Source organism: Podarcis bocagei (genome assembly GCF_964188305.1).
Source record: "Podarcis bocagei genome assembly, chromosome: 6".
Classification (NCBI taxonomy): Eukaryota; Metazoa; Chordata; class Lepidosauria; order Squamata; family Lacertidae; genus Podarcis; species Podarcis bocagei.
In genome coordinates this window covers 54,727,351-54,979,614 of record NC_138130.1, presented here as the reverse complement: position 1 = coordinate 54,979,614, position 252,264 = coordinate 54,727,351, and the positions used below count along the sequence as shown (strand labels likewise).

At 41.4% G+C, this 252,264-nt stretch overlaps 12 protein-coding genes across 41 annotated transcripts in view; 6 read left to right on the top strand and 6 right to left on the bottom strand.

Annotated features, from left to right (window-relative positions):
- IFNAR2 (interferon alpha and beta receptor subunit 2) overlaps positions 1 to 4,579 on the bottom strand; it is a 19,351-nt gene extending 14,772 nt beyond the window's left edge. Inside the window, exons 1-2 of one of the 3 annotated variants that reach the window (XM_081199299.1) lie at positions 4,435 to 4,579; positions 1 to 32 (exon numbers count right to left, since the gene is read on the bottom strand). The exon at positions 1 to 32 is cut by the window's left edge and continues 65 nt beyond it. The gene's annotated coding sequence lies outside the window, so the exon portion shown is untranslated. Of the gene's footprint in view, positions 33 to 767; positions 804 to 2,164; positions 3,176 to 4,434 lie in introns of those variants that run through there. The other 2 variants (XM_081199300.1, XM_081199298.1) reach the window with 2 other exon arrangements.
- Positions 4,580 to 9,248: 4,669 nt separating this feature from the next.
- IL10RB (interleukin 10 receptor subunit beta) lies at positions 9,249 to 25,534 on the top strand. 5 transcript variants are annotated; one of them, XM_081199306.1, is made up of 8 exons: positions 9,258 to 9,377; positions 9,409 to 9,523; positions 17,257 to 17,386; positions 18,059 to 18,219; positions 19,838 to 20,016; positions 20,542 to 20,692; positions 22,383 to 22,525; positions 23,278 to 25,534. In XM_081199306.1, the coding sequence occupies exons 2-8, from the start codon at positions 9,472 to 9,474 to the stop codon at positions 23,494 to 23,496; spliced, it is 1,035 nt and encodes a 344-aa protein (XP_081055432.1). In that variant the 5' UTR covers positions 9,258 to 9,377; positions 9,409 to 9,471; the 3' UTR covers positions 23,497 to 25,534. The 5 variants fall into 5 exon arrangements, with proteins under 5 accessions (XP_081055433.1, XP_081055432.1, XP_081055431.1 ...); XM_081199307.1 differs by having other exon boundaries at positions 9,249 to 9,523; positions 17,257 to 17,380; XM_081199305.1 differs by lacking the exons at positions 9,258 to 9,377; positions 9,409 to 9,523 and adding an exon at positions 10,434 to 10,779 and having other exon boundaries at positions 17,257 to 17,380.
- Positions 25,535 to 26,573: 1,039 nt separating this feature from the next.
- On the top strand, positions 26,574 to 44,276 carry IFNAR1 (interferon alpha and beta receptor subunit 1). Of its 3 annotated transcripts, none has more exons than XM_081199301.1 (11): positions 26,574 to 26,753; positions 32,096 to 32,219; positions 32,901 to 33,094; positions 34,859 to 35,013; positions 36,527 to 36,665; positions 37,668 to 37,785; positions 38,443 to 38,642; positions 39,134 to 39,291; positions 39,875 to 40,019; positions 40,752 to 40,903; positions 43,268 to 44,276. In XM_081199301.1, exons 1-11 carry the CDS (start codon positions 26,690 to 26,692, stop codon positions 43,496 to 43,498), a joined length of 1,680 nt encoding a protein of 559 aa, XP_081055427.1. In that variant the 5' UTR covers positions 26,574 to 26,689; the 3' UTR covers positions 43,499 to 44,276. The 3 variants fall into 3 exon arrangements, with proteins under 3 accessions (XP_081055427.1, XP_081055429.1, XP_081055428.1); XM_081199303.1 differs by lacking the exon at positions 26,574 to 26,753 and adding an exon at positions 26,976 to 27,293; XM_081199302.1 differs by lacking the exon at positions 26,574 to 26,753 and adding an exon at positions 31,434 to 31,899.
- A 5,094-nt stretch (positions 44,277 to 49,370) lies between these two features.
- On the top strand, positions 49,371 to 69,369 carry LOC308589787 (interferon gamma receptor 2-like). The gene is made up of 7 exons (XM_081199209.1): positions 49,371 to 51,404; positions 55,626 to 55,761; positions 57,704 to 57,876; positions 59,586 to 59,734; positions 60,516 to 60,660; positions 63,557 to 63,711; positions 67,178 to 69,369. Exons 1-7 carry the CDS (start codon positions 51,335 to 51,337, stop codon positions 67,334 to 67,336), a joined length of 987 nt encoding a protein of 328 aa, XP_081055335.1. The 5' UTR covers positions 49,371 to 51,334; the 3' UTR covers positions 67,337 to 69,369.
- Positions 69,370 to 70,370: 1,001 nt separating this feature from the next.
- Positions 70,371 to 88,700, bottom strand: TMEM50B (transmembrane protein 50B). Of its 2 annotated transcripts, XM_081199211.1 has the most exons (8): positions 88,644 to 88,700; positions 87,540 to 87,612; positions 79,029 to 79,194; positions 77,216 to 77,328; positions 76,471 to 76,538; positions 75,448 to 75,540; positions 73,689 to 73,746; positions 70,371 to 72,328 (listed from the first exon to the last, which is right to left on the bottom strand). In XM_081199211.1, exons 3-8 carry the CDS (start codon positions 79,125 to 79,127, stop codon positions 72,283 to 72,285), a joined length of 477 nt encoding a protein of 158 aa, XP_081055337.1. In that variant the 5' UTR covers positions 79,128 to 79,194; positions 87,540 to 87,612; positions 88,644 to 88,700; the 3' UTR covers positions 70,371 to 72,282. The 2 variants fall into 2 exon arrangements, with proteins under 2 accessions (XP_081055337.1, XP_081055336.1); XM_081199210.1 differs by lacking the exons at positions 87,540 to 87,612; positions 88,644 to 88,700 and adding an exon at positions 83,023 to 83,179.
- Positions 85,237 to 88,710, bottom strand: DNAJC28 (DnaJ heat shock protein family (Hsp40) member C28). The gene is made up of 3 exons (XM_081199208.1): positions 88,644 to 88,710; positions 87,540 to 87,612; positions 85,237 to 86,590 (listed from the first exon to the last, which is right to left on the bottom strand). Exon 3 carries the CDS (start codon positions 86,498 to 86,500, stop codon positions 85,379 to 85,381), a length of 1,122 nt encoding a protein of 373 aa, XP_081055334.1. The 5' UTR covers positions 86,501 to 86,590; positions 87,540 to 87,612; positions 88,644 to 88,710; the 3' UTR covers positions 85,237 to 85,378.
- A 1,802-nt stretch (positions 88,711 to 90,512) lies between these two features.
- LOC308589783 (trifunctional purine biosynthetic protein adenosine-3-like) lies at positions 90,513 to 118,819 on the top strand. 5 transcript variants are annotated; one of them, XM_081199201.1, is made up of 23 exons: positions 90,513 to 90,740; positions 95,934 to 96,078; positions 96,781 to 96,876; positions 97,838 to 98,012; positions 98,839 to 98,950; positions 99,786 to 99,854; positions 101,393 to 101,518; positions 102,765 to 102,852; positions 103,198 to 103,283; positions 103,751 to 103,919; positions 104,237 to 104,468; positions 104,785 to 104,879; positions 106,371 to 106,480; positions 106,907 to 107,105; positions 108,204 to 108,455; positions 109,004 to 109,156; positions 110,783 to 110,986; positions 111,809 to 111,958; positions 113,195 to 113,325; positions 113,620 to 113,761; positions 114,017 to 114,132; positions 115,613 to 115,882; positions 117,655 to 118,819. In XM_081199201.1, exons 2-22 carry the CDS (start codon positions 95,934 to 95,936, stop codon positions 115,844 to 115,846), a joined length of 3,084 nt encoding a protein of 1,027 aa, XP_081055327.1. In that variant the 5' UTR covers positions 90,513 to 90,740; the 3' UTR covers positions 115,847 to 115,882; positions 117,655 to 118,819. The 5 variants fall into 5 exon arrangements, with proteins under 5 accessions (XP_081055327.1, XP_081055328.1, XP_081055325.1 ...); XM_081199202.1 differs by having other exon boundaries at positions 110,828 to 110,986; positions 115,613 to 118,819; XM_081199199.1 differs by having other exon boundaries at positions 115,613 to 118,819.
- On the bottom strand, positions 117,788 to 145,080 carry GART (phosphoribosylglycinamide formyltransferase, phosphoribosylglycinamide synthetase, phosphoribosylaminoimidazole synthetase). Of its 3 annotated transcripts, XM_081199206.1 has the most exons (23): positions 144,216 to 144,376; positions 142,313 to 142,333; positions 140,182 to 140,330; positions 137,999 to 138,094; positions 137,038 to 137,212; positions 136,766 to 136,877; positions 135,992 to 136,060; positions 134,339 to 134,464; positions 134,044 to 134,131; positions 133,639 to 133,724; positions 131,897 to 132,065; positions 130,111 to 130,342; positions 127,837 to 127,931; positions 127,010 to 127,119; positions 126,169 to 126,367; positions 124,367 to 124,618; positions 123,140 to 123,292; positions 122,093 to 122,296; positions 121,656 to 121,784; positions 120,669 to 120,799; positions 120,301 to 120,442; positions 119,682 to 119,797; positions 117,788 to 119,046 (listed from the first exon to the last, which is right to left on the bottom strand). In XM_081199206.1, the coding sequence occupies exons 3-23, from the start codon at positions 140,324 to 140,326 to the stop codon at positions 118,849 to 118,851; spliced, it is 3,027 nt and encodes a 1,008-aa protein (XP_081055332.1). In that variant the 5' UTR covers positions 140,327 to 140,330; positions 142,313 to 142,333; positions 144,216 to 144,376; the 3' UTR covers positions 117,788 to 118,848. The 3 variants fall into 3 exon arrangements, with proteins under 3 accessions (XP_081055332.1, XP_081055333.1, XP_081055331.1); XM_081199207.1 differs by lacking the exons at positions 142,313 to 142,333; positions 144,216 to 144,376 and adding an exon at positions 144,972 to 145,080; XM_081199205.1 differs by lacking the exon at positions 144,216 to 144,376 and having other exon boundaries at positions 142,313 to 143,065.
- A 9,065-nt stretch (positions 145,081 to 154,145) lies between these two features.
- SON (SON DNA and RNA binding protein) lies at positions 154,146 to 190,640 on the top strand. 5 transcript variants are annotated; one of them, XR_014009459.1, is made up of 12 exons: positions 154,146 to 154,305; positions 156,699 to 156,865; positions 162,627 to 170,231; positions 171,237 to 171,400; positions 173,501 to 173,644; positions 174,287 to 174,469; positions 175,166 to 175,276; positions 176,250 to 176,366; positions 182,493 to 182,571; positions 184,289 to 184,406; positions 185,042 to 185,124; positions 185,735 to 185,791. XR_014009459.1 is itself a non-coding variant. In XM_081199136.1 (12 exons), exons 1-12 carry the CDS (start codon positions 154,226 to 154,228, stop codon positions 189,881 to 189,883), a joined length of 9,063 nt encoding a protein of 3,020 aa, XP_081055262.1. In that variant the 5' UTR covers positions 154,146 to 154,225; the 3' UTR covers positions 189,884 to 190,640. The 5 variants fall into 5 exon arrangements, 3 of the variants coding, with proteins under 3 accessions (XP_081055262.1, XP_081055263.1, XP_081055264.1); XM_081199136.1 differs by lacking the exons at positions 182,493 to 182,571; positions 184,289 to 184,406; positions 185,042 to 185,124 and adding exons at positions 187,937 to 188,005; positions 188,615 to 188,730; positions 189,725 to 190,640 and having other exon boundaries at positions 185,735 to 185,882; XR_014009458.1 differs by having other exon boundaries at positions 184,289 to 185,124; positions 185,735 to 185,801.
- Positions 190,641 to 190,768: 128 nt separating this feature from the next.
- DONSON (DNA replication fork stabilization factor DONSON) lies at positions 190,769 to 202,406 on the bottom strand. The gene is made up of 10 exons (XM_081199139.1): positions 201,713 to 202,406; positions 200,470 to 200,550; positions 199,706 to 199,909; positions 197,297 to 197,475; positions 195,296 to 195,474; positions 195,078 to 195,201; positions 194,555 to 194,659; positions 192,964 to 193,162; positions 191,671 to 191,883; positions 190,769 to 191,166 (listed from the first exon to the last, which is right to left on the bottom strand). The coding sequence occupies exons 1-10, from the start codon at positions 202,295 to 202,297 to the stop codon at positions 191,029 to 191,031; spliced, it is 2,007 nt and encodes a 668-aa protein (XP_081055265.1). The 5' UTR covers positions 202,298 to 202,406; the 3' UTR covers positions 190,769 to 191,028.
- Positions 202,407 to 203,880: 1,474 nt separating this feature from the next.
- On the bottom strand, positions 203,881 to 235,500 carry CRYZL1 (crystallin zeta like 1). Of its 9 annotated transcripts, none has more exons than XM_081198812.1 (15): positions 235,360 to 235,464; positions 233,844 to 233,941; positions 232,221 to 232,292; positions 230,573 to 230,650; positions 228,671 to 228,743; positions 225,501 to 225,545; positions 224,426 to 224,494; positions 219,226 to 219,359; positions 217,469 to 217,580; positions 212,763 to 212,783; positions 210,429 to 210,527; positions 209,197 to 209,315; positions 207,389 to 207,494; positions 206,455 to 206,500; positions 203,881 to 205,134 (listed from the first exon to the last, which is right to left on the bottom strand). In XM_081198812.1, the coding sequence occupies exons 3-15, from the start codon at positions 232,284 to 232,286 to the stop codon at positions 205,035 to 205,037; spliced, it is 1,068 nt and encodes a 355-aa protein (XP_081054938.1). In that variant the 5' UTR covers positions 232,287 to 232,292; positions 233,844 to 233,941; positions 235,360 to 235,464; the 3' UTR covers positions 203,881 to 205,034. The 9 variants fall into 9 exon arrangements, with proteins under 9 accessions (XP_081054938.1, XP_081054936.1, XP_081054941.1 ...); XM_081198810.1 differs by lacking the exon at positions 235,360 to 235,464 and adding an exon at positions 234,861 to 235,324; XM_081198815.1 differs by lacking the exon at positions 235,360 to 235,464 and adding an exon at positions 234,861 to 235,324 and having other exon boundaries at positions 233,850 to 233,941.
- Positions 235,501 to 235,552: 52 nt separating this feature from the next.
- Positions 235,553 to 252,264, top strand: part of ITSN1 (intersectin 1) — an 87,833-nt gene continuing 71,121 nt past the window's right edge. For 2 of the 3 annotated variants that reach the window (XM_081198744.1, XM_081198743.1), the window contains exon 1: positions 235,553 to 235,832. The gene's annotated coding sequence lies outside the window, so the exon portion shown is untranslated. The remainder of the gene's footprint in view (positions 235,833 to 252,264) is intronic. The other variant, XM_081198745.1, reaches the window with a different exon arrangement.

Sequence of the window (252,264 nt, the reverse complement as noted above, 5' to 3'; positions counted from 1 at the left end):
GGTGATCCCTACTGCTGACGTAACTCTTGCATCTGCAATCCAATGAAACTCTTTTCAGATAAAAACACTGTTCAACCGGAACGGTTAACACTAAAATACAGTGTGACATCTTTAGCCTGACTTCTCAGGAGGCAAAGTTACTGGCAGGCTTGGAGTATTCTTGTACACACAATACAGTTTGGGATTTTCCTTAAACAGGTACTCCTTTGTCAAATGGGAAATCAACCTTGTGCCTATTCCCTTCATAGGGTTCAGGAACAGCTTGAAACACAGCATGTAAAAATAACCAACGAAATTGGACATCAGGTAAACACATCCACATTCAGAAAGAATATTAGGTCATTAACTATGGTTCAGCAAATGATCCTGTACATGAGATGTCATACCGGCACTCATAGGCTCAGCTCTCCTGCTTTACTCCTCATTCAGTCAAGTGAGAATACAAACTATGGTGTTACTGGCCTTGTGTTACTTTTGAACCAGCACATTTAGTTCTCTCCAAACCATGATCTGACCCTAAGCTTTGTTCTTGGCTTCTGAATGTTGATTTGCTTGCGATAAATAAATCTCAAGCATGGCTTTAGATGTGGTTTGTGATCCTACTCATTTAAGGAAGGAGAAAACAGAAGTGCTCTATTCACCAGCATAGAGCTTGTGCACAGGGTTTATTTAATCATAGTTAATGGCTTAGCATGACATCTAAATTCAGCCCATATGATAAACAGGTAATCTTTTACTCTAGTTTATGACAAACATTTTGTAAATGCCTTCACAGTAGGCCAGTGTAATGGTTCTAGGGGTTGCTCATGCGTAAGCCTGTGCCAACACCTGGCTGGGTTGCCTGAGTGAACCTTTCCTGTCCAGACAGCCACTCACCCGTGGCTGTCTCAATCGCTGGCAGAATCCGTCAGTGGGCGTTTCTTAAACTTCTTCCAGCAAAGAAGTTCTTTGACGCCTAGTCTCCTCCTACTCTCCCTGCGCGGAAGCCTTCTGCGCAAGGAGGACGTAGGCAGCGGAGGACCCTTCCTCTCCCCGCTGGTCCCCGGCAAGGAGTCATGGGACCGCCTCGCAGATTCCCCCATCTGCCCCCCTTCTCCACTGGAGCTAAGCTGATTCCCTTCCCCAGAAGATGGGCTGCCTCTCCCAATCCCAGGACGCTCTCTGGGATCCCTCTGGAGCTTGCTCTCTCCCTCTGGCACTGATGGCAGTTCCCTGACAGCCAGTGATATGGTTCCTTGTGATGTCCTTGACAAGCCCCTGCAAGCTGCAACACCTGTTAACTGCAGCTACACCATCATGCAATTCCTGGGAAAGACTGAAGTGGCAAAATAAATGTTTGTCTCTCTCCCCGCCTGAACTGTTCCTGGCTAGAAGCATAGTCCAGTTTTAAGTTAGCTGTACATGTGTGTAGATTCCTTCGACAACCCAAGTGTGTGCAGGAATGTTTTCTCTCTTTCTGTGAAGTGTGAGAAGGGAGAAATTCCACACTCCTCCATTCTTTCATCAATGCAGCTAGACTTGGTTCCAGAATCCCTCCTGCCACTGCAAATCCCTTCCCTAATCTGAGATTAAGCCAAGTTGGGGGGGGGGGGATATCTACTGCATGATTGTATCCTGACCCTTAACTTGCTTGGCCCTTTGCTGGTATGCTAGTAGATATGGTAAGGGAAACTCTCTGTTGTGCATTTTTTTTTTTTTACTAGCTGACTTTTCTAATAATCTGAGTGCCCTGGATTGTGTAAACACCATTTTAAATATCATTTGTGGATGCACCCTGACAAAAGCTTTGTCCTCTAAATCAGCCAGTCCCATTTTCTTTTTAAATCTGATCAGTGAGTGACCCCACATTAAGAGAAGTTAGTAATTGCAGCATAAACTACACCTGCTCATATTTTGATGTCTGCACAAGCATATTACGAAAGGAAGATGTCTAATCTCTGCTTCAGATGTCAGAGAGAAAGAAGGCAGGGAGCCTTTGGAGATTTCTCTCTCCATCGACTTTCCCCCATTCAAATATCTTCAGCCTTAATACAAGATGAGCTGCATCTCAACACTTCTAGCATAAGCTATTTCTACAGATATCCCTTCTACTACAAAATGAGTCCTGTCCTCTGTTTGAGACTACACTTAAGAAGGCATCAAATTAATTAAACACCAAGCTTACTTTTAAAAACTTTCACATGAGGTGCTTGGTATAAGGTTGAAAGCATCAGGAAAATACCCTGGTTTCTGGTGAAACTCACACATCTAAAGACAATACTGTAATGTTTAAGTAATCACCATTTCCCTTTCACAAGAAGAGACGTAACAGGAAGTGAGTGGCAATGAAACCACAGGGCCTCAATTTTGAGTGCAGTAAACACATTTAAAATTGCACTACGTGTCTTCCTTTCACATGACAAGCCAACAGCCCTTTGAGGCAAAAGGAATTGTGGTCCCTTCCAACTCTCTAATTCTATGATTTTGTGAATATAGAGATTGAACGAAGAAAGCTGTGTATTTCAAAAATGCTCTGTAATGACTTTTAGGATTAAATTAAGCATGGTGGTAGCTGCCATGTTTGCTCATTCACATAAAGCAGAGATAGGGATCCAGGCAATGGCCACTCTGCCAGGTGGGCAGGGCCATAATGTCAGGTGAGATAATTTCCTTCACACAATGGCCTGAATTAAAACCAGCCCACAAAATAAAAATTCAGCCATGCAGGAAAGATGCTGAATACAAGCTTCACTTCCCAAGGAACAATCCAATGCTCACTTAAAGCATCTCAATTTTTTCCTTTGCAATGACAACTTTGCCTGTGCCACATCTGACAGCCTATATGACATTAAGTGTGGGGAAGATGACCATGGCTTAAGGAAAACAGATTCATAGACCTAATAAGGCACAAAGGCCAGAGGATCTACACTGTTAACATAAAATTCACACAAGATTCACTGATGTCTTCCCATTAGTGCAGGTCCATAGGTAAGCAGCATGATGAACAAAAACCAATAATGTCCTTCCCAGGGCGTTTTTAGCATAGCTATCCATCCACCGGATTTTTAATGCCTTCCCAACTATCAGCGAAGGGGGAAATGGGGGCAGCCCCCAAAATCAAAGGGGGGGGGAGAGAGAGAGAGAGAGAGAAACATGGTACTGTACTGAAAAATCCATCTTATTTCAAATAATAACAAATTAAAACGCCTCACACATTTGGTTGATGACAACCTTCTTCAGCAGCAGAGATTAAGGTTACCATGACAAGCTAACTTCTGTTTAGCCTTCTTCAGGAATTTTGGGCAAACACATGCGGGAGAAGGCTTGGGAAGCACATGCAAACCCTGTCTCCAAATCTCTGCACGCGCCCACAGCCCTCCAGAGCTTCCTGTGTTGCAGAGAGAGGTCTGAATGCTTGAACCCCGATAAGGCAGAGTTTGCCAAGATGATTCTAAGCGTCTTCATCTGAACATATGAGGATGTTTGGGAAATGGATTGTGTGTGTGTGACCTGTTCCTTCTTCATTATCCGCCCATGGGCAAATACCAGACTAGAATTTCTGTTGTCAGCAGAACCTTAATCTTATACCCCTGAAGAAGGCTGTCAACAAGCAAAAGGCTTGGGCACAATTATTACTTGATAAAGATTCATTTTTCAATACTGTTTCTAGGCTTCTTTTTTTTCCTTTTGGATTGCTAGCACAGCCAGAATTTGCCTAGAAGCTAAGCCACACTTGCTAATAGAATAAGAGACTTCTTTAATACCAAATTTATGAGCCGTCTTGTGGCTTCATCCTAGCAGTGAGGTCCAATGCCCTTACTAGCACTTCTGCCTTTCAAACCTAAGCTCACTGAAACCCACTGAAATCAATGGGCTTAAAAACAACAAATAATCTTCTAGGAGGAACTGTTTCTTTGCTTCTTACACAGATTTTACACCTTGCCCTTCCCTCATTATAGGTCAGGGCAGCTCACAAAGCAGAATACAATACAAAATCCAGAGAGACTTTAAACACAAGCCAGCAGCCACAAATAACCAGCATTTGGATGGATCATCATCATTAAGGCTTCAGCTCAGGGGATGAGCCCGTTTATTTCAGCTGCCATTTCCTTCGGAAACGGGTCTCCCCACGGAGTTCAAGCCGAGTCCTGCGTGGGAGCACTAAATGGGCGCCCGTTTCGTCCCGCGAGGCGGCGCTAGACGACGCATGAGCGCCGCCATCCCTCGCTAACTTCATTCCCTCCTTCCCCTTCCTCGCCAGCCTGCAAGGCCCGAGCTGTGCGAGGGTCGGCGGAGGAGCCCGGCTTGTGCCGGCCTCCACCGCCTCGCCGAGAAGCTCCAGGCTGCGCGGGGGACCCGCCGAGGCGTAGCCCCAGCCCCCGACCTCGCCAGCCTCGCTTCCCCCGCGGACACTCGGGCGCCTCGTCCTCGCCTGCCTCCTTCGAAGTGGCTCACCTGGCCGCGCCCGAGCGCCCCGCCGCCGCTCTCATCCCCGCCGCCTGCGCCGCTGCAGCGGCCGAGCCCTCGAGGCTCTCCTCCAGGCGGACGCCATGTCGCTCGCTCGGCAGCCGAGGCGTCTCCGCCGGATCCGAAAGCGAAAACAAAGGGGTCGGGCCGTCAGGGGGGAAGGCGGGCCTTTGTCTGCTCTGCTTGCGGGGGGGACGGGACTGACTGGGGCCTGGTTGGAAGGAAGGGTGGGTTTTGTTTAATTCTTCCTCCTGTGTTCATCCCCCTGGAAAAAGCCAGCTTAGTTTAGCGGTCAGGTTTGTAAGAGGTTGAGCGACCATTTTTAATGCACACCCTGCTTGCGAGTAACGTTTGAACGAGGTGGTGCGTGTCTTGCTTCTGTTCCCTAGCATCTCTGCCCCGTGTCTGCTAAGCCCGGCTGAGTTCAGGGGGACTTGCAACTAGGTGGGTGATAGGGTTGCAGCCTAATGCCGGAATGTAAGCCTTGTCGTGCGGGTCTTACTTTCATTTATTTGCCGATTATTAAATTTGAGCCCAGGGCAGCAAGCAATAATGGCTTAAAGCAATTCTAATACAGAGGCAGACTGGGAAAGAGCTCAGGTTAAAAGACCGGTTGAAAGTGGAAAGTCATCAATAGGCACTGAAAAAGCACCAGAGGCAGCACCTTGTATTCAAGGGGAGAAAACTCAAGGTCTTGATGCCACAACATTAAAGACCTGATTCAGTGAGCTTCATGCCTGAGTGGGAACTTGATTCCTAGTCTTCCAGGTTCTAGTCATACACTCTTAAGTACTACCCCACAATATGGTACAGTATCTGTGATTAATTTATTCTTTTAACTTTTATTAAATTTATATACTTCATTTGAAGATTACAGGGTGGTTTATAGCATAAAAATACAAAATGAAAACACAAAATATTATAATAACCAACAAAAACCAGTAACCCCCTCCCACAAATACATTTCAAAAGCCATAGATTGTTTAAGCAGCCAGAGGCCTGGCTATAGAGGAAAAATTCTTGCCTAGCGCCTGCAATCTCAACTATGTGGTATTGACTGTAGTAAACCACTTCCGTATGGACTGCCACCACACAGAAGCATTTTTAAATAGTGCTCACTGCAGTGTTTTAATCTGCCTTGAGTCAAAGTTCCTGCACTTGCTTTCTCCAACTGCAGCAAAATCACGCTGCATACAACTCCCTTTTGGATGCCCTCCTTGCGCAGTTGTCAGTCACACCCAACCCCCTGGCAGGGCCCACTGCTGATGCCTCCCCTTAGAAAATTTTTGTCCTAGCATTCCAAAAAGCACTAGGAGGCTGGACCTAGCAACCCTTTGAATTGCCCACAATGCCCCTGGCCTAGCATCATCCTGTGCTGCCACAGCTGCAAGAGCCCACTGAAAGGAAGGGCCCACCAGAAGGCACTTTCCCCTGCCCCCCTTCAAACCTAGACAAAGCCCTGCCTCCTGGGTTTCCATCAATTAATTAATTAATTCAATTTGTATACCACCCTTCAGCTGAAGATCACAGGGTGGTTCAAATGGAATATGTCAGCCAACAGGAAATTGGATTGGAGAACATGGAACTGGATGTGAATTAATGAATATACAGTGGTACTTCGGGTTACAGACGCTTCAGGTTACAGACTCTGCTAACCCAGAAATAGTACCTCTGGTTAAGAACTTTGCTTCAGGATGAGAACAAATCGTGCAGCGGCAGCAGGAGGCCCCATTAGCTAAAGTGGTACCTCAGGTTAAGAACAGTTTCAGGTTAAGAAAGGACCTCCAGAACGAATTAAGTTCTTAACCCGAGGTACCACTGTACAATAAATAAATAAGTATGAACTACTGTGAGGCCACCTGAGCCTCAAGCAACAGCCATGGATCCAGAAATACCCACAAGCTGAGTACCCGCCTCTTCGGAGGAAGTGAAACTCCAGCAAAAGCAGGCAACCTTCCATCCATCTGGTCTGCAGAACTAACAGTGCCTCAGTCTCATCTGAATTGAGCTTCAGAAATATAATAGGAGGTAGAGAGGCAAGGCAATCCTATGATTATTTGTATGTTGGGGGGGGGAATAGTGTTTTTATAACTTACTGGTGCAATAAGGTTCAAGGTAACCCACAGATATTGCTAGGAACTTTATGAAACTTATACTTTATTTGAGTGTATAACAGATATGTTAAATATTTGTATACTTGTACTTTTGCCTGTTTCATGTTTACTGGATTAACTGTAAATAATGCAAATAACATAAGTACCAGTTGCTTGGCTGGTATTTTCATGCCCTGATTGTGGTCTTCCTAGAACCAGATTGTCCACTGTGAGAAAGAGGATACCTGACAACATGGAACTTTTGTCTGACCCAGCTGGGCTCCCCTTATATTCTTCTATCCCCAGAATTGGATATTCTATCTCTGGAGAGGGATTATTAATTTCATTTTTCTGCCTAATATGGCAGGAGGGACTTCCATTGGCAGTATTTAGACAGAATTAGCTTTCCATAGGTGGGCAAAGGAAAATGTCTCAAGAATGGCTTGGTAGGCTAGGCAGGTTGTTTTGAACACCACTTCTAGAGTGAGTCCCACTAGGGCCTTTCTAAAACATCCTGTAAATTGAAACTTTAAGAAATCACTGAAACTGAATGTTAACTGACAATGTCATGTCTTTGAGAAGGGGATTCTTTTTCATCGAAACTGTATGAACACTGATTCTTGGTGAGAATATTTGTATTTGCATCTTGTGAGTTTTTTCCTAATCTACTGCAACGCAAGTTATTGTGTTGTCTGAGTTTCTTTTTTAACAGAGCAGCTGGTTTTCTTTTCCTTTAAAAAAAAATCTGTACTGAGAAGAAGTTGTTAGATACCCTTCTGTCTCACTACCACCTCCAGGAAGTGCGGCATTAAGTTCTCACATAATGCTAAACCAAAGCAAGGATTAGTGTGTGAGCATGCATGTGTGCAGGTTTCTGGAAAGGAGATAGTGGACATTGCATTTCTCCCTCGGTCCTCCTGCTGCCACACTACCTAGGCTAAGCCATGGTTTGACTAAACATGTCATTCAAACCTGGAAGCAGAGCAGCAGCAGAACCAAGTGAAGAGTGCAGTGACTGTAGTCTTCTGTCTGGGATCCCACATGCGTTTGTGCTAAGCCATGGTTTGGCTTAACGTCATGTACAAACCAAGTCAATTTCAAGGCAAAGCAGAACGAATTTTCTTCATGCCTGCTACCCTGTTTGTAATGGCACAGATCTTCTGGTCTACAAAAAGATGACAACCCTCAAGGACAGTAGTGCTGTTCCTCAAATTAGGACTCTCAGAATAAATTCTCTGCACAAATTCAGATTGCATTTGTCCATCACAATTTTTCTCTCTCAAGTATATAGCATTCAACACATAAATCTGCCTTAGATTTGTTAGGCTCAAATTTTGTTACAGTGGTTAAGACTGTTGTTTGGAATGATGAGTGCTGGAAAAGATGCAGTAGAAAAGGTTTAATAATAGGATCCATTGAGGGGAGGTGGGAAGTCCAGAGATTCAGAGTAATCTGTAAATGTGGATGTGAATGGTTGTAATGGTTATAATTATATACTTGTAAAATCAAATAAAAACTATAAAAAAGACAGTTGAACTAGGACTAGAGAGGCCCAAGTTTAAATTCCTCTCATCCACCATATAACTCAATGGGCAACTTTAGCCTGATAATTCTTTCTGACAAATCTACCTCACAGGGCTGTTGTGAGGGGGAAATCAGGGAGGAGAACAATGAGCTCCTTGGAGTAGGGATGGACTAAAATGGAAATAAATACAAGTAAGCATGTGGAGTTCTATGCTTACGTCAGAAGGCATATGAGGCCACCACCTTGCTGAAGCAAATAAGATCTGGATCTGGCCACTGTCTGGATGGGGCAACATGTACATTAACTTCAGCCCCATGATGGGGAAAAAGGTGGTATATCAATGTAAGCGAATCAGGTAAATGAAAGAGTGAAAACAGACATTTGCAGCAAACTTACCCAGCATGTGGCTGAATGCACCAAGTGCAATATGCCAGCCAAATCAGCTTTTTATCCATTTATTATACACACAGAGCAGCAGTAGCAGCATATGTACTTGGCTGCGACTAGACTAGTTATCCCCCTGGATGAGAACAAATCAGCGAGAGGGCGATATATTTTTCTGGGTTGCTGGCGCTGTGGTTAATTTCCCTGCTGAGTGGTCATAGTATCCGTGGATCAGTAGAGTATGCCTCTGAACACCATTCACTAAGAATCGCAAGTGGCCAAAGTGTGGCTGCAGTCGGTTCCTTTTTGTGAGCTGCTCATTGGGCTTCTGGCTGAGCAATGTGAGACAGATGCTGGCCTTGGGCCTGATCCAGCAGGTCTCTTCTTAAGTTCTTGATTGAGGACGAATTGGTTTTAATAAATTCAGTGTTGTTTGTTCACGGGGGATTATCTAATTATGAGGGGCTTGTGATGAGTTGGCTATGAAAAACAGTCCCCTATCTAAATTTGGTCCCTGCGTTCAGAGAATGTGATGGCTTGAGGCAGATGGGAATGATTCCTCTTTACAGCTCCCGGCTGCCACAACACTTCCTGAGCGGGCTTCATAGGCCGTAGGGACACAGAGCAGCAGCAGCAGCAACACCTGCGACGTTTGCTGGGCGCTGTTGGCTCGCCAGGGGCGCTGAGGGCGCGGCTCCGTTGCTGCCTCCCGCCTCCCAGGGCAGCGTCGGGAGGCGGGAGTTCCCGTGTGTTTCGTCCGGGGAGCGAGGTTCACCTGGGCTGCTTCCAGACAGCGAGCGCGAGGAAGTGGTCGCGCTGGGCTGAGGCCACGCGGTTTGGGCGCTATGAGGGGAGCCAAGCGCAGAAAGGAGAAGGGAGAGGTCGGAGTAGGAGGCGCCCGGACGTGACTGAGCAGCTCCGAGAGAGCCGTGCGGGCGCCTTACGGAGCAGTCCGCCCAGGCGAGTTCTGCAGGGGTTCGGGGGGCATCGACTGCCCCCTCGGGAAGCGAGCCTTCGTGGGAGATGGACCCACGAGGCTGGCCCTGCCTCATTTGCAGCTGCCTCTTCTGGTCAGGTAAGGAAAGGGTACCTCCTCTCGTCCAGGGCTTCTTGGGGTTACTTCTGGGAGCGGCCGACCAGAAGCTGCTGTTTTCCCTCGGAATTCGGACGAGATTTCTCTGCGCCTCCCGCGCATGTGTCCGGCTGCTGCCCGCCATCAGGCGTTGCAATATTTCGAAAAGTAAAATTCCTGACACAGCCGCAAAGTTGTTGAACCACCCAAATTGTTTGGGAACAAACCCAGATTTTAAGCTACTTGAGCTGTTTCGCCATCGGGGATTTTCCGGACCTATGGCAAGCCCGGAGTCATTAGAAGGCGGGGGCGGGGGAACCAGTCAGATTTATAAAACATTAGTAGAAATGGAAGATCAAGAAGATCAATTAAAAGGGGTGTGGGGAAAGGAGATGACAGGGCAGATAGTCAAAGCTGGAGGAAAATATGGGTGAAAGTACGTTGGAAATGTTGTCTATAGGAATAAAAGAAAATTATCATAAATTGAGAAGGTATTTAACACTGGTCAAATTAAATCAAATAAGGAATATTCGATGTTATGTTGGAGGGGATGCCAGGAAACTGGGAATTATGTTCACATGTGGTGGGGGTGTAAATATGTACATTTTGGGGGCAGGGACACGGACTTATAAAAAATATTGGGGGGGGGCCCCGGGAAAGCTCATGAATAATAAATAAGCTCATGAATATGCAAATAAAGTGGGTGGAGCTTTTGCTCGGGAGGGAGGGCAGGAGGCATGCAGCCCGACCCTGTGCATTTTGGGCTGGGGGAGGGGCGGCGATGGCGCTCTGCTGGAGGGGCGCCGGAGATTATTGGGGGGGCAGAGCCCCCCCAAACGAATTTTTGAGGGGGCCCGGGCCCCCTCAAGCCCCATGGAGTCGGCGCCTATGTTTGGGGGGCAAAGGGTGTTTAAGGAAATAACAGGGTTATCACTGGGTTAAAAGTGATTGAAAGTCCAGAGGTAGCATTACGATGGGGTGGAAGGTTCACAGGCTATGAAGCATTTGCTCACAAATTTATTGACAGCAGCACAAATTATTATAGCTAGGAAGTGGAAGGGGCAAGCAGAATATAAAATGGAATACATTAGTACCTCGCGTTACGTAACCCTCTGTTTAAGTAAACTTTAGGTTGCGAATGCAGCAAACCCTGAAGTATTTTTCTGGGTTCTGCAGAGCTTGCATGCGCAGAAGCGATCCACAAGTTGCAGAAACCTTGGGATCCAACCGGACCTCCGGAACGGATCCCATCCGCAGAGGTACCACTGTAATGGTATAAAGAGGTATATTAGTATGGTATAAGGAGGTGTAATGGTATGTTAATGATAAATTAACAAGTGCCTTTAAGGTAAGACAGGGAACATGCAGGAGAAATGATTCTGAGGAGATATGGAGGTGTTTGTAGAATTTGTACTGTTAAAACAGAAAAAAGTGGGTGGGGATGAGATCAAAGGCAGATTGGAGGCTCCCAGGCAATGGTTTGTTGTCGTAGCCTGTTGTGCACACATATTGATGCACACTGCTGACAGTGTGTATACACGGAGCCTCAGAAACACATAGGGGTGTTTTTGCACAGGGCGCTTCTTCTGTGGGTCTTGCTGCTGCTGAGAACTAAGCCATAGTCTGGCATAGCGTTGCACCTGAACTCAGGTTCTGGTTTGTTTCTTTCCCATGAACCATAACCAAGGTTTGTTCTTGACTCATTTTTTTTAAAAAAACAAACAATGAGCCTGGATTTGGAAGCAATGCTAAGTTAGACCACAACTTGTTTCCTGGAAGCTCATCAGGAGCAGGAGAGGAGTGAAGCACCAGCAGTTTCAGCTGTGTGCACCAATACGTATGCAGTGCATTCCCATTTAAACCATAGTTTAACTATGATTTAAGTTCATTCAGACCAGTCCTTCAAAGTGAAAGACATAGGATCTGGTTGCAATAATGAAACAAAAGTGTAATAATGATCTTTTTCACTTTTGCGTTGGTTGCCATAAGTGACCAGGCATTTCATGCAGGCAAGTGGACTTGCTGGACAGGTTGCTCTGTTCCTCCTTTGTGCTTGGCAAATAAACCAAATAGACAGCTGGAGGAGGGAGTCCTCTTCCATGCCCAGCATAGGAATGCAGTTTTATATCCCTGCCCTGCCAGCTCTCAACAAGGTACCGGTAGCTTGCATGTCAGTAACTTTTGTTGGCTTTTTTACAAGCAGCTGTGAATTAACATGGTTTACAAGTCAGATTGGCACCGTTGTTTAGGAAACATATAAAGAAGTATCAATGGGAAACTGATTTAAATTGGTCTCTCTTCCCCCCCCCCTTAAAGATCTAAATAATTGATCTAAATCAACCCACTCGGCTTAGACAGTGACCAGACACACCCTATAGAAACTCCAGTGCCTGTCATAGTTGGATGGAACAGCTGTAGCTTTCGTGAAACTTAAATCAGTTTTTTAGGTCACACTGTGCCTTACATTAAACACAATTTTAAAGAAATGTGTTTGACACTGTCACAGTACGTTTGAAGAAAAAGCAGTTCACCAGCAGTTGTTGCTGTTGCAATCAAGCTGTAAATATGCCTCTCTCCTCACTTCCTTTGACCTGCACTGGAAGCTAGAATGATGCAGGTGAGGGGAAACACACACAGCCATGAAGCCCCCTGGAGTACACACTCATCCTCCCAGTTTCTTCTCCTTTGAGCTGTGCCGCTTGGTAGGGAAGGAAGTTAGCAAACAAGACAAGTTACTACTCAATCCCATCTCTCGCTCATCCTCTTTGGACACAGCAGCAGTGAGGGTGAGGTGCATGGAGCTGCCTAAAGAGAGTGCAAATAGCTACCTGTGCCCAGTTGCTTGCCCCCCCCCACCCCAGCAGTGCAGCATAGCTGGTTGGTTGTGGAAATCTCATCTTTGCTGGCTTCCCTGCGCTCTCCATATTAGTGGTGCAAGAACAGGCACGGATTGGGCCTAAGGAGCCCAATCCTCTTCTCCATCCTCTTGTTGCCCAGTGAGAGAGGGCAGGTAATCAAGTAGTCCTCTTTTCTGGAGTAGCTGCTGCCTCCACATAGTTGTTCAATGTTCCTCTTTCACTTGCAATCAACACTTCCTCTGATGCCTTACCTATTCTTTCCGACTGGAAGTTTCTTCCTGATCACACATCCTCTCTCTTTGGGTAACACAGCAGGAAGGATTGAGCTCAACGGTGTCATTCACAGTGAGCAAGCAAAGCAAAACAGTTGGTGGCTGCTCCTCAAGAAAGTGCCGCCTCACTGCCTTACTCACCCATGCTTCGTCTATTATTGGATGGCACTGGGTTCATCATGCCTCTGAATGTCAGTTCCTGGGGATTACAGGTGGGCTGAGTGCTGTTGTACTCATGTCCAACTACATGCAGGCTTCCCACACATCTGGTTGGCTCCTGTGGGAACAGGATGCTGTGGATTAGATGGCCTGACTCAGCAGATTAAGTTCTTATGGAAATACAGGTGGTAAGATAGACTTCCCTTTTGCCGAAGTGGCATACCACCATTAATGCAAGTCTGGATCCAAGCCATTGTTCAGTTTATCTGATGAAACTAGAAGGAGACACACTAAAATATGTGAAAGAACACCAAGACTTTAAGCAATAGAAAGCTGTGATTGATACTTTCATAGAAATGTTACTAAAACCAAGTGTCTTTTTTATCACCAATATAACTGTAGGTGTACAGCTCATAACCGAACAGCAGCGTCAGTAATTAGAACGTATTTTCTCATTGCACTATTTGGCACAATATAGTCATATAGAAGTTGTGTAGAACATGTGAAATTGCACACAGTACTGACTTCTTTTATACAATCAAGATTCAGGTAGTATATGGGCTTGGTACCTCAGGTTTTAATTGGGTTAATTTTTGGTTTGTCCCCATCTTTTATGCACCTGCATGAAACCACATTTCCTTTCTTTGCCGTAGTCTGGATGAAGAGTTCTAGAAAATCTGAACACTGGCACACTATCTTGTGATAGTTTGACTGGCTTAATAAAGATGTTGCCCTAATATGGATTTTGGAATTTTTCTTATGGGCTACACAGCCATCTTTCTTTTCTTTTTATAATCTTAGGGTTGTTAGTTCTGATGCAACCATCCATTCCTCATAGATAACAAAATTTGACTACACACTCCCTGATTGATAGTTGTGAAATTTTCCTATAATAGGCGGATAGATGCTGTTTACAAAGTGATTAAACAAATTCATGGAGAACAAATCCAGTCATGGTTCTTCTCAGTGAAGTCAGCTGAATGGAATGCCTGTGTAAAGGAATGAAAGAGGATTGATACTTCGATCGTGCTCTGATTATAAGGTTCTCAGAGGCACCTTGTTGTCCACAGCTGGAGACGGAATGATTAACTCCCTGACTGATCCAAGAAGACAGTTCTTATGTTAACAAATCAAAGACTGGAGTGAGATTAGAACTGCTTATTTTTTCATAGCCCAGTGTGTAAACTGGCAAGCACCTAACTGTTCATTATAGCTGCATGCTACTGAAAGTCATGTTGAAAACATTGCTGGCTCCAGGGTTTCATAGGGTTTTTTGAAGGGAGATGGAGGTTACTGGTTTGTTTTGTTTTCGTTCATGTTTTTATTATGTATTTTGTATTTTTATCCTGTGTTTTTATGCTGTGAACAGCCCTGAGATCTTGGGACGAAGAGTGGTATACAGATTTAAATGGGCATACATCCTTCTTGCCACTGCCCAGTTATCTGTTGTCTTCCTCTGTGTCCAACCAGTCAGCCCAGTGGAAGAGTGAAAGATGAATGGAGCAGCGGTTCCTTCTCATTCAGTCAGTGCTTGGGGAGGGCATGGGGATAGGCAGCAACAGCAAGGAAGAGAACCAGCAGGATAGGGAGACTGTGATGCTTGACAAGGGGCTCCCTGCTAGAGTGTGAGCCTCAGCAGGTACCAGACAATGCTGACTCTTGATTCCATTCCCACTTGTAAGGCAAAACAAATGAGTTTGGATCTCTTTATTCTATGCAGATAGTGGCATAGCATAGTCCGTTCTGTATCTTGCATTCTTAGTTGTAGAAAGTTCTTTCATATGGAAACTTCTAGAGCCAAACATCTTTGAATCCCACATTCTCAAATCCAACTTGTGTACATTACCAAGAATACATTGCAATTGCTTTTACTCAGTAATTAAACCACTATGAACAAAAATATTGCTCTGTACTGTTAATTCACAGTACTTACTAAAAGTGGTCTTGCACTGGAAAAGTAATGTAGTTGGTACATTTTGTGCATTTAAATCCTGCTGAAATACGTGGAATTTCAGCCTTCACCAGCCTTCATATATCTTGGATTACAACACCCATCTGCCCCCCAACCAGCACAGCTGTAAGTTATAGTCCAATCACCAGGTTGCTAGAGGCTAACTTAAAAATGCCAAACTACTAGGTTGTGGCAATGCTTCTTGCTCGGCTGGATGGAGGGTAGCTAGGGGTATGTGTGTAGAAACTTGACTACTGTACAACGGAAGAATTCCCATTCATTGTTCTGTTCACTTTTGCCTCTGGCCCTGCCCACCAATGGCATGTGGCCCCTGGAAGGTTGCCCAGAAGGGGAGTGTGGCCCTCAGACTTTAAAAAGGTACTCCAGCCCTGATTTATGCCACACTTAATGGTACTGATCAGAAAGATATAAGGAGGAAAGTGAAATTGCCTCATAATATCAAGGTAGTAGATACATTTATTTTGCTATACAGTGGTGCCTCGCAAGACGAAAAGAATCCGTTCCGCGAGTCTCTCTGTCTAGCGGTTTTTTCATCTTGCGAAGCAAGCCCATTGACGGATTAGCGCTATTAGCGGCTTTTAGCGGCTGATCGGCTTAGCAGATAAGCGGCTTAGCGGCTTAGAAAAGGGGGGGAGGGGGGAAAAACCCGCAGGAACTCGCAAGACATTTTCGTCTTGCGAAGCAAGCCCATAGGAGATTTGTTTTGCGAAGCACCTCCAAAACGGAAAACTCTTTCGTCTAGCGAGTTTTCCGTCTTGCGAGGCATTCGTCTTGCGGGGCACCACTGTATTGTAATGACCTGCAGTTGTTATAGGCAACGAATCTGAGCTGAGAGCTGAAATAATGAGATCGACATTAAAATACCTCTTGAAGATCATTTTTATCCACTGTGAAAATAATGGAACATTTTCTAGTTTCAGTTTTGTAGCAACTAAGATAAGTTGAAAAACATACAAAGAACAGGGAAGGACAGCCGTGCACCATGAACTAACTGATGGGTGTAATATAATATGATTCATTCTCGAGTCATAGCACTTGAACAATCATGGTATTTTACAAGATTGAGTAAACTGATACTGAAAATTCACTGCTGATCAAATGCATTTTCAGACTGCAAATAAACTATTTCACAACATATTTTACCATATATTATTGTATTTTATTTTTAAGCCCCCCCCCCCCCGTTTTCTGCCTTCTAGTTAAAAAACAAAAGTTTCAGCAAGTATTGACAGAAATCAGCTCATAAATCATAAAAGGGAGTACAAGGAACTTCAGCCATCTATGCAGCCCTTGACTCTAAGAAAAATGCCAAAGTTTCACAAAGAGATGTTTGTTCAGCCCTTTCTGGATAACCGCCAGTTGAAGCCTTTCGCAGACCATTTTCATAATGAAAATTTCCCCCCTAATATTTAACCAAATTCCATTTTCCTGTAACATATATTGATTCGTCACGATTCATTGGTCTCTTCTGAGTATGCCTCTTCTTGCTTCCCTCTGCCTAATGGCAGGGCTGGCTGCTCTGTGTTTTGTATTCAGTAATGCTGGTTAACTACTTTTATAGTCTATATTTCTGACATCCTTGATATGATGCTTTCTTCCATCTTTCAATATTCCTTATTACATATCCCTATGTTTTCTTCCATCCTTCTGTGATTTAAATATGACCTTCCTTCCATACCTTCATTTTCTGAATAAATTTATCATGCTGTAAATCTCAGAACCAAAAATAACACAACAGGTGAGGTGATACAGTTGAGGTTGTATCTTAATAAAGAAGTAGCAACAATGACAAATGGATGGTGATGATTTAGAACAGCCTTTGCCAACTTGGTGCCCACCAGATGAGTGCTTTAAGAGTAGGAGGATTAATAAGCTTGGTATACAACAAAACAATTGAAATGGCCCCTGCACTAGCACTACTTGGGCTTAGGATCCCGTCTGCTCATGATTATTCTAAAGATCACCTCTTAGTCTTTCTTTTGACTGCTGCTCTTATGGAGATAGCCAGATGTTGGATGGAAACATTGATTCTTGGTATAACAGACTATGGTCAATAGCATTGGCTGAGAAACTAACATGCCAGGTGAGAGTGGCAAAGGGCAAACACAATCCATATTCCTTTTATAACATATGGCAAGTGTATGTTCAGACTGTGGAAGGAATCCACCCAGCACTCATGGGGAAACGTGGTGTGATCTCTTAGAGTAATCAAACGAAACTTTAACACATGGCATGATAAAAGTCTGTAATTTTATCAGGACAAGTTACTTGTTGTTTACTGTTGTAACTGTTGTGTACTGTTTTCTCAAAATTTATCTTCTGTACCATGAAAATAAATAAAAACAGTATTTTTTAAAAAGCGTAGGAGGAAAGAATTAACCACATTTATATCCTCAATTGTTTAAATACATTTTCCCAACCAGTGAAAGAAATTCAAGGCCACATTTAAACAGCATATCATGTTTGTATTTACAGTGCATGGGATGGTACCAGAACCTCAGAATGTAAGACTTCATTCAGTTATGTTCGACACTTTTCTCCAGTGGGATCCACCTCATTTTCACAAAGGAAGCATGACTTACACAGTTCAGTATAAAGTGTATGTGTGAGTGAAATGGCTTATAATTTTAATAGTTTATTTTAAGGGCACAATCATATGATCTATGGAAGGGCATCACAGAGGCCATAGAACAAAGCACATCTTCTTTGTCGACAGCTAGTTCCCCGCCCTCCCCCCCCAGAGGCCCCCTTCTTGTAGTTGTGGAGACTTCCACGGCCACCCCTCCCCCTGTCTTAGATGCTTTGGTGCAAGGGAGGGGAAAAGGAATGTGCCAGGGTCAGCTCCAGGTTTGTGGAGCCCTTGACCAAAGTTTCCTGTGTTGGGCACCTTTCTCTATCAGTGGTCCCTGGTGACTGCTGTAGAGGCAGCGCTTTAAAAAGTGTGGTATGGCTAGGTCTAGGCACCCTATTAATTTCTCACTATGTCCCAGAGATGCTGGGGCAGGGGGATAAAGGGGAATTAAAGGATAGCTTGATGCAGCCACTTAGCACTGTGGAGGCTAGCCTGGGAGTGGGGAGATAAGGGCCTCCAGAGCAGTCATTGCTACTGGGCTCTGTAAGGGCACTGGGAGCTGCCCAAGGATACCACATGATAGATGTTTCAAATGATGCATTGATTATACAAGAGTAAGAATTGAAAATGAATTGTTGCCTGAAATGAGAGAGAGAGAGCTATTCTTTCTTCAATAACACATTGATTTTCTTTCCATTTTTACAGATATGGAAATGGGTTCACTGATTTATGCCAAAGAACTGACGTCACAAAGTGCAATATTTCAAGTATCCCTATACATGGTAGTTACATTGTAAGAGTTAGAACTGAAGTTGAAGAGGAGCGATCAGACTGGGTAAACATCACCTTCACACCATTCAGTGACAGTAAGTGAAGATTCAAGTTCACTGGAATATTATTTTTAAAGGTTGTGTTGTCTGGCTTAACAATATGGTTTCTTTAGAACAACATCATGGTGATGGGTTAGTTAAGACCAATTAGAACAAAGAAAAAGGCACAGGGTGATATCTACCTAAGTATGCTCAGTGGACTCAGCTTATGTTGGATACTGTGCATAAGTTCCAAGACCATGTTCAACTTAGTAAAATGTCTGTGTTTTTCATAGACTATGAGAGTTTCCCATGGACAACCTTTGCTCTGATTTGGCACACTCCTAGGATTCCGCTCCTTTGCTTGTACAGCTTCCTGTGGGCCTCTTTGGCTTGTTGTGCCCTTTGGAATAGTTTCACTTTTCATTTTAGTTTCCATTTATCTGACTTACCTGGATTACTTCATCCAAAGTACTCTTTCAGCAGTTAGTTTTATAAGCCCACAACCACAGGTTCCCAATTGGTGTTCCCAAAGGATTTATACTTTGATCCCATTTATTTGTCCACTTAAACAGTTGTATGCTATCTGCAAACTTTCTCTATAGATCTTACCCTGAAGGCAGTCCCCTTCCTACACCCACGCTCTGAATAAAAAAGCAGGGTATTTCCCTGCTGTGTTTGAACAATGCACTGAGAAAGGCTTGTGAAAGCTAAGTCAAAATAGCTATGTCAAAATACTGGAGGGTTGGGGTGGGGACATGGCCCCACAGTCATTTTCACATTCTGTCTCTCAAGCTAGTGTTACTAATTGCAGTTTTGGAATATTATGATGGTTAGCTTGTTGGTGTGCATAAAATGTGACACGCATTTGGACCTTTTTATAACCAAAATAAATACTTCTGAAACCATTCAAATGCTATTGGAGCCAGAGAATAAGTGGGCCTGTATATATTTTATTTCTTCATTTCTGAATCCAAAAAGTAGTTGCGGGCATTATTTCTTGGTAATCGATTCGCAAGGCATCCATTAAGAAACAACTAGAGGTAGCTGAGGTGCTTTGAGAGGAAGTGCAGATCATTTATGATATAATGAGAAATATGATGTGCTTATTATACTCTGTCATAAAGCTTCAAAAATCATATGTAGACTATGATCCCAGACCTTTCCTGGGAAAATCCACAGGAAACCTGTTCTCAGTCATGGACATAGAAATTTGGTTCAGTAGCCATAGCAATGAAGCTGCTTATAACTAGAGGCATTTTGGTAGAGCACAGTCGATTAATGCATAAACTATCAGTCCCTCAAAATTAAGCACCATTCTTATTCATGTTTAACAAACTGAACCTGCATCCATCTGTTCAACAGAGATGATGTAACATCAAAAGAAGTTGAAAAGATGAGGCAATGAAAACATTCCATACTCCTGCTTTTGTTCTTAGCAAAAGCAGAAATAACATAGTGTTCTTATGGTGCCACAACTATTCAGGTGCCACTTCCTGCCCTCATCCTTGGTCTTCCCTAGTGTTTCATTCTATATAAAATGCTTTCTCGTGCTTTCTCATGTGAAAAAAAGCAAACTTTTTATATGATGTACTGCATATTTAAATGGATCTAAAAACAAACAAAGTAAAAACAAACAAATTTGTTAACTTTTGTTTTCCTCCACTTCATTTAGCAATCATTGAACCACCTGCTGTACAAGCTGAAGCTACAACACCCGGGGTCTTGATTGTACAAATCACAGACCCACTTGTTTCTAGAGATGGTGGCAAATATTCCATAAAACAGTTTTATGGCCATGGTTTTGTGACTTACAAGATGCGAATTTGGAAGAAAGATTATGATGGTGAACAGGTAGAGTGAATCTGTTATGGTGATTTAAATATGTTGCTACATAAACAAGTACAGGAAAGCTTTAGTGAGTTCTGTGTCTCAAAAACTTAAACTTGATCATTAGATAGCACTGACAGGGTCAACCAGGCTACGTTAGTTTCTAAGTAAGTTTTCCAGTAGGAGTCTATTCTACTAGCATTCTATTACTGGTACAGAAGTGTGCTGCTGGTAGCGATTTGTAATGCGTGATTTGTAGGATGGGAGAATCAGGCCTCTCTAAGATAAGGATTTAGCACCTTCTTCTTTCATCACTGGGAAGGGTTGAAAAGGGACAGCATCCTTTGCCATATGTTTTTTGACGTACAGAAACCTTAAGCTGTGGCACAAAACAATAAGAGGTTTTGTAGGAAGTGGGTCAGAGCCAGTAGGCTCCAGCTAGCTTTCCAAGCATAACCTTGTGATTTAAGGGAAACGGCAGGACCTAGAAAGTAGGATAGGATTGTGCTGTTAAGATTCTCATTTGTCAATTTCCTACTTTCATACTAGGTTAGATATGTGAATATAACACAGTCTTCTAAAACACTGCCTGATCTGGATCCTGGGACAACATATTGCCTTCAGGCTCAAGCATTTATTGCTGAATTAAATAAAAATGGGGACTGGAGTAACGCTTTATGTATCACTACAACTGACAATGGTAATATTTAATGGATTGAATAACTATTCATAAAGGACATTTTTAAAATCTGTACTCTTTCTCCACCCCACACCCCACTTATGGATTGAATTAAAGTGAAACCTCACTGATTTGTGCTTAGATTTATTTAAAACATCTAGGCTAATCCTATGCATGGTCGGTCACTCACAAATAAATCCTTCTGAATTTCATGTCATTTACACTCAAGTAAGTGAGCATGAGCTAAGAATCTTGGTTTTAATACTTCAGTTTTGTGCTCCTGAAGCACATCCAAACTAGGAAGAACTAGGGCATCTTCCTACAGAAGCAAAAACAAAGGTCTGATTTGGGCCATAGGGTCAGCACTTGCCAATCTGAGATTTTGACCAAGTCATGTTTGAATACAGTGGTGCCTCGCAAGACGAAATTAATTTGTTCCGCAAGTTTTTTCTTCTTGCGAGTTTTTCGTCTTGCGAAGCACGGTTTCCCATAGGAATGCATTGAAAATCAATCAATGCGTTCCTATGGAGACCGTCCGGGGACAGAGGGGAAGCGCTGCGTGCCTTCCCCTCTGTCCCCGGACCTGTTTTAAAGCAAGGGAAGGGGCAGCGGGGAGAATCGCTTCTCCCCGTTGCCGCCCCTTGGTTCAAAAGGGGTCCGGGGAGAGAGGGGAAGGCGCGCGCGCGCCTTCCCCTCTGTCCCCTCTTTTGAAGCAAGGGGAGGAGGGGAGAAGATCGCTTCTCCCCGTTGCCGCCCCTTGGATCAAAAGGGGTCTGGGGACAGAGGGGAAGGCGCACGCGCGCCTTCCCCTCTGTCCCCGGAGATTGCGGGGCTGGCAACGGGGAGAAGCGATCTTCTCCCCGCTGCCCCTTGCTTCAAAAGAGCTCCGGGGTGCGGGGGCAAGCTTCGTTTTGCGAAGCAAGCCCATAGGGAAATTCGTCTTGCGAAGCAACTCGAAAACGAAAAAACCTTTCGTCTTGCGAGTTTTTCGTTTCGCGAGGCGTTCGTCTTGCGGGGCACCACTGTACACTTAATGGCTACTAGACACAGCGGCTATGTTCTTTCTCCACTGTCCGGCAGTATATCTCTGAATGCCAGATGCTGGGGATCAAAAGTGGGAAGAATGCTGTTGGGCTCATGTCCTGCTTTCAGGCTTCCCATAGGCATCTGGTTCGCCACTATGAGAACAGGTTGCAGGACTAGATGCCCACTGAGCTAATCTAGACTCTTGTGTTCTTAATGCATATGCCCATTCACATGCCAGTGGAATGTTAACATGCAGGTGTCCTCATACTGTCAGCAGTTGAATGGACCACCCAGCACACTTGGTAACTGCATTTAAGTTTGTCCAGGTGCACATGAAAAGCTTACGTGCATAAGGACTTTACCCATGGTCTATGTCCTATAACATGTCAGGCCTTTCAGACTTTGATTTGAAGGCACAAAAAATTATTATATATAACAGAAGAACTCTACATCTGAAAATGGCTGGCTAAAATGAGACAAGCTTACAACAGACCAAATTTTATTTTCATTTTTTCTGTGCCCATATCAACAAATATAAATATTGTATTAGTTGTAATTTTGTTATTGTGGAATGTCTTATGAAGTATTTAAATTTTGAAACAGGAAAGTGAGGGGTTGGAGAATATGTACCTCTATGATATACTCCAAAAGGAATTAACAGTTTCTCCCCCCCCCCCACATTCAGGTATAAATACAGTGCAGCTGACTATTATCCTGCTATCAGTGTTGGCTTTGTTACCTTTCATCTGCTTTATGATTTTACATGTTTATCGATGGGCCAAATACATCTTCTTACCTTCGTATTATTTACCACAACATTTCATAGAGGTTTGTTCATTTGTACTTTACAGTTTACTTAAGAATCTGTTGCTAAATCTAATTTAAAAACTCAATCCATCCATTAACCAATTATTCTCCATGGAGATCCAAGATATGTAAATATAAGTACAACCCTCTATAGTTTCGGTTTGTTTAAGCCCAATTTTTTAAAAAAATCATGGGAAAGCTGCAATAATGTGGTCATTTTTCCTCCATTGGTGTATCATAATCCTTTCTTCTGAATGTCCCATCAGATGGTGACACTCACCGAAGTTCTCTACGGTGTCAAAACGTACCATTATCTCAACAAATTGCTCTTTGTGAGGCACAAAGAAGCTGCTCATTTCAGATATGACTGAACAGTGCACTTTGACTGTATGCATACGGCTGGGGGCCAGTGGGGAATGGGACTCCAATGGCTCCATTGAGCTCCATGCAGATCCTCTTCCACATATGGATGAATAATACCTACTACTTATTTGCCCACTGTACTTCAGTTTAAGAATTTCTTCCATGATGCTGACACCTCAAAAATAATAGTTTATAGGGCACTATCTGTAGCTTGAGGGTAAGAAAAAGCATTGAGATTTTGAGATTCTTAGAATTGTAATGGACAGTTAGTCACCTGGATTAATGTTTTAGTCTTTCCTGACAATCAGAAAATAGGAAATTTGTATGCCTGGTTTAAAGCGTCTCTTAAAAGCAGCAGGAATGATCAGAAAAAAACAAGTTCCTTAATCTTCTCTTTTTCCCCCTCCCAGTTTTTAAGCAAGCCTTTTTACAGTTCTCAGTTTCTTGCATCTCAGTCACAAGGAGAAGAACAGTCCTACGACAAGATAATTGTCCTTTCAGAGGAGTCAAAAAATGATAATGAATCTGAGGAACAAATGAGAAATGCAAAGCAGCTACTCCAAGGTTCTCATGAAGAAATCCTTAGGCCAAAAGAAGTTTCAGATTTTACGCCTCTGGTACACTCTTAAAAGTGGAAGAAAAAAACGTGGAAAGTGTGTTTTGAAGGCAGTTGGTGGCACTTTCAAGGAAGCAACAAACACCTTGCATATTACAGATTTAAAAATGTTAACTTGGTGAACATTATCTTTCAAAACTATATTTATTCTGTTATAACATATTTTAAAAGAATCTTGTAAATACAAATTATCTATTTTAAAGATTTATTTTTATATATATTGAAGCCTTAATTTTAGAACAAACCATCAATGAAGTATTAGTTAAGCAAGTTCACTCATAAAAAAATTGTGAAGTTCCAAATCTTTTATTACAAGTGCATTTGTGCATTGTGTAGAATAGTTCAAATTCATTATGAGAAACATACTGGGATTTATAAAATAATGATGCTCCCATAGTATTATGTTTTCTGATCCATATTTGCTTTAAACTGTGTCTGTATTCAAGTAACACCATCATACATTGGATCTAGGTAAGAACATCTATCCCTGTAAGCAAACTCCTATGTGCATCTCATTTGCTGGATTGGGTATAAATCTAATGTACATCTTGTATAGCTGGCATCTATCTACACAGCATTGTTTTCAATGCGATTTGCATTGCAAGATGCTTTCCCAACCTTATTCTGGCACATCCAATTGCATCTTTTAAAGGCACAAATAGAGTTGGGTTGGGACTGCAGTCTTCACACCATGATCCAGCTAGATACATATGTTCACAGTAGCATGTTTCCATATGTTCTGAATGTTAGCTATATAATGAACACCAAATAGTGTTGCGCGTGCAAAGCCAGGGCCTAAGAGGAGTGAAGGCTGAAGCCAGCCAACTATCCACTGTCCTGTCTCACTATGTCCCTGAGCAAGATGATTTTTGGCTATTGCTGAGCCCTGGAAACATAGCTCCTGGGCTTGGCTTTTCAACCTGGGGATACCTGTGCAACGGCTCAGTTTCTCATATGTGTAGCTAGTATGTGCCTAAATCCCTCTTCAGTAGAACCTAGGGCTCATTCATACTTCTGCTTGTCCCATTGGTTTCCCCGGGAAACCCCTCTGTTTACTACTGAATCGGAGCAAATTGGGTTTTCTCTGGATTGACATTTGTTCCAATCTAGAACGAAAGAGCAGAGTTTTCAGAGAAAAGCAGTGGAGCAAAGGCAAAATCACTTGGATCCATGCCTAGAAAGCACAGGACAAGTGGAAAACCACTCAGACACATGCTTTCTATACATGGGACAAGTGGAAGTGTGGACGAGTCCTTAGTCATTATGAACTTCCACTGGATTCTTTCCAATACACGGAAGTAATCTCCATTTATTTAGACTGTAGTACTATGCACCTGTGGGATGTGGGTGGAGCTGTGGGTTAAACCACAGAGCCTAGGACTTGCCAATCAGAAGATTGTGGTTTGAATCCCCGTGGCAGGGTGAGCTCCTATTGCTCGGTTCCTGCTCCTGCCAACCTAGCAGTTCGAAAGCACGTCAAAGTGCAAGTAGATAAATAGGTACCACTCTGGCAGGAACGTAAACGGCGTTTCCGTGCGCTGCTCTGGTTTGCCAGAAGCAGCTTAGTCATGCTGGCCACATGACCCGGAAGCTGTACGCCGGCTCCCTCAGCCAATAAAGCGAGATGAGCGCCGCAACCCCAGAGTCAGTCACAACTGGACCCTTCACCTTTACTATGCACCTGGGAGTAAGCCCCACTGAACTTCGCAGAATTTACTTCTGAGTGGTTGTGTAGAAGGGCACTTTGTATGGCATAGCTGCTTGATCTTAATTGTTTTTTTAACCATTTTAAATAGTTGTTTTAAGCCTTTTTACTGAGAATTTTATTGTTTTATTCTTTTTGTAAGTAACCTCAAGGTTTTATTACAACACTTACATGCATATAAGTGTTCTGAAATAAATGCACACTGCTTCAGAGACAAAGCAATGTTTTATGACAAATGTGCAGAAGAGGACATTTATTTATTTTAAAATATTTGGCATATATTTCAATTTTTAATGATGGTACCTGACCTCCTATTTTGATTGAATAAATGTATGGAAGCCTTTCAGAGGTTCTCTCTCAATCCTTCCTGAAACTGATTAATAGTTACATTTGGGATGCAATGCTCAAATCTAACAAATTTAACAATTCATACCCTTACTAATATTAATGATTAAAGTACAATTAATATAGTGCTCTGATCTAGCAGGAAGATTTAACCGTCTACTTATATTTGTATGTATTGCTATTGACCTTTGAAATTAGATCAACTACTTGCTATGCCTGAATTGGAGACTAACTTGAGAAACCTGCAGATGACATTTGTTTTCCAATTATACTTTCATCACAGAATAGACAGGCGAAGACAACTAGTGCAAGAAAACTTATTGGGAAAATACTTTGAAACTCCCCACGATTCTTAACATGTTTCATGTCTGTGTTGTTCCCCATGGGAAGCAGAATTATATGTAATTTTTATTATTATTTAAATTTGCATAGTGCTTTTCCATATAAATGTATGGAACATATTAGAGGGAGCTCAAAGTTCCCGCTACCTGGAACACTTGTGCATTAGTTATGTCGCTGCTATTTTTGTAGCCCCAGCACTTGGTGGCTGGAACAAAGTTTCTTCCTGAAACCAGTATCGGTCACAATGCAATGAGATCTTTTCCAAAAATGCCAACACAGGCTTCCTTTGCCCTTCGACTTCTCGCTCATTAGGGGTGCTTTCGTCTCAAAGGAACCTTCACAGAACTTTCAAATGTATTCCAACTGAATGAGGACGTTTGGTTTATACAGTTTTCGTGGTGTTTCTGAAGGATTTTGGGCTAATTGAAGAATTGAACTTCATTTAAATTCGAGCCGCGCTCCCTTTCTGCGAAGGGAATCCCCCTCTCATACGAAACGTGCCTTTGCTGCGTCCAAGGCAGTTAAACCTAATGAAATCCCCGCCCTTCTCCCCCACCTGCACCCTTCCAAAAGCCCCCAAACCAGCTTCCGCCTAACCCACAAAAACGAGGAGAGATCTGCTCTGCAAGGTTTTATCTCTACGAGCTCGAAGAGTCTTGCGCATGCTCCGCGCGGAAGCGACGCTGCCGGGGGCGAGCCGCCTCGTTGTTGACAGTGTCGCGATCACGTGGCAGGGGCCGGCTTTGGGGCAAGCGACGGCGGCGGCGGAAAAGTCACTCGGCAGTTGGGACGTCTCGCTCGCCCCGGGCTCGCCATGAAGGCGGCGCGCGCTCTGCTTGTAGCCGTAGCAACGCTGGGAGCGGCGCCTTTCTGCACAGGTGCGTTTGCAGGGCCTTCCTCTGTCTATGCGCCGCCGCCGAGCCTGCCTTTCCTCGGGACTGAGGGCGGGGCGGCGGGACGCCTGTGTGTGTGTGTCTCTTTCTCCCTCTCTCCTCTCAGAAAGAGGAACTGAGGGTGGGCGCGGGCGTTCACCTGGGCTCCCCGTTGCTCGTGGGTGACCCTCATCCCTGGGGCGGGCGAGGGTAGGCAGCGAAGCTGAGGGCTTTCGCTTTGGTGCAGCCTCGCGTTGCCGGATAGGAAGACGGGCTTCCAGGAAAGGCGGCGCGAGTTCTCTCCGCTCCGAGCGCTGGCACGCGCTGATAATGCAGGGCTTCCAGGAATCGCGCTCGCTTTCCGCTTCGCTTGCGCTCGTAGATTTGCCTGCGGTGGCTTTTGGGGGAAGGGCTGTGGCCCGGTGGAAGAACACCTGCTTGGAATGCAGAAGGTTCCCCCGTCCCCCTCAACTCCGCTCCCGGAATCTCCAGGCAGGGCCGGGAGAAAACCCTGCCCGAAATCTCGGAGAGCTGACCTGCGTGCTGGTCAGTGTAGCAGACAATACCAGATGAACCAATGGCAGCTCCTTGGTGGGATCATACTGGGGGCACGGGTTAAGTAGCTTGGGTGGGTAAGTTAAGAGGTGTGTTTCATGGAGTAGCTTGCAAAAACGCACAATACAGTGGTACCTCAGTTTACATACGCTTCAGATTACAGACTCCGCTAACCCAGAAATAGTGCTTCAGGTTAAGAACTTTGCTTCAGGATGAGAACAGAAATTGTGCTCCAGTGGCGCGGCGGCAGCAGGAGGCCCCATTAGCTAAAGTGGAGTTTCAGGTTAAGAACAGTTTCAGGTTAAGAACGGACCTCCGGAAGTACTTAACCCAAGGTACCACTGTAATAGCAAAATAAAATAGGTGCTGAAAATATGGATAGCTATGGGCATACCCTGCTGTATGTTAAACCGCTGTTTCCCTTTGCTGTAGTTATTAGGGTTTTGACCTTTACCACAAGTGCAGGGTGTGAAGCCTTGTAAGCAGTGTTTTTTTTCTTTTTAAAAATGTTTAGGGGTACTCTCGTTTTCCTACTCATATTGAAATACTGCCCCTCAATGAGGCCAAACTGAGATTCACAAAATGTTTAAGGGTATGTGTACCCCTGCGCCCCCCCCCCGAAAAAAGCGCTGCTTGTAAGTAGTAACATGCATGAAGGAAACAGCACTCTATATTTAGTCCTAGAACTTTATCCTCATGTGTGTGTTTTTGTGAATAGATATTGCACCCTGTTATGATGAGTACATAAGAAAAAACCTTGCTGGATCAGACCCAAGGCCTATTTAGCACAGCATCTTACTTACCACTGTGGCCAACTTGATGTCTATGGGATGCTTACAGGCAGAACACCTCCCTCATTGGTGTTCTCCTGTGACTAGTGTGCTGCCTCTGATCTTGGAAGTTGTATGGACCCATAATGTAAAACATGCAGAACTTTGAATCCTGCTTTTTAAAACGTGTGTAATATCTTGTTCTGTAGATACTTATGTATCTATACTATAGCACTTGTGTACCTGCCCCTCCCTAAATATGTGATACTATCTCTCCCCTTTAGTGCTCTTCTCAAAACCCACACATCCTTTGCTATAGTCACTTAATCCTAATTCCAAAGCAGCCCAAATTTTAAGTGCATTGGAACTGCATTTGACTGATTACCGTATTTTTCGCCCTATAGGACGCACCGGTCCATAGGACGCACCTAGTTTTTTTGGGGGGGGGGGGAATCAAGGGAACAATTTTTATCCCCCCCCCCCCAGGTTTGCGCAGCCATCCCCAGGCTAGAAAAGGGAGACGGAGCACTCCGTCTTCCTCTTCTGCCTTCAGGGACAGCCTCCCTAGCCTCTGTGGGGCAGCGCACTCCGCTGCCCCGCAGAGGCTTTGCACAGCCATCCCCAAGCTAGAAGAGGGAGACTGAGCGCTCCGTCTCCCTCTTCTGCCTTCAGGGACAGCCTCTCAAGCCTCCGTGGGGCTGCAGCTTGCCCCGCTGTCCCCCGAGCTTGTGGGGCTGGCAGGGGGGGGGAGAAGCAAGCTTGCTTCTTCTCCCCACCAGCCTCCAGATCAGGTCCGGGAATAGCGGGGTGGCGGCGCTCCGCCTCCCCGCTATCCCCCGAGCTTGTGGGGCTGGCGGGGGGGGGGAGAAGCAAGCTTGCTTCTCCCCCCCCCCCCCGCCAGCCTCCAGATCAGGTCGGGGCACCGACCCCTCTCGCTCTCCAGGCTTCAGCGAAAGCCTGCATTTGCCCCATAGGACGCACACACATTTCCCCTTCATTTTTGGAGGGGGAAAAGTGCGTCCTATAGGGCGAAAAATACAGTAATCTTCTCTACCCTCAACTCTCCTGGTGTTGTTTTCCCTTCTTGTCTAGTTTAAATTGTAAGCTCCTTGGAACAGGGAGATGCCTGTTTTTCCTTACAACACTTTGTAAGGTGCCATGTATGCTGATGGCACTATATAATGACCAGAAAACATGTTAGGACAGGACTGAGCTTTCTTTGATCAAGAAGCCCTCTGCATGTCTTGGACTACAACTCCCACTGTCCCTAACCATTGACCATGTTGGCTGGAGCGGATGGCAATTGTAGCCCAAAACATCTAGTTACCGAAGGCCATTCTATGCATTGACATGGCCAACTGTAGAATTGTACAATAATGTCCTCATCTGTGGTATCCTGTAAGGGAAGCTTGACAATTAGGAGCAATACAGCTTTTAAACAGTACTTTGGGTTGCTACCTTAAATACAGTAAAATAATGTCAGTCTGTTTCTTATAACCATCACTGAAGGGCTCTTCAGGTCAGTAATATGCAGCAAACAATTTTCCAGTGCTTTATTTTTGCATTCCCTTCCCCCAATTGTATAAACTCTTTAGTAACAATGAATGGATGCCAACTGAAAATGTAATAAGGAGACTTGGCAGTTTCAATACTTTGGGCATTGTTTACTAATTGCAAGTTAAATAAAAATGCTAGATTAGATCACTCTCTAATTTCCCAGTGCAAATTATCCTATTAAGATGGCCCTAATTGGAATTGGAAATGTTTCCAGGAAGTTCACATCACAGCTGTAGGTGTTCAGGTTGACTGTATGAAGAAGCGAACGGATGCAAAAGTGGTAAACCACAGATACTGTGTGTTCCAGCCAAAGTATTCAACCAATGCATGATCAGTATTTGTCTGAGGGAGGCTGCACAGTGTTCCCAGAAAGAACAAGGATTGCCCTGCCTGTTCCTGCTTGTGTCTTAGCACATTTAGACGGGAGGGCTAAAGAGGATTCACTTTCAATAAATTGGAGAGGGTACAGATGTATTTCAGGGTATGGTGTGGATGTAGTAGTAAATTGCAGAGATGATTTGCAGTAGCTGCTGGCCGGAAGCAGGAAACAGTTTTAGAACGTTATGGGGAAAGGATTGGAATATAACAATAGAAAAGCATTCTGTCTCTGGAATAAATTCCTGTATAGATGTTCAGAGAAACATCCTTCCAAATGGTTCAAAAATTTTATTTAACATTTTTGAGACTGTCATGTATATCTAAAACCTCATCAATCTGTGGGAGACCATGTGGCAAAGTGGAGTTGTTCACCCATATGTGGGAAGACTGGGAGATCTCAGAGATAAATGGAACACCATTACAAAAGACACCAGAACTTGCTTTTTGAAATGTGTTCAGTGGAAAAAATCAAGATGTTGTGAAAAACTGGTCAGGTTTTTATTAGTGGCAGCAAGAACTCAGATTGCTAAATACTGGAAAGATTTACAAGGACTTCCCTTATTGAAGTGGCACAAAAAAGTCTGGGGAAATACCTCTTATGTGAAAGCTGACACAGCAGTTATGGATCACAAGAGGTCACAGGAAAAAAAGTTCTTTTTCAATGTATTGATTTAACTTTATAACAGCAGAATCACACAGCTATTAAAGGTGCAGAAGCCCTGTCCCCTTTTGCATCTAAGTATTCCCCTATTGCATCTAAGCATTGGTCCCCTTTTAGGCCTATTCTTTGAATTTTTTCTTTTAAATACATGGATATTGGGTGTGTTTTTTAAAAAAAAATAATGTGGACTTCATAAATAAGTGAAGTCCAATGTTTCATTAGATCCTTTGTGTATTTCCCCTTTAATGGGGAATAATGGGGAAATATTAATGGGGAAGCTAATTCACTCAAAGTCTTATTTTCTTCTCTGGAATTAGGGGTGAGCAGTAAGGTGGTCAAGTTTGCTGATGACATCCAATGATTTAGGATGGTTAAAACAAAAAGGTGTATAGCAAAGAGCTCCAAAAAGATCTCTCCAGTCTGGATGAATGGGAATTAGAATGACAAATGCAGTTCAGTGCAAATAAGTAAAAAGTGATGTATATTAGGACAAAAACAAAAAAACCAGCTTCACAGATATACTGATGAGACCTGGCCAGTGACTGACCAGGAAATAGATGTTGTAGGTTGTGGTGGATAATGTGATAGAAATGCTGACTCAATGTACAGTTGCTATGAAAAAGGTGAGCTTCATGTTAGGGATCATTAGGAAAGAGTCAGAAAACAAATACTGTAAATAACATATTTTCTTCATACAAATCTCTTGGAATAAGGTATGCCAGAATTGTGGAATTTTGTGTGCTCTGTGGACAAATACCAGTAATTATCTGGTCCTAGCTGTGCAGGCCAAAGTGAACAGATGGGTGGGACCTCCCACCTGCCAATCACTTGATGTCCCAATGACAGCAGATGATTGGGTGCTTTGAAGTCTAGTAGTTGGGACCTCAAAGCACCACAAAGGGCCTGTAGATATCCTGCATAATGCTTTAAAGTGCCTGAGGCTTTAGTAGAGCTAAAGTCTACTTTCTGTAGGCATCAGCTACAAGACCTAGTTTCCCAAGCTGTACATGTAATAATAATAAGCTTCAAATTGCACAATACTGCTGAAAAAGCAAGTGCACATTTGCATGGGTGTGCTTTAAACTGTTCTGATGACTTTTGCTGGAGCAAACATTAAAAACTGACTACTTCCTCAGAAGACATGAATAGAAAGTACCTTGTCCAGAAAACATAAGAATCAGAAATGTTGTCAATATTATGCCACCTCAACACAGGGTTACTCTGAAAGAAGGTAAGGGAATCTCCATAGTTCACTTCCTTTTCTGCAGATGTTTATGATCTGCCTACTTGCATTTCATGTCTGTTTCCTGTTGCTCTCTTACTAAGTTCTGCAGTAAAGTGCAGAAGGTGGTTAATGGCACACTGCATGCAGTTGTGTCTATTATAGCCTTGACATAATTCTTTTCATTTTTCAAAAATATCCATAGGGTTGACATGTTTGGAACCACCTCAGAACATTACAGTTTTCATTGTTGATACGAACATCACTCTGAAATGGCTCTGGAATAATTCATGTGGCCTCAATGGGACCTTTTCAGTTCAGTACCAAAGGTAAGTTCTCAGTTGCACTGTGACTCACATCAACGACTTGTAACAGAGACTTTTGAAATGTTGCTGGAGCTTTTCTTCAGTATGTGAGTTCCGTCCTAGTCCATGAGTTGCTGTATCTGCCAAAGAAAATGTTTACAAGACACCAGATAGACAGAATAGCCAGTTGTGCCTGTTGGAGGGTTAAAACTGCAAATGCTATGATGTAGCATATATTTTGGACCTATCCCAAAATTAGAAAATTCTAGAAAGACATAGCAATGGAAATTGAAGCAATAACTGGCTTTACTTTACCCACAGATCCTCTAATTTTGCTATTCGGATATGTTAAAAAATTGTACTAATAGAAGACATGGGATTAATGCAGCATCTCTTAACTACTGCCAAAATTATTTATTTGTTAAAATTGGCAGGGGTGGGGGACGGACAGAATGAGAATACCATCCATGAACAAGTGGACAACTAAAATCAGGGGCATATATGTATGGCTTGGCCGATGTATATGTTGAGAACTACACAGCAAAAAGACTGATACTGATGAATTGGAAGAATAAAAATGCGGCTCCCTTTTTTTTGCATTCCGGGTGCTGTGGATCAAAATTGAAATGAATTTTACACAAAGATACTGTAAGGAATGCTTACTGATCCATAATGTCTGAGGACTGCTTTGCTTTTTTCTTTCAGTGAATCAGACAGTGAAGAGAGCAATGCTGAAAGCTGGTCACTTATTCCCGAGTGTCAGGCTGTAAGAATCACAGAATGTGACCTTTCATCAGCTATAACAGACTATTTTCAGCTTTATAATGTGAGCTTAAGAGCAGACACAGGAGAAGAGCACTCTTCCTGGGCTTATTTAGTATTTTCTCCTTATACAGAAGGTATGAATGTGTGCCTAGTTTATTCAAGTTACGCTTTATGCAGTTGTTAAATATTGGACAGGTAAAGGTAAAGGTAAAGGTACCCCTGCCCGAACGGGCCAGTCTTGACAGACTCTGGGGTTTGTGTGCCCATCTCACTCTATAGGCCGTGGGCCAGCGCTGTCCGGAGACACTTCCGGGTCACGTGGCCAGCGTGACAAAGCTGCATCTGGCGAGCCAGCGCAGCACACGGAACGCCGTTTACCTTCCCGCTGGTAAGCGGTACCTATTTATCTACTTGCACCCAGGGGTGCTTTCGAACTGCTAGGTTGGCAGGCGCTGGGACCGAGCAGCGGGAGCGCACCCCGCCGCGGGGATTCGAACCGCCGACCTTTCGATCGGCAAGCCCTAGGCGCTGAGGCTTTTACCCACAGCGCCACCCGAGTCCCTGCATACGCTTTATGCAGTTGTTAAATATTGGACAGGTAACCAATTGCAAATGCCTAGTTGTTTCATTATCTGAATTCCAGACACCAAACTGTTCATCTCTGAGGCTTACTCCCTAGTAAGTGTGTTTAGGATCACAGGCTCCATCCACTGAAGGTGGCATGTTCAGAATTATGGGTTGTTTTTTAAAGTGAAGGAATCTCTTCTCATAGAGGAGGGTGGCACACAATTGAGTTCTGTTTTAAAGTCCGGGGTGGGGTGGGGGAACTCATTGCTGCCCAAAAGGTTGAGAAACACTGGTGTGAAATGTTATTTTTAACTGTGAACGATAATGAGTAAATTCCAACTTCACAGTAATGGTTGCTTCATAGTTCATTGAATAGAGTACAGTATTAGTTTCAAATTTCGACTGTGGTGTTAGCATTCCAAGCAGTGCTGGGTGGCTTTGACTAGCCACCCTTTTAATTCTCTACGATGCCCCAGAGTGGTGCTAGGTCGAGTGTATTGTGGGAAATTAAAAAGCTAGGTGCAGCCACCACCTGACACTGCTCAGTCATGGGGCCCTGACAGCTGCCCAAGAATGCTAGACACTGATGCTAATCCTGCTTCCACTCTCCTTTCCTGTCTGTTGTGGTGGAGGGGTGGGATTAGAATCACACCAGCTGCAGGAGGTAGGAGGAAGGAGGAAAGGTGAGCAAGGAGTTTATTGCTTCTTTGCCTCCATAGGGCCAAACTGGAGGTGACATATGCTATGTAATTTGCACTCGTGTAATTGTTGGGTGAGCTGGAGTGCATCCATGGCACACAGAGAGGGTACTTACTCTTTGACCCTGCTATGGTCCCTGTTAGAATGAGACACAGCTACCTCACACCTGCTGTTCACAATGGAATAAAAATTCTCATTGTGTATAACCTGCAAGGAGGGGCCCAGTTTCAACTGGGACTGGCAGGGGCAAAAGTTAAAGCCCCTCTCTCTTCCTGCCACTGTCACGGTCTAGTTTTTCCATTCCCCCTGCACTAGCTATTTATTTTTTAGGTAAAACAGCTATGCAAGAGTGAACTTTGTGGCAAACAGCACTTAGGGAAGTTTTTAATATTTAATGCAGTGTTGTTTTTAACACTCGATTGGGAGCCTCCCAGAGTGGCTGGGGAAACTCAGCTAGATGGGGGCAGGGTATAAATAATAAATTATTATTATTACTATTATGGCTATTATTATTGTGGTTGGGAACAGAGTCACCATAATCAGAATGTATGCTGCTTCATCAAAAGCACTATGAATATGAATAGTACAAAGTTTTAAGTGTACTTAAGTTATGTTGTTATCTTGGTCTGCAGCCCAAGTCGGTCCCCCAAGAGTTCAGTTAGAATCAATATATGGAGGAGATGTGAAAATCATCATTTTCAGTCCTGAAGCAAACCAGCAAAGAAAAATGTGGGACCTGTCTCTAAGCTACAAACTAACTATCTGGAAAAACTCATCCTATCCTCAGGTGCTAAATTTCTCTACACTTAAGATTTGCTTTCTTTGCAGAAATATTCCTTCACATTTAAATCATGTGTTACACATATTCACTTCCAGAACAAAAATGCTAAACATCTAAAACTGCACTCCTGTAACCATTTATTTAGAAATCCCATGGAACTCCATAGTGCTTTCGCTAGCCTGCAAAATGGTATGGTAGTGGTTCAGTTTGTGTTGAGAGCTCTTTGCCAGTATCTCAGCTTACTTGTGTAACCTGAATGCATGAGATGCTTAGTTGCTTGCTTTCAGCTTTAGAGGTGCCAGGAAGTAGTCTACAGGCTCAAATCCAGACATGTGAACAGCTGCCCATCAGGATCTAGATCTATTTACATCTGGCAAGGAATTAAACCTTATATCAAAATGCATGAACAGAATTCCATAGACTAAATAACACTAGAAATAACAAATGCCGCATTTTATGTACATATCCTATTGCATGTTATGTTTAAACCAATATTATTACTATTTATTAAATTTATATACCATAGGGCATTTTACAGTATAAAAACACACAACATAATAACAAATGAAACAATAACACCCACCAACATACACTCACTTTAAAAGGCTATACTGTAGATTGTTTAATTAGCCAGAGGCCTGGGGGAAATGTTTTTCCCCCCCTGGTGCCTAAAGATATGTAATGAGGAGAACATTCCACAGACCGGGAGCCACTGCAGGGTATTGCCACCCTCCAGACCTGTGTCAGTTCATATGGAGAGAAGTGGTCCTCGAGGTATTGTGATCCTGAACTGTTTAAGGCTTTATAGGTCAAAACCAGAACTTCAAATTGGACCAAGAAGCTAACTGACAGTCTGCAGTTGGGCAGTCTGCAGTTGTTGTATACTCAGACCATTTCGCCCTGATGAGCTTTTGTTGTACAGATTATCTTCCTGATAGTAATATTTTTTTAATACAATATAGTGATGGATTTCATTGCAGAAACAGAAAAACTGAAAAATAAGCTCTGTCTTATGCACAATGGTGCCATTTTTATGTTGTGGATAAAATTTGACCTAAGCAGATACTCACTTTGCTGAGTATAGTAAAACAGGAGGCAGACCAACATGTTTTAAGCTGGATTTCTTTGCATCCCGAGTCCTTTAACTGGCATTGAACGATTGAGCATGTTTTTAAAATGTTCAAATAATAATAACTTATTATTTATACCCCGCCCATCTGGCTGGGTTTCCCCAGCCACTCTGGGCATCTTCCAACAAAATATTAAAATACAATAGTTATTAAATATCAAAAGCTTCCCTAAACATGGCTGCCTTCAGATACATAATAAAATACAATCTGTTCATTCAAGCTATAGATGTCATACTGTATATCTGTCTTTCTGAAATAATGATACCAATATTAGAATTGTTGACCCAATAAAAGATCTTAGCTTTTTTTTCTGGATTCACGTAAAAATAACTGCCCATGGAAGTAATCAACAATCGTAATATGTTACATGCAACTGTCTGTTTCTGCAGGAAAAAATCCAGGATATTTTTCCAGGACAAACCATTCAAGACCTTGAGCCAGAGACTGCTTACTGCATGAAGGTTAAAGTACATATGGTTGATCACAATGCTTTCAATAGTCCAGACATTTGTATACAGACACCAAAAGGTATTTATTTTCTATTGATTTTAACAATTCAAATCTGTTCTAGTCATAGCTGTCAACTTTCAGATTTGAAAATAAAATAAGGGATTAGCAGCCTCGAAAATGGGATCAGCAGCAAAGCTGTCAACTTTCGGATTTGAAAATAAGGGATCAGCAGCCTCACCTGTCCTGGGGACAGTCTACGGGATATCTAACAATCTGGGATAGCAGCGGGAAGCAGCAGGAAACGGCGCTGGAATATGGGAATTTCCCGCAAAAAAAGGGAAGGTTGACAGCTATGGTTCTAGTGTGCTGGGCGGGGGTGGGTGGGGAATAAATCTTGAAGAGGGTATTCTGTGGTCAGAATCGAGCAGGGTGCTGCTTGTGAAAGCACAAGCACCTTCTCTCCCTGCTTTTTGTTTGTAAACAACATGTCTTGCATAATATTAGTGGCATTTATTTGTATAATACAGTGGTGCCCCGCAAGACAAATGCCTCGCAAGACGGAAAACCCGCTATACGAAAGGGTTTTCCGTTTTGGAGGTGCTTCGCAAAACGAATTTCCTATGGGCTTGCTTCGCAAGACGAAAATGTCTTGCGAGTTCCTGCGGGTTTTTTCCCCTCCCCCCCCTTTTTCCCAAGCCGCTAAGCCGCTTAACAGCTGATCCGCTAAGCCGCTAAACCGCTTATCAGCTGATCCGCTAAGCCGCTTATCAGCTGATCCGCTAAGCCCGCTAATAGCGCTAATCCGCTAAGTCGCTAATGGGCTTGCTTCGCAAGACGAAAAAACCGCAAGACGGAGAGACTCGCGGAATGGATTCTTTTCGTCTTGCAAGGCACCACTGTACCGTGAAGCCTTGGGCATGGTTTGCTGAGCAACTCCTGGGGTTCTGGTTTCAGAAGCTTCATGACGTTTTGGTTCTGGCCTCTTTATAGGATTGGAGTTTCAAACTATTAATGTGTAACATTGTTCATGAACCTAACTAGATGGGTTGTTTATAAATTTTTCTTTCCTCCTCTTTATAGCTTGGGCTGGTCTGCCTCGTCCTGAAAAGCTCCAGGTTCACGCACTGAATACAAACTTCGTTTTGCATTGGGATAATACGTACGATGGAAATGTGAGCTTCATTGTACAGTTTCTCAAGTAAGAATCCTTGCCATGCCTGTCTTCAGTCTTAGCTTTTTACATTCCATCTAATTTATGCTTAAAAAGCAAGCCTGATAGGTAACGTAAGGAAGCTGTGAAGCTTTGAGCAGGAGCACTTGAGAAAATGAGCAATCTGCTTGGACCAGTTTGCAAACCATTATCTGATGTGTGAGGAGCTTAATTCTGCTTGGATGGTATCTCACCCAATCCCCAAGAGCCAATTTTCACAGGTATGTGGGCCAACCTACCTGCCAAGCACATGGTGTCAGTATGATACTAGAGGATAGGCAGGTGGGCTCCACCACAGGGGACCAATGGGCCAAAAAGGTTCCCCACTATGGGCTATATTTCTGAGGCTTATCCTTCCATTGCATGGGCTGGAACACTGCAAACCAAAGGATTCAAGCAGGTCATTGATCGGGTGAAGTATGTGGTGGTTACTTGCTGTCCCTTTTATGAAAAGACGACATTCAGTGACAATTAAATTGTCAATTGTGTCAGATCAGTTTGACTGCCAAGTCTGATTAACCCTGCAATCTCATGCAGCGCACATGAGGTTCAGTGAGCTAAGATTCAAGTAAACATCAACAGTTAGGAACTGTCTGCTGATACATGTTTTGTGCTTATTTAATCAACCTTCTGTTGTTCTAATAGTGGTTTTGAAGCACAGACGTCTCATGATATCTCAAAAAACTGGCGCAGTGTATCTGGATGTGAACACGTTACAACCAAATACTGTGATTTATCACGTTCCGTCAACTTCATTGGAATTTACTATCTCCAAGTACAGGCTGTGAATAACCATAGTAAATCACCTTGGTCTAAAATGCTGAAATTTGAGCCTATAGAAGACAGTAAGTGTCACCTTCTTCTGATATGCGTTATCATTTATAGGTGCCGCTTTTTGTGTATGTATTTGTTAATTTTTGCAATCTTGTACAGCAGCCTATACATCATCACATTGTTACATTTTCTTCTTGTATGGTTAGAAAAAATTAAGACCTTCACAACTTATAGCTCACAACAGTTTGAAAGTTCAGCAAGCTCTACTGCTGTGCAACCTCTTGTGTACCACAATGGCATTCCCACAGTGGACTCCCAGATGTCCTCAAAAATATGTGTTTAGATTTAGAACTTGCCCCCAGAACCAATAGCAACAACAACAGTGTGTATATATGTTGCAACTTAACATACCACAGTACCACAATTTCCATCAGTTAATTCATTTTACATTCTACTGAAGCAGAGATTTTGCCTTGTACTTGAGCTTTAGCGACAGCATTATATTGCAACATGTTTTGTTGAATTCAAATGTTTTAACACATTGTATAACATTGTTTTTAAGCTAAACTGGGCCCACCAAGTGTCAAGATTAATGCCAGTGAAAATTCACTTAACATTTTCATTACTTCTCCTGGAGAATCTGAAAAAAATTTGATGAGTAAACACTATAAGTTGATTTACCAAGGTTGGTACTGGGCAGACTCTTCACCACAAGACAAGGTAATGTATTTTGTTTTTTTTAAAAAAAAAAAACATAGATAAAAGCATGTATTTAAAAATTGACTCATAATGTAGCCCTCCTGTTCTTTCTCTAGGCCATCTATAACCCCTTCAGGTTTATGCTGAATATGGTGTCTCTGGCTAGCTAATTCCATGTCAAATGTACCTGTATGTAGTGAAGTGCTCCAGCATCATACGAAATACTAGACACACACTGTCCCAAATGCACTGAGGGATACCCATCTGACACAGACAGCTAATCTCTGGCTAATCCTACAGGGGTTTGAGATTGAAAGAATGCATAGCTCAGCAACATACAACAACCAGGCCTGCTGCAACTGGTTGGAGTAGTCATAGGCACTAAGGTTCTAAGGATCAGTGCCCCACGGGCACCTGTCAGTTGTTGCCAAGCCCTGGGCTGTATGTTTTCTTGACCCTCAGTACAGTATACCTGGAATCTGCAGAGCATATAGTTTAGCCATTACAACTTGCACCCAAAGTCAGAATGCCAGTCTTCAAGCTTTGTTTTCAATAAGTGCTTGCTCTGGTTTACATTGTTATGTATTTTGTTGTTGTTGTACAGAAGAAACTGGAAAATAAATCTTCACAATTTATAATCCCAGACTTGAGCTCTTCTACTTTATACTGCCTAAAAGTACAAGCATTTGCTCCAACGTATAATAAAAGTAGCGAGTTTAGCAGTGAGACATGCACTAAAACTGCCAAAGGTATGAAATACTTATTTTTAGTGTTTGATTTTTTAAAAAAATGATACATTGCTTTGTATTTTAAAAAAAATCTAAAGTGATGTGTTTTTCTGAAATTCTATGTTGTACAAAAAAACAACAATTCCGTATAAAACCATAAAACAGGAGTATGTATACAATCCAATCTCTTGGTTGTATATGCAGGCAACATCAACAATTTTTAACGTTTGGTTTAGAATATATTAACCTTGGCTCATGTTTGATTATTAGTGGTATTATTACCACTAGTGGTAAGATTTATACCCTGCCCTTATTACATTATCAATACAGATTATGTATATAACTATTTGAAGAATAGAACACAAATTTGTAAGCTTAGTTCAAGTAACTGAACAGAAGTTAATTGTAAACTAAGATTGGCACATTGGGATAATTATGAAAAATATCCCAAAAGCATGTACTTTTTATTTAACATGGAATGTTTACAAAGAAAGATTGACAAGGAAAGGTATCTTATATGTAAAGCATGCATAAAACCATTTTTACTTTTACTGGAACCAATTTAATTTTTGAGGTTTTGTATAGGGAAGTGTGAGCAAGTGCGCTATATCTCCATCTCTTTTCTTTTCTCGCCACAACAACTTTCCAAGTGCCATAAGTTTAAGTTCCTGGCTTTAAAAATAAGCTTAAGAAAGTGGTTATTGCAGAATTTTTTTCAATATATAACTCATTTTAATTTCTTTTTCTTTGTAGGAAAATCTTTATATCCAGTCATTTTTAAAGTCTTTGGAATTACTCTTGGTGTTATTGTTTCAATAGCGGTCTTAGTTGGTGTTATATATTATATACGCAAGCAGATCAAATATGCATTCTTTCCATCATGCCATCCTCCACTGATCATAGAGGTATGTATATATGACTTTTATTACTTTGCTATTTGCAGTAGTAAAATTATAGGACAAGTATTCTAGAAATCACATCATGGGTGCTTATTATGTATGCAGTGCTTACAATAAGCATACATTTGCCATTTACAGAGAGAGAAAGAGAATGTGTGCGCGAACTGAGATATTCCCAGTGTTCTTCTTAACAGATAGGTTGTTGCAGGCTCAAAAATGGCATGCATGTACCTGGAGTTCCTCTTCATGCAAGGAGCTCTGGACTGGGGTGTATATATTGCATTACCCTTGAATATATTGTGTAGTGCATCTGCCTGACATATTACTTGGGACATCCTATAGATCTAATGGTGGGTATAGAAATGGCATTTTTATTATATCTTGCTGTGTATAACATCCAATAGCAGCTGGCGTGGCTGTGCTGTTTTCTCATCTCACTGAATGTGAAAGTTGACTTGCCCTTACTGAGACAGAGAGGAACAAGGCAGCAGGACTGTGGTGCAGGCACAGTGCAGACACAGCAGCAGAAGCATCGGATTGGTTCCACTGCAGCACCAGCACTGCACAGGGATCCTGCTGCCTTGCTCTTCTCCCTCTATTGACTACAGTGGGTCTACTCTATGAATAACATCGGATATCACACAATGCATTCAGTAATGTATTTACAGCATGAGTGCAGAACTTCTGGCCCATAGGTGTTTTCATTATTTAAATGTACATGTCGACCTTCCTTCTAAAGTAGCCTGGAGCCATAAACACACAATGATAAAACTTTTCAGACAGATCATATGGAAAAACTTTTCACATAGTTGTCTCTGAAAAACTTGCTTCTCATCTAAAGTTCTGAGTAGTGATGTTGAGCCTGAGGACTTTGCTGTTATGTAGTGGACCTCTTTCTTGTATAGGAATAAACATCAAATAGACCCATTATTCTTGACAAATAGGATTTTGGGGGGGAAATACTTTAGACATTTTGTTAATGCACTTGTATAACACCCCCTACCCTGGATTTAGACTCCTTACATTATTTTAGTTTTTCCTCTTTTGTTTAATGTATAATAACAATAGTTAATAATAAATAATAAACAATAATTGGCCTAATTACTGGCATAGGTGCCAGTTTTGCCTGCAAGGTGAAACCCCCCCCCCAATTATACCCACCTCTCTCATACCTGAAATCTTATGTGATATCAGGTGAGGGGCAGGTGGAAATGTGGCTGTCAGTGCATAATCATAGAATCTTAGAGTTAGAAGGGACCCAAGGGTCATCTAGTCCAACCCCCTGCAATGCAAGAAACTCAGCTAAAGCATCCATGACAGATGGCCATCCAACCTCTGCTTAAAAACCTCCAAGGAAGGAGAGTCCACCACCTCCTGAGGGAGCCTTAAAGGGTACTTCCAGTAGCACATCAGGGATTGAAAGTAAACCTCTCTTGCCAATCAGCAGATAGGCACTGATCTCAAGCTCCCTGGGAACAGCTACACCAATCTTTGAAAAGGCTTGCAAAAGAGCCTTGCTCAGCGCAACAGCCTATTACCTGCTGTCACTGTGACTTTGGGTGATTGCCGGGTGGGCACCCTGGCTGTTCGTACGTCAGAAGGCTTTTCCAAGGAATCAGCACTTGAGTAATAATGCACATGGCTGTTGCCAATTTAGTCAATGGGCTACAAGCTGAAACCAGATTCATCCTTCACCACATAGCAGTCAGCGTGTACAGTCTTGTATTGCAGCCTGAGCACAACTCTTTCCTGTACTAATTCCTTTTGCCTCCAATGTGTCTCTTTACCACTACTTCTCTCTTGTCAAATTCCCCCAAAGTGCCATTGAAAGAAGCAGCTGTTACCAGAAACAGAAGCTGCACAGTTAACTTCCCCATCTCCCACTAGGACATCTAGGAGAGCTTAACTTGTATACTGATGTTACAAAATTCTAAGTATCACTTTCCTGCATCTAACTGATTGTCCACATCTCTACTTGTGTCATATCAGTGACTGGAGGGGTACGGGGAGGTGTCAAATGTTGTGACATCAGGGCACAAGTTAGGAGCCATTATGGATGTGGAAGCAGAAACTAAATATGTGGGTACAAACTTTGGTGTGGACAGCCATGCATTAGACATAATGTGTACCGTGGTTCTAAATCGCTTCTTCCTAGATCTCAGACTGTATTCTAGTGACTGATGTTGCCTGTTTAATGCTTCAGAGAAGGGGTTTTATTATCTTTTTCAGTGTTTCATATGCCAACCATACCCTCATCCTTAATAAATATTAATAGTACATTATTCTAACCAAACACAACAGCTTTCTATAGCGCCCTATATGTAGACATCAGTAATTCTCATTACTTTCTGTGTACTTTCCCACTTGCAGAACATTGAAGGAAAAGATTTGCGCAGTTCGTACTTGCTAACTTCAGAAGAGCCAACAGAAAATTGTGTTGTCATAGCTGACAGTAGCATTCTAAATGAAGTTGATCTGACCGACTTTAAAGACCAGAAAGAGCTGGAAGAGATCAGCCAAGACTCAGGAAACTATTCCAATGATGATGGTATCTCTAGGACTAAAGACTCCCATTTAATCCAAGAACAGAAAGCAGAATAACTCTGTAAAATAATGGATAGGAGCCATTATTATGGGTAGATGAGGGGGGTGCATAAATAGCAACTTGCAATTTATGCATCTTGCTGTTAGCTTCCATATAAGAAAGACTTTGTGCCAAGACATGACCTGACAACTGGTTCTTGCACCATAGATTTTGAGTTTTGTGTATTGCTATTGGCACAAAGGCTCAGGTATGGAGAACACTTGATTTCACTACCAAAATGTTTACTTCATTTTGACGAGAAGCTGGTGCTTAAATGAAGTTTACAAGCATGTAATATATGTTTGTGTGTGAGTGTGTATGTTAAATACAAAAAACATCCTAAGACAATCCTAAAGCTAGGCTTTACGACTGTGGATGCTGTGTTGGCTGATAAAGCATAAATAACTGTGAGGATTACTGAACATTTATAGGTTACAGCAGAGTAACACAGACTACAGCAGTTTCGAAATGTACTGACAGGATGGCTTTTGACAGGGAAATAATTTTTGCTATAACCAAACGCATGCAAATATTGTTACCATGTTGTTGACTTTAGGTGACTGACAGAGCACAGTCTTAACACAGTCTCTGTGTTGTATTTCATTGTTTATGTGACCTTATTCAAGATCACATATAGTCTAGCCAGTATTAGTTTATACCAAGTATTCAAAACAGATAAAGGGTTTCAGCCACGTGGATACTTTGGAGAGTAAGTGTAAAATGTCTTTCTCTCAATGGTGGTCGCACTTACTATATTGAACAGCCTTCCTTCAGAATTTAGATATTTGCCACCTATATTTTTTGTTTGCCGTATGTTAAAAACATGTTGCCTGACCATTAGTGCATTTCAGTTTTAATGCAAATAAAGCAAACTCCTTTTGAGAAAGGTTTTTTTTAAAAAAGAAAAAGTCTTACCTACAATTTAGTTGTAATGAAAAGTACAAAAAATCTTAGAAACTAAGTCTTGGAGAATCAAAAAAGTCAAATGGTAATTAGGGGGTCACCAATAAATACTTGATTTGGGGCAAAGAAATCACTAGCCAACTCTCAAAAAGTTATGACTTTTTTATAGAATGAGCAGAGACATCCCTAGTTAAATTACTTTCTGGGAACTAGTGTAGTTTTTACTGTGATTTCTTCATTTAGTCCTTGCCAGCCAGGGAAATAAACTGCAACTACTGACCAGGCCTTCAGTATTTCTCAGAATATATAGATGGATTTGTTCTGATAACTACTCTCACTAGCATCCTCCAATAGCAATGTGAGAAATGAAAGCATTTTCACTCGCATTAAGAGTGTGCCCAAATTTAGTTGGTCTGTATAGGTGTCTAGCAAGCTAATGCTTATGAGAATGTGTGACTGCAATTATTGCAATCCATTGCTACTGTTATTTCAATTAGTTTGTACAGTTCAGTTTCACAATTCACTATCCTGTTTAGAAGTGTCCAAATGGTAGCATAGCGTTGTTTATTCAGTGTTAACACACCAGTGTACTTAGCCCCATCAGTGAATACCTGTTTTTGCTGAAATGTGAGTTCCTAAGGCACAGTTATACTGGTGTCATCTGGCTATTCTTCTGAGTAGATGGCTAGCTGATGTGGGGAGTAGAGAAAATGTTTACAAACTCCATTTACCAGTAGAGCTGGGACAAAAGGGGGTCCGCACAATGCTTAGGTGCAGGCCCTCGTTTAGCTTTATGTTTGATTTTGGGGGATGTGTGTATAAGCAGCATTGCAACAGGTCACCTACGTAGCATATTATCACCCAACTGCCTTGGTAAAAAACAAAACAAAAATGCCTTTGTGTAAATAGTTGCTTTTTTTAAGTGAAGTGTGTACGATGATTGTATTGCAGTATTAACTGTTGCTGATAGTTAATGGAAACTAAATTAGGTGACCTTGGAAGGTCAGAATGTAAGTGGGTGGGTGGGTGGGTGAGAGAGAGAGAGAATTTGGCATGCGTGCACCATCTGTTTTCAGGTAGACGCCTCCTTTCCACATATAATGTGGAGACAGGGGCTTGATATGTTTTTCTAGAATGTATGAATGGCTGGGGAAGCAAGTATATGCTTACATATGTTTATATGTGAAATAACTCCGTGTTCTGACTATGGATGTCAGGTAATTCCAGCAGAAGCAGGAGTGGAAATTGCCAGTTTGCTTTTTTGTCCCCTGTCCAGAACAGAAATCAATCCAGCAATCAATGTTCACTGTTGTTGCTGTTTCAGTCCACAAATGATATATACTTTATCACTGCTTTTCCCATTTACATGGCATTTCTTTTACATTGTGGAATAACATAACATATAACAGAATTAATTATGTAAAATTGCACCAGAACAGACAGCAAAACAAGTAACAATGGAATGAATGAATCTTTACTTGCATCAGCTACCAGCCATAGGAATAAAAACAAACAAAATGCAGTATACAGAGGATAAAGGTAAAAAAAAAAAGTTATATAAACATTTTTTGGGGATTTGGATCAATAGTCAAATAGTGGATCTTATTCTAATTGCCCTGGCTAAGAACCTTGCAACCTTTGCTGTCACTTGCTCCTCTTGGTCTGCTAACAGAAACTACTCTGTGGCAGTGGTTGGGAGACCTGGAATGGATAATAATAGAGGGGTGATAACCTCACTCCTCAAATCAAGTAAGTGCAGAAGCCTAACTGCAGCACTGCATGTGATGAACAAGTTCTGAAGGGAGCATCCTGAAATGTTCCTGTCAAAAGTAAGGATGTAAAGAGTCAGCCATTTCCATCCTGTCTACAGTTCATTGAAATAAATGCTTTTCCCATTCTGCTACATTTCAGCTTTCGCTAAAACCTATCTTCATCTCGCTAACCACTATGGCCAAAACTAATGTAATTAATTAGGTAATTGATTATGTAATCAATTTCAGTGAAAGGAAAAGGTCAAAAACAATTCAGAAAATAACATAATTATTTACATAATGTTTGCAGATTAAGAAAAGAACAATAGCAAACATAACTCATATTCACATTTCTGTTACTGACCAACAAACATGCAACTTGCAGCAATATCTGCTTCCACTTCTGTTTCTGGTGGAATTCTCAGACAACCATAGTGTAAAGGGCTCACTTGTGTTCTGGCATGTATGTCAACAGGATTTTATTTCTGTTGTGTTACTAGGGTTGCACTATCGACCAAGAAACTATAATGCCTAAACCAAGTTTCCCATGCTTAATTTAATCCTAAAGATGCTGATATGTAGTGCCTTTTAAAGTTACAAAGTGTGAAGTCCTTCAATCCTGATTTGTATCCTGATCTAGTCTTTATTTAATCTACTCCATCATAGCAAAAAATATTTATTCATACTTCCTCGTATTGAACTCAATGGGACTTGAGTCTGAGAAGGCATTTGTAACACTGTGCTGTATCCCCACCCCCACCCTGTGTCTTTCTTACTTGTTGGGTTTATAGTTATCTCAGGACTTAAAACAGGAAATACATCAGATTTGAAACCAACTTGCTGTAATAACTAAACCCACATGATGCATGACTCATAGTCTCACCTATCCATAGATGCTGTTATGACAAGCAACAATCAGTGCTATTCCTCTGCACACATAACTGATTATTTTTTATGTTTCCATGTATTGGTACTTTGTGGACATTGTATTGCATTTAGATGTGGAGTGGGACTCCTCTGCAGTGTCCTTAAGTTCAGTGAGCAATTGTATCTGATTGTGAGGATAAAGAAATATAAAGATGTACTGTTAAAATCTATAAATATAACATATTAAGACTCTGTGTTTTGTTTTTTTACCCTAGTGGAATTTTTATCCTGTTACAATTTTTATCCTGTTACACTTTTCTATTACGGCACTTAAGATGTCAACTTTGTAAGAGTTTTATTTATAAGGAAATTTGTGTTGATAAATAAAGAAATAATGCCAGGTACAACCAATTCTGTTCTGATCTTTGTTCCAGGCAACCCGGCCGTTGTAACTTGATCAACATATGTGACACAATCTCTCATAGTTTAAATTTAAAATCAGCCTGTACCAGGAAATGAGGCTTTTCAGGGGCCAACTGCAGCCCTGCAGGCCTCTCTTTATTTGGTGGTTGGGACCCTCCCCAGGCCACCCCACTTCTTCACCAGTCCTGTTTTGCCACCTCCTTGAGTGTGCATACCTGGCTAGAATGTATCCTGGAACGCTGATTATGCTTCTTGTTTGCCTGGATGGAGAATAGAGAGGGATGTGCGAGTATGTTTACACCTGTCCCATCCACTTTTGGTCCTCACCTGGTGCACCACTGGCCAATGCCTCTAGAAGGTTGTCTAAAAGAGAATGTAGCATTTGGGCTGAGAGGGGTTCCCCACCCCCGGTCTATACCTATAGTATGAACATAGAATGCAACTTCTCAGGAACTATATGCCACAAGTCCCAGGAAAAAGCTACCCTAGAACCATTCTCTAGGCTAGTTTGGAGAAGCAAACACATCCTGCCCTGCTTGTAGTCTGGGGCTTAACAATCCCAGAAAAGCGTTCTCACAGGTTTCTACTGTATATGTAGCCTGAAACTGCCAGCAGTAAGAGTGATGATCTTGTAGCACAGCAAAACTACGTAGATTTTTAGCTCCTCAGGATGGACAAATGCATTGTGGCAGAATCTGACATTGCACATAGGGTGATATACATAGGAAAAAGTTACACAAAGCATGAGCACATCCATGTCAACGTGACCATAACCATCGCCTTGCACTAGGGCAATAACTAAAGCGTTACAGTGGAATACAAATATGAAAAACCTACACCGAGTAGACAAAACCGGGCTGTCTTGTAGAATATGTGTTACAATGACACAAAAAGGGAAAGTGAATGGAAAACCTTGAAACAGAAGCTGGGATCAGGATGGGTTGAACAGTTGAAATGAAAGAGGATGGGGGCAAGAGACAGGACTCCTCCTTTCAGTTCCTATCCTCTCAAGTAAACCTCCGTTTCAATATCATAAAATGATAATTTGCAAGGTCCATCTTCTGCTCACTCCTGAATGTTCTGTGTCCAAGAGACATAGGTTCCTCTGCTGGGCTCACCTCTCCAGGCTCACCCCCCTCTGGCAGAGACCCCCCCCCCATTTTTGATGACAGTCTCTGCAACAGCTGTGGGGTGCTTGAAGATGGCTCTAACTTGGTTGGCCATCTTCCACATCCAACTCCATGCTCGGTTTTAAATAGAGATGCACAGGTAACTGCCAGTCCCCCTTCTACAAATAATGAGGTGGGAGAGCATGTCAGTGGCCTATGCAGGTCACTGAACAGACTGAGGAAAGAAGGTATGAAATGCAATGAGGGGCCACACAAGCAGTTGCTCTTGCCACGACTGCTTTCTTTACTGCATCTGGCATCTGGAAGCTATTGGAAGCGTCTCCAGGAATTTAGAACCAGCTAGTGCAGGTGTGAGGAAGCTTTGTCCTTTCAGGTGCTACTTAACTACAACTCTTGGCCATGCTTGCTGGGGCTGATGTAAGTTGGGTTTCGCAACAGCTGGAGCACCAAAGTTGGAGCTAATGCAAGGGTTTCTCACAGCAACCACATGTTGCTTGTGTTGTGTAAAATGCACACCACATATGTGGTTGCAGAATAAAGTGAAAACATACTGAATTCATTTTGCCTTTTTTATTCCCACTTTCACTTTCTCTAGTCTCCAAATGATTTGACTCATGCAGTGAACTAAAGATATGAGAAAGTTCTCCGAGTTTCTTCATAGTCGCAGGTATTGCTAGAGGGTAGGGAACAAGAGTGTGACCTCTGAATCATGATGACCCAGCCCTACATGGAAATACCAAGGATTGAACATGAGACTTTTATAATAATAATATATTTATTTTTTATTTATACCCTGCCCATCTGGCTGGGTTTCCCCAGCCACTCTGGGCGGCTCCCAACAGAATATTAATCCAAAATATCCAGTCCAGCATCCTGTTCCCAGTATAGCCAACCAGATGCCTGTGAGAAGCACACAATCAGGACCTGCACACAACAGCAGTTGCCCTTCCTGCAGTTTCCAGCCATCATGGTTAGTAGCCACTGATAGCCTTTTTCCCCATGAATTTTTCTAAGCCTCTTTTGAATTCACCCAAGTTGTTGGTCATCTCTGCCTCTGGTAGGAAGAAAAGAAACAATGGGAAGGAGGGAGCAGAACAGATGGACTAAGGGAAAGATCCCGGGGCTGCTGCTGGGACTTCTAGCGCCATGCTTCACATGTCTGCATGCACACATACTCCCCCTAGTCCTCCTGCCTGGCTGGCCTGCTACCAAGTCAAGAAGTGTCTTCTCCCTCCTCTGGCAGACAGGGGCCAGAGGGGCTGTTGAAGGAAATGAAATGTTAATGTTTTTAAATGTAATATTAATAAACTGGAAAAAGAGAATTGGAAGTTGGTGGTACTGTGGTTTACTGAATAGTGTTGGCAGATTATCGTATGTTTCGGCCCCTCTGGTAGTTGTGCTGTGAGATGCCGTGGACCACAGTTTTACCCCCCTTATGCTAAAATATGAAGCTACTGGGAGCAGTCATCAAGAGATTCGGGGCACGATGCCAGTTCTATGTCTATTACATCTGAATCATCCCTGGCTTCACCCTTACTTAATTTACATACTTCAGATATGGGCCAATTAGGAAGTCAGAAATTAAAAGCACATTTATGAACAGCAGCTAGAATGGTAATAGCCAGAACTTGGAAAACCTTGCAATTAATGAATATTGATCATTGATATAATCCGGCAAACAGCCATAACGTTAAAAGTTGTTGCAAAAACTGAAAGTGGCGGGGAGAGAGAAAAGAACAATATAATTTTTACACTGTATGGTGGTTGCTGGCATCCACCTGTAGACTGTTTAGGACTTTTACCCCTCTAGTGTCCCATTTTTTGTGAGTCATGTCATGGTTTTATGTGTACACAGAAATCATAAAGCATGGCATGACTCGATATATGACTCCAAGGGTCATCTAGACCATCCCCCTACAATGCAGGGATGTGTCATATAACTTTCCCTGCCAGACGGACCTTGGTATCACTGAATTCCTGTGCTCATAGCAACTTTTACTGCTGGGGTGTGTGTGTCTCCTTTGGTGAGACCCAACTTCCTCCTCCTCGATCCCTTTCGTCTTCTGCCCCCCCCCCACTCCAGGGGCTTCAAACCTTCCAGGGGGCACCTTTTCCACTGCTGGCAGTGGCAGTAGCAATTCCCAAAATGCTGTGGCTCCAAGAAGTAATTGAGCCACCAGGCAAGTGACCTCTGACCCTGTTGCCCCTGCATTTATAGCCTACTTTTCTGTTTACAGAACCATCATTCAAAGCAGCTGACCAAAAGGCAATGTGCGCTACTTTTCAGAGACGGGTTCTGTATTTAAAGGCCTCGTCCCCTTGGAAGAGCTGCCTGCCTGTCCCAATCTAGTTCAGAGCGGAGAGCCAGCGGGCCCCCCCCCAAGGGCTGTTTCCCTCCCCTTTATGGTTCTGCCCGAGACCCCCAGCCTAATAGCAAACGCGGAGGCCGGCGCTGCTACTACGTCCAGGCCGCGGCCGGCTCCTCTTCTTCCTCCTTCTGAGGGCGTGCAGCTTGTTTCGCGTGCGAGGGAGCAGGCCCCGCGGCGGCGGCCCGCCCCAAACTCCGAGGCAAGTCCGGGAAGAGGCCGGCCTTCGCTGGGAGGCGTGCAGGCCAAGCAGAAGGCGAAAGGGCGGGACGGCGTCAGCGTCTCGTCAGAGGAGGCGAGAGCGTGAATGGCGGGTGAGGCGAGAGCGGGGCTCTTCCCCCAGTCAGGGGGCGCCTGAGAGAGAGAGAGCGAGAGAGCGAGACTCCAGGCGAGGCCGGAGCTCAGCTGCTGCTATGCAGCCCCTGGGCGCCCTGTGGGTGCTCCTTTGCCTAGCGAGGCCGCTGCTCGGCGTGGCCGCCCCAGGTGAGACCCGTCCGCCGCCGAGAAGGGCGAAACGAGCGCGGGGGGGGGGGAGAGGGGCAAAGGTAACTCGCAGGGCCAGTGACGGCTTAGTTTTTATTTTTATTAAGGCGGAGTGGAAAAAAGACCCCCGTCTCCCCGCGCCCCCCTCTTCCTCCTCTAGCTTCCTTCCCCGGTAAGAGGTGGGTGGGTTTTGTTCACTAAGGAACTCGCTTCCCCAGGAGGCGGTGGTGGCCGCGAACTTGGAGGGCTTTTTAAAAAAGAGGACTAAACACATTCTCGTGAAGTTGACGGCTGTGCTTTGCCTCTACGTGCTTCTGAATACTAGTTGCTGGAAACCGCAGGAGGGGAGCGGGCTCTTGTGCCCAAATCCTGGTTTCCCACAGGCATCTAGTTGGTCCCTGTGAGAACAGGATGCTCTTCTTACGGTCCTTCAGATTTGAGTTGCTGTCTCTTCCACCCGGAAGGGTTCCTTGGTGTTTCGGGTGTTTTGGTAGGATTTCCCTGGCATAGAGATACAGTACAGTCGTGGAAAACCCCCGCGCCTGCTGTACTTTTCTGTACCGTTGTTAAAAGCACAAGGGGGGCTCCAAGTGTGGTCAATCTAGTGTGGAAGAACTTGTGCTCTCAGTATGCTCAGAAGGCTCGCATGTCTTAGGCTTGACGTTGGAGCCGTGTCCTTGGAAATGGTTCCCAGGACTCATCCCTGGAGATGTTGTGACTAGAATTTCCCTTGCGCACTTAAGGATGCACTTTTGCATGTCTGATATGTGGGAGTGGGAGGTGTATGCACAAGGCTATAACAATTGAGGGTGCAAAATAGGGGGGGGGCTTTGCTGCTGTTGATAGTACAGTGGTACCTCGGGTTACAGATGCTTCAGGTTACAGACTCCGCTAACCCAGAAATAGTGCTTCAGGTTAAGAACTTTGCTTCAGGATGAGAACAGAAATCGTGCTCCGGCGGCGCGGCAGCAGCAGGAGGCCCCATTAGCTAAAGTGGTGCTTCAGGTTAAGAACAGTTTCAGGTTAAGAACGGACCTCCGGAACGAATTAAGTACTTAACCTGAGGTACCACTGTATTCTGCTGCTGCATACTGATGTGATTCTGGGGTATTGTGTATGATTGCCAAGATGAAAACAGTGTTGATTAGGATTGTGTGGCATACAGTGGCCTGGTATGGAGCAGGGGTTTCTAGGCCAGTGGATTGAGCTCTGGATTTTGGAGTTGTAGAATTCTTGTAGGATTCCTAAGAGTCCTGCTGGACAAGACCAGATGCCCACCTAGTGCAGCACCCTGTTCTTCGGGGGTCTATGGAAAGCCTGCAAGCAAAACGTGAGAGTAAGAGCACCCTTCCCAGCAACTGGTCTCCAGAGGCATACTGCCTCTACCCGTGGAAGTAGAACAGTGGCTAGCAGCCATTGATGGCCTTATCTTTCATGAATTTGCCCAATCTTTTAAACAGATACAAATCAGAGTAGGTGTTTCCTGATCAATACTACTACATGCAAACAAAAAGACAATGTAGTCAGTAATTAAAATGCAATCTACAACTTAAAGAGCCACTTGAAATTAAATTTGTATGGACAAACTAATAGCCAGCTGTTCAATAAACGTACGATATACTAAAATATGATATTTTAGTAAATTGAAAAAGCCATGCAGATTATATAAGACAACGGTCTTCTAACACACACATATGCCAGAAGCATTTCAACTGCATAGCCTTCTTCAGTGCCTGCAAACTTTGAAAGGCGTACACTTGAGCATGAGATAAGAGGACATGGCCATGTTTGCAATATACTGCAACAAAAATATTTTACTAATTAGAAAATGTAGACTTTATAGTCATCACAAATACAGTAACAGCTAGACCCACACAATAATTTATTATCTTCAAACAATATCATATAGATAAATTACTGATATTGTTGGTTGCATTTTTCTGAATCCTTTTCAGCTCTATATTATTTTGAGTTGAGGCGATCAGAATTGTACAGACTTATATAGATTTATATAATTGTATTATGCTATTGGCAATTCTATTTCCACTCACTTTTCTAAATCTCTAGTATGTTGTTTGCCTTTTTCACAGCAGTCACACACTGTCAACATCTTCATTGAGGCATCCACTCTCACCACAAGAACTTGTTCCTTGTCAGACATCACCAGTTTAGACCTCTTTAGGTGAAATTTTTGCCCCAGTTTTCATCACTTCACACTGGCCCACACTGAAGCACATTAACCATTTTGCTGCACAATCACCCCGTCTGGAGAGATTCTTTTGGAGGGGTATGAAAGAATAATAATCAGAAAGAAGAAATGTCCCATTCCACCCTCTTTTGGGTAGACTAGTTTACTTACTGATTTGTCTAATAGAAGGGTATTGTGATGTTTTCCTTTTGAAGGGGATTAGGAGTGAGGGAGGAAAGCCGCTTTGGTTATGTTAATACAAGCTGATTTTTTTGCAATTAATTTTGCTAAGAATGATTGCCCCCAAGCTACTTGGATGACACACAGGAATTCCCACCACAAATCTGGAACTACTTCAGTTGCTGTTCAGTTAATAGAATGGTGGGATGGATGTTCTTCATAAACTATGCACCTAGCTTTTAAACTGGACCAGGTGATCCAGACTACTTGAATTAGTTATTTCAACATTATTTTCTTATAACCAATCTGATGAAGCAAGCAGTGTATTGAGCATTTATAAAAAATCAAGCCATTATAAATTAGATTTAGGGTACCATGGGCCCCTTCCTTTTCAGAACTGATAGATGAAAAATTGGATCTAGTGAATTTGTTTCACCTTCCTTTTTAGTTTTGTTTGCTAAAATGCTTTGTCACTTTTCTGTTTCCCTGTTATTTCTGAAAGTGTTGTCTGTAGCTCTGAAATATTGTAGCCGGGTGAAAACCAAAAGCAGTAAGTCTCTTAAGACACTGTGGCATTCACCAACTCCCCTCCCCTTACTGTGTGACTACTTATGCACTGAAAATTGTTTGGAATTTCTGACTGCAACACCCTTTTTATTTCATTTTTGTCTCTGGTGTATCTTTTTAGGTTTTATAGCAATAGAAGACAAAAAATAGGGGTACTCCCTTGTACTAGCAAGTATTCTCTCTTATTTGTTTGGCAGTATAACAAAGACTGGGACGCGGGTGGCGCTGCGGGTAAAAGCCTCAGCGCCTAGGGCTTGCCGATCGAAAGGTCGGCGGTTCGAATCCCCGCGGCGGGGTGCGCTCCCGCTGCTCGGTCCCAGCGCCTGCCAACCTAGCAGTTCGAAAGCACCCCTGGGTGCAAGTAGATAAATAGGTACCGCTTACCAGCAGGAAGGTAAACGGCGTTCCGTGTGCTGCGCTGGCTCGCCAGATGCAGCTTTGTCACGCTGGCCACGTGACCCGGAAGTGTCTCCGGACAGCGCTGGCCCATGGCCTATAGAGTGAGATGGGCGCACAAACCCCAGAGTCTGTCAAGACTGGCCCGTTCGGGCAGGGGTACCTTTACCTTTACCTATAACAAAGACTAGTGACCAAGCTCTGGTGTGTTCATTTCCCCATTTCAATTCAGAGAAGAGAAATTATGTGCAAATATAAATTAACTAGTTACTGCAGTGTTAAATTAATGACTTCTCACCTTCTGAATCAGAAGAAGCCTTCTAGAGTTCCATCTCTGAAGTTAAAACTGGGTTTGGTCAGTTCCTGTGAGGAAACCCCGCATATGCTACCCTGATAATCTAGACTGGGATTTGGAACCGGAGGCTCTCAAGATGTTGTTTGACTCTGACCCTATCATCCCTGCCAGTATGGCAAATGTTCAGGGATGATGGGAGTTGGAGTCCAGCAACCTTTGGATTCTTCATCTACAGGTTCTTCATCCCTTAGATGTAAGATTGTATGGTAATTTGAACATTTTGAACCAATAATGCCTGACCAAAAGGGAAGTGAACCTGTATGCTGCCTCTGTGCAGTACTTAAACTAGATGGTCTGTCCATAAAGGTCCAGGCCAAAATTTATTGTGTGCCACACCAAATTCCATTGTCATGGTCACTTGCAGTTTAGCTTAGCTATGATTATACCTATTCATATTCTACCTGCACCAGCATCAGGGCCCAACTCACTACTGCCACTATTAGTATTTTTATTTGCCCTGAATTTTGGAGGAATCTACATTAAACTTGTATTTTTGTTAATGTGTATTAATACTCTGTTGTTAATGTCTTTGTAGAATCTTTCTCCTTATCTGCGCCAGAGAATGTGACAATTCAGTCATATAATTTCGATAATGTATTGAAATGGTCTCCAGTTACAACGATCAATGGTTCAGTGACTTATAGTGTTGAATGGAGGTTTAAAACACGCATGTAAGTAAATGGTTCTTGTATACCTCCAAAATTGCATTCTATGGTATATAGTGTTTGCTTTTGTAAGATCTGTATATATTTGTATACAAAATTGGGTTTTACTGTTTAAACATATTTACTGATGTTTATTTTAGCAAATTGTGTTGGAAATAATGGAAATTAGAGTGGTGGTTGAATTAAAGAAATGGAAATGTGCAAGTGTTCTTTAAATTAAAAGTTCATATCCTAAGACAAGTCATAATTTGTACTTTATTTTAGTCCTAGTTGTCCCCTTCTGCTCTGATTTTCCTAATGCAGTTTGAATTGAATTGTGCTTCTGTTTCAGGCTTTGCAAAGAGATTCCACTGGAAACCATAGTACTTGCTGCCAAGTAGAGTTTCATTGTATTTATTTATTTCATAAAAGTTTATTTCATAAAATTTATACACCTCTTGATTGTAAAAAACCCAACAACTTTACAAAAAACTTGTAAAGTGGTTTACAAAAGATAAAACACTAAAATCAAGGAAAATTTCTATCCTACTTTAAAATATACAAAAGTTAAAATAATAAAACAGATTAAAATTACCCCAACTTTCTAAGCTTCTGGGTAGGCTTGTCTGAACAAGAATGTTCTTGCTCTTGAGTGGTTATGTATAGAATTACTCAATAAGATAAGCCCCATTGAACTCCTCATTTCTTCTTTCTGACTACAGTTGTACCTCGGGTTACAGGCGCTTCAGGTTACAGGCACTTCAGGTTACAGACTCCGCTAACCCAGAAATAGGTACCTCGGGTTAAGAACTTTGCTTCAGGATGAGAACAGAAATCACGCGGCCACGGCGTGACAGCAGCAGGAGACCCCATTAGCTAAAGTGGTGCTTCAGGCTAAGAACAGTTTCAGGTTAAGCACAGACCTCTGGAACGAATTAAGTTCTTAACCCGGGGTACCACTGTAATCATGTGAAGATTTTTAACACACGAAATGTACTATGTATTAAGATGGCACATGCCTGTTGTAAAACCTTGTTGTAAATTGATTGCTTAACTGAAGCTTGAATCCAGTCCATTCTTGGGAGTAAGTGCTGTTGAACAAAGAGGGACTTCTGGGTATAGGACTGGACTGCATGTTAGGGTGGTTGCTCTTGAGAATGGGTAATCACTGTATTTTTCTGTGTATATTCTTCCCAAATTTTTAAAGTTTAAAATTGGGGGTTGTCTTATACACGGAATACTTAAAAATATTTATTTCTTAATTTTGGGCTCAAAAAAATAGGGGGCATCTTATACATGGAAAAATACGGTACATAGTTGTAAGTAACAGTTAATCAAATTTGAATTTGGCATTGTTGTTTCAAACATTTAGAAATAGTTCCCAGTGAATTTTAAAGAGGCTTACTTCCAGTAAAAGTTCCAGATTGAGGTTTCAGTCATGTTTATACTTACCTGGCTGCTTGTCTGGGGAAGTGGCAGGTGTTAAACTAAAATAGCCCTTATTTGTACCTGTAAAGTGGTACTTGATGTAAATGGGAGATAAGAGGACAGGGAAAGAAGTGTGGCTTCTCTGTTCACCTTTCATGGTAAGATCACATGAAGCCATATTATGGACAGTTCTTTTTCTCAAAATGGGCAATTTTTTCTGTCACTATGCATAACTGATTCATGTATGGTAATGTAACCCCTTTTCATTTTGAGGCAGAGATGTCTTATACTGTGTGACTTTATGGAACTACAGGGCACAGGGTGGCTTTGTGAGCCCTGTCATAGCTATTGCCTTAGCGTTGTTTGGTTTTTCAACACTTGTGCATCGCCAAGGAGCAAGATATTTCTTTACCACTAATGTAGAATGTATAAACTGGTATTTCAAGATTCAACTAGATATTTCAAAGGAAGTTTTAAATTGATCATACACAAATGCAACAATAAGTTCAAATAATGGTGTGTTCTTTGTATTTTTTTGCAGAGCATCAGAAGAAAAAGTATGGAAGAAAGTGAATTGCAAAGATATTACAAAACCTGAATGTAATTTCAATCATGAGAGGAATCATGACTGCATCATTTTACATGTTAGGGCTGAACAAGGGGAATTAAAATCTGCCTGGACCGAAACTAAGCCCTTTCGAGCACGGGAAGACAGTATGTTTCTTTATATTTTCATCTACTGTATTTTATTCAGTACCTCTGGGGGAGAAATATTTCTCTTCCACAAAATGATATTCTGGGAAAAAAATAACAGCCACGGGTATCATGGCATCTTAAAGTATTTAAAATGCCACAAGACTTTAGTCTGATGCAGAAAAAACAAAATGTTGCTACTCCTTGAGAAATGTGTTTATGAACATCTTATATTTCAGTCATCATAACCTTGCTGGTGCTACAATAGCCCTACTAGATTAGGGTTGCCTTCTGTCATTTTTTGCTTGTACAACTGTGTTGTCCGATTCCCTTTCTCAGTGCAAGAAAGAATGCAGACAACGGCCTGGTTCACACACCATGCAAAGCTTTGGTTTAGTGCAATTGTGTGGACTCCTGGAGAGGAGAACACACCTATTGTGCTCCTCCTTGGTACTGCTGTGAGCCATGGTGTGGCTTAGTGTGAAGTGGTCAACTTTGTTTTACTCAGAGTATACACATTGAACATGATGTAACTTGGGCCCATTAATTTCAATTGGTCTAAACTGAATACCACTCAGTATGTTCTCTGAAACCAGGATTGTGCTTTAGTTTTCTTCAGAGTAGCCATGAGCTGAAACCAAGGTTTGTCCTGTGGTTTATATCTTATGGTTTATCTGGGAAACCTTAACCAGGAGTCTTGGTTTGGATGATATGCTAAGCAAGCCATTGCTTAGTGCAGCACAGTAGCAGAACAACCAGGGAGCAGCAGCAAAGCAGTCATGATCGCCGCTCCTGGTTCCCACATGCTTCTGCATTTGTGCTCTGTCATGGTTTGGTTTAGCATGACATAAACCAGGCCAGTGTTACACGGATGTTGCGGAGTGGTAGTAACAAATGAGAACTTTTATCATTTGCCAGAATGAAATATTCCCAACACATGTAATAAGATTAACTTGTACAGATGTTTTAAGAATACCTGTCATATCACATTCCCTACCAAATTCTACAGCAGGTGTAGGGAACCTTTGCACCTCCAGATGTTGGGGAACTGCAACTCCCATTATCCATGCTTGCTAGGATTGATGGAAGTTGTAGTTCAGCAACATCTGAGGGGCAACAAATTCTCCCCTTCTGTTCTATAGGAAGGTGAATTCTTGGGTGCATGGATAGGCAATCTGATTTCTGCTCCCACTACTGCTTTTGCCATCATCACTTCTCCAGGGTTCATGAGATTTTCTTCCAGAGGTTTCTTGAAAGGTATCAGAGAAAACCAAGATATTCCACTCCTGCAAAGGCTGCTCCACTTATTTAAATGACAGTAGCAAGAAATGTTGCAGCTGTGCACTCCTTGTGAATGCAGATCTGCTGCCATCATTGAAGTGAACTACAGTGGTACCTCTGGATATGAATTAAATTTGTTCCAGGAGTCCATTCATACCCCTAAACATTCATATCCAGAGGCGCCTGACCTGTACAGGTGCACGTGGCGGTAGCCCGCTTCTGCACATGCATGGACGGTGGAAACCTTTCCGCTATTTCCAGGTTTGCCGTGTGTGTATCCTGAAGGATTCACAAAGGGGACGGTACTTAACCCGAGATTCCACTGTAGCTGGTATACCCAGCACAAGTCCATCCCAGAATCCATGTGAGACTTCAGAGTGGATTATGTTTTATCACAATTAGTAGAAAATGTGACTTAACTTATACTTGTTTGCATTTACCCATTTCAGCTATTTTAGGACCTCCAAGAGCAATCAATGTAAGCTCAGAAGGTACCATGATTCATATAAGCTTCCTGCCTCCCTTTGAGCATGCAGAAAATAAAACTGAATATTTTGAATATTTAATTGAATACTGGGAGGAATCAACAAGTGAAAAAGTGAGTACTTGCCTTTGCTCAACAAGCCAGTAATTCCCAGAAAAGTTGAAAGACTTAAAAAAAACTAATAGCATATATTTATGATATAGGGATGGGTATGGATTTGAATGTGAATACGTACACACTTTAGGGAGAGAGAGAGCTACATCTAAAGGGATATTTCAGCCTGCTATCAGTCAATTCTAGTAAGAATGGGATGGGCTATTTCAGTAGGAATTTTCTGAAAATAGTGTTTTGCAAATTTTATTGTTTACTTGGAAGGCTTCTGGAATGCACCTATATTTTCTTCATTTCTGCTGCAGATGTTCAGGTACATTTTGATCATCTGCGTATTGTTTGTATCATTTCTAAAGTGCAAAAATATCTGAGCAGCTAGTGAAGGACAGATGACAATCACTTGGGTGAGATGGGCAGAAATTTGATCACCATGTTTTTTTTGGGGGGGGGGGCAGCAGCTACACTGTAAAAGTTTGGGATAAGAAATGCCAACTTTGCAACATAGTCAAACATGGCATTAGATCTCTGTGGTGGTTTTAACATATTATGAAGCATAAGTTTCAGCAGTCCAAGGAAATCCTGGTGACTTTCGTCTAGTTTTTAGTGGAATCAGAGTAAAACTATTTTGGAGAATGGCTTGTGGAATGTACATGCAAACTAAAACATATCTCCACATTCTAATAAGATCTAAACTATGCAGCTTGTATGAAATAGATGTAAAGTCAATTTGTTTATTATTGCTATATAATACCGGCTTACTTTTTCCATCTTCCCATCTGCACAGCTGAGAGTTTTGAGCCAGAATAGGAGGGAAACATTCAAGAATCTGAAGGAATGGAGTGTATATTGCTTTCAAGTAACAGCATCGATCCCACATGTAATCCTAACATGCCAAAAAAGTGAAATCAAGTGCAAAGAAACTACAATTGGTGTGTATTTTCTTCATAAGCAATAGTTATTTCTGTGTCATGAAACTGATGTGGACTTAAGATGTGAGGTCACTTTGGCTACTTATTTCCTAATGCTAAAATTGTTTCAATTAATGTATTACGGAGGAGTTTTGGGCACCTAAATGACTTCATTGAGCAGCTACATTGGCAATAAATATAAAATCAATAAATATAGCTGTAGGTGTGCAGCACTGAGTTTTCAGAAAGCCTTAGGCTCTGCACTTGGAATAAAATGTTCACACTGAGCATGTTTTCATTAAACTTCTGATTTATTTTCTTTCTTTTCTTTTTTTACAGAATTGGAAATTCTGTATGCCAAATATTTTGTAAAGAGATCAGGGTTGAGAAATGTGTTAAGGGTCATTTCTGCTGTCTCGTTCTGTGTAAGATTTTAAAAAATGTGTGAAACAGATTTCCATGTTTGAAGACGGAACATATCTATGTTGCTGTATGTACACAGTGCTTTTTTGTCTCAAGGGTCATATCCACTCTTGGTCAGTTCTGTGGTGGGTGCATGCTACTGGTGGATGTAGCTTCCCCACACATACACAGGCGCAGACTGCCTGATCCGTGCAAAAGGGGGTTATTGCTTCCCCTCCCCTCATCAAATGATCAAGCTGATGACCATGGAGGGGGCGAGTTGCATCTTCATCAGAGCACTGAGCTGTCTCTATTTTAACTCCCCCCACAACCAGCACCCAAATTGGTGGGATCTTTGCAGTGTGTGAGAAATAATTTGCTTGAGGTTTTGAGGGTTAGCTATCCCTGCTCCAGAACCTACAGTCATCTTCATCTTCCTAACACATGTATACTCAGCAAAACAGATGTTAGCAATTATTGGACATGATTATCTTCATGCTGTTTTCACACATTCTCTACTTCCTTATATAGGAAATGTGTAAAAAAATAATCTAAGTATTTCTAATTGCTACATCTGCTTTTTTGCTCCCTTTCCAAATGTGATGGCTAGAAAATATGCTGCTGTTCAAAGTATCTCACATATTAATTTTTTCTGCTCCTACCAGATTATATATTACTTAAAGCTTCACAAAGAGACTGTTGCAATATAGGTTCCTATGGACTATGAGGCAAAACAAGGTTCCTGCTTCCCTTACCTGTGCAGCAGGTCTGCAATGTTATGCTTGAGAATAGTGTTCCCCAAATGTATAAACGTGCTACTAAATGTAGCTGTTAATTAGTAAATAACTCATTGATGTGCTTCCATTTTAACAAATGTCTAGGCTTCAAGAGCAGACTTGCTGTCCTAAGTGGCTTGTACGTTATACTCTGTGCATTGGTGGTCCCTCTTTCCTTACTGGTTTTTAGGTTTTCAGCCTTTGTACACTGCTATGCTGAAATACTCTTTGGTTATGCACAGGATGAAGCTGGAAGCAGTGATTGCTTCAACATGTTCTATTGAATTTGCTGATAGTCTTCTATTTATTTCATTTCTAAAAATATTTATATCCCGCTACCTCATAGAAAAATATCAAAGTGGTTTACCATAATACAGAAAACCATGCAATGAAAACCATAAACGTAGTAATAATTAAAACCAGAGATGTATTAACTATTGTGGGAAATTGTACAGTATTCTTAAAAATCTTTGGTGAAATAGAAAAGTTTTCTGAAGGCATTAAAAAGTTTTAGTAGGTGCCTTCTGAATCTCTATTGGCAGAATATTCCACAGGGCTGAGTTGATGACACTAAAGGTTCAGTTTCTTTTTGTTGACAGGTGGGCCTTAGCCATTTGAGGAATGATCAATGACACACCTGCCGTTGATCTCCATAATCAAGCTGGGATATAAGAGTTCCGTCCCTGAAGTACCTTGTACCTAATATAAGGACCTTAAACTTGGCTTGGTAGTAGATGGGCAGCGAGTGCAGCTGTTTTAACAGCGGTGAAACATGTTCTTGGCCTCCATCAGCAGTCTGGCTGTCGCATTCTGCACCAGCTGGAGCTTCCAAACCAGACCCAAGGGCAGCCCAACATACAGAATGTTACAGTATCCAACCTTGAGGTTACCAACACATGGACTATATAATGGGCAGTATCCAACTAAACAATTACACTAGCCTAAGGACTTGAAGCTTTGCAGTTGAACTTCCCTGTCCTCTCCTCTCCTCTTCCAGTGCTACCTCTAAGTATTCTCTGAAGAGTTAGAGTCCATGACAGATGTAGAGGTTGTACAGGGAGTGGCAAGGGCGGAGAAGTTCCGCTGCACACTTCAAATTCCTTGCGCTAGTGGAAATGTTCAGTTGGACACTGCGCAATGTGTTCAGGATAGTGGTGTAAATCTTAGTTCTAACCCTAACTGAAGGAAGCAGTTATTTTTTTTGTTACAAATGTCATGATCTAACATTCATTGCTCCCTTTCTCCAAATATAAACTACTAGGGACTGCTTAGTTCAACTGAGAATGTGAAATTCTGCCATGCATATCAAAAAGTCCCCTGGCTCCCAGCCTTGTAGTTCTCTACCTCCAAAGCTCACTCGTCTTTCTGTTCTCCTGTTGTTGGTATACTGCGCCTCGTTTTCTCCCCCACCCCAGAGGTTTTTTTTCCATTGGGGTTTTCTCTGCTTATTCTGCTGTATACTACCCCCCACCACCACCACCACTTGCCTTTAACAAACTTGTCTATGGACTTTTCTGCCCACCAGCCCACCTTTTTCTGTCAACAGCACAGACAGGAAGTACTGCATGCAGTTTGGGGTCTCTGTGGAGTTTATCTAGATAAACTCACATTTCATTTCCCTCACAGAAGCTGCCTTTGTGGTCAGTGCTGTTTTCCCAATATTGTGAACATTCTGATTGAGAAATTGTTTCATCTATAATTCTTGAGATAAAATTAGTAATAATTGTTTTTTCCTCCAGAGTCAACGAGAATTCTGCGTGTCGTACTGATATTTGGATTTGCAATGTTTATACTCATTGGAATAGTTGGGTGCATAATGTTAATTCAGAAATATAGAAGTGTAATCAAAGCACTTTGGAAGCCGCCTCTAACAATTCCATCCCACTTCAAAGAGGTATGTGTACTGGGATTTCCGCTGATTTTAAAACCAGTGTGGTTAATCTGTAGTGGCATAGGTTTAGAGCCAGACTGGCTAACCTGTGGCCCTCCAAATGTTGGACTCCAACTCCCATCAGCCTCGGCAAGCATAGCTAGTGGTCAGGGATTATGGGAGTTGTTGTCTCCCAATATCTGGAAAGCCTTGGTTAGTCAGAGTCAACTAAGTGTTTGAGCAGTTCCAGTATTTCTTCACACAACCTACATCATTCAACTTCTCTTTCTCAGTTCCTTCCTGACTAGATGGAAACTTCAGTTAACATTTCACTGGGTAGTTTTTCAATGACCTCAGAAGTTAGCCAGCTATATAATGCAATTATGAATATAATTCTTGGGTTTGGCCCAGCAGAACATCTCAGATTTCTTGTTTATTTAGCACTTCAAGTCTTTCCTTGTGTAGGTTTCTGTTGCTGTAGAGATTAATAGGCTGAAATAAAGTGGATAGCCTACAGTAATAGAGTTTAGAAAGTTGGTGGTTGGGCTCCCCAATAAAATAGTGTAGTATGAAGTGCTTCTGTTCAGGATTCCAGCCCCCAATTCCTTTGCATTCCTCCCACATATTTCCTTTCTTTTCCTGTATGTGGTCATTTAGCATTCTGTGCCCTTTGGCACTTTTGCAAGTTGTTGTACAACCATGGAAAGTGCTGTATAGTTGAGGAGTTACCCATTATAAAGCAAAAGACTATATCCCTTATAAAAAAGATATAATTTAGTCTGTTGTGGAGAACCTTCTTGATGAAGTTAAGCTGTCCGTGTTTCAGGGAAACCATGTGAACAATTGCTGAGTTACAGTGGTTTAAAACTCTTGGTTCAAAATTCCTGGTGGTTTCTCTTTTTTTACCAGTAAATAATGTACTTCATCAGTAGCTTTTTGAAGGCTAGGATTTCCAGAACTGAAGTATTAGTGTTGGCTTGATGAACATCAGTTGTGCAATGTTGAAGTTACAAAGATGGTCTGATCAATTTTTCTCAAAGAGAGAAGGTAGTCTGGGGTGGAATAGAATTGACATAGATGAGCTTGTTACTATTTTTAGAAGACCTCTGAAGGCAGCCCTGTACAGGGAGGATTTTAATGTTTGAGGTTTTTTTGTGTTTTAATACTTTGTTGGAAGCTGCCCAGAGTGGCTGGGGCAACCCAGTCTGATGGGTGACACATAAAAAATAAAATTATTATTATTATTATTATTATTATTATTATTATTATTATTATTATTATTATTATTATTATTAGGTCCATTTTGATATATATATGGAAGAACACTCCATTATGTGAGCCTCCACTTGTTGCATAAAGGTAGCATAATCCAGATAGATTTACCAGCTCAGTGAAAAAGAAGCCTAAGGGTGGTTTAAGCTTGCTCGTTTAACACCCAGCGAAAATGTTTCAGGAATAGATCAAACTTATTTCTGCCTTCCTGGTGCTTATCAGTCGGGAGAGGTATATATTAAACACACGCACAATTAACGGCTGCCAGTACTGCAACTATGTGCTTGAAGAGGGTGCGGTGCGGAGCTGAGCCAGGAAGGGGTGTGGCCTAGAGAGAGACCAGAGGGCTGATGTGGATCCCATGGCAGGGATGGGATTATGGTTATTTTGTTTTTATACTGTTATCTGATTTTATAGCTGCCTTGCGTTTCTTTGGGAAATTAGGTGGGGAATGTTAGGTATGAAAAAATAAATGGGGGAGAGTGCAGAGATCAATTGATTTTCCTTCTGGAAGCAGCTTGAGAGTAGTGAGAAAGAGGCAATATGTTTGTAATGCATTTTCTGCTTTCAGCCAGGACTTGGAAGTGGCAAGTGAGTTGTTCCTTACTTATATCTCAAGGCATATAGGATGCTGATACTTTGGGGCTAGGTCTAGGTCTGGGAAAGAGGCTAAGAGCAATGTATCAAGTGGAGCACAGCATGGGTTTAGGCCTGAAGTATGACTAGAGAAGGGATTGGAGCTCATATATAAAACCTGAATAAATTATAGGATTAGATGTAACCTACAGATTTTTGAGGACATTGAATTTTTTGTGGAGGGTGCTTGGCAGGAGAAAATCTTAATTACCTTAATTACATTTTGGATACCTCATTACATCTTTTGCCTGTTTGTATTAAATACTCCTGGCTGCTTCAGCACAAGCTACTCCTTTTACAAAACAAGAGAGCTGAAATTCTGTTGATCAGCTGCTTGGTAGGAATGAATCCACCTCTTCTACTCCCCACCCAAGCAGCTGATTAGCAGAGTGTCTGCATGTGCTTCTTAAAAACAGGGTCATTTTCTGTAGTCCCTGCATTTTTGCTGCTCTTGTACTTGAAAATGCTTAGAGCACCTTTGAGCCCTGCACCTTCCCCCAACTCTTCAAGCTCGTGAAGGCTGGGGCTTGTCCATCTTCTGTTCAGTCACCTCTAAAATGCATGGGGATAATGGATGAGTTTCAACCCTTTTCCACAGCTTGGAATTGTGGGTGTGCCCTTCACTTCTCCTGCTGCAGTTTCAAGATTTAAGCTTAGGATGTCTGAGTCTTGGCTATCTCCACTGTGGCACCTCCTTAGTGAGCAAATTTGCAGACACTTGATTTGGCCATTTGGATACCACTGTTTGCCCAGTTGGAGATACCTGAATGGATATAGGTTTATGTTAATATTTATTTAGCAGCTTGCTGAATTAGGGGAAATAGTAACATTGGAACATACCATGATCTGAAGCGCTACAACTTAATTATACCGCTAAATTTTGCTTTTTATCACTGCAGCCACCTCTTTAGTATTGTGAGTGAATATTTGCATTTGTATTAATCTGTCTTATAGTAAATATTTTGTTTTGATGTAGTGAGATAACTTTCAGATATTTGAAGAAATGCTTTTCATAGATATTGAAAATGCCAGCCTTGAAGTTATCAAAATATTACGTAACAGCAAAATAAAGTAAGAGCTGACAGTAAGAGCTGTTCGACAGTGAAATTTGCTGCCAAGGAGTGGTGGAGTCTCCTTCCTTGGAGGTCTTTAAGCAGAGGCTTGACAACCATATGTCAGGAGTGCTCTGATGGTGTTTCCTGCTTGGCGGGGGGTTGGACTCGATGGCCCTTGTGGTCTCTTCCAACTCTATGATTCTAAACCAGCTGGAATTTGGAACAGTGGAGAGGCTGCAAAACCCAAGTTGAATTAGTAGATATCATGCCATGAAACTTACTAGTTAATTTGAAGTTTGAACTCCAAAAAAGTCACTCTCTTGGTTTATTAATCCAACCAAATGAAGATGTGTTTACATGACATTAGATGAAATTGACTTCAGTAGAATTTGCCTGAAAGCAAGAGTTCTGAAATTTGCCTTTCTGTATGTGGGCAGCTATAATAGCAAACCATATACATTAGGGCAGAACTAAACCAGCAGAATAGAATTATTAGATTCTAACAATCTAATGCTGCTTTTTTCCAGGATTTACAAAATCTTCACATGACTGTGGTTGAAGAATTTCAGAACTGTGCTGGAGAAGACCACTGGGACAGTGTGTCAGAAATCTCTGAACAAAGAGAAACTGTGACAGACAATTTTACTGATCAAAATCAAGAGTTGACAGTGGAAGAACATAGATGACAAGATGATTAAGTGCCTTCAACTCTCATGTACTGATGCTAATCCTCAACGTCAACTTGTGGACTTTCACTACAGAGAAATTGTATTAATGCCCTCTGTTTAAGAACAGTTAGTTGCAAAACACACACACACACACACACACACTATCCATGTGTGAAACTGTGAACTAGAAACCAGCAGTAAAAGCATTAAGAGGACATGCCATATGCTGTGCCTTGATTATGGATGTATTTGAACACTTGTCAAATTACTGTGAAGGGTCCCCCCTACCCGCCGCAGGCTTTTTAACAACCTTGCAAACACATAAGGGTGCACTGATTTAGTCTCAGAGTGTGTATGTGTGTGGTTTCTAAAAAGCCTGTGGCAGTATTTATAGCAATTGACTGCAATAGTAAAGTGAATTTGAATTGTATAATTTATATTGATGGAATGAGGTTAGCAATTTTACCTGTCTTGGTTGCTGAAAGAGCAGAAAGACAATCTGGAGGTGCCAATTGATACTCCCCTTTGCTGCTTAATGTACATAAGCTCTTTCCATGGGCTTTGGCTAATGGAGTTTTGGGGTGGAATTCATGTTAGTGGTAGGAGATTGTTCCACCAGCACAAGTGTTTCTGCTTGCTTGACAACCATCTCCCCTTTCCTCCACTTGCATGCTGTGTGTTCTGGGTGTTCTCCTGACCCTCCAGAGTAGATTTGATGGAGGAGAGCAGGGAAAACTTTGTTCTGCTGCTTGCGAGTCTTTGTGCCGGCATCTACCAATGGAAACAAGTAGTTGAATCCAGCCCTCTCTTTGCTGATTGGGTACTTGCTTCCATCTGATTGGGTACTTGCTTCCATCATTCATGCAATATCCTCTCACTTAGGTTACTGTATCCATTCTGGAATAAGGTGACCTTGAAGATTGTTTGAGTACTTCAGCTGGTACAGACTACGTCGGCCCTTACTCAGACTACAGCGCAGAGGAAAAATCCACTGAAGTTATTTGATCTTTTTCTAAAGCACTGGGCCTTACAGGTTTTTGCTCTTCACTGGGGCCACCTGAAATGGTTTTCCTCTGCATTCTTTCATTTACTGTAACAAGATCTAAACTGGTGAACCTTTATTTTGCAGCACTTATGTTGTGTGATGCTTTATCAAGTAATTAAATTACACGGAGGTCCCACTTTCTGAATGCTTGCTGTGTGAAAATTCACTTATCTGAACAGGAGGAATTAGTACCCAAACCTCACTACACAGCACAGATTCAAATAGCTAAGGAGAGAGCATTTATTATTTCCTTGTTTGCCTCTTTCTGTTTGGCTGAGGAACTGTAGTGATACTTTTAGTAAGGTTAAGAGGGTTTTCTTGGGTGTGTGTTTGCTTTTAGGGGTTAAAATCTCATGGTCAAGGACACTTTAGAAATTTTCCTATAGGAATCGCCAACTTGTTATGTGAATGCTCACCTATCAAACTATTTCCAGGGACTGCATTATGTTCAGAAAGGGGGACCTGCGATTTCTGCCTTCACTTTATACTTTCTAGTGACAGATGAAAATGTTTGTTTCTAAATGCATTTGCAATCTTGCACATTTTACATGTTATTGTGGATAAATTTTGCTTGAATTGTGTGCCCTTATTTTTAAATGTGTTTTTGAATCTGTTTTAGTTTTGCCCATTGCCTTGCAAGCTCCATTTTAAAAGCAGAAAATTGTCATATTGTGACAAAACCCTAGAAACAATACTGGGAAGAAGGTACAGAATACAGGAATTCAGTTGCAAGGTATAAAGGGTTCTTAATATTTTTTGTCTGAGATACATATTAGCCCATTATTTTTCGGCTAGTAACGGGTATTTATCGCTATCAGATCAAGCTGTAAAACTAGTGTACATTCTTATTAATTTAATGGAGTTACTGTATTCTTTTCACTTTTTTATTATGTGCTATTTTTGTTTTTAGACTCATCAATTTTTGTGTTCTGTTTTCTATTTACCACTTTGGGCTTCACCTAAAAGAAAATGTGGGTTATTAATAAATTAAATGACAATGAAATAGGCCACCTCCATTTCATTTTTAATCTTTAGTAAAAGAAAATAACATAGAAGTGCAGGTTAATCCTGAATGTAATATAAATATTCAGTGGTTTGTGCCAATGCATTCTTTCTGAGAAGGAAGCAGCCATAGCCTACAAACAAGTTCCTGTCCACTTCAAGTAGTGTAAACATTACTGTGTAATCCTGACTGATTTCTTGTGGTTTTCAATCTTTTGTAAAAATTAATTCCTTTAAGAAGAATAGTTACTGAACTCGAAGCATGGGAACCCCCAACAAAAATATATAATTTGGCAAAATATTTGGACTTTATGATATGTATTGGTATAATTTGGAATAATTAATGCGATATGATTGGATTGTTAAATGGAAAACTTAATAAAAAAATATTTTTTTAAAAAAAAGAATAGTTGCAGCTACCTTCTTTTTGGAGACTGCTGGGGCAGTATGCTACTGATGTTCAATCACTTTAATGCAAATACTTCAGAGATTGGGGGGGATGTTGCACTTATAGAATAAAATACCTACTTGAATTGTGAATCCTAAGCTGAGACAAAAATTAATGAACAGTAGCAAGGACATCAGGTTAATTAATTTCAGAAGACTAATTTGGACATATATGCTGTTATCAAAGGACACTGGCAGGTTTTTTTTTTACCAATTAGTGTTAAAATGTTATGTATTCAATCAACTTTAAAGTCTAGCCACTCAAGCTTTGGGGAAGCAACACTGCTGTGTTTTAACAACAAAAAACCCCAACTCTTCCCTATGCCATGCTGGGCAGCCTCACATCTTCTAAAGCTCATATGCCTATAGAAATAGAGCAATGCGAGGCTCTGCAATGACCCTGATCTGACTTGGGTCGCTTCACTGACACTGAAGTTCAACTCGGAGTTCAATTAAAAGCAATTTATCCAGCCTGAGCAGAGAGTCATTATACAACAGATAGAACTATGTGTTTGTGTGAAAGAGAGAATATTACACTGTAGACAGAATACTGAGCAGTTTTAGCATTTGTAAAACAAAATACATTACCAATCTTTATTGGATTTTAATGTATTTACAATAAACAGGCAAGATAGTCTAATGTCGTAACAGGACAACTCTCAGCATAGTATTTGCTTCATAGTCTGTCCTCAAAAGGGCTCTGAAGACAAATGAAAATGGTTTCAGAAAATAAACTAACACAGCTGTATTTCCTAGGTGGGGAGAAAAGTCTGAAAGTCTGAAAGTGAAGAATGTTTGGAAAGGGTCATTTTGCAGGATCTCAAAAAATCAGAATGTAGAGTACCTTTACCTCATCTGATTCTTCTTCATGCCCCTAGACCCTGTCTTGCAAAAATATTTTTAACATGGAGTCCTTGTTACATTTTGCAAATGATGCAGTTTGATATGCTTCTCAGTACACAATTTGGCATTGGTGAAATAAAATACGGGTAGTTCTAGTTAACATCACAGTACCTTAACATACATATTGTAATTTGCTACAATAAAGTTCAGAAAAACATGGAAAATAGATGATAATCTCATCAAAGAAGCTGATTAGATTCTGGACAAAAGGGTAGAGAAAAATCTAGTGAATTGTGTTTAAATATGCTTTTTCCTTGTATAAAGGTAAAGGTACCCATGACGGTTAGGCTCCAGTTGCGGATGACTCTGGGGTTGCGGTGCTGATCTCGCTTTATTGGCCGAGGGAGCCAGCGTACAGCTTCTGGGTCATGTGGCCAGCATGACTAAGCTGCTTCTGGCGAACCAGAGCAGCGCACGGAAACACTGTTTACCTTCCCGCTGGAGCGGTACCTATTTATCTACTAGCACAGTGTGCTTTTGAACTGCTAGGTGGGCAGAAGCAGGGACCGAACAACGGGAGCTCACCCCGTCACAGGGATTCGAACCGCTGACCTTCTGATCAGCAAGCCCTAGGCTCAGTGGTTTAGACCACAGTGCCACCCGTGTCCCTTTTTTCCTTGTATAGTAAGCAACAAAACAAGCAGTCCTGTGATGCTTTGACCTTGGGATCGCTCCTTTGTTCTGAATATTGATTGCACAAGCATGTGAAATATCAGTCTGTCTCATGGTAAAATTGGTAATGTCTGACAAGACATTTTGATGGGGGGTTTATGACCACACCTTAAAAGTTCAAACCTAGAATTCTCCTACAGCTTGTCAAACACATTAATACCTCAGTCTTAAATAGTTTTCACAGTGCATTCACTGAGAAAAGATTGGCCCATTCCATTTTAAGGCATGCTGCACTACCAAATAAATGCTTAAGATCTTTTGGTTTTTTACATGAGTTTTTTTGCTAAATAGAATTTCTATACATACTTCATGCCTCCTTTGTTCAGTATACATTTTGTAGTATAGCGTAAAACATTCCTAGTAATTGGGAAGTTAGCGCTAGATGAAGTTTCAGCATATGATGCCAGAGTATACTACACTTCCAAATAACGTATTTATCTACCGGGGGTCATGCATCAATGGCTATTTGGAGATGCCATTCAGATTAATATTCTTTAACTTCACTTTCTGATCACCTAATCAAAATCTCAACTCTTCAAGAAGCTACTACAGCTCATTTGTGCTTAAGAACAGTATATGATCTTGAACAAGCTACGAGCCTTAATCCTAAAACATTATTCACATATCAGAGCAGAAAAAACCTGCCAAGTGCAATGGAAGTTTAACATTCACTTTTATATTTTACAGGTAGTCATAGTATGTACATATTCACATTACTATCCATTCTATGAATAGATAGCTAACTTTGAGCAGAATATTTTAATCAGTTCACTTTCCAAAAATAAGTAAACATACAAAAGGTGTAATGCAACATCTATTTGGCAAAATATAAAACAGAAATGTCAATTATATTTACATACAAGGCTCGCTAAGCAAGATGAAGAAAAAAGTACTCTTAAGCCCACAGTTCTTCAGTTCTTCCAAATTTGTAGATAAGGGTGCTATGAAAACAAAAGTTTAGCTCTGTAAGACAGACATTCTTTCCAACGATGATATGGCAAAATCATCAAAATTCTAGAAGCAGATGACATGATAACTGGCACTACTATACTGGTGGAGCTGTGAGTATGCCCTATCTCTGTCACTTGTGTATTATGATTAATGAACATTACTTGTGTAGTAAAGTTCGTGTTTGTTTAGAAGCTATTCCTTGGTCAAGCAACAAGAGTGAGGCCACAAGGACCATGGGAAATAAGTTCTGTCCCTTTAACCCCAGACTAACAGGCTCCCAGGGTGTGAAAGGTTTATTATGGGAAAGGAAACCCCTGATTTAATGGAAGGTTTAACACCTGGGTCCGAAGTTATGTGCATTCCCTCAGTGATGTTATCTGGCCTTGATTGCCTGGGAATGTGTATCTGCAGAAAACCCACGGAAGGGAGGAACCCCTTTGATTTAGACTGAGTTCTTAATTGACCCAGCTGCCAGAAGTTAGATTGATTAGCCCACAAGCTGGTCATTGGAGAATTTGAAAAATAATCAGGAGTTATGATTGGTTTGAGGGGTTCCGAGGCCACGTGTGAATCAGGGATAAAAGATCTGGGAAATGGCTGAGAAAGCGAGCTCTGCAATCCACAAATCACCCTGCTGCTGATGTTCCATCTAAGTAGCTGTCCTTACATCCTTTGTGATGGAGAATTGCGAAAGCTTCTGTATGCTGAACTTGAAAGGACTCTAACTATTCTCTCTTTGCTTCGTTGTGAGTATGTAAGTTAGTGAGACTTTGTAATGTTCTTATTTTTCTTGCCTGTAAGCTACTAAAGAAGTGCCTGCTATTTTAGCATGTTTGCTTATGTTCTTTTAAAATAAATTTTAAAGAAAGAAACTGTTTTGGTTTGTGTGCCTTTCTGGGGGAATAGCTAATTCCTAGCCTTACGCTTAGTTACGCTCTACCGTAGAATTTCTGTCTGCAAGTCTGTGGATACAGCTTGTGGAGGGGGGATAACCAGCAATAACGGGGCACAGCCTTCTCCCTGGGTTGTGGCTCTCGGTTCCCCGGAACAAAGGGAGTGGTGGCAGCCTTACCGGTGTTATTTTGTCCTGTTTTGTAAAAAGTAAACACGCCTGCCAGCCCTGCTCAAGAAACCTAGTCTGGTCGGTGGGCAGAGACAGGTGAGGGAGGAGCGGGTGGCTGGGGGCGAAAGTTTACCACAACTTGGCTTCTAGTAACATCATTTTTCACAGAGATTTAGAACACCACAATGAACCCTCACACAGCCATTTCTATCGTCTGAGTAAATTGTGCAAACCGAAAACATCTGTATCGTTATAACTATTAGACTTTGGAGGCATTAGTTACTTACCTGAAAAATATCAAAGCATTCTGAAAAAACACTGCTAAGCCTGGGTAGACATTAATATCTATAAAATAAAAATGCAATAAATAGGTAAGTATTGAGACAAGTCTTCAAAACTTGTCACTACTAAGTTTATCTTGTGCTCATTTAGCTATGAAACAGCATTTTTAAAGGGGGGGAGATGGATCATGATAATTTAGTTCTATCTACAAACAATTAAGACTTGATCTATGGGCGTATGCTATGAAGTCAGACATCCCCCACCCTACTGTAGGTTTCTACACATTCCAGTGTCACCCCAAAACACTGCACTTTGTCACAAGAATATTCAGTACTTTGGAAATGCTGCAAGACTGAGGAGGGAGCAAAGTCTCAAGAAGGGGATATTTGGATTGTGTCTTAAGTATGCACATTTCCATAAATAGCCATCATTCAGCTTATTTATATTAGCATATTGAACATTTACAGCTACAGGATAGGACTTGAAACCACATGGGTTGTTGTTTTTTCTGGCTTCCACACTTTGACCCTGTGCCCAAATTTAATAGTTCCCCCTTTTTCACTGCCACAGAGTAAAAAACAGTCTGTGGGTAAATGATAGAAATACATCTGTTGTTTTAGTTCCAGCAGGTGGCAGAAGCCTTTCTGGGTGAAAGGAACCCAGAGAACATTTTTCTTCCGCAGTGTTTGAGAGTTGTGGCTGTTAAGCAGAAGAGGAACAAAGGAGCTTGCAGTTCCCTAAAAAGCTCCCTTGATTCTTTGTAAGAAGGCGATTTATACTCTGTGACTTACAGACATGTGCATATTTCCATACTGTAGCCATGTTAAGACTGCTGCAGCAAAAACAATATAGAATAAGCAGCAACAACCTGGAGTGCAAAGTGTCGACTTTTCAAAAATCTATAGAGGGTGTTGGTAATTTTGTCATGAAACAATGTATTTGTACACCAAGTCAACTATAGTTTAGTGAGAATATTAGGCCAGCAGGATCTCTCTCTTCTGTATAGAACCTGATCCTGCATGACTCACAGCAGTAAGAGGAAAAGCTAGGAAAACGGGTTTCTAGGAAGTACCATGAACAGGAAAAGTAATCACATTAACTCTTATCAAGGCCCTGTTCAGACCCATTAAGAGTCTCAAGAGCACCTTTCCACCTGAGCTTCACCCGATTCCCTTAAAGATCTAACAGCCTAGACCCCACTTACCTCCACAAACATCTCTCATACAAACCTTCCCCATCCACCCCAAATCATCCACAGGGAAGCCAACTTTATCATCGACATTCAGCCATTAGACTATTTTTAACATTTACCAATCCAGTACTTCTAATATACTGCCACCTGCTGCTTTTATTTAGACTGTGCTTATCACCATCTCTTTCTTGTTTTAACATTGTATCTTTTATTTTATTGTTTTTACATCCAGTAATTCTGCCCTTGAAAATTTCTAACAGAAAATAAGCAGCCAACAAACCAGCTGGATCAGTCCTACAACATTTCGGATTCTTCAGCAGGAAGAGTGGAAGTGGAAGATGTTGGTCAAAACAGCAGGGGCATGATCCAGCCAAAGTGAAGCACTTTTAAGTACCACTGTTTTTAAGAAGAGAACTACGCATACCTTGACTTTATTTCAAAAGAAGATATTTAATTTTATTTCAAAATAAAATAAGGTATTTAATAATGTGATATGTGCATCTCTCTCATTTAACACAAAGACACTTACAAGTGCATTTCTTTCCCCTTGATTAAAAATAAACCATCCTTACTGTGGGTAACATATGCTCCAAAAAGGATCCACATAGAAGCAATAAGTGAGCCGAACATCAACATGAAGCCAATGAAGAGCCAGACACGAGCGCCTGCAAGAACACATAAAGTCAAGCACTAGGCTAGGGTAATAATATGCAGAAATAAGGGGGCAGTGGGAAACAGCATCCCTCATCATCCCACTGAAGCTTTCTTCAACTCATAAGATTAGACCCTGATTTACGCGCATGAATCCCCTGAATGTTTGTTTTATTTGCTTGTATACTACTATTTTATTTTGTTTTTTCTGCTGTATATACTAAGAGATTTTTTAAAATACTCAGCAGTTTACAAATGCTTTTAAATGAATTACTATAACAAGACTTGCATTCATCATCACAGCATGCCACAGCATGACATAAAGGAGAGTTTACCTTCAACTGCTAAATCAGTGATAAATTCTAGGAAAATTAATGTACTACCAGGTGTAAGACAACTGGGAATATGTCGCCAGGGAGATATGCTTCAGTCTAAGCTTTTTGACCTGTAAGTTCAATGAGGTAGGTGGTATGAACAACAACACTGGCAACGCTAATACAAAGTGATTTAGTGGGGGTGGGAAATTTAGACTTGGGCAAAGGAGGCTTGGGTCCATAGCCCATCATGAAGTTTAGTTGATCTCTCAGCCTAACCTACTTAACATGCTTGCAAAGAGGATAAAACTACAAGAGTCCCATGGAAGGCAAGAAAAGATAGTGATAAACCAAGTGAGCTTCTAGGATTCACCAATAAATTTCACCCCCTCATTTGTTAAATCTGAAATCTCTTATAAAATCTAGTTAGTATCAGAAATCATTTTTTTAACGTGAGCATGAAAAGATCTGTGCACCATTGGCAGTACCACCAGCACTAGTCTAACATCTTGCTTTTTGTGACATGTGCCAGGACAGAAAGTTTTGTTATGTTTTCTTCGCTGCTTGCACAACCAAGTTTTGAAATGAGAACTGGTATGAATTTATCTACATAAATAGGAGAATCCTCACCTGTTCTTCCTAAACATCCATCACCATAGCTGTCTCCTCTCACTTGAGCATTTGATACTGCGTTTATCCTGCAACACATAAAAAACAGCCACTAAAATTACTTTTTAAAGAATTGTGCAAAAGACTAAAAGGCAGCAAGTCCACTAATCTGGATCCACAAAATACTCCCTCTCCAATTTTAAGTATTTTCTTTTCTTTCCCAATCTTCCTTTTGAATCCAGATGCTAAACCTGATCAGTTAACAAAACCAAAATGCCCAGTATATGCATATTCTCTCAGATACTAAAGTTGTCATATTTGTTTAGTCATTTATCAACTACAATCCTTAAATCTCTTTTTGACTGTTACCAATGACAGAGTCTGGTGAGCAGTACTACAGTGCCAAAAAGTAAAAGAGGGCTGTCACTATACTCTAGTAGAGTGGATACCAAGCATGAGAACAAATTGAGTAGGAAAAGAAATGGAGGGATAGGGGAAAACTAGGTCTCTGAAGAAGATGAGAAATACATTTATGTATGCATGGAAACCTTTGTTTTTAGAAAGAAAGCCTTATTTATCCACATCCCACAAAACAAACAGTAAGCTGCGCATGCACACTTCAACAATTTTAAAGGATGAGAAATAGTAGTAGAACACAAGAGCAAAAAGAGAAAAGAAAGATGGAGGGATTATTTTGTAGGTGCACTTTGCCATTTGAGATGAACAACTGCTATTTTTGTATGGACCTATCATTATATGTACTTACATGAAAAAAGCTAGAGTAGAAAACACTCCACAAGTATGGAATGCGTGGTTCATTTGCTCTGGCTTAGGGTAAACTACTGCTGCATCTATCATTATCCACCAACCTGTAAAAAACTGTAAAACACATGATCATTAAACCATGGCAAATATCTACAGAAAGGTCAGGCACATAACTCTGCTGCTTCTCTTTTCCTTCACTCCACTGGCTTTGTAATCATCTGAGTCCCAGCTACCCACTCCAATTAACAGAAACTTCCTAGCCCACCCCACCCCCACCCTCCAAAGTGCATTGTTTTAGCTAGGGGCTCATTTCCATCCCAGCCACAAAGACTAGAAGGTACCACTAAAGTATTCATGTGAACCATATTACCAGATCTACCTGCCATGGATGAGCTCAATATGGAGGCCACAGTGAAGAACTAAACAGATTCCATATTTACTCAAATTGTAAGTAAGGCCTCCCAGCCAACTAATTAAGAGGCATCGTATTTTGGTATTGGCTTCTAACTGTAAGATTCAACAGCCAACTTCATGAAAATAGTGCCCCTCTGTGGTAAAAGATAAATAAAAGGTAGTGCTTTTTGAACTTTTAAGACTGCTTTTCCACTAAAACACACGTATCACAATGTACAATAAACACAATATTAAAACAGCACACAATCATACTCCCTTTACTATATAAGCAATATACAAATGCACAACCAACACCTATTTGTTTATTTAAAAAACGTGCTTGTTCGTGAATATAGATAAGGCTGGGGAGATGTGTTTCCCTTATACGCTCAATATTTCTGCTAATGATTAACATGAAAAGAGAAGCTGATTTGATTAATAATTTATACTATCTGAATTCATAGTGACTGAAGAAATCACTCGAGGAGGAAAAAAATTAAACATTAATCAGGAACGCAGCCGCCTCTTCTAAAACATTTACAAAGTGTGCCTGAAAGAAAGCCAAAGTAACCATCAATGCAAATATGCTTATCTAACAAATCTGTGTTCTCAGTATTCCAGTTGTATGGGCAGGAATAAATTGCTGCTAGTTCCCCACTTTGCAATTCCTACCACACTCAGAGCATTTTCTGGCAAGGTAAGAATGCTAACAGCAACATCCTTGCCTTAACCAACATAGCAAGTGCTGTGGCTCCTCTCAAGTAGACACAGTTGTATGCCTAGCATGCAAAATGGGTGTACACAAAACACATGTTCAAGAGATAGACAACAAACAGTGCAATTCCAAGCTTGTTTTTTCAGAATCCCTCTCAGTTGAATGGAACTTAAGCAATCATTTTCCCACACGGTAGGAAAATATCCAGCACTGCAGCCTGGTGGCAGGCATGGCCAGCCCTGATGGTGAATGTGGCCATTAACGTCCACATGCCCAACACTCAGATCCACCCCCTGCCCGTCCCCACTCACACATATTCTCCCTACTGTCCAGCCACCAGAAGGGGTACATATATTGTTGGACTACACTGGGAATGCTAGAGGTGATGTTAAAGCCCCTCCTGTTTCTAGTGTGCAGAAGACAGTTGCTCCCACATGGGACAAGAATATTTTCTCTGCCATGCAGCTGATGGCTGATTATCCGCAAACTGAGCAGGCTCTCCCGGACCTGGGAGGGTTTCATGGGATGCCCACCTGTGATTTAGCACAAGAACTCACAAGTTGGCTTTCAATACAAACAAAGCAACTGAGCAAACATCCTGTAAATGTGACCGGATTTTTTTTTACCATCAAGCGAGGCACTGACAAATCTGATGTACTCTCTTCCAACAGACCAGTTGGCATATTGCATTTGTCTTAAGACTTACCAGAATCCCAGCTACCACAGAAGCAACTGTATTTCTTCTTTCACTCCAATCAATACACTCACATTCAGGCCATCGGAAATTGTCTAGGAAACCTGCCATTTCTCAAGTTCAGGATGTCTCTTTTACCTGTGTTATTTACATTAGATTTTCATGAATCTTCCAAGTCCTAATTTTAAAAAAAGGGAGGGGGCAGAGAGAAACCAAAAGATCAGTGTATTATTTATTTACTTATTTAGTCTAGTTGTAGCCATTACAAAAGATAAGATCAGCGGGGCTACATTCATGCTTTGTCCTGGATAAGGCTGAAAAGGATCTTAAAACTAACTGAACTGTGGGTTAGATTTATGTTCCTTCTATTTCTTGGAATTCAGAAAAAAGCAAAAACTTAGGAACATAAAGTTTTATGTTTATGTCTTGGGCAGAATTGCTGGAGGCAGGCAGGGGGGGGGGCAACTTAAGAGACAGTGGTTTAAGGCTTTCTTGCAAGCTCACAGAAGAGGAGAGGTTTCATCTGGGGACTCCCTGGCTCACAGATCTCATGCAGCTAATACTAGCTCTGAACTCCTTTGAAAGAGCAGGATAGAAATATAAAATATATCAGCAACTTTTTCTTAGGAGTTGATAAGATTACACTACCCAACACATAAAAGTCGGACAATAAAGAGATACTTAAGGCTGAACTGTTATATTCCACAGCTATATCAAGTGTAACACTTCACTTTTAAAAAAAAAATCTTAGTGCACACTTACCTGGGAGCTCCACAGAACATAGTGGGGCTAACTGATAAGTAAACATGCAAAGGACTGCAATATAAGAGATTCAGTGTTATGCAGAATCAAAAAGGCAGTGGAAACCTGTACTCTAAGCTAAGTCCTCAGCAAGCAATCTTAATTTCTCTGCTCTTTTTTCAATTGTAAATTATTCATAAGAATTAGGCATTTAATCGATCTATTAAAAGTTGATGCTTGCCATCTAAGCATGCTAATATTTAAAAAACAAACTACAACCAAAATAAGGAGGAACACCTTTTTAAACTTAAAAAGCCCCCTCCATTTTTAAAAAATGGCATTCCCTCTTCTTATAGGATTATGTGTGGTGCAACATGTATATCTTAAAAGAAAGAAAGGAAAAAGTATGCTTCTGGAAAGAGGCAGACAAAAAGAAAAGAGGTTTATATGACAGGCCTAAAATGTGTTCACTGGTCTAAAAGGATGCAAAACTAGGAAATGAAAATGCCTCTGAGAAACAAGAAGTACTTCTTGTGGATCAGCCACCACAACCCCCCAATTTTTGTCTGTTGTTGTTTAGTCATTCAGTCATGACCGACTCTTCGTGACCCCATGGACCAAAGCACGCCAGGCACTCCTGTCTTCCACTAATTTTTGTCTAATGCAGCACAAACTAGGGTGGGGCAGAACAGTCCCATGCTTTCTTAGGTAATATAGCTTCATGTTTTGAAAACCACAGCTCAAGCCTATCAGTATTCAAATTACTCCTGTTCTATCCCAAGCCATTCAATAAATATTTCTCACGGGGGTGGGGGTGGGATTTAAGCTAACACAGGATTCTATGAAGATAATGCCCAACACCACATGCCTTGTAACACATTGAGAGGTTGTAATTACAGTATACAAGAAAGAATCAGAAGATCATTAAACCCAACTACAGGCTTGAGACAGCATCACCCACAAAGCAAAGTCTCAAAGACTGATCCTCATAGTCCATAACAAAGTTATAACAAACACTAGGAGCGAAGAGGTAAGCCACAGCAAATATGGCACTCCACTCCAACCTTTGTGCTACATGCATTATCCGAGGCCTCCACTCCAACCTTGGTGCTATACGCGTTTATCAAGAATGAAAAACACATCCCCACAATCTCCATTAACTGAAACACTAAAACCTTCTCTAGACATCTTGATTTAGGCTACAAAAGGGTGTTGAAAATATGGCAAGGATAATTACAGAGACTTATAGAGCAAAATGTATACTTATAGAGCAAAAGCCAATTAGACAACATAGCCAAATTCTATGGAATAACTCTCCAGATTTCCCTCCACAGGCACTTTACTAAAAACAGTAGAATGTGACTATACTTGTGGTCAGCATCTCATAATGAAGATGACTCTCACCATCCATCCATCCATCCATCCATCCATCTCTAATCAATGTATCCAGTAAGCCTTTCTCAAAAACTCACTTAAAACAGGCTTACAATACATGTCAATCATTCAGCAATTAGATCATCAACTGATGGTGGAAAACAGCCACTGAAGATCAGAAACTGAAAACAAAAGGAATTGTGCAGCCAAAGGTATGCATTTCAAGGTTACAATCCTATGCATGTTTCTACTGAACTTTTAGGGACCCATTTTCTGAGTAAACAACTTGCAGGAGTGGGCTGCAAATTTCATTTAATTCAAATGGGGCGTGGGGATTAGCCATATAAAGATGCTTTAAAAATAACCTCATTGAAATCAATTGGATTGAAGTGCTTACGGTAAATGTTGTTTTGACTGTATATTCCATATTTGACTTTCTTCAAATTGTTTTATTGATGTTTTAATATTCTGTAAACTGCTTTGAGATTTTTAAAAAAATATAAAGCAGTATAGAAATGAAATTAATAATACTAATAGTAATAATAATAAATGAACCATTTTCAATAAAAACAGTTCACATATTCCATTGCAAGTCATAAAGAAGTGCTTTAATGATATATATGCATGTGTGAATCATTAGTTAAGCTGTACACCTGCTAACTTTTACTTCAACCGCTTTTGGCTGCTTTAAAAACACAAGCTTGCAAGGCGAATTTAAGAAGTTTAAAGAAGTGAACCTTTAAATTATTCCAAAAGCACTGATGGTGACTGCCTTCCTTTAGAACTCAGCCCAGTCAACCCCCAACATCTAGCAAATAAGCAAAGCTCTCTTTGCTGCTTGTGTTACATTGCCCCAAACAGCAACCTGACAACCAACCCATCCACACAAAACATGGTCCATCAGTGAATCCTCATAGCACCGATGTTTAAATCCCTGCATTTCAAACATTGGTTTGAAACATTTAAAAGGGAGAAGGGGTGGGGGGAGTTTTAAAGAAATTCCAGTACATGCTATTAAGGCTTCATTCAGCTGAGGATTTTTGCCACTCGTAAGAATCCAGAAAAGCTTTCGTCACCATCTCAGGGCATGGTCCCACAAGTGGAACCGGTTTCAGGAGATTCAAAGATAATGGGCAAGGTAATCGCGTCTGTAATTTAGTTGAAAGCTCTGTGGATGCACACCTGTGAGCGGAGATCGCATCCCCAGCTATTCCCACGAACTACTTTAAACTAAAAAAAAAGGGGGGGTCACATACGCAAACGTGCGAGCAGACGAAGTCAGAAATGCATCCATGCATGCAAGAAGCTTGGCGGGCGAAAGTAAAAGGGGAGTGCAAACCCCGCTTTGCGGGGGGGGGGAGGAAATATATAATTAGATGCGCCTGTTCTTGGTGGATAATAGACTCAGTGGTGTAGTGAAGTAATTTCAGACTCTGGACCTGATGAATTTAACCCACCCCACCCCCCTCTTTAGATATTTATGCTTCCCTCAAAGTGTGGCAAGGAGGCAAGAAACTTTTCGGCCTCCTTCCCTTTCCCCTTCCCTCCTCTTGACATTAAGGAAGGTCAATCGACCAGCAGCCGAGTGCCAGGCTCCCTCCCGCCCCGACCCCCTATGGGTGGGAAATAACTTCCCTCCTGAAACGAAAAAAGGGAGGGAGCGGCCCTCGGAGAAGAGAGGCCCCAAAGAAGGAGGGGCCGTGCCCCTAAAAGGCGTGACGGGGCCGGTCTCTCTCCAGGCCGACGAAGAGCCACCTTCGCAAGGGGCTTGTTTTGAATTACGGAGGTGTGAGGGCGGGGGAGAGGAAATATTCGCCCAGGCGTGTCGTTATCCCCTCAGAAAAAAGGGGTGGGGAAAAAGAGCCGCAACCGCCGCGCGAGACCCCCTCACCTGGAAGACCACCCGCTCCGCTCCATCCGCGGCCGTCACCCGGCTTGCTCTGCCGGCCGGAGGCGTGGGGAGAAGTCGCGGGGAGTTCAGCCAATCCACCTCCGGAGCTCCTCCGTCACAACGCTCGGCAAGGAGCGCTGTGATTGGGCGACCAAACGCCGCGCGAGGCTTGCCGGTTGGCAAGGGGGACTCGCGATAGGCTCTCGAGCGCTGTCGCCCCCGATCAGATCCCGCCTCCCTCCTCCTCGCGAGCTGTTAGCAAAAGAGCTCCTCCCGCGAGGGTAAGGAGGGCAGGTGGCTGCCGTCGCCGGGGCGGTTTCGCCGCCTCCAGAATCAGGGCGCGGTGCAGAGGGAGCTCGCGGTATAGGCTTCGCCCAAGGCCTCATCGCGCGCAACCTCGTCGACTTCGGAGTTTTTTTTTATCCCCTCGTAATTTTTGAACCCGGTGTCTTTCAGTAAAACTGAACGTTGGAAGATTCGGAAGAGAAAAGAAAAGAAAAGTGCTTCTTAGCACAGGGAGAAGTTAAACTGTGGAACTCGCTGCCACAATTTTTTTTTTTTTTGGGGGGGGGAGGCAGAGGCCTACCTAGGCTCCCTTGCGCCCTTGGCAAGGAGCTGTAAGGCGGGCAGGCTCCTAGCTATATGGGGTGGACGTCGACTACACGGCCTCTTGAGGTCTTCAAAATGAGTGTAGCTACAACACGTTTCTCATATTCATTTCCATCGATACTGCTTCTTTTCTACAGACTTTAAATGATAGTGACACAGTGTGTGCTAATAATTTTTTATTCCGTCTAAACTAGGGCTGGAGAACCTGTGCCCTTCCATACAGTTTTGGACTTCCAACTCCCCTTATCCTTGACCTTTTTGCCATGCTGGCTGGGGCTGATGGGACCAGCAGCATCTTGTTCTTAGATCTTTTTACACTTTGCCTCTACTACCTTATTCTTTTAATTATACTGCTCTGCTGATTTGTTTTTTGCTGCCATAGTCTCCTTTGGGATGGCTAGGCATTTAATGAAGACATACATACACATGTGAAGAGCCACAAGTTTACTAAACAGGCAACCCTGATTAGGGAAGTTTTTAATGTTTGATGCTTTATTTTTTAATATTCTGTTGGGAGTCGCCCAGAGTGGCAGGGGAAACCCAGCCAGATGGGCGGGGTATAAATAATAAATTATTATTACCATCTCAGATCTAAACATCAGAGCCTTCCTCAATCCAATATCCTCCTGCTGTTTTAGACTGTAACTCCCATCAGTAACAGCCAATGGCAGGGGGTGATGGGAATGATAACCCAAAACTTTGGAGGGCACCAGGTTCGGAAAGGCTGCTAAGATCCTTCATAGTGCCTTGCCACACAGTGTTTTACACAATAACCTTATAATTGTTACTCAGCTGCAGAACAGGTTGTTTTGTTAGTTGCTATGGCTGTTTTCCCTGGAGGATGTATGCCCTGCCTTCCCAGTTGTCATATGCACTGATTTTTATTCACCTTTGTTCACACTTTCCTCAAGGCTGGTTAAGCATAGCTGCCATAGACATCTTATTCGTATTTTGAGGTGTGCGGGTTACTAAAGCATACAAATAGATCTGATATCATAACCATCAGCTCCTATTAAATATGATTTTATTATAATAATCTTTTACTACCCAGGCTAGCCAAACTACATGTAAACATTTAGTACATTTAGTGTTCTGGACCCAATACAATGGAACTCCACCCTGCCTGGGCTAGGATGGGTGGTACTGTATTCAGCTAAGCTTTACTGAAAGCAAACCCATTGAAATTACGGTAACTGTTCTAACTTAGTCATATTCATTAATTGCACTAAAAGCACGAAAAGAAAGCAATATTGTCGTCTTTGGAGAAATCCAGAAACATTTTAAAAATACCAAGGCCAAGTTTTCACTTTTTCTCACCTTGCAGCTGAAAACAACAAATGTGGAATAGCAGGAACCATGAAATAATATGCAACAGCTGTGTCAGACAGAATTTGCAAACTCATGTTCTCAACTGCCTTCACTTACAAGTCACAAAATGAGTGGAGAAGGAATATCATTTTTTGCCTTTTGCTTCAAGAACAAAAACTTGTCTGTTTTCCCTTCCATTTTTAAATGTCCTAATTTGCAAATGTAATCTAACATTTTATTTTTCTAAAATTTAATCCAACATACTCAAAAGTAAAGGAATGCCAACCAAAACAATGCTGGCAGGTATAAATGTGTTTATTTGTTCCTACACTTCTACAACACTGTTAAGACAGTAAAGAGAAAAATGTAATGTCTTCTGGAAGTAATATGAATCTTAGTGTACATTTAGTAGCTAAACCACATGGCTATCAGCGTAATCTTATTTCAAAATAAGATTCATCCATTTTAAAAAACTGGCTTTAATGTCAGATGATCTGCTACTTTCATTTTCTGTTTTCTTTGTCTCCTTTTCAGAATTCCTTTTCATCTGGCTTTTGCAGCTCTCCTGTACACGTGAAATTTCTTTGCCAGCATTAAAATGTACCATCTGCCTGCTAAGAATAGGAACAACCAAGTTGAAATCATTAATTCTTTTGTTTAGTGCCTGGATGCTTTCAGTAAACTGTTCACAAGATTCCTTCCATTGTTTCTCTTTTTGTGGTGTCATTGGCTCTCCCAGTTTATTCCTAGAAGCAATCAGATCCTTTCTCAGTTTTTCAATTGTTTCCCGTATTTCTTTCTGTATTAGAATCCACTCTGGTTGGTATCCGTTGTCTATCAGAATACGGTTCAGGTTGTGAGTCATAGGATCAATATGTGGACAGTCTGAAAATTTTTGCAATGGCTTTCCTTTACCACTAAGGTTCTCAAAGTCCCCTTTTGCCATAGATTCTTGAATGAGGTCTTCAACCAACCGTTCGATCGCTTGAGTGATTTTTGCCTTCTTACTTTGCCTTACATCTTTGGCTAACATAGCCTCACTCATTACTAGTTCGCGCTCCATTTTCTGCTTTCGGTATTCCATGACCTGTTCAGAAGCCCGATCAACTCTAAATTGCATATACTGTCTCTGTCTCTGACTTGGAGTTCCAAAACCTACACCCTCAAAACTTAAATACTGTCTGTGTTGTGGTGTCTTAGATTTGAATTTATCTTCTTCATCCTCCTCATTGTTTTCACTTGATTTCATTTTCTTGGTCATATAGTTAAGCACAACTCTATATGCTTCTTCTATTTGCACAAAAGTTGCAGAATCTGCTGTAGCAGATCCACTGTCTGGGTGATACTGCTTAGCAAGGTCTCGATAGGAATTTCTGACATCATCCAGTGAACAGCCTTCCTGAAGGTTAAGCAGCCTGTAAGAGTCTTTGATGTTTTTAGGTCTGAGATCTGACAGCAGTCTATGGTGATAGATAAAATGATGTAGAAATGGTTTGTCTTTCTTTGGAACCAATGCTGAGCATATCCAGACACGACATTGCATTTTTCTCAGCATCATCATACAGTGCCACTTCACAGCTCTTCAATGCAGCTTTTGTCTAAACCATCTAACTGCAAATCTGAACAAGTTCAGATGGAACTGAGCTCTTTTCTGTGAGATAATATTAGAAAAGAGAAGTTAATTAAGACATACAAATACATGCACTTATTTTGGAGCCCAGGCTGTAATCTTAAGCACCAAGCTCCATTAAGTTTAGTACGGTTTAAGTCTGAGTAAATATGCATAGGAGTGTTTTGCAAGCCTTTGTGCTTTGTGTATTACATTTTATAACCACGTTTGGAACTTCCACGGTAGCAATGGAATTTGAACATTTTTGAAGCTATGCTGATTAGCCTGCTTCCTGTAAGAGGAATCACTCTCTCATAATGAACTCAAGTTGTGAGTGATGAAAGAAACCGAGCCAAAACAGGATCACTGAGAAACAAGAGGGGAAGAAGCAGCATGCTCAAAAGAACCCCAAGATTTTCGGAAGTTAAACCGTCCCCTCCCAAAAGGGCACACCCCCACAAAAAATGGCTCAGTCAGGAGTTAGCATAACTCACATTGTTTTTTGTATGCATATGCATTTCTACAATGCTCAGTAGCTACAAAAAAAAAGTAACATAGTAAAAGGCCCTGCTTGAGCTCTTCACATCTTACAGTACCTTGGAGTGGAACATAGCTTGCTGGCAGGAACCTGAACAGGAACACTTCTGCAAGGATGTGCGAAGATACACAGCAACTTTTTGTTGCAAATCTCACTTGCACTGTATATATAATGTTACAGATGGGTTTTCCTCCAAACAATCAATTTTCATTTGTTTAGTAATTTGTAAAGGTATAATCTAGCTACGTGTAGGTATCACAAAATTTCAATTTAACTGGTAATTTACCAGGATTTTAATCAACTAAACAAACATGTAATCAGGTCAGCTACATACAGGTAATTCCACTTCAAGCAGCCTAAGCCCATTCATGCAATTACAGCAGGAAACGTGTTATTCCATGTGCTATTATGAAATGCTCTTTATCGGAAAGCAAAAAGCTACTAGCATGTTACCTTCCATTCTTCCAGTAGCATGGTTATTCTGCATGTCTTGAACACGCTAAAATCTCCCACCAGCTTTTTTAGACTGTTGAAAAATGAAAATCCCCATCAAAACTGATATCAAATGTAAATAATTATCAGTTAAGATGAATAGCCAGTGCGTCATTTAAAGCACTTACATATATTTTGTTATACCAATGCATTGAACAGTGTTTTCATTGTATTACCCATCCTGGCCATTTCCTAAATTTATTAAGGACAATCTCCGGCCCCATGTGTACCATTTGAAGCAATATGATACCACCTTAACAGCCATGTCTTACCTCAAAGAATCGGGAGAGCTGTAGCTTAAGGGTTAAGGGTGCTGAAATTTGTTGGGAGACCCTTATTCCTATCACAGAGCTACAATTCCCAGAGTTCCATGAGAAAATGAGCTCTGTGAGAGGAACAGGGTTCACCCAACACCTCTCACACCCTAAGGAAACTTTGTCTCCCAGGGGGAAGCCATGACTATTTAAAGTGTTATGCTTTAAACGTAGAGGGTGGACAGGGCCTCAGCAGTTCAGTGGGTCTTACTCTTAAGCAGATACAAGATAATTCTTCAAGCATGAAGGAGACATGCACAACCATGTCAGAAAATGCTAGTTAAGCTCCGCAGCTCAAAATTGTTTTTAAATAGGGCTAATACATTTGCTGTATATATATTCCACTTCCCCACCCAGCCTTTTGCAAAGGTAACAGCTGCTCTCTCTCTTATCATCATAACTCATAATAACATTCCAAGGTTAAAACTATAACCATTCTTTAAACGTCTGTATCTCAGATTGGATACATAACTATATATTTAGTCCCCCTCCTTTTTGACAGACTTTGTAAATTCGTTTACATCTGTATGACTGCTTCTGTTCTATAGTCTTGTTTAACAACAAATAAAAATGATATACAATAAATAAAATAGATTGTTTTTTAAAACGGAGGTTGCATCAAAATATTTCCCCCCTTTTACAGAGTGAAATAACAGGAGCCTGGATGTCACCAGCAGCCCAAGCTACCCAACCGTCCTGCCAGGCCCTCCACTCGCCTTCCTTGCCCCTGCCCCACTCCCGCCCACTTCACCTTCTCTTTGCCCTTCCATCCAGCCACCTCTCTCGCGCCTGCTGCGTTTTATGTATTTATCATTGTGCCCTTTAACGAACGGCCTTCCCCTCCTAACGCCCCCGCTGCCCTAGACCAAGGTCCACTCGCTGCTCGTTGTGCCGCTTGGGATTGTGGGAGACGTAGTTCCTGTAAAGGCGGCGTTTGCGTCATCCGCTCTCTTTGCAAAGGAGAGGAAGGTGAAGCCTGTTTCGTGCGGCGGACTTGCTAAAAAGGAGAGGAAAGCAGGGCGGAAGTAGATGCACCATCTGCATCTAGAATTACTCACAGCTGCAGGCTTTTCTTTCGTCTCTTTTTCCCTGTGTGACTGGGCTGAGATTCATTTTTAATTTTACATTTTTGGTACTTAAACCGTGGCTCCTTTGTGCACATAAAATGTTGGTGGTGATTGTCATAGTTGGCGTCATACCCGTCTGAGGCAGGTTGATGTTGCTCGCCGTTTGCAGCTACAGTTTTAGATAATTTACACGTTAGCGATCTCTGTAATGTAATCTGGGTTTTCCGCCTAAAACGGCTAATCGGTTTTCGTTGCAAGGACTCAGCTGTGGATTACGTGTTCAACAATGAGTACCTCTGAGCATGCGCAGGGTACTAGTAAACATAGCCAATCTGCGATTTGTAAATCCATGGACGCTCAGTGGTTTCTTATTTCTGCCCTTGTTTCTTGAAACATCTGCACTTGTGTGGAGAAACAACAGTCTAAATGTATATACTTGCAGTTCATTTGCACATCAAAAACAGATGGACTCCCCTCAGGACTCTAAAATATGATATCACTTCAGGTTGCTAATCTCTTTAGTGTATATGGGTTGCAGATGATACATGAGTGATGTGAATGTGTCAGAAGAATATATTTAAAAAGATTTTTGTCTTGTAAACCTTGTGAAACATCAAACTGCCCAATATGTCTTTGAAATGATTAATAGAACTTTAGTCGTTCACCAAGATCTAATTTTGGAGACATAAGCAACTGCCAAACTGGGAGCGGCAAGTTTGCTCTATTTGGTCAGGAAATTTAGGATGACAAAGAAAATGTTATTGTGAAGGAGCACAAAAAATTTCAGAAATGCTTCTAGCACCGAAAAGAACCTGACTCCTGAAATATTTCTAAACAGTCATATTTTAGAGTAATAAATCAAGTGTCTTTAGTAAGATTTTGTTTTTTAAATTAATATTATATGCTTTATACTATTACAGTGGTACCTCGGGTAAAGTACTTAATTCGTTCTTGAGGTCCGTTCTTAACCTGAAACTGTTCTTAACCTGAGGTACCACTTTAGCTAATGGGGCCTCCTGCTGCAGCCGCGCCGCCGGAGCACGATTTCTGTTCTCATCCTGAAGCAAAGTTCTTAACCCGAAGCACTATTTCTGGGTTAGCAGAGTCTGTAACCTGAAGCGTATGTAACCTGTATTAGGTTTTAAAATTGTACCGTGATGTATTATAAATAATTTTGTGAAGCTTATGCTTAAGAAAGTCTAAAACCATTTAAATAAAAATTTTAAATGAATAATGACTAGAGCTTACTCTCAAACTTGTTGGCTAACAAAATTTGACTGCCTCTTGCATTTTGAATATAGATCTTGCAGTCTTGTAGTCTGTGTTGAACCATTACATTCTGATTTAGATCCCTGACAAGTTGGGCTCTTTCCTGATTTCTGATGGTTTTCTTATACAGTATAGCAACATAGCTTCCCCCACCCCCTCAAAAAATGGTTTGTTCATTATTTCTTTCTCATACCAGACACATGTACTTTAAATCAGTCAGTTATTTGAGCCACATTGTACAATGCAATTAATGCAAATGTATTGTATCTTCCTCTGTTGTGATTGGTCACAAGGAGATGGAGTTTTAGGCACTGGGTTGTCTCAGCTATTTGGACCAAGGCATTCTCTCTCCCAGCAACAAAGCAATCTTCTTTCCCCCTTCACCAAATGTTCATGTAACTTAATCTGGTATCAAGTTGAACAGTTTCCTTTTAGTACTTCTTAGTACAGTATAGAAGAAAGAACACAAACTGTTGACTTCCATACATTGCAGAACATCTTAGAAACATTTGGTAAGTTATGTTTACATTAGTTTTCATAAATGAGGCTTTCTATGAGGTCCTAAGATAAAATATCAGCTAATTTTTAGCAGGCAATGGTTCTAGGGGGAACGCATTACATTGAAGTCTTTAAATTTACATCTGGTGTGTCAGAATGAGAGGACTCAAGCATGAAGCAGATAAAAGGAAATACTGAAAATAGTCAACAGTTTTATATGTGAGCAGGATCTCAGCACTATTTTTGTTTTGGATTGATGAAACATTTTAGGCTGAGTTTCACCACAGATTGATGGTCTACTCAGGGAAACTGTTGTGGAAATGTTATCATGTTGAATGAATGTCTGTGAGAATCACAAAGGGTGAATGCTAGCACAATTGCTATGGGGTTTCCACTTGGGGGCTTAATGTTGCAAATGGGTCTTTGACAATATTGTTTCATAACTTTCTGGATTTTCTATAGAAAGGGGGAAGTGGAGGGAGGGGAATATGGTGTGGCATTCTGATGTAAATTTAATGCCCGCAGGATCATGTGGATGCTGCAAAGCACACAAAACCAGACATGCAGGCAACACACTGATCCCACAATAAACACCAGTCTGGAAGCACCCAAAATTTTTTTGAGAAGGGGACAGAGTATAACTAGGGCAGGGCAATATCAGCTTTATCCTAAATGCACCCAGTTTACAGACACCAAGTAGGTATCTAAGATTATGGAATATATTGACTTGTTTTATTACATTATGCAATGCTTTCTTTTTTGGTATTGTAAAATTAAGCATCCTTTTAAGATAGGAACTTGAGTGGTGGACATTGGCTTGCTCAGAGGCTTAATGAGGGCTGTAGAGGAGGGCAAACTAACATCATGGTTGCTTCTCATTTGGTTTTCTGCCTGCAACCTAGAAAAAGAAAAGTACAGATACGCCACTATGAGAACAGGATGCTGGACTAGATGGACTTTGGCCTGATTCAGGAAGACTCTTCTTATGTTCAAACTCACGACACTGGAATCTTCGTAAACAGAAAAACAAAGATTGGTGGCATTGGACAACAGCAGCCATTGGGTTATTTTGCTCAACAGCTTCTAATCAGCAGTACTGCAGTTGAGTTCCAAAAAGTAAACAGTACCCTTAGATCCACAGCATTGCTGTTTCCTGGAAATTACAGGATTGGGATATAGATAGAGTATCAGCACTGTGGGACAGCAGCACAGGAAATTTTGATTTCTTTGTAAAGGTGGTAACAACGGATCACCACAATGAAATGGTTTACTAACACCAAGAAGGGGTCTCTTCAACTCCATATTGTAAGAATATAAATACATGCTCAGACATATACCCCATATGGATGTTGGTGGGTACATGTCAGAGTTTGACGTATTAGGTTTCTGTACAGAATTCTCAGATATGCAGAAAAGTTACTCAATGCCTCAAATTGGTACCTATATAATAGAAATAACTCCAAAATAGCCCTCTTTCTAATCAAAACATTCCTCTGGGTGGTGATATGGATTATCTTTAATATATAGTATGTTGTGTATATGTCAGGGACAAGCACATTTTGAGAGCTGGCATTGGGTAGTGGGGGCAACCAAATCCCTCTCAGCCGGTGCTGATGGGACAGTCACTACTGCTCAACCTAACCTACTTCACAGGGTTGTTGTGAAGGGAACACCCTGAGCTCCTTGGAAAAAGGAGGGAATAATGGAGTTAATTTGAATGATCCATGCGTTTGCATGATCAAACTGCTCTCTTGCAGCATTTTCATTTATAGGAATTCTATCCTGCCCCTTATCACAAGTTATCTTGGGGGAATGGGGTGTCATAGCAATCTAAAATTTAAGTCATTGGCCAATCCATTTCACTCACTCACTCACTCACTCACTCACACCCCTCCCCCTCCATAGCTCCCTTTTAAGTCGTGAAAGAGAGAGCAATTTCTCCCCATAATTTAAATTATGTTTTTGGGGGAAATTGAGCTTGGAAAGAGCACAACAATATGTTCTCCAAGGCCAGTTCCTCCTCCCACCCACAGCTGCTTGCTTATCAGCCTGCTAGTCTGGCTGACTGAGAGACTTTCTATTGTTGACATTTCTTGTCAGTAAAAGGGATGTACAAACTTGCGGCTCCCTGACAATTTTTGAAGATTGTGTATGTGGGGTGAGGGGCAGGGGGTGAGCGTTTTTCAGAAGGACATTTTAACAGCCCAGTATTTTTCTGCAAAGATAGGAGGTTCTCTGGTTGCATCCTGTTCACTTCATTGTCCCTTGCTTACACATGCCACATTCTATTGGACATTTATATCAACTGGCTATAATACTTTTTTAAAAAATCGTTTTCAAATTTGATTGGCAAAGAAATATAAGGTACATTTTAAAAAGAAATATAAGATACATTTTAAAAGATGTGGAGAAAGGTTTACTCAGAATGGGACTTTGTCCTGTACCTATCATTCTAATACAAGATAAACAATGTGCAGCCTTATGTTAATGTGAATAGAGAAATTAATATTAATTATGGGATTCATCATAGTGAATGATGGATTGGTTTTCAATGTAGTTCTTCACAATTAATTTTGTTAAAACTTTTTTTTAATGAGATATTTTTAAAAAATTCCTAAATATATTAAGTGAATATTAATACAATCAAGTAGAAAATTCTGTTGTTGTGATAGAGCTACTTGTTACATTTGTTAGAAGATAGAAGCCGTCTACTTGGTCATTCTTTAAGTCTTCTTCAGAACATTATATCTTGAATCCCTGGCTTCTATATATTATTCAGCAAACTCATTACAGAGGTAATGTTGACATATTTCACAGTATTTTAATTATGTATCTTCTTGGCAATAGCTGCTTAATGTCAACAGCATATTTCTTAAAGGTCAATTGATGTGTGTCTCTCCCCCTCCCCCTTGGCATTTATAATAGCTTGTTCCCATTTCATATCAACAACAAGGGCACTAAATGAAGGTGTGATGTTATTGAAATAAGGGAAAAAAAACATTTGAAAAAATACTATTAGGATAGTTAAGTATATTGTTTTTTTCCAGACAACATCCCTCTTGGTTTCTTCTTATTATGTATTATTTTTGCTGCTTTTTTGAGAATTGCAGTATGAAAAGCAATGCACAGCAAAACTGCACACTGCAGTGATGCCTGTTTTGCAAGATGCATAACACACAACCACATCCATTTTTGCACTTCAGCTGTGATGCTGTGTGTGTGCCCCTTTGGCTATTTGTGTTAACAGTCCTTGCATCTTGGGTGAATTAGATTGGAATATTCACTTAGTTTCTGGGGTTCAAAGGCTTTATTCATGCAGGAACTATTTACAGCAGTGGTTTTCAACCAGTGTGCCATAGTACTGTGGGGTGCCTTGAATAATGGTCAGGGGTGCCCTGGGCAAAACTGGCCTCCATCCCTTTTTTCTTCCCTCACTCTTCTGATATCCTCTTGTGTCTCTACCTCCCAAAGGTTTGCACAGCTCTTTGTTGCATCAGCCCTGGCTACAAGCTCCCCAGGCAAATGGTGCCTCTGGGGCTGGCCGGGGGTGCTTCCCAGGCCCCTGTAGGACACTGTAAGAAGGCACCTCACTTGGGGGCAGGGGGGCAGCTCAAAGACTATGGTGGCAGCTGGGGGAGGGGGGAGAGGAGAGGAGGCTGAGGGAACACTCACAAGCAAGGGTGTTCAAAAAAGGGTGAGAGGCTGCCAGCTCTGCAGGCAAGGCACGACCTAACTGGGCTCCTGAGCCCCACAGGGGTGCCACAGAAAGAAAGTAGTTGGTCAAGGGAGCTGTGGACTCAAACAGGTTGAAAACCTCTGATTTATCGTAAGAGAGGAGATGAGAGCAAATAACATCTTGTATCAAAAAGCTGCGAAAGAACAATACACAAAATGGCTCAGCTTTTAGGGGTGAAATTAACTCAGACAAAGCAAAGACCACAAGCAAGTGCTCAGAAGAAGGAAATTATTTGTTTTTCCCCAACAATTTGTCAGAGCAGCAAAGTGTGCAGAAGCATAAGTTGTTCATATTCTGATCTCTCAGTGGTTGATGAAATTACCAGAGTGGGGACTTCAGAGATCCTGTGTGGTGTAGTGGTTAGAGAGTCAGAATAGAACCTGGAAAACCAAGGTTAAAATGCCACAAAGCTCACTAGGTGATTTTTGGCCAGTTGTGTTCTCAGCATTTTTTGAAAAGAAAAACATGAGGGGAGGATTGTGTGTACCAAAACCTTGGAAAGCCACTACAAGTAAGTACAGAGTAAACAGAACTGAGATAGATGGTTCCAGTTACAGATAGGTAGCCGTGTTGGTCTGCCATAGTCAAAATAAAAAAATTCCTTCCAGTAGCACCTCAAAGACCAACTAAGTTAGTTCTTCGTATGAGCTTTTGTGTGCATGCACACGAAAGCTCATACCAAGAACTAACTTAGTTGGTCTTTAAGGTGCTACTGGAAGGAATTTTTTAATTTTGAGATAGATGGATCATTGATATGACTTGGTGCAAGGCAGCCTACTATAACTTACATATTTCAAGGAAGGTGAGATAAGTAGGTTCTTGCCTCTTACAGTGAACTCCTATAGATACCTACTCAGCAGTAAACTCCATTGAGTCCAGTGGGGCTTACACTCCAGTAAGCAGGTTTAGGGTTGCAGCCTTAAAGACATTACAAATACTGAATTATGTTTTTACTTACAGTGGTGCCTCGCAAGACGAAAATAATTCGTTCCGTGAGTCTTTTCGTCTTGCGATGTTTTTCGTCTTGCGAAGCACGGTCCATTGCAACTGCGCCTCTTCAAGTGGCTTTAAAAAAAAAAGTGCAAGACGTTTTCGTCTTGCGAAGCAAGCCCATAGGGAAATTTGTCTAGCGAAGCAACGCAAAACCGAAAAACCCTTTCGTCTAGCGAGATTTTCGTCTTGCGAGGCATTCGTCTTGCGGGGCACCACTGTATTCTCTACCAAATGGACAATTGGTATAAAATGCCTGTAGCTGCTTCAAATGCTTCCGTTTTAGAGGCTATTCACCATTAATATGATGCCATTTTAAAATGTAATGTGTAATGTGTGAGATGGCTACCAAGCATCTAAATTTGCCTCAGTTTAGAAGTCAGTTTCCTCATAGGTAATTGGTTTGCCTTCCAATAAAAATGCTAATGATTGAGGCATTAGACCTATAAATGACAATGCACCTCTTATTTTGAGTATCCAGATGGCTGATCGAGTGCTTGTGATTGGCAGCGGGGGCAGAGAACATGCTCTGGCTTGGAAATTGGCACAGTCTCCACATGTGAAACAGGTACTGGTTGCTCCGGGAAATGCCGGTACAGCTCATGATGGCAAAATCTCTAATTCAGGTGAATAGCTTGTAGTATTTGGTGACTTTTCCTGCATTGGATATATTTTAATGTATTTGAATGGTCATACAGTGGAGAAACACACCCACGCCACCTTTCCAAAACAGTGTACAATGTATTGCATAAATGCAAATGCTGGGTGAGAAAAATCAATGCTTCAAACATGTCTGACTTTTTATGTTAACTTAGCAGAATGCACATACAAAAATGCAAGCGTGTGTAATCAAACATGTTCAGCCCCTGAAACTGTTACCTAGATAACAAAGTGGTTTTTGGAAACACAATTTTAGTCAATTTCTGCTTCTGCAGATGGCCCACATGCCCATCCTACATTGCTCAGCCTTTTAAGGGGTGCGTGCCCACCCTATTCCTTTCTAATGGGAGCCCAGAGGGCAAGGGCACTTGTTGGATCAATGTCTTAGCTTGTGTAGCCATGCCTTGCACCTTCAACCCTTGTCTTGCTTATGTACTGCTTAGAGCATTAAAGTTACTGTGGGAGCCAGGGCACATAGACTTTTGATGTAAGTTATCTTGGGATCTAAGCTACCAAATTCTTTATTGCAGATCCATATGCACAACTATATCTTTATTTAACATATTGAAATAAATCTTTATCATGTTTTCCTTTTGTGGTTCCTGAAGCCACATAACTGTCATACATTTTGGATCCTGGTATTTAATATTATTTATTATCTATTTCAGGGGTTTTAACTAGCAACCATACTATCCTAGCCCAGTTCTGCAAAGATCATAACATTGGGTTTGTGATTGCTGGACCAGAAGCTCTCCTTGTGACAGGTAAAGTTAGAGTAACTCCTTTCTTGGGGAAAAAACAAGTGCTCTAGATTAAAAAATAAGGGTCCAGTCTTAGGTAGCATAGGTCCCCAGTACAGTATTTGGTATCATCAAGTGGAGAGCAAAATGGGTTTTGAATAGCTGGGTTTTTTTGCAACTGAGAAACACCCTTTCTTCCTCCTCCTCCTCCTCTTCTTCTTCTTCTTCTTCTTCTTCTTCTTCTTCTTCTTCTTCTTCTTCTTCTTGCCTTTTTGAAACTCTGGACAGTGTGATTCCTACTGATAATCCCGCAGGTAGATAAACAGCAGCCAGCAGCCCCTTGTATGAGCATATGCATGTAGCATCTTGGAACATTACATAAAATAACTCTCTTGCTAGACCAGAGTTCATATTGATGTAGATTCTATTTTAAAAACTATTGCGTTACAGTGGTACCTCGGGTTACAAACACCTCAGGTTACAAACACTTTGGCTTACAGACTCCACTAACCTGGAAGTAGTACCTCAGGTTAAGAACTTTACCTCAGGATGAGAACAGAAATCGCATGCTGGCAGCGAGGCGGCAGCGGGAGGCCCCATCAGCTAAAGTGGTACCTCAGGTTAAGAATGGTTTCAGGTTAAGAATGGACCTCCGGAAGAAATTAAGTTCATAACCAGAGGTACCACTGTATTAGGCATTAAAACATACCTTGGCTACAGGTTTGATAAGTTTATTATAGATGCAGGCAGACTTTTTAAGAGAGAGTTCAAGGTAACATGATAAACTGCATCGTTTTTTGTTGCTGAACTATAAAACCCCAAGCTCTTAAGCCTTCCTCCATACTGGTGAGCTGCCTGCTGATAATTTTAGTTGCTCTTTTAGCTCTGTGTTACCATTCTGAGACAGGCAAGGAGTATTAATAAAAAAAATAAATCTGAATTCCATAGCAAGCTTTGTCTGAGCCTTTCAGTATTTTGTTGTTAGGAATTGTTGATGACTTGGTAGCAGCTGGAGTTAGATGTTTTGGACCTACAGCCAGGGCAGCACAACTGGGAACAAATCGAAGTTTCGCTAAGGTCTTTCTTGATCAACATGGAATTCCAACAGCAAAATGGAATGAATTTTTAAATCCGCAAGACGCTTGCACTTTTATTAATAGGTAAGCATTATTTTCTCCATTAGCTTACGCTCTTTAGAGTTGATGGTATAGCTTTTTCATGAATTAAATTAAAAAGGGACCCCAAATGTATTGAAAATTGTTGATGAATATTGTAGAATGGCCAAAATTTGACAAGTTTACTGTTCTAGATCTCAGTCTCTCCACGTTCACCCTCAACTTTCTCTCCCTCATTACACCCTAGACCTGCTTGGTTCACCTGCTCCCTCCACAGCTAGGCTCTGCTTGCAGATCACAACCACAAGGCTCCGCAGTCAGCTACTGGGTCCTAGAAAACAGGGGGCACTTCTTCCTCTTATTTATTCATCAGCCTTGACTACAACAGCAATTTTTTTATTGGTTGTTTCTTTTTGGGGGGGGGGATACCAAAACAAAATAAGGAGGATGATAAAGCCTTTCACAATGTTTATTCCTTAGATACTTCTAAAGAAGGTTTAATGTGCAGTAATTTATCAGGGTAAATTTTCTCCTCACACCTTTAATCACTCTAAGCAAGGCTGCATCTCATACTTAGATGGGAAACTTCCAGAGAGGCCTAGCCCAAGCCTTCCTTGAAGAAAGGCTGGCTAAAGTTTAGAATATAAATAATTAGAATATTTTCATGTAGCTCAGTATTGCCTACACAGACTGACTGTAACTCTCCATGGTTCTCTCTCAGCCTTGCTTGGAGATGTGTTAAAATTCTCCTTTCTCTAAAATGTGTTCCAGACAGTCCATGAACTATTTTTTTTTTTTCAAAAGAGGAAATTTTTGACCATATAATGAAAAGGAGTGATTTTCTTCTAATATGCTCTATCTTAATTTAAAGTGCTGCTTTTCCTGAATTGGTGGTAAAGCCCAGTGGCTTGGGTCCTAGAAAAGAGATAATTATTGCGTCCAACAGAGAGGAAGCCTGCAATGCAGTGCAAGAAATTCTGCAGGTGATTTATGCCTCTTTGTTCAGCTGTTGTGTGCTTTAATTTCGTTTATCATGGTTTTTTATGTAAGGATAAATCTTACACTCAGTAGTTAGATTGTAGTCCAACCCCCTGCAGTGCAGGAATATGCAGCTGTATGTTTGTAAGGTAAGGTAAATGGGGATGCGGGTGGCACTGTGGTCTAAACCTCTGAGTCTCTTGGGCTTGCCAATTGCAAGGTCGGCGGTTCGAGTCCCTGCGATGGGGTGAGCTTCCGTTGCTCTGTCCTAGCTTCTGCCAACCTAGCAGTTCAAAAGCATGCCAGTGCAAGTAGATAAATAGGGGAAGGTAAACGGCATTTCCGTGCACTCTGTTACTCAGCACGGTGTTCTGATGTGCCAGAAGCTGTTTAGTTATGCTGGTCACATGACCTGGAAAGCTGTCTGTGGACAAACACCGTCTCCCTTGGCCTGAAAGCGAGATGAGCGCCGCACCCCATAGTCGCCTTTGACTGGACTTAACTGTCCAGGAGTCATTTACCTTTTACCTTACCTATGTTTGTATTTTGGGTAGCTTTTTCTTCTACTGTGACATTGTGCAGTGACGTAATTATATAATATTTTAAATGGTGTTCTGACGTACAAAAACCAGTTATATGTTTAACCTGCAAATTGTCACACCTCATAAAAATTTAGTAGGGATTCTACTCAAGTAGAATGTAGACTACATGAAGGTTTACAGGTGAAGGAAAAAAATGACTTTATTGGAAATGCTCTAAAAAAGAGCTTTCTCGTTAAAAATGGAAGATGGAGTGAAAGTAGAATCTGACCAGTGGATTTTTTTTTCTTTTTTAATGCAGGGCAATGTTTTTGGAGACACCCAAGATACCGTAATAATTGAAGAACTTCTTAAAGGGGAAGAGTTTTCTGTGCGTTTTCATTAAGTATTGCAGTCAGAGTTACCTTGTATTGTTTTTGTATAGTCCACAAACTTTAATTGTTATTAATAGAAATAGCCAAGGCCAGCCTGAGGCCACCTCATTACCTGAGGTGGTAACGAGCCCAGAGAGGAGCAGTTGGGGCATTGGAGGCAGCAGCAGAGGAGATACTGGTGGGAGACTGAGGAAGCATTGAGCAACAAGTATAGGATGTGGCAAGCAATACACTCCTGGGTCCCCTGGGTCTGCTGTCCCACGCAGCTGCCCTCAGCCTGCTTCCTGAGGCAACTACCTCACTGAGCCTCATGGACTATAGCAATGTGGTTCACTTAGCATGAAGCACAATGTTAGTACAACATCAGCATTATATACTACTATTTCCCAGTGTGGTTTAGTGGAAAGTTTGTTGGACTGGGAAGATGTAGATTCAAAACTCAACTCTGCCATGAAGCTTACTGGGTCACCCCGGGCTACTCACATGGTCTGAGCCTAACTGCCTCCCAGTTTTGTGGATAAGAATAGGAGGCCCATAAATCCTTGGGGAAAGGGCAGGGTAAATTCCAGAGGAACCACATAACTTGCTGAACCACAAGGAGTTTTTGAGCTTTTGGGTGCTAATTGGGTGTCTGATGAGAACTATCAGCAAATATAGGGATTTTATTGTGCATTGCTATCATAGTTTTTAGCATGCTGTAAACTTTGATACACAATAATTAGTATTTCCTTCAAGGGATACTAAGGGGACTTGCTTTGCAAACCTTTGCAGGGTAAAATACAGGCAGGATTTTCAAAGTCAGCAGTTTCAGGCACAGAAGGGGAGGGCACAGAAACACAACTGGATACTTCTGCTTTTCTTCCTTGTGAAGCAATTGGTAGTGACCTGCTGCACAGACTTTCATCTCCCCACAAGGATTCCAAAGAAAGGAAAAGAGACTTGGTGACTGCTTGTGGATTTGGGGGAGGAAGGAGCTAACAGATCTGCCTAAGGCTTTTTCTTGCCTGAGATGAAGGACAAGATGGTCCCAATTCCACGCACAGAAGTCAGACAGATTGGCAGCTGAATCTTACAACACCAGCAACAGGACAGCATTCTCCATTGCATCTGAGGATAGCAGGCTACCTTAGGGAGTGCGGGGCAAATGATGCATAGCTCACACAGCTTTTTCCTTCAACAGATCACCGCTCTCTGTCTCCCCCGGTTTCTGCTGCCAGAGGCAGCCTCCTTACTCTGCCTAGTGGTAGGGTAGACTGTGGCAGTCAGAAGGTGGAGGAGTAGAGAATAGCATGGGCCAACTTTTCACATGGTAACATCGTCTCTGTGACCTTAGCTACAATTTATCTGCAGCCATTAGCTGGTGAAAATGTTCGCCTCTGTGTGGCGAAAAGCTCTTGCTAATTTCAGCACTGCTGTGAAAGGCAGGACTTCAAGGATTGAATTAATAAGAGAGAAACTTATGCATGTTGATGTATAATGTGTGTGCTTTTAGTTTGTTATATTTGTTGCTCAGTTTCATGTATTTTCTTCTCAGTGCTTATGCTTTGTGGATGGAGTCACTTTTGCTCTCATGCCACCAGTCCAGATCCAAAAGCGACTATCTGATGAAGACTGGGGTCCAAGCACTGCTGGAATGGGAGCTTATGGTCCAGTACCTCAGGTGCCAACAGGTTTTATTCACTATCTGCTTAGGACTCCATATGCCTTTCCCCTGGAAATCATATAGTCTGATTTCTAAGTAATTTCTTGAGTGATGCTTTCAAATCTTTCTGGGTAATCCATGACAGCTGTTGACCTTGGAATAATAATGGACATAGGCGTCATCTCCTGGACCCCCCGCTCTTTTGCCCTCCCAATTTTGTTGGAGGGACATGTGGAGAACGCACATGTCATTGCTTCCCCTCCAGTCTTCTGTACAAGTTGGTGCATCTGTTAATGGAAAATCATATACAGTGGTGCCTCGCAAGACGAAATTAATTCGTTCCGCGAGTTTTTTCGTCTTGCAAAGCACGGTGTCGGAAAAGTTTTGGAAAAGCTTCAAAAATCACCAAAAACCTCAAGAAAGGCTACCACACTGCGTTCTATGAGTTGCTCCTCGAAGTCAAGTCGCAACTGTATTAACGGTGTTAAGGAAAAGGAAACAAACTTGCAAGACATTTTCGTCTTGCGAAGCAAGCCCATAGGGAAATTCGTCTTGCGAAGCAGCTCAAAAACCGCAAAACCCTTTCGTCTAGCGAGTTTTTTGTCTTGCGAGGCATTCGTCTTGCGGGGCACCACTGTAACAAGATTCTAGCATGCTAATGCTGTGCTGACAAAGGTGTGTTGTACTCCACAGTCATACTTCAGAAGCACATAAAGTGGTATTGAATGTGAAATTTAGCAGCTTGATAATCTCGGCTCCATCCCCCCCCCCAAGACTGCAGGTGTAAACCTGATAGTGTGTGGGGAACTTTCAGCAGATGACGGGGAGGGCTCGAAGCAGACTCTGTAGGAGTCAAGGGCAAGACTTTGTTGGCCTCCATGGAGTTGTCTGCCCTTCCGTGTGACTAGCAGAATTAAAATAAATTATTCTAAGAAATGGACAATACATGTAATCGATGCAAACTAGAGAATGGTGTGAAACTCTAATGTTTATTTTTGTTGCTCAAGTATGCACTTCCTTAGTCTTAGGGTTGCCCCTGTAGATGATGGCAGGAAGACAGATGGAGACAAAACTTGAATTAGTTGCCTCTGCCTTTCATTGGCTTTGGCTCCATCTACTGTTGGTCTTTGTGTGAACAATCCCAATGGGAACCAGCCCCTACTGGTGTTTGGTTACTTTTTTATCACTATGTTTTGATTTTTTACACTGAGGAAAAAATTGTCATAAAGCAGTCTCCATGTGTCCTTCTCCTGTTGCTCATTAGATTTCCGAAGTCCTTCTAGAAAAAGTTAAAGGTACACTTCTTCAACACATTATCAACAGCATGAAGCAAGAAGGCATATCTTATGTAGGTAAGAAGTTACACTCGACATCAAGTTCCTTGGGAATGATCATTCTCTCATATGACATTACCCCGTCTGATGTCTATGTTTTGGATTTTCATCATATTGAAAACTCATTCTTGTCGTCACGTAACAACTTACTATTTTTTTGAGTCTTGCTTAATGAATGACAACTTCTGGAGGAGTTGTTTTATGAATAGAGAACTTAATCTTCTACCAATAATAATAATAATATGCAGAATTTTTAAAAATGCTTCACTTCATCTCATGCCTTAGTCTAGCTGTATGCATTTTAAAGACACGCTAAAATATATACTTTGATTTTGTTATCTATAATTCTCTGATTCCTTTCAGGTGTGCTGCAGATAGAATTAATGCTTACCAAAGATGGTGTGAAAGTCTTAAGTTTTGACTGCTATTTTGGTGACCCCCAATGCCAGGTAAATCAGAGATACACAACCTAATCCTGTGAACCACCAAGACAGCAAATTAATATTTCAGATTGCATGTAATTTCTGCTCCGGCAGCATAGCATTACAGTTTGTAGTGCTGCATGGTGGACATTGTGAGTTAACAAAAGAAAAGCCAGTGTAGCACAGCAACTAAACGGAATCAATATAGTCTCTGTGCTATGCTAGTCTCTCCTTTGAGGAGTTCACAGTAGTATAATCTCCCTGCAGTCAAATCAGATTGACTGCTGCAAACTTTATCCAAACAAATCTGGACAAACGCTCTGTAAACAGGTCATCTGGCTTTAGGCTTGCTTTCTAACTTGTAATCACTGTAAGCTAATTGCCACTGGTTTTTGGAAATAGAAAAGTGTTGCAAAAGCAGTGATTTGAACTAGATATAGTTGCTGAATCGTTTATAATCGTATATAAAATGCCACCTATGTCCACTTTTGCAGGTGGTTGTTCAGCTTCTTAAAAATGATCTTTATGAAGTGATCCAAGCCACTATTGATGGCAGGCTCTGCAGTTCCATGTTGGCTTGGTCAGAGAATTGCACTGCTGTGTCGATTGTCATGGCAAGTGAAGGGCATCTGGAATGTTCTAATCAGGGCAAAGAGATCACTGGTAATTCTTTTTTATTCTGAACAGTTTAATTACAAGGTACAATGAATAATTTCGCTTTATGTTTTCTGACAGTCATTATTCCTTTTTTAAAAAATACCACAATAATCATCTTTCAGTTACAGTATTTTGAATTATTTACTAAATGTATTTCTTGTTAAATGTTTCAACAGGGAAACTTAAGTGAAATGTGAAGTGCGGACTTCCCACTGATATTTTGAGACCCCGTGAAATGGGGGAGTTGACAATACAACCACCTACATCTATAGAATATGTTCTAAAAATAATAATCAAGCCCATTTTTCTTTCAATTTTTGTAGGGCTCCTTCAGGCAAGAGAGCTAGGCCTGGAGATCTTCCATGGAGCTACCACAGCAGTGGATGACAAAGTGCTGGTTAATGGCAGCAGAGTCCTGACAGTAACAGCCATGAAGGAGGACCTTGCGTCAGCGCTTGAAGTTGCCTACAAAGGACTGGCAGCCATTTATTTCCAGGGTGCAACTTATCGAAAAGATGTTGGTTATCAAGCTATGAGGTTTCTCAGACAGTCTGCGTATGTAAACATAGGCACTGGCAGATCATGCGTGCTAACCCAATGTTTATTATTTTGCCCAGGATCAGAGGTGGATTTAAGGGAACACGACTGGTTCACCCGCACTGGGTGCCCAGCTGAGAGGGTGTGGCAGAGGTGCTGCAACAATGCTTTAGACTGGAAGGCAAGAGGTGGGGACGCACACACCAAATTTTGGCATCGCACAGGGCACTACTGACATTTGAAAGTCCAAAGTCTGCCACTGCCAGGATTCTCTTGCAATCACAATCGTAACTGAAAAATGTTTTAACAACCGTGACGTGTGCTTCTGTTTTAGGAGTCCATCATATGAGGACAGAATTGCAGATCCTATTGTTTGCAATGTCTTGGTTCGCCCACCTAACCTAACAGCTGCAAGTGGTTCCAAATTAGGTAAGGATCTGCTGAAGTGATGGATTTTGATGAAGTGAAAGGATTTTGAAGACCACTTCAGTTTTTCAAATTTATTCGATGTGAACCAAACTATTAAATGGATATACTAACCAGCTTCTGGCAAGAGCTCACTTCATTGTCCTCCCTTATCCTCAGAAGTTATTGCTCTTTGCATATCAGCAGTTTTCTCTTGCACAAAGAGTAGCAGGAGAATTATGTGTGATTAGGGCTACAATGTTCAATTGACTAAACTTTAGGAAATTAACTGATTAAAAACATTTGCTCATCTAACTAGATGCCCCTAATTAATTTGACAGCAGGGGTGCTAATTTGAATAAAATATTGGGGGGCGGGGCAGATAAGCCCCACCCTGCCTAATCAATCACATGATGCTGTGCACACACACCATTTGAATGGCAATGCCCATCAACTTTGGGGGACTTGGCCCCCTCAAACATTTTATTGGGGGTGAGGCAAAGGACCTCAACCCCTAGGAGTTGGCTCCTATGTTGGACAGCATATATCCATATCATTTTATGTATCTAGCTTTTTTTTTTTTGTTGTTATAAAACTTTTTTGTAAAACAATTACAGGTGGCAAATGCCATCACATAAGAATCGTTCTCACTTTCCCCTCATACAGGAGAGAGAGCATCTTCTGATATGATGCCTGAGATGCATCATCTATAAACAAAGAAAATAAGCTTCTTGCTTTAGAAATGTTGTTTTTACCCATGGGGAGAATTAATTGATAGTGTAAGAACATAAGTAAAGCCCTGCCAGATCAGACCAAAGGTCCATCCAGTTGAGTATTTTGTTCATAGTGGGCAACTAGATGTTTGTGGGACATGAGTGATAGCCCTCTCCCCCTGCCCCATGTTTCCCAGGAACTGATATTTATTCAGAGCCATACTAATAGTGATACTAGATGTGGTATAAAGCCATCATAATTTTTAGCCATTGATTAATCAAGTAACTAAAACAAATACGATAAATCAATTAAAATATTTAATTGGGATACGGCTGTCATGATCTTTGTATGGAACTTCAGACTGTTATGGACTATTTCTGCTTTTTGTATGCTGCTCTGTTGCCCACACCTAATTTGTCAGTGCAGGCAATGTTTTTATGTATGGAAATATCAACTTATCTCTTTTCTTTTTGCTTCACATATTGTAATAGCTGAATGGAATGTGTAAACACCTGCCTGACTATGGTATCATATTGCACATGGGGCTGAATGTGAAACCTGATGCTCTGCTTTTGCTTCTGTTAGCAACTGCGGTAGCCTCTGCTGTTTTCTAAAGATATTCTATATAACTAGAATCTAAAACAGAAACAGGAAGTACTCCTATATTCCGACCTTTTGCAACATCTCAGCCTTGTCTCAGTGATCTATTGCAAACATGAGGATTTGCAAGGGGGAGTAGTAATAAGTTTTCAGTAGCAGTGCTGCTTCCCACAATGTTTTTGACTTCTGTGTATGTTTCAGGCAGCTGTGGGCATCGGGGGAGTGTTTCTGCCTTCTTTGATTTGAGAGCATCTGGTTATAATGATCCCATTCTAGTATCCCGAACTAAAAGCATTGGGACAAAAATGAAGGTAAACCAAGGCATGTCCCTACTGTAGCTTGTGCTATGCCCATGCCTCTTATGATGCATCATTTTTCCATGTGAGACCACAAAGCTACACTGGTCAAATCAAGATGGAACGGCCTTTCCATAAACACAGAAGTAACTGGCACTTATAAATGTTTCAGATCAATATAATTATACAATGTTGAGCTTTCTAAGCTAGCCCCTATAGAACCTGAGATGTACTAAGCTGAATGCATCCCAGCTGTCCTATATGGCGATCCACCACAAGCGCCTGCCTTTTGCTTGGCATCAGTTGCTCATATAGGAAAAGAACATCCCTTGAGCCTTTGGCTACAGCAAGACCAGTGTCTGAAGCTGCCTAAAGTAATATTTTATATCGGAGTAATGCATTCACATTAAAATCCCAGACTGATTCCCTTGTTCCTTACAGATTGCCCAGCTGTGCAATAAGCATGACATGATTGGTCAGGACTTGGTGGCCATGTGTGTCAATGATGTCCTGGTTCAGGGAGCTGAGCCTCTCTTCTTCCTTGACCATTTTGCCTATGGAAAATTGGATGCTGCTGTGACTCAGTCAATAAGAGATGGGATAGATGGAGCTTGCAAACTGGCAGGATGTACTCTTCTGGGTATGACCATGTCTCAGTATTTCTCTTCTCAGCTTTGAAATTTCTTCTTTGTGTCCTAGGAGCTGTAAGTTGTAGTGGTAGCATAAATTTCCAATTGAGCTTGAACATTATTTGGGGGTTCTTCCAGATGAAAAAAAGAAAACAACCCTGGAAAAACATTGCCCAGGTCTGGGCTGGCACCATCAATATCATGTTCCCATTTTATAGAGGGGGAGCAGATAAGACTTGCTGTGATGCAAATAGCTATGCTTTCCAGCCCTTCACTAATATATATTAGAACTAGAAGCCTTGTCACCAACGTTGCTCAGAAATTCTAAGAAACAAAAAAAGATGCAGTTTTGAAATTAGTGATTAAACTCAGTGCAGTTTTGTAAGATTCATCCCACCATCTTGATTCAAAATATAATTGTATGCATACATAAACAAAAACATGCTATTTGATCTTAGAAACCCTCGTGCAAAATTGGGATCCAGTATCTTAAGAGGTGCCCAAGTGCACAGCGAGCAAACTAGAATTGGTGGAGAGGCTGTAGAAACTGTTTGTTTCATGCCAGCCTTAACACACAGAGGATGGCAAGATCAACACTGGGTGGTACAAGTCAGCTGTAGAGTCTCTGAAATAGTGATGCATGTGACTTGCTGGTGCATCTGTGTCTGTTGTGTGGCACATGTGCAGGCTTTGGAGGCACATGCACACACCCTGCTGAACATTTTTATTTTGTACCAATATGAGCATCTTTCTTTCACTTCCCTAAAACCAGACGTTAGGAATTATTCCAAAATTCATCAGTGCTGTAGATGGATGGATGAAAATAGGCGTATATTTATTAACATCCTTATTAACATGCAATCTTAAGCATACCCAATGTCGTCGTCCCCCCTGCAAAAATGAGGTGTTGGTACTCATACGTTGATAAAAGTGCTGTGTTTGCCAAAGCAAAATGGCTGCCATAGGCTGGGGGGGGGGGAGAGAGAGAGGTGACGGTACTCCATATTTGTGACTGCTGCACACAAAGCACTGAGTATACCCATATAGAATGCAAGTTCCATGGGCATTTATGGTATTTACTGCTGTTGGTTTCTCTTCCTTTTTCCTAGGAAGAGAGACCAGTGAAATGTCTGGCACCTTTGCACCTGGAGAGTGCAACCTGGTTGGCTTTGTTGTTGCGGCTGTGGAACAAGAAATGGGATTTCCACAGCAGGAGAAGATTGTCAGTGGTGATCTCCTCATTGGCATAGCTTCTTCAGGCCTTCACAACCAAGGATTTAGTCTTGTGAGGAAGATTCTTTTAACATCATCCCTACACTATTTCTCTTCTGTTCCTGGTGAATGTGGTCCCCAGACTTTAGGTATATCTGCTTCCCCCAATTTCTTACTCTGAACATTTCTTGTAAATTAATACCATGCACTTATTATTTTCTTTCTTTCTTTCTTTCTTTCTTTCTTTCTTTCTTTCTTTCTTTCTTTCTTTCTTCCTTCCTTCCTTCCTTCCTTCCTTCCTTCCTTCCTTCCTTCCTTCCTTCCATCCATCCTTTCTCTCTCTCTCTCTCTCTGCTGTATATAATTGCCTGATTTTGAAGCCATTGCACACTTCTCGGCTTTAGTTCTCCATCATGATTTTTACTGCACCTTTTCCCCACAGTGTCTTCAGAGACATCCTTGTTGTCCTCTTCTTCTCCATAGAAAGAAACAAAGGAGACCTTATGACAGCCTTCACCAACCTGATGCCCTCCAAATATTGTTGGGCTGGGGCTGATGGGAGTTGTAGTCCAGCAATATCTGGAGGGCATCAGGTTAGGGAAGGCTGCAGCTTGGTGAGGAAGGAATCTTGTCCTGCTTATTATAAGATTGTATGAATGATTTTCTCTACAGTTTAAAACTTCTCATACATTCACAGGAGAGCAGTTGCTAACCCCATCCAAAATCTATAGCAAAACTCTGCTGCCTGTACTCCGTTCAGGAAATGTGAAAGCCTACATCCACATTGCAGAAGGTGGGTTGCTGGGAAGCTTTTCTACAATCCTTCCTGAACAATTTAGTGTGGTTTTGGGTAAGTAATTTTTGTTCTTGTTGTATTATCTATAGGTGATATACACATGATTCTTTTTTAGCATGACATTAATAAAGGCGTTTTGGAAACTAGCCATATGCACACACCCTCAAGTAAACCATCTTGGCTGTGAGTCCTGGAAGACTGGCTAGGCCCTGCCTTGCGTTCCTTTTTCTACTTGACCTGGGAGGGCAGGATGCTGACTGACTCCAGCTACGAAACCTTAGGCTACTGAGCAGACTTTGGGACTGGGGTGTTGTTTGAGGGGGTTGTTGATGTTGTTGCTATTCGTTATTTGAATTTTTATTTTAGATCTTGTGGTTTATGTGGAATTTGTTCAGTTTGGCTGTGTAATTTTTGTGTTTTATTTATTATTTATGACTACTTTTGTTATGTTGCAGTTGTGTGTGGTTTTTTTTCATGTTACAAGCCACCTTGAGCATGGTTTGAACTGCAGAAAGACAGCATGCAAATAAAATTATGTATGTATATATGTAAACATGTATCTGAAATACTTCTGGCCTAAACGCTCCAAATAGAAGGCAAGCAAGATGGGATTTTTTTTTCCCCTCTGCCCCTCTGAACAGCAGTCACCAGTGGTGTGTATATCATGACCTTCTTGTCTGGGACCCAGTATTTCTTTATCTGGGGCAATTGACTCCAAACTCCATATAAGTTTTCTGACTATTCATTGAGCCAAGAACCAACAGCATGGACAGCTCATTGTGGGGCTTTGGTTTGAAGTCAGGCCAGAGCCAAAATTGATTTGAGATTGTTGCTTCAATTTGGTCTGCAGCCAATGGATGTTTAAATCAGGAGCCCCCAAAGTGATGTTCTCCAGATGTTGCTGGACTGAACAACTCCTATCATCCCTGAACACTGACCATAATGGATCACCTGACGGAATTAGAATCCATCAGGAGGGCACCACATAGGCCCCCCATTTTAAATATTCCTGTCAAGCCACACCTTCTTAAAGGAGCCTTGCCTAATAACAAGAGACTGCACTTTCTTATGCCAGCATGTGCTGTGTTGAAGGTGAAATACCTCTTCCAGATCCTGGGCTTAGTGGGGTGGAAAGGAGAGTTTTCAGTTCCCAGTGGGGTGATGCGTGCAAGTCTAAAAGAGCTACTTTCTAAGGGACAGTGTCTGGAAGCCTCACTGTGTCCTGGAGCCCCTCCTCTATAGAAGTGTCTGGAGGGGCTGATTATTTCAACTATTGTCTCCTATAGCATTGGAGGAACCGAATATTCTCCTTCCTAGGAGTCTCAAGAGACCTCTGCTGACAGATGGAGTTCCAAACCATGACAATAGGTCTCTTGAGAGTCTGATCGTGAAATAACTAATCCGAGAGTATTTCACAGTTGCAGTCCCTCATCCCAGCATTTGAGAGGAAAAATCAGAACACCCCTTTGAAATGAATTTCGTCCTCTTACTCATATGTTCAGGTCTCTGTATGTCCTTCACATAGATAATTTCAGCATGACATAGTAGTGCCTATCTTTTGCTGGATTGTATCCAATATTGCTAATGAGAGGTGAGGCTGGAAGGATGAACCTGTGCCATGGCTTTAACAGGGATGGAATTAAGGACAGTGTTGTTCTTTACAAATTCAATTATTTGTAGATGCTCATAGTTGGACTATTCCTTCAATATTTTCTTGGCTTCAAGAAGAGGGAAGCCTTTCAGAAGTGGAGATGTCTCAAACGTTTAACTGTGGGATTGGTGCTGTGCTGGTGGTACAAAAGGAGTTTGCTGGGCAGATTTTGAAAGATCTCCAGAAATACGAGGATGCGTGGTTGATCGGGAAAGTCATCCACCATCTTGCAGGTTATTGCATTTCCTATTCAGACATACAAACAGCTTAAAATCCAACAAAAGCATTTAAAATGTTCTAAGGCTTCAGTTCTATACCAACTTATATGAGAGTGAGGCCCATTGAAAATGATGGTGTTTACTTCTGTGTAGACATATATAGGAGTGCACTTTAATTTGTAGACATACATAGGGTTGCACTGTGATTTGGACCATAACTGTATTAAGTTTCTGCAGCTATGTAACTTAACTTGGGTAGCAGGAGTAAATTCAGCACCTCTCTTCTGTTCCTGCTGCCGCCACACCACAGTCAGAACAAATCAAAGTCTAGGTTGCTATGCTTTCTGAACCTAGACTCATGGCTTGTTTTCATCAAGCTGTGAGTGGTAACCAAGGTTTGTTCTTGGTCATGCTTGTAATTTACTTTGGGGAAACAAGCCATGAACCTGTGTTGTTTGAACAACACAGCAAGCTAGATTATGACTTGTTCTGTGCATGGCATCAGCAAGAGTGGGAAAGGAGTTCTGAAAGAACTTGTTCACATTAAACCATAGTTTGTTTTAAACTATGGTATAATATGACATGTGAACTGGGCCAATGTTTAGTTTGTATTTAGGTGTCCATTTGCAAGTCCTGCACAATGAAAAAAAAAAAGATATGAAAACACCAATTAATTAAAGGTTATTTGCTTTCAACTCTTTTGTAGGATTAAGGAGAAGAGCTTTCAACTGGATATTATAGACATTCCTATCCCTTTGGCAGTTTAGTTTTCCAATGTATGTGCTTTTGGCTACTATATATTAAGCGTGTGCACTGAATTACCTTTCCTTTATTCAGGGTGTTCTCGTGTAGTAATCAAGAATCTTCTTGAAGTATTGATGCAAAACAAATATCCATTTATGAATAATCTTTCCAGTGTGGACAGCCAGATCCAGACCACATGCAGAAAAAGCAAAGTGAAAGTAGCTGTTCTTATCTCGGGAATGGGTGAGCTTGCAGTTGCTACAGCACTAAATAACCATCTCTGCAATGGAGATTTTGTGGGAGCATGTAGACTTTGATATATTATGGCAAAGTTGCTTGTGTGAACTTACATCTGATTGAAGGTGCCTTATAAGAATCACTCAATATTAATAGAACTGATTGTTGTTAATATGCAGATAGTTCTTATATTAATTGCATTTTTGATCAGAATTGAAATCCAGTCGAACCCGATATCCAAATCTTGCATCACACCACATCATTCAAATTTACATTGAAATTATGTTTAATATTGTATCCTTGCTGGTAATCTCAACAACATGGCCATGAAACATCCTCATGTTTTAAGGACTTCTAAGCAAGCCAGATTGGGACAAACTAGGAAGATGATATGAAGGGGGAAACTCTTCTGTCTTTGACTTGTTTATGTTTTAATTTCTTTATAAAAAATATTTTTATACTGCAATTCCATAAAAATAAATCAAAGTTTATCACAATTATTGAAAAATGTGCAAGCACGCTTTAGTTGCCAGGTCAATTTACAAGAATTGAAGAATTATCCATACTGGTTTATAAAAAATAGGCAGAAAAGCATGTTTCAGAAACTTTCCTACACATGCTCACTTGGGAAGAAAACCCCATTAAACTAAATGGGATTTACTTTGGTTTAGAAGTGGATAGAATTATCTGTACGTTATGGATTAACTGGGAATAAGAGTAGGGGGAGAATATTAAGAATGTTATGAAGATATTCACTAGAAGCTGATCATAAAAAACACCAAAACAACAACCAACAACACAGAATCATTAACTGAATATCAGAAATTTATCATCCAGTTTTACCGTGTTATTGTTAATTTTGATATATTAGGTGATACAGAAACTTTGTAGAACAAAATGAGGTATATGCAGGCCTTGGTATTCTGCCTGAATATAACAGAGAGCCCTCTCTGCTCCAGCCTCAAATATGCAAAGTTCTGATGGTTACTACAACCATTTATACAACATGAATGTTACCTATCACAAATCTTTCCTTAAAAGCACAGGAATTCTTAAGCAATTGTATAGTCAAAGAGCTAAAATGCAGTGGCAACCTATGTAAAAGGTTGACAGAGAACATGGGTTTGTTAGTTCACAATGATATTATAAGTGCATACTTTGGAGCGGTCACTTGCTGTTTCCCTGGGTACATGTTTGCGATGTCTACTAGAAACTGGCTGTGTCTTAATCTTCTCATTTGAGGTACAAGCCTGACAGCACTTCTTGGATATGCAAAAGAGCCAGCAAGCTGTGCCCAAGTAGTCCTTGTCATCGCCAACAGGTCTGGGGTGGAAGAACTGAAGAATGCAACCCTGGCTGGCATCCCCACCAGAGTAAGGAGAACATTGCATTATAATTTCATGGCCAAAAATCCCACATTGCCGGAAAGTATCTTCACTTATAACATTTCTCTGCAGAGTACCACCCCATGCCTCATATTTAGATAAGTATTCTTAAGACATTTATGTCTACGAGTAAAAAAAACAAAAAACATCTAGAACCTCGTTTGTATAAATTTAATGTAAATGTTGAGGGTCTTCAAAAGGTTGCCCGTGTTCTTCAGTTTTGATTTGCACGGTGCTTGGAAGTTTCTTTTCTTGCCCCATCTTTTGCATTAATTCTTGTAGGTAATTGACCATAAACTGTATGGAAGCAGATCCGAATATGAAGGCACACTTGACAGAGTCCTTGAAGAATTCTCTGTGGAACTGATTTGTCTGGCAGGATTTATAAGAGTTTTGACTAGCAACTTCCTTAGGAAATGGAGTGGTAAGCAAGTGGAACAAACTATTGTTGAATTAAGTTTTTTGTTTTTGTTTTTAATTGCTCAGAAGGGCTGACAGCTGCTGAGGATTCAGCATGTATAAGGCAAACTAGGATCATAAGAATTTCCAGGCTGGGTTCATATACTCAATCAAAGCAGTGATTTTCAATTGGTGATCTGCATGCGGGGCTATCGTTTCCATTTTGCACATCCTTGTTTGTCACTTTGATATGTCTGAACAGGGGTTTCATTAATTCTAGGGAAAATTTTGAGCACTTATCCATCACTTTCACCATTAACTAAAGGAGGAAATGCCCACAAGCAGGCACTCTCATCTGCATACGAAATTGCTGGCTGTACGGTCCATTTTGTGCTTGTAAGTATCTTCCTGTGAATAAAGAAAACACCTCTTTCTGTTTTCTGCACACCTGCAAATAATTCTCATTCTTGACACAGGTAGAGATGGGGTATCTAGGTCAGAGATGGGGTTTTTTGTGATCCTCCTGATATTATTGGGCTACACTTCTAATCATTCCTGGTAATTGGCTATGCTGGTTGTGGTTAATGGGAATCCCAACAACATTGGGAGGGCCACAGGTGCCCTATCCCTGAGTTTGATGTTATTTAGAGTAACTACCTTCTAGTTATAAATGTTGCCTTGACCCCCCCCCAAAGGACCATGTAATATTGCTATTCCTCCAATTTGCTTTGAACAAAGGAATCAGTTCACTAAAGCAGGCATAGGCAAACTCTGGCCCTCCAGATGTTTGGGACTACAGTTCCCATCATCCCTAGCTAACAGGGATGGGATGATGTGAATTGTAGTCCCAACATCTGGAGGGCCGGAGTTTGCCTATGCCTGCACTAAAGTCTCTGAGACCTCCCTGTTCCTGGTGACATATGCCTACACCTTGTTCTCCTCAGCCCTTGATGGATGTTTTCTAGCTGTTGTAACAATATTAACTCCAAGCTAATTTACATTGCAATAAATGCATGACCTGTTCATCCAGAAGGAAGTCCCATTAAGTTTAATGGTGTTATTCCCTTGAAAGTGGGATTAGAACTGCAACCTTAACTGCCTTCTTGAATACACACCTCCAACCACCAATTCCTGACCTGCCCCTCTGCCTAGTTGTATTACCCATTTGTCTTCCTGCATGCCATTTCTAAGGACCTAACTACAAGGGACGCAGGGGGCGCTGTGGGTTAAATCACAGAGCCTAGGACTTGCCGATCAGAAGGTCGGCGGTTTGAATCCTCGTGACGGGGTGAGCTCCCGTTGCTCAGTCCCTGCTCCTGCCAACCTAGCAGTTCGAAAGCACGTCAAAGTGCAAGTAGATAAATAGGCTTCCCACTCTGGCGGGAAGGTAAACGGCGTTTCCGTGCACTGCTCTGGTTCGCCAGAAGTGGCTTAGTCATGCTGGCCACATGACCCAGAAGCTGTACGCTGGCTCCCTTGGCCACTAAAGCGAGATGAGCACCGCAACCCCAGAGTCGGCCACAACTGGACCTAATGGTCCTTTAACTACAAGTGACTGTAAAGATGAGATGAACAACTAGGTGGCATTTTTAAAAAAACCCAAATACCCAGGGTGTGTGTGGAATTGTTATCAAGATCACTTTAAAAAGTGTTTGCTACTTATATCATTAAGGCTGGATGTAGTTTGGGCCATAATGTGCTCCTCAACCCTTTTCAACCTGCCACCTGTCCTTTATATTACAACTTAAATTTCTGCTAATCTTTTCCAGGCTGAATTTCAGTAACACTACTCTCCCCCAAGCACTTTCTGCTTCTGTTGCTCTTCATGTGGAAAGTCACCTATCTTAATGGAATCTCTCTTTCTTTCTCTCTGGAGGATACTAGTCTTGAAGCAGTAATCTTACAAGAGCCCGTCTCTGTGAAGGCAGAAGACACGGAAGAGACCTTGTCAGAAAAGGTCAAAGAAGCAGAGAGCCGGGTATTTCCTGTTGCCCTGCAGCTGGTTGCCAGTGGAATGGTGCAACTAGGAAAGGATGGCAAAACCTATTGGAGACGAGAGAGTCAGGAGCTGGTCCATCAAAAGGAAAGGCAGAATTGCTCCTCCTCTTAAACTTTCCTATGAGCAGCTACAATGCAGCAATGAATAGTGACAGTTACAATAATTAATGCTGAAACTGTCAAATTCCTCTTATCCAAGTGCTTTTCCTTTGCTAAAATCAGAGCATGGGGGTCAATATTGGTTCTTCAAGTGAGGAAAGCATGCTCAATGGACACAATATGGGGCATAATTAGCTTCAGGGCAACCTAGGTGGTGATTTTACTCTCCCCCTGACTCCATGAAATTTATGTGCATACCCCACCAGATAATAAGCACTAGGAGGGGAAATCTCTGGCACCAACATAGGTAAAGATAAAGGGACCCCTGATCATTAAGTCCAGTCGTAGCCAACTCTGGGGTTGCGGCACTCATCTTGCTTTATTGGCCGAGGGAGCCGGCGTACAGCTTCCGGGTCATGTGGCCAGCATGACTAAGCCACTTCTGGCGAACCAGAGCAGCGCACGGAAACGCCGTTTACCTTCCCGCTGGAGCGGTACCTATTTATCTACTTGCACTTTGACGTGCTTTCGAACTGCTAGGGTGGCAGGAGCTGGGACCAAGCAACGGGAGCTCACCCCGTCGCGGGGATTCGAACCGCCGACCTTCTGATCGGCAAGTCCTAGGCTCTGTGGTTTAACCCACAGCACCAACATAGCTCCCCTCCAAAAAAGAATTAGGTGGAGAGGGGCTGTGGCTCAATGCAGAGCATCTGCATTGTATACAGGAGGTCCCAGGTTCATTCCCTGGGATCTTCAAGTAGAGATGGGAGGGAGCTGCTGCCAGTCAGTGTGGACAATACTGAGGTAGACGGACCAATGGAGATGGCGCCATATAAGGCAGCTACCTAGGATTCCTTTCCCCATCCTCCACACGGTGTTTTATCATTCTGTTTCTCATTCTGCATTGTCTTGGCCACATCACTGCTGACCTCAGAGGAGAGGTTTCTGTGGCCTTTGCTGGTATTATAAAAGCCGTATGGGTTTTGTGGCACCAGCCACAGCAACAAAAAACAGATAAGGGGATGTTGCAGCTGGGTTTTTCCAACTGCAGGGAACAAGAATGAGAAACTTGAGCAGGCATGTGCTGAACTGCATGAAATCAGTGTGTGTTTGTATCACTTGTAAAGGCAAAGGATATTATTTTACCCTCAGGTTTGCAACTGGATTTATATTCTAAAGATCTTTAAACCAGAACTTCTGAGAGCTCCCTTATATGTCATTCGAAGCACCCCTGAATCACCTTTTAAATAACTTCCCACATAAAACTAGTCAGTCAGTCAATATATGATGGATATCCAGCAAAATGTGGGTGTTGGTTGATAATTTTCCTAAACTTTCTGTATTTAGCTATGATAGTTTTCACTTCAAATTATCCTCGGCTCTATTCTCACAGGGTGTGCCACAATCATGTTTTGGAAACTCTAAGATGGTACACAGGAAGAAGAAATGTTTCTTGCACTTACTTTTTGTTATGTACAAACACATTGGATGAAATTGCATTGCAAAACCATTTTTCACACATGGTGACTTGAGTGTGCACAGCCGTCTCTCCTGGAAGGACTGATTTGTACAGTTTAAATGGGGCAGCGGTGCATGAGTACACAGGAACCATCCTCCTCGAAATAACGGGTAAGCTTGGGCTGTTGATGGAACATCGTGCTCTGGGTAGGGGCTAACCAGAGATTAGTGTACCAATGTCATCTCTCTTGATAACAATATATGACATACTCTAGCTAAAAGCTAGATACAGTGGGTAAGCTTGTCTTCTTACATGGCCTGATCATTAAAAGCAGAACACCTCTGGTTTATTTTTGGCTTCAGGTTGCTTCTTTTTTGGAAGGTTTCCACCAGCAAGACTTGCTTAGGAACTGACAAGGCACTGCAAGGCATCTTTAGCAACTGTAAGGAGAGAAATCTTTTAACTATCACCCAGAAATTAACATAGATATGTATGTAATTTCTTAAATTAATGATTTTTTTTTAATTAGAATGGGGTTTGATGTCACTGAACATTTGGGTACAAAACAGATAAGAGGAATGTAACAGTATTGCGCTATATAGTCCAATTTCTATGGAAGCTTAGCATTTGAACACTGATTAGTTTTGTAAATAGCAAAATCATAACACAATGGAAATATAGTATTCTCTCCTTTAATGAACCATCATGATGATTTTTTTAAAGGCACATGTAATATGTAGCTACCTACTTCTTTTCTTTCAAAGTTAGGTCAATTCCTTCCTCACTGTGCTTTCTAGCTATGATAAAAACATACTGAAGAACATGTTATTGCATGTCTCCATGATGTCATGGGTTAAGTTTTAATAGACAATATGTTTCATAGTATAATATATTTAGAAAAGGGGTGGGGATTAAATCTCCCACATGTGATTAGCTGAATACAGCCCTGGTTAAAGCCATGTGTTTCTTTGATTTTCTTGTGCTCACCAGTTGCTATGAAATACTTCAATCTTTAGCACTATGGCCAAAAAACCTGATTCTGATTCACCTTGCTATTCAGAATGAAATGTTAAAAGGATAGATATTAAAATGCTTAATTAATGCTGTGACCACAGATAGTTTTATTGTATAGTCCCTTTTCCTGGGAGTAGGCACGGTCTGTTTGTGAAGGCAATGCCTGATTTAGACAAGGGCACTGCCATGTAGCTGGCCCTTTGATACAGGTGTGGCATAGTGTGTACTAGTGTGTACTAGGTGGCAATCTGTTTGAGTGAAATGGTTGCCCACAAGGGCTTTGGATATTCCAGTGCACCTTTCACGATCCTGTGGGTGACCCTGGTGCTATTCATACAAATGGTTTACCATGAGAACCTGCGTCTGCAGAGGTCCATTTTATGAACCTGTATTATGGCAAAAGTATTTGAATATTTGAGATGGCTAATTCATCCCCTTCCCAATTTGGCTCTGTTTGGCTTTCTCAACTTGCTGCCCTATGCTACACAATTAAAGCAAAAATTATGCATCGTGGTTGTTGCTGTTTTCTTGTCCTCTGCATTTCAGTTGTGCTTTCCCGAATTCCAGCGTAACTTCCCATCTCCTCCTAACTGTACTTCTCCGCTTGCCACTAACTGCATAGCAGCAGGGAAGGCTCTGTGCTCTGCCTCCTTCACCCTTTCGCATAAAGTCTCCTCTGTGTCTCCAATCTTCACGGGGACTGGCTCTTGAAAAATGATTGCTCCAGCATCAACTTCTTCCTAGAAAGGAAGGTCAGAAACGTTGACAAGATGGAGAGATAGACGAAATTATGAGCTCTAGAACATGGCCTTGGTTTGCTTTCATGACCTCTCATGGGACTCTTTCCGCTTTAAGAAATTATCTTCAACATTACAAGCTATCTTGAAACTGGCAAATTTTGTACCACAAATATTTAGTCTGACTCCAGTCTGGTCTAGTTAGCTGTAGAAGAGAATTCAAGAGAAAACTGTAAAACCCACACCACTATGAAAACCAGGTAAAATATTATTACAGTTCACAATAATAAATTATTTCTAAATTGTGAAGTAAATGAAGCAGTCCAATGACTATGCTTACCAGCTGCATAGATTCCTTAAGTTAACCTTGACCTGGTCTGCAGCTGGCAGCAGTCAGGCTAGGCTGGATTCAAAAAGATTCCCCAATTACTGAGCTGTAGTAGACTTCAGGCTATGCTGAAGTGGGCAGAAGGTGCAGCAACAGTCTAATTAGTACATTTTGTGCTCAGATCACTGGCCAACCCTTTCACAGTCTGTGTAAATTAAGCCCTCTGCATTCATTGTTGGCTGAGAAGCGATCTGACAATCAATTCAAACTAAGATTATTATTAACAGAGTAGCAAATAAGGAGAACATACAGCAACAAAGTGCACAGTACAACCAGTGACTCTGACTCCAGCCTCCAGTACCAGTCTATGGGCATTTGCTCCTTTAAATGAAGGCAGCAAAGATGGGTGAATATTCAATATTTTTCCTAGAAGTAAAAAACAAAATTCATTTTTTTAAGTTCTCCTAGCATTACAATACTTAAACAAGAAATTATTGATGTACTAATTGAAACAAAATATGTAAAACGAAGCAGGTTTTTTCTGCTTGAATGAACTGGTGACAATTAGATATAGACTAGAAACTATAATGTCTGAATCAACATTATCAGACAAACCGCAGCCACCAACCCAGAATCTGAAATCAGCTGCATTTTGGAATCAGAAATAATGGGACAGCTATGATACAGCTGGTTCAGTATTAACATGGAGAATATCAATGTCCCTTTTTCACATCAATAATGTTTATTTTTAAAATGTAGAGATATCCCTCTAAATCTGTGGGAAACACTGTGCTGTTTTTAAACTAGGAAATTAGCAAAATCTCCTAATTGAAAATGAAACTGTTGTCTAACTGGTTCACATACTATACACAACATTTAACGGCATGGGCATTTCTAGTTCCAAGTGCAGTATATCCAGATGCATTTACCATTCCACTTTCTGACAAAAGGACCAGATAAGATCCGCATAAATCCTGCAAGGCAGACCAGCTCAACTGAGAACTCCTCAAGGACTTTATCAACTGCGCTATCAAACTCTGTGCGACTGCTGTACATCTTGTGGTCAATTACCTAAAACAGAGCAAAAGATTGTAATATTATGGGATACATTTATTCCCCCCCTCCATCATTAATGCTGAATATTTCAGAAACGCTGAACATTTTGAACAGTCAGACACAGTTGTTGTTTAGTCATTTAGTCGTGTCTGACTCTTCATGACCCCATGGACCAGAGCACATCAGACACAGACACCTAACCATTAAGTTACACATGCCATACTGTTGAACATTTACTTACTTTTGTAGGAATGCCAGCTCTTTCAGCTTTTCTTAGCCCTTCTACACCAGCTTTGTTAGAAATGACAAGGACTATTTGTGCATAGCTAGTTGGCTTCTTTGTACTGGTTATTAAAGCTTCCAGATTTGTACCTGAAGGATCCAAGACAATCAAGTGAAAATATATTTAAGGTGGACTCAAATATTCTGAAAACATTTTTAAAAGCAGCAAAATAGCAACTTGATTCAGTAAGTATAGAACCATCTATATGGTTGGATGGCAAAATACACTTTTGCAGCACATTCCACACATTTAAATGTTAAGTATTTTTTTCTTGAGGCACAAGTTTTTCATTATAAGTACATCCAAAGAAACCTGTGTAATTTCAAGGGGTTCTTCCTGTTCCAACTGTATGCCACTCAAACTCTGAACAAGTGCCTTTTCTCTCATGGTTCTTTTCATTTCTGTTCCATAGTGCATATTTTTTAAAAAGAAAAAAGCTGCAGAAATCTTGCCATTTAAACCTCCAGTATTCGGCTGGATTTCTTTCAAATTAGAAGAGTTTTTGAAAGCAACATCTACCCCATAAAATCCTGACCCGGTTTAACCCAGCCACTCTGGGCAGCTTCCAACAAATTAAAACACTGTAAGGCATCAGATATTACAAACTTCCCTATACAGAGCTTCCTTCAGATGTCTTCTAAAAGTCATATAGTTGTTTATCTCTTTTACATCTGATGGGAGGGCATTCTACAGGGCTGGTGCCACTACTGAGAAGGCCCTCTGCCTGGTTCCCTGTAACCTCATGTACCACCAGAAGGCCCTCAGAGCTGGATCTCAGTGTCCAGCCTGAATGATGGGGTGGAGACACTCCTTCAGGTGTGCAGAACCAAAGCTGTTTATGGTATGGTCTGACTAAACTACTTCAAAGCAGTCTTCCAGAATACCCCAACCTATGGCCTCAAAGAAGGCATTCATTTCTCACAATGGAGAATGTAGGAGTCTCACCTGTTCCAGAGATGAGGACGCCGACCCTTGTTTTGCTTGGTTGGGTTTTGCTTCGTTGGCTGTGGAAGGACTCTATCCTATTTGCCTGTAAGGCTTGAAGTAAGTTATTGACTTCAACGTGGGCAGACCCTTCAATTAAAAAAAGAAACATTAGCTGTAAATAAATAGAACTAAAAAATTAGAAACAAAGGGAGCTGCCTTCTACTGGGTCAGACCATTTGGTCCATCTAGCTCAGTACTGTCTACCCTGACTGGCAGCAGCTCTCCAGGGTTTCAGACTGGGGACATTCCCCTGGAGATGGCAGGGGATGGACCTGGTACCTTCTGCATGCAAAACAGATGCAGTCCTAATTCAGGACTGCTGCAGCACCATCACCCCATTAAAAATAACCACCCTCACAAGTCATTCCCAGATAGATGAGGCTCTGCATAGTGACCTGATTGACGCCGAACAACTTTTCCAATCAGCCAGGCCTCTTCATGCCTCTGGATGCCCTTCAGGACCTGCCCAGCCAGCTCCTTCTGCACAACCAGGACTGAACCAATCCCACAATTAAATGTTCGAGCCATTTCTTCCTCCGACAGATTCCCCTCTTTCTGAAGCCAAGAAAAGATGTCCGGTATCTTCCAGCTTATAGCATCTGAAAATAACCAGAGTTGTATTGTAACACACTTTTTAAAAAAATCAGTCAACAAGCATTACAGAGAAATTAAGCTGACAATTCTGATTGAACTTATTAAACATAAAAGTGATAAGCCCAGTAATAGCAAAAGATCCAATGGTTATCACTGGCAATTGAAGGAAATGTATTTAACCAATCTAACCATCTATTTTTAAAATTATCATCTTTTTCAATTGATTCAAAATCTTTTCAAATCAACTAAGGCCACATTCACACCATACATTTAAGGCATAATATACCACTTTAAACAGGCCTGGCCTCCCACAAAGAATTCTGGGAGCTGTTGTTTGTTAAGAGTGCTGACAGCTAGGAGACACCTATTCCCCTCACAGAGCTACAGTTCCCATAGTAGTTTAACAATTGTTTTTCACAGGAAACTCTGGGAATCGTAGTGCTGTGAGGGGAATAGGTACTTCCTAACAACTCCCACACCCTTAACAAACTACAGCTTCCAAAATTATTTGGGGGAAGCTATGACTGTTTGAAGTGGCAACATAGTGGTTTAAATGTATGGTGTAAACTTAGACTGAGTGCCCACAAAAAGCCATAAAAGCCCACAAAAACTGGGATGAAAGGGAATGTCTAAATTTCATTCTACTCTTTATTAGTGAATGTGAAAATCCATCCTTAAAAAATCTTCAGTCAGTCAATTTTGAGATAAAATGTGGATTTCAATAAATGGGGGCAGGAGGAAAAGGGAGAAACCGAGTTAAAGAAAGGAAAATGGCATCAATAAAAATTAAGAAATATTACATCAAGCTTGCAAGTTTTGCCTAGGTGTTCACCATGACCAAGACGTACCTAGAACTACCCCAAAGGATGCTGGGAGGACACGTGGAATGTTCTCCAGCAGCCCTCCTCCAGTGATGTGGGCGTAGGCCTTCACGTAGCCTGAACGAAGAACCGGCAGGAGAATCTTGCTATAGATTTTAGTGGGTGTAAGCAGTTGTTCTCCTGCGAACATAAGTCATTAACAGGTTATTATGCAAAAGCATGATAAAGCACAAAAGCACAAGCAGGATGAAATGCATCAAGGTGGCCTTACGAAGATATTGCTGTGGCCCTCCCTCATGAAAAGGGCTCCATATTAATTGCATTTCATGGCTTCTGCAGTCCTGTACCTGGGATCCACATTAAATGTGGGGGTGTCTATAAGGGCTGGGGGGAGGGAAGAAAGCCTACACGCATAGACCTCTACATGCATAGACTTCCACAGAAGCTAGAACTCTGCATGACTTGCACTCTAGCTTACATTTTATTATTTTTATTTATTTCATAAAATGTACACACTGTTTGATTGTAAGCAAGCACAAACCGGTTTTACATAGGATGCCTATGCACACAGGCATTCCCTCTGCAGATGTCTATGCTTAATCCATGGATGTTGGAGGCAGGACTGGATGGGGGGGGGGAAACATAAGATTAGCATTGGAAGGCGGCTAACGAAGTGCAAATGTCACACAAGTATGCACAAAAATGGAAAGAGGTAAAAGTATTCTAACAGTTGCACGTACTCATTTTTCCTCACTAGTTGTCCTTTGATAGAAACCAGGGTCAGGAACCTTTTCCAACGTGAGGGCCACATTCCCTCGTGGACAGTGATCTGGGGGCCATATATTCCAGAGGCCGATGTGGCCAGAGGCAAAGAAGCAGGTGTGACTCTTTTATCCTAAAACAGTTAGTTACATCCAAGCCATGCGAAATTGAGAGGCTTCAATGCACCTCCCCACATCCAAGCAAGTTGGAGTCACTATCACAGCTCAAGGTCACATTCCAAAAGCATAGGAAAGAAATGAAAGAAATGAAAACACTCAGGGAGGGGCTAGGTCTGTGAGGGGGGGGCGGCCTGGAGAGAGTTCCAGGGGCGAAAGAGAAAAGAGAAGCCTGGAAAACTACATTTGGCCCCAGGATCTGAGTCCCCCGCCCTTTGATAAAAAGACCCAAAATGTCCTAATAACTGAAAATTGACCAAAGGTTGCTCCCCGTGACATAGACAGAAGAGGAAAATGCTGTAATTACTGATCTTACCTAATGTCTGGTTACCAGAGCGGCCCACTGGAGGAGAGGAAAAATCTAAAGAGGACTTTTCGACAATCTTTCTCACAAGGCTAAACCCGTTGCTGTGAACACCAGAGGAAGCTATTCCAATAATCGCATCTCCCTCGACAATTCTGTCTAGCTTGGGAAGCATCTGGTTTCGTTCCACAGCGCCAACAGCAAAGCCCCCCAGGTCATACTCTCCCGGTGGATACATGCCAGGCATTTCAGCCGTTTCTCCTCCTGAGGTGGCAATAGACGACAGAGAAAGGGACTGTGAGTGTTAAAGCAAAACCACTGGTGACCATTATAGGAACTCTGCTTGCCAGATTCTTACATACACTGAAGTATAGCAAGCACAGCCTGTCTTAGATGGGGTTTTTGTGTTTTTTTGCTTGTTGATTACATTTTATTGAATTTTCAATAAAATTTGGAAGTTGTACATCCAAAGGAAGAAATGAAAAACAAGAACAAAATCATAGGTGCTTTTGGCACTCTTAAGGAATAGCACACAGAAAAACAGGAAACTGCCTTAAACAGAATCCTACCACGGATCTATCCTGCTCAATACTGCCCACACTGACTGCTAGCAACATTGCTAGGCTCTCAAGAGGAGTCCTTCCCAGCCCCATCTGGAGATGCCATTGGACTAAATTTGAGACCTTCTGCGTGCAAGGCTGATATTCTGCCACTGAGCATGTTCCCTTCCCATGTTGTGGATCATGCCATGAAAAATGATTCAGTTTCTCAAATTCTGCCCATTTTAAAACGGAGAAATCAGTCAACAATGTGTGAGGTATGTGTGTGTTACACGATTAAGTAAAGAACAAAGGATTTCAAAATGGAACAGCCAGAACAAGCAAAACAGCAGTTCTGATAAGTAAATAATCTAGGGAAAGGTCATTATGAGAGTTTGCCTAAGTACAAAGTCATGGTGAGCCCACTCATGACGCAAGGAGAGGCGACTGTCTCAGGCAGCAGGATCCACAGGGGTAGCAGGTATAGATCTTTATTTTCCCTGTTGTTCCTGATGTAGATCTTCACCCACCCCTTCTTCCCTGGTGGGGACTGGGGTTGCCATTTTGTCATTTGACTCAGTTGCCAAAATGTCTGTACCAAGTTACACAACCAGGAGAATCACACAAGACAGTTCTTGCTGTTGTGCCACTTCAGACTGCTGATTGGGGCTGGTGGGGGGACGGGACAGGTCATATGTTTGAAACCTCACCCATTATATAAACTCTTCCTGCACACAGAAAACTAGCATGTTAGAGGGAAAGAACTGGGACTGAATCCAGCCTTCTTTAGAGGCAGATTTAGGGCAGTGTGACTGGTTTCCCTGCACAGGGTGCTGAGCTGAAAGGGGGCACCTTCCCACCTCCTTCCCAAAGCCTAGCTAGCACTTGCCCAGCTTTGTGAAGGACACAGGAAGGCTCTACAACCCTGAGAGAGTCTTGCACCTCCTTCCCAAAGCATGGCCCCTTGCTTAGCTGGCTTTAGGAAGGCAGCGCAAGGGCGGGGGGGGGGGAGCATGAATTTTGGCCTGGCACAGGGCACCATATTACCAAGGCCTGCCCCTGCCTTTGACACTCTTCACCTCTTCAGAAGATTCCCCTTTTAAATTCCTCCCACTCATAAAACAGGGTACACTGTGATGACCCACTGCAAACTGAATGTGTAAACTGATTCTTGGATCCATAGCAGCCGGACACAGTATAAGTATATGAATCTACCTTCTGCAACATTAAGGTTTGCTTTTAACTAAATGCAGAAACCTGAGTGATCATTCCTACCGAGGAGCGCACATCCTGCCAGTTTACAAGCTTCAGCTATTCCAGCGATGACTGTCTGAGCCGTCCCGACATCAAGTTTCCCACAGGCAAAATAGTCCAGGAAAAAGAGGGGCTCAGCTCCCTGAGCTAGGATATCATTGACACACATGGCAACCAAGTCTTGACCAATGGTGTCGTGCTTATTGCATAGCTGGGCAATCTGTAATGAGAATTAGACAAATCACACCGGAGCTTGGCAAGACTTGGGAACATCAGAACAGCCCTCCTGGATCAGGCCACAGGCCCATCTCCTCCAGCCTCCTTGTTCTCGTGGTGACCAACCAGATGCTTATATGCAATAGCACTCTCACCACTTCTGAGTCCCAGCCACTGGTATTGAACATAACTGAGATTTCATTTTTAACTGCCATGGAAGGTACATAGGTGACTATAATCAGAGGAGACCCCAAGATACTTTTATGCAACTCCTATTTATATCAGCCAGGCTTGGGAAAGGGACATTGACACTATATTGGGCTCTTGGACATTTTTTCAAAAGTATACTGGAAAATTTGTTGGTTGCTAGGCCTCAGAAACTAGGCCCTTCCATTTGCTCTCCTGTGAAGGACTGTCATCTGTTTCAGACACATATCTGAATGTGATGCAAATAAAGTTATTCATTGGGGGGGGGGTGGAAGGAAAAAGGGTATTGTAGATGCCAAGGACTGAAGCAGGGACCTTTTGCATGCTCTGCTGCCAAACTATGATCCCTTTGCGTGGTAAACACTCAGTTACTAAGTAAAAATCCTAACACCTTCAAAAACCCATTAAACCTGCCCGGTCCACACAACCTTCCCATTACCTTGAGCTTTGTTCCGACACCATCAGTTCCAGATACCAAAATTGGATCTTTATATCCAGCTGCTTTCAAGTCAAAGAGGCCAGCAAACCCTCCTAGGTCAGCATTGCAGCCTACCAAGCAGGAAGAAAAGGACTCATTCACCAAGGTCTTGTTCACATGGTGGAGGTGATTTAGAGGCGGCTATAGAATTATTTGTCAAACCACATCCCTGATTGGTTTTGCCCTTCTTCAGATCTGGAAGCAGCACCGCAGAGCAAACTGGGCAGGGAAAGGGGACAAAAGATCTTCCCACCATGGATCTCCCTGGTGCCTAGATTATTCGGCAGCCAATCAATTGGAATTAACAGCAAAGGTGAGGGATGAGCCTCTCCCTCCTGCTCTCCTTGCTCCTACATTTAACTTGCTCCACAATGTAATCCAATGCATTTTTACTCAGAATCAAGTCCCACTGTATTCAACTGGGAGAAAAATTCACCTTGCTCTGTTAACCTCTGCTTTACAAATAATGTTAGGTGAGGGGTGGGTGGGATCTTGACGCTGCAGTCAGATAAAGGGTCTCTATCCAATATGGTACAGATATGTTAAATGGAATGATTTTCCTTAAATATATTCTGCAGGTCCTAACTACAGCACAATTCCAGTATTCTGAAATCTCTGCACGATGGCTAAACTGCATGCCTCATCTGGAATTCTTAGTGCAAAACGTAAAATACAAGAGTTGCATATATATTTTTACAAAATAGTAAGGGGTATGGGTATAAAGAACTCAATTTTTCATGAACTTATTCTACAAATGTTTAAATTAGAATGTACAGATTTTATCTTACCTGGCCTAGATGTGGCCGCTGCTAAAGGTTTAATGTTCTGAACCAACGTGTTACCAGCTGCAATATCTACACCACTGTCTTTGTAAGTCAGGCCCCTAAAAGGGCAGAATAGCCAATAGTCAATTGAGTCATACATACAATCCATCTATAGCAGTATTTTCCAGTGCCAGTATGGAGATGTAAGAATTCGCTGGGAACTTTTCCTTTTCCTTTAAGAAGTATGAGTGAGAGTGTTTGCTCCAAAAGGCCTGATTTCAAAGGTCAGTACAGTGGTGCCCCGCAAGACGAATGCCTCGCAAGACGGAAAACCCGCTAGACGAAAGGGTTTTCTGTTTTTGAGCTGCTTCACAAGACGAATTTCCCTATGGGCTTGCTTCGCAAGACGAAAATGTCTTGCGAGTGTTCCGATTTTTTTTCGCTCCCCCCTTTTTTCTAAGCCGCTAAGCCGCTAATAGCCTTTTAGCCGCTAAGCCTTTAATAGCCGCTAATCTGCTAAGCCGCTAATAGGGTTGCTTCGTAAGACGAAAAAACCGCTAGACGAAGAGACTCGCGGAATGGATTATTTTCGTCTTGCGAGGCACCACTGTAGTTCTGTGGCAGTCCTTACGATCCCCGTGCTCTTAGAATGAGTGGTCCCTCAGCTTGGACTAGTTCCCTGCCCATCCCTGCTCCACACTTTTCACATTCCCAGATCTGTATCACAGCAGCTGCATGCTATTGAAGGAATAGGTCTACTCTGAAGTAAGCCCTACTGAATTACTGCCAGGTAAGTGGGAGTTAGGATTGCAGTCTTAGCTGACATGTGAGCCCAAGACTCCCGGGTCCAAGTCCAGTATCTGTTAAATGGATCATGCTGACTTTTGTAAACAACAATATATTTTACGGGGTTTTCAGGCTTATCAGAAGTAAAACAGGAACATGCCCTGTAAAATATATCTTGTATACATAACTTGTAATATTTTTAAAGCTACACATCATTGTCATCAGCTAAGCCCAAATGCATTTTGAGTACACCATTTACTCTCCAGGCATAAACTCAGATGCGCTAGCTATAAACTCAAACTCACTATCGCTGTTTAGGCTTAGAATGTGCATGAACATGCATAGAAAGAGTCCTCTTACATCTGGCCAAATATTGCCTTGTCTGCTTTGGGGGGCGGGGGGGGGAGGAGAAATCAACTCAATGCATAGAGAACACTACACAGATTCATATCATTTACCACTTCTAATCAAATACTACACATTCCATAAAAATAAAGCTAGATACTGCACCATTCTTAGAAACTTTATTGCATACACAAAAAGACTAGTATTACAGTATACTAACACCTGATGCCATATGCTTCCAGCTTTATACTAACAGTGTATTTCATTCATAGTAGAAGACTATTTTATAAAAAGTACTTCTTCAGTAGTTCATATTGTGTGGCACTGACAAAAACATTTAGGTTAAAGGTTAGATTAATTCTACCAGTGAAGCTGCATTAGTGCAAGATGGCAATTGATGCAGTTATACTGGTAAAAATGTATTTGCTTGATCTTTACAAGAGTAGCCTCCAAGTGGCTGTGTCAGAAGATTTTCACACGCTAGGACAGGGCTGGGGGTGATGGGAGTTGTAGTCCAACAGAATTGGGGTGGGGGTGGTGCTCAGATTCCTATCCCTGCTCTATAGCCTAAGTGTACCAGCCTCTTGCATCCTCAACTTTTATTTCCTTCAAAAATGGATTAATTCGTAGTAATATGAAGAGATGTCAGTGTAGTCACTCTTAAGCATTTTGAGAGTAGCAACTTCATGTAGGTGCATGTTACTGTTTCATTCTTCCCACCCACTAGAGTTTTTCACTTGTTAACAACAAATCTACACAACCTTACAAAGAATTCTGGGCAATGTAGTTCCAAGAGGAAACAAAAAAAGGTCTCTCTGTGAGAGCACTAATCTTCTCAAAAACAGGACAGATAAACTGGTTTAATATTGTGTCATGAATGTTGCATTAGTAGCCGTGGAAAAAGTAAGTGTAAGCCATCTTATGTTTTGCTCAACAGTGTTTTCAGTAAAAGAAATACTTATTCATTACCCATTAATTAATCCTAGTTGTTTTTGAGATAATGCACAAGGATATCCATTAAGAATAGTTATATGAGGATATTGTATAATATATTGATACAAGATTTTACTGAAACATGGAATGATTATGTAGCGATTTGTGTGGATTATGTCTTATGTTTAACACATATTCTTACTATCGCCTTCTGATTTGGCCTCAGATAGGTACCTGGATTCTTTAAGGAAAGCTATAGCCCGATAACCAATATCCTTTCTAAAAATGGCCCCTTTGAACTGGATGACTCCTACTCCTTTGTTGGCTTCTTCCAGTGCGGTGACAAGGTCCTTCTTGATAGCTGTCACAGTGAGGACTCTGCCGCCATTGGTCACCACTTTGCCATCTTTCATGGCTGTGCCTGCGTGGAACACCTGCAAACCCAGCTCTTTCGCCCGAGGAAATCCTATAAGGTGAGAATTTATTTATTTTTTAAAGTTTCCTGAAACCTTTTGCCATACATCTATTGAGTGCACAAGCAATTATAAATATGCCTAACCAAATAAAAATGGCAGTGAACTCAACCCATTAATAAATAAAAAGTTGATGAAAAAGGACACGTGTGGGCCAGAACTGATCTGTCTGAAACCTCTACGGTAGGAGTGGCTTATATGTGGTTGTCGCGAAGTTGCTGGTTCATATGTGGCATCTATCCTAACATCATCCTCTTTTGTGTCTGCCTCCCTCATTAGAAACCTTCAGGAAGAATTTTAAAATATGGCTGGAAGATACTGTTCCCAGCAACCCTGAAATCACTGGCTGAGAGAATGTTTTAAAACTGTTTTTATAGAATACTTTAAAATATGTCTTTTTCATTGCTGATATCCCTGGGCTCCTTCAGGAGGAAGGGCAGAATATCTATTGAGATGTTGATGATGGTACTGTTAGCTATGTTGGCTGGAGTCCAATGATATCTAGAGAATCATAAGTTAGGTACCCCTGTTCTATGAAATTACATCCCGACATTTGACACCGTTCTGTGACTTGAGTGCCAGGAAATAAATCAGTGCTAAAACAATTAAAAATAAAATAAAAAGCCATTGAAAACATTTATGGTAAAATAAAAACATGTAAAATGCATTGCTTTCTCTTGATAATGTAGGGCGAACAAAGGCTTCAGTTTACTTGCTGGCATTCACACACACGCACACAAAGAGGACAGAGACAAAAACACCCAGCCACCCACCCACCCAAAGACCTCCTCACTCCCTTCCACCTTATCGTGTTCGAGACATATGGTTTACTGCAGGGCTGGGCAAAAGCATATCTCCAGGTAGCCAGACTGCCTGTATTTTACAGTTGTTGCTGTTCCTTCTCGCCTTCTGATAAGGTGTCATTGCATAAGGTGGCTATGGCCACCAAGACATCCATGTAAGTTACCAAGATGGCCACCTGTTTTGCAAAGGGATACCAAGCAGAAAGGGCCCTAAAGCAACTGCTCTGAGGGGGGCTGAGTTACTGAGAAGCTTCTCTTCTTTCGGCAGCCTGTAAATATGATGATTGAAAGTGGGAGTGGGAGGTCTCAAAGGCTACAGCCCAACACCCTGGGGTAAACCTCTTTGACCTCAGTGGGGCTTACTTCAGAGTAGACATGTATAGGATTGCTCTCTAATGCTGCAGCCCCAAGCACTTTGACTAGGAAATAAACCCCAATGAAATCAAAGGGATTTACTACTTACTTAAGTAAAAGGAGTTATCTATTACCTAAATATACAACCAGTGTCTGGCTATACTGTAACCAGTCTTTTCTTGCAGAAATTAAAGTTGCTCTTTGTATTCTGAGACAAAGTGGAAACTATCGCTTTAGAAATCAAAAGCAGACCCTCAACTGGTTAAAACCAAAGCGTTCGTTATTTGAGATAGCCAACCTGCAAGAGACTCACATAGCCTCTTGTCAATCACATGAAAGTGGAAGGATATAATGTTCTACATGTTTAGAACCTGGGTGTCAGTTTCCTACCTGTTATTTCCAAACCCTTAAGATAGTTTCCTGGATAGCCTTCACTAGCCATGACTACAGTCACAGCTGCCCAGTCTTCTAACCATACAGGCATATGGAAAGATAATTTTTGATCCATCGTTGCTTGTATAACCTCATAAAGGTCACTCTTAAGTAGCGGGAGAATTACCTACATAAATATAGACCAGAGTTAGGCACATCTTTCTGGTGTTACTTTTTTAAAAATAAGAAAACTAGAGAATTTACTCCCATGGAAATGACAAGAAAGTTAAAGAAGCATTTCAATGTATATTATATAATGTATGACATTCCAAGCACATTGATTAGGAAACATATTTTATTAAAACATGTAGAATGAGTTGGTGTAGACACACAAGTATACTGAACTTTAACAATATATTAAATATACCTTGCAGTGAAGTATAGTACAGTAATGAAGATCAGAGAATTAGACTATGGTACTTTCCCATTGTGGCTATCTCATATATAAAAATGTATATATGTGTGTATATGTTTATATATGTGTGTGTGTGTGTAATTTTATTTATTAAAGAGGTAACAAAAACAAAACAAGAATCCTCAAACCAGAAAAAAGGGTAAGTAAATATGTGATTATTAAATGATACTGCAAATAAACCTGCTTGATTGATGCTCACAATATGATCACACATTACATTTAAACCAATGCTTATACAATCGTACCTTGGTTGTTGAACGCCCTGGAACTCGGACATTTTGGTTCTCGAATGCTGCAAACCCGGAAGTGGTTGTTCCCGGTTTGCAAATGTTCTTTTGGAACCCAAATGTCCGACGAGGCTTCTGTGGCTTCTGATTGGCTGCAGGAGCTTCCTGCAGCCAATCAGAAGCCGCGATTTGGTTTTCGAATGTTTTGGAAGTCAAACAGACTTCCAGAACGGATTCTGTTCGACTTCCAAGATACGACTGTACTCAAAACACATAAAATAATGCAACTGCTATTTAATCATTCAGAAGAAACATTTAGAGCCATGGTACGATGGCATGATGTGCTACTTGTACTGGCACATTTTTGGCTTAAATTGCAGTGCAGTACACTATCTTCATATAACAGCTTTCTCTCGTCTACCTGTCAAACCTGCTTCCCTGGGAGTACCAGTTGCCCCCTCCAGTCACTAACCCAGAGGCAACGGAAGTGTATGGCAGGATTGATGGCTGTGAGAATGAGATTTGCTGACAGTGCACTTAGCAAGACTGGTGGAGCCTTGGCCCATCCCACAAAGAAGGGAGGGGTTCAGTTCAAGCGCACAAATAGTGACTCACCATTCAAATACATCTTTGATGCAAAAAATGCAAAAATGGCAGGACTTTTGCTATTGCACAACTGCAGGAATTTTATTAAGGAAATCAATTAAAATTCTGGTTGCTGGAACTTAACAAGAAAAAAAGAACAATGAGCTTTCTGTGTTAGAAACTACTGCTTCTAGGTGCTTATTATACAAATAGGTCTCCCGCAGCATCTCAATTACTTCAACTCTTCCAATATTGTAAGAGTGCATAGTAACATTACTTTGCAGGAGTAATGCATTCTGAGGGATAACTGAATTAGTCCAGCATGATCCAATCCACAGAGGGGTTTGGGAAAGAAAAAAGGTTAAAGCGTAATCTAACACATATCTGCTCAAAATGAAATCCCATTGAGTTGAATGGGGCTTTCTCCAAGGCAACTGGATGTACTGCAGCCCAAGATATACAGTGTCACTCACCTGACATTCCGGGTCACCAAATCTACAGTTGAACTCTAAGACTTTAGGTCCATCCTTGGTTAGCATTAATCCAGCATATAGGACACCTAAAGGAAAAAGGCACAAGATATTGAGGACAAACACAACCAGTACATTTTAAAAGAATGTTGCATTATTTTAAGATTATGACTATTATTTCCACCATCTAGAGAAGTATGTGAAGCTTTGTCTGCAATTGTTTGCATTCACCGCAGTTGTCCACAATTAGTTGCATTTTTGGACTGCTGTCATTTAAAAAACAAAACACTGCTTTAACTCATAGAGCAGATGCTCAAAGTAGAACTATTGAAATCAATTGACTTCAATGGGTCTACTTTGCATATGGCTAATGATGGATATCACTCGTATAATGATACTCCCACTTACCTATGTAAGGAATACCCTCTTTTCTCATACCATCAACTGTTTTCTGGAGAACAGAATTTCTGATTTTCAGAAGAAGTTCCTTGGACAGCTAATAAAATGTGACAAAAGTAGAGCTTTTAAGAATGTAGAAAATTTAACCAATTCTAGCAACAAGAATCTATTGTGTCATGCCTTTTTTTTCTTTTTTCTTTTGCTCCTGGGGTCAAGAATCTGTTTTTCCTGTTACTGAGCTCTGATGACAGGTGCTCTTTAGTAATAAGCTCTGACAAAGAAGCCCTGTAAACATGAGTTTTACCTGAGGTGCTGGGGAATATGCACCCATGCCGCCCGTGTTTGGGCCCTGATCTCCATCCATTAAGCGTTTGTGATCCTGGGCAGGTGGCATCGGGGAAACAGTGACGCCATCCGTAAAGCATAAACACTGTAAGAAAAACAAGGTAAACCATGGATGGTTTATAACTATGCCAGGTAATAACAGAAATTAACTCAGTGTCCAGGTTTAAAAAGATCATTATTAATAAGTTGCTAATTATGAGTAGTGACCTCCTAATGATGGGAGACAGTCCAAGGTATAGGTAGGTAGCCGTGTTGGTCTGATGCAGTCGAAAGAAATCGAAAAATTGTGCAGTAGCACCTTAGAGACCAGCTAAGTTTGTTCTGGGCATAAGCTTTTGTGTGCATGCAATTTTTTTTAATTTAGTCCAAGGTATTTTACTTTTACTCAGTTGGCATTTCTCTAAACAATATACAACGGTACAATACTTTAAGTTCATTTACATTCATTTAAACAAATGCAATATTTGAAAATGGAGATCTCTTATACAAATTAGGAACCAGGCAAATTATGCAAATGTTGATATAATTCATAATATTTTTCTGAAGGTGCTTGGTGAAATCCAACAATAGTCATACTTGGAGCAGACCCCTTAAATCAGTGAGCTGAAGTAATTTGATTTCAGTGGGTCTGCTCTAATATGATCCAGCGGGATGCCACCCACCATTTCTGGAAAACAGAAGTATTAAATTCCTTTCTAACAATTAAATATACATTCCATGCTTTATGGGTGGCCTCAGGAGTGGGTGTTTTGTATTATTAATATGCTGCTGCTGTTGTTGCTGGGGGGTTTTTTTGGCACACGGTCCCCCCCCCCCGAATCCATATTTGATTTGAAATGGAGTTCTTACTCTTGTGACTGATCAATAATATCCAGCAAGAGCCAGGGATCAATATTTAGGATCACTCAAAAGGAAGCCAATTTGAAAGCATGGAGACAGATTCAACTGAACAGTATCACTAATATATGCTAATACGATGAGTCCTGCTAGTGTAACTGGGTCGTTACACTAGTTGGTCTCTAAGGTGCTACTGGACAATTTTTTTAATTTAGTCCAAGGTATTTTACTTTTACTCAGTTGGCATTTCTCTAAACAATATACAACAGTACAATACTTTTCTTCTCCCCACATGCCCTCCCAAATCAGCTCTGAGGAGTCAGTACAGTACATGTTGGGAGGAGAGAGGAGATTGTTCTGTGTGGAAAGCACAAATGCTTGCACTGACGGAACAACTGTAACATTGCAAGGCCAAGTTCCACTCAGCAATGCAGTATTTTGATTACATATATAGAATATTTTTTGTTTTGGCAACTCACATAGGTAGAGCTCAAAATAGTGCCACCATAGTCTATCTCAGTGAGTAGCTTTTAAGTCCTTAAGTAGTAAGGACTTGTACTTAATATACAGAATGGGCATTACCTGGCCAAAGTTAAGAACATTTGCTGAAGACAGTAAGTGATAAAAGTGATTAACCAACTGGACTTGCTTTATGTGTTGCATGATGGACATCAGGTGGGATCCAACAGAGCTGCTCCATGAATGGGAAGGAATTTCAGTGAATGGAAGACAAGTTGTGTCAGAAAGGCTGCCAGACATTATAGGATATACTTACAGAGACCTCTTCTCCATCAAGAAGCTCCTCAACAACAACCGTTTCTCCGGCTGTTCCAAAGGTTTTATCCTGCATGAAAAGCACATATCTATGAAAAGTATACATACATATCTGAACACAGACTTTCCTTTGTAATAGTATTCTAGCAAATAGAATCTGCCTGATCCAGCAGAGAAGAAAGAACAAATGCTTTGAAACGTATTCTCAATCTTCAGAAACCCAGCAATATAGCAGAGACCTTCTCAAACTGTTTCTATTTTAAGATATCATACATTTCAAGTTCCATGGAAGAATTCGCTCAGATGAAAGCAATACAATAAATACCCCCTTAAACCATGGATAGAGAACTTGTGGCCCTACACATGCTGTTGGACTCCATCTCCCATCAGCCTCTGTAATCACGGCCAAAGGTCAGGGATGATGGGAGTTGTAATCCAGCAACAACTGGAGCTCACAGGCTCCTTACCCTTGCTTTAAATGATAGTTCTACACATCCTTAATAGCACAGTTAATGCTTACTCAGTAGTAAGTCTCTCTGCATTTGTTGGGGCATACTCATAGGTAAGCATACATAGGATTGCAGTCTAAGTGGCACTGCAATTCTAAACATGTCTCAGAAGCAAGTCCAGTGCATTCAGTGAAATTTACTCTCCACTAAGTGCATTGAGGAGTGCAGCCTCAGTCCTGGTTTGGCCCAATACTAGGCTCCCAGGAAACAATTTCAGGTGTAATCTTAATGATAAAATTATTTTTATTAATACAGTCCTAACTTACTTGCATTATTTCATGGACAGCTTTGCACGCATCTTCTTTATTAGAGGCCACAATCACACCTTTTCCAGCTGCCAGACCACTTGCCTTTACAACTAGGGCAGGGAAAGCCGCACTTAACGGGGGGGGGGGGGAGGAAAGCAAGCAAGCAAGTAAGTAAGTAAGTAAGTAAGAGGAATTTCATTCAGATTTCAAGCTCTATACACATTCTCAAAAGAAGGGAAGATGCAACAAAAATAGACAAAGAATTATCCCCGTGCTGAAAGATGCTATACCTGGTAATAAAGGCACATGCTTCTTTTGCATTAGTGAAAGCTTTCCATCTTGCAGTTGGAATGTCATGACGATCCAAAAAGGCTTTGGAAAAGCTCTTGCTGGACTCTAGTTGAGCTGCCTTTGCAGTAGGACCAAAACATCTAACGCCAGCAGCTGTCAAGTCATCAACAATTCCTAGCAGCAGAAATAATCCAAAGTGTTATGGGTTTTATGAAAAGAGTTAATTGAAAGACAATCATGGATCTAACACTGTACTCTGAGTACAGCATCCACACAGAGGAAGGTCTTCACAGCCTTGGGGAAACCTCAAAGGTAGCAGAAGTACCAAATACCGCCCCCCTTTATAGAAAAAGCCCTTAAGGGGGCAGTCACCATCCTCTGCTCAGAAGCAACAAACTCTGAGCATGCACAGTGGCTGTGGAATATTAGCTGCCTTCTGCATAAGAGGGAATAGAATGGAATGGATTGTCATGGAAGATGCAAAAGCACTTCACATGGCAATATTCTGTGCATGTTTTACTTATAAGTCCTAATTTAAAACAAAACAACTGAGATGAGATTACAAAAATGGTGTCCAGCTATAAATGTTGGCAGAAGTAGCAGCTAGAGAACTTTGAAGCCACAGTAACCAAATCCATTCCTTGGCTATCATCTAGAGTAGCTATTTCAAAAGCTGAAGCAGACAAACAACGAGCAAAGAACTGTTTGAGGCAAACACTCTGACCAAAACAGAGTCACTCCAGATCTCTGAGCTGTTAGCCAACCACAAAGGCCAAAAAGTACTTTTCCACTTTAATGTCTGCTCCCTTCATTACCATGTTCTGGTAGAAGAGATGCCTATACCGCATGCATGTTAGCATACTTGTGTGTTTTTATACACTCAGATTGGCATATAGAAGTCATAAATTAGTAGATTAAACAGGAGGCAGGAATTTGCAGAATAATTTCTTTTAGACATACCGGCAGCAAGAGGGACTTCTGGACCAACCACCACAAGTCCAATTTTCTGGTCTTTACAGTATTTGGCAAGAGCAGCGTGATCACTGACTGAGATAACTATCAACGGACACAAAAAAAAAAAAAAAGATCGGTTGCAATTAGCTGTGGTTTTTATTTACTGCTTACATTTGTTTCTTGCGCTTCCACGTGGCTCAGAGAGGCACTTAACCTTCAAAGCACTAAGGTGGGTTAGGCTGAGAGACAGTGATAAGGTCCAAGGTCACACAGTGAGCTTCAGAGTGAGCAGGCGTTCGAACCTAACAGCTCCATTATGCAATCTTCCATTTGCAAATATGAATGGTTCAAGTCGCATTGTACACAGAAAGCCACATGTCTAAATTGGGAATTGTGAGTTCTAGGTCACTGACTGCAGTTAATATTAAGTCCTGGTGTTACATTAATTCCGGGACAATACTGGGGAGACTTTTCTGTGTGTAAAGATGGCAAAGTTGCCCTACTTTTTGTAAGGAGACTTTTGAGAGTAATTTTAATTTTAATGAGCAGCACCAGACAGGCACACACACACAAACACCAATATGTGCCAGAAAGGGAGAGAAAACCAGGTAGCATCCCCCCACAAAGTAAAGAAAATGTTACTCTCTGACTTTTATCAAGAATAAATAAATCCAAAGTCTGAAGTGAACTGGGTCATGTGAACCAATTGGCCAGGAGAATTCCTACCCCCTCGTTCCACATGACAAGCATTGGGCAGTTTCAAGGGGTGTTACAGAGGCAGAAACTGCTCATCCCTTGACAAACATGAAGCAATATATTTCAATTGGCCAAGCATATTTAACCTGTAGTCTTCTTTCCTTCTGTGATGTGATTCCTGATATGGATTTGACAACTCTTAAATAGCAGAGGGGGTGGGCGCTGATAAAGGTGCTGTGTAGCATTTTACAACAGCTTGAGAACAGGCCTTCTCTGCAGTGGCTCCCTGTTTGTGGAATGTTCTCCCCAGGGAGGCTCGCCTAGTGTCTTCATTACTTCATTACATATCTTGAGGCGCCAGGTGAAAATGTTTCTCTATAACCAGGCCTTTGGTGGGTTAAATATTCTAAGGCCTTTTAAATGTGTTGGGGGTAGATTACTGATCTGATTGTTATTGTTTTATTATGTATTTTGTGTTCTCACAAAACTGTCCTGTGATCTTTGGATGAAGGTTGGGTATAGAATAAATTTTCACTTTGATTAATGCTGAATGAACGTTTGGAAAAACTGCCCTTGAGTGACTTCCCCCATTTCTAAAAGAATCATACCAACAGATTAAGAATGCTTTTTTTTGTCTTCTAGGATTTAATTATTCCACAAAGGTGAAATGTAGAATATAGTTTGTGCTCAAAGGAGGTCTGGGCTTTATGGGAATTTGAATGTATATAAATGCCTCCAGGGACCAAACATTACCACTTCCTTTTCCCACAACTCATCTGCTATCTCTTCTGCTTCAGATTTAAAAGGCAGATCATAGCAAAAATGTGTACCTTAAAAGACAGATCAGGTTGTCATGCACACAGATCATGCGCTTTTAAGCATTACATCAACAGGAGAAAAGTTTTCTTTTTAAAAAATTATTTTAAGAAGCTGTTTTTCTTATATATAGAGGCAGACAGACAGACAGACACACAGATTACATTTCTGCATCTTCTATTTTCATTGGGGAAAACAACAAGAAAAACATAACACATATAAATAAAAATACAGTAATCTTGACCATAACATTGGTACTGTCCTGTGAAAGACAAGGCTTTTGGGAGAGGAAATCAACATTAATCTAATGAGCACAGAGACAAAGATTTTTGTTTCATGCTCTACATTTGAACAGACCACATGAGTGCCACGTGAATGCCCAAGGCATCTCTGTCACTCTTCATGAAAAGGATAGCTAAGTAGAGCATATTGGTCTTTATATGATGCAGCAACCCTTCTTTTCAATGAAGGGGGAAATGGCAGCTCAGAGACTCAGAGTTTCTGGCACAGAACAGAGTAACTGATGCCAGCCATTTTAATTTTTGCTTCTTCTAATAAACTAAGAGTCTGAAAGAGTCTGAAAGATGAAAATGGCCACAATTCATCAGTGGGAGCTACTGAAAGATTAATGTCGTGAAGCTAAGCATTTCAACTTACTCTACATTTTCTTCAATTACCTGCGTTAGAGATTTTTCCATCCTTAGCTGTACCAGCATTTCCAGGTGCGACCAGTACCTGTTTCACATGTGGAGACTGTGCCAGTTTCCAAGCCAGAGCATGTTCTCTGCCTCCGCTGCCAATCACAAGCACGTGCTCAGCCATCGGTCTGTGCAGAAAGAAGCAGGACATGCAAAATATTGAGTGCTGTACTGAGCAACAGCTGTGGTAGCATAATGTGCCATTTTGCTTTCCATATCACACTGCTGTTTGCAACATAAAGTATACAGTGGTACCTTGGTTTAAGTACTTAATTCGCTCCGGAGGTCTGTTCTTAACTTGAAACTGTTCTTAACCTGAAGCGCCACTTTAGCTAATGGGGCCTCCTGCTGCCACCGCGCCGCTGGAGCACAATTTCTGTTCTCATCCTGAAGCAAAGTTCTTAACCTGAAGCACTATTTCTGGGTTACCTGAAGCGTATGTAACCAGAGGTACCACTGTATAGTGCAACGATCTATTTTTGACTGAACCATAACAGAGGATTTTCTTTATACATACCACACTAACTTTAAAAATATTTGAAAATGCAAAAAATAACAAACGGTTGGTTGACTGAGATTATTTTTGCTGCTGAAATGTGCAATATAGATTATACATTTTAAAATGCGTGGTTAATTGGCTGCCTTCGCTATGAAAACCTTTGTATAGCTCCTGAGGGAATAGGTTCCGAACTAGTTAAGAATTCACAGGAGTCCCCCTGTTGCAATTTTTGCAAACATGGCATTTGCCCTTCCCTACCCCGCTCCAGTATAATCCTCAAGAGCGGCTGGTCATTAACCCCACTCTAGTCAATGTGTACAGTTCCTCCCAACGTCAGGCACAGATAAAAAGCAAACCCTGCCAAACACTTCTTCCTGGGTATGCAGAGACGCAATCCATTTGGAGATGGGGGAAAATAAGATCTGTTATGCTCCTTTCTAAACTCAATCCACTTTGCATAGTAGCACTACGTATGCATATATCCCACTTCCAAGTCAATGACTTCCCAACTCGTCACAACTACAGTTGGCCAGAAAATAGGATGAAAGAGGCTACAGATTTGCATAATAGTAGCAGATGCTAATCTATTTGTATATTAAATTTGTATAACAATTTTAGAATAATGACTATAATAGAAATATAAATGAGTGGTATTCAACTCAGAGAAGATCTAGTGAAATGAGTGGACTTAACTTAGTGATCTTCATTAATTTCAGTGGGTGCAATCTGAGTAAAATTTAGCTGAATACCATCATAATAAGATAAAATGTGCCCTATTTATTAATTCATCTCATAAAAATTATATACTGTTTGATTGTACAAAAACCTCAGAGTAGTTTACAAAAAAATTAAATAATAAAATTATCAATTAATAAATAACTATGCATACAGAAAGTCATCAGCTGCCTCCACAGTAATTCAATCACAAATCTGCAAGAGTAGAATATGGTGTATTGAGGTTCTTTCAGGATTTAATACACCTATCAAGACTCATGTGTAGATGTGCGTACTTTGTTCTTAGGAAGCAGACACAGAACAGGTTGTTACAGATCTTTGCAGAGGTTGCTTTGAGCACAAAAATGGTAATTATGGTTAAGTAAACTAGGAAAATACAATGAAGCAATGCTTTATTTAGCAATCATTGGCATTTTAGCAATAAATGCAATTTACAACTCAATTTTGTTCATCTCCCTTACAGTGCTCCAGTACTTGTCAAATAACTAAATTGTCCTTTAAATGTTTTAGTAACTAAATGTTACTAGTAAATGTTTTAGTAATGAAAACATTTAATCTGTAGTGAAAAATATATACTTTTGTATGATAAATAATTCAATTGATGACTGATTTATCATGCCTGAAGAGCAAATTACAAAAAAACACACAAAATAATATGCACTAAATCCTCAAGCCCAAACATTTGCATTTGGTAGCAAATCCAAGAGACTTCTGATGAAAACACCTCCTGGTATTCATGCTTAGCACTACAGTAAATCAATGGGATTTACTTCCAAGTAAGTGCATTTAGGACTGTTATAATAGAGATGGACTGGTTTTACATAAGTCATTCTCGCTAGAACTGGAGGCTTACACTAGGACACACAATGTACTTACTGTGATCTTGACAGCAGCAATCTGGAAAGAGTGGGTTTCCAATAGCCATGCAAAAAAGAAAGAAAGAAAGAAGGAGCAGCCTCTGGCTATATGCCTATCAAAACCCCACTAATGAGTGACCAATGAAGAGGAGACATCAGCTTAGCGTAAAAGAGGGTGGTTACAACATTTTCCAGGGTAGATAAGATCTTGCTCTTTTTAAAAGAAGTCAAAATTTTAAAACTGCATTGCCTCACAATTTTGCAAAGACTGGGATCAAAGTGCCATGCATCTAGGTCCCAAACTCCCAAGGGGCATTTGACTTGCGCTTCTCAAAGAACAGTGCCCCACAAGCCACTTGCCAATCCATTTTTAAAATGTTCAAAAGTAACAATAGACCCCCTCAAAATTCTCAAATAAACACTCCCAAATTTGGGCACACTAAAAGCAACTCTTTGGATCTCGGCCATATTTTATGAGCTATCTCTATTGGAAATTAATATGCACAATATTACTCCAAACCTCCATCCTATCCTCAATGAAACTAGCCTCCTATGTAACACGGCACAGCTGGGGTGGTGATATAGAAAGAGATCTATTCAAAATGGGTTATAACCATGCTTGGATCTCCGTGCACATAACACTTTCTGCAGTCTAACTTGGTTATAAACTTAATTCGTTCCAGAGGTCCGTTCTTAACCCAAAACCGTTCTTAACCTGAGGCGCGCTTTTGCTAATGGGGCCTCCGGCTGCTGCGCAATTTCCGTTCTCATCCTGGGTCAAAGTTTGTAACCAGAGGTACAGTGGTGCCTCGCAAGACGAAATTAATTCGTTCTGCGAGTTTTTTCGTCTTGCGAAGCACGGTTTCCCATAGGAATGCATTGAAACGGTTTCCCATAGGAAAAAGGAAACAAACTTGCAAGACGTTTTCGTCTTGCGAAGCAAGCCCATAGGGAAATTCGTCTTGCAAAGCAACTCAAAAAATGAAAAACTCTTTCGTCTTGCGAGTTTTTCGTCTGGCGAGGCATTCGTCTTGCGAGGTACCACTGTACTACCTTCAGGTTAGAGGAGTTTGTAACCCGAAGTGTTTGTAACCTGAGGTGTTTGTAACCCGAGGTACCACTGTTGCAAATGAAACAATAACCCAGTATACTTTTGGTACAGGATGCATTCCTAACACAAGCTACTTTTGTATCTTAAGGAGAAAAACAGAAAGATATGGAAGCTCAGATGCCTTTTAAAAATAAAATTAAAAAAATCCTTGAAATATGTTACAGTTGAGAGCTCTGAAACTGCACCAGGAAATGACATGGTGTTATGTGCTGTTTATGGGAGGGAATGGAAGGGGGAAATATAATCTACATCAATAACATTTTAAGGTTGAAGTCAAAAGTCTTTGCAACCTTCTAGGTAACAATTCATTTTGACATGAATTGGCCACTACCAGGCAAACAGAATAATTACCCTATGCTGAGAAGGACACACTAAACATAAAAAAGATGTTTATAAAGATGTTAAACAACAACAGAAGAACAGAACCCTGCGGCACCCTCCTTTTCACTTTTTTTTCCAGGATGACAAGGAACAGTTAGTGAGGCTACAAATCCACCTAACAGTTAGCTTGTCCAGTTCACATTTTATCAGCTTCTCTGCAAACTGACTGTTTAATTATCTGTTCTAGGACCTTTCCTGGTATGATGACAAGGTGACCAGTTGGTAGTAGCCTGGGTCTCCCTCCACTTTTGAAGATAGGGGCAACATTTGCCCACCTCCAGTTCATAGGGACCTCACCAATTCTCTAGTAATTCGCAAAGATTATAGACAGAGACTCTGAGATTGTATCACCAAGCTCTATTACTACTCTTGAGTAGAAATCAGGCTCTAGATATCTGAATTCATTTAAAGTAGCTAGGTGTTCTCTTACCATCTTTCTTCCTGTCTTGGGCTGCAACTCTCTCTCCTTGCATCATTTATTTTGTCAACACCAAGTTCGGCACTGCTTTCCTTTTAGGTGATCTCAAACACTCAGTTCCACCCCATATAAAAAACAAGCTTGCAAGGCATTGAACACCCATAACATGGTACCTAGGAATTAAGTTAAACTTTATTTATGCTGGTCACATTGCTTATGATTAAGCAATACCGCTTTAATGTGAAAGGAAAGATGGGAAGCTCATCCCCAATGCAACTGTTTCTCCATTCTTGTGAAAAACGAATGGGATCAGTTGTCTTTAGAGAACACAAAATTCATGCATTACAACAAACACCCATAAAACTTTAAAAGAAAGTTGCACCGTAAAGTTGTAGCACCCATTGATCTTAAAGCAACAACAAACTATATTCATACAAATTATAACATTTTGGAGGGATGCCAGTATTGCTGGCACCTTGCTTACTTTAAAAATGCCTGTATCAAACTGAAATGGAAGCAACCCGTGAGAAACGCAAAAGATATATGGCATTCCAAACACGGGTTTTATAGGAAGTGTAAAGAAGCCATGTAAAACCTCAGAAGCAAAGCAAATCAAAACACGTGGTCACGAAAATCTGGGAAAAAAAACTTCTCTCACTGCAAAGTAAGGGCAACAGTTCTGTTACGCACTGTAAAGAAGCACATAACCCAGCCATGTATTTTTTTTTAATCGATTCCCCCCCCCCCCCAGCGAAAGCAAAAACTTACTTTTCAGGCAGCTTTTTTAAAATGGGCAGTTTCACGGACCATACGGCAAAAACTACATTTCCCAGAATGCTTCAAATGTAGCAATCTTTAACCCTCTGCGGGGAAGAAGAAAAGGAACGGATTTGCTAATAAACGGAAGGGATTTCGACTAACAAATACTGTACTCTAGAGCTGAACAGTAACAGCTACGTACGTAAGAAGCTAACCAGATCTGTGTCAGAGCACTTTGAAAATAAGCAGATGCTGGGTTGGATCCTTGTATTGTAGCAAACCTCTATCGTTACTAATAAGCTACAGGGGAGCTGTGAGCCAGAGATCGAATTCCATGGCTTTAGGACAGGATAATGGGTTGCATAACACAAATAGTTAAGAGACAAATGCACACCAATTTATCTCGCAGTTATAAAACTCCAGCCCAAAGCCTACTACAGACTTTAGTTCTATGCATATTTACGTGGGAGCAAGCCCCTTGCAGCAGAACTTAGACCTCGACTGTCTTAGAAACACTCACTCTGCATTGGAAACTTTCTTTCCTCTCCTTGCAACTTGCAGAGGAACTCCATAAATTCTAGGGTTGAGCTCGTGACACTGAAAACAAATGACGGCGTTGAGTTGCTGAATCTTGGCACAAATAAGCCTTGAGTAAGTCCAGCTGAATTCATAATGATTTCTGTTACGGAAGGGGGGGGGGGATGTCTTCTTCACTACAATATATTTGCTCAATTTCTCTAGGACTCCATCACCCCTCCCCTGTCCTCCATAATCTCTCAAGTAATCCAGTCAAAATCACTCTGCCAAACCCTTCCTCCAGGCGATGCCAGGTGACAGACTATGCAAACATGGACCATTGCCTTCTCAGGATGTGTTTATCTGCGCATATCTCCAGCTCTCTGCATATTCACCCCTCCCTCCTCCATATGTTAATCTGTGTAACCCAACCTCTTCTTAATGTATTCATGATGTAACTGGGATGTATTTTGCACTGTATTCTGGGATATGGAGGGAAATTTCAAAAGTTCATGTCACCCCTTTCTCTGGGTTCAATCTCGCCTTGAACCTGTTGCGCAATAAACTTGGACCTTCTGCAGTTTGCTCCTGTGTCCGGCTGAGCTCATTTTCTTCCGCAGGGACCCACGGACTTAGTCCGATGAGCTGGGTGGCAGAGTAACCCCGCACCCAGATTTTAGCCGTAACAGTTGGCTGCCCAACGTGGGGCTTGTGGTTCTCCCGAGCTGCTGACTGGGGGCCCCGAAATCTTCAGCCGGCTCCGGGCCATTTTGCCTGGGAAGATCCTTTTGGACCCCCAGCCATCTTCCGGGCGGTAATCGAAAGCCCTAGGAGTTCAGCCGGGGAGCAAAAGAGGGATCCAGCCGGCTTATTATTCATCGATCCCGGGATCATCATAGAAGACGCGTGAGTATAAGGAAAAAGGAAAATCCAGTGCACTGGTGGGAAGGGGGTGGAATCTCCTGGCAACTGAATTCTCTGCCCTCCTCTCTATCGCTCCTTCTTGCCTTTCTCTTGGTCCGGTTAGTGAGAGAGACCGTGGACCGCTGCTCAACCCGAAAGGGGGGTTCTGAGCTCTATCTCTTTTCCTTAAAATCTCCAGCCAGCCGCACCAATTGGGAGTCCGAAAGTAAGACGGTGAGACCCGGCTTGGAAAGACAGCCGACTTTCCGCAACGGGCATCCCAGTTGAAAGCAAGGGGTTGGAGCTCTCTTTCCGAACTTCTCTAGCGCCCGGCAAGGGGGCGGGAAGTGGTCTTGCTTTCTATCCCAATCCCAGCCGCACTGGTCGGTGCCACGTAACCGTGCGTGAGCCCGCTTCCAAAAGCAAGGGGGATTTTCAGTTCGAAATTCTATCCAGGGACCACCCGATCTGGCACCGCATGGCGCGGGCGTCCAGTAGGGCCCCTTTTCCTGAGATGTGACGATAGGTAGGAGGTTGCCAGGAGGGATAGCCCATGAGGAATTGGGCAGGACCGGCAGAGTGGAAAGAGACCCCAGGTTATAGGAAATAAGGAAATAAGGAAATAGGAAATAGGAAAGGGAACGCAAGGAACCGGATAGCTAGAGCTCTCTAAAACCCACTAAGGAAGTTGCCAGGCAACTAGAAGCCCCTTCTCCTCTTTACTATACGTCCCTGTACTAAGCATTCCAAACCCCTAGACATACCTATCCTAATCAACCCCTCTTTTTCCCCTTCTCTATCCCAGACCCCCCCCCAAAAAAAGGAAAAAGCAAAAGAGCAACAACAGCAACGCATGCATCTATAAAGGGGTACCCAGTCAACCAAGCGTTGTGAGCCCTACCAGTCTGATTACCTGGTGGTGTGTTTGAAGAGGCAAGGAGGCTCATAAAACCATGTGGGACCTTCCTACTAATTTCACTTAATGAAGCCAAAGGTAGTGGCCCAACTCCTTGCAATAACCAACTAAAGGATGAGAATATATATGTTTACATGTTTACATGTTGTCTGTTATGTGTGTTGTCTGTTAATACATATATGAGAATATGTATGTTTACATGTTGTCTGTTATGTGTGTTGTCTGTTCCTTCTGTCTCTGGCAGACTGCCTTTCTTAAGTGTGCATAGTTTAAACTGCAAGCTTGCTTCAAAATTTAAATCTAAGGAAGCCATGCTGGATCTTAGCAGTCCTAAATAAGAGAAGATGAGAATGAAGTGTGCAAATGTTTACCCCACCTCTTGCTTTGCCCCAACTTTTGAGATTGTGAGTCTACAGTCTTATTTTGGAAGGTGCTGATAACCTAATGTTTCTGCTGCAAAAGCCTAGTTGAGCACAACTGCTCTCTCAAGCTAAAATGCAGTGTATGTATTTCATTAAGCGTATGCCTATAAAAGTATGGTGTTCATTCTAAGAAAATATTTGAGTCCAGTTTTAACTTTGATTTGGTTGGACAGAAGAGTTATTGTAAGGCTCCTGATATCAGTCTCTATAAGACGTCCTGGCCTCTTTTCTTAGAAAATGCCCCCCCTTGTTTCACTCTGTCTCTTTCAGGGGTTTTTTTTTCCCCTTCTCCTTCTTATTCTGTGCCAGGTAAATTTACTCCCGAGTAAGCTTCCTTTAAAGGAAACTGCAAAGGGCATAGATTAGGCTTATTATTCCTCTGCAAGTTCAGGAAAAATTGTCACGTTTGTATTCCTTTTAAATCAAATCTATGGCTGTTTTAACTATGCTTTATAAGAGATCCTCTCCCTATCTTAGGAAAAATGTTCACTTCAGTCTTTAAAGATAATTTATCTAGGAACTTTCACTCTTTAGTCTAAGGAAGTAAACTCTCACTTAAACTAGTTGGGTACTTTTATTTTCCTCTTCCTTAGTACATGATAGGCGCATGGCTTGTGGTCTCTTCCCCAGTTGTGTCTGTGTGCATGGGTATGTGTGTCTCTCTCTGGTAGTACAAATCTTGCTGCGAAATCTTGCTGTGAACCCTATATTTGGAGGGTTGGACTAGATGACCCCAGGGTCCCTTTCAACTCTCCCAATTTGTGGCTGTGTGGAAGGACATGGGTCTGCAAGCATTGGAGGGTAATTCTTAAATTCTGGTGAGGTGATGAGTTGAAATTCAGGCCAGATTTGCTCTTTGTTTTTTTTAAAAGAGGAGAGGTGAAAGCTGTGATGTTTTGAAGCAGAACTGGTGATATCAGGCATTTGAGTGATTACAGTATTTATCCTTTTGTCTACTATTTAAAAAAAAAAAGAAATCAAACTTAAAAGTCTATTAAAAGTTTAAGCACATAAAAATTCACATAGTTAAGTAGAATTAGCCTTGACCATGACTGAGAATGTTAAAATAAATAAATAAATAAAAATCCTATGAATTCTAACTCTCTGGCCATTTTTACTCATAAATAAGAGAGCGGTTGATTGTTCCGCGAATGGCCAGAGGGATATTAGCCCTTTCCTGTACATAAAGGAAGCAGTCTCAGTTTGCTTGGGCTGAATGGTGAATACTTGAATTGCTGAGTTTCTCTTTTTTGTTTAAAATCTAACCCTATTTTTAAAATCTACTCCTTACCTTTCCCTTCCTTATTCTAATTGAGCCAAAAGATGCAACATTTTCAATGGTATAAAAGGTTTGCTGAGACATGAACTCTGCACATGCACAGAGGCTAGATCAGCTTAAAGAGAGAGAGAGAGAGAGAGAGAGAGAGAGAGAGAGAAAGGAGGGGGGAGAGAGAAGGTTTGGAGAGCAGTGTGCTGCAGGGAGAAAGCTTTCCAAATTTCCAAATGTAAAAGAAAAGTCGGAACCATTGAAGGAAATCACCCTTAATCTGTCTTTGCTCCAGGGGCTACTTAAGACAAAAGGCTAAAAAAAAAAAAAAAAAAAACCCTAGCCCATCAAAAGTCAAGAGTTTTCCAGGTTCCAAATCTTAACATGCCAAATTCTTTTCACAGGTAAATATCAAAGCATTCCCCCCTCAATGGGAATTTTAGGAACAGCATTTCCTGACAGGCTTCTCACATGAAATAATTTTCCCTTTTAACAGGATATGTGAACCCCGATAACAAAGTGTTTGTCCCTTTTTCCTCCCACAGCAACTTTCTTTCTGTTTTGTGAAACACGTCTGAATCCCTGCTATATTAGTGACTTCCATCTCTTTGTGGCTTTGACACTTTTTTCAAGTTACAAATAATCTGTTTTCATTTATTTAATACATTTCTCCATGATGTCTATGAAGTTAATCGAAGCACAACCAAACATTGTTTGTGGAATGGTACTTGTTTACCTTCGGCCTGAGCATCTCTTATTAATTCTGTCATTTTGGCTAGTGCAAGGTACTTACACAACTTTAAATTGCCATTCATTATTAATTGTGTGTCTTAGCATTTATTTATTTTTGGTTCCTCATAGCTCATTTTGTGTGTTTGTGTTTTACTTTGGGGACATGTTCATCACATGTTGAAAGTCAGTCTCATGAAGTTCTTTTATTGGATAGCACATGGTGAATTTTAAGTTTTCCCCATTGTTTTCCCTTTTTTTTTCAGTCCAGTAGTAATATGTGTGGTTTTGATAATATCTTTGTACTATTTAATAATAGTTATTTTCTGAATCTGATGTCTTTGTGTCAAGTCCATTTTCATCTAACTGGTAATCTAATTTTTTGCTTCCTTTTTATTTTTTAACCTTTGTATTTTTTACAGTTCTCTTTCTATACATGTGGAGTAATTTTTATTTTATAATATGAAAAGAACAACAACAACAAAAACTAAGTGAAGAAAAGCAAACAAACTTAGCAGATAATAACAGTAGTTATAGGAAAATGTGATAATAATATTGGAATGAATGAAACGCTTAATTCGCTAAGATTTTATTATTTGCAACTTCCAACAGAAACCGAAGGACATCACATCCTTTTCGCCTTTTGCCCCCTCCCTTTTCTAACTGTCTTTAAGCCCCAAAACCCTGCCCCTTACAGGATATCACTTCTACAGATGCAATGATGAAAAGCAGCAACAACCCCTCATGGCTAAGGGGAGGAGTTGAATTGCAAGGACATTTTCTCACTTTTGAACCTTAAGACTGTGCTCCAGGATTCAAAAGATACATGCATAAAAGATCACAATTGTGTCAAGATATGTAACTGATATTTAATTAGTTTGTTTTGTATTATGTGTTATTATGTAAGAATGTTGAAATGTGTCTGACAGTGTGATTTCCACAAAGGGGGGCAATTTTTCTGTGTAATTGTTTTTATGTTTAATGTCTTATTGCTTACTCACCAATGGAGAATTCTCATGCATTTTATACTTTCTAGTAGCTCACACTATTGTGTAGTCCAATGTTTAGATCAACTTGTAACCACATTTAATTGTTCCACCGCCAACTTTCCCTATCCATTTTAAAATGTGTTAAACCTCGTTTTGCCAAGGACAAGCTTCTGGATCCATAAAACACCAGGTACATGAAGGTGCATATGCTTTGGTTTAGCAGGAATGATCCCTTATAGAGTTAAATTGACTTATTTGGACAACTGCCCTTGTTAAGAATGGTTTTCTTTTAACAGATTGGTTTGAAGAGTTGAGAACCATGGGGCAAGATAAATTCAAATTGGACTCAGTTTGAATTGGGCAAGTGTATCCAGGCTGCAATTAGCCTTTTGGTCCTTTAAGTGCAAGTGAGCAACCCCCATGCGTGCAAAACCACAGCCTATGATAGAATCCCATAGGAAGGCCAAGGCGAAGACCTCTCCCTCACGAGATGTCCAACCTGTGCCAGCTATGGTGAATGCCAGGCAACATGGTTAAATGAAAGCCCCGAGAGGATTCAACAGACAGGATGTGTTGCTGTAGCACTATGTCAGTGTGAGACCACAGAAGAGCTAGCTTGACACCTGAGAAATACACAAAAATGGCGAAGGACAAAACACCAACTGCATTTTTCAGTCATTAGTGGACCTTCCTGCTAGGTGTAAAGCATAAAACACTATTGAGAATGCCACAAGTAATTTAGCAACAAAATACAAGAGGTGTTCTTTATATAATACCCTATATGCAGCTACCTGCACTGCTATACTTGCAAATGACCGTAAGAGGCATGGCTTGCAAGTCCCTTTCAGGTTTGCATAAAGCCACACATCCCATTCACCGAGATTTAGGGTGCGGAGGAAAGATTTGCAAGTTCTTACAGAACTTTAATGCAAATCTATCTCCGAATGGGGGACTGTTACGGAAGGGGGGGGGGATGTCTTCTTCACTACAATATATTTGCTCAATTTCTCTAGGACTCCATCACCCCTCCCCTGTCCTCCATAATCTCTCAAGTAATCCAGTCAAAATCACTCTGCCAAACCCTTCCTCCAGGCGATGCCAGGTGACAGACTATGCAAACATGGACCATTGCCTTCTCAGGATGTGTTTATCTGCGCATATCTCCAGCTCTCTGCATATTCACCCCTCCCTCCTCCATATGTTAATCTGTGTAACCCAACCTCTTCTTAATGTATTCATGATGTAACTGGGATGTATTTTGCACTGTATTCTGGGATATGGAGGGAAATTTCAAAAGTTCATGTCACCCCTTTCTCTGGGTTCAATCTCGCCTTGAACCTGTTGCGCAATAAACTTGGACCTTCTGCAGTTTGCTCCTGTGTCCGGCTGAGCTCATTTTCTTCCGCAGGGACCCACGGACTTAGTCCGATGAGCTGGGTGGCAGAGTAACCCCGCACCCAGATTTTAGCCGTAACAATTTCCAAGTAAAAAGTCCATAGAATAGAATTTAATTGACAACATTAAATCCGGGTTGTAAATTGGGTTATGCTGTTTCAGTTTATTTTGCTGTGTTTTATGGTTTACTATAATTATTTTGTATTGTATTTTTAAATTTGTTCTATTTGTAAGCCTCCCAGGGAATGTTTACTGATGGGCAGTTATACTGAATGTAGAAACAAACACTACCTCCAGAGATAACTAATGAAAGTTAGACAATTGTGAGGAATATTCTAATATTAAAAATACATACAGTACAGTGGTACCTTGGGTTACATATGCTTCAGGTTACAGACTCCGCTAACCCAGAAATAGTGCTTCAGGTTAAGAACTTTGCTTCAGGATGAGAACAGTTTCAGGTTAAGTACGGACCTCCGGAACGAATTAAGTACTTATCCCAAGGTACCACTGTATCTAAAAGTTGTCACCACATTTATTTTAACAAGATTTATGGCCTGCTTAATAAATGCTTCTAAGTGGATTATATAAGGCAAAGATCATAATTATGTGCACAATAAAACAGACTATTGTTATGAGAATTATATTTTTCTAATAAGGGGACGACAGAGGACGAGATGGTTGGACAGTGTTCTTGAAGCTACAAACATGAGTCTGACCAAACCGCGGGAGGCAGTGGAAGACAGGAGTGCCTGGCGTGCTCTGGTCCATGGGTCAGACACAACTAAACGACTAAACAACAACAACAGTCCAGATGAAACCAATGTACTTTCCACTTAAAACTCTTGTTTTAAAACCCTGTGACATGGAAAATATTTCCACTAATACTGTACAGGGATGTGGAGTCTTGTCATCCTCCAGCTGTTTATGGATCTCAGGTTCTGCCTACTTACAAAGATTAATCCCAGACCTTCTGCATGCAAAGCATGTGCTCCGTTCACTGAGCTGCGGTCCTTCCCTCAACCGTGTTATAGACGTGTGTACATGCTCCAGGTGTACCTTAGCCTAACATATTCATTTTTTTATATAGAAACGAATTTATTTACAGTCTTTCAGCAGTGAATAATAACACGACTGATGCCTTTCAAGGCCCGTCTCGGGAGCTGTTGTGTATTTATTTTTAGCAGTTCTGGGCTAGTGGTGTGCGCGTTAACATCTTAGGGAATACAAAGCACTGAATTTGGAAATGCTGCGATCTTATGCAGAATTACTTGCGAGTAAACATGCACGGAATCGGGTTCTCAGCCCGCCCAGCACGCAAACTCGGAAAGCTTTTGGCTTCGGGTGTGTGAGAGAAAGTGCATATATCTGTATTTCAGAGTGTGCGTGTATATGGCGTCCTTCCGAGCCGGGAAGCAAGGATGGCGGCACCTCGCCTCCAACTGCGGCATCAACAACATGGCCGCTGTTCCCCGGTCGGAGGGAGGGCAGTGCAACGTCCAGCTGGGCCGGGCCTCTCCGCCGAGAGCCGCCAGAAGCGTGCAGCACCTTGGGGGTTTTTTTTGCATTCAGTTTCATTGACCTTGTGCACAACCACGTCTGAAACGGGGGGGGGGAGGGGCGGACGGACACAGAGACGACCGAAGCGCCCCCCTTGGCGAACAGAAGGACAAAGTGCGGGCCTTTAGATTGTTTTCCTGCCCCGGACTCAACCGCTGCCATTTTCATTGTGTTCCCAACTTCGGACGTTGCCTGAGCTGACGAGAAGCCAGAAGGCGGCCATATACAGTTACGCAAGGGCAGGAGGGGGAGGAGGGGCGCCCGGAGTCACGTCCGCCTCGCACCTCCAAGGCATCCGAGTAGGCGCTCTATGGTTCGATTCGACTACAGAGCGCCCATCCCCAAGCCGGCTCAGGCTCCGCCCCTTGTCGGAACGAGCAATCAGGAGAACGAGAGGGTAATCCGGAAGTGGAGGGCGGGACGAGGAGGAGGGGGGAGGGGAAGAAGAGCCCGGCCGCGTCTTCTTCCGGTGTTGCATTGTAGAGCGCAGGCGGATCTGCGTCTCGGAGAGCGAGTGAAGGGGGGGATAAGGGGAAGTGGGGGGGCCTGTGCTGCGCGAGGCTGTCATGGCGACTAGCATCGAGCAGATTTTTCGGTCTTTTGTCGTTAGCAAGTTCCGGGAGATCCAGGAGCAGCAATTCGGCAGGTAATTGGTCAGAGGGACCGGGTTTTCTTTTGGCGGCGGCGGCGGCATTACGCGGAGTAACGGGCGGAGTGGGGGAGGGGCAGAGCGAAGGGACCGGAAGGGATGTCGAGGGAGGGGGGATGCCGAGGGGAGGCTGTGGGCGAGGAGCTTATGGCAGCGGCCGGGGGGCGCCGGGGGGGGGGGCTCGGCGCCTGGGAGAGACAATGAAGGGCAGCTGCTGAGGGAGGCAGCGGAGCAGAAGAACGGCGTCTGTGAGGATTGGCGCTCAAGCCGACTTCGGACCGGCGTGAGGCGTTAAGAGCAAGTTTCGTGGAGGAATTCGGGGGCACCCAGAGGAATAAGGGTTTACAAACGGACCCTGAGCTTCGAAGCTGCTGAAGCAGGCCTTGGGAACCTTAGGCCTCTCCAAAAGTTGCTGAACTACAACTGCCGTCACCCCTGGCTCTTCGCTGTGCTTGTTGGGGCGGATGGGAGTTGTAGTTCAGCAGCATCTTGGGAGGGTCAAAGGTTCTCCACTCCTGCTCTAAGGAAGCCAGTGTTTCGAAGAACTGCTCTCGAGGAAGTTAGCTGTTCCTTCAGCGGTTCTGGCCGGTAAACAAAGTATTAAAGAAAAGAAGAATCCAATGAAAGGATGGTGTTCATGAAGGCAACATTTTGTGATGCTAAAAAGCCAATTCTAAATATGCATAGGATTTTACCGTAAACATCAAGAGTTGATTCTCTCTTAATATGTAATTGCTTTTCACAAGAATTAAGTATTTTCAGAAATGTTGGGAACGTTAACTCAGTTGTGAAGGTTGGTAGAGGTTCCTAGTGGTTTTTTTCTTAGTGGTTTGTTCTACCTTGTACTGTAGACGCTTTGGAGCATGTATTGCAGCGTTATTTGTTGTTGATGCTTAAAGTGTAAACAGTAGTACTGACTCCTTAATAACATTGCTCTTTTATTGGGTTTCTTTGTTAAGCACTGTGCAAAGAAAAATAACACAACTTGACTGTAAAACAATGTCATTTAGTCATGTAGTTCATGGGGGAAGTTTAATTTACTGCAAACTCCTTGACTGGAATGGATGAGAAATTTCATTTATTAAAACGCCTAGCATTTTATGCAAACCACTTGGATAAGCAGTATACAAATTCTGTTAAATAAATAGAGAAAGTAACTAAAGTGTTACATGAAGTATACAGTCCACAAAAGACAAAAAATAGAGAGTTCTCAAAAGATTCTGTTCATCACATAGTGTCAAATCCCATTGCTAAGTACTGTAGGAACAGTAAATGAAATACCAAAATGAGTTAAATCATATACTTCTGTTATGTCAGAATTTTTTTTTAGTACAAAAGTGGTTTTTTAAATAGAAAAATAGGATATAATGATGATACATTCAGTCTGCTGTCTGAGATCAGTGCTGTAATAGGCACAGAAGCAAGCTAAACTTGTAAACAACCACATTTCTTACTGTACTCTTTCACTTTCAGTTAGGAAGATCTAAAATTCTCCACTATTACACAGTTAAGTTTCTCAGTGCAAGGTCCTGAAAATTTTCAAAACCATTCCAAATATCCAATAGGATGGCTGTCACTAGCCTTATACACTAGCACCCAAAAATCAATACAGTACTTTAATGAAGCAGTATGTTAATCTTTAGGGATGCGGGTGGTTCTGTGGGTTAAACCACAAAGCCTAGGACTTACCGATCAGAAGGTCGGCAGTTCGAATCCCCGCGATGGAGTGAGCTCCCGTTGCTCGGTCCCTGCTCCTGCCAACCTAGCAGTTCGAAAGCATGTCAAAGTGCAAGTAGATAAATAGGTACCACTCTGGCGAGAAGGTAAACGGCATTTCTGTGTGCTGCTCTGGTTCACCAGAAGCGGCGTGGTCATGCTGGCCACATGACCCGGAAGCTGTATGCCAGCTCCCTCGGCCAGTAAAACGAGATGAGCGCCGCAACTCCAGAGTCGGTCACGACTGGACCTAATGGTCAGGGGTCCCTTCACCTTTACCTATGTTAATTCTTAATTGTTAACTATTTTCCTTCCTGTCTTAAATCACCACATCTAACCTAAATTAGTTAGTTGGAAGGATTTGTATCCACAAGGCTTCCATAGGGAGTGATATTGTATCAATATCCAAACACATCTATGACCATGCCATCTACTGTACAGCAATATGCTTTTTGTCCTTGAATGATGGGGTATAGCAATACGCCACATGTGAGGCACATCCAGGTTCCTTTTCCTAGTTGTGTTTGTACAGTACGCTGAAATTCCTTTCTGTTCATGAATGAGCAAGTCTGCATCCAATTCTATATGTTAATTGTATGTTACTGTGTTATATTATTGCCATTTGTTTTTAATGTATACCTAATATTGAGATTCTGCATATTTTTCTTTATTAGTGCAAAGTTAGGAAGCCAGCACAATGGTGAAATAAACTCATCTGAGCAAGTGAACTCTTCAGATGATACAATTACGTCTATTGGGAATCTTCAGAATGATCCACTAGTGCAGAAGATAGAACAAGTATTATCAGAAGTGTTGGGTGCAGAGGCACAGTACAAACCAGGTACATAAAAAATATTTTAACCTTTGTATATAATTTTCTTTCAGTGTGCACCTTCAGGTTGAAATCTAATGCTCTACATTCTTCAATGGAATGAATTCTGTCACCACTATGGGACTTCCCCTTCAAATTCTGTCCCCCCAGCAGTCCCTCATGTGTCTGCATCTGCTCTAGAGGATTGTGGGATCCTCGGGGGGGGGGATGGGGAATCTCAGCGGGAGCAGTGGAAGAGGGGAAGTCTGTACTATGTTGTCCTCAATTTTATTTTTATTTTAACAGAAAGCTCTTCAATATGTTATTTGTGCCATCTGCTTTTTGGTCAGGCTTCCTCAGACTCGGCCCTCCAGATGTTTTGAGACTACAATTCCCATCATTCCTGACCACTGGTCCTGCTAGCTAGGGATCATGGGAGTTGTACGCCAAAAAACATCTGGAGGTCTGAGTTTGAGGAAGCCTGTTTTTGGTGGTTTTGGCAGTTTTACAGTTATGTCTTTCAAAGTATTCTGCTTTCCAAAAATGTTATTGATCTTTTACATTTGGGAAAACTAACAGTGTATTGATTTAATGTGTAAAACTAGTTAGAACAAGTATATATAAAGTATTTTCATGTAAATGTTAAATTACGGCTGCAGCTCTCTATGCACACTAGGGAGTAAAGCATATTGAAATTACTGGGATTTATTTGTAAGCAAACAGATTGAGGATTGCGTTGTAATTGCCAAATTCATTTACTAATAGTAAAATACGGTGTTATTTTTTTCTGATTATTTGAATGGGATTCAATGGGTTATACGCAGCTAAGTAAGTTAGTTAAATGTATGTTTGAGTCTGACTTCATTGAATACAGCCCAATGTGAATGTGCTTATTGTTGATAAAGCTGGTGGTTAAGCTTTCACACATTTCATGTGTGTGACGTAATTGCCATATACCTATGGTATTAAAACACATGTGTTTTTAAAGTTATACACACAAAACCAATATATTGGACAATAGCTGATTTCTCAGATCACTGTTTTGTTTTTTGTCACCTCAACTGCTGAATACAGTCATACCTTGGGTTGTGAATGTGATCTGTGCGGGAGGCACGTTCGCAACCCACAGCATTCGCAGCCTGAAGCACCGCGTCTGCGCATGTGCATGGCACAATTTGGTGCTTCTGCGCATGCGCCTGATGTCATTTTGTGCTTCTGCAGGTGTGCAAGTGCCGAAACCCGGAAGTAACCCATTCCGGTACTTCCTGGTTTGGCACGGTCCGCAACCTGAAAACGCGCAACCCGCAGCGTTCGTAACCCGAGGTATGACTGTAATTTCTTTAAAAGATAGTGCAGCATTTACTCTGGTCTAATGTGAATCATTTGAGTTGCGTTTAATTATTTAAAAACTATTATCGTTCATTTATCTTTTGTAGAAAATTAACATAATGCCTGAATAGTGAGACCTCAGACATGGTGTCAGAACCCAAGTTCCAGAAGTATTAATGCAGTTATGGTAAATTGTACCATAAAATATTATGGGTGGACTAAATTAATCTTAAATAACCCTGATATCTCACTCCTAATAGCAAACAGGTATGAGTGTTGACATAAAAATAGAACCACTGATAAACAAGAGGGATATATCGGCATGCTCAGGAAATCCCCAAGGCTTGCAGAAGTACAAAAATATTTTTGAAAACCAGTGACACCTAAGGGGCAACAGTCTGCCCCCCACTCAACAGTGCAGTGTGGTCTGACTATGCCAAGTAATCATGGAAGTGAATTATCAGTGAGGAAAGTAAACTGGTGAATGGGGTGGGAATGGAATGTAGTATCCTGAAGCTGGGCATGGCTGGCTTCCTGGCTAGAACCCCAAACAGGAACAATCCTGTTAGTTGAGGATACACCACAATGTTTTGCTGCAGGTCTTACTTATAAACTTCTGCTCCTCAACTTAAATCACCTCTCTTCTTTTCATACTGATGTATTTTTTAAAATTTGTGTTAGATTGACTAGTGAAATTAAAATTTGCACTGTTGATTAAGTCTAGCTCCCTACTCCTTTGTATATAAGAGGATCTGAGGAACAGTTTTGTTTTTCCTTTTGAATGAGCCACAGTTACTTGCTACATTAGGGACGTGGGTGGCGCTGTGGTCTAAACCACTGAGGTTAGGTCTTACTGATTGGAAGGTCGAATCCCCGCGACGGGGTAAGCTCCTGTTGCGCTTTCCCAGCTCCTGCCAACCTAGTAGTTCGAAAGCATGTCAAAGTGCAAGTAGATAAATAGGTACCGCTTCGGTGGGAAGGTAAACGGCATTTCCGTGCGCTGCTCTGGTTTCGCCGGAAGCAGCTTAGTCTTGCTGGCCACATGACCCGGAAAAACTGTCTGCGGAGAAACGTCGGCCAGTAAAGTGAGTGGAAAACTTGTTTATTCTGATTGTGATTAGTTAAATCAAACATGGTTTGATATCCTAGTTTTTTAAAAACAACAACACAAAATACACTGAATAGTTGTATGACATATTCAGATCCTGTAAAAATGTGTTCTTACAGTAGAGCTTTCCAAACTTTTCAAGCTAGTGACACATTTTTTGGCCATGCCTCATTTCGTGACACAGTAATTCAGTTTTACTAGCAAACTGGAGGTTAAACTACCATATTTTTCCATGTGTAAGATGCCCCCATGTATAAGACTACCCTTATTTTTTTAAAAACCCAAAATTAAGAAAACAAAACACTAAAATAGAAGTGAAACTCTGGATGATCTGCGGTGACAAGTTTATCCTTTTTTGGCAATTGCCTTCAAAGTTTCCATCATGAGGTGCATGCAGTGCACCATGATGCAGAAGCAAAGGCAGCAGCTGGGGCAACACATGCTTTCCCTTGGTAGCAGCAGCTGCTGCGGAGAAGCGAGGGGAAGGAGGCTCCAAGCAGGATACTGAGGAAGAGCCGGGGGAAAGCAGTGGCCACTCTGTGCTGGGCCATGCTGTTGAGCAAACTGAGCTGAGGAAGGTGGTGAGCGGGTTGGGGGCAGGGTGGGAGTTTGAGAGGGGAAGAAGAAGAAAAAAGGAAAGAAGGGCAAGGAGAGGTAGCTGAGGCAGCTCTCAGCAGCAGTGGTGGCAACTGCTCTTGCTCCGGTGGTCTAGCCAGCGGGGGCTTCAGGAGGCGATCCAGTCACCAGCATGCAGTCCGGAGGGGGAGGAGAAAGGGGGGGCGGCAGCAGGAGGGACCGCCTCAGCCCACCCAAGCCAAAATCCCGGACATATGCTAAAATATTTAATAGAGCCCCCCCAGATGCCCATGTTCCGTGTACAAGATGACCCCCAATTTTGTACTATTTTTTTTAAAGCAAAAAACCTCGTCTTATACATGGAAAAATACGGTAACCCTTTCCAGCCCCAAGAGGACCGCGGGGAGCGTTCATGTGACACACTGCAGCTGACACACTAATGTGTTACAACACACAGTTAGGGAAGCTCTGTTTTAGAGTTACATCAGGGTTATCAGGCATGTAAAGATTTGCATAAAAAGTAACAACAACTGAGCAATTCTAACCTTGCTGAAGGGGGTTAGGATGGGTGGATGCGTAAGTTTGCTGGAGCAGCATTTTCACCCTGGAGGCCCCTGCCTGATACATCCATTGAAAGCTCCACAGGCATCTATCGACTCTTGGTGGTGGAAGCCAAAACAGACATTCCAGGGGCTGATGCACCTATGGTTCAGGTCCCTCCTCTTCTGTCCTAGCATGGAGCTGGTGTAGCTATTTCCCCTCTTGGTGTCTGTTAGCACACACATATTTATTAACAGGCATTTTCTAGTAAATGTTGTTGCTTGCACACACAGCTATCAGATTGTATTGTGCCAGTATTTCTGTTTCGTGTTGATTTATTATTTTGTTGTGCTTTACAATACTTTGTTGTGTGGCATTGACTCCACCGTGTATATCTCCTGATCCATTTCTGAAACTCATCAATGTTACTTAGGCTGCACTCCTAAACAGACTTACTGGGTAGTAAGGCAAATTGAATATAGTGTGATCTTTTTCTGAGTAAGCATGTATAAGGGGACCCACCAACTTAGACCCACCAGGCCATTTGGGCCAAACCATGCCCACCTTTCTTGTGGCTGATGTCATGTATGATGGGTGCAGGAAAATTCAAGCTTTTAAATCTAAAGGGGTTGGATCTAGAGAGATCGTTGAAGAGTGTGAGAGGAAGGTTTCTAGTCCTTAGAAACTCTCAAAAACGTTGCTTTAGGGAAAATTGATCCTCACAAAAAGTTGATAGAAGCACCATCACAGAAGCTTCCTTGGCCCAATTTTCTGCTATCTCCCTCTTCCTTGTCAGCCCTTTATGCCATAGCCTGTCTCATTCAACAGGGTCCCCTTAGCCTCAGGTGAGCCTTTTCGAGGGCCTGGGGTACGCCAGGGAAAAGATGGGACAGGGACTTTGCATCCACCACTTTCTGTGAGCAGATCTCTGCATCCAGCCCAGTACATTATTGGTTATTTTAAGTTATAATATATTTTGTTTACCAAGAGTTGTGTTATATTGTGTTTTCATATTCTCTTCTTTAAAGGTCAATTCTGGTATTTGTTTTATTTTTCCATTTCTTATAAGCTCATTTATTAATAATAACCTCTTGAAGAAGACTCTGTAGTATCCCATACAAATTCAGGCCCTGACAGTTCAAGAAGGCAAATTTGAAAATATTTTCAATTTGTACCTGGGTCAATGAGGTTCTTTATTTCATAGTTACATCTAATTTTTTAGATGTAGTGAAATTTGTAATCCAAGAGATGTTACACTTGCATCACATGGGCTATGAGAAGCACCGCAGTTATGCATTAAGTAGGTGAAGAGTGAAGAAGAGTATTAGCTTTTCCAGGCAGCATCCATCCTTAGTTTGACGTAGATGTACCTTTGTACACCAACCTGTTCTCTTATACTCTGTAAACCGCCATGCATAATAACGGTGCTGTGTAATTAAGAATAAATAGTAATAAAGGATTGGATCCAGAATCTCATGAATGGAATTCTTCTAATTAGACCCTATTCCCAGAGGAAGGGATAAGGGGATTTTAACTGATTCTTTCTTCTCCTTTACTTCTCAAAAAGCTGTCATGTAGAGTTAGGCGAAACCCCCAGGACAGATTTAAGGGAGAGGAGATGGAGGGGATGTTCTGTTGCAGAGCTCGATGTCCTTGTGCTGATGGAACTACTTTGAGCATTCCAGTTAAGCAAGGACAATGTGCATGTTGATTCTGTGCTTAATTAGAAATTGTAAATGAAGATTCTAGTGCTGGACTGTTTCCCAAATCCAACGTATGATACGTCACTGGAGATGTGAAGACCTGGAAAAATTGGGGGAGAAATGGTTCCTCCTCATTTGTTTGGGCATCTTTTCAGGCCTTTACATCGCTATTCTATTCATACTGTGTGTCGAGTACAATTGAGGTGATTGATTCTTCCAACTTTGACTACGCCAGTCACCTGTACTAAATGTAGTTGAATATGCATTTTTATTTATCTGGATTCTCCCCTGTGTTAGCTATACTTGAAATGGAGGAATCAGCGGGCATGGAGAAAGGTAATCTTGCTTGAGCACCTTGATTTAAAGGTAAAATTTTGTAGTATTTTCTCCATTTGTTCAAAAAAGATCTAGTTTGTACATGCAACATAATTTTTCAGATTATAGCTACAGCAAAAATGTCAGGAGTTTCTTGCTCAGTCTTCTGAAATCTGGCTTCTGATTTTTAATTTTAACACAATTTTTTTTCTTTTATTAGATGGTGGCGAGGATACAGTGAGAAATAAATCTCACTCTACCAAAAGAGGCTTATCCGAAGAACTAGAAGATGAAATTCCAAGGAAAAAGTCTAAGAAGGATAAGAAACACAAAGATAAGAAAAAGAAGAAGAAAAGGAAGAAGGAGAAAAGGGAGAAAAAGTATAAAAAGCAACCCAAGGAATCAAAACTAAATGAGCAGCATAAAGAATGTGGAGATACGCAGTCCATTTCTCATTCAAAATCAGAAAGCTCGAGCTCCATACCAAGTGCAGAAGATGTAGATCTACAGCCTGCATCTTCTTCGAAACAGACCTCTGGGTGGCTTCTGAAAAAAACTGTATGCGAAAACCTTAATTTAGCCACGTCAAATTCACATAATGCAAATAATTCAGTTAGCAGCAAACTGGATACAACTAGAGATTCTACTTTAGCCAATATTCAAGAACTCAGTGAAGTCAAGGTTACAAATGAGAGAGAATTGGAAAATAACACCTACCAACCTACCAACGTAGCTTTGAATTTGTGCATAGGGAATGAATCTTTAAATATTGCTGATGTTGAAGGTAGAGTGGCTAACATAAAAGAATACGAACAGCCTGAAGCTAGTTTGACATTGGAGGCTATGGAAGAAACAAGTGCTCCTGAAAGCAGTCCAAAGTCTGTAGCAGTACAACTGGAATATTTGGAAACAAGTTCAGCATCTGACACAATGGAGGTAAAAGATTTGGACTCTGTCTCAGAATCTTTCAATACTGAAATCTTGAAACAAGCAGTAGCAACTTCATTTGAAACTGCTAGCTGTAATTTCACCAACCTTCCCTCAGAGGCAGCTGCAGAAGCCAAAGATTCAGTGACAACTCTGGGATTTTTGGCTATGGTGGTAGGAAAAGATTTTGAAGCCACTTCAGAATTTTTGAATACAGCAAAAGTGAAAGCTTCTGAAATAAGCCCCGATCAGGCTACCTTTATGGATATGAAAGAGGATTTACTACATGACTCTGAGAGCATCGTCACAGTGAAAGATCTGCAACTGAGTCAACAGTTTGAGTCAAGAGCAGGATTGAAAGACTCGGAAGCAGCTTCAGAATCTCTGCATACGATGTCTGAAAAATATTTTGAACCAGCTCTAGTAACTAAACTGAAGCATCATCAAGAAGAATTAAAAATAATTACCGAGTTAGATGCCCAGAAATGCACAGCAGCAACCCCTGATGTTGAGACAAGGGCAGGGGTGAAAGAATTAGGAGCAGCTCAAGCTTCGCCAGTCAAGACAACATTGAATGATGCAGAAAAATGTCAAATACTTTTGCAAACTGAAGCAGATGCAAAAGATGCACCAGAATTAGAGGACATGAAAAGCACAGATTCAACTTTAAAAGTGAGGACTGTGGAAGTTGGGGAGATGGACATGAGATGCTTAAAAGCAAAATCTAAAAGTATAACGGAAATGGAAAAGTGGATTGCTGTGCCAGAACCTCTTAGAATGAAGGGTGTGAAGAATCTAGATAGTTCTCCAGAATTTGAGGGAGATAGGCAAGTGAATTATTTGGGAACTCCCCTAGAAACGGTGGTAGGGAAGAGAGGAGAGTCAGGAATTACTGAAGATTCTGAGGCAGTGATTGATGTACAAGTTCCTGAAAGCATTTCACAATCTGAAACTGTTCTAAATATTAACAATTTAGAAATGGCTCCAGGGATAGTAAAAACACAATATCTGGAAGCTTCAAAATATGTGGATGTAAGAGAAAGCAATACTGTGGGGAATGTAAAGGATTTTGGAAAAGTTCTAGAATCGTTAATGACTGTGAAAAATTTGGACAGCATTTCAGAATCTCAATACACAAAAGAAATGAAAAGTGCAAAAGACATTTTGCAACTTGATGCAGTAACTCAGAGAAAAGATATAGAAACTAGTCTAGAGACAGAAGAAGAACAAGAGGGGAGAGAGATGGATGCTACTTCAGATTCACTGCATATGATATTTACAAATTATTCAGAACAGAGCCTAGAACTTGATACAGAATCTGAGATTATGATGAAGTTGAAAAGTTCAGAAAATGCTTCTGAGTCACTGCACATGGTAGATGCAAACAAATTTAAAGCACTACAAACTGGGGAAATCCAAGGCATTAAAACTGTAGATCCTGAAACAATAGTTGAGTTGAATGATTTACGTAAAAAATTAAAACCACTGGACAGAGAGGTGAAAAATATGGAAGTAACTTCAGTGCCACCTGGAAAGTATTCTGGGATTCCTGTAGCATCTGAAACTGTGGCCAAAAGCAAAAGCACTGAAACTGAATCTCATCCTGTGCCCCGAATACAGGAGAAGCCTTCTGATGCTATAGCGCACATGGAGAAAAATCAGAATGGTGCTGAGGCAGCTGATTTGAAAACTTTACCAAGATATCAGAAAGTAACTAAAGAAGTAGCTGTAGGAGTATCTGACAATAAGCTGCATGCTGAGAGTGAAGGCTCATTACTCATTTCAAAATCTCTGCAAGAAATGGATATAGTAAGTTCAGAAGGAATTCCAGAACTGGAGGATGTAGCAGTGATACAAGAATTAAAAGAAACAACTGTGGTGGATGTGAGCAGTCCTAAGGAACCCTTAGCATTGAAGAATTTGCCATCAATTCCTGATTCTCATGCAGAACAAAATCTAGAACAACTCCAGTATGTGAAGACAAAAATCAGGGAAGTTGGTTTGGATTCTCTGTATTCTTTGGAAGTTAAATATGCAGGAACAAGTTCAGAGTTTCTGTTTTCAGATGAATTAACTAGTCAGGAAGAGAAGCAGAAATTGGAAGAAAGGACAGAATCAAGAGGATTTACAGCTCCAGAATCTCTCTGTGTATCAGAGAAAGAGAAGATTATAGTTCTAGAATCTGACGAGATTAACAAAGTAATAGATTTGGAACACAGTCCAGAATCTATGAATGTGACAGAAACATTTTCAAAGACCACCCTAACACCTTTCTATTTGATTCAAGCAAAAGATTCAAAAACAGCTTCAGAATCTACAAGCATAGACCTAGAAGCTGATTTAGAATCTACTGTTCAAGCAGGCGCAGAAATTGCAAATGATCCTCCAAAACGTGAATTGTTGGTAGGATCAGAAATTTTGGAAATTGCTTCAGAACCTCCCCAGCATAATGAAATGTCACAGTGCACACCAGTATTGCAAGTGTCAGATGCAGAACCCAGAAGTGAAGCACTGGCAGGTACAGATTTGGAAGCAGATTCAGAAACTATATGTGTGATTGATACTGAAGAAGTAAAAAAACCAGAAATGTCTCTAGCAGCTTTGTTTGCCCCAGATGTGTTTGATATAAAAGCAACTCCCAGCTTTCTCCATGGAACTGACGATAAAGGATTAAAAGCGGCTAAAACAATTGAAATGGTGGTGGATGTAGAAAAATTGAAGGCATCCTATGAATCTGTGCATGTATTGAAAGATACATTTGAACCCATTCACATAACAGGTGTGAAAGATTTAGAAACCAGTCAGAAGGTGGAAACAAATCTAGCATTTTTGGACAAAAATGAGATGAATAATGTGCTCACATCTACTCCCAAAGTTGATGTGACTGGTTCAGAAACCTTTGAAAGATGTAAACCAGTTTTGGGTGCACATATTTCAGAAGGCACGTTGACAACTGCAGATAAAGCAGAACAAAAGGATTTTGGAGTTCTAAAACCAGACACAAAATTGGCAGTAAAATATTCTGAATCTATTTCTAAATCTGCAACTGTTTCAGAAAGAAAGGATAGTGACAAAACTCAGTCTGTGTTTATGTTGGATGTCATAGATTCGGGAGCAAGCTCCAGTACTTTAGATACAAGAGGGATGAAAAATTCAGAAGCAGCTCTGCAGGTTGAAACAACTTCTAAACTCTGTGTGCCACAGGTGAGGGATTCAGATGGTGCTGTAGAATCTCTATCCATACCTGAAGCAGAAACCAAAGATTTAGGAAAAGCTCTAAATTATGAAACAGTATTGGAAATAAAAAATTCAGTAGCTACTGCAGCACAGCTAAATACACCAGAATTGAAGTCTTCAGAATCAGTCTCTGTGTTAAAGCTAGTTGACTCTACAGGAACCCGAGAACTGGAAATTACTCCAAGAAATCTAGGTACAACAAATTCAGATTCTTCTGGTACAATTACAGGGACAGAAGTACTGGAAATAATAGACTCTCAGAAACACAGCAAAGCAGAAAGTACTTTGGAAGTAAAATATTTAGAATCGGCTTCAGAAACAGAATATGTCCCTGAGACACATCAGTACAAAGCTCCAGAATCTGAAAGTGTGAGGGAAGAGAAACTTTCAGAAACAACTTCAGCAGTTGTAGGTTTGGTCAATAAGGAAGATTTAGAAACTATTGCAAAATCTAAACATGCTCAGGAAAAAACCTACTTAGAAACTCTTCCACAATCCCTGCGCACTATGGAGGCAAGTGATTTGGAAGGAAGTGGCACGCGTGAAGAAGTGCTGCATGTTTCAATAACTACCCCCCAATTTTCAAGTATTGTGGAAGAAAAAAGTTCCGGAGCCACAATATCATCTCTGGCTACAGAAACAGCAGATGATTCAGAAAAACAACTAGAATTACAAATGCGTTTTGATGAAACATGTTCAAGAACAGCTTTAGAACGTACAGAAAAAGACTCTAAACCTACTGTAGAAATAGCATCTATTGTGGATGGCAAGAGTTCTGAGGCAAATGCAGGGCTTATGAATATAGTAGAGTTGAAGGACACTGAATCCTTATTAAAATCTAAGATTGCTCCAGAATCAGTACACTCAAAAGAACCAGGAGATTTTGAAGCAACCACTAAATGCGATTCTATAGGGAAAGTAAAAGATCTGCAAGTTGCCCAAACAACAATGGGAAAAGAGAAGCAAATGGATTTTGAAGGAATTTCAAAATCTGTGTTAGCTTTGGGGACTCAGGATTCGGAAAGAAATTCAACTCCTATTTTGTTGTCAGATAAAAAGATCTCTGAAGCGTCTTTGGAATCTGCCCATGCTCTTAGTACAAAAGATTTGGTACCAGCTCCTATGACTGCAGAGAACATAGACATTACAGAACAAAATTCCAAAGAGAGGTGCATGGCAGAGGTGATAGATCTGGCGTCAACTACAGAACAACAAGCTAAGAATTCAGAAAAGATTCCACAACTCACTGTGGAGATGAAAACTTCAAAAGCAACTTCAGAGCCTTTGCACAAGCCAAAGGAAAAAGACTTAGATGGAGTGAAACAAGTCTCTTTGGAGGAACAAGGTTTAAAGGCAGCTGTAAAATCTGTAAGTGCAGCAGCAGAAAACCTGAAATCAAACCAACAATTGTTGAAAGATTCAGAAGCATCTCTTGAACCTTTGCAAATGGCCAAGGAGAAGGAATTGGAAATAACTCTACAGGATTCTTTGAAGGATCAGGATTCAGACACCACTCCAAAGTCTTCTGATATAATGAAGGAAAAGGAAGAAAATATTTTAAAAGACAAGAAAAGTGAAAAAGTAAGCAGCAAAAGTAAAGATAAAAGTAAGAGTGGGAAAAAAGCAAAAAGGAGTCGATCAAAATCTCCTTCTAAGACTAAAAAACGTAAAAAAAAATCTAGATCACGTTCCACCTCTAGACAGGTAGCATCAAGAAGAGCACGTTCTAGAAGTAAGAATGATTCTCGTTCGCGAAAAAAGGACTCTACCTCACGTCATAAATCTAGATCAAAATCCTCTGACAAAAAAGAGAGCAAAGAATCTTCAGTAAGGTCTAGACGGAGACGTTCGCGGACTTCTGATCGGCTTAAATCTCGATCAAAGTCTGTTGACAAGAGAGAAACTTCTGTAAGGTCAAGGCGAAGACGGTCCAGATCTTCTGATCATCACAAGTCTAGATCCAGATCAGTTGACAGAAGAGAATCGGTCAGAAGAAGGCGAAGATTGTCACGATCATCTGATAACCACAAGTCTAGATCCAGATCAGTTGACAAAAGAGATTCTTTGATAAGATCAAGGCGGAGGCAGTCTAGATCTTCTGATCGTCGCAAATCCAGATCACGATCAACTGACAAAAGAGATACCTCAGTGAGGACAAGGCGGAGGCGGTCTCGGTCCTCAGATCGTTGCAAATCCAGATCCAAATCTGTTGACAGAAGAGAGTCTTCAGTAAGAACAAGGAGAAGAAAGTCCATATCCTCTGATCGCCATAAGTCGAGATCCAGATCAGCTGATGACAAAAGAAAAACTTCAGTGAGGTCAAGGCGGAGACGGTCCAGGTCCCCTGATGTTCGCAAATCTAGATCAAGATCAGTTGACATAAGGGAAATTTCAGTGAGGACAAGGCGAAGGCGGTCTCGGTCCTCTGATCGTAAATCTAGATCCAGATCAAATGAAAGAAGGGAGAGTTCTGTGAGGGTAAGGCGAAGGCGGTCCCGATCCTCCGATAATCGCAAAAGTAGATCCAGATCAGTCGACAAAAGGGACACTTCATTGAGAGTAAGGCGAAGGCGGTCCAGATCCTCTGATCGCAAATCTAGATCTAAATCTGTTGACAAAAGGGAGAGTTCATTGAGGACGAGGCGAAGAAAGTCTATGTCTTCTGATCGCAAATCTAGATCTAAATCTGTTGATAAAAGAGAGACTTCATTCAGGGGGAAAAGGAGACGGTCCAGGTCTTCTGATAATCGCAAATCTAGATCCAGATCTGTTGATAAAAGAGATACTTCCATCAGGGCAAAAAGGAGACGGTCTAGGTCTTCTGATAATCGCAAATCTAGATCCAAATCAGCTGAAAACTTAGAAACTTCATCAAGATCAAAAAGGAGACGATCCAAGTCGGCTGATAATAAATGTAGAACAAAATCTGCTGAAAAAGAAGACCCCTCCCTAAAATCCAGACACAGAAAATCTAAGTCTAAATCAAAGTCCAAATCCAAATCACCTGAAAGAAGAAAAGATAAAGACTCTTCAGATGTTTCAGGAAGAAAACGCTCCAAATCTAGATCAAAGTCCAAATCGCTTGAAAAAACAGAGGGAACTGAATCTGTGGAAGCACCTAATCATACCAAGTCTCCTGAATATCATAAATCTAAATCTAGGTCTAAGTCTTTGGAAAAAACGAGAGAGAGAGACCCGTTGCGAAGATCAAGGAGTAAAGGCTCCAAGTCCTCTGAACCATCTCGTAGGCATAGAACAGCATCACGATCTAGAAAAAACCGTTCTCGATCAGCAACACGGAAGAGGTCCTCCAGATCAAAATCTGATCATCGCTCTCAAACACGTTCCCGATCTCGCTCCCGATCATGTTCAAGACGATGGAGGAGGACTAGATCGAGATCTGTGTCAAGACAAAGGTCTTTATCCAGGGAAAGGCGTAGGAGATCTCGGCGAAACCGGTCAAGGTCTATTGACAGGAGGAGGAGGAGATCTGATTCAAGAGACAGCTACAGAATACCCCTCAGATTACGATCTCGAAGTCGAACACCTGTTCGTCCAAGATGCTCTAGATCCACAGGGAGAAGACGGAGCACCAGTATATCACCTGATCATCGAAGATCCAGAACTTCAAGCAGGTCACCTAAGCGTCTGACTGACTTGGGTAATTAATATTCAGCAGTTTGTTACGTAGATAATGTTATGAAGATAAATTGGTATATCTTAATTTCTCGGGGTTTTCTAAGATTCCTTTATTTTGAAAGAATTTCTTTTAAGTGTTGTTAAAGAGGGACATTCCAAAAGTGGCAGCCTGCTTGTGCAACAAAATTCTGCTCACATGTATCAGGCTTCTCTTTTACTGCTCTCGCCCTGCATCTCCCTGCACAGCTTCAAAATCTGCTCTGGAAGCTTGGGAGACCCTTTGCAGTAGAGGAACGGGAAGTCCTGTTTCATCTACTGGTACGATGTTGGATATTTCCCAGTCTCTGTATATTTCACAAACCAAAACTTACATACAAGTTATTGTAGATAATTTTAATGCCCATGCTGAAGAAATGAGAAATAGCTTTTGCTATTTTAAAATATGGATGGGGAACCTGTGGCCCTCCAAATGCTGTTGGACAAATTTGCAGCTGATGCTTTACTATCGCCCTGCTTGCTTGCTCACTAGGACTGGAAGGGGGCAGGGAAAACACTGGGTTGGTGGTGGCAGCATGTTTCAATGCACACATAATTGGCACCTGCTGCCAGTCCAGGGCTCTCGCTGTCACCTGACCTCTCACATCCTGTCAGGTGGTACAGGGGGCTGCTCAGTGGCAGTGCCCCACTTCACACACGGTGACTGGGTGAATCCTCAGCTTCCATCAGCCATGACTCGGGGATGATGAAAGTTGTGGTCCAACCACATCTGGAAAACCATAGGTTCTCCCTTCCTATTTTAAGACAGCTGATTGTGCAAAGTGATCTGTGAGTTTATCTGAATTGGGTTCAGAGAAAGGAGAGGAAACACTTTTAGAACTAAATCTTCCATTACTTTAGCGTTCTTTAGAATAGGAGCCAGGCATATTTCCAAGTTCTAAGTGCAGTTCTGGAATTCTAAGTGCAGTGTAGGAATTCATCCTGAGAATGGACATGATACGAAATAATAAATAAATTCTTATTTTTGTAGACAAGGCACAACTACTTGAAATAGCAAAAGCAAATGCAGCTGCCATGTGTGCAAAGGCTGGTGTTCCTTTACCGCCAAGCCTGATGCCTGTTGTTACTCCAGAAAAGAAAGAAGAAAAGGTTGCACAAAAGTCTGCAAAAGAGACAATATTGGAACTCACTGAGGTAAGAGAATCAAATGAAACTTGCAACTATTACTATTTCAATACAAAATGCAGCATTTATCCAGTAAGATACTAAAATCTGTTTTAAAATTGCAGGATTTCTAGGTAACTTAATGAGGGATGTGGGGTAGAGATAAAACATTTCTGGAAATTTTAAAGCTGTGGGGGAAAACCACATCTTTTCTGTATGTTTTTTGGGGGACAATGACATATGTTAAATCCTTATCTCCTTATCAATGTAAGCTTCTTCAAGGCATTTGATAGAGTATGTTGATTTTGCTGTCTACTGATGGCATGCTTTTGCTGCTGCTTTATTGGGTTGGTTTTATATGTTGTATGGTTTTTATTACAATATATTCTTTTTTTCCAGATTTTATGTTGTTTTTTATGGTCTTGAAAATGGTAGGTTGCTTGGAGATTCTTTAGGTGGTAAAAGATTAATAAATTTAATAATAATAATAATAATAATAATAATAATAATAATAATAATAATAATAATAATAATAATACAACTGCTTATTATTTACCACACAAATGTATCACTTGTAACTTAGAATATAAAATCATAGCATTTTGCATATTTAGGAAATTTAAAACTATAAATGCCTTTGTTTTATAGAAACAGAAAGTGCAGATATACCCAAATGTCATATGCAGTTGTACGTCAGGTCCTGAATGCCTTGGGAGTTGAACGTTTGGCTCCCAAGCAATTGAAAACTGGAAGTGATTGTTCCGGTTTTCAAACATTCTTTCAGAAGCCGAATGTCTGAGGGGGCTTCTGCGGCTTCCTGCAGCCAATAGGAAGCTGCGCTTTGGAAGTTGAACGTTTTGGAAGGCAAACGGACTTCCGGAACGGATTCTGTTCGACTTCCAAGGTACAACTGTACTTCCTTTTGGTGGATCTTAGTTACAGCTTATTTTCCGCCCAGGTTTTCAGATTTCATTTTTTTTTAAAATGATATTTATTAGAAGTTTAAAGATTACAGAAAAAAGAAAAAAGAAAAACAATAAAAAGTTTAACAAAACATACATTACAATAAATAAAAAAAGAAAACATAAAAAATACAGCAAAACAGGAACACTAAAACTCACATCCAATATTCCATATCTTTACCTTTCATTTACTTGTTTCATCGACCTCCTCACACCTCTCTTTTTTGTATTCTAGTTCAATTAACTATTTCAGCAAATTCTTTCCATCTTTCTCAATTTTTGTTCTATAATTTATCTTAACGGTCTAACCTTAATTTTTTTCATTTTGGCCCATTATCAATAAGCTTTTACTTAATTCTTTATTACATTTCTACTAAAACCATATAGCTTCATTCCAGCATCCTTCTAACATTCATTAATTTTGCAATATTTCTTTGGTCTTAAAATAATAACATTAGATTTTTCCCTATTAACAACCCATTTTTCATATTCCCTTAAAGCATTACAGCTGGAAACCACTTAATTTCTATCCAACATCATTCTAACATTCATTAATTTATAATATTTCTGTAGATAGTCTTTAAATTTCTTCCAATCTTCTTCCACCGACTCTTCTCCCTTGTCTCGGACAGGTTTTCAGATTTCAGGCTTCACACCCATAATAGGTCTCTTCTGCTTTCTGCCCAATCTTGTACTGATCTTTTTATCCTCCAGGAAGCAAGGGCAATAAACTGGTTGCTTCTTACTCTGAGCAGCATGTCTGTGTCACAGGCATTTCAGGTGAGAGGTGGACCACATGGTAGGGGCTTTGTTGCTTTTCCTTTGGCATATGACACTATTTCAGTTTAGTGATGGGCATAGTAAAACTGAATTAGTCATTATGTGGTATAAGATAAATCCATTTATATTGGAAGCAAGCCAGATGGCATTAGATCTTCTGCACATGATGATTTCACTGCAATCTCAGTAGCATCTGTTGTATTAGGACTGTGGTATTGCAGGTATAATGGATATCATCTCCAGGCCTGGTCTTGAATACGGTGCTGTTGCCAAGCAGTCAAAGTCTTTGATTCCCATAATTTTCAGTATTTGGTAACTGACGTTATATAGATTTATTTGCTCAACGTTGCCTCATTCCTATTATTGTGGTGATTTATTTTTTTTAAAGAAATGCAAGAAGATTGCACAAAGCCAGGAAGATGATATTATTGTGAACAAGCCTCATGTGTCTGATGAAGAGGAGGAAGAGCATCCTTTTATCAACCATCCCTTTAAACTCAATGAGCCCAAACCTATTTTCTTCAACTTAACTGTGAGTACTGCAGAATTGCAGCGTCAAAAGTCTTTATTTGATAATTTTATAGAAAATAATTGTGACAAATGAGACTCAGTAATAATGGTTTATTATAAAATTATTGCTTGCAATTAATGTTAGAGCAACCAATCGTGCTATAATGTATAACATTAATAACCATGTTCAACAACTTTTGAAAAATGTTTGACTGCAATAGTTAATCCTGTTTAGACACACTCTAAATTGCTTAGGAAATGGCTTTTGAAGCTGAATTGCAGATGTTCAAACATCTATCTAATTAGCATTGAATGCACAAGCATTTTACATTAGTGCTATTCACATGTTTACTGATGTAGAGGACAGTTCTGTGGCAACAGACATGGGTTGGTGCTTCGAGCCCCGTCCATGGTGTTGCATCCCTGTTTGCACACCATCCTACATTTGTGTGTTAAGTGTAGAGGCCTCCATTTGGAGCAGCTTTACTTGTCTTATAATTGCAAGAGTTTTAGCTGTTTTTTATTTGAATGTTCTTGAGATAGATGGATGCCAACAACAACATTCTATTGTTGTAACCTACCTGGGACCTTACGATGATTAAATCTTATAAGAAATCTTAGAAATAAATGCTTATGATTATAATACTCTCTCCCCCCCTTTAAGACTCCTACTATAAAACCGGCAGCTCCGAAAAATCAGGTTACTTTGACGAAGGAGTTTCCTGTCTCTTCTGGATCTCAACACCGGAAAAAAGAATCAGATAGTGCGTATGGAGAATGGGTTCCAGTTGAAAAGAACAAGGACGAGAACAAGGACGATGTGTTCCCCAACCCAGCCAATCTGGAGGTAAAACGCAGAAAGATCTTAACACATGGATACCTATTCATTACCTTATAGATACATGAGTATTTAGAACCTACAGTTCATTTAAAAATCATGGTCGTGTTTAATAAAAACACCATAAAGATATGAAATCATAAACAGAACAGATGACAAACATGGAATCAGATTCTCTAAAAATGCTTGATGGAACAGATACAAATATGTTCCCCTGAAAGAAATAAGAGCTACTGGCAATCTTTGAAAAGCAATCTGTAGAATTTAGACAGCAATCCAGAGAACATGCACAGGCATATTTAAAGGATTGGTGTGCCGGCAGAGGAGATTCTGATTTAGCCTCAGCACTGTTCCTTGTACTGTGTTTCAAACTGTTTTTGAAGCTCTTTGTGTTCAAAACTGGCTTGCCAAACCATGCCCGTAGCTGTCAAGGGAGTGGGGTGTGGGGAGGAAGACCCTCTATATGCGCAGAAGTCATTTGTATGTCCATCTAAATTATAGTCCTATATTCAGTAATTCAAAAAGGATAAAGCCCACTGCCTTTTCTTATGTATATTCAGTCTTAGTTTCAGTTTCTTGGTCGTGCAAAAGTGTGTTCAAATTTTGGGAACTGCCTTCTACATAATTTTTAACACCCTCTATGAAGGATGCATTTCCTTAGCTCTGGAGATCTTCAAAACAGATGATATCTTTATTACTTTTTAGCCTGTGGACATCTCATCAGCACTGACTGAGCGGACCATAGCCCAAAAGAGGCTTACAGAAAATACATTTGACATGGAGGCAATGTGTTTGTTAAATCGTGCACAGGAACGGGTAGGTTGCAGTTTCTTTCTTGTTGATCTCCCCGGAAAGGGAAAGTTGAAGACATGTTGGGTTGGAGCCAGACTACCTGTGGGCAGAACGCAACCCATGAGATGCTGTGCTGGAGGAAGGGGGCTGCTTTTACCCATTCCCCCTGCAACCCTCTGCGCCCTCTCAAAAGTGACTCTGATGGGTTGTGGGACTCTAGAACAGCGTGGGAGGTGGCCCTGGGGGCTGCAGTGGGGAAATTGGCAAAAATCGCCTCTCCCTGCTCATACACAGGTGGAGGAGCCTTTGATGGATCTCAGTCCCTTCCGTGAACAGAAGGCGCCTTCCAAAACATAGAAGGACAGGTCTGGATCCAACCTGCTGTGTTTTCTGAAATCGTTTTACTGTTTCATATACTAGTGGCAATATTAATTTTCAAATTCCTTATAAATTGAAGTTTAGTCTGAACTTACCATAATTCTGGGTAGAATGTGGACTAGAAACAACCAAGTTAGCTTTCGTATGTTCTTAACTTAGACTTCCAAACATTGAAAGGATGCTATAATTCCTTTTATTTTTGCCAGTTAGATTCCCAGTACAGTACCATGCTTTGAAATGAAGTGGTTTACAAAGAAAAATACTTTTTTTTCTTTTCTTCAAGGAAGTACCTGGATAGCTCAGTTGGTTAGAGCATGGTGCTGCTAAGACCAAGGTTGCAGGTTCAACCCCCATAAGGGACAGCTGCATATTTCTGCAATTCTATGATTCTGAGCAAAATATGGTTTTTCTTATCAGTTAAAGAACGACCCCACAAAAGAAACATAGCAGTAGGTGAAGCGGCATTAGCCGGTGGGAATTGTCTCAGAACATCAAATTTTAAGTTATTTTGAAATGGATTATGCTTCTACTGTGTACCATGTAAAAGTATATAGTGGCGCGTGTCTGCATTTGAAAACTTAGTAATTAATTATATTGTTATGTTCATTTATGGTTGCAGATTGATGCCTGGGCTCAGCTGAATTCCATCCCAGGCCATTTTACAGGAAGCACTGGAGCACAGGTCTTGACATCAGAACAGTTATCCAACAGCGGTCCCCAGGCTTGGATTAAAAAGGTAGATGATATTCAGACAGATGAGTCCAAATGTCACATGATAAATTCCTTTGAAATCACTGGAAGAAGTGACAGTGACCCACTTAGGACACTAATAGCTTCCTAAAATAGGTGCAGAAAATAAATGAGTTAATTTACTTCTGTGTTCTGTCAAGATGTGTTGCACTCTTGTTTTGGAATCTGTATCTACTATGCCTAACTAGCTCTGTGTTAATACTGGTTTCGTAGGTTAACTGTAGAAACTGGGAGAATGATCTATGCTCACGTTTGAAAAGAGTTGTTTTAATTACTCCCACGGTTACTGTTATCTTGTGCTGAAATTGTCCTGAAATGCGGGGTACAATTAAATGATGCCGTTCCATTACTTACCTAGCCAAGAGATCAATCTGGTTGCGATTTCAGTAAAATTTTGACAGTGAATTCAATAAATGATTGCCAGAGGACTGTAAAAATCCACTTGCTTGCTTCTGTTGGCGGAGAGATGAGAATCTGAAAATGGCAGGAGAGCTTTTTCTCCATAGTTTAATGTCCTTACTACTTATTAAGAGGCAGGGGACTTAACTTTTCTCTCATTGAGAGAGAGAGAGAGAGGCTCCTAATCCCTGCCTGATCTTGCAGCACCATCTGGACTTGCCTGATCAGGTATGAATAGAGGAGGCTTTGCCCTAGGTTTTCCCGAATTGTGGGGGTAGAATAGGGAAAAGGCTTGTTTTTGTTGTCCTTCCTAAGGGAGAGTTATTGGCTGGCTTGATGAAGTTAGTATTGGTGAGGGATAGACAAGTTGATCTGAGCATCTTACACAAATATTAGATGGAGGAGGGAATTGCAGTCTGCTGAGCAAGGGATTAGCAGAGTGTATGTGTTGGTAGGGTGGGGGCAGAGGAAAAGCTGAACATATTTATTTGCCTTTAAGTTAAGAAGGCAACAAAGGCAACAACAAAAAAGGATGCTTGGATACTTCACTCAGAGCTGATTTTTATAACTCAAGCCCCGACCCACTTGTAGAACTTAATGGTGTATTTTATGACTTTAAAGGGAGAAACATCAAAGGTGCCTTGAACTTATGAGTCAGAATTTGTGCAGCTAGGTTTCAGAATTGACTACGCAGTACTGGAGAGTTCAAAAGACTGGGGTGGAGTTAGCTTGTTTGCTTGGCAAGTATATTTTTACAGTCTCAGTGAAAATTCTTTCTCCACATACACTCCTCCAACAGAAATAATTTTACCTTCCAGCTCTGATTGGTTTTTATGTAGCACTATTTCTTGGAGCCGATGGTTTGAAAAATGGGCTGTAGTTGAGTCAATGTAAGCGCTTAGATACAGTAACCAGAGAGTTTTTTAACTGTATTCTGTTGATAAAATGTACTATACTCTTTTACACTTTTGTAATTAAACTATATGGGAAATACTGTAAATATATTATTATCTGTAAATATTACCTGCTGAAAAGGTTTTCTTTGTGGAAATAAAAGTGGGGAGCCAGGGGTAATTATGGAATGGCTGCCACCATTTTAGCGAAGGTTTTGCTGAAGCTTCCATTGTGTGTTTGTCTTTCATCACCCATGTACAGTTCACAAAAAAGTCATACTTGCTATAATTTAATTGGTAGTGTATCAATTAGACATACACCAATTATTTTTAATAAAATCTAGAAGATTGAACCAATGATTCTTGAATCATGACATCCTTAAAATGACGAGTTCCAAATAATGGTTTTTTGCCCTTTGTAGCAAGAAGTGTGGGGGGTATGTCCATCTTCAAGCAGTAATGGTCCCGTATTTGGCCCTATTCAGCTGCTAGAGATTGACCTTGGATTGACCATCTTAAAATGCTCAAGAGCAAGGTGTTGTTGATGATGCCATCTGATAGCAGTAGTGCTAGGGTGCTCATGACTTCCTTTGCTTAAGATTCCTTCCTTTGCTCAAAACAGGACATACTGTCCTTAGACTTTCACAGACCAAGAGTTCTCATTGGTTCTCCTGTGCTGTAATGATTTTCTCTACTTGATAATATAAGCTTATCATGCGTACTGTAGGCACAATTGCTTTCTGCCCTTTTTGAAATCTGCTTAGTTATGCCTAAATCCAAGTCATTGGTACTCGTGATGCAAGGAGCACTGAGGGCCTAGGACATGGAGCATGGAAGAATCCTGCTGGGGAACTTTTCATGCGAGTTTGCTGAATTGTAAGCATAGGTGGGGATGGCAAAGCACTGGCATTTGCATCCAGTGTGTCGTCCCCCCCCCCCACTTTGTATCCTGAGTCCTGTATCACCTTAGATACCAAAGAAATGTTGAGTAGAACATTTCTCCTGAAGTCTGTGAGATCGAATTGCCATGCTCTCTGGTAATAGTTGGCCCTATCTTCACATGCATCTTCAAGTTCAGAGTGTTCCTGAATTGTTTTCACATAGGGTTAATGGAAAGTCCGTCAGTGGGCCCCCTCCTTGTAAAGTTTAAGTCTTTCCAGTTACAGGCAAATCAGATGTATATGGAAAGCAGTTCCTCGTAGGTTTTCTAGAATTTGTTATTCAAAAAGTCACTTCATTTGAAAAATTAAAATGGTATTATGAGGAGATGGATGCTCCTTTCCTATTCAAAACTTTCTAGCTGAGTGATGGAAGTCAGGCTGAGATGCAAAGGAGACAAGATCTCTCTGCTGCCCACAGTGTAGAATTCCTGAGATTGAGAATACTTTTCTACAATGTATTTGGACTTTCTTCATTTATCCTGTGGGTACTAGGTGCTTTTCCTTGGAAGTAAATCTCATGGTGAAGTCAGTAGGACTTGTGTCCAAGTCAACATGAATATGATGGGGATTTTCTTTGGGGTGGAGGTGGGAAATGAAACCATAAGAAAATCAAATTCATTCATCATTACCCAGATTAATAATATCTCACTTTACTTTCTATGAATGCAGAAATCGGGGTGCTTTGGAGTCTTCTAGATATTGTACTACTTTGATTCTGTGGTGAATTAATTAAGGAACCTAAAGTAGAATTGGTGATTTGTTTGAGAAATGAAATATTACATCAGTGTTGCATTTTAATTTTTTTTAAATTAGTTTTGGCAAAGCATAACAAAATTCAATCACTATAGAGTTAACTTGAGATATTCTTGTTAATATGCTTCATGGGATAGAAAGAAGGCCACATTAAAAAAAAACCAGTAGCAATTTGTTGTTTGGTTTTATTTAAATTTGTTTGACTTTTAGTAGTGTGATATCAAATGTTTGGGCATTAGGTTGTTGAACAGTATTCTGAAAAGAACACTTTCAGGCAGAAATTATTTCTGTTTTGCATTATCATCAATGATGTAATCAGTTCACAAATGCAGATATATTAAACTCTTCACAGCACACGTGCAAGACATTCATTCTTCCTTTAGGATTATTTTATTTACTTACTAGGCTTTTTGGAGGGAATGCTTTTAAAATACTTGTGCCTAGTTTCAAAGAACTGCACAACTAATTCCATGTGCCTGTGGAAAGTCTGTTTCTGGAAAAACGGTCCTCCATGCCACATAGAAAGCCTCTTTTGAAACTGAAGGGAAGCTATTTGTGATATGGGCTGGAGTGAAAGTTTCACTGGGATGCCTAAAGTAACTCTTTGGAGTCTAGCCACAGACCAATTCTGCACACATTTACTCAAAAATAAGTTTCATAGTATCCACTGAGGCTTACATCTTGTAAGTGCCCGGGACTACAGTCCTATTTTTTTGTTCAACCTATATTGTATTTGGACTTGTGTGCACAATTGGATTGATTACAGTCATACCTCGGAAGTCGAACAGAATCTGTTCCGGAAGTCCGTCTGACTTCCGAAACGTTCAACTTCCTGCAGTCAATCGGAAGCCGTGGAAGCCCCGTTGGATGTTCGGCTTCCGAAAGAACCTTCGAAAACCAGAATGCTCACTTCCAGTTTTAAATCATTCAGGAGCCAAAACATTTGACTCCCAAGGTGTTCAGGAGCAACTGTATTTTATAATGACATAGTTGTAGAAAAGCTACTGTAGTGTGTCACCATGTACACAAAAAGATCTTTGGGCGCCCCAAGTGATAGAAAGTTTATAATATTCTTCTACATCCTGTTTGCTAAACGAGAGACTGAAAAGGTTCTGTGAAATGAGAACTGGCACTGTGTGGTATTACTGGAAGGAAGGGGACAGCCCTTCCAGAGCTCTAGCATGACGCAGAATGTTGTGAATGAGTGGAGGGCGAAGGGGTGAGAATGTTTGCCTGGATGCTGTGGCTGTTCTGAATGCTGTGCTGTTCTGAAGCTTCCCCTGTCCCAGTACTGTGTCCCACTTCAGGATCTGGAGGGCCCTGACTACGCTGACCTTTGTGATTGCTGCAATGAACAGGATTCGTGCCGCTGAGAGTGCCCAGGTGAAACAATTATAGGAGAGAGGGGTAGTGCTTCATTGGTGTTGGACTGTAATGATGATCTTCCCTTACTTCAGAAATCAGTGACTGCCAATATTAATGTTTCCTGAGAGCAATTGCAAGATCTCCAACAAAGTAAGCATTTTGTGATAACAACAAACAAGGAAATTGTGAGCAAGGACAGACGTTTTACTTTCTCTTAAGGAGTTGGATTGGTGCATACGTTTCTAAAAAGTGGAGAAATTGTTTCACTAATTCAGGATTCTCTCTGGAGGCTTAAGCAGTAGCCCATGTATCGAACCGTAAAAAAACCACAAAAAATCTAACTTGGAAGTACATCAGGCATGAGAAATGTGAGTTGTGTTGCTGGACAACAACTCCCGTCATCCCTGACCTGGCCAAGCTGGAGGACCACAGGTACCTCACCCCTCATGATATTTTTTCTCTACATGCAAGTTAAACATGATAATATGTTAAATATCTATTTCTCATGAAGTCACAAAAGTAAGTTGGCTTTCTGTGGGTAATATATTTTAGGGCAAATAGTTTCAGCTGCAAGTCTGCACACATACAAATGTGTGTGCACTTGCACACATGCACACCCACCCACTTTAGAAATGCAGGATATGGCAATTCGCATCCTGGAAATTTCAGCATTTTCTAAAAGGTGTGTTTCTGCCATTGTGGTTGCAGAAAACAGCTTGGAAAAATACATTGTGCCTTTTCTGAAGACTCAGAAAGCAGAATGGAACTAGGTTGTGATTTCTAGTGATCAGGAAGCAGTAGTTAATTGAAATAAAACCTTGCACAAGTCCATTGATTTCAGGGGGTCTGCTTAGGATATGACTTTGTTGGATGCCATTCTAGAATTGCACTACCCTGTGCAGCTCCCAATCTATTCACCAAGATTGTATTCTTTATTTTCACATTAGTGGCCATGTTACACCAATCTCAGCATCCTGAATTTAGGAAGAAGTGTATTATGGAAAGTAAACATGCAAAACCTATGCTAAGTGCAAAATGCTGGATTGTGTGTTATTCGATTTGACTGCACTGGCAACCTTTCTTGCTGTTTTCCTCCTCCGTCTTTGCTTGTTCGGCAGCATGCTTGACTTTCTGGGCTTGTTACCCATAGGTGCAAGTACAGGCATAGAGCAAGGATGGGGAACCTCTGGCCTGTAGGCCAACCTTTGGCTGCCAGGGAGTCCAGTTTTGCATGCCAATGCCATTCCCCCCAAATTACACCCTTGCCCATGGTTTAGGGTCTAGGGCGAAGCAGACCCCTACAGAGAGCGGGATTGAATGTTCCTCCCATCAGCTGGTGGGCAGAGCAGTTGATTCCTTCATCTACTCTGCAGGTCAACTCTTGAGAGATGGGTGGGACTGCCCATCTATCAGCCTGATGTCATAATGTCAGATGATTGAAAACTGAGTAGGTCCCACCCACTTGCCAAAGTTGACCCATCAGGCCTCTGGGCTCAAAGGTTTCTCCACTCCTGGCAACTTCACTGCTGCCGTCCATTGTAATTCACGTACCATATTACCATGCCTTGATCCATGTACAGAAAACTATAATAACCACTATGTTTGTAGATGGGGAAGTCCTGGTGTCTGTGAGAAATATTTATTCGGATCAGAAGAGGTTCTTTGTAAAGCACTGGTATTAAGTTTAACTTCTTTATTGCAAATACTATCAGTGGCAGACTTGGTCTGCTCACTGTAGTCCGTTCTGTGTTTTTCTTATAGGTATTCACCCTTGCACCCAGGATTGGGTATTCCTGGAGTTCCCATTTGTGTGGGCTTCTCTTGGCATTGAATGAATCTGGTAAATTGTAATTTCTTACCTCTTTGGTTTCTAACTCTGCTTGTGCCAGTCTAGTATTGCATTGGACCTTTCTTTTTTGTGTGCCAGTGTCGATTCCCTCTTCTCCTTGCACACACAGTTCTTATCACTAGGTCCTGCATATTAGGTTTCAATTCCTTGTCCTGTAAATTGAAGATGAATCTATCAGCCCTTTCCCACCTCATGAAGAGGAAATAGCTTAGCACCATCTAGTGGTAAAAGACCTAAAGTTCAACTAGTTTTGCGTGGCGTAGGAAAATTTGAAGATTCACACATGGTAAATTGCCATAGAAGTGACAATATTGAAATGAAAACATAAATGCCTTTGGGTAGCTAACAAAATAAAGTACCAGTTTCCCTATTGCTCTTTCTTGCTGTTTCTATTAAGCATTTGCTTTTAAATTAATCTTGCTGTTAATTATAGCTAACTTTTAGAATATTTAGACATTCCCCACATGATTCAAATTGTTGGCCTTGCTAACGGTAGCTTACTTAAGTGGAAATTAATCCTACTTTGACTATACCAGTTAGTACTTTTGTGTGATTTTTTGGAACAGATTGAAACAGAAGGGTTAGTTATATTGTGAATTATGTCAAAATGGAATTGTGTTTCTGTCACTTCAAGCAGTGGTTCAGTTTCCACATACTGTAATGTTTTCTGTGCTTATAAAAAGTCTATAAACATTATGGTGGCGTATAAACCTGACATTCTGCTTTACTATGTTGGCAGTTGCCATATATAATAAACATTCTTTCTCCCATCTAGATAGTGAAACCTACGTATCGCTACCGTTAGAAAAGTTTCTGAAATAACTTGTGGGACTTTAGAGACTTGCTTGGGTGGTAAATATCTAGTTAACGGAATGAGCTTCCTTGACTTTGCTGCATTTGATAAGGAGTTGTGAGGTACTATCCAGAGAGCAAGGTATGCTGAAGTCCCATTGAAATAAATACCACCTCAGTGCACGATTAAGTACTTAGTGCAGGCCTACACACCTGCTTAAAAATAAGTCCCATTGAGTTCAGTGGTGCTTACAATAAGTGGGTACAGATGCAGCCTAAGCACTACTGTTTTCATTTGGATTTCATCATAAAATGTATCTGTTATGACTATCCCGTCAAGCCAATTAGGAAAGGGGGTGCCTTTTTTCAGAGGTGCTTTTCAGAGCTGAACTGCATTTAAAACTTTTGCCAGCTGTATCCCTTTGACTGGCACAGGTTTCTATGAAGGGAGGTGGGGGTGGGTGGTTTCCACAACACGCCCCCTCCCAGTCTACTTTAGTGGGTTGGGAGACTCTTTTGAACAGCCATGGGACATGGCATGAGCAGCTGCAGGAAAAAGGTTTTTTTTAAAAAAACAACACACCCACGTCCTTCCCTCTTCTGTTAATGGAAGCAAAGAGCATTCTATGAGCAGCGGGAGACAATTGACTAAAACCCTTAATTTTATTAAAATTTATATCCCACCTTTCTAGGCAAAATACCCATTAATTTTTATTTTATTTTTTGCTTTTACACCTGAAAGGGCTATTTTTGTAACGCACAAACATGCACACACAATGCTTTTGGAAAGTATATGAGAAGTTCCTGCAACCTTCAAAAGACCTTGGTCAGAAAGTTGCTCTCTGTCGTCTTTGTGAACTGGATACACATTGGTGATGAACCAGACATTGTTGATGAACATTCTATCATTACAAAGCAGGTGCAAAAGAGGAGTCGGAGCCCTGGGTGACATTGACTGGGGTTTGTATCCTCTGCATGGTTGCCCTTTTCTAATGAGAGGTTCCTGGAAAGGAGAGGGGAGGATGAAAATGGAAGTAAGTAAATGCCCTTCTAGGTGCCTCAACTCAAAGCAGTTGGTAACCGGCAACAGCTAACATGTCTCTGTGTACACAAACTGCACGGCTTGCACCAGTCAAAACGTGTCCATGAGAGGTAATATCTGTCTCAGTTTTGCCTTTCCTTATACCAGAGCATTTCCCCCCAGAGTAATATCCAATTATTGCATGATTACAGGCAGCAGTTTTAATTATATTATGGGTATAGGATGCCTATGGAACTGAAGTCACACGTTCTGGAAATGTTGCTCTTTGGTTTCTTAACATCACCATATGGGGATTCATATTGAACTGGGTGTGTGTCATGAAGAGGAAATCATAAGGAAGATTGTACTCTTCATTTGCTTTTGCAATCTATTTTCAGTAAATGAAAATGAATGGAATGTAGAATGAAAGCAAAGAAATACTTGATGTGTAGGTTGATACCCAAATACTAAGCTTTGTGCCTTTGTAAAAGAGAGCGTGAGAATAATATATTGTGTTGATGCTACCAATGTATATTATTAACACAAGCCGTTCGTTGCGTCGGGTGATTGGGTGGGGCAGAAAAGAGAGATGATAGTTCACAGAATAGCCTGTGAACTTTCACCCCTCTATATGGAAACTTGTTTCAGGGCCAAATCTGCCTTGTAGCTGCCTTCTTGCCACGGTCAATGCCAGCCCTACTATTCACAACACTGCGGCCATCGAGGCCTAGGTACGTAAAAATTTAAGGAGTTTTTAAAAGTACTTTAAAGCTGATAAAATGTTTTAAAACCTATGTTTGATCTTACAGCATTTAATAATAATAATATGACTCTTGTGGTTATTTGAAGCAGTTGTCACAGGCTACTGTTGAGTTGTGTGGCTAAGTTTTTAAAGAATTGCTTGTATCATGCACAGGGATTTTCAGGTGGAAAATGATCATACAGTTGTGTAATAAAGTGGGAGAAATTGTTTTTTTTATATTTAAAATATGTGTAAATGTTTGCTTTTTCTATTCAGTAACTAGGTTTACATGGCACACATTTTGCCAGTTAAATGTTTCCACAAGATGAGAAGAGATGCATTGGAACCAAAGTGCTATTATTTAAAATGCTTGTAAAATATATTATGTGTATATATAAGCAGTGGATATTTATATTTCCACTTACTGATTGAAACTTTTACTTTAAGAATATGTCTAGGTAGATTTCTTCAGTGTATGTAATGTAAAAAATACATGCCTATTTCTTTGATAGTTAATAGTTAGATGCTTTAGAAAGTTCTGTAGTTTTCCTCCAGAGTGCTAAATGAAGGGTTCCTTTTTACTTTTTTTCTTTGGGCAGGATCAGTTTCTGAGAGCTGCCCCTGTAACTGGAGGAATGGGAGCCCAACTCATGAGGAAAATGGGATGGAGAGAAGGAGAAGGCTTGGGTAAAAATAAAGAAGGAAACAAGGAACCAATTCTAGTGGATTTTAAGACTGACCGGAAAGGTGAGTTGTTTTCTCTGATGTTAACAACTTCATACTGATTTGTCCCAGTCCATTGGGGAAACAGGTGCCTTTGTGAGGATTCTTGTTCTGAATAGAAATCCTGTGTAAGCCAGGAAGGCTTTGGTACCTTACATTCAGCACTTTCATCCCAAAACTTCTGACGTACAATACATACCACACGGAATGATACTGTGCCAGTGCCTATTGCCTGTTGTAGGGGTTGAGTGAATCAGATGTGTGCAGCCGCATACCAGCAATAATGTCTTCCTTATGAAAGAATTTCTCTATCTGGGTCATTGCTTCTCTGGTACAGAAAGAGCCCTCTTAAAGTGATGCAGAAGATCAGAAGTCTCTGTAATTGCTTTTTTTCATAAGGTACCAAAATGATCTAACTCATATTTCTTAAACAGTTCTTTCTTGAGTGGTTGACCCAGAAATCAAGCCTAATTTTTCTTTAGTAAAAATGTTATGTACTGTCTATTTTCCTAGAACATTTTCTCTGTACTAATTTCTAGTTTGACTTAAGACAGGCAAGGGCGCATTTTGAATGCTATATACATTACGTTGTATGTTAGCTTCACTACTCCTGTTGAGGCCAAATGTGGAATGTAAAGCCTGACAAAGGTCTGGGCCAGGGCAGTATTCTAAAACATGAATTTTGTTTTATGCTAATTTTTATTCTTACTTCAACCAGCTCCCGGCTAACATATAAAAAGAAATTTATTTGCTGGTTTCCAATAATTGTATACCTTTCAACAGATGTTATATATCTTAGTTACGCTTGGTTCAATATAAATATTACAGCTTCAGTAAAAACTTAAAAGAATTGAAGATGGCACCCCTAGGAAGACTGTACTTAATATAGTGGATGTTTGGTACTTGAAAGGATATTTTAATAAAAACATTGGTTTTGATCTCAATGTGCTCTTGTGCAAGCGGAAGGCATTTCTGCTTATACAAGGTGACATTTTTCATCAAAAGCTCTTCCTTCTACAGTCTTCTGTGCTGCATGCCAGCCTATCTTGAAAGATTTCTCATACCCTCACAGGTTTCTTTTCCAAGCCATGGGGGAATGCAGAGGAGAGGTGGGAAAGCCTCGAGTTCTGTTTATTGAAGGAAAGTTATGACCCAAGTCATTCAATGACTAATGAAAAATTACTGCTTGAAAATGTTCATGGTTTTCTATAGCTCAACATTGTGTGGCCCAGCGAGCTTGCCTGTTAAAATACGGAATTCACTGCCAGAGGATACGGTAATGCCCCCAACTTGGAGGGCTTTAAAAAGAGCTCATACTTTCAAGGAGGATGTCTTATCAATTGCCTCTAGGCATGATGACCTTGTTCTGCCTCTATTAGCAGCAGCATGCCTCTGAATACCAGGTGTTGGGTCACCAGTGAGCAGAGGGATAATTGTGTTTGTGGGCTTCCCATAGGTATCTGGTTGGCCACTGGGAGAACAGAACAGTAGACTAGATGGGTCTTTGGGTGGTAATTGTATGGTGGGTAGGTTGTTCAACTCTGCAAAAAAACCCCAACAACAACCCAAAAAACTGCTGTGGACTTTGTTGTCTGCATTCCTGTGTTTACTGGAAATTTATGTCATCTGCTATGGTTTTGTTAAATATTTGGCTTTCATTCAGATAAAAGCTCCCATTGGTATGTGAATTCAAGAATACCAGTTTCTGTGCTACACTGTTCCACTGACTTGAACCAAATGGGGTCAGGACTTGCATTCATATTTGGATGTACTAGAACATCTGATGTGTGAGCACTTGAGCTTACAGGTTTCAGAACCAGCCAAGGGCCAGTAACTACATTGCCACCACATCTCATAGTATGAGCATTTACTAGGTATTTTGATACTAAAGAAACCCTAGCGAAGATTTAAGGAGTGCATTTGGCCCGCCCAAGAGGCTTCTGAGTATGTATGGTGTGGTTGCCAGCTATACCGCTTGTGTTACATTGATTCCTGCTTTGGAGAGTCCCACAGTGCTGGCTTAAAATACCAGGTTTCCATAGCTTATGAAAACACACTTTTTAATGTGCTTTCTTTAGGCTTGGTTGCGGTGGGAGAAAAGACACAGAAGAGACATGGACCTTTCAGTGCAGTGAAAGATCTTTCAGGTGAGACTTAAAAATTCAAGGAGAGCGACCATATCTCATGGGTACAGCAATATTGAAAGTCTCGGGTTCAGTCCTTTGCATTTCCAGTTAAAAAGATCAGGTAGCAGGGTCCAGAGACCCGGGAGAGCTGCTGTCAGGACACCGGGGGGGGGGGGACGGACCTTAGGCCCAGGGACCAAAAATGGCCCACCAGTTGTCTCTATCCAGTTATTGGGACTCTCCCAGCCCATGTCTGCTCTGCAGGCCACACCTCTCAAGTGCTTTGCTTGACTGTGATGATGCCTCTTGGCTTACCTGAATTGAGGTTGGAGAGGTTCGTGTGTGGGTGTAGGAACCTGTGATGTTTGCATGACTAGCCTGTGGCCTCCTGTGCAAAGGTCAGAGCCACTTCCAGTGTCTGGCCAAGTCCACCACTGGCATGTGGTTGCTGGAAGGTTATCTATGAAGGAATGTGTGACCTTCGAGCCAAAAGGCATTTCCCACCCATCCCTTAGCAGAGAATATGGCCAGATGGACAAAGCATTTGACCTGGTAGGAATGAGGCAGCTTTAGTAATTCTGTTAATTGTGGTATTTCTACATTTCTAAAACAAAACCTGTTGTTATTAAGGCAAACATCCCGTTTCTGCATTGCTGGAAGTCTGTAACAAACGAAGATGGCTGCCTCCCATATTCGCATTGGTGAACGATAATCGACCTGAACACAATAAGCATTTTCTCTTTAAGGTAAGCTAGAATGTTCTTGTAATGGTCAGTTATCTTAGAAATTAATTTTAGCACTTAAAAGTAGATGCTTACAATAGCACGAAAGGAATGTTGATCTATTCTACTCTTCCCATGGCTTCAAGCCGCCACAGCAACAAAGTGTCCATCTTGTTTTCTTTTTAACCTCATCTTCTATTATTTGTATACTATTTTGTAACTTTTTATTATATTTTGTACATTGCTTGGGACATACGTGGAAGGTCCTTAATAAATAATAATTTCAAAACTTGCATTTTGAGCCCACAAAGCAAATATTTGTCTTTTTAGAAAGTGCATTTCACTTTGTTTCCCCGTTTGCAGTTTTTAACCCAGGCTGTGATTACGTGAAGTTGTCTGGACAGAGGAGAAGTTAGTGGACTATTTTGAAAGATGATGGAAAATGTACTCATTTTGTAGGGCTGCAATGCTTGCTTGATTTAGATAATTCATTTTAAAAACTTATCTACAAAAAGCGCACCCAAAGTGATGGAAGGTATAAAAATATAATTAAGTACAATCACTTACAAAAAAATGCAGACGGGAAGAGGAATTGCCCCCTTTTCATGCAGCAAAGGCCTAAGATGATGCCTCACATCACATGAAAACAAATGGTTGGACCTGGAGGTTCCCTTCTGCTGATGGAAGCAGACCTTCCATTAGATGAAGCGAATCTTGGTTTCCAATCCAAAGAAATTGTGCTGACCACATCAGAAGGATTATTTTTACCCAAACCAAGGTTTTTATCAAGGGATTATACATTGCAAGTCACATGAACAATTTGAGTCCTATTGCTTAACTTTGTGGACAAGCCTTAGGCTTGGGCTCAGATGTGAGGGATAACTCCTTGACAGCTCCTGGGTTTGGATGTATACAAGAAACTAAGAGAGGTGTGTGTCCTTAAAATTTTAGTCTTCAGTAGGAAGGAGAAATGTGATACTTAAGTCTTACATGCATCCTGTTTTTATTTGTCTTACAGGTATTGGTCAATGGAATTGAATACAAGCCTAACAGTGTCAGTCCTAATAAGAAGCATGCTAAAGCCATGGCTGCAACCGTGGCTCTGCAGGCATTGGGACTCGTACCAAAGGAGCTCTTGGCTAATGCCACCAGCTTCAGGAGTGCCTCACACAACTAAACAACTGTTTTTATATTGACATCCTAGATATTTTTATTCTACGCAAAGGATATTTCTCTTTTGTGGTTTTGTAAATACATTAGCAACTCATTGTAAAAACTGTACAGACACCTTCAGGCTTTTCTTTTTGTACATGGAAAATATTTAAATCACATGGTTTTGGTATGTATATTGATGTTAGTGGTGCCATCATTTCTTAAATTACTAAAAATCCAAACACATGACTATGGAGTTATCTGTAATTTGTTTTAAAGCAAGCTCAACCGATCTTTACCTTCAATATAAAATTTAAAGTTTTACTGTTTTGTACCATGATGCAGTTCCCATAGTTTTTGGTAAACTTTCTGTTAAAGCTGTGTAGTCTTAAGTTTACAATGACTGGTAGCTCATGCTAGACAAGTGCCAGGCCCTCCTATTTTATCTGCAAAGAGAAAATGGATACGGTTGCTGGATGATGCTAACTACTGCTATTCCCCCTATCCGAATGCCATTGAGTCTAGCAAAATTGTCTAGCTCAGAAAAAAAATTACACTTGTGAGAATGAAGCACATCCAGCAACAGAAATAAGAACTGCAATATAAATTTATCTGCCTGCATGTTTGGTAGAAGAAACATGAAACTGTAATTTGAGTCAAACACAATGCCTGATGTTGATTGTATACATTTGTGGTAACTGAATTTTCAGCTATAACTGGATGGGGATGTAGAATGATGTTGTTGTACTCGACTTGGTCAATAAAGCAGCACAAGTTCCTTATTTACTGTCTAGTGCAATTTGTTCTGTTTATAGTGAACCAAATGGCTTACTTAATTTGTTTTACCCTGAAGAATAGTCCTGTATAATCTCAGACTTCCACCTTTTAGCTTCAAAGAAAACACACAAGATTCTAGGGTTAAAGTTTAATTAAAAATCTATAAATATCAAGGTTTCAATCGTGGGAAAAAAAGGCAAAGGTTGAGTTCACTATACAACACAGAATAGGCAGTTTTCAATCAACTCTGCTTAGGAAGGCTAATCTAGCCAGTAGGTTTTGCACATTAACATGTACAGTTTGTTATTGGCAGAATGCTATTGTACCCACCCAACATGGCTTAAACATCTCAGGAACACCAATGGCAATTCTTCATTGACCGATATTGCTTGTTTAGGCTTTCCATGTGTAGGCATAATTGTTCATTTCTAGGAGCCTTATGGATGACTTTCCTAATGTTGGAGAAAGAGTAAGCTGTTCTAAAGTGTTAGGATGCAATCCACACTTCTTAAGGTCCTTGCTATGGAGTTCCTGTAAAAATTAAGAAAAGTATTACTAGTACAATTTCTTATTGTTTAACATGCCATTTCACAAGTCTACCAAACACCCTATCCTTTGAGCACCTATGGAACCATTGATTTTAAAAAGTTCACATACCACTTTGTTAAAAAACAAAGTGGTTTACAAAGAAAATAATTCAATATAATAGTAAAAACTAACTCTTTAAAACAATCAAAAGATAAAATCAGCAATGAACTAAAAACATATTAAAAATACACCCATCATTTTACATGTGTGGAGTAGGCTTGTCTAAACAAAAATGTTTACAGCAGTGTCAGAATACAGTGAAGGCATCTGCCTAGTGTCAATAGGCAGGGGGTTCCAGAATGCAGGTTGGCACCACACTAAAATATCAATTTCTTACAAATGCAAAAGGGTATTTATGTGACACCTATAACAGAGCTAGCATGCTTTCTCTTTTCCGTTAATCAGATTATTCCCAATTCAGATGAATGTTAAGTAAAATCTCTTTACCTCTTTTATGCTCTGTTCATTACTGATGCTTGTGTTGAACACTGCTGTTGGGTCATGTGTATAACACACAGCAGAGTAAGATCCATTCTGAGCAGATTTGAGCAGCATGGACAAGGAATGCATAGAGTGAGGCATGACAGGACCAACAATCTCCAGACTAAATAAATCTTTGTAACGTGATTGGACCTGTGTCCGCACATTTATGCTTCGAGCCTGTGGAAAAATATTAAGCAATATGACATGAAGGTTCAAAAACATTGAAATTAAACCTAACCTTTTTATGCACCCAAAGTTTAACAGTGGGTCAATTCTACATATAGGAAAAATACAAGGCAGCAATTACAGGGGGATGGTACTGGAGGAAAGTCAAGAAATTGAAAGTATGTGGTCATAAATGAGAGACTAAGCATTTAAATGGTTGCAGTCTACAAACCAGAAGGAATGTGAACACACCATTGATAGATGCTCAAGAAGTTGGGTGTAAGCATGGTGTCTTCATGCGGATGAATTATGGAAAAGGGAGAATTTACAACTTCAAGCCCTGCCTATTAAAAATTCTAGCAGAATCACAAAATATCCATGTAGATACTGCCCTCTGCCCGCACGCAAAAAGCCCAGCTACCACCTCCAGTATTAAGAACTTAAAGCATTACATAATTTGAGTGCATGAATGTGTGATTTACTATAGGGAGTGGCTAGTACAGCTGATTTAGGCTAATGGAGACAAAGCAAATGGTTGCTAAGAGCAAAGTCTGCAGCAACACAAGTTTCTATCTCTAGATTCTAAGAGAAATTCTTAAAAAGTTGGGTCTTGCTGCACCGTATGATACAATACTAAGGCAAATGTCTGGTAGCAGCCTGCAATCATTTCATGTTATACCGATACACGGGAAGGGAGCACAGAATCATAGAGGCAGGCATTTTGAAACACATGGTAAATTATCAGACCAACAATAGTCATGCTAAGTGATAATGATTAGTAACAGATTCCAGGAATTAAATTTGGCAAGTTGGATCCTAACAGTCTTCCACAAAGAGGCCTCCTTTCTTTCATAGAAGGCTTTTGATCCAGTGGAGGACCCCACTAAGAGGACTGGCTGAAGCCAATTTTCTCTAATTATCCTGGCATTCCACCCCCCATAATAAGAGATTTTTCAAAGGGCACAAGAAGCTGCAAGGGGAGGGCAAATCCAAAAAATGAGCTTCCCCATCCTGCCACCAGTGTTCACACAAGCCATTCCCCCCCCGCCATAAAGCCAACAATATGTGAAATCATGTTGCAGTAATTTTTACCTTGAGCGTTTGCATCGTTGCCCCTCTAAAAGCAACTGGTGACAGCAGTGTTGGAGGGATGCCAGCCTGAGGGCCTGCAGCAGCCACTAAGCTCTTGCAATTTATCAAGAAGTTTAGCAAAGTGAATGTGTTTGTTCCTTTCACCAGCACAACAGATTCGGGCTTGTGATCCATTTGTACCTCATTTCTCTCCTTACAGCTACAGACCAAATGTCAAGGGAAAGGTACACACACACACACACACACACACACACATACACACACACACCAGCAGAAGATGAATACAAAGTCAATACAAATTGAAAGTCATAACCTTATTTAATTTTTGCAAGTGATTTACAAGGTAAAGACACATTTCACCCTTGTCTCAGAGGCAAGGAATGTGCTTTAAGTACACATTAATACTATGCTGTTACTATTTAAATTTTAGCTAATAATTCGCCTAGCTACGAAAAAGCTTTGATCTTGTCATGCTTGCAAAAAAACAATCCCTGCCCCCCGAAAAAACCTGCTGTGGAAAAAATTGTGATTTCCTCATACTCACCTTGATGTGCTAGTCATACCACATCAAGGGTATCTGAAACTGCTGGCCAATATGACTCTTGCCTACTTCAGTATTATTAACTCATCTACATGCTGCTTATGTACCAAAATGGCTTCTAAGCGGTTTACAGGTATGAAACGAACCCCTAATTAAAATGTGCAGCAACACATGGACATCCTTAATTAAAACATAAAATATTAAGAAGCATAGTTAAAAGTTAACACAAAAACACAAGCTCAGTTCAGGGGAATGTCTGCCTAAACTGGTGTGTCTTCAAGAGCTGCAGGGAAGGCAATGCCACAACACCTCCAGGTTAGCACAAGCTGATACGACACCAGGACATGGCAAAACTATTGTGAGTTCCAATTACTGGTTATAGCACCCTTACTGGGAAGTGAAGAAAAAGATGGATTTCCAGGTAACCCGAACCAGAGATTTTTTAGGCTTTGCATGCAAAGCTGTCCCAGTGGCTAATACACAGCTGCTGCAAATCCCTCAGCACTGGCATGTTATGTGTCTGATAAGGAGCAGTAGAAAGGAAGACCCTTTCCTAACCATCCTTGGCCATCATCCCACTTGCACTGATTATAATCCGTATCAAAATGAGTTTAACTGAACATAGTACATGTTCAAAATGAAAAAAAAAATCCTTCCAGTAGCACCTTAAAGACCAACTAAGTTAGTTCTTGGTATGAGCTTTCGTGTGCATGCACACTTCTTCAGATCTGAAGGTATCTGAAGAAGTGTGCATGCACACAAAAACTCATACCAAGAACTAACTTAGTTGGTCTTTAAGGTGCTACTGGAAGGAATTTTTTTATTTTGACTATGGCAGACCAACACGGCTACCTATCTGTAACTGGAACCATAGTACATGTTGAAAGTGTTTTGCGGTCAATGTACTGTTGACTCCAAATATCAGGAACAAGCACCAAATGTTCCTGCCTCTCAGTAGTTGAGTGTTGCTTTCTCAGCTGTATATTAGACAAGTCTTGCACACAGCTTTAAATCACAACTTAAGGAAGTGTTTCACTTTTGAAAGGATACAGTTTGATAGAAATTGTATCTGGCTTTTTAATCTTGTCTTGTACTCCCATCTCCTCCAACCATGAAAATCCTTCATCGTCATCAACATCACTCATTCCTCGCCCCCTAAGCAAAGAGACACCACTTTAGTAGGTCGCAACATGTGAGCCATCTATTAATACAGTGGTATCTCGGGTTACAGATGCTTCAGTTTACAGATGCTTCAGGTTACAGACTCCGCTAACCCAGAAATAGTACCTCGCGTTAAGAACTTTGCTTCGGGATAAGAACAGAAATCACGCAGCAACGAGAAGCTCCATTAGCTAAAGTGGTGCTTCAGGTTAAGAACAGTTGTGGGTTAAGAACAGACCTCCAGAACGAATTAAGTTCTTAACCGAGGTACCACTGTACAGAAATCAGTTCGGGAGTAAAAACAAAACAAAACACGATTTATCTTGCATCAGAAAAGTAGTTTTTGTGCTAGAAAAATGCAACAAGACAGAGCCAGCTTTTCCAACAAGACCCCATAACAAGAACTACATACTCTTCATTCTCAGCATCCTTGCCTGTTGTTTCAGAGTCACTAGCAAGTCCTGTTTCTAAGTGGGATGCCAACACATTCGATTTCCTTTTTCTAACTTCTTGAAAAGGTAACAAAAATTCAATACCTGAGAAGGGGTGGAAAAAGCAAATTAATGGTGTAGAGACAATATAGAAGAGGGCTTTTGTAAGTCATTTGGCTTAATAACACACTGTTCTCACCTTCATTTCGCATGGCTTCCCTTAAGCCTCTAGTTGTGGGTGAAATAAGCGCAGTGATCACATCACTTCCAGCAAGCCCTGCTGCACGGAACAACACCGTGAACTGGTAAGTGCAAACATAGAAATAGGGGCAAAGCTTGGCTCTCAGCAGATTATAAAGGGAGGTAAAACTGAGACACCTGCAAGGTAAAGAATCAAGGTGCAGAATGATCAGCCTGCAATTTGGAAACAGCAAAACTGAGGGAAACAAAACACAGAGACAACAAAACTACTCGCACACAGAGAGTAGTTTACAACAGTAAGTTGGTACGTAACCTGAAATGTGCTTCTGGTGTATGGGGAGTGGAAGACAGTTGAAGGACAGACCAATCTAGCTCCTGTCTGTTCCACTAGCCACAGACCGAGGACAGGATGGGGGACTGGATTCCCACCCCACCTTCTGTTATTGAAATTCTACTCAATATTGATCCACAGTAGATTCCAATGTATCGTTAGCAGAGTAAAAACTTAAACACGTTGCAGTATTCCTCCAAAATAGACCTGAGGCATTTCATCCAGCAGAGCTTTACCGCTACTGGAAGAAAATGAACATAATGGTCACAAATCCAATACATTCAGGATTGGCACTGTCCATAAAAAACCTAGTTGCAGCAGACTTAACGTAAACTTACAGTAACTTATAATAAGTCTAAATCTTAACGCTAAGTATACAGAACACCACACCAGAAAGAAAGAAAGACAGAAAGAGAGAGAGAGTGAAACCCAGGCTCCTTCTGGCCTCACTATTATTGTTAGCATGACCTTGACAGAAAGAGATAGCAGAACCAGTTTAAAGCAGCTGTACTCAGCTCCTTCTTTCACACAGAGAAGCTTCCAGAACCCTCCTGAATTAAGTAGAACAGGAAAGATCTCGACACATCAGATCAATACTTTCTGTACCAAGAAATGCAAACTGACACCTTCAAGCATAAAGAAACAGCAAACCAGCACACATAGAGTTGAGGGGAAGTTGTTAGTAGCAAAACCAAGCTACTGACATTTTAACTGAAAATCTAAACAGACTGAGAAAAGCAATAATAATGATGAAATGGCAGAAAGCTGATTAAGGGAAGCCTGCGATATAAACTTCTGGAAAACAAAGCAAAACACACATCAAAAGCAAATCACACACACATTCACACAAATGGACAAAATACCTTTAAAACAAAAATCACCAACCTGAGTTGATAACCAGAGTGTGTACACCTTCTCCAGGTCAAAAAAGGAAATACTGGCCAAGTGAAGGGCAGCAAGTAATGGACAAAGAACCTTTGGTCCTCCAGAACTTGTTGGACTCCCAACTCCCATGCAAGGAAGATGGGAGTTGAAGTCAAACAATCGCTTGGAGGCCACAAGTTTCTGACACTGGGAAATCAGGATATCCTTATCCACAGTAGTGCTATCTTGAAGACTGACATTGTGGATTAATGCATATTTATTCCACAGAACATGGCTTGCAATATTTCTTCCTTTCACAACTTGAAGTTGCAAAATAGCGCCTGACATAGCACCGCTTTTTAAAGTGGAAAGTTGCTTTACAAAGGAGAGAAATTTTAGAGTAGGACTGGAGGTGCGAAAATAATGGGATGCTTAACCCTTTCTCTCCTTCAAATTTACTCATCAGCCAAACCAATGTTCTGAACATTATAGAGGGGAAAGCTGCCTGGGAGCAGAGAAAGGGTGGAGAGAAAAACAAATACATCCTCCCTTCTATAAATTTCCCCTCTCCAAATACACCTTCTTATCTGAAATAAAAGTGTCCAGATTTTTGTAAGCATTTGCATGCAAAGTGCAGTTGGCCCCAGAACCAAAGCTGCTATACTGATTATTGAGAATGAGTTCCTTGATTTTGCATTATGACTCAACTCAAATTTTGGTGGTAGTTATGAAAATATCCTGTGAGTATCAGTACTATTTGACTCTTAGCTGCTTAGTGATGTATTTCCATTCACTTCAACTCACCATTCACTCATGAGAACTTGTTGGAGCCCTTCATCATATGGCCAAGGCTTATTTTTCCCAGTCATTTTTCTATCTGCTCCAATACGAGGGAACAGTTTTAGCCATGGCAGGAAAGGATGAAGCCAGTATACAAGGCTTTGCTGGAAAGCACATCGGAGTTCTGTGGAGAGCTTCGGTTCCTAAGATAGCCAAGTGTTGAAATTACATTTTTAAAGCTACTCATAAGATGTCTGAAAAATCTTCATTCATCTTTACCCTGTAGGCTGAAAGGCCACAAAAGCAGGTATTTTTTTCCATGAGAAGTATTAAATTTATTATGTGGAATTCTAAGGCACTATCTACCTGATTCAACACAAATTTATGCAGCAACTGCAATCAAACCGCATGAGTTACCAGTCCAATTGCCAGGAGGCAGAAACATTTACTAAAGGCTGATCCACACTTTACATAGAAAGTGGACTTGTTGCTGAGTGCACCTCTGTCTATGTTTAGGAAAGGAGCAGGAAAGAAGTGCATTTTTTAAAACCCTAATTTTTTTACAGTGCAATTAGTAAGAGGCCATCAAGAAATAGTATGACTTTTTAAGGGAACAGCAAAGCAACTGTGAGAGCTCTACTTCAGATCAATAAGTTCATTGCAGTATATAAGATACTCACTGTGTTACAAACTTCTTGTATATTATACTGCAATCATTCCTAATCTTCATTAAGCTTGGTAGTTTGACCAGACCATTTCTGCCACATCCCATAGTCTCTATAACAACTCCAGCCTGAGTGATATACCGTATTTTTCGGTATATAGGACACACTTTTCCCCCTCCAAAAATGAAGGGGAAATGTGTGTGCGTCCTATGGGTCGAATGCAGGCTTTCGCTGAAGCCTGGAGAGCAAGAAGGGTCGGTGCGCACTGACCCCTCTCGCTCTCCAAGCTTCAGGAGAGCCCCACCGCCAGCCCCACAAGCTCGGGGGACAGCGGGGAGACGGAACGCCGCCATCCCGCTGTCTCCCGACATGGTTTGGAGGCTGGCGGAGGGCTTCCCCCTCCCCCAGCCCCGCAAGCTCCCAGAGCGGTGCCAAAGTTGCACGCAGCTTCGGCATCGCTCTGGGTCCCGTTCTGGGGGCTGGGGTCGGGGGAGGCTCCGCTTCCCCCGCCCCCAGCCCCGCAAGCTCCCAGAGCGGGCTTCACGCAGCTGTCCGCAAGCTGTGGGAGCCCGGCGCAACTTCGCAGTTCAAAAGCACGTCAAAGTGCAAGCAGATAAATAGGCACCGCTCCGGCGGGAAGGTAAATGGTGTTTCCATGCGCTGCTCTGGTTCGCCAGAGGCAGCTTACGTCATGCTGGCCACATGACCCGGAAGCTGTCTGCGGACAAACACCGGCTCCCTCGGCCTATAGAGCGAGATGAGTGCACAACTCCAGAGTCGTCCGCGACTGGACCTAACGCTCAGGGGTACCTTTACCTTTATAGAAGGTAGAAGATAAAGGACTCCTGGATGGTTAAGTCCAGTCAAATGCAACTATGGGGTGTGGAGCTCATCTTGCTTTACAAGTCGAGGGAGCCAACGTTTCTCCACGGACAGCTTTCCGGGTCATGTGGCCAGCATGACTAAACCACTACTGGTGCATGGAGGACCGTGATGAGTGCCATATTTATCTACTTGCACTGGTATGCTTTCAAACTGCTAGGTTTTCAGAAGCTGGGACAGAGCAACAGGAGCTCACCCTGTCAAGCCCAAGAGGCTCAGTGGTTTAGACCACTGCACCACCCTTTTGCTATAGTACTTTTCAAGGACAGTACCATGTATTGGTGCCGATGAGTACAGTGGTAGGTCCCTCTGCAGCTTATGCATAGGGTCTCAAAAGTTCAAAGAGATTCTAAGGTTTAATAAGCTGAATAAGAAGCCTATTTGTATATTTTGGGGTAGGCCCAATCCTGTTATAATTTCTCTGTGTGAAAAATACCACCATTTTTATAACCATAAGCAATTATCCTAAGTTTTATCTTTATGACACACAAAACATCAGGTGATTCAGAATGTTCTTTGCAGGCAGATTATTCCCTTCTGAATAAAGTTAGCCTGGCAAGTTACCAATGTCACTGGTAACACTGGAGGACTAGGGAGTCTTATATCACTTCTCTCAGCTTCACAGTGCTACTGAGAAAAAGGATCTATATATGGCAGAAATCCACCACAGAGCCAAGACCTTTTCATCAATATTGTCCTCCTCAATATACACCATAAAACATTGAGAAGGCAGTTTGCACATGGTAGGAAGACATGATTTGCCATGCAAGTTTTAAAAACATGTACTGTGCTGAACATCTCACTGCAGGTATGAATTGGAACCTTTCCACCTCAATGTTTCTAGTCTATTCTCCTGATCAATGTGTTGTTCAATAGAACGAATTACCTGAATACTTTGAGGCAAGTTTATTAATGCTCCTCTACAATGCTGGACGTATCCTAGAGATTCTTCTTGCGCTTTTAAGTGATCTGCCCATGCAAACGATTGGGAAGATGTGAACAGAAGGCGAGTTTTAATACTCCAGTCCGCAGGAAATTCATAACTTGGTGAGGAAGAAACGTCAGCATTGGAAATGGCCAGATATCGGTCCTTGAAAAATATAAACATTGAAAAAAATTACAAGGAAGCAGCTCCTTCATTAAAATGCCATCACTTAAATGTTTAGAAGAAGCGTGTCCTTCCTTTGCTAACATTAAGGACAGCATCTTTTTACATATACACCAATATTAGTGAAGAGTAGAAAAGATTGTTGCTTTTTAAAAAGCGTAATAGGTGTACCCTAGTGCTGTAGAAAAGAGCACACACTCTCAGCCCCCGTCAGTTTCTCTGACCATGCCTCAAGCAGCATGAATGACTCAAGTCATCCAGCAAAAACTGCAGCCTTCCCTTTCCACATACACAGTTGCATTTTTTATGTTTGCCTTGCTGTGAATATCACAAGGGGCCCAATTTCAGCTGCATCCTTATTCACAGCACTAGGAATAAATAAACTGTTCTACGAGTGCAGCTTTCTGCCACGAAGTCATCCCCATGGAAGAAGTGTGATTAGTGGGGGTGCATTCAAAAGGCAACGGGCTTGAGCCCTGTGTTATAAAATAAATCCAGTATTCTCATATACAGATACATTTAACAGTTGCAATGATTCTTACATTGATCAATGAGTCAACAGATGCTGCTTCAGAAAACTCTTCTTTCCAGATAGACTCGTCGTCTTGCAGACCATTTAAAAACTGGAAAAAGTTTCAAAGTTAAGTGAACACCAATAATTCAATGAACAGTGAATAAAATAATCCACTGCAGTGTTTAGCATAAGCTTTTTTTTTAAAAAAAGGTTAAAATTCTGTCACTCTGAAAAAAGTTCAAGCCTAGATATTCTTATGTAATCCCTTAAGTATCAATGGGCATGCTTCATTAATCTGTATTTACTTATTAATTTTTATACTGCCCTTCATCCAAAGATTACAGAGTGATTTACTATATAAAAACACAAAATATGTAACATAGTAACAAAAATGTGTAACAATTGTGGACTGTTTTTCTAACCCAATTAAGAAACCTGCCCTAGGTTAGAAAAATGTCCCTCAACATTACATGGTTTGTGTCAACAGACACTTCACACTTTCTTAACCATTCCTTCACCATTTTCCTATAAGCGTGGGGTGCTGTTATTATCCCAACCCACTAAAATTGGCTGGTGTAGTAAATACACCCCAACTCAATGCATTCCTGGGACATTATATGCCACAGGTGTTTGTTTGTTTGTTTCCAGAAGGAAAACAGTAACCAGTAACTGGCTGAAGTTTGGGGACACTGTATAGGTGACATTTATTGGAGGGGGGGTGCCCTGCTGGTCTACTTGCGTGTAAAGTGCACAATGGAATGTGTGCCAGGCTAAGTTTCTTGGATGAAAGCTAAAGACTCCACCATTTAATCTCCCACAACCTAGGGTCCTGCTTGATTACTTTTGATCCTGACATTGCGTCTCCTCCCATGTGCTTTCCCGCATAAATATTACTAGAATAATGTATGCGCCACCTTTTCTTTCAAGAAGTATCACCAAGGCGCTTTTACCAAGTTATCGAATATTTCCCCCCAAAATTACCAGAACTGCCCAAAGCGATTCACAGAAACAACAATGCAAAAAAAAAGCAATAATAATAATAATCGTGTCAATATAGCATTTCGATAAGCGGTCTTAATACCAATCCGTTTCGAAACGATCCAAATAAATAATGCGTTTTGGCTGCCCTATGATAATCGAAGAGTTTAAATTCGGAGGCGGGGCGTGCATATTAGCAAACACAAAAAAGGAGGAAAGAGGGAAACGGCGATTTGCAACGCAGCGCTTTCCCGCCCCGAAGGCTCCCAATTCCGTCCATCGCGACGCCTTACCTGGGCGCGGGAGCAGCTGGGCGCGCCGCCCGCCCTCGGTTTCCGGGCCGGAGAGAGGGACTGGCCTGTCCCCGGCGGCGGGCGCGGGCTGTTCTCCAGGCTCGAGAAGGGGTTGCGCCTGCGGCTCCCCGGGTAGGGCCGAGGGGACAGAGCCGAGCCGCCCAGCGCGCAAGGGGCGGCGGCGGCGGGCGCGCTGGGAGAGTGGCCGAGCTCCGCGTCGCTTCTCCGCGCCCTTTTCCTCTTCAGGCGTAGCAGCTCGGGAGGCTTCTTGAAGCCGGGGGAGTAGCCGGGGACCACGGAGCACATGGCGGCGGCGGAGGCCGAGAGCAAGAAGCGGAGCGGAGCGGAGCGGGGCCGGCGTCCGGCTGCAAGATACGAACTTGGCGCGCGGCTGGAGGAGGCTCCGCCTTGAGGGCGGGAAGAGGCGCCTCCTGGTTGCCGCGCGGAGACCGGCCAATCGGAAAACCCGTCCGCCCCGCCGCGGCTGCCTTTCCTGCCCTGGCGAGGGCGCCGTAAGCTGGGCTGCTGCGCTGTACATGCGCGCGCCGAGAGCTCCACTATTTGGCCCCTGGGCGCAGCTTCCATCACGCCCCAAGCGGAATCCTACGCGTTTCCTCTCCAGATTCCTGGCTGTTTTTATTTTCCTTAAGGAAAGGGCTGTGCTGTGTTTTTAGTAGCAGTATTTTAATACAGTAATTTGTTTTGATTCGGTTTAGTTTTTAATCATTACATGTCATGTTTTTAGCTTTTTGTATTTTCTTCGTTTTTAATGTATTCTTATTAAAGATTTTATTGATTTACAAAGGGATGTGCAGTGTCTCTCATATTTTTTTCCACGTAACACTTTAAAAAACAACAAAAACAAATCGGTTTCATTTGTTGAGACATTAGGGGGAAAGAGGTGGAGGGAGGGAAAGATGAGTGGGAATGGGGGTCGGGTGGTGATGTTTTTATTTTACTTAATATACGTGGCGTTTTGTGTCAGCGTTGTTTGTGCGGGTTCTCTGCTGTTCACTCGTGTTCCTTTGGCTTTTTGTATTTTCTGTGTCTTGCTTCGCGTCAGCTGCCTTGAATCCCGGTCCTAGGGAGCAAAGCTGAGTATAGGTAGAATCCATGGGCGTAGCCAAGGCTACCCCAAATCAAGTAAATATATAAAAATACTTCACTGACCAGTCACATCGCAGATAGCTTGGTTCTGCCCCTCCCATAAAAATCCAGGCTACGCCCATGATTGAATCATCACCATCATTTTATTATTTGCACCCCATCCATCTGACTAGGTGGCCCCAGCCACTCTGGGCGGCTTCCAGCATAAACAAAAACATAATTAAACATTAAAAACTTCCCTAGACAGGGCTGCCTTCAGATGTCTTCTAAATGATACTTCCTGCTTTGTTCTCCTTGGTGATTGACGTTTCATGCATATAAAGCTTTACATCAGATTTCCTTGAAATTAGAGGCAGTGTGTTCTCAGCTGATACATCCCTATAAACATGCCCTTATCCCTTCTAGGGCTATATGACTTGACCAATGCTGACAATATGGCTTCAATATTAAGGGAGCTATTTTCTCAGCCCCACCTTCTTCAAGTCTGAAGAAAAATTCCAGTCCACTTAAAAAGTTTCTATGAAGTGACCTTGGAAATTTTCAAAATAAAAGCTGCTAACCCTTGGCCAAGCATGCCAATGTAACCCATATCTTATCTAGTTGGCTTCTTTAAAATATATATTCAAAATTAGAATAGAACTATGAAAAGCAAGAAGCTAGCTGAACATTATATTGAATTCTCAAACTGTGTTTCTGGGTTCTAGTTGATATTTCCACACACTGAAAGAGTTGAGGGGCATAATATGAAGCCTCTGCAGATGATTTAGTTGCAGAAATATATAGTTGTGGAGAAAGGCAGAACATTTTTCCTGAGAACAGTAGTTAAGAGAATCTGGCTTGTCAACATTCAGCTTCAGTTGTGGGAAGCCACATTCTCTCTAGCAATTAACAGCAATCACTTGATGCTGGGAATTTTTTTACCACACGTATCTACTACAATATCAGCTTTCCATAGGGTTTGTGTGGTACAAAGTTTCACACAGTCTTACTGTTTATGCAGAGGCTGAATTCATTGATTTTAATAGGACTTGCTTCCATAAATCTTGCAATTGCGGCATATCTGAGAATGCAACCACCTTTTATTAGCAGTGAAGGGACAAATTAGACAATATTGAGGAGAAGAACAGAGGACAGTCTTAGATGAGGAGCCAAAGTGTGACCACTATCCCACAGCAGCAGAGCATATCCCACCATGGTGTGGCAGGTGATGGGAATAGCCCTGTTTGCCTCTCCATCCATCTTTTGTGGTCTGGGCTATATATAACACAAGGCAAAATTTATAAAAGGGGGAAAAGCAGAATAGCTGGCTTTTACTGAGAGGAGACACACTGAAATTAATGACTGTGACTAAGGTCTATTCTGCCATATACAATTTGAAATTTAAGAATGGTAAATCATAAATTTACATGAGTATAGATTACAAATTACAACACAGAATATACCCAGTAAGTACTTGTGACTGTCACAAAAACAACACTTCATCAAGGGATTGTAATAACAGAGTATGTGCTGTATGAAAGCATATACTGCATTTTCTCCAGGTGCAAAATATTGCACTTAGGTACTTAGTAAATGCAGTATCCTACCCACCGCAGTGCTGTCTTAAAGACAGAAATGTGGACTGTGCAAAACAAATGCCTAACAAATGTACACTTATTCCACAGAATGCTGCTTGTATAAAAAGACCCTTGGCAATGCATGTCATCTATAGGTGCTGATAGATCCTGTGTTTTCTAGATGGAAAGGCTAAATAAAAAACATAGCGAAGCCACCATAAAAATAAGGTCAGATTGAGAAAGCACATTCAGAATCTTGCCAATGTTACAGGTGTTTTCCTGGGACACCTTTCCACCCCCATAGTGTATAGATGGTCCAAGTAAAACAAAGCGCAGCAAAATGCATAAAACCGAGCAGACAAAATAAAAGTGTTGTCTGCTAAGCACAGGAGTGACCGGGGGGGGGGGGGCGGAACGGATGGACGGCGGGTTGGAGGACCACAAATATGAGTAAACTTTCAATTGCTAACAGAAATACTCTTTTAGACATGGTAATTGGGGGGGAAATCAAAGCTCTAATTTCTCCCCCAGAACTTGTAAAGAATATTCAAACAGTAATTAAAACATTAGTTGGAACTCATTGACCAATCCTTTATAAGTAGGCAATTGAGACACAGTTCACAAATTTACACTTCACTTAAAAGCTAAGCATCTGTGCTTCAGAGCTGGATAACTTGTCTTTTTCTTGCTTCGTTCTTCTGAACCATTTCCATAGAAACTTTGGCTTCATATAATGGGATTGGATCATCCAAATGAGGCCTAAAAGAGAATAATATCTCAGAAGTGTCTTAATGTATGCTCAAAAGAAAAAAGTACACAATTCAGGACAATTGCCATAGACTTTACTTTTTAGTAATGCAAACTTTACAGCTCAAACACACTGCAAGTGTTATAGGTTGGCTGGGATTCCTGGAACAAAGGGCAGAGAAAACAGCAAATAGGAAGCAGATGTTTAATGTACCGCATGCATTTCAAAATAGCTTTTACTAGCAGTTTAAAAGATGTGCCATTTTATATTGCTTTTGAGAACAAGTCTTCCAGCTCCTGCCCTTCTGCATCCAAAAACTTGGACTGCAATCATAGCAGACAAAGGAAAAATAAGCTTTGTAGTAAGCATTAGTAGAATATTAACTATTGGAAGGAATGCCTTTAGTAGCTTATTCATACAAGAACAAAGACTTTTATTTAGCTGCAGTTCACAGTGGTTATTATGAATATGCAGTTGGATTGTAGACAAGTATTACGCACCTGCAGAGTAAGTCTGGTCCAAACTGGGTTTATTTAATGTACAGGCTAACAGACAGATTGTATTAGAGCAATTAGGATTGCAGGGAAGAGGGCTTTCTCCAAGTCATTTCCTAAGATGGCTAATTGAAAATACAGTGGTGCCTCGCAAGACGAAATTAATCCGTTCCGCAAGTCTCTTCGTCTTGCGGTTTTTTCGTCTTGCGAAGCACGGCTATTAGCGGCTTAGTGGCTATTAGCGGCTTAGCGGCTATTAACGTCTTAGCGGCTTTAAGAAAAAGGAAACAAACTCGCAAGAACTCGCAAGACGTTTCGTCTTGTGAAGCAAGCCCATAGGGAAATTTGTCTTGCGAAGCACCTCAAAAAATGGAAGACTCTTTCGTCTAGCGAGTTTTTCATCTTGCGAGGCATTCGTCTTGTGGGGCACCACTGTAAAAATAAGAATTTTGCCCACGTATTTGATATTAATGGGTGGCATACCAAGGGCTGTTTAGAGTCATTAAAGGAGCTTGCAGTGACTTAGTGGCTCTGGTATTTATTTATTTTTAATGAACAGCTAATCCCAACGTTACTGTATTATAACGAATAGCTTCTGAAGCTGCCTTCTGTTAGAAAAGCAGTTTCTCATGCAAAATTCAGGGCTCGCTTTTCGAGAAAATAAGTCTGAAACCTATTGGGCTCATGAAACTGGCTTCAGGACTCTTGGGGTTCTGGATCAATAACTATAACCACAAAGTAGGTCTCCAGCAGCATTTTAATTATGTGGAGCTTCATAACTTATAATACTTAGATTAGTTTGTAAGCTTCCATTTCACTGTAGCACACCCGACTTACCTGAAAACACCACTGGATAGCTTCTCCATTACATCTTCTAGAATGCGTATAAGAGAATTGTTAAGAAAAACTGTGTGTACATGTGTGACTGGAGTGGATTACTAAACACACTAGCAAATCCCAAGAAATCTGTTTTGAGGAAACATGGCTAGGACTGAGATGCAGATCTTTAATTTGTGAGATTGACTTCACCATATAGACCCTGCATAAAGGTAAAGGTAAAGGTACCCCTGCCCGAACGGGCCAGTCTTGACAGACTCTGGAGTTTGTGCGCCCATCTCACATCTATAGGCCGGGGGCCAGCGCTGTCCGGAGACACTTCCGGGTCACGTGGCCAGCGTGACAAAGCTGCATCTGGCGAGCCAGCGCAGCACACGGAACGCCGTTTACCTTCCCGCTGGTAAGCGGTACCTATTTATCTACTTGCACCCGGGGGTGCTTTCGAACTGCTAGGTTGGCAGGCGCTGGGACCGAGCAGCGGGAGCGCACCCCACCGCGGGGATTCAAACCGCCGACCTTTCGATCGGCAAGCCCTAGGCGCTGAGGCTTTTACCCACAGCGCCACCCGCGTCCCTGTTATAGACCCTGCATATCTGGGTAGAAATGCCTGGTAGTGTTTAATTTATAATCTATCCAGGTTTACTAAGCACTCTGCACAGCTTAAAGACAACAGTCCATATCCCCAGGTTTACAATCTAAAATCTAAAATTATATGTTTATTCTAAAATAGCAGAAAATAAACTCATACGTATCGCACTCTAAATGGCAATTAAATTCCCCATATCATGATATTTCCAGTACTATGACAGTCAGCAGTAAAGATCCCTTAGCTGTACTGAGTTCCAATATATGCAATATATGTTGCATTTCCCCCCACTCTCTTTAAAACAAACCAGTTACTTATCAATTTAAAATATAAGCATAAAAAGGATATATAAGTATTTCCCTTGTTGCATATTTGACAAATTCCACACCTCATCATTCAGGAAAGAGACTGTAGCACCTTTGAGGAAAAGGCAACGACTATCTGGAGGATCCAACTTTTTAAAAATATGAAAAACAGTTAAGCTACATTTGCCAAAACAAAAATGGCACAACCAAAGCACATTAATATATGGTTGACATAATTTTCCTGGTAACAGGCAGTGCAGGTGATTTTCAACATATATGAAATTGGCTTCTTGTTTTACAAACATTAATGACCTGGAAGGCACAGAACAAGTCTTCATTCTGAGACAAAGACAGTTTATCTTCCGTTTGATTCACACTATAGTAGCAATTTCATTTTATTTTAATTATGAAGTGTGCTAGATTATTACTGTCGAGTAACGCTGAACTTGCTAGTTACTGGGTTTCTAATAGCAACTGCCTCCAAAGGATCAAGACTGGCAGTTTGGAAATAGTGTAGCAGTGGTGGGCTGGTACACAAAAATACTAAAGACTGCTGAGTCTTGATTGATATGGAAAATAAGCAGTGTTGACCGATAGTGACAACTCCCACCTCTTTATGCATTTCTCTGCCCCATATGCTGAAGGAACTCATATTTCTCCCTTGTTGCCATGATCATTAAGACCTTGCACACACTTCCTATTATGCTCTACATCAGATTCAAGCATTTAGTCTTGTCTTCTATAAATTCTCCACCATTTTGCCTTGGCTTCTTCTCTTCCCATACCACTTCTTAGCATAAACTCATCTATTCTTCCATATTTCTGGTCAATGAACACTCCTGCATCCTTCATAAGCTCTTGCTCATTATCCCAGGGGTCAGCTGGTCCTCTGTCCCCTGTGACCTTGTTGGGGGGGCAGACTTTATTTGGGCGGGGGATGAATGAACAAATTCCTATGCCCCACAAATAAACCCAGAGATGAATTTTAATTAAAAGGACACATTCTACTCATGTAAAAACACGCTGATTCCCGGACTGTCCGGAGGCCGGATTTAGAAGGCGATTGGGCCGGATCCGGCCCCTAGTTTGCCTATCCATGCATTATCCAATGCTGATGCTCTTATCTATTTTTTATTATTATTACTTGATCTGTTTTTTACTTTAGTTGACTGTGCTGCCGTTAAGGATTTTTGAACTTTTGTTTTTTTGTATTTACATTGATAGTTAGCTGCCCAGGAAGTCCCATATGTGGCTGGATAAAACTGTTTTTAGTAAACAAACCATACCCACCCTGATTCTATAGACACCAAGCTGCTTCTGCCCTCCTCCAAGTTCTGACAATGCACTTCTTGAAGTAAAGCATTTCCTGAGCTAACTGGCTCACCTTACCTGTATCTTTCCTATTGCCTATCCCATGCCCCATTTCAATAGATTATCCATCCCAGTCCTTTATCTTGTTCATGTAATGCAGAATGTTTAAACATGCCATAAATGCTAGATTCTCTACAGCACTGGTCTTCAACTGGTGAGTCAAGACCCACTGGTGGGTCCCCAGTGGCATGTTTGGGTTAAAAGTGGGTTCTGGGTCTGAAAAGGTTAAAGATCCCTGCTCCACAGTTCTCAGCAGAATCACAAAAATAGTGCACCAGTATAGATATTAAACAGTGTTGCACCATAGTGCTATGCAAGTTTACCTGGAAATAGGTCACTTTGTGTTCCACCAGACTTACTCCAGGCAACTGTACATAGGACTGCTACCTTAGTAGTAACTTAGTTTTTAAGATGTTTATGGTCATCAGTCACCAATCGTACCATACTTATATACATGGTAATTTCAGATTTTGTTCTCACCTGGAGATTTTCTTCCATGGTAACCCAATGGCCTCCAACACTGAGCAATGAAATAATGTCATGTTTGTGCGGCAGCAATTGTTGTGAAGTTACTTCATTTTCTTTACTGTATAATCTCACTAAAAGGAAGCAAAGAAGCTAAGTACTTAAGAGTCACATTTAACTGTGTTGAACTGTAAAAAGGACTTTATGATCTGAAAATACAGTAGAGATGATGTCTGTGCTTTTGTAACCCAAGAAAATCTTCAATAAAAATGTTTCATGTTCATATTATATCAATATACATTCCCCCTTTTCTGGTCTATTTTAAAATTACTTTCTTTACTCAGAATTCTGGGCACAGCAGACACGGAGGAAAAGGTTCCATTAATTAGTTTCACCTTGTCTCCTGTGAATGTTTGATGGCAGGGTCAAGTGCATAAATCAGTGCAGAAGATAGTTGAGTGGTTGCATGGTCAACCTACATATACAGTCTTAAGTCTCCTTCCCTGGACCATTTTTTAAAAAACCGATCAGTTTCCCTGGAATTATTTTCATCCCAACATGCTACATTGACTGAGGTTAAAAAACAAACAAACCCTCAAATAAAAGGATTCCATTGGAATTTTGGGGGTATTCATTCCTCCAAAATACTCTTTGAGAGAAAAGTGTACAGAAAACTACAGCCTGAAACTTGGGTACATTTTTAACTACCACACAGGTGACACTGTCATAGAACTATGCTGTAGATCTGCTGCTGTGTAAATTCTGCAAGGAAAGGTGTAATCAGAGTGGATTGTACCTCATTTTTGTTAAGAATTCAGTTATGCAATAACACACCCACACAATATATATAACATAAACATTAAATAAAAAGGTAGAAAAACAGAAAAATATGTAAATATTTTGATTATGACTATAGAAAACCTATCCTAATAAACAATATATGGATTTTAGTACTACATAAATTTCTTATTTGCTTCTCCAGAGGACTTTATATGCAATTAACTGCTTCACCAGCATCAATAGGTCTTCTGTACCAAATTCCATACTGGATTTCTTTTCATGATTTTAACAGACAGTGCCTCACATACTAACTATAGAGCCACTCCTCTGACACTTTAGTATACAACAGCACTGTATAAAACTGGATATGTTTTTGATGATACAAAGTTTTAAAAATAATAAAATACTATGGAACTGTTGGTAAATATTTTGCTGTATCAGTAAAGAGTTATGTAGCAGTTACAGACCTCCTGCATCAAGGATGATATCCACTCCTAATCCACCTGTCTCCTCCAAACAGCTTTCTGTCAGATCACATGTTCCATTGGTTTCATCTATAATACGAGCTAGATGGGATGGCAAGGTAAATTAGAATAATTTAGGGCAAAAAAAGACCAGCGCATACTTTGTATCCTTCAGACTTATCCAGAAACCATTATGAAGAATAACACGAGAACAAAACAGTTACAGTGGTACCTCAGGTTACATACGCATCAGGTTACATACACTTCAGGTTACAGACTCTGCTAACCCAGAAATAATAGTAGATAGGTAGCCGTGTTGGTCTGCCATAGTCAAAATAAAAAAATTCCTTCCAGTAGCACCTTAAAGACCAACTAAGTTAGTTCTTGGTATGAGCTTTCGTGTGCATGCACACTTCTTCAGATACCAGAAATAATACCTTGGGTTAAGAACTTTGCTTCAAGATGAGAACAGAAATCGTGCTCTGACGGTGTAGCGGCAGCAGGAGGCCCCATTAGCTAAAGCAGTGCTTCAGGTTAAGAACAGTTTCAGGTTAAGAACGGACCTCCGGAACGAATTAAGTACTTAACCCGAGGTACCACTGTATTTTTCCTCAGCAATATTTACAGAGAATATTGTGTAGAAGTGTGCAGAATTCAAAAGAAAACACTTGTCCAAGACTTAGGCTGCAATCCTAGTCCTAGCTGCAAAAGTAATTCTAATAACCACTGGGTTTTACAGACATCTCAGTGAACTTGCACAGAACTGGGATTTAAGACCAGGTAAGAAGCAAAGGCAAAGGAAATATTTAAACTCTGCAGAACATGAACATTTCTATCATCAACATTCAGGCTTTGTTCAGACATAATCCTAAACGATGATTTGATTAGCCTAAATATGGTTTGCTTGAACATGTGAACCCAGCCCAGGAAACTAAATGGTTGCTTGTTCCTAGCTGACAAACCACAGCTTGTTCATGAGCCACCATGAAGGACTGCTAGGGACCACCAACTGCACCCTGTGTTTCCCACCTGCTTCGAGACAGAACCAGGGCCCCAATCAACAAGGCTTGCTGAGGACAAGGCAGGCAGCTTCCCCTCCCCGTGTGGTGAAACAAACAGTCTGGATTTTCTTTCATGCAGCGTATGAAATACCGTATTTTTCGACCCATAAGACGCACTTTTTCCCCTCCAAAAATGAAGGGGAAATGTGCCTGCGTCTTATGGGGCGAATGCAGGCTTTCGCTGAAGCCTGGAGAGCGAGGGGGGTCGGTGCGCACCGACCCCTCTCGTTCTCCAGGTTTCAGGAAGCTCTGCGCAACCCTCGGGAGACCGGCTCCGAGGGTTGCGCAGAGCTGCCTGCAGTCCTGGGACCAGCGCAGCTCTGCCCGGCCACCGGGAGCCGGGGGAGAAGCTCCGCCCCACTCCCGGTGGCCGCGCAGAGCTGACTGCGGTCCTGGGACCAGCGCAGCTCTGCGCAGCCATCCGGAGCAGGGCGCTAAGCTCCGCCCTGCTTCCGGTGGCCGCGCAGAGCTGCCTGTGGTCCTGGGACCAGCGCAGCTCTGCCCGGCCACCGGGAGCCGGGGGCGAAGCTCCGCCTCGCTCCCGGTGGCCGCGCAGAGCTGACTGCGGTCCTGGGACCAGCGCAGCTCTGCGCAGCCATCCGGAGCGGGGCGCTAAGCTCCGCCCCGCTCCCGGTGGCCGCGCAGAGCTGCCTGCGGTCCTGGGACCAGCGCAGCTCTGCCCGGCCACCGGGAGCCGGGGGCGAAGCTCCGCCCCGCTCCCGGTGGCCGCGCAGAGCTGACTGCGGTCCTGGGACCAGCGCAGCTCTGCGCAGCCATCCGGAGCGGGGCGCTAAGCCCCGCCCCGCTCCCGGTGGCCGCGCAGAGCTGCCTGCGGTCCTGGGACCAGCGCAGCTCTGCGCTGCCATCCGGAGCGGGGCGCTAAGCTCCGCCCCGCTCCCGGTGGCCGCGCAGAGCTGCCTGCGGTCCTGGGACCAGCGCAGCTCTGCGCCGCCATCCGGAGCGGGGCGCTAAGTCCCGCCCCACTCCGGATGGTGGCGCAGAGCTGCCTGCCATCCCGGGATCAGCACAGCTCTGCCCATCACCAGCCCCACAAGCTCGGGGGACAGCGGGGAGGCAGAGCGTTCCTTCCCACTGTTCCCCGACCTGGTTCTTCCAGCCCCGCACCTGGGGGGGAAATAAATTTTTTTTTCTTTATTTCCCCCCCAAAAAACTAGGTGCGTCCTATGGGCCGGAGCGTCTTATGGGGCGCAAAATACAGTACTTGAATATAATGAAGATCGTGATTAAAAATGGCAAGGTTCTTTCTTATACTCACCTACTAATGGTTGCTTGACACCTGTAAAGTAAAATACCAAAATGAGAACTGGAACATATGAAACGGTAAGAAATACTCCAAATATTTAAATACAATGCATTTTCTTAAATACTGTGGGGCTCCTGCTGGCCTACAGGAAAGGGCTGTCACAGGGCTGAATGGAGCCGTCTTCTGCCCGTATACTACAGCATTCCGGCCTTTATTCACCAGAAAGCCAGTGGATGCCTTCTGCCACTCCTGTTCAAAGGAGGGGTGATCTGCTACTAGGCCTGCTACATATCGCCCAGGACCGGTATAAGGGGCAGACCGCAATGACAGTTTCACTCAGCGGTATATAACTGGTGAAACCGCCACCTTCTGAGGAGGCAGAGGGACTCAGAAGGTGGCGGTTTCACCAGTGATATACCGCTGAGTGAAACTGCCATCGCCTGCCCCCCTAACGGCAGAGGGAGAAACAGGCCGCATTGGCGAGGTGCCGAAACGGCTTGTTCCTCCCTCTGCCTCTTTAAACAGCTTGGCTGAGGAGCGTGCCTCAGCCAAGCAGTTTTACATGGCCTCTGACCTGCCGGCGGCTCACACGAGCCAGCAGCGGGGTGAGGGCTCCGTTAAGGTGCTCCCCCTCCCCAGCTGAGAGAGCCCTGATCCAGCTCCTGCTTGCACACCAGCAGGAGCAGGAGCGAGGCTGCTCAGCTGGGGAGGTGTGGGCTCCGTCACACTTCTCCTTTGGGGGGGGGGGCAGCTGCCATTCCTCCTCAAGGGAGAAGTTTGAAGGATCCCCCCCACCTTGCCTCCAGTTTGCGGGTGGGGTGTGGGCTCCGTTAGACTCCCCCCTCCTGCGAAGGCAGCTGCGGCTGAGGCAGGCCTTGACACGGGGTTGGGCTTAGCTAGGCCATGTAAGGACTCTCTGATACTGCTGCACCAGCAGCATCAGGCAGCCCTGCTTTGCGGACTTTGTCCCAGAGGGTGGGCTGCATCTTTCCTCCCGAGGTGAATGACTGGCCTATCTTCGGGATGTGGGGGGCGAGCAAGTGAGGTAGCTTGCTGCCCCCCCCCCCGCACCGATGAAGGCGGAGGGAGCCTCAGGAAGGAGCCCTGGCGTGTTTTCATTTTGTATTTTTATACTGTAAACCACCCTGTGATCTTTGGATGAAGGGTTGTATAAATTTAAAAAAGTATACTGTAAAGGATAAAATTACTTAAGAAAAGGAAGGTAGAGGGCTCCATAAGTCTCCACTGAGTCTTATCACAATTTATTTCTACAGCACCTATGTGTGTATCCTGCATTGAAGGGAGTTGGACTAAATTATCCTCAGGGTCCCTTCCAACTCTGTGATTCCCCCAAATCATCCATTAATTGTATTATTATTGGGCAAAATCCAGCATTTTGAAACACAAATTCTTCTATTGAAATCTATACACGCTTAACTCTGACAGGCCAAGTCCATTACTATTAACTTCTAGAATTTGTAAACTACCATGTAACTCAAAGTGGCTTACAATCATTACAATTTTAACAGCACAGTATAATAAAAACAATTACTTTATTTTTAATTAATTATGATCCCAGTCTTTTCTTACATTTTGCTCAATTTGCATTGGGGTATTTTCTAAAAGCGATTCACTGCTCCCATAATCCAAACCGATAGCAAGTTTTTAGTAGAAATGTTCAGGCCTCTAAGCAGGTTCTCTGTGGGAAGTTAAGGCCCTTTGCTTGTTTTGAGTTTGGAGCACTTCTGTTAAAATATTTTGGACTGCAAAAATTATACAAATATATTAGAAAAGAAACTATATAATACACTGATTTGACTGTGCCAAAATAAGAGCTTATTCTCCAGCTATCAGGAATCGCTTAAAAACTTGATAGAAAACATTTCAAGCTGCATTCAGCAAAATGTTGGGAAGCTGTTATTTGGGTCAATGTGTTCCATGTTTAAACCTCCTTGTGCTTACAAAGCACTAGCTGATATGCTCTGCTTCAATATACAAGGCCTGACTGTGTAGTAAATATTTTACAATATCCTGTTCCAATTTCAAATCCAATCCTTCATGGTTAATTTCATGTATAGACCATTTTTATCATGGTTCAGAAGTGTAGGCTGCTTGACTTTGGAAGTCATATTAACTAGCAATTAGCACTTCTGTTTTATTATACTGATGCTGCATAATGTGGATTGCTTTGTCACACTTCTAGGGAATTTTAAGTAGCAAGAAGAGCTACCCTCAAACTAGATTCCACACATTATATAGCAGTATCTAAAAGCTGCTCAAGCAGCTATCTGCCATTTACCATATTTTTCACCCTATAGGACGCACTTTTCCCCCTCCAAAAATGAAGGGGAAATGTGTGTGCGTCCTATGGGGTGAATTGCAGGCTTTCGCTGAAGCCTGGAGAGTGAGAGGGGTCGGTGCGCACCAACCCCTCTCGCTCTCCAGGCTTCAGGAAGCTATCCGCAAGCCTTGGGAGCCCACGGAAGTTCCCGCCGGGCTCCCACGGCTTGCGCAGAGCTGCCTGCATCCCGAAGCCCAGGCGCACTGAGCAGTCGCGCCCGGGCTTCGGGTAGCTCTGCGCAAGCCGCGGGAGCCCTCCCACAACTTGCGCAGAGCTGCCTCTTATCCCGAAGCCCAGGCGTGCTGAGCAGTCGCGCCCGGGCTTCGGGTAGCTCTGCGCAAGCCGTAGGAGCCCTCCCACAGCTTGCGCAGAGCTGCCTCTTATCCCAAAGCCCGGGGGCGCTGAGCAGCCGCGCCCGGGCTTCGGTAGCTCTCCACAAGCTGTGGGAGGGCTCCCACAGCTTGCGGACAGCAGCCTGTTCTGGGGGCTCTAGCTTCCCCCGCCCCAGCCCCGCACCTGGGTGGGAAATTAATTTTTTTTCTTTATTCCCCCCCCAAAAAAAAATTAGGTGTGCCCTATGGGCCGGTGCGCCCTATGGGGCGAAAAATACGGTACTTTATTGCAATAGACACAATATCAGATATCAAACCAACTGTGGAACAACATTTCAAACTAGAAGGGAAAAGGAGAAACTGTGGAGTTCTACAGACACTGGTTTTTCAAAGCAAAAACTGAAGGCAGAAAACACTTATTTATTACTTATATGGGACTGCGATATTTTACAATCAAATGTAAGTTTTTCATGGAAGTGGTATGTGTTTTAAAAAAGGACATCTGGCACCCTATAATAGCAAAGTTGACATTAGCACAGGGAGGTACTAACGGAGAACACTTCGCAGCTGCTTACCATTAAAAGAGATTTCTTAATTATGCCATGATCCATCTGTGCAAGACATTGTTTTGTCCAAATTCTGCTTGCCTCCCCTCTCTTTGCAGCTCATCTGTGGGAGGATACTGCAGGCTGCTAAAACCCTCCACTCTGAAGTCCAAGACCAAGCTTCGCCCACCATGCATGCCATTCCAACACGGCGCTTACATGAGAGATAATAGTGTGGTCCTGTCCATGAATTTATCCTTGCACCCCTGAGGAGAGCCGATATGCTTGCCAGATACTTCAGAAAACTGTTTCTCCCACAGAAGCAAGGCATGCAGAGCACATCTATCTTTTCATGTCATTCCCTGAGCTCACAATATGTAAACAAGCCGGGATAATAAGGAAAATGTTTACATGTGCTCACAAGTCAGCGGTGGCTGTAGTTAGTGTTCTATTCAGCCTAACAGCTGCTGCCCTACTTATTTTTGGATGGCCAAGAGGGAAAGTAAATAAGATTAAAAATAAATCAAAGGCTGTGGAAAAAAGAAAGTCGCCTGCATTTTAAAATAATCCTCAATAATTTGTAGTTCTGATTATTGTAATACTTTGAGGGATATGAACAATTTGGGGCTCAGGTATTGAGGTAGACGTTTCAGTGTTTTATAATAAGAGGCTTGTAAATTTTACAAAGCTGAATGTTTGGTATCCATCTATATATAACAGGAGTTTACAGACGCTTATAAGTCCAGGTCTGTCTGACTTGTGACCCACTAAACTGAAAGTAACTCATCAGCCATGTACTATGGCCTGATATATTTTGATATCTCTCCACCCAATTTTTTGCAGTTACAGGTACAGAACGAAACAAGAGCCTTGCTGAGCCCTGGTGGGCAGCCATATATAGATGGTAGGCTGCATGTAGCTTGCTAGGTCAGATGACAGAGCTTACTGCAGCCCAATCTCCCCCCCCCCAAAAGGAATAGGAATGTCAACAGCCAGCTGCATTAAGTTTCACCAACAAAGACTTCATCTCAGTTCTAAATATTTACCATTTATTTTATCCATCAATTGGGGAATGTACATCAATAAACACAACATTCAAAACAGCAGCACACTAAAACAGACAACAAATAAAAACTGCAGATAAAGCTCAAGTACAGTACTTAAAATACCTGGCTGGGGAAAAAATGTTTCTGCCTGGTACCTACATGATAATGTTACCAACATTGGGGAGGAAATTCTGTAACCAGGGCACAAAGGCCAAGAAAACTCTTTCCCTTATTGACATCAGTCTCGCCTCTGATGCAGGAGGCATTTGGAAAAGAGGACTCACAGATCACTTTAAAGTTTGGGAATGCTGATAAGGGTGTATATGCACACACCTTCACATACCTGGGTCCCAAGCCAGTTAGCGCTCGTGAAATGCAGACGAACATTTCAAAATAAAAACATGTGTTCTGAATTAGCTCTCTCACGCAGCTAGAACCAAACAATGTAACTCACCCACAGATGGCGTAAGCCTCTCAAGATACTGCTTGTCTTCAAGACTATATATAGTAGAAATGACTTTGGCTCCTCTGTGTTGTGCTAGCTGAATAGCAATTGTACCAAATGGCTGCAGGAGGAGAAATAGATGGAGCATGTGCATATGTTTAAATATATTGCCTTGGTACTGGTGAACTAAAATACAGAACTATACACCCGCCTACAACTTTTAACACCAAATAGAAGTAGCAAGTGCATATGTTTAAATACTGTTTGTGTATTGGTGAACTTATATACCAGTACACCCACCCACCCCTTAGGACCTTAACTATGAGCTGCATTCAGATGAAGTCCCTGCCCCAATAGCTCTATTGCTCCTGGTGAGATTGGAAGCATATCTTTAGGTTCACACACCTCATCGCCGAATATTTGGAAAGCCTGAAAATGTTGTTTCGAACACATTTCATTCAATGGGGAAATGATGTATACTTTAGGATGCCTGGAAAAAACCACCATGTCAGCAATAAGTCTGGTATGCTGTACATGTAGTCCAAGATACAAGGATAACTTGGAAAGTATGGACATTTTAAATGTTGTCATCCATTGACCAAACTTCAGGTCCGGAAATCTGTTACTATGGCAGCCAGTACTCCAGCAGAGAGCAGGATAAGCCATGTTGCATGCAGATAGATGGGTGAGAGTTTCTTTTTTTAACACTTTACGTAGCCTTGCCTTGAGGGCTTCCAGTGCAAACGGAAGCACACATCACATTTTTTAATCAGCCTTTCATAAAATATACTACAAATAGCTTCTGGGAAAGGGGGCTTCTCAGCTAGACCTGGATGCAGGTGCTACAGATGGATGCAGGGCTGCTGCAGCCGCCTCTCCTCCCACCACTGATGACCTCAGCAATAGCAGTTAGCAAGAAGGATCACAGAGCTGGATGGGGTCTGGTCCAACCCTTACTCAGTGCAGAAAATCCAACTCTTTAGCCTCTGCTTGAAGACTTCCAGGGAGGAAGAGCCTACTACCCCTTTAGAGAACTGGTTCCAAACTGCTCTTACAGTCAAAAGATTCTTTTGATGTTCAACTGAAATCTACCTTCCCATAACTTAAAGCCAATAAATCTAGTCCCACCCTCTGGAGCAGCGTAGGGCAAGTCTTTCCTTTTAGTATACAATAGTTCTCCAGGCATATGTTGCTATTCTCTTCTCTAGTTCCTTCAATCTTTCCTCATACTGGGACCCCCAAAGTGCCAAGCGTAGGGCAGGTAAAGCCTTCTTTCTTCCCTTCCCATCAGGTGTTAGGATGGGGAGAAAGAAGCTTGCCTTTTGGTTGCAAGCAGAAGAGTCTCTTTTGCTGACGACGCCTACACAAAAAAAGGGGGGGGGTCTGCTTGCTCTGGCTGCCGGTGCTGTTCTTAACAGCAGACAGGCTTGTACAGCCAAACTCAGCAGGATTTTAAACCCTCCCAAGGCAGGATCATATATCTACTTTGGCTTTGAGCCCAGTAAGGAACAGGTGAGTTCAGCCAAAGTATAATTGAGCCCCACCCTGGTACCCATCAGCTGATTTGGTGACATAAGCTGAATGACAGGTGCAGGTGGTTTGGGGGGAAATGGCCTTGTGGGGAAAGATGGGTCCATGGGTTCCTGATTTATCAGAAAGAGCACAGGCTAGAAGACTTTTCAAGTCCATTCCAACAAGACAAATATATACTGAATAGGAGTTTAAGAAAAGATATAATTGTTTCCGAAGTAGTTTCTTGTACCTACACTTGCTCCATCCATCACCAGAACAGTTTTTCCTGGAGTGGCGTAGGAGAGGTAATGTAGAGCTGTATATGCACGAAGACCATCACGAATGGTGCCTGCTGCTTCAAGCCAGGAGACCTTTTCTGGCTTATGAGCTGTTTCAAAAGGGGGGGGGGGAGAGAGAGAGAGAGAGAGAGAGGAGGCAGGGAGGGAGAAGCAGACCAGAGATTTTAAAAAGCAGGGCTGGCGGTTGCCTACTTTTGAAACAGAACCTTAAATTTGTTGTTTAACCTAATAGACTATTACAAAAAAAATGTTGGTCAGTGTTCTCCTTCCTCCCCAAAAATAAAAATTAAAAGAAACATACTGCAGAGATAAAAAAGACAGTATGGGTCTCCTCAACCCAGTCATATAAGCTTGCAACATTATTAACAAATCTATTAGCTTTATGTTTTAAACTGCTCACTGGTAAAGTGTCACCGTATTTTTATAGCATTATGTCTTGTTTCTCAGTGAAAGGAATAAAAGTCAGAATATAAACATTGGGTTGATTCAAGTAATTGCTGTACATTAAAAAAAAGCTTGTATTTTTTATATATATACATATTTTTAAGTGCTATGACAGATTATGCTTGGGAATAATATCACTTTGAAAAATGAGGCTCCTAAGACCATCTTCAGGGTTCGAAAGCTGTTCCAAACCAGTGGGAAGCACAGTGGTACCTCGGATTACAGACGCTTCAGGTTACAGACTCTGCTAACCCACAAATAGTACCTCAGGTTAAGAACTTTACTTCAGGATGAGAACAGAAATTGCGCAGCAGCAGCAGCGGGAGGCCCCATTAGCTAAAGTGGTACCTCAAGTTAAGAACATTTTCAGGTTAAGAACGGACCTCCAGAACGAATTAAGTTCTTAACCGGAGGTACCACTGTATAAAACAATAAAAACATGGAAAGGGAAAAACCAGAACTTTATTTCGTTAAGGTGAGGTCTGGAAAGACAGGCTATTTATTAGCCTGCTTGGTTACTTAAAAAAGACATAGGGCAAGGTATTAAATGGGGAACACAGGGCAGGATTCACCTAAAGAGCCCCGTCAATGGAAGCACAAGGCTGCCATCTGCCTTACTGCAGGGCAGATTCAAGGGTAAACCATACGCGGAACGAATCTGCCCCTGCGGCTTGATGGAGGTAGAAACTGTCTCTCATGCCTTGTTACGCTGCCGTTTCTACGGGGATATACGCTCGGTATTTATTACCCCTGCTATGCAAAAATCTCCAAATGAATCCAAACTTCAATGTCTAAAATCCCTGGTAGAGGACAAGGATCCTGAGATCACATTAAGGGCAGCCAAATTATGTGCGATTGCCATAAAACTTAGGGAACAAGCTGTGCTATCATAATGATTAAGACCTTAAATGATAATTTTAGGTTATATTTTAGTGACTAAGTTTTAATTTATATATTTTTTAACTGTTGCTATATCTGCATTGTCCCTGCTATACTTAACTGCAAATTCAAAGGTATCCCTATCGTGTTTTATGACTTTCTTGATATTGTATGTGGGCTGGAACTGGTCTGTGACCGAAATAATAAATTCATTCATTCAATGGAAGAACAAGGACTTCTGCTCACACAATGGGGCTCTAGGTTGGGAGAACCTCTCAGAACATCAGGAAGAGAAGGGGATCATTTTATCTGACGTACATCGAAAAGCATAACACTAAATTCTGCCCAGAGTCTTGGGATATTCAAAATCAATGTGAAACGTGCAAGGAGATTCTTAAAACTACACTTGCATATCTTATGGCAGGCATAGACAAACTCCAGATGTTTTGGGATTACAACTCCCATCATCCCTGACCACTGGTCCTGTTAGCTAGGGATGATGGGAGTTGTAATCTCAAAAATATCTGGAGGGCCAAGTTTGGCCACCACTGGTTTAGATGGTTAAGTAATTTGGGAGCTCTTAACTCCACACCTGACTTTATGTGTGTTGGGTCAGAGTCAAATTTATACTGACAAGTGTTACACAGGCCTGCCTTTTCTGGAATACTCTAAATAAATACTGCTTTCTTTTTCCAATATTCCATTCTCTCCACCACTTCAATGTTTTTCAAAGTAAGCTTTAAAAATGAATACAAATCCAAATTACTTGAAAACCTGAATCTTGATAGCACAATTACATGACATAAGTAAGTTGAGGAAAATTAATTACCATAACATTTATTAAGAACAGAACTTGCATTTCTGGAAGGCCACAGAACACACAGAAACCTGAATATAATATAATTAATCGAGATATTATTCTAGCTGTCTATGTAAACACCACACCAGACAGCTTTGAAACTTTTATGCCATACATCAGACCAAAATTTAGAAGGGATTTGCTAACGGTGGTTTAAACTTCTTAGTTTGGGGCAGAATTCATTTCTGAACCTTCTCGAAGGGTGTAGACAATGGTGTCCAAACTTTTTCAAAGAGGGCCAGATTTGATGAAGTGAAGGGCCGTGAGGGCCGACCAAAGTTGTTAACCTTTTTTTAGGATTGAAGTTGCTGAGCTTTTATTATGATTTTACCCCAAAGTTGTTGACTTTGGACATGCCAGGTGTAGAGAGACTTAATCTAATCAGCCTCCTTATGTTTCATCAGTGGAAGGTTGTGTTTTGTTTAGTTTTATTCTTTGAGTCTCTTCCATAACTTGGAGAGGACAAAGTGTCTTTCATTAATATGTGTATGCAGATGTTGCCACCCACTTCTCTGGGTCAGTTCCAGGAGTGGCTGCTGTCCATTGGGACTGGTAGGTTAGAAGGCAGCAAGAACAGCAGGAGGTGAAGTCAGAGCCAGTGACAGCTAGAGCCTGTAATTCCCGTTTTGTCTCCATCCTCCTCCCTGCTGAGGCTAAGAAGGAAGCTGCCAAGCAGTGCCAACCTCTGGGCTGGTTGTCAGAAAGAAGGCAGGCAGGTGGGGCTTGGCTGAGGACAGGATGAGGTTGGTGGGCCAATGCTCCATTAGCTATAGTGAATTTACCACCATTGGTCAGGTCCATGTCCTGAACAACATTTATTTCTATCCATATATAATTGAACAATTGACTAAGGTTCATTAACCAACTAAGATTTCTTTAGCTGTGTAAACAGCCCTATGAAGGCACAAGTGCTTGCAATCCACATATTTTTGGGCAGCTGCTAGTAGTCCTTTATACAGCCGTACTTTGGTTGACGAACGCCTTGCGAGTCGAACATTTTGGGTCCCGCAAGCCTGGGAGTGAGTGTTCCGGCATGAGAACTTTCTTTGGAACCCAAATGTCTGGCGTGGCTTCTGTGGCTTCCGATTGGCTGCAGGAGCTTCCTGCAGCCAATCGGAAGCTGCGCCTTGGTTTCCGAACGCTTTGGAAGTCTAAAGGACTTCAGGAACGGATTCCGTTTGGCTTCCAAGGTATGACTGTATTAGAAAGGCTAAACAGAGGAATGCCACAATATAGTGAGATTCTTTGTTATCCAGCAGGACTCAAACATTTCAGTGTTGTTTTCCTTACCGTAGCCCCCTACTCAATGTACTGCATGCTAATTTTGAAATTTCCCTAACTTTGGGGAAAAAAAACAACTACTTATGATGCATTTCGTGGGACCTGCTGTTGGAAAAATATGAACCCTGCTGGGTTTACAGCGATGATAGTTAAAATTTCTGGGTTGTAGCCAAAGTACATAGAGTTGATTTTTTTAATGTTTCTTTTTCTGTTGTCTTTTACCTTGTATTGAGTACTACAGAACACAGCTGTAGTTTCAAAGGATGCCGTTCTGCTGTTGAACTTTAGTTATACAAAATATTCAGAAAGGTTTGTGTTACACAAAAATATAAAGATTCCTGCAAAGGCCACAGTCGCAATCCAGCAAGGGAGACAAGGCTGCAGAAGCAGCCTCAGATGCCTGCAGCCATTGCAAAATGTACAACTGGATGCATAACTAACTTGCATCACAAAGGCCACCCAGGACCCAATGATCTGGCACCTGCAACCTTTTAATGTAGGTGGCAAAGCACATCTGCACCTGGACCCCTAGTTGAGTGACTTAAGTTTACAAGACTATAGGCGTGTTGGGGCTTATGACATCATTGTCATGTTGAGAAACATAGAAACAACAGACTTATGATTTTGTCTGATGCCAGATAGCAATTAAAGTTCAAAGCTGGGGGTGTGGAAAACTCCACCGGATTCATAATTGTATGCAGCTCTTCAATGACACCACAGGCCAGGGAACAGGGCCCTGCAGCAAACACATGGTTAATCCCTGCCCTCCCATCAGCCAGTATCACCAGTGGGGAAAATGGTCTTGAGGGCTGGAGGTTGCCCACCCCTGAAATAGCATCTTTCCTAAAGGGAATGTTTCTTAAACAACATGCCCCCTATTCATGCTCTCACAAGAGGTTAGATTTGTAGATAAATTATGACACTACATTACAGTTTGGATCATAATATTTTTTTAAAAAAAATCTGTGACACAGTTCTAGATTAGCTTTCTCCCATTCGGTGCTCTCCCAAAATTTTGGACTACAGCTTCCATCATCCTTGACTATTAATCGAGCTGGCTCTGGCTGATGGGGGCACTAGGGGGCACGAGGCTGGGCAAGGCTGCTCCAGATCCTTGGTTGAGTAGACCCTTCCCCTAGTGCTCATGCAACATTTTACAGAACGGTGATAACTTTGGATCCGACCCAATGCTCTTGACCTTTTGGATTTGCCTGCTACTTTTATTTATTTAGTTTAGTTTGCAAAGGCACGTTCTAACTATTGCACCAGAGGAAAACCAGGATGTCTGGCCTAGAATAATCGAAGAAGTTTGAGAAGAATGCAAAGCTCAAAGCAGGGCTGGACACTGCTTTCAGAAATGCTTGCTTTTAGAATTTAAGAGTAAATCAGCAAAAATAGTTGAGTGAAGCAACAAGAGCAGTAGCTTAGGAGAAATGAAAGGGGTGAGTCAGCTCTTGTGGTTTCTGTTTGAACATTAACTCACTGAAAAGTATGTATTGCTGCAATTTCTTTAGAAGAGATGAATTGTGCAGCATTTAAGGCGTCAGTGTAAGACACTACACTTCTGAGGACACGTGTGCACTATATACAAATAAACTGCAATATATACAAATAAAACAAATTTGACTTTTGTAAATAGTTTTTTTTAAGTGCTCATTGGGTTCCATGTGGTGCTTAACACAAGATACATACCTAAATAATGTTCATGAACTAGAACAACTTCGCACAAACCAGACTCTTCTGAATCCAGTGGTAAAATTCCTATGAAATCAAAACAAAACCCTTCAACTCAAACCACATATATACTGTATCATATGTCAACTAAGAATTGCATTTCTAAGGGAAGGCTATAGCCCTAGCCTCACTGACCTGGGAGTAAGACCCACTGAATTCAACAGGACTTGCTTCTCACTAGATACATTTAGGATTGTGCTGTTAATCATTAGTCTGCCTTTAGCTTCTGTCACCTCTATATAATGCAGCTGGAAGGGATGAAGCTGTAAAATTTGCAAGCTCTACCCTAAGTGTCGCTGCTGCTGTGATAACAGATTGGCTCAGACTCAAACACCTCTTTTTTGACCCTTTTATGAAAGAACTTTACAGTGCACTGTGGTACCAATGAGTGATAGTTATGGAACTCAGTATTAATGAAATGAACATGTATTATGCGCAGTTCCAGGAAGCTTACTCATGTGTACATAGCAAAGCCTGCCTTAGGGCATGTTCAGACTAGCAGTTTGTTACACTATCTGCTCACAATATTGAAGTAAAGAGATGATACAGGTGGAAAGAAGTCCAAATCGCATTGGTGGATCATTTTCACATAGGTAAAGGATCACCTTAATATAGCTAAGTTTTGACTTTACTGCTAACAATTCCTATGTATTCTTCAATACAAAATTTATCACATCAATGCATCATGGGGATTCTCATAAAAAGGCAAATTAATACTTAAGATTTAAAAAGTAAAATAAATCTAAAATTTCTGATTATTTTAATTTGCTATTTGTTTGCATGTAGCCCCATGTCAACATATACAATTTGGATGCAGACATAAGGCTCATTAGCCGCAGACATGTCACCATCCCTTGGCCTAGCCCCTCACCTGTGTCACAGTGTTACTGGAAAGCTAAAAATATGGTTGTGCTGTCTGGGGCTGATGCCCAAAACATCTGGAGAACGCCAGGCTAAGGAAGGCTATTCTAACCCAATGCAGCTCTTTCACTTAAAAAGTATTCACTGCTTAGATTAAAAAACTGCAACTTACCGACTACCTCATCATTTGGTTGAAAGAAGGTCACTTTATTTCCAGCTTGAACAAAAGAAAATAAAGGGATTTAAATAAAAAAACCCAAGAGAAATTACTATACTTTGAAAACTGTATTTGCAAAACAATAATTTACAAGGCAAACTTCCTGCAATTCCTGATCCCCAAGCAGATGTCAGTGAAGAGGTAGTGAAAGTCCATGTTAAGCAGCAGCAGAAGGAAGGGTGTGGTGGCGCCACTTACCCCATCTCCTGGCAGCAGAGTTGCAGCTGCTTACCAGGATAGGGGGGAGGGTGTCAAGGCTTCACAGAGGTCGGTGCTGTGAAAACACACCTCCAGAGCCAATGAGGTACTTCAGTTGGCAACGCCAGGCTGCTGAGCCAAGGGTGCATAAAATAATACAAATAAAAACACCAGGGTCTGTGTGTGTGTAAATTCTGCCCCTGCCTGTAGGTGTGTTTGAACAGCACTAACCTCCCTGCTGCTCTGCCCCTCCCACTATCAGGTAAGCAGCAACTCTGCTGCCAGGTGATCAGATAAGCTCTATCACACACCATCTGCTGCTGTGTCCATGAAGGAGGAGGAAGGGGAAAAAGGACTTCTTTTGGTTTGCTTCTCATTGTTCCACTCTATTGAACTACCTGAGGTTCTAGTACTGAGGAGAAAAGCTTCTTTCTACTTTCTCTGCAACATGCATAATTTTATGCACTTGTCAAGTCCCCCTTATAAAGCCTTTTTTTTATAAACTAAAAGGCCCCAAATGCAGGACAGTTGTTTCAGCCCCATAATCATTTTGGTTGGTGTTTTCTGAACCTTATGTATCCTTTTTTTGAAGCACAGCAACCAGAGCAGGACAGTATTCCAAATGCAATCGCACAACAGATTTGCATAGTGGCATTATTATGTTGGCAGTTTTATTTTATTTGGGAGGTTTTTTTGCACTTGCTTACAGTGAATCACATTTGCCATTTTAATGCCCATTTACCTAGTTTGTTCTTAACCTCTTGATGTAATCAGCAAGCTTGGCCATCTCACCGTTTACCCTAACTCCAGCTCACACTTAGTTTAATAATAGGAATCTGCCCTACATTTTTCATGGTGAAGACAGATGGAAACCATTCAGCTTCTCTATAGTCTGCTTGTTTTCCTTTACCACACCTCTGACTCCCTTGTCATTCAACTACTTCCCTAGCTGGTTTCCTGCTAATAATGTATTTAATTACATTTTTTGTTCTTTCCATTAGTGTTCTTAGCAACGTACTCCTCAATTAATTGTTTTTAATGTCTGCTTGCATTTATTTTGAGGATGTTTGTGCTCCTTTTAGTTCTCCTCAAGACTTATGTTTTCTTGCCTCCAATAACTTCCTCAACTCTTAAAAACACTGTTAGCCACCTGGCCTGAGTGGTACCTTTCCTGATCTGTGGTATATATTCTAGCTGAGCTTCTTTAATGTGGTTTTGAATAACTTCCATGCATTCTGGAGTTATTTGATCCTCTTTGCTTTCCCTTTCAACTTCCTCAACAAACAGAAACCAGCTGCCCTGGCAGAAAGGTACTTACAAGGGAAAAAACCCAAGTGACTCTTTCAAATGAGCTGAATCACAAGGCACAGAGAAACACAAAATACCTGAAGTCATTACCAGCAGGACCTGGGAAAAAGCTCTTCTGACCCTAAAGCACAGGCAATTCAACACTCTCATACAATTATTATTATTTTATTATAAAATTTGTATACCGCCCTATACCTGCAGATCTCAGGGCAGTTCACGACAAGATCATAACATAGAAACACAAAATACATAATAAAAAAATGAGAAAAACCCAATAATCTTCCCCCTCCCCAACACATTTTAAAAGGGCATTCATTGGATGTTAATCAGCCAAAGGGAAGTGTAACTGGGTGTATCTGCATTCCACTCAGGATCCTATCCCTAGCTCCTAATTTCTTAGAGCAGGGCTACACAACATGTGATACAAGAACCAAAAGTTTGATAAAGCTCCTGTTTATTCTGCCTATCTAGGACTGTGAAAGCATCAGGTCATGATTGGTGGTCTCTGTTTGACTTGGTAGATCACAGGTTGGGCAGGTCTGTCTGAGAAGAGTAGGGTGAAAAGAAACAGCCAAATGCAAAAGCAACTCCTTCCTAACTTTTACCAGCCTCAACCAATGCAAACTTAGTTGACAGGAGGGTCCAGTTTAGGAGACCACCTGGAAGGGATGGTTTCTCACCTCTGTCTGAGCCATAATAAAGCTGAACGGCATCAGACCATAGAACAGACTCTGGGGTTTTCCAGATGTTCAGAGATCAGGAATGCTTCATTGGAGCCTGGAGGCCACTGTCACTTCACAGCAAAAAGGGCTTGAACCACATTTGGAAAAGGAATCCTGTCGTGTCCTTTGGTAAAAGTCTTTAATAATGGACAAGATGGCAGGGGGTGAAAGGAAAAGGAACTCTAATGCCTTTCCTTGCCACCCAATTCATCACTGAGCTTGCTGTGTTTGCAGAGGGCAGAGCAAGGTCAGGTCAGTTTCTCTGCTTGTGAGATGAATTAGTAGGGTGTGGATTTCTGTGACCCGCCCCCCCCCCCATTCTGTCATATGACCAGGAAACAGTAGCCAACATGCAGATTCCGCATGTTTTATTCTTCTTGCCTTGGGGTTCTTTTAATTGGGAGAAGTTACAGAAACACACTGCCCCTTTCTCCCAAAGCCTGTAGGTGCCTACTCATGTATTTTGCTCAGCCATGTGCCAAGCCACTTCTTTGCCTCTCTTCAGATGTAACAGAAAGCCATAGTTGAAAGTCCTTGACCTTAACGATAAGGTGAGATTTTCATACTCTCACAGTTATAGAACACATAAGACGTGTTAATATTTTCCAGGAATTCACAAACAAAATATTTATATAGAAGAAAGTAAACGGAAGCACTCGGGAATTCAAGTGGCCCTAATAAACCCAGCCATTAACAATCAGCATAGTCCCACTGTGGCTTGTTTCTTTGCCACACTGTAATGTGACCAAATGTCAGGAGAAGGTAACAGAATGTTAGGAACTGGTTTTCATGTTGAGAAGATTAATGGGGTTCAATGCTGTATAGTACAAATAATGTTTACAAGGCATTTTTCATTGCCAAAGAAAACAGCAACATTATACTAATTAGTATACTCACTCTCCAACACAACACCAGCAATTTCCCTACCAACAGGTAGAAACTCCTTCTTGATCTTGATTTCTGACAAAAGCTAAGTCAAATAATGGTTAGAATGCCTACTGTAAAGAATAATAAATGTTGAGTACATATTAGTACAGTAAAATGCTATTACGGCCTCCCACCAAACATTTAATGGCAGATTAATACAGGATAGTCCAGTAAGGCTGAAATCATACACACATTTTTCTTGAAGTAAGTTCCACAGGAACTTAGAGTAACATGATGATACTAACTTGACTGTGCTATGAAACCCCAGGTCTTTACAGTTACCATGTTCTGTCTTCTCTATGTACAAAAATGATTAAAAAATGATTTAGTAGTTTAGATATTTATCTAATTATTGAAATGCTATGAAAATGTCACACACAACATCCTTTGCTTTTAATAATTTTAATAAATCATATCATAATGGCAGTAACATCTGGCAAAAGCCTTAATTTTCCTTGCTTTGTTCCCCTCTCTATTTTATTTCTTCTTCAATACAAGATAAAACAGTTCATGTTATGGGCAGGCCAGATACCCATCTAAAGCAAAAAAACCCTGCACTAACAAATAAAAGAAAAATCACACATAAATCCGTTTTTAATTTTTAAATTATGTATTTTTTTAAAAAAAACCATAGTAAGCTAGAGAAGTTCTAAGAGGCAGGTAAATGTAGTAAGACAGGTCTTTATGCTGCACACATTTGTATACTTAGCACAGCACACTAGCTCTAATCCCAGAAGCGATGGGGTACATGTTGTCCAACTGATTTCTACAACTATGGGACCATAGAACTAACCAGCGTACCCGAGGGGGTGCTTAGCTTTAAGTGTGGGCAGATAGCATTCACTTAAGCCTCTATTAGAGCCAATTTATATGCAGTCCTGGGAATGGCGCTTGATCCAGCCTCTACATGGTAGCTGAAGGAGGCATAACACGTAGAGCAAGGATCATCCTTGCAATTATCATTCATAATGTGGAGAATCTCCACACCAACAGCAAACATTTGTAGAAGTGGGACACAAACTTTGCTGAAAACAAGGACAATTCACTGTCAACTGTGCCTATTGTGTGGGCCAACTCTAACAGGGACCCCCCCCCCCCCAGTAATGGCTGTAGTGCAGGGGTCAGCAAACTTTTTCAGCAGGAGGCCGGTCCACTGTACCTCAGACCTTGTGGGGGGCCGGACTATATTTTGAAAAGAAAAAAAGAAAGAATGAATTCCTATGCCCCACAAATAACCCAGAGATGCATTTGAAATAAAAGCATACATCCTACTCGTGTAAAAACACGCTGATTCCTGGACTGTCCGTGGGCCGGATTGAGAAGGCGATTGGGCCTGATCCAGCCCCCGGGCCTTAGTTTGCCTACCCATGCTGTACTGGTATGGAAGCCGGCCATTTGGGTCTTAGAACCCCCTCCTTCATTTATACTACTGTTTTACATAGTTGAATAAGGTAGATTTCAGTAAAAGGTGATCCTTTAGTTGAAAAGGGGCACCTTATATAAATAGCAGTTACTTTGACTGTTGGACCAACATACTACTTGTAAGTAACTTCCACTGAGCATTGTTGACTTCCTTGTAAATAAACGTATAGAGAGTTACGCTGTAAATTATAAGGGTGCCTCTGTTACCTTATGCCAGGGATGGGAATGTGTGGCCATCCAAATGTTGTTGGACCTCAACTCCCCCCATCCCATGCTGGCTGGAGATCATGGGAGTCAGAGCCCAACAACACTTGGCGGGTCACAGGTTCACCATCCCTGCCTTATGTGAACAAAACTGCCACCAGAATGGGTTAACAGCATTTTGATGTATTTGAATCAAAGAGCAGGTTCATAGGTTCTACTTTCTATGAAGTAAAATAATACAAGTACCTTATCATTGATCCGACTTAGAGCACAGGCTTTCACTTGCACTTTCACATAGTTGTCTCTTGTGACAGGAAGGTTATCCTACGATTGAATTAACATGATTCACCCACTATAGGACATGTAAGTATGTCACAACTAGGTATTTCAGCTTAATGGGTTTTGCGGATAGAGTTCTTCCCTTCCCCTAGATTATAGTGAGAAAGGTAGCTTAGCGGTAGAGCTTTGTATACAAGAAGTCCCAGATTCAACCTCCTGCATTTTCATGTAGGGCTGGGACTCAACCCCGTGTGAAATCCTGGAAAGCTGTTGCCCATCAGTGTAGACACTACTTAGCTAGTGAGGCCAATGATATGACTCATCAAATCAGCTTCCTCTGTTCCTATGCACTGTGTTGCAATCCTACCCTGCAAAGTTTTAAAGCTACTTAGAAGATTATGTACATGTTACGTCTAGGGAATGACTTTAGTAACAATACATAGAATGCAACACACACACAAATGAACTAAATTCTATGGAAACCTTATGCAGAGTTCTTCTGATTCAGGCAGTTAACTCAAAGTTTCCAAGTCACTTTCCTCTTTGAGAAGGAAGTGAAAAAGTTACCTTATAATAAATCCAGAAAAGGGATGCTGTACTATATGCAATTATTACTATGGGTTGTAAATTATAAATAAGTAAAAAAACCTTTTACAATTCTTATTGTACTTCTGATATTCTTTTCTCCATCTTAGGCTCCACTCATGATCACATACATATATAGGGGTTGTTCTGTCAGTCAAAAGTGGAATGCATGTTTTAATATTTCTGGTTCTGAAACTATTTTCTCATGTATTTTGTTAACTGGATTGAGAAACAAATTTTTAAAACCCAGTTACTGCACTCAGATGTTTCAAAATTTAAAAAGGTAATTTGTTTGTTGTATAATTTCCCCACTTTGAAAAGCTTTAAGTCAAATCTGAGTCTTTCTTCATAACTCACGGCCAACCCATAGTTTGACAACCAGGGCTGTTGTTCAGGCTCATACTCTTGAGTCCTCACATAGTCCACTTTCTCATGTCATGATTTAGGCAGACCATAGTTTATAATTAGATCTGAACCAGACAAATTATGGTGTGTTCACACTATAGTTCACCTGCATGCAGCACTTGGAAATCCACTTCAAAATATGACTTCTAATTCTGCCTAAATACAGTTTTATGCTAACCAGGAAGGAAGGGAATCTAAGCTTGAGACAGAAAGTGGAGCAGGCAAGTCCAAAGCACACCCCAAAGGCCAAACCATGGGTTGGCCATTATAAGTCCACTGAGATGGGATGGCATTTAGATGTAATGCTAAACCATGGTTCAGAATTACAAGAATAAGTCTAGAAGTCTCTTCTGGAGCTAGTGCAAGGAGAGTGGAAGTTTCTGCTGTTGTTTTAGGTTAACTTTAGCTTAGCTGTTTAAGCTAAACAGAAAACTGTGGTTCGTCTTAACACTTTGCTGTATCAAGACATTTTATAAACTATAGTTTGAAGTTGGCTTCTTTCAACTAGCCGCAGTTTGTCCAAGATCACATGAGATGGCAAGCTGTCATTATTCTAAAACAAATTATGGCATCACATATTTTAGATGTGTATGCAGTCTTATATTTCTTTAAGCAAATAACTTACCTTTTCCAGGAAAACAAAAGTGGGCTCTTCTCCAGATGAATTCTGCTGCCAATATAAGCCTTTCATTCCGACCTTTAAAATATAGAGCGGGAAATGAAATACCTAAATACGAATTTAGGCCAATATCTAACTCATTAGTTCTGCTAACACAAGCACTTTGAACTTAGCAATTAAACTTCCTCTCCCTCTCCTTGTGCCCGTCCCACAAATCTGCTCTGGAGCGTTGCAGGAAAACCCAGAACAAATTAGGTGAGAAAGTTTGGTTGCTCTGCCAAAAGTGCTTGCACTAGGAACTGTTTCATTAGATACTTCCAAGTGTTTCTAAATAGATTTTAAATAAAAGACTATATGTTTTGTATAAATTTAGAGATCACAGATAAAATCTGTGTTATTACCATTGTTTCTGATAACTGAAAGAGCAAATCAAAAGAGGTGAATTTTTAAAACTTCCTGTTATAACATTGTACTATTATCCATTAGAAAGATACGTCACCTCATAACATCAGCTCCACAGAAAAATTATGCTTCTGATTATGACCCGATAGCTCAGTTGGTAGAGCATGAGACTCCTAATCTCAGGTTCGAGCCCCATGTTGGGCAAAACTTTCCTGCATTACAGGGGGTTGGACTAGATGACCCTTGTTGTCCCTTCCAACCCTACAATGATTCTATGATTGAGCAATACAAGCAACATTTTTCTTATTGGAAAAGCCTGCTTTAGTAATGCAAGTCTTGATCAGCAATTATCAATGAACCCTGATAAACTTCTAAGTACCGGTAACTCAAAGGTTCTTCCGATCACAGTTTGAAAAACATTTACCTGTTTCTTTTAATTTCCTTCCCTAATTCAAAGATACTTCATGAATATACATTGACTTCTTAACCATGGAGTAGTTTATTACATCACAGCACGCTGGGTTTAGTTCTGGGAAATCTAAGAAAGAAATTCATTTACTAGCTTTAGGGATAAATCACCATCTGTTTCATTTCACTCATCTGAAAAATGGGAACAACACTAAGTTGATTCAGGTTGCATTATTACACTCACTTACCAAGGAGAAAGTCTCATTGTACCCAATGGGACTTACGTCTTAGAAAAAATATATAGGACTGCACTACAAGAAATTGAAAATTAATTGTAAAACATTTCTGTAGAATTTTACCACAAACTCAAAACTTTTTATTTTTACGATCACCATTTATTCCAATGGAATGAACAACCTTTACCCAGAAGTATTTTTAGCTTGGCTAGTACCTACCATAACTGTTTTTTTTCTTAAAAGCACAAATCCTGAAGAGCACTGAGTATATTCTAAGGTGTGCTCAGTTTGTACGATTCAATGCCCAAGTCTAGCCAACCATCTGTATAAGCATAGTTCGTCCAAAGCAAAACCACAACTCTCTGCAGACAAACGGATGCAGAAAAAAATGAAGTGATGGTATGGTATGGTACTACAGATAGGAGCAGCTTGTGATGGGATTACTAATTATCCAAAATATGCATATATACACAAGGAAATGGAAGGTGGTGTATACATTGTCACACACAGCACCTAATATAATTTGTAAATCTGAACTATTAGGTTAAGATGGCCCACTTAGTAAGGATTATTTGTCTGAAACCTTTACTGTTTCTTGTGCATTTCATTCATCCTCAATCCTGTAACTTCTCAGCTTCCCTCTCACTCTTAAGCACTTCTCTGTTACTTATCCAATGTACCCTATAAAAGCACAAGAATTCTGAATAAGTGAAAAGGCAAATTTGTTGTGCATGAAAGGATATTTCTAGGTCTCAGCTGGAAATTTCTGCAGATATCCTATTTTATTCTAAGCAGGCCCATCTGGATTTTATTGGTCAATAAGATCTACCTGTGGAGCCACTCCTCTGGATTCCCCTAACCTCAAATGGGAAGTGGGCTGTGAGCCAAACAAGGCTTTTCAGTTGTAGGGTCTTGTTTTTTGCATATTTGCCAGACACTGGGCTTAATGCCTTTTCAGCACCAGGTGAAGTCCTTTCAATTTGTGCCAGCCTTTTAGACATTTTACACAATACTACTCAAAGCACATTTATTCAAAGGTTCAGCTGAGTTCCATTCAATGGGACTCACTTTCCAATTAAGTGTGCCTCTCTAAGTGAAGCGTTGCTGGTGCATTGTGTTTTGCTTTAGCAATCGCTGGCATGTTTTGGAAACTCCACTTTTAAAATTATTTTATCCTATTACTGCATTTTAGTCTATGCTTCAGCTCTATTCTGAAGAGAAGGGTATAACGTTCTCGAAATAAACCGGTGCGTAAACAAAATAAGCAGATGCCCCTACCACAGTGCCAGTACTTTACTGGGTCTCTTAAATGCAAAATTGCAAGATCTTGATTTCCCACCACCAGCTAAAGGGAAGGATATGAGATGAGCAATAGCTGCAGGGAACCTCCCGAGCTCAGGAACCTCGCCCTTCTTTAGCAAGACTGGAAATAAGTGCGGATGCTGAACAGCTACGGGAGGTCAAAGAAGGGCGGCTGCAGGTCCCGAGGGCTGAAGGCGCCACAAAGATCAGCGCTGCTCTGCTCGCTGCCTCTGCCTCGCGCGCCCAGCCCCTTGCCCCGCAGAAGAGACCCGGGTGGTTGTCATGACAAACCCATTACCTCTTCTTAGGCCCCTCTCTCTGATTCTCGCGGGAGCGCGAATCCTAGCTTGGAAAGCCTTAGAACGGAGCAGCGCAGAAACGCAGATCCCAATTGGCAAAAACGGCTGCCACTCTATACGGGGGGCGGGTGACCGAGGGAAAAACGAGGGGAGCGCTCCGGAGCGGCGCGCTCTAATAGCTTATCGACGGGAGTTCCTGGCCTGCTAAAACTACAATTCCCAGCAAGCTTTGCAGCACGGGTTGCCTCATTGGTCCCAGCATGCAGCGCCTCTCCAATTACTGAGTGGGCAATAAAAAGCCGTACTCGGCGTGTGAGAGGCAGAATAAGGATGGGAGGCAAGTCAGCTTCGCCGCGGTCTCCTTTCAATAAGCATGACTTTCGAAACACCAGGCGTGCTTCTTTCTCGTCACGTCCAGCCTCGCTCGGTTCCCCTTCCTTCACACAATTTCTATCGGCCCGTGCGAAACTTGCGTGCCCTCCTCGGCTCTCCCCTCACCTCGCGCCCTTGGGCTTATCTCCTCTTTCCCAGAGCGCGCTTTCGGCGACCAACTCGGCGGAATGCTCCCCTCTCCTAATGGTGGCTGGGCGCGTCCGTCATCGGGAGAGGGGTGGGATCTGCGGGCTGGGCGAGGGCTTGGTTGGCTGCCTCGGGATTTGCGCCTCTCTTCGGGTTGCGCAGTCAGGCGGCGGGTGTGCGAGAGAGGGAGAGCCGGGCAGGTCGCTCCTCTCTCTTTCCCTCTCTCCGCCCACACGCGCCTCCCCCACCCCACTCCGCCCGAGACAGCGGCGGGGACTCTGAGGCGGCGGCGGCGGTTAGAGCAAGAGCAGACGCGGGCGGGGATGGTGCGTCTCGGGGAGGCGGTGGCCTTTGCCGCTGCCACCGCTGCTGCGCCGGCTGCTGCTGCTCCTGCCGTCCCTCCGTCCTTGCTGTGGGGGTGAAGAGGACACCCGAGACCCGACAGAGATGAGGTAGCGGCGTGAGGCGGCGGCGGCGGAGGGGACCCGTGGGCCAAGGGGCTCGGCAACGGGCAGGGCGAGCCCGGGGGGTCACCCTGGTGAGGGGAGCGCAGGCGCGCTGGGGAGAGCGAGGCGGGGAGGGACCCCTCCACCAGCCCCAGCGCACGCGCGCGGCCCTCTCGCCCTTGTTCGGGGGCCCCGCATTCGCCCCCGCCGCCTGCCCTGTTGTTATTCCCAATGTTATTCCTGGTTGGCGGCCCGTTCCCCCCCCCCCCCGTATGATTTTTGTCCCCGTTCTTCTCTCCCTCAGTCCATCCCATTGCCTGGCCCACCCCCCTCCATTGCCCGGCGCCCCTCTCTCCTCCCAGGCGCCTCCCGCCCGAGAGGAGGGCGATCCGTGGCCATTGACCCGGAGTGTGTGCCGGGAGCTCTTCGCCGTGATTCCTTTTAAAAAAATCTCTCCTAATGCTGGTCTTCTGGCGCCGATAGCGGCGCCTTTGATTTCGTCTCCTGCTCCGATCTTTTTGACTCTTATTTCTTAGGGGAATATATATATATAATATAGCAAGCAGAAGGGAATAAGTGTGCGGGGTGATGAGCGGGCCCTCCTTGTGGGGGGTGGGGAAGAGAGAGCTTATTTATGCCCGGCTCGGGCAAACGAGATTGCCTTGCCTGCAAAAGCAGCCGACGTCTTTGTCGTGCCTGTTTTAACAAACACGCTCTCGCTCGTGTCTGTTTTAACAAACTCGCCGGTAGACTGTCGGTGCGAAGAGATGCAACGAGAATCCGAGGTGGAGCATGCAGAAGTAACTTATACAGTATGGTCCCTGGCTGAGATTGCTGCGCGTGGGCAGCCATGGTTTCCAAAGAGGAATCTCCGTTAGTGACATTTTCCGACTAAAAAAAAAGTGTCTGGATTTTTGCATGAGTTTTGGCCTTGCACTTTCTGGCCCATGCACCTTTTTTGGCCTTCATAGCCCTGTAATGAAGGAAACATGTCCTCCACTTCAAAGATTGGCATTTAGCCTTGGAAGAAGCAAGGTCTTTATCACGTCTGAGTTTAACAGCAACATTTATTTGATTACATTTGTACCTATAGGCAGTCTTCATCTTGGATGTGTTTTCCTCATAGGAAATTGACTACTGAGAACAAACTGCTTACCAGTAATACTATATAAAATAATTTCATCTTGTAGGCATTCCCAGCTGGAGTAAGTGTTCAGTAATGAAACAGCCATGAAAATGTGACATAGTGACTTCTTGCTCATAGCCATCCTTCACAAACAGTTTTTGGGCTGCTTGTTAAAGACAAATACTGTATATCCAGTTCAGTTTATTATGCTTGAGGCTAAGACCAAGGAAATAGTTAAATTCTTAGATCTCTTATGAAACTGTGAGCTCCTTTGGCAGGATTTAAGATGTCAGTATGATGCTGAAGTCCAAATGGATAATTAGTTGGATATTAATACTCTAATCAAAGATCTGGGATTTATAGAGCATCCCAAATTAAATACAGTGGTACCTCTAGTTATGAACTTAATTCGTTCTGGAGGTTCGTTCTTAACCTGAAACTGTTCTTAACTAGAGGCGTGGGGCTTCTTGCTTCTGCTGTGCCGTCAGCACATGATTTCTGTTCTCATCCTGGGGCAGAGTTCTCAACTCGAGGTAACTCTTCCAGGTTAGCGGAGTTTGTAACCCGAGGTGTTTGTAACTTGAGGTACCACTGTACTTATAAACAATAGTGTGTTGCAAAATGTTAAAAGCTATATCAGAGTGAATAGCAGAATCACAGTATGCTCTAGTCTAGAGGCTGGCTGTTGAGAGGTACTACCTAGCTTCCCAATTTACACATCCCAGCAATGATAAAAGAGAAATATGTACAGAACTTGCTGGGAGTTTGCTTAATGTGTTAGTAAATTAACATCCCTCCCACACATCTCAACGTAGCCCTCCAGGAAATTTTTTTTGATAAGGGCTCTTAATAGTTGGTTTAACCCTTATATTCTTAGTATATACTTTGTAGAAAATATTGAGGGGAAAATAGATATTGGAAAGTTAAATATAATAACAATGGATTCTGAAAAACAAGGCAAACAAGAAGGCATGTTCGTTGGTTAAGAAATGACTGTGGTAGCTTAGTGATGGGAAAAATGAGAGAAAATGACAGAAAAATTAAATTCTCCATTTTCTATCTTTGATACTGATGGCATGAAAAATATTTTTGAACTAAATAGGTGGAAATAGTAAAACATAGACCAAACATTAGGAAAGCCTATTTGCAAGAGTGGTACAGGATACTTGGCAAGATTTCAGAATTTATATAGCTGCTGTACTGCTAAAGCTTGGGTGGCTTACAGGAAGTTAAAGCAAATATAAAATTATATTAAAATAGCTGTAACATACAGTAGAGTAAGATTCATTCATACCATAAAATACATTTAAAAGATCTAAAAGGCCCAAACAGATTATATAGCATCAAAAAGAATGCAGGAATAGTGACTGGCCAAGTTCTTCAGAGAGGGAATTAAGAGGCAGAGTGCCTTGATTGAGGGGACACTAAATTTGGTCACCACCTACCTTCTAATGACTAGGACCAGTAACCTAATGCCAAGCCAGATCAATTGTAGGAGGAGGAGATTCTTTAGATTCTCTGTTCCCAAGTTGTTTAGTACTTCAAAGGTTAAAACCAACACTTGACATTGTCCCATGAAAAGACTGAGAGCTGGTGTCTGGCTGTCTGAGAATTGGAAGTTCCATGCACCTAATTCAGTTAGGAAACCTGTTCCTGTATTTTGCATATAGTTCCAAAGTGGTTCTCAAAAGCAGCTCCTTGAACAATACATTGAAGTACTTTAAATAAGCTGTCAACAGAGCATTGATAACAGCATTTTTTCATTGAACATTTTTCACAAAACAGGTTAATATACAGTATTGGTATAGAAAGGAGTACAGTGGTACCTCGGGTTACAGACGCTTCAGGTTACAGACTCCGCTAACCCAGAAAAAGTACCTCAGGTTAAGAACTTTGCCGGTGGCGGCACAGCGGCAGCGGGAGGCCCCATTAGCTAATTAAGTTCTTAACCCGAGGTACCACTGTAACTGAGATTCATACATGATTATTCTAAAGTAATGTATTGGAACTTGCAACACAATCTACACAGCCTTTTCTGTGGCTACCTTGCCCCTTCTTTGATGGCCTCCTCTTACATTATGTCAATACTTAACTTCTTAGGAAGTTATTTGAACTCTAGCAGCTTTGATGAACTCTGATTTTTTCCTATTTGACTCTTTGGAGTGTATTTAGTCTGTTTGAGAGTTTATTAAAAATGTATCAAATGAGGAAATTGAATTACATTCAAAAAATATATTTGTAGCTGCTAGTTTAGACTAGATGAGGTCAGTTGCCATTAGAGCTCACTGAAATGGTGAGAAAAGTTAGTCGTGACTAACAGGGCATGAGTTAAATGACAGTCTGGGTTCAACTGTCTGCTTTTAATTGAGATGTGTATTTGTGTGCAGCTTTTTTGACTTGTTTTTGACTGCTTATATCTTTTTACTGTTTTTTATTTGCTTTGAACTTTTTGGAAAATGGGATAGAACTTATTTTAACTTACATTTCTATGCATGTTTATTTGAAACTAAGTATTCAGTAAAGACAAGGATTGTGATCCTAGTCTCTAGGATTTATGTTTAGATTTATAGACTGAATTACTGCTGGAGGTGTCTAAATCTTGTGAGTTTGCATGTATAATGTATGTGCATAGTAGCATACACTGACATACACGTTACTGAAAGCCTATTTTTCCTCAGTTCCCGAAACTTAAGGAATAATAAAGGAGAATGCATGCTTATTGTTTCTCTGGTTTATAGCTAAGTATTACTTTTTAAATAATTCCAACTTCCAGATCTGGTAGTTCAAAAATTGTGTGATTAAAATACTGGTAGAAACATTACAGTACAGTCATACTTTGGGTTGAAGTAGCTTCGGGTTGAGCATTTTCGGGTTGCGCTCTCCGGCGACCCGGAAGTAACGGAACGTGTTACTTCTGGGTTTTGCCGCATGCGCAGATGCTCAAAATGACATCACGCACATGCACGGAAGCGGCGAATCGTGATCCGCTCCAGAACGGATCCTGTTTGCATCCAGGGGTACCACTCTATCTCAACACTTCTGTGTAACTAAAAGTGGGACTGTAGTTTCGTCTAGATATAAGGGAAAGCTGCCAGTGGCATGTGGAGGAAATACTTATTTCTAGCGAGGCAGGCAAAAAGATGGAAATGGTCTAACTTAAAGGCCTCTTTAATTCAAACCATAGAACCATTGGCATTTAGGCTCAAGCAGCTCACAAACCGTTCGAGCTTGTATGATTAGTACTTGTATGCTCTCACTTTGGCACTTTTACAGCAGTCATGTTTTCACACAGATGAGCTGTTTGAGAACAATTTCACCAGTGTATTAAGCCCAGAATCTTTGCTTCAGAGTTAACAGACAAAGTGTTGCTTAAAACTGCAGTTAAAGGAATTGATTGTTTTAGAGTCTCTCTTTAGTTGTACTCTAGTTGGACATTAGCTTTTTCCAGGTTTACTTGATAAATCTTCAAATGTCTGTTTTTTGCAAGCTTTTAAAGAAGTAATACTTTACTCAGAGCTATGTTTCATAGGAATCAATAGGGGATACCTGTAAGTAAATAAATGAAGCTCAGGGTTGGGATGCCAGTAAATAGATCTAGAAAACAGCTAATAATTGAGACTGTGGTCCAGGCCAGATGTGATAAAACAAGCTACATCGAATGAGCCACAATGTTAAGCCAAGGTTTGTTCTTGGTTTTCCAATCATAGCTTGTTTGAACAGAATATACTCTGATCCCTGGTTTTGATATATTGCTAAGCCAGATATATATTGCTTAGCTAGAAGGGAGTGGGCACAATCTTCATTTGTGGTGGACCATTAACATAATGTTTAGCATAATGTATAAATTTTGACATTGTGTTTTAAGTGTTATATTTCAATACTCTCTATAGCAACATGATCTATAACATAACATCATAATCTATAACATAATTTTATTGGTATAGTGCACAAAATTCACAATATGATGGTACTTTAAACCAAATAGTGCTTATATGTCCTAAACTCAATATTGGTAGACATGCAACATACCAAACATTTCTAACTTTGTTTATTAGCATTTAGCTACACATTTCTGTTTTTCCAGTAAAATTCTCTAAGCATACCTTGATTGTCTGCATATATATAAAGCTAATTATGAAATATTTATTAGATGTATATGGCTTCACTTCTATATTTTAGTACAAATATCTGTCTGACCTTTATCTGAGGATAAGTTCTTAAGACCTTGTTCTTGAGACAGCTTTCTAAAGGTGAATTGTGAGTCTGAGATGAATTTGGCAAGGTTCCTAAGACGTCATTAGACTTGTAACTGACCATTCCCATATACAAATTTTATGTCTGCAGCAGCTTCTGGTTAAGAATGTTAACCTTTTGCAATGCAACTGAATGGCAAAGGCTAATTATGAAAAGCTTAAAATAACTTAAAGCCTTCATGCTCAATTAGAAGTAGTAGTGACTACTGCTTGAATAGTAAAGTACCTTGGTATGTAGCTTCTGATCCTTGTTCTTTCTTTGACTTTGATAAAGTGAAAATAAATGAAGATTCTAGCTTCAAAATGGGAATGACAGCTATTATATTAGACTATCATAATTGCTATTATGCTGTTGATTCGCTCCTGTGAGTGGGAGCATCCCTGAGCATAGCATAACATTTTTTAATTTCAGATTTCTTTTAGACTTGGGTTGGATTCTAATTTCATTTTCCATGGATGAAAAGATTCCTTCGTCTATGTATGGCTTTTGAATCCAGTGGAGGGATCCTGCTGATGGAAGTGGAGACTATTTTTGCTAATCCCTGTTTCCCCTACACAGACCCCCTTCCACACACATCGTGTGGGTGGCCAGAATATACTGGCTTTCAGCTCTGCAGTCCGTAAGCAACCTTTACTTATCCTTCTCCACTAAATGCTTCTCTTGACATAAAAGCCAGCATCCTTGCACACCTTTTTGAATGTTTCATTAGTGTAAAAAATACGAAGAGCACATGTAAAATGTTTCAACATAAAAAATTCATAGTGCCCTATAAAGGCATCCATTTTGAGCAGATGCAAGTGTTATGTGAATATTGTATTTGATCTGGAAAAGACATTTAATGACCATTATGCACGGGGGTTCCATTCCCGGCCACTACGTCCATCAGCGGAGTGCATATAAGCATGCACTGTTCTGCCCCCATTCCACCCATTTAGTGACGTTTTTGGGTTACTTCCAGGTTTGACTGTGAGTCATTCAGACACACATTAATCAGTTGTTGACTATATGGCATATGTTGGCAGAAGGAAAAGCCTTGCATTGGGCAGACATAAATCAAAAGAAAATTCTCAAGAAAATTCCACTTACCATTCATCCTATATCTGAGGATAAGTTCTGCACTGTGGATTAGTGGCTTCCATGTCTAGGAATTGGGTATGAGAGTTGTTTTAGGCAGGATTATGCCCCCTCTGAAAGATCAGGTATTTAGTTTGAGGGGAGTATTCTTGGATTCCACCTATTGCTGGAAGCACAAGTTTCCAAATCCAGCTGGTTCTCCAACTAAGGCTCTTCCTAGAAAGGGGTAGCTTGGCCACTTTGCTTCATGCTATAGTAATTTTCTATATGGACTACTGCAGTTCATTCTACATGAGGCTGCCCTTGAAGATTGTTCAGAAGCTGCAGCTAGTACAATATGCAGCTGTGGGGATCTTATTGGGTCTCTTACCTAGAGACCATATTGCATCAGCCTAGAAGCATTTGCAGTGGCTGCCAATTAGCTGTCAAGTCCAATTCAAGGTTTTAGTTTTGACATATATATGGCTTTATCTGAGAGACTGTCACCCAATATTAACTGACCCAGGACTTGAGATCTGCTCTTTCGGCTTGTCAGTAGTGCCATCAGCAAGGGCTCTTAAGGAAGCAAGCCACCTCATCTGTAGCACTCCCCTCAGAAATTTGGCTGGCACCAACTTCGCTTGGTTTTAGGTACTAATTGAAAATGTGTTTTTGTGGGGGGTTTTTTGGTTAGGCTCCTGATGGATAAATACTTGGTCCACAGAATATAGTGACTATATGGTTTTAATGGGTTTTAAGAGCAGAATATAAATTATAAACATTCAATTTGAAGAGATTGCAAGGAGCATTGCATCTTATTTAAGGCTGAATTGCGGTTGCTTTTAAAAACATATTTTGTTACATATGTAAAGGAGAACTGGTAATCATAATGAATATTTAAACTACTGTGATACTGTTGTTTGAAAATCTGTAGCTGTGTAATCAGATCAGTAGCTGTATAATAAATCAAACCAATGTAGTGATAGTGCTGAATATTTAAACTATACATTGTTATATTGGCTAGTTTGTGTTAGCAAGCTTGCGTTTAGATTTGTTTTATTTAAAATTGTACCCCGCTTTTTAAGAAACTTCCTCCACAGAGCAGTTATTATCTCATATATATAATTCTACTTATTCTGACAATAAAACATTCAAAATTCAGTACAACTAATCAATATATCAGCAGAAAAGTAGAGTGCAAAAATTGAATAGAAAACAATGCAAATAATAAAAAACAGCATTAAGACTAACAAGGATTAAAAACTGCAGACATCAACATATTTTCAGAGTGTATGGTTCAAGAGCTGAAGGTTATAAAGGAGGAAGAATTCAGCTGTCTGCTTTCTAAATGCTTTTCATATGCGTAAGGCTGAATAGATGCTGTGTAATCTGACTTTCAGCCTAGCATGTCAACAATCTTTAAAATGTAAAGCTTCTTTTAATTGTATTCAGTTTCATGTTCCCTAAAATATAACTTATATGGGCAAACTAAAGAAATGAATTCTTGATGGTAAATGTTCTGTATTTTGCTGTAATTAAATAAAAGCACTTCCCAACCCTGCAAATGCATGTAATCTTAGTTGGGTTGTCTGAAGTTTAAAGGAGATCAGGTGACCATTCCTACACATCTGTAACATCTGATATCTCTAATTAAAATATCCACAAAGAGGAGGCAAACAGCTTATGTCTCATTTACAAGATAAATCAGTTTAAGAAGGCAAGCATATTTTTGCTGAAAATAGGAGTATCTATCTTAAGGCAATTATTTGTGCTAAGTGTACAGTATGGAAGAATTAGACACTTGCTCGGAATGAACTACAGTTTAATTGTAGTGTTCAGCTCCCTTTATTTCAGCAGACATGGGCTTTCTTGGTAGTAAATACCCCATATAGACCATGTAATTAATACCCTATGTAGGTAGCTAATGCATTTTTTCACATTTATATTTTTAAAATGCAGTGTCTGTATACATAGGATATAAAATACATAGTCTATATAGAATATATATTATGAAGAAAGCTGGTAATATTAATTACGTTTGAATGATATTTCACAAATTACTAAAGATCACCACAGAATTTGATTATAAACTGGTTATAAAAGAACTATATTCTGGCTGCTTTAATCTTTTTGGTGTCTGAATTTATTTCACATGTAAAACATAGAATTTGGGTTAATAATATTTGAAAGTAAAGTTGTGCTGGAAACCAATTTGGACCAGATGAAGTATATCTCTAGATAATGGTTTTCAGTAATTGAATTAAAGCTTCATTTATATGGCACTTTTGTGGCTTCTGAAGGTAGAATTAGACCTTATGAATGATGCAAAAACTTTAGCCTTGTTCTACATTTGCTCCTATAGCGTCTAGCTGTAAAGAGTGATAATGTGTGTGGTTTCCCTGCTCTGTTTTATTGATTGGAAGGATGGGGAATGTTGAAAGATTCAACATAGATAAAAGAAAATGCTTCTTCATTCAGCATACATTTAACTTTGGAACTTGCTCCCACATGAGGCCACCAACCTAGATGGCTTTAAAAGATAAGGCAAATTCATGGAGGAGAGGGCTGTTGCTGGATACTAAGAGAACAGGATGGTGGACTAGGTAGGCCTTTGACCTGATCCAGTAGGCTGTTCTTATATTTTGCCTTAACCACAATATGTAGCTAATGTTTGCTCCTGGCTCCTTAAAGCTTGGTTCTGTTCACCATATTCTGTGCGTTTAGATTTGATGAGCTTTGCTTCGCATGCATATGTAGTGTTTCACCTCTGGGCAGGAGCTACTTTGGCTGGAGGGCTTGTACACCTCTCTTCTGACACGGCCAGGAGAGAAAGGGTGTTTTTACTTTTGAGGTGTGCTTGGTTTGAGTTATAAATAAGGGCTCATTTGCGTGTTTCATTGTATTGGAGTTTCTGAACCATCTTCAGAGGCAGCCCCACAGGGTTGCAGTAATCTAACCTAGAGATTACCAGAGCATATACAACAGGAGTTAGGCTGTCCCTGTCTTCCAGATAGGGGCACAGAAATACTTTTTGCTTACTGTATTGCTTACTGTAGGAATGGCAGAGCTAGTGCTTTCCCTGCGCTGTTCTACCATCTGGATCTTGTGTGTTGGTTTATAAATGATCCACAGTTCAGCTGACCCATCGTTTTAAGCTGCTGAAGACTCATGCTTAGTTGTTAGAAGCACATGTGATGGCTCTGTGCCTGAAACAGCTTAGAAGCTATTGGTTTGCTGAAGAATTGTGTTTCATTAAGCAGACTTCCCTTTGGATTTATGCAAGGGTAATTAAACTAATGAACTACTTGCTTATGCTGTTAATTTGCAAATCAAGGCTTTGCTTGAAAAATTGCTATAGAATCTAAAAACAAATTATTGTTCTAAAATTAAATGTTGCTAAATGTTTTATTCCCAAGTTAAATGCAAGAAGTACACAGTTGCATGCACACACAACTTTCTGAAAAGTAAACATTTTGGCTACTTCAATTAGAGTCTTGCCGTACGTATGAGACCTGTGCAGTTGTACTGTAAAGGTAAAGGGACCCCTGACCGTTAAGTCCAGTCGCGGACAACTCGGGGGTTGCTGCGCTCATTTTGCTTCACTGGCCAAGAGAGCTGGCGTTTGTCCGCAGACAGCTTCCAGGTCATGTGGCCAGTATGACCAAGCCACTTCTGGCGAACTAGAGCAGCGCACGGAAACGCCGTTTACCTTCCCGCCACAGTGGAACCTATTTATCTACTTGCACTTTGGCGTGCTTTCGAACTGTTATCTTGGCAGGAGCAGGGACTGAGCAATGGGAGCTCACCCCATCGCGGGGATTCGAACCGCCGACCTTCTGATCGGCAAGCCCTAGGCTCTGTGGTTTAGACCACAACACCACCTGCGTCCCATTACTGTGAATTTACTTCTAATATTCCTAATAAAATGCAGAAAGTTCATCTTCAGCACCAAGATGGTATCTTATGTGGATAAAGGTATTTATTTAACATTTTATATATTTAAGGTTTTTATATATCATTTAATCATTAACATTTCTAAGCAATGTACATAAAATTATATCCCAATTCCTTACAAAGAATAAGAACAGTCAAAATTCATCTCAGTCCTGAGCACTTCCTTTAAACATCTAGTGAAATAACAAAGTCTTTGCATGTGCCAGCAGTTCAGCAAAGAGGATGTCTGGCTAATCTCATTCTGGTTAGAGTTCCACAATAATGAATGCATTTTATTTTTTTTAACTGAATGCATAGATTCTAGTAGTTACAAGCTGTGCATTTGAGCCATGGAGGACCACCAATGAAGACTCTCCCAAGAATCATGAACTTGGCCTGGTAACTTTAGGCAGCCAGTTCAAGCTTTTAAGCACCAGTGTTACATGCTGTCAGTAGCCTGTTCCCATGATCCTCAGGGTCCCTTCCAACTCTACAATTTTATGATTCTGTGATCAGCAGTTTAGCCACAATATTCTACACCAGCTGGAACTTCCAGATCAGGCGTGTTGGTAGTCCCACATAAAGTGCATTGCAGTAAACAAGCCTTGAGGTTACCAATGTAAGAATTGCTTTGGCCAAAAATGGTTGGAGCAGCAGCCATACCTGCTAAAATGCACTCTTAAACACTGAGGCTGCTAGTGTTACTTGGCAACAAATTTAATTTCTATTTACACCTTGATTCTTGTACTGTGTCTAATCCAGGAAGTCTGGATTACAGCTAGTTGTGCAGTGAACATGGTATACAATCTTTCATAATTTATTACTCACCCTTCTGCTAATATTTACTCATGCCTCAACCTTGAATCATCTGCAGAAGTGAGATAATCTTTTTGGTCCCACAAGTGTGTTCACTATTTAAAAGTGCATTGCTTTTTAAAAATCTCAGTTTTGACTGTGGTAAAACTGCCAAATTTTCTTAATATAGTGTAGCAATTGAGAATTCCTCTTTTATCTGCTGTCGTTACTCAATATGGTGCCAGAGTTAGGTTTCAGAGTTGCAAAAAAAAAAAAAAGTATCACTGATTTTTACACAGCTTGGAATGTCAGTATGGATTTCCTAGTGCTTCTTTTCTAGGGGGGAAAAGTGCTGGTACTTAAAAGATGGAAGTGGGGGCACAGGCAAGGGGAGGGGGCAGTGTATGAGGGAGGGACATAGCCTGATGCAAAGTTTGGGTGGTGGAGGCGAGTTACCTGCTTGATGCTTCCTTGCCCACCCACCTACCAGGGTGCCTGTCATCCAGATGAAGAGGTCTCCCCCGCAGGAGCACCATCACCACCAATGCTTACCTTCTGGCAGCTGCTTTGGTGAGGGAAGCGTCTTTCCTGCCAGTGGGGCTCCTCCCCTGTTCTGCACTCTTGCTTTCTCTCTTTCCTGCGTCTGTCCCCAAGCTGCCATGCAAGGAAAAAGAGGGAGGGCGCAGGATTAGCAGCTTTGTCAGTGTGTGTGTGTGTGCATTGCCTGCAGGCTATGGGAGGAGGAGGACACTTTCCTGAGTCCTTCCTGTGTTCTTCTCTGGGGCGGCGGCGGCACGGAAGCCTCTGACTTGCCCAGGCTGCATCTGAGCCTTCATTTTATTGTAGCTGCAAGGAGAAGCCCCAAGTTCACTCACTGCCACCACTTTGTGTGGTGCCTGGGAGAGTGAGTCTGATGTGGCCATCTTGTATATGAGTGCCATTCTAAGGTGGGAGCTGATCTATTTGGTGGAGCATTGAACTGCCATTGTATAGCTCCTCCTTGGTCTGACCAGAAGAAGATTCACGAAATGGATTGAAATCCATGTGTCTCGGAGTTCAGTTGGGATCACACCAGCACACATATACACAAAGAGTGTTGCTCTCATGGACTTATTTCAGAACTGTTTGGCTTTGAGATACTGAGTTGTGCATGTTGTTATTTTGGCACTGTATGTATTATTTAAGATTTCATGTAATAGACAGTATGGAAATGCTCTACATTATTAACTGTTTTTGTGAACTACATACAGAGTTGTCTAGTTTGTGATTTATGTCTCTGTGTTCCTTGGGTGTGACATTTATGCACAACTCTCTGAAGGTCCTGTCACAGCATTTCGATTTGGTTGATGTCTGGACTTTGACTGGGCCATTGCAATACCTTGATTCTCCCCCCACCCCCAGCCATTCTGTTGTAGATTTGTTGGTGTACTTGGGATTGTTGTCCTGTTGCACAACCCAATTTCAATCAAGCTTCAGCTGTCAGGCAGATGGCCTCACATTTGACTGTAGTATACTTTGATATACACAAGAATTCATGGTCAACTCAATGACTGCAAGGTTCCCAGGTCCTGTGGCTGCAAAACAAGCCCAAATTATCACCCCTCCACCACCATGCTTGCTAGTTGGTATGAGGTGTTTGTGCTGATATGCTATGTTTGGTTTTTGCCAAATGTAGTTCTGTGCATTATGTCCAAACATCTCCACTTTGGTCTTGTCTGTCCAAAGGACATTGTTCTAGAAGTCTTATGGTTGTTAAGATGCAACTTTGCAAACCTAAACCATGCTGCCATGTTCTTTTTAGAGAGAAGAGGGTTTCTCCTGGCAACCCTTTCAAACAACCATATTTGTTCTGTCTTTTTCTAATTTTACTGTCTTGAACTTTAACATTTAACATGCCAACTGAGTCCTGTACAGCCTGAGATGTAACTCTTGGGCTTTTTGCAATTTCTTTGACCGTTGCAGAGCTTGACCTTGGGGTGAATTTGCTGGGACGTCCACTCCTGGGAAAATTGACAACTGTCTTGAATCTTTTTCACTTTTGAATAATCTTTCTCACTCTAAAGTGATTGACTTAAAATTGGTGGTGATGGCCTTATAAACCTTCCCAGTTGTATGGGCAGCATTGCTGATGTCTTTCGTCCTTAGCGTTGTGTTAAAACACACCTGAATGCTCCAGACCAGCAAACTGCTAAAACTTTGGATTTTATAGAGGTGGGCACACTTGCTGATGATCAATTAAGCAAGGGCATTTGATTACCAGCACCAGTCTACTACTTATCCTCTTAATTTCTATGGAAGCAGTAACCGTATACTTAGATTTTCACACATGGCTTCTTCATTTTGGCTTTGTTTTTGTTAAATAAATCATGACACAGTGTAACAAGTCATCTTGCTAAGGAACAGATGGTTGTTATTACTGTATTTTTCTGTGTATAAAACATGTATAAGATGACCCCTAATTTTTTGAACCCCAAATAAAGAAATCAGTATTTTTTGTGGAGGTCACCCAAAGAGGGAAGTTAGCCAAAGTTGTTGACATTTGGGGGCAAGATCACCCTTGAGTTGTTTACCTTTTTTAAAAACTTTAGAAAGGGAGGGGGATAGACAAGAACACCCCAGTTCTAGAGGTGAAAACAAATCCCTACGCAGACTATCTTGCCTATAATCTCCCCACACCAATAAACCTATTCCATTTTCAGCACTTGGACCAATATGGTCATCATTGAAGGATCCAAGGGAGTTTATACCAGTCAAATCTACATCTGAAGGCAAGATTAAGGTTTATCATGCTGTTATCTCTGTGTTTCATTGCCCTCTTGATGAGCATACTAGTTTTATGCACCCAGAAGTTCATGAATGGTTTATATACCACCCTGTACCCAGAGGTCTCATTACAGTTGTCACAACATTCTCCATACAATTAGCATTCAGTCTTGCAGTTGGATGAAAGCCCCATAGAAACGTCCTGCTGTAGGTCAGTCCAGGCCTGGACATCTTGCCAAGTACTGGTTGTCATTATGTACTTTCTTGCTCGCTCTTGCTAGGCTGATTTATTCTTGCTGTTGAGCTCTGTCTTGTTTGCTCATTTGAGTAAACTTCATGCAGACTCCCAAATAAAACTCACTGACCCAGCTACCAGCCTTGGGATCTCACCCAGGTGGACTGCTGACCAGAACTCATGATGACTGTGTTCTTTTGTACCGGTTCTTTTGTGATTTGTAAAGCACCATGCACACTGATGCTGTATAAAATAAGAATATTAGCATTCCAAATAAGTAGCCCCTCATAGGATGATGCTTGGTTTTTCCCCTCTTTGATGTATTTCTAACACCCTCATTTTTGCTTAAGATTCTTCTAAGCTACAAAGCAAAGTTAGCACTGTGACAATGTTAGTAACAACCCTAATTGAAAAAAATCTGTCCCTTTGCCAGACCTTATGAGAACTCCATGGTGTGTGGCTTTTATTTCTCAATTACCGGTATATTGCATGAAACTTCCTTAATCAACTGAATCAAAATGATTTATATGTATTTAAGACTGGAAATTACACTCAGAATGTAATTTCTTCAAATCTTTAATCTTTTCACTTTAACTACTTAAAGTGAAAGAAAAACATACTTTTCTTTTAAGCAAATGGGTGTGGTTCTAAGTTTCTGTTGTACGTACTTCTATGGTAGTAATTTGGTAATCTCTGTGTAATTTACTATGCATTCTAATTTATTGTTGGAATGGGGTCTATCTTGTTCAATCTTTTTCCTTAGGGATACAATGATCAGCAATCATGGGGGCATCTAATGTGGCTAGCATATTTTAACATATTGAGCTATGCAGAGTCTATAAAAGATTGGGAGAAGATTTTGCTTTACTTCAAGGAGCATTTGGGAGAGAGAGTGAGTGCCATTCATTTCTTGGAGTATGGTACTTAATCATTTTATGTTGGTGAGAGTTTGAAGGGCTTCCTTACCTGGAGTCAACAGACTCTGTTGACAATGAAACCTGGGCAGCTCCTTTCCCATGTTCTGCTGTTGTGCAAGGTAAGGAGCAGAGGCAGGAGTGGAAACTGCCCAGAGTGGTTGGGGCAAGGAATCAAATGGGTGGAGTACAAGAAATAAATTTGTAGTAGTAGTAGTAGTAGTAGTAGTAGTATTACTCCTCCTCCTCCTCCTCCTCCTCCTCCTCCTCTTCATATTCCGTTTAGTCTGAAAGTTTAAGAAAGGTTTTATGCTTTCAAACCATAGGTGACAACTTTTATGAGCCGGGCTATGGAATCTGGTCCTCCAGATGTTGTTGGGCTGTTGTACCCATCATCTGTGCCCATTAGTTACGCTTACTTAGCTTATGGTAGTTGAAGTCTGAATATTAGGAGGGCAGTGGGTTCCCTATCCTTGTTTTACAACAGATTTTGGCTGCTGTAGAACGGTGAATCTTGAGTGTTAACATAATAAATGGCTATTAGGTCTACATTTTTGAGTCATGTGTTTTCCAAAGCTTGCTATTGTGTGTGTTAGGAGGTTACCTGGCCTTTTGTCCTAAGTGATTCACCAATTCCCTCAAACCTCTTGAGACTTGGTTGAATACAACCCTATGTATTTCATTAAAGTTATTCTCAGAGTAGCTGCATTAAAATTAATGGACCTCAGTTAGTCATGTCCATTACTTTCAACGAGCCTGTTCCCAGTAGAACTAACATTGAATGCAACCCACATACTTTATTTTACTGAAGGGTGATGTCTTTCTCAAATGGGTTGCCTCTGGATAGATATGGGATGTACATATTCTTAGTGTTATTTGGGTGGATATAAGATTTTAGGGAAAACAAAGAGCTATTAGCATTCTTCATGTTATAATTGCTAAACATCATATATAATTCCACTGGAGTTTTCTGGGAAACAGTGAAATATGGCTAAAAGATATTTAGTATTTTAGAAAGTGACTGCAAAATTATTGTAGTCATAGCAGGCATGCACATATTGTAGAGCATAATTGCTGAATATCATAGTAAGAAAAACTTGTATCTCATTTTTCCCCCAGGCTATGGATAAAATAGATTTCACTATATTTGCTGTTTCTCTGTCTTAATAATGTGATACTCTAGAACTTGGTGATCCAAATTCAATCTTTAGTATACGGACAGGGGTCTATATTGATTATAATACACACAGAAAGGGAAATTCTCCAGAGCTGTAGGCAGAGGTAATGAGTGAGGTTTCTGAACTGGTAACTGGCAGAGGGGCCAGTGGAGGACAGAGGCAGGGTAGCAATAGGGTAAAAATAAAA

Excerpts from the sequence above, each read along its gene's own strand:
- TMEM50B (XM_081199211.1), bottom strand. The coding sequence starts at position 79,127 with ATGGCAGGTTTCCTAGACAATTTCCGATGGCCTGAATGTGAGTGTATT. Across the intron at positions 76,539-77,215 it reads TCTACTCTAGCTTTTTTCAT|GATAAACGCAGTATCAAATG; the intron begins GTAAGTACATAT and ends TATGTGTTGCAG. Across the intron at positions 72,329-73,688 it reads AATGCTTTGATATTTTTCAG|CACCCTTATCTACAAATTTG; the intron begins GTAAGTAACTAA and ends TTGTTTTCATAG.
- IFNAR1 (XM_081199303.1), top strand. The coding sequence starts at position 27,191 with ATGCAGAAGGTTCCCCCGTCCCCCTCAACTCCGCTCCCGGAATCTCCA. Across the intron at positions 32,220-32,900 it reads TTTTCAGTTCAGTACCAAAG|TGAATCAGACAGTGAAGAGA; the intron begins GTAAGTTCTCAG and ends TTTTTCTTTCAG. Across the intron at positions 35,014-36,526 it reads AAAACTCATCCTATCCTCAG|GAAAAAATCCAGGATATTTT; the intron begins GTGCTAAATTTC and ends CTGTTTCTGCAG.
- GART (XM_081199207.1), bottom strand. The coding sequence starts at position 140,326 with ATGGCTGAGCACGTGCTTGTGATTGGCAGCGGAGGCAGAGAACATGCT. Across the intron at positions 136,878-137,037 it reads GCATGTGCCTTTATTACCAG|TGCGGCTTTCCCTGCCCTAG; the intron begins GTATAGCATCTT and ends CCCCCCGTTAAG. Across the intron at positions 132,066-133,638 it reads TTGGTGACCCGGAATGTCAG|GTAATTCTCCCGCTACTTAA; the intron begins GTGAGTGACACT and ends ATATTTATGTAG.
- IL10RB (XM_081199304.1), top strand. The coding sequence starts at position 10,659 with ATGCAGCAAACCCTGAAGTATTTTTCTGGGTTCTGCAGAGCTTGCATG. Across the intron at positions 17,387-18,058 it reads GTTCAGTATAAAGTGTATGT|ATATGGAAATGGGTTCACTG; the intron begins GTGAGTGAAATG and ends CCATTTTTACAG. Across the intron at positions 20,017-20,541 it reads AAGATTATGATGGTGAACAG|GTTAGATATGTGAATATAAC; the intron begins GTAGAGTGAATC and ends CTTTCATACTAG.
- DONSON (XM_081199139.1), bottom strand. The coding sequence starts at position 202,297 with ATGGAAGCTGCGCCCAGGGGCCAAATAGTGGAGCTCTCGGCGCGCGCA. Across the intron at positions 199,910-200,469 it reads CTGTTGACTCATTGATCAAT|GACCGATATCTGGCCATTTC; the intron begins GTAAGAATCATT and ends ATATTTTTCAAG. Across the intron at positions 193,163-194,554 it reads GATACAATTTCTATCAAACT|CTGTAAGGAGAGAAATGAGG; the intron begins GTATCCTTTCAA and ends TTTGGTCTGTAG.
- CRYZL1 (XM_081198813.1), bottom strand. The coding sequence starts at position 232,286 with ATGAAAGGCTTATATTGGCAGCAGAATTCATCTGGAGAAGAGCCCACT. Across the intron at positions 225,546-228,670 it reads TGCTGGTGTTGTGTTGGAGA|CTGGAAATAAAGTGACCTTC; the intron begins GTGAGTATACTA and ends CTTTTGTTCAAG. Across the intron at positions 219,360-224,425 it reads AGTTCATGAACATTATTTAG|CTCATAAGCCAGAAAAGGTC; the intron begins GTATGTATCTTG and ends CTTTTGAAACAG.
- LOC308589783 (XM_081199201.1), top strand. The coding sequence starts at position 95,934 with ATGGCTGATCGAGTGCTTGTGATTGGCAGCGGGGGCAGAGAACATGCT. Across the intron at positions 101,519-102,764 it reads CTTATGGTCCAGTACCTCAG|ATTTCCGAAGTCCTTCTAGA; the intron begins GTGCCAACAGGT and ends GTTGCTCATTAG. Across the intron at positions 102,853-103,197 it reads AGAAGGCATATCTTATGTAG|GTGTGCTGCAGATAGAATTA; the intron begins GTAAGAAGTTAC and ends GATTCCTTTCAG.
- LOC308589787 (XM_081199209.1), top strand. The coding sequence starts at position 51,335 with ATGCAGCCCCTGGGCGCCCTGTGGGTGCTCCTTTGCCTAGCGAGGCCG. Across the intron at positions 55,762-57,703 it reads TGGAGGTTTAAAACACGCAT|AGCATCAGAAGAAAAAGTAT; the intron begins GTAAGTAAATGG and ends ATTTTTTTGCAG. Across the intron at positions 59,735-60,515 it reads AGGAATCAACAAGTGAAAAA|CTGAGAGTTTTGAGCCAGAA; the intron begins GTGAGTACTTGC and ends CCATCTGCACAG.
- SON (XM_081199136.1), top strand. The coding sequence starts at position 154,226 with ATGGCGACTAGCATCGAGCAGATTTTTCGGTCTTTTGTCGTTAGCAAG. Across the intron at positions 154,306-156,698 it reads CAGGAGCAGCAATTCGGCAG|TGCAAAGTTAGGAAGCCAGC; the intron begins GTAATTGGTCAG and ends TTTCTTTATTAG. Across the intron at positions 174,470-175,165 it reads CCAACCCAGCCAATCTGGAG|CCTGTGGACATCTCATCAGC; the intron begins GTAAAACGCAGA and ends ATTACTTTTTAG.
- DNAJC28 (XM_081199208.1), bottom strand. The coding sequence starts at position 86,500 with ATGATGATGCTGAGAAAAATGCAATGTCGTGTCTGGATATGCTCAGCA.